This window comes from Sorex fumeus, unplaced genomic scaffold (assembly GCF_029834395.1).
Source record: "Sorex fumeus unplaced genomic scaffold, SorFum_2.1 ptg000082l, whole genome shotgun sequence".
In the NCBI taxonomy this organism is placed as follows: domain Eukaryota; kingdom Metazoa; phylum Chordata; class Mammalia; order Eulipotyphla; family Soricidae; genus Sorex; species Sorex fumeus.
The window spans coordinates 3,085,024-3,373,381 of NW_026606139.1; the positions used below are offsets into that span (position 1 = coordinate 3,085,024).

A 288,358-nucleotide genomic window follows, 5' to 3' on the forward strand; every position below is an offset into this window, starting at 1 on the left:
CTGCATCCAGCTGACCCAGGTTTGATCCCTGCCATCCCATATGGCCCCAGCAGGAGTAATTCCTGAGCATTGCTGGGTGGGGCTCAAAACACAAAATCGTCAAATACATAAAAAGGAAGCGAAGGAAACCAAGAATTTGGGAAAATTTTTAACTATTATTGTTGTGGTATGTGATAATAGCATGTGATAAAGCCAGGATGTAATTACAGGCAGGCTGAGCCTGGAGAATGTGACTTAACTACTGCACTCTATTGCTTCCCTGGTATGTACCCAACATGTACATACCAGGAAACAATCATAATTTCCTTCATTAGTGATGATGATGATGATCGATGTTGGTGATGATTGGCTTTGGTGATACAGTAACAAAAATTTCCTGTTTGAACTTCAATCATACGGTCATAACACCCTTCAATGCTCAGGGGTTACTTTCTCCCATAAAGAAAAAGATCTTGAATTCATTAAAATTTGACATTTTTAATTGGCAATTGCAAAGAACATAAAGGTAAAGGTAAAGGCCCTCCCGTTGATCGTCGATTTGCTCGAGCGGGCCCAGTAACGTCTCCATTGGAGACTTTGTTGTTACTGTGTCTGGCATATCGAATACTCTCGGTAGCTTGCCGGGCTCTCCGAGAGGGGCGGAGGAATCGAACTCGGGTCGGCCATGTTGGCCGCTTGTAAGGCGAACGCCCTACCCGCTGTGCTATCGCTCCAGCAAAGAACATAGGCAAAAATAAGTGGCAAGATACAGGGGAAGAAAACACATTTATTACACGTGACACGGAAGTTAATATACAGGACACTTTAGTCACCCTGTCCACTGGTTTTGGAGTGGGCAATCAATTCTCCAAATCCTAAGTTCAGTACCGACTACTCCTGCATCCTGGGGCTCTGTTATTTTGGGGACCATGCTTGTGCCTCCTGCATGCAAAGCCCTGTCACATTGAGCTATCTCTGGTATGAAAATCTTTTCTGAGGAGTTGAGCTGGGGGTGGGCAGAAGACCATACCTGAAGGTGCAAAGAAGTGACTCCCAGTTTGGGGGCTTTAGGAGACCATGAAGTAGCAGGGATGGAACCTGAGTCTCTGGCACGCAAAACATGTTTACTAGCTCATTTAAGTATCTTCCCTACTGAAATGCCCTGCCACAGAGGCAGGGTGGGATAGGGGCTGGGGGGGGAAGGGGATGCTGGGATCCGAGGTGGTGGGAAATGGGCACTGGTGGAGGGATGGGTGTTTGATCATTGTATAATCGAAACCCAAGCACAAAAATGTGTAAGTCTACAACTGTACCTCATGGTGCCTCACTATTAAAAAATAAATAAATAAATTAATTAATTAAAAAAAAATAAGTATCTTCCCTACTCACAAACTACTTGCCTTTGCTCTAGGTTTCTCATCTGGAAATGGGCAAAATAATAGTACTAACTTCATAGTTTTTGAGAAGGTAACATAATAAATGTACAGCCCCCCCACCCCCACAAAAAAGGAATGGGGAGAGCTGAAGAGAAGCTCAAAAGTCCCCAGCACTGCTGGTCCCTGAACACCACCTGGGGTAACCCCCTGAGGACAGCCCAGTGTGACCCCAAAAACAAAAAATAAAGTAAGGGGCAGAGAGTTAGTATAGGAGTTGCGGTGCTTGTCTTGCACGTAGCAGATCTTGGTTCAGTACCTGGCACTGCATAGTGAGCGTAGAGCCAGGTTTGGATCAAAAACCAAAACCAGACAAAGAAAAATCAAATAAGTATGCAAGGAAGATGTCTACTGTAACATTTTCTAAAAAAACTACCTTGTAAACAGTCTTATTGTGCACCTGTAGTTTTAAATAAAAATTAGGTGGGGGTATGTGCCACCAGCAGGTCAATCTGTACCTGTGAGGCGAGTGCATCAGCAGCCTGATGGCACCATCGGGCCTTCAGATACCCCAGAATTGCTGCTGTGCCTTTGGCCAGACCCCAAAAACTTGGGGCAAAGTTTACCAAGAAAGTAAACGGCCAAAGGTCAGGTATGTGGGAGACACTCCCACAAACCACCTCCATCTCAGCTATATAATTGGAGGCATGGCCTCTCTGGTTCCTGATCAAGCTGCTTAATGGCCATGAACCCAGAGACTCAGAAACGAATCTCGAAACCCAGCAGCTTTTGGCAGAAATGCGTCCAGTCCCTGCAATAAGTTCCTGGCACTGGGCCACTGCAGGTGGGAATAAGTTTCGTGCCTTGGCCTGTTCCCTCTGGCAGCCTGGTGGCTGCCATCCTCCAGAGGCCACTGGACAGTCAGGTTTGGGCCCCCAGTGACGAGACACGCAGGACCTTGTGGGATGGAGGTAGAGCTGGTCCTGTCCTCCCCACTCCAATGAGACCCCACATCATCGCCCACAAATGGCCTCTCTGGATCCTGATCAAGCTGCCTAAAAGCCATGATCCTAGAGACTCAGAAAGAAATCTCGAAACCCAGTGGCTTTTGGCAGAAATGAGTCCGGACCCCACAGTAGGTTACTGTCGCTGGGCCACCCTAGGGGGGAAAGGGAGTTGTCCCTCCGCCTGCTCTCCCTTGGCAGCTCAGTGGCTGTCATCCTCCAGAGGCCATTGGACAGTCAGGTTTGGGCTCGCAGTGACGAGACATTTTGGGCCTCACAGGGTGGGGGTGGAGCCGGTCCTGTCCTCCTCACCTCAATGAGACCCCAAGTCATCGCCCACGAACGGCCTCTCTGGCTCCTGATCAAGCTGCTCAACGGCCATGATCCCAGAGACTCAGGAGCAAATCTCGAAACCCAGTGGCTTTTGGCAGAAATCCCTCCAGATTTAAGTGTTAAAATTTCGGAATTTCAAAATCATGTGGCCCTACTGCATTCACGCGACACCATATGTTATTCATAACCAGCAATAGAACACAAATTGTCTACTGTTGCCTTTTCAGCAGATCTGAGTGTTGGGGTAAAATCTCAAATAATAATGGTGAGTCTGGTGTCGAAATATCGAATGTGATCAAAGTAGAGAGAGAGTAATGTGGAAATCATCTGCCCCACAGGTAGAGGGAGGGTGTGGGATGGGGGTATACTGGGGTTTTTTGGGGTGGAGAATGGGCACTGGTGAAGGTACGGGTGTCTCATTGTATGACCGAGACTTAGACCCAAAAGCTTTGTAACTGTTCTCACGGTGATTCGATAAATAAAATGATAAAAAATGAAAAAAATTATTAAAATTCCTTGTAATGGATAGCTTCAACCAATAAAAATAATGGTTAACCAGCAACCAAAAGGAGAGAGAGAACAAAAGGGAATGCCCTGCCACAGATGCGGGATGGGATGGGGGTGGGGGAGGGGTGGGAGGGTTACTGGGATCATTGGTGGCTTAAACATATCATTTTTGGATGGTGTTCATTGGTGGTGGAGAATGGACACTGGTGGAGGGATGGATACTTGATGATTGTATAACTAAAAACCCAAGTACAAAAACTTGTAAGGTCAACAACTGTATCTCAAGACGTTTCACTAATAAAAAAAAAGAAAAAATAAAACAATTGATATAGAAAAAAATGATTAAAATGAATATTCACCTTGTCCCAGTCTATCATTTCCTGTATGAATTGCTCCCTACCTCAGCCTCTCCCTGGCCCATGTTTTTTGCATAGCTGCCAAAGCCAAATGTTTGTAATTTTATCGCTCTCTTGCTCAAGGACCTCAACTGCTCTGCTCAATGAAAAAAAAAATCCTAAATGGCCTTCAGAGCTGTTGTTTCATCACACACACACACACACACACACACACACACACACACACACACACATACACACGCATGCGCGGGCACCTCAACATGCTTCTCAACCACTTTAGTGTCTTAATTATTTTCCCTAAGGGGTTCGCATACCATTGGTTAGAATCATCCACTTCTGTTTCCGGACAAAGCCCTTCACTTCCCCTTTGGAGCTCTTAAATGCTGCTTATGCAATTGTTTGCTTAGTGTATGTCTCTTCCTAAGGGGACAAAAATGATATGTTTAAGCCACTATTTATTTTCTTTTTGGGTGATTTTCAGGTTGAAACCAGGATTTCACACATACAAGGCTTGTGCTCTACTACTGGATCAAATATCTAGTCCCCTAACCACTGTTTTATCCATTGCACCTACTATAGTGCATGACATAGGTGCCTATGTTAGTTCACTGCATCAATGATTGAATGAAAATCAAATGACAACACATACCGTCTGGGTCTAATTTAGTAAGACAGGTCAAAGGTCTTATGGCCGGAAATCAAGTAGCTCTTACATATGCAAACTGACCAGGCCCTTACTGGAGTAGGAGAGGGAAGGACCCCACTGGATGGGGCAGGCACGGGTGCTAGGACTAGCCAGGAGGCACCATAGGAACAGCTGAGTAAGAAGTGGCGGCCCTTTAACTCCCTGGGCATGAAGGTGCTGTAGGCGGAGATTTTTGCTGGAGACCACACGAGACACAGGGATTGGGGAGTCTGGGTGGACGTTAAACTCATTATTATAGGGTGACAGGTGTCTGGGCACACCCAGCCAAGGGACAGAGGCTCAGAGCCCAGGAAAGTTTCCTGGCTTGTGAAGCATGATCGCGCCCTCTTGAGGACAAAACGGGAAGCAAAGGGAGTACCCCATCTGGAGCTTTGCCACTTGGGTTGGGTTCATGGTTGAGGTGAGACCAGAGTGTGAGGGTGGGGGAGGAGGTGGTACTTTCACTCTTTGTCAAGGTGTACTTGTTCCCTCTTCAGCTTTGTGGGACTGAGAGGCCGTGATGTTACTGCCCCTTCTCCTGCCAAAAGCCATCTCAAGGTTTTGATCTCTAGGACTGTAGCTTTCAGCCTTCACACTTGCAGACCAATAAAAACAAGAGAAATGTGTCACTGACCTCCAGATAGGTATTTAAAAACACGCTATGCTAAAAACATTTACCAATCAATATTTATAACAGCACCTTACAAGCTAGGCACGCCATATGCTAAGTAGCAATTACTTTTGGGGGGGGGTCTATAGCCAAACAATGCTCTGGGCTAACTACTGTCTCTGTACTAAGGGATCACTCCTTGTTGGGCCAGGGGACTAAATGAGGTTCCAGGAATCAAACCCAGGCCAGCTGCATGCAAGGCAAAGCACCCTAGCTGCTGTACTCCCTCTCTAACCCCCGCTATTACCTTTTTTGAGGATGGACAGGACATGATTGTCTGTGGACCAGGGTTGGAAACTTGCTCTAGGATGACAAATTCTTCTGCCCATTGGTTCTAAGTAACCGCAGCTGTCCCAGGAGATGCCGGGTAGGGTCCTTTCCTTCTGAATGATGAGGTTTGGACGGAAGGATTGTCACCGTGAAGCCCCTCCATTCCCCTTGACTCTCAGCAGGAACCTGAAGTCCTGAAACAACCTGGTGTAGGTCCCCCAGGACATTGACTTCTCGTGCCTGTTCCCTGTGCGAGCACAGACCCCGTCCACAGAACTAAAGGAGCACACTCAGCAGGAACCATTACATCATTTATTCCACTTTCTCATGTGCAAACTTCTGTGATGGAGTGTCACGGAGGCCTGGAGGGGAGGGGGCTGGGGCCGAGGAGATACACAAGGGCCAGAAGCAGGACTACATCGAAGGACTTGGATCAAGCGGAATCCTCAAAGGTCTTAGAAAAATAGCCTTAACCTGTGCATAATCTTAGGGTTTCTGAAATAGCAGGTGGAGCATCAGGGAGGGGTACGGCAGAGTGTGGGCCTAAGGGGGTACAAAATGGGAGGAAGGGGGAGCAGTTGCCGGTTCTGTGCCAAAGAAGACAGTGGCACTTCGTGGCTGAGGCTGAGATGGAAGGGCAGGCAGTATGAGGGAGGGGGACCTGGCTTCTGCCATCCTTGGGGACCAGCAGGATGCTCCTTTCCCATTGGTCCCGACCCATCTCTGGGATGGAGACTCTACCACCCTTCAGAGTTTGAAATGTTGAGTCCAGGCTAAAGGCAGAGAAAAAAACAAGGCAGCCAAAGGAGGGAGAAGGACAGCCGGAGGCCAGGCCCATGGGCTGGGGAGCTAGACGGCCCCTTCAAGTAGCTCAGGATGGGCAGCACAGGCTGCCCCGGGGAAGGTTTCCTGGCTCCGCACACACAGGGCTTGTGCTTCTGTGGGGCGGGGCCCAGGTCAATCTCGGCCCCCTACTGAACTGCACACAGGGGCAGTATACACTGGACGTTGACTTTCCCTGCACACAGCAGCTCAGATCAAAAGCACAGACCCTAACTGGTCCAAGAAAGGAGTCTTCACCCTGGGCTGAGCCAGGGGGTCCTTCGGGATCCCATCCTGTGGCCCCTGGGTAGCCAACGGCGCCACCTCACTCCTCCCAAGGGCTCACGTCAGTGTCGATGGCCACACAGTTGTACGCTGCATAGCGGAGTTTCTCCTCACAGATCTTGGCACTGCAGGAGGTGAGGACTAGGTCAGTGCCAGAGGCAGTGCAACTGGGACAAGTTCTCTTTCAGCCCAGCATGCACCCGCTTCCCCTCCCTCCAGGCCAGAGGTTCTCAAACTCACTTGGCCTCCCGCCCCCTTTTCAGAAAAGAAAAAAAATCACTCAGTTCCTCTCCTAGAAATCTGCCTTCTTTAAGAAAACAGAAAGTGGCCCCCAAGTCGCCCGAGGCTGCTCCTCCCGGCACCCCCAGCGGGCAGCATCTCCCGTGCCCGGAAACACCCACCTGACGTAGTGCGGCAGGAAGAGGGTACTGGAGCAGGTGGAAGACTCGGGAAGCGCATCTGTGGTCTCGCAGCTGGGGGTGTGGAGGGCGCACGCATCAGAGAGGAGTCGGGGCACAGGGCAGGGGGCAGGCGTGGGGGTGTAGCTGGCCCCAGGCCCCTGGGGCCTCCCTCCACTCACCCCAGCTTGTCGGGGTAGATGTAGATCCGAGCAGGCAGCCGGCTGCGGCCGGTGACGAAGCGCAGGAAGCGGCTCCGGTCCTCTGCGTGGGGAAGGAAGGGAGGGTGGGTGGGTGCTGAGGGGGGCGGGGCCGGCACTGGGCGGCGCTTTCCCACTGACCGCTTCCCCACTGACCGTTGGTGAAGTTGTTCAGCGCTTCCCAGAAGTACTGCACCCGCGTGTCCGACGGCTCGAAGTCCTCAAACCGGGCTGGAGGGGACGAAGCCGGAATTGACTCCAACGCTGGGACCTCACCCGCCCTCCTGCCCCAACCTCCCCAAACACTCACTGAGTTTGCGCAGAGCGTCCACCGTCACCTCGGGGTCTCCGCACACCTTTTTCTCCAGTTCCTGCCACGTCAGCAAGTCCAGCACGGCCTGTGGCACCACCTTCAGCAGACCCGCCTGCATGGCTGCCAGCTAGGGGAGGGCGGAGACAGGCTGGCTGGGGAACGGGACACTCTTCCAGGGCAGGGCCGCAGGGCCGGCTGGTTTCTTGGAGGGGGGGACTGGTGGGTTCTCGGACTGGGCTTTGGCTCCCAGGGGCTGTTCTCGGGGCGGGGAGATACCTGCTCCTTGCTCTCCTCCAGGCGCGCCTTCTGCACGAGCTGGATGAAACGCAACCGGTCCTCGTAGCCCACCACGATGCTGGCACCCCCCGGGATCAGCTCCACCATCTGCTGGTCACTCAGCACAGTGGTGAAGGTGAGCTCCTTCCCGAATTTGAACTCGAAGGTCTCCCTGTCCATCCCTTCCATCACTTCCAGGAGCTTCACCTGCGGCGGGAGGTTGGGGTGGGCAGGTCAGCTTCCACGGCGGACACTGCCCCGTGTTTCCTCCAGCCGCTCTTGAGAGGCCCGGTGCAGGGCACAGAGCAGACTGGGAGAGCAGCGAGACAACACCCGGGAACTTCGGGGGCCAGGATCGGCGTTCTGCAGGAACCGCGTCCAGACTGAGATCCACGGCACGGGGGCGATGGATCGGGCACAAGGGAAGTCAGGAGAGAGAACACCTTGAAATCAGGGAGGGAGCACAAGAGCCCTGGGCAGTTTGTTTGGCGGCAGCCTGAGTTAGATCCAAGAGACTTGAGGTACCGGGACCATGTAAGGCCTTTCTGAGGTCTATGTTTTAGGCTAAGCCCAGGGAGGCCCGCTCAGGGGCACCCCAAGGGAGTGGAAGGGATTCAGGCGTACTTGGCTGGGGGTGGGAGACAGTCCGGCTGCTGCGGTCAGTGTATATGTCAGAAAGGAAGAACCTTGGGTTGGTTGGACCCCTGGAACCAAGTATGACCCCTGAGCACTGCCAGATGTGGCCCCCAAACCAAAATAATAATAACTAACAAAAAAAGAAAGGATTTGATCCAGGGGGACAGAAGTGAGCGCGTTTAAGTGGGCAGATTCCAGAGGGAGACTTGAAGGAATGGGAGAGGGAGGTGGGAGGGAAGGGCGCCGAGGGTGGCAGGAGAAGCCCGCCGAGGTGGGAAGATGAGTCCAGCCTAGGGTGTCAGCTGGGGCAGATGCCCCACCGGCAGAGGCAGGGATGGCCACTGGCTTGGAAGAGCGGCTGGGGCTGGAGGTAAGGAATTGGGGTTCACTAGGGGGTGACGGTGGCTGAGGCCCTGGGACTGGACGAGGCTGCAGAGAAAGCATGCGTGAGGCGAGAAGGAGACTCAGGATGGCTGTGGGGAGCGGCCACTTTCAGGGCTGGGCAGAGGGACCGGGAGCTGCAGGCCTCGCTTACCAGCACGGAGTCCACGGCTGGGAAGTCCTTGGTCCAGCTCACCTCCTCCCCGGAAAGCTGCTTCCACACGAAGCCCGGCAGAGCCAGCACCTGTGACCAACACGCTGAATCCTCAGCCTCAGCTGCCCAGCCTGGAGGGCCCTCCTCCGCGCCCAGGGAGCATGTCAGGGTTACTCACCAGAAACTCCTTCCCCCGAAGGGCAGCCCCCATCAGCTGACCGATCCACTCATACTTGGCAAAGTCTCGGCAGGATGGGTTGGGGACGTACATGTCCCGGGCTTCACCAGTGCCATTGCCCTGCCCAGGACAGGAGCTGTTGGCGCAGCCTGGGGTGGCCTTTCCCTGCTACCCAACGCTCCCCGCAAAAACCTTCCCTGAACACCTTCCGCTTGGGCCCCTGCTCCTGGCCCAGTCTGGCCCGGGCCGGGCTCGCAGAGAGAGGAGCAGGAACTACCTGAAAGGCTGGGTCGGAGGGTACCTGGTTCGCCGTGCGCACGAAGAAAGGCAGGGGGACGGGGGTGTCTGCCGAGCTGGGGCACAGCTCCTCTGACATGTCAGCCAGACTGTCCCGGAAACCACCACCTGAGGCGACAGACGGATGCCTTCAGCAGGGGCTCCTTGTCCAATGGGGACAGCAGGACGCGTCTGCTCCCGGGCCTCACCCTGGTCAATGATGCCTTCGGCGATGAACTTGCATTCCCACCACTGGTCATAGCGCATGGGCCACCTGGAAGTGACGGTCTGTGAGTCGCTGGGTCAGGGCTGGCGAAGGGACCCCCACTGGGACCATGAAGGGGTGAAGCCCCAGGGGGGCAGGACATGGCGGGGATGTGTGTGTTGTGTGCGCCCATGCACGCCCTCGGCAGACCCCTCACCCTCAGGCCGTACCTGTAGTCCAGGGGCTTCTCGTACTTGTCAGAGGGCTTGAGGCCTTCGTAAACCTGGGAGCAGGGGGATGGGGAGGATTGCGGTGGAGTGTGGCAAGGCCCGGTCCCACTCATGCCCAAAGGCCTTGCGGTGATCCCCCCTCACTGCCCCTCCCTGGGCCTGACCCCAGCTGCGCCGACCTGGGTGAAGACTGCGTTCTTGCAGGCAGGATCCTTGGAGGGGCAGGCGCGGTGCTCCATGGCCAGGCGGCGGTTGATGTACAGGCGGGGCATGAAGCTGGGCTTGCTGCTCTCCGAGTCCCGCAGGCACTGCGTCACCAGGCCCGGCCGCTGGCGCGAAAGCAGCAAGAACTGCTTCACTTGCTGGAGAGGACAGGGCAGAGCAGGACCAGAGGGCCATTAGCTCCGTGCAGGACCCGGGACCTTCCTCTCCGCACAGCCCCAATTCCACAGTGTGCGTCCCATCTACTGCACCCCTGCTCAAGCTTCTCTCGGGGGCTTTCTGAAACAAACAAATCCGACTTTGCCATTTCTCAACTGAAAATCTTTCTAACGGGGTCTGCAGACAAGGTTCGGGGGTGAAGGTACTGCCTTGCTTGTAGGCAACCCTGGATTAATTCCTGCCGCCTCTGGGAGGAATCTCAGAGCACAAGAGCTCTATGTTGTTCCTAACCACGACCTGGCGTGGCACAAAACCCAAACCAAAACAAATAAACAAATCTACTCAGAAAGGATATTGGTCTCCTATGTTCACTGCAACACTGTTCATGACAGCCAAAATCCAGAAACAACCCAAATGTCCAAAAACAGATGATAAAAAAATGCACTATGATGAAATAAATACACTATGATGAAATAAATATTCCACTTATACACAGTGGAATACTATTTGATTATAGCTATAAGAAGAGATAATGGGGGGCTGGAGCGATAGCACAGCGGGCAGGGCGCTTGCCTTGCACGCGGCCGACCCAGGTTCGATTCCCAGCATCCCATAGGGTCCCCTGAGCACCGCCAGGAGTGATTACTGAGTGCATTAGCCAGGAGTAACCCCTGTGCATCGTTGGGTGTGACCCAAAAAGCAAAAAAGAAAAAAAAGAGAGAGAGAGATAATGGACCTGGAGAGATAGTACAGCAGGTAAGGAATCTGCCTTATAAGCAACTGACCCGGATTTGAGCCCCAGCACATCTTATGGTACCCTGAGTACCACCAGGAGTAATTCCTGCGCAGAGAGCCAGGAGTAAGCCCTGAGCGTCACCAGGTATGTCCCCCCAACAAAACACAAACAAAACCCCCAAACAGAAGACAAAATCATGCAATATGCACTATGTGGCTGGATGTGGAGAGAATCACACTGAATGATGTCAGAGAGATTATTATTATTATTATTAATGCTTCTTTATATTCTGCATGTGAAAGAGATTGTTCTATGACATATTCATAGAACAATCTCTTTCACATGCAGAATATAAAGCAGCATAGTAGGAGGACAAATGGCCAAAGGCAACAAAACCTGAGACATGGTTTATAGAACTGACCTTAACATGGAGGTGGGGAGAGGTGTGTGTGTGTGGGGGGGGGGAGGGGTTGGGGCCACCCTCAGATAAGGGGAGACTAAGAGTAGTTAAGGATGTGGGAGCTGGAACATTGTAAGCATGAAGCTGTAACATTAACAATGTTGCAAATCATGGTAACTCAGATAAATTTTAAAACTGAAAGAAAGGAAAACAAGTAAAAACCTCCCGGAGCAGAAGTAGGGTGACCACTGCCAAAGAGGTACTGGCAGGCCAGGCTCACCTTAATCTCATTGAAGGTGCCCAGCGTGTGGTCCCAGGAAGGTACCAGGTGGTGCAGGACACTATCCAGGATCTTTATGAATCTGGGCGGGTGAAAGGTAGAGCTGGGCACGAGAGAGGGAAGATTCTCTCTCCCAGTCCCCAGGATGGTGCAAGGAACAGGAACGCAGGCCAGGAGCTGAGTGGCCCCGGTCGCGGGAAGCTTCCAGAGTAAAACCATTCGTGGAATTGAGGTTCAGGGCTGGGCGGGGGAAGGAAGGTGCCAGCAGGCCCGGGCAGTCACCTCTGCAGGAGAACAGCTCTGCGGTACAGGACTTCCGGCTCTGTGCCTTCCAGGCGAGGGTATCGGACCAGACTGCTGGGCTGAAACAGGTCTGCGTTCAATCCGAGCTCCCGCTGCCTAGAGGACTTGATCTTGACCCCTCGAAGACGCACGTCAATGCCATCATCTGGAGGAAAGACGAAGTGGGGTCACTTCCAGGTCTCGTTGCCCCTGTGGCCCACAGCCTGTCTCCTTACTGTTCCACTGGGCCTGGGAGATGTTTCTCCAGCACCCTGGCACTGCCCTGGCGCCCCCTCAATGCTGTCTTTTGTCACCGTTAGCCCCTAGAAACACGGGTCTGTTGGGATTGCTTTCTCTTCACCTGTTTCCTTTTAGTTAACATTTTGGTTTTTTGGGTCACACCTGGCCATGCACAGGTGGTCCTGGAGGTGCTCGTGGGGGCCATATGGGACGCCAGGGATGGAACCCAGGTGAGCTGCATGCAAGGAAAATGCCCTACCTGCTGTACGATCTCACTGGCCCTCACCTGCTTCTGAGAGTTTCTGATTCTCCTGTGCCGAACTAGAGCACTGGGAGCCTAAAGGCCCCGTCCGGCTCAGTTCTCCTTGCCGGTGAGCTCAGTGTGGCTGTGGCCGTTGGATGGTCCAACACCCAGTACCGTAAGACTCAGCCTCCAAACCTCACATTCTGGAGCTGGTTCTACTCCCAGTCTCGCCTCCATGCCAAGTCCGCCTACTTCTCTTCACATTTGCTGATCTGCTGCCCATGAGCCTCTGTCTGGTCCCGGGGCCCCGCTTCCCTCCTTGGAGCTGGAAGCCCCACCTCGGCACTCCACGATGCGGATCTCAATGATGGGGAGATGGACGGTCATATCCTCCAGGACACAGACGTCTCCAATCAGGGTCCTGGGAGAAGGATGGGAGGCAGCATAGGCAGCCCTTGTCTTCAGGGGCTGTTTCAACCATATGCTTCCTGGCAGGGCCTGTCCCGTCCCCCCCTCCCACCCCCCCCCCCCCCCCCCCGCCCTCACATCATGCCCCGGGAGCCCCAGGCCCACTTGCTCACTCGTCAATGCTCACGTCACTCAGCTTCTTCAGGTTGTCCCCTTCGCCCCCGTAAACCACCACCCGCTTGGGCATAAAGTTGTCATCGGTGGTGTCCACGGTGATGAGCAGTTTCCTGGGGAGAGGGGGAGAGTGTGGCCCTGGGTCTCTGTGCACCCATGCGGCTAACCCGCCTCGGCCCACCGGGTCCACTTACTTAACGATGGTGCCCTTCTTCATGGTGAGCCGCACCCAGTGCTGGCACTGGGACCCGTCACTCTCCCAGTAGGTGTCTGCATTGCTGTCTGTCAAGCAAGACACATTGAACTCCTCCTGGGGAGGAGGGAGGTATGGTCAGGATCACCCCCGCACCTAGTACTGGGTACTGGGGGGTGCAGGAGAGGGAGAGTACCGGGAAGCTGGGTTAGAAGGGCAGCTGGTATGGGGTGGAGGGGCTGGACAGTGTTTCTGAGAAGGGGGGGCGGCGCAGGACTGAGTCAGGCCTAGAGCAGCGGGTTCTAGGTGGCCGTGGAAGACTCCTTTTATTTTTCCCCCTCTTTGCGTCACACCCGGCCCTGCACAGGGGTTCCCCCTGGCTCTGCACTAAGGAATTACTCCTGGCAGTGCTCAGGGAGCATATGGGATGCTGGGAATCGAACCCGGGGTGGCCGCTTGCAAGGCAAACGCCCGACTCCCCTGTGCTCCAGCCCCTGAAGCCCCCGCTGTGGCACCGCCAACACCCACCGTGTAGGAGGAAACGTCAATGCTCTCCACGTACTGCTTCACGCTCCCCAGGTTCTCATCCTCTTTGCCCAGGTGGTCGTACAAGAAGTGGATCAGGTCCTCGTCGCACTCGTAGGTCCAGGTCGGGGGCACATAGCTGAGCAAGCCCAAGTCCCCAGTGAGGTGGGGCCCAGCCGGGACCCCTTCCCCCCGAGCACCCCTCGTCCCAGCGTACTCACAGCAGTCTCTGCACCGCGGCCTCGTAGGGGTCGGCGGGCTGCGGCCTGGACCCCAGGCGATGCGAGTAGGTCAGGTCCACCACCTGTTCCCACCTGGGCAGCGAGGAGACGCGGGTGGGCCCCGGGTCTCGCGGACCCTTCCCTGGGCTCCAGCTCGTCTAAGAAGTGCGCCCCCGGCAGGCCGACCCCCTCGCTCCCGTAGGGGCCCCCCCTCCCCGCGCCCACCCGCGCCCCGGGCGCCCACCTGAGCACCGAGCGATAGTCCACCCCGAAGAGCAGCTGCTGCCGGTGCAGGTAGTCGGGCGTGTCGATGGGGACCAGGCGCGCCCCGCCCTCGGCCGGGCGACACACCAGCAGCCAACCTTCGTCCAGCTCGCAGTCGCCCAGGTGCTCGGCCAGCTGCTCCTGCCGGGGCCGCGCCGGGCGGGGTCAGCACTCAGGGAGCTGCCCGGGGCGCTGCCCAGCGGCCCGCCCGCCCGCCCGGCCCGGCCCCAGGCAAAGGGCGCCCAGCGGCCGGCCGCCCTGGCGCGGGGGAGGGGCGCGGGGGAGGGGCGCGGGGGTCGCGGCTCGGGGAAGGGGCGCGGGGGTCCCCGGCCGGGCACCTTGGTCAGCTTCACCCAGAGCCCGTGGCCGTTGCACAGCTCCTCGCCCGTGGTGCGCACGCAGGCGCCGCGCCGGAGCTCGATGCTGTCGCGGGCGGCGCGCAGCGGGCCCGGGCCGGGCCCGGGGGTCGGCCCCGCGGCGCCCACGCGGAGGCCCAGGCCCGCGGCCTCCCACACGGGCAGCAGCACGCGCGACGGGCCGGCCGGGTCCTTGTACAGCTTGTACAGCACCTCCTGCGGCACGAAGGCCAGCGCGGCCGGCAGCGGCCGCCCGGCGCGGAGACAGTGCGCCGCCTCGGCCAGGAAGCGCACGCGGCCCAGCAGCTGCCGCGGGGTCTCCAGCGTCGCGCCCCGGCCCGGGCCCGCCATGGCCGAGCGGCGCCGGCACCCCCGGGGCGATCGCGGCGGGGAGGCGGCCGAGCCGGGCGGAGCCGGGGACCGAGCAGCGAGCGAGCGAGCGAGCGACCCACCCGCCCGGCGGCCGCGCCCGCCCCGCCCCCGGCCCGCCCGCCCCGCCCCGCGTGAGTCCCGGACCGCGCGCGCCGCCGTATTGCTCCGAGTCCTCGGGCGGGCGCTCGGGTAATCCGCGAACCCCGCCTCCCGCCCTGTCCATCATGCTCCAGGCAAACCCTGGCTTGACGCGAAACCCTCAGGCTCAGAATGTGAGCACAGGCAGAGTGGCCCTACCCTCTTCCTCATTAAAAAAATATATATATTTAATAAATAAAAAATGAGGGCCGGAGGGACGGAGGTCAGGCCTGAGTGCTGAGATCACCATCGCAATCACAACCATCCTGTTATTCGTGGATTGCCCCGAGCAGGCCCCAGTAACGTCTCCTCCGTCCTAGCCCTGAGATTTTTAAAAAAGTGCCCTATTCAAGGCTCTTTAGGAGAATGAGACCCATCATTGTTACTGGTATTTGGCATATTGGGTACGCCACATATTGGGAGTTTGCCGGACTCTGCCGTGTGGGCAGGCTGCATTCGGTAGCTGAGTGCTGAGATAAGGCACTTATTTGGCACGTGGGGGTGGTGGCAGCGAATTCTTTGCACCCATAGAATCCCCCACAACCCTCTGGAGTGACTGAGCTCTGCCGGATGTGACCACCCCCAAAAGTCAATAATAATAATAGCAATAAAATCACGAATGGTTCGCTTTAAACTTGGCAGTTTTCCACCCCTAGCTGAACCAGAAGTGGGAAGGCACGAGGCCAAGAGGTAGGCGGGTTCCTACCGGCAGCTTCTAGCTTCTTACTAGCTGCTTCTCGCCTTCGCCCGTTAAAATATTCACTATTGTCTTATTTCTGATCCCCCCCCCCCGGCCCCCCCCAGCGCCCTAAAGAGGCTCCTTGGCACAGCCAATGCAACCTGTCTACTTACTCCAGTGCCTGGCTCTTCAAAATACAAATATCTGATGTCACATACACTTCAGGTTATATAAATCTTCCATAATTCCATTTCCCTGTACAGCTCGGTTTTCATCGCTTAGGCTGCCTAGGCCAGCCAGGCAGGGGATTGTTAAAATCATGGAAAGCAGGAGCGTGGGCCAAGACTGCGGGATTCCCAAATCATCGGAGGACGGCAAATTCCTCGTGCATCAGTGCCTAAGGTGGGAAATTCTTTTAGGAGCTGTGTGTGTGTGGGGGGGGGGGGCGGGGGGAGGGTTGGGGGGTGGGTGATGGGGGTTGCGTCGCTACAGCGGGCATTACGGTAAAGAGGTAGGAGGGGTCCTACCGGCAGCGGCGAGGGCAGCCTCGGAGCTGTCAGTGGGGGCGGCCACGTGACCTCGAGCTGGGCCGGAGTCGGGTTTCGTCCAGGAAGGGGCGGAGCCCGGGAGGGGGCGGGCTCAGACGCCGGCGCCAGTCGGGACCGTGCGCGCTGCTGCGATCAACGCGGCATGGAGCCGAGCGGGTCGCGGTGAGTCTCTGCGTCCCGCCAGGCGGCGGGCGGGGCTTCAGACTGGGCTGTCGGGCTCGGAGGTCCGACGCCAGAGCCTCTCGCCCCTGCTTCCGAGAGCGCCCAGCCCCGATCCCCTCCTCGTGGGTTCCTGAGACCTTTTTTCACTGCAACGCGCTTGACGTTCTTGCGGGCTGAGCCCTGGAGGGGAATCCCCGCTTCGGAGCTGTCGGCTTATCCCCCCAGCCTAGGAGCACCCCGAGACTGTCCTGGTCCAAAGACCCCCCAAAGCTGTTCCTGCTGGACTTTCTCATCCCCTTCCACCTCTGCCCCGGGAGGCCCCGCGTTCCCCCTCCAGTGGCGCTGAGCAGGGTCGGGCACAGGCCCTGGGAGGGGCCCTGCTCGCCCTCCTGGGCGCCACCTGATAGGTGCAGTGGGAGGGGAGTCGCAGCCTGGAGCTGGCCTGCTGCAGGCCGATAGCACGGCCGGGGAATGATGCGCCCGAGGAGCCCGCGCGCCTGCCCCACCCGAACGGGCTCACGCACACCTTCCCCCACCCGGTTCCGACCCGCAGACCCCGGGGTTTCCCCGAGCTGAAGAACGACACGTTCCTTCGCGCTGCCTGGGGAGAGGAAACGGACTACACCCCCGTTTGGTGCATGCGGCAGGCAGGCCGCTACTTACCAGGTCAGGGCTAGGGCCTGGGCATTTTAGGTCGCACTCTGCAGGGGGAATCGTTTTGGAGGGTGGGCGAGGGCTCTGGAGGCTCCTCCCAGCTGCGCCCCGTCTTCCCTTGGCAGAGTTTCGGGAAGCTCGGGCTGCCCAGGACTTTTTCAGCACCTGCCGCTCCCCAGAGGCCTGCTGCGAACTCACCCTGCAGGTGAGGGGTCCTGGGAAGAGAAGGGGCTTCTGCCCCCAGGTTGCCGCCTAACGCCTCTGTTCTCTTCCCGACAGCCCCTGCGCCGCTTCCCCTTGGATGCTGCGATCATCTTCTCTGACATCCTCGTGGTACCCCAGGTATCTGTTCAGATTCTGGAATGGCTTGGAAACTGGGGTGATGCTCAAGGCTCCAGAGAAGCGCTGTCCTTCCCTGGACAGAGGCACACACACAGCCTGGACGATCTGGAAATTTTCCTCGTCTTCTCTCCTGGCGTAGGTTGAACAGAACCTTTCCTCTCGGAGGTACAGATGGTGAGCCCCAGTTTTTCTCTCCTCCAGGCACTGGGCATGGAGGTGACCATGGTGCCTGGCAAAGGGCCCAGCTTCCCAGAGCCGCTGCGAGAAGAGCGAGACTTGGAGCGCCTCCGGGACCCAGCGGCTGCGGCCTCTGAGCTGGACTACGTGTTCCAGGCCATCACCCTCACTCGGCAGCGGCTGGCTGGGCGGGTGCCACTGATCGGCTTTGCCGGTGCCCCGGTAATAAGGCACAAAGGAGGGAAATGGACACAGGCGGATCTCAGTGGCAGGTCTGCCGTACACGGTGTCATTGTGGTTTCTGTACTTGTGAGCCCCTCTCTGTATCCTTCTGCAGTGGACTCTGATGACATACATGATTGAGGGTGGCGGCTCAAACACCATGGCTCAGGCCAAGCGCTGGCTCTACCAGAGACCACAGGCCAGTCACCAGCTGCTCCGCATCCTCACTGATGCTCTGGTCCCTTACCTGGTGGGACAGGTGGCTGCTGGTGCCCAGGTCAGTACTGAAGCAGAGAAAAATAGGCTGGGGTCTAGACACGTGAGTTCCTTACCACTGGGAGTTAGGAATGCCACTCACAAAAGGCCGCACTGTCTTTGTGAATTTGACAGAAGCAGCTAAATCCACCCTAATGTTTGCAGAGGTCCTGAAACCTCCAGCAGTTTAAAGATGAGCTTGTACTACCAAATGTAGCCTGCCCACAGGGCAGAGTCTGGCAAACTCCCCGTGGCGGACCCAATATGCCAAATACCAGTAGCAATGATGGGTCTCATTCTCCTAAAGAGCCTTGAATATAATCTCAGGGCTAGGATGAAGGAGACGTTACTGGGGCCTGCTCGAGGCAATCAACGAATAACAGGATGATGAATGAATGAATGAATGTTTGCTTTTGGGTCACTCCCAGCAGTGCTTGGAGGTTGCTCCTGGTGGTATTTAAGGAACCATCACACTGGGCCTTCTGCGTGCAGAACACGTGTTCCAGTCTGTTGGTTCTCCAGCCAAGTGAGTCATCTCTCTGGCTGAGAACTTTTTTTTTTCTTTAAATAGGGGCTTTCTTAATTGTAATTTTGAACCCTTTGAACTCTCTCCCTAGTCCCAGCAAAACTTTTGGACAATTTCTGGGTTTGCGAATTTCAGCATTACCCAAGCTGGCTATGAGGTGGCTGGACTTGACTGGACAGTGCCCCCAGTGCTCAGGGGCCTGGGGGTCGCTCCCAGTGCTGCTCAGCCTAGCAGTGCAGGCCCAACAGTTTGATGCTTGCCCTAGTGATGCGTATCTCAGGCCTACTGGGAGAAAGGCTTGCCAGAGCCACCCCTGCTTATGCTCAGGGTGGGGGTATGGGTAACTGTAGTTCTGGGGATCCAACTGGGGATGGAGGAAGGGGTTCTGCATGAGAGCTACACGCCTGGCTCCTTTGAACTCTCCCTAGTCCCCGCAAAACTTTTGGACAATTTCTGGGTTTGAAGATTTCAGCATTACCAGGGGCTGAAGCGACTTGAGGGAAAGTTGAGCTGTATTCTATGCACAGAGCCTCAGTTTCTTTCTGGTGTTTGTGTTCCTTTCTTTTTACTACCTCCTGATGACAGGCGTTGCAGCTCTTTGAGTCCCACGCGGGGCATCTTGGCCCACAGCTCTTCAACCAGTTTGCACTGCCCTACATCCGTGACGTGGCCAAGCGAGTGAAGGCCAAGGTGCAGGAGGCCGGCCTGGCTCCAGTGCCCATGGTAAGGACGGGGAGGGGATGAGCAAGCAGGCCCGTGGGGCTTTCTGGGTAGGCCTGCACAATCAGAAGTGACCGCTGGAGGGCAGCAGAGGCACAAGGGAGAGAGGCTAGTGGGCACATCGAGGCCCTGCAGCCCAAGATACCCGCGCTTTTCCTTAGATCATCTTTGCTAAGGATGGACATTTTGCCCTGGAGGAGCTGGCCCAAGCTGGCTATGAGGTGGTTGGACTTGACTGGACAGTGCCCCCAGCGATTGCCCGGTGAGTGACCGAGGGGTGGACCCTGGAGCCTGAGGTACGGATACGGGGTACGGATGCCAGGTGCAGCTGCCAGTGACCAGCACGTGACCCTAACTCTGCTTTCAGGGAGCGTGTGGGGAAGACAGTGACGTTGCAGGGCAACCTGGACCCCTGTGCCCTGTACGCGCCCAAGGTAACCACCAGGTCCCTCGTGTGTGTTTCTATGTGCTCTGTCCCAGCTGCGGATACAATTGGGTTACCATGTGTGTATTGTATGACATTAGTTTGTCCCCTTTCTGCTCACATACACTTGAGGCCAAGCCAGGCAGGAATTTGTTTCGTTGTTGTTCCTTTGTGTTTTCCAAGTACCTGGCCCATATAAGGCACCCTGTCAATTTTGTTGATGCCTGAGTAACACCGAGTTACAGCCTGCCCCCACACGTGGGTGACCAGTGTGTACAGGGAGGGTGGAAGCTGGCTGGCCTTCCCCTAGAGCTGGTGCACTGTTGGTCCCACAGGAGGAGATCGGGCAGCTGGTGCAGAAGATGCTGGATGCCTTCGGATCCCAGCGCTACATCGCCAACCTCGGCCACGGGCTCTACCCTGACATGGACCCCGAGCACGTGGGGGCCTTTGTGGACGCCGTGCATAAGCACTCGCGTCTGCTTCGAAAGAACTGAGTGCACTTACCTTCTGCTGCTAATGCAGATTATACTCGTAGGAGAATAAAAGTTCCAGAGCTGGAGTCTAGCGTGGCTTTGTTTGTGAAAGGCCCCGGTACCCTGAGTCCCTCCGCTAGGGTCTGTTTTGCTCCACTCTCACCAGCTGTGGAGCTCAGGTGTCGGTATGTACTTACCGGACATACTGACAGTGTTAGGACCCTGGTCACCGCCTTGCTCTCAGATTCCCCTCCCCTCCCCATCCCGCCCCTCTCTGAGGTACATGGTGAGGGTAGAACTTCTGAGCAGCTGGAGCTGTGACTTGCACAGAGAAGTGAGCTTCCTACAGCATGCAGGGCCAAACTGACAGGACTTCATATTTGGGGAGGGAGGGGAGCTTTCATGGGAGAGGCACACGGGCATGGCGTGGATACCGGCGAGGGGCTGTTGAGGAAGATGGAGTCTGGGGGAGTGGGAAGCTCAGACCTTGACTTATTTATTTATTTTTTGTTTTTTGGGTCACACCCAGCGATGCTCAGAGGTCCTCCTGGCTCTGCACTTGGGAATCACTCCTGGTGGTGCTTGTGGGACCATATGGGATGCTGGGGATTGAACTCGGGTCGGCCGCATGCAAGGCAAATACACTACCCACTGTGCTATCGCTCCGGCCCAGACCTTGAATTTTAACACTCAAAGATGGAGAGGACATGAAGACTTGGACCTTAAAGAGTCTTCAACTTACGTCACTTGGTGAGGCCTTAGGCCACTTTTATTTTGCTCCCCATGGCACCCATTTCTAAAGTACATATGAGGTCTGGAAAGAGGCCCGGCACAACAGGAAATTCTAACTTACAATTCCATATCATATACCACTAGGAGCCCATTACTCCACAGACCAAATCAGCTCCCTCCCTGACCCAGCCAGGGAATGCAGGAGGGAGAGAAAGGGATCCATTTACTGAAAACACAATATTGCTTTTAGAAAAGTGACCTTTCCGGTGATCCATGATTTATTCATAGAAAAACACTGTGAGTTCACACACCTGCTAACAGAAATGGCAACTGTGATACAGAAATGGGAGTGGCTTTTTTAAAGCCAACCTATGAGGCTGGAAAGCTGTAGGGCTCATAGCTGGACAGTAAGATTTCAGTAGCCACAAAAAGCAAATACAACTTATTGGTTATTGTGGAGGGCAATAAAAGACACAGTGTGTTCAAGAAAGAAAAGGCAGACAGCGAAGTCCTTAATTCATATTCTAGCTATGCCATCCCTCTCCTATCATACCCCAACTCCTACTCTGGAACTAAAACATGGAACAGTAAGACGCTAAAACACTGGCATCCAAATGACTCTTCTGAATGCTACTGTGCTACCTCCTGTCGTATTTCCAGGCTACGCACAGGGGTCAGGAAGGTAGCGGAACGTGATACACTAAGGAGGTCAGCCAGGACTAAGGTGAGTTGTCCACTCGGATTAGAAACTAGTCAGGAAGGGAAAGGCCAAATGCATTCCAGTCCCAGCCTTCCAGTTAGTGGCCGGCGAGGCTGTGGCGAAAGCAGGCAGAGGAAGTTTGAGGTAGAAAGGCAGGAAGAGGAAGCAAGTACAGGGAGGGGAGGACAATGCAGAGCTCAAGGGCTCACTCTTAGGCTCGAGCAAGGACAGTGCGTAGAAGCTCATGGGAGGGACGGGGCGGGGAAACATACTTCGCTAGTAAGAGAGTCTACGAGGAATCGGGGGAGAGAGATGCGCTATGCCAAGAAGGGTCGCACTCACCCGGATCCCCCTCAACTATGAATTCAGGGACATAACTACGTCTTGAAACACACACACACACAAACACAGGTCGGTGGAGAGCTGGCACGGCATGAGGCAGGCTTCTGCACACGCTCTTGTGTGCACAGGTACATGCAAACCGGCCATCTGCAGACAGACATTACTCCATACACACCTGACGCACACTCTAATACATACCACGGCAGTCAAGTAGAGCCATATGTTCACAGGGACACTGACCTGACAAATATGCACACCTGCACACACAGCCACGCACAGATATTTATGCATACAGATATTCTTACACACACACACACAAAGACACAGACACACAGACACACATAGACACACACACACACTGAAACAGGAAACCAGATACTCTCAACACAAAGGTGACCAGAGTATATGACTATCATGAGCTCCGTGGCCTCCCTCACCTTTACCCTTTTCCTGCACTAGTTTCTTGGAAGCCCTGCAGGCTCCCAGTGAGGCTGAGTGAGGCAGAAGCAAGAACTTCAGGGTCCTCATGGCTTCGTGAGGCAAAAGTCTAAGTCCAGCCCTGGGCTCAGCCCAAAGGCCTCCACCTGCCACTGGGCTAGGGATTCCCGGTCATGCAGGTGGGGTTTTGGCACAGACTAGACTTGGCGGTTTATTCCAACCAGCCATTTTTTTTTTCTCCCTGTAACCCCATTCTTCCACTGCCAACTGCATTATTCTCTGCAAGGGAAACCTGAGAAATGATTGAGTCTCCTCAGAAAACAAGCCTATCTTTCCGCCCACAGCTACTTCAAGTACCCATCAAATTAAAACCAGTATTATAAATAGTTACGCCTTTGCAATGTAATTGGCAACACGTATACTCTAGTATATTACAAGACTGTAAATGTTCTGTTTCTCTGGTTAAGCAATCCCTGAGGAGGAACAGTGTTCTGTGTTTGCCAGGGGAGAAGGGCCACTGCCCAGGGCACGCAGGAGAGAGGGGCGCGAGGTGGCGTGTTGTGGGGTTTCTGTCTCTCTGCAGGGCCCAGCTCCTCCGGGAACAGCGGGCTGCCGTGGGGACCTTGCCAAGGCGGGTGACTGGCGTACCGGGCTGTCCCGTGCCTAGACCTGGGGCCCTCTGGCTTCAGCCACAAGTGCTCAGAATCCTCTCAGGGGTGACGGATGTTTCTGCGTCCTTGGCCTGACTGGGTGGTACCTGGGCGCCCAGGCTGGCCCAGCCACGAGCCGTCCCCGTGCTCAGCCAAAGCGCTCCCGCACCAGCAGCATCAGCTTCTTCTTGCCCTTGTAGATTTGCTTGAGGTTATCGATGAACTGGGCGAACTGCAGGTGGCCGTCCTGGGGGAGCAGGAAGGTCTCCCGAGCCTTGCTCAGAAACTCGATGAACTCTCCGTAGTGGCGAGGGCTGATGTGGGTCAGGCGCGAGTGTGTGGTGTTGATGTAGGCGTTGATGGTGGCGTCCAGCAGCTGGCGCAGGGGGGCTTTGTCGGTGGACATGAGCTTCCCGGAGCTGCGGCGGCCGGGGATGCCCGCCAGGCCGGGCGCGGTCACCGTGCAGCGCCGGAGGATGTCGGAGAGCACGGTGGCACAGTGCACGCTCTTCACCACCAGGGGGATGAGCGCCGCCAGCTCGTTCTTGCCCAGAGAGTGGCTCAGGGCACAGGCCCAGAGCACGTCGTTGATGGCCGGGTGGGTGTCCTGGTTGTAGGCCAGGTTGAGGTGGCTCATGGCCAGCGAGGCCAGCTTGAAGGCACGGAGCGGGTAGCCACGGAGCTCCATGTAGCGGGCGATGGTGAAGAGCTGGGAATGGGTCATGCCGCCAGCTGCGGCATCGATGGCTATCTGGTAGGCTGCCTCGAAGGCGATGTGGTCCTTCTCGCAGAGAGTGAGCGCCGACAGCGCGCAGCTCTGGGGATCCTTCATAGCGCACTGCAAGGCCAGGGTGCGCGCACAGCTGGCCAGCTCCTCCCGCTGTGGATAGTCCAGGCTCAGGCGCAGGATGGTGGTGTGGGACACGGCGGTGGCGGCCACAATGCTCGTGGCCTCGGTGGGGGTGAAGAGTGTGTACCAGCTCTGCAAGATGCTCACCAGGGCCCGAACACCTGTCAGGGAGAGCCCGAGCTCAGCGGTGGCCCTCTGATCCGGGTCTGCCCACATTACCACCGGGGCCCGGAACTGGGCCTGCAGAGACGAGTTCTCCCTCCGCAGTGGCCTGGAGATGATCTGAGGCCAACCAGGGGCACGGGGACTCCCCCAGAAGGCAGGCCCTGTTGGGGTTCTCCTCCCTTCCCGGCCTCCCCCAGATCAGAGGGTCGAGGGTCTCTGCTGAGGCTCTGAGCCCCTGCCCGAGGCTCTCGCTGGAGGGGGGGCTCATCAGGCAGAGTCTTGTGCTGAAACTGGGGTTTCTCACGGGCCTGGGCAGACACGGACTGGGACCAAACCACTGGGTCAGCTACCTCCCCGGGGCGCGCTGCAGTTACTGGGCATGGCAAATTTGTTCTTTCAGACATCTCTGTGGTAAGAGGGTCGAGGTGCTGCAGACATCAGGATAGGGTCCAAGCGGAGAGGGCAGAGCCGGGGCCGGCTGAAGAGAGGCATCTTCTACCAGCGGCCCCATCCTTTCCTAGGTCATCAGTAATAGGAAACCGAAAGCTCTAAGGATTCACTGTGCTGTCCCAGGAGTGAGACCGAGAAACTCCTTCGGGAAGGAGGGGGCAGAGGAAGGTGGGAGACTCACCCACTTCTGTAGCGCACGTCACCAGCCACCGCACCATCTCCCGGCGCCTCCAGTTAAGGGTCGACAAGGTCATCCTCATCACCTGGGTGCAAAAGACACAGTTCCAGGATGTGCTAACTGTGACTGTAGTGATTGCCCTTTCCCCATCTTCTTCGTCACTGATTCATTCACTCAGAAAGTAGTTATGGTGCTGTACACAGTCATTTTTCCCCATGCCAAGTACAGAAAGGTTTGCTTCATTTCTGCTCCACCCTGTCATCAACCAGAAGGTTGTCTCTGATGACTTACTTTGAACATGGTCCTTATTGCCACATCGTGCTTGACTTGGAGAAAAGGGGAGACTGCCTTGGCGGAATGCGGATACCATGGGGCTTACATCTACATGTTTCTGGCCTTCAGCCCAATAAATGCAGCCCTTACCTGATGCCTAGCCTAGAAGTGTTGTTACAGGACACAGGAAAAACACAGATTGGACCCATGCCCGATCCATGTGAAATTGATCAACTGTTACCGGGCTCAAGTCTCAAGTAGGGCTGGCCTAGTCCTCTTCCTCCTACCTGTAAGCCCAGCTCCAGGGCGACATTGAGCAGGGTGCTGTCAGTACTGCTGTCCGTGGGAGTGGCGATCTTGAAAGCATCTTGGGCCAGTTTGAAGATGAGGGAGGAAGAATGGATGTGCTTCTGGATCGCTTCCAGGATTGTTCTGAGCCTCAGGGTGTCTCCTGTAAGAGCCAAGAAGAGGGGGGATGAACAGGAACAGGGGGATGAACTCTTAGATTGCTCCTGGTGGGCTTGGGGGAGCATATTGGGTGTTGGGGACTGAGTGGGCCAGTTGGCCACATGTAAGGCAAACACCCTAAACACTGTGTTACTTCTTTGGCCCTCCTTAATTTGTATTCTTTTCTTTTGGTTTTGTTTCTAGGCCATACCTGTTGATGCTGGGTGGTTACTCCTCGCTTTATCCTCAGGAATCACTCCTTGCAGTGCTCGGGGGACCATATATGATACTGGAGATTAAATCTGGCTAGGATGCATGCAAGCCAAACACCTTACCACTTTACTGGCTATACTATCACTCCAGTCCCTAATTCATATATATATATATTTTTTTTTCTTTTCTTTTTGGGTTACACCCGGTGATGCACAGGGGTTACGCCTGGCTCATGCATTCTGGAATTACTCCTGGTGGTGTTCGGGGGACCATATGGGATGCTGGGAATTTAACCTGGGTCAGGCACATGCAAGGCAAATGCTCTACCTGCTGTGCTATCGCTCCAGCCCCATAATTCATATTCTTGAGAATAGTTACCTTAATTGTTTGAGATTAATTTGTATCTTTCCTGTGAACTATCTGATAATTTCTTATATAATTTTTAATTTGGGTCATTGACCATTTTATATTGATTTATATATACCTCTTATCAACAATGAGCATGCATTTTCTGAACAATAAAATACAACATAGGGCTGGAGCGATAGCACAGCGGTAGGGCGTTTGCCTTGCACGCAGCCAACATGGTCGACCCGAGTTCGATTCCTCCGCCCTTCTCGGAGAGCCCGGCAAGCTACCGAGAGTATCTCGCCCGCACGGCGGAGCCTGGCAAGCTCCCCGTGACGTATTCGATATGCCAGACACAGTAACAACAAGTCTCACAATGGAGATGTTACTGGGCCCACTCGAGCAAAATACAACATAAAGTCAATTTTTTTGGAGTGGGAGCTACACTCGGCACTGCTCAAGGCTTACTCCTGGCTCTGCACTCAAGGATCACTTGTAGTAGAGCTCGAGAGACCATATGAAATATCAGAGATCAAACTCAGGTCAGTCATATGGAAGGCTATAATGTCTCATCAGTCTCTAAAGTTAATTTTTTTCTCCTTTACAGTGAAGCAAAGGCCCGAGCGGGCCCAGTAACGTCTCCATTGGAGACTTTGTTGTTACTGTGTCTGGCATATCGAATACTCTCGGTAGCTTGCCGGGCTCTCCGAGAGGGGCGGAGGAATCGAACTCGGGTCGGCCATGTTGGCCGCTTGTAAGGCGAACGCCCTACCGCTGTGCTAAAAAGTGATTTTTACTGAAAGAATTTACTTAGAAGTTCACTTTGGGAGAAAAAGAGGGATCAATGTTCCAGAGACAACATGGGGGGAGGGGAGGCAGAGAGAGAGTACAGTAGGTAGGGCGAAACTGGTTCAATCCCTGGCACCCTATATGGTCTCCTGGGACCCAAGAGGAATGATTCCTAAGCGCAGAGCCAGGAGTAAACTCTGAGTATTGCTGGGTGTGGCCCAAAAACAAATTAAAAAAGTGTTTGAGAGAGAGAGATGGGAGGCTGGAGGGAGAGAGGAGAACAGAAGGGAGAGGGGGAGAGAGAGAGAGGGAGGGAGAGAAGAGATGAGAGTGGGAGAGAGGGAGAGAAGAGGAGAGAGAGGAAGGGAGAAAAGAGAAGAGAGAGAGAGGGAGGGAGAGAAGAGGAAAGAAAGAGGGAGAGAGAGGGAAAGTGAGGGAGAGAGAGGGAGAGCTTCTCCAGAGTGGAAAAAGCCCTAACGTTACTTTAATTAAAAATGAAAAAGGTTTAATTATCTATGTGCTTCCCACTTCTGAGAAATGTACTCATGGACTATGGTAATTAGTGTTTTGTTGTAGCTTATAGCTTCTTAGGAACTTATTTCACTTCTCTTTGTGGCGAAACCTGCCTGGCTAATACAGATCATGTGAACGCGAGAGCTTGAGAATCACTCTGGGACGCCTCTCTTCTGACAAAGGGCCCTCTTGAAAGCACACCCGTGTCTGCAAAGAGATCTGTATCTCCATCTCACAAATCATTTCACTGACTCCTCCAAAGGCCCTTGAAGGTTGAAAGGTCACTGAAATCATCCTCATCTTGAAGATTTTGGAAACGGTGGCTTAGACTCATTCGCAAATTAACTTGAAAATGATTTTGTTCTATACACTCAGCATCCTATAATGACTGACTAGGGCAAAAGTTTGGCTTGAACCCTTGTGCTCAACCTCATGGCAGCAATCAAAGTGAGGCTCACGATCAGCGGACTGCCCAAGGGAAGATGGTTTCTTTTCTTCGGGAGCCTGCAGACCTGACTTCCCATCTGCCATGACAGGGCAGGAACAGTGCGGGTGTGCCGGGGTCTAAGGTTGGTCTACGCTCACCTTTGGCAGCAGTCAGCATGGTGGAGGCCAGTTCACACTGCTGTGATTCCAAGTGTCCAAGCGTGAACCAGCGAGGATAACGACTGGGCACCACAGACACCATGTGGTGGGGGTGGGGAGTGTCCCCTGCAGACGCTGAGTTTTCTAGAACAGGTAACCTAGAAGACCCAGGGAGAGTTATCAGCCACTACCCAGACCCATGACGTTCTGACCCACTTGTTCTTTAGAGCACTGTTTCGTAGCTGGGGGCCAGGGCATTCCAAGGACCACAGGTGCAAATTGTGTAAATGGGGGTGGGGGTAGGCAAGAGAGCAGGGAATTAACACGTAAAAGAGGGGGGCCGCAGATCGAAACAAAGTCAGAAGAGGGCCACAGTGAGAAACAGGCTGAGAAACACTGCTTCAGAGAATCTTGTTCTTTGTCAGTGTGGAACTGAGAATGAAAGGCTTAATTACATTTTCGGGTTTTAAAGCCTAGGATAAAGCCCTCTCTGTGAAGTGAGTGCCTGGGAACTTGTAGAACTCAAGATGAATAGTCCTTCCCCTATTAGATGGATATATTGGACATATGGATCAGACAGACAGTTTAAGAGCCGTACAATTAACTTTTTTCAAATTAGAAAATATACATGCCAAGGAATCCTCAGCAGCCTTTTTATAACTGATCTAAGGAATTCTCTCTGCCCTGTGACCTAAAATTCTAGGTAGAAAGAGATCAACTTGCCTGCATCATGGATCCTATTTTACTCGGAAACAAGTGGCCATAGCTCATCGTTCCCCAAATCTTGGTAAAACCATACTTGGACTTCTCCCAGCCACCTATGGTGACCAGTGCTTGGGAGCCGTGATTTAGCTGAACTGCAGGAAGGTTCAAAGCACTTCTCAGCAGATTTAGGTCTTGGGTCCTCACTATCAACTAAAAACTCAGGAACTGGGTCTGGGGAGGAGGGGTGGGGGACAGCCCGAAGGGTTAGTGTGCAAGCTATGCATGACGGAAGCCTGGGTTGGATTCCCCAGAACAGCATGGTACTTCAACACAGTGTGGCACAGAAACTAAGAATGGAAAAGGATAAAGACAAAAATGAACCCTCAACTGCCTCAGACAAGCCACCAAGAGTATAGCCAGGGATAAAGTGGGCGAGCAGCAAGTCATCCCAGGTAGGACGAATCCTAATTATAAAATGTCTGTGCCATTTCAGGGCATGCTCAGGGTAGGTACAACAGCATAAACAAAGGCAGAGAGAAGAGAAAGTGAGCGAAACAAAGTCAAAGAGCACTGGTGGGTTCTGATTTGGGGAAATCACGGGACTGGGAAAGGGTTACCCACCTCATGGCACGTAAGGCTAATTTATAGGACAGGTCAGGATCGTGAGGCAGCAGAGCTGAGAACAAATACTTAGCAAAGGTATGCATGGGAACACTCTCTCGATGGATGACTTCTCCCAGACCACTGAAAGGTCCTCCTGCAGGAAGAAAATAATTGAGCGAGTTGTTGATCTTTATGTGTCTATTTACTGGCTTGGACGTGAGCCCGAGGAGTCCACACGTCTATGAGCTACGGGAACTTTCACCACACTTGTGTCAAAATATTTTTACATCTCTGCTCTGCTAGAGGGGAAATCAGAGTCACAAGCAGGTGTGACAACAGCCCCTGCTTCACTTACCTTCCAGTAGTAAGATGCACTGTTTCTTCAGTGTTTGCACTAGCTCATTGTCCAACTGCAGTTCCTGGAGTCTGCTTAGGAGTTGCTCCTCATTGCGGCAAACTTTGTCCTGTGTATAGAGGCCCTCAGGCATCACTCTCTGCTGGCCCATCCCCATCAGAGCAACTTCCAGGGCCAAAGACAGGTAGGATTCACTGCTGCTTGGGCAGTCTGGAGTCACAGGTACATGCTGATACACAGGAGTTCTGCTTTCATTCATATCTGAAGACAACAGGGCACCAGATTCCTTAAAGTTCGGTGGATTTTTCTTGCTCCTCTCCCTCCCAGTGTAGGTTACAGCTTGGTCAATAACTCTCAGAAGGAAGGTGAGTCAGAATCCCAGTGCAGTAAGGAAAACACACTGATACAAGTTATGACAAAGATTTTTTAACTCCCTCCTAATATATGAGTTTGCTAGGCCAGTTGGGGAAGTAGAAAATATTATACTAATGTCTGTCTCTTTCACTAGAATGTGTGACCTGTCCACTTCTTTGGGTAGTCGGGGAGCAATCCCAAATGGGAGTCAGGGGCCTGGCCAACTGTGCCAGTGGTTTAATGTGGAAGCCTGAAGATGTGAAGCTTCTTGGGGTCCTGCAGAGCCAGGGACAACCAGAGCCACGATGGTGGTGCTTGGGTGTCTCCAGGACTATACCCAGTAATGCTTAGGAGGCCATGCGGTTCTAGATATCAAACCTGAGTCTAATAGATCTAACCACTATCGTATAATTCCAGCCCCAAAGAGACTTAATCTTTTGTCCTAAGTATTCCCAAGCCCTGGTATATGGAAGGAGCTATGTGGGTACCAGTGACATTATTTCCAAGTACAACCTTAAGTTTTCAAGATATGTGTCATGTGGCAGACCAAAATGAGACAGACCAAAAATGATGATTTCCTCTGCAGGAAACCACAGGAAAAGGAAAGGGCATCCCTAGCTTGGTCAATCCTTGTATCAATATCCAGAGAAATCCATATTTATCTAAACTATCACACTTCTAACATTTGAAATGTCTATGCTACTTGTATTTTATATGCTCCCCCTTTGAGTTCAAAGTTTCAGGAGAAGAGCAGAATTTTGGTCTGGGGAGATAGCTCAAATAATTGGGGTACATATGGAGACCCCGAGTTTGGCCCCTGGTAGCACTGCATGGTACCTGAGCACCATAGGGTGTGGCCCTGGTGTTCCTCAGCACCACTGGGTCTGAGCATCACCGCATCGCCAGGCTCTGAACTTTGAACCAGCTAGCCTGCACAAAATTGGGCTAAGTTTTGTCAGGAGTGGTCCTGGGGTCCCTGACACTGCTCGGGAGACCCCTCCACCAACAAAAATAGTCAAAGTCTTCGTTTCTACATTTCTCATGCATCTGGTAAAATTTTTGGGGGGTAGGGGTTGGGTCACACCCGGGAGTATTTGGGATTTACTCCTGGCTCTGCACTCAGGATTAGTCCTGGTGTTGTTGGAGAATGACATGGGATGCTGGTGATCAAACCTGGGTTGATTGTGTGTAAGGCAAGCACCCTAGCTGCCGTACTATCTCTGCACTATCTCTCCAGCTCCACACCTGGTAATAAACCACTTAAGGATCATTATTAAATGGAAAGCATTGCGCCATGTGCTGGGATCACAATAAATGTGTCATAATTTCATGATTTCAGTTTTTAAGGAGGTGACACCTTAGTAAGACTCTCTTGCAAACAAACTGCAATGCAGTGTACTAGATACTATTAACAAATGTATTTATGTAATATAGGAATGGTTTGGGCTGGAGCGATAGCACAGCGGGTAGGACATTTGCCTTGCACACAGCCGACCTGGGTTCAATTCCTCCGTCCCTATCGGAGAGCCCGGCAAGCTACCGAGAGTATCCTGCCCGCCCGCATGGCAGAGTCTGGCAAGCTCCCCATGGTGTATCTGATATGCCAAAAACAGTAACAAGTCTCACAATGGCGATGTTACCGGTGCCTGCTTGAGCAAATCGATGAACAATGAGAGGACACTTCCCTACAGTGCTACAGTAATGGTTTAAAGTTTCTGTTTCTAGTCTTTGCCACTTTGAGATATGCTAAATTATTTTCCTCTAGCATTTGTAAAATTGGTAGAAAACCGCCAAGAGAAAGTTCAAAGGAAATATGAGAGTATTATTCAGATGCAAGGAATATACATACTCTTTTGGGTTTGCTTTTTTTTTTTTTTTTTTTTGGTGCTCAGGGCTTACTCTTGGTTCTGTGCTCAGGGATCACTCCTGGGGCTCACAGGAGTACCAATCACTCCTGGGGGCTCATATGGGATGCTGGAGATGTATCCCGGGCTGGTCATGTGCAGAGGCAAGCATCCTACTCCCTCGCTGTACCATCTCTCCGGCCCTGATCCAAATACTCTGGATGAGCGTTCTTGCTCCTGCCTGGTTGTGAGATCTTTGCCTCCAAATCCTTATGTGCCTCTAGTTCTTATTCCTCTGATTCATTACTCTTGGGCATTCATGGTAGGGAAATGGGAGAAGCAAAGGACAGCTATCAAGGTAAAATGGGCAGTAGGACAGGCAGGGTCAATTCACAAGGTAAGAGTAGGTGGGAAAAAGAAGCCCAAGGAAGCCTCAGGGGAGGTCCAATGTGGATAAAAGTGGAAAAAAGGCTCCCTGGTGCAAAAACAGTGTCAAGTAAGGAGGAGCGAGTTAATATGGGACGTTCCGGTTTGCCTCAAGTTAAGTCCTGTACCTGACACTTCCAGATAGCCGTCATCATTCAGGCGGCAGGCCTCAGTCAAAGTGAGAAATAGGCAGCCAATGGGATCCAGTGGGTGGCCCACCCAGCCTTCCAGGTTTGTGATAGTTGTGGTGCCTCTCTGCAACAGTTCTGGAAACAAGAAGTGTCAGAGTAAGAGAAATACACTGCTCTCTGTCCCTGCCTGGCCTCTGGAACTGTGTCTTTTAGGCCATGGTCGTAAATTCAAAGACATTCCCCCCTCATTGTCTTCCCTGACAGGACTAAGCACAAACTCATCATGTAGTTTGTATTCTAGATATCTTCTGGAAGCACACATAAGTAGAAACAGTTTTACAGTTTATAAAAAAAAATCTCATATCAGATCTTGATATCTGAGATGAGATAGGCCTTCCAACTGTCCTATAAGGGAAGCTGACCAGCATTATTAATCCCTTTTAAGGTGAAAAAATCTGAGATTCATTATGGTAAAGCGAGGCACTTCACACAGCAGGTAGAATGTACGTAACCTAGAATCCCCTAACCCCTGCTACACCACAGAATTTAGTGAAAATCCAACACTTGATAGAAAATGAAATGAAAACCTTGTAACCCCAGAGAAGTCTCAAGTAGCCAGGGAGTTAAGATGGCTCCTAATCACTGTACCTTTCTTCTGATGCTTGTAGATTTCCAACTGTCGCTGCTGTTGTAACCTCAGAGTATTGATAATGGCCACAGTGAGCCTGAGGGCCTCTTTTGGATAACCATGGGAACGCAAAGCATCAACTCGAGCACAAGCTGTAGGCACATGCTCTATCGGATGGGAAGAAAATATGCTGATTGAGTTAAATTTTCAAATCAGAAAAATTCATGCTTGACAAAGGGAGTCTGTATTCATTCAATTATTCAAGTTGAACAGGACATCTATTATGCACTAGTAACTATTTTATCTTTATGGAATATAAAATTGAGAATGTCTCAGATACTACATTCAAAGAGATATTTTAAGTCACGGTGCAGTGGTATGGTATATACTAAGGCATGCAACTAGGATGATAAAATGTATTACCTCTTGGTGAATATGTACTATGGTTATCTGGTGGAGGTAGTCATTTTTTTAAGAAAGTAAAGTAAAACGGTTTTATTTAAAGAAATTTACTTAGAGAAACGTGGAAAGAGAGAGAATGTTCAAGAGAGAATATGGACTTCTCCAGAGTGGAAAAAAATCTTGTAACTTTTTTTAAAGGGAAATGACTTATTTATTTAAGACCTCATGACTAACATAAATGATTATTATAAATAGTAAAAAAATTACATGATAAAAATTCATACAAAGAGAAAATAAATAACATTATGGGACATGCAAGATTTATAACAGGTAGACAGAGAAAGGCATTCCTGGCAAAGGGAATATAAACTAAGGTATATAAATAAAAGTTTATAAATAAAACATGAAAAGTATCTACATAGCATTATTAGAATATGGCAAAATGTTATGTGGTCATATATAGCCTGGAAAGTTAGAATATGAAATGCTACACTAAGGAATTTGTATTTACCTTGGGGTATCTATGTCTGAAACTCAATAATGAATAACTTTGTAATTTCATGGTGACTAAGTAAAAAAGTAAAAAAGTATTTCATGGTGACTAAGTAAAAAAGTATTTGGATATAATACTTTGAAAATAAATTATGAAAAAAATAATTTAAACTTTTAATGGGCTTGAAAAAATAAATTCAAGAACAAATTAACAGACGGTCAGAAGAGGGATTAAAACTCATGACAGAAAAATTGCGTTTTATGCTGAAGGAAGGAAGGGAAGATGGGGAGGAGAAAATGAAGACAGTTTGATTAAAAAATGCAGATTATAACCTAGTTTCTAGCATAGAGTAACTGAAGTTGCCAACTTAACGACTTTTTTTAGGAAAACATAAAATTTCTGAGTAGATCATAACGTTGCTCAGGAACTGTTGACTAAGAAAGCCTATTCATTGATGTTTAATAGCTTTGTTAGTACGTTTTAAGGTTTATTGACCTGAAGGATCTGTATGAACTTTGTCTAGATTGCAGTTGTGGGGCCAGGAGATAGCTCATAAAGCACAAGCTGTACAAGAGGAAAGGGGCACTGGGTTCAATTCCTGGTACTACATGGTTCCCTGAGCATCCACTGCAGCAAATCCAAAACACCACACCAGAATTAGCCCACGGGAAAATCAAAACCAAAATTAAACAAGCTGCAGTTGTGCTACTGGTATCTGTGCAGATGAGTCAAACCTGGAATGAGAGGAGTTTGAGCTCTGAAATTCTCTCTCTGGCCCCCCTTTTATAGTGACTCCGGAGTCAAACCCCAAGTTCCAAACATGGAAGACAAATGCTTCCTTTAACCCTGGAGCCTGAAACTCTAAAGAGTGGAGGAGATGGAGATGTGCACTTACCAAGCCACAGTGGCTGGCCTTGGGAATTAAAGAGGAGTCGCTCACTTTCCCGCTGGCAGGAAGGAGCTGTATATACGTCGCTGCTGATTATTCGCTGTAAGTGGCTGTCCTGCCAGTGCAATTCACGGCCCTCGATGGCTCTCGTGAACACCGTTCGTTTTGGTCTGGATAAGGAGTCTGGGGAAACAAAAAAATGTAGCGGTTCAATGATGGATAGTCTGAAGCTCTAATTCCTATCTTCTTCAGGATGGATGACAGGGAGAGGAATCGTCTATGGCTAGTGAAGCAACTACTCTGCCGACTGGATGCTCACTGTGCAGCCTCTTCTCTATGGATAGCTTTTAGTGTGCTTGTGCCCTCGGTGGCAAGAGTCTTTCTGCAGAGATCTCTGACTCTCTTTCGATTTATCCTAGGAGGCAGAATCACATGAAAGAGAAGGGTAATTTTGCTCAGCTGTTAGGCTATGAGGATATATTCAGCTTCTACCGAAGTCGGAGAACAGAGCAATTAGAAAATTTCCCTGCCCAATCAATAAACTTGAGTCATTTACAGCATAACCTTATCAGGCTTCCATAAAATTCATCTTCAGAGTGGAAGAAACGAGGGGAACTCTGCTGTGTTTTGGGATCTATCCCACTGATTTCAGCAGTTTTACATCACCTCATTTTCCTAAGAAAAACTGCTGCTGACGAAAGAATAATTAATTTTTTTTTTTTGCTTTTTGGGTCACACCCAGCGACGTACAGGGGTTACTCCTGGCTCTGCACTCAGGAGTCCCCCCTGGCGGTGCTCAGGGGACCAAATGGGATGCTGGGAATCGAATCCGGGTCAGGCGCATGCAAGGCAAACGCCCTACACACTGTGCTATCGTTCCAGCCCCAACCATGCCATCTCTCTTCAGAGAAAGGGACACAGGAAACTAAAACAATACACAAAATAGATTTCTTCTGGCTCTGTACTCAGGAGTCACTCCTGGTGGTGCTCAGAAACCACGTAATGCTGGGAAATGAATCCAGCATTCCTACCTTCAAAAGCATGTGCTCCAGCTAACAGCTATCTCTCCATGATTCTCAGTGGACTCAGTGGATTTTTTTGTTTGTTTTTGGATAGTGTTCAGGGGGATATTCCTGGCTTTGTGCTCAAGAGTCATCCCTAGGGTGCTCAGGCAATGAGTAATCCCTAGCAATGCCAGGGGTTGAACAGAGATTTGCTGCATGCAGGGTAAGTGCATTATCTCATGTATTATCTCTCTGGCCCATCAGGAAAATAAATTCTTATGGTGGTAGAAAGATCTGATGGAATATACTGTTACACGGAAGGATTAATCAAAGTGACATTTAAGTGGAAAATTAAGGATAATTTGACTCTTTGTCAGATAAAGGGCGGTTGAAACTACTTTAAGACCAAGAACTGAGATTTCCAGAGATTCCCAAATGAGCTGTGCATCTCTTGAGCCTCATGCAAAAAGTGATGACTCAGACTAACACACTCAATCATTAAGCACAAATTTCTGGAATTAAGTCATCTCTTCAGAAACTGCTATATTCTATAGCATATATATTGCACTGACATTTATTTACTAACATTGCTTCTTTTTCATGTTTCCCCCTCAATAGAAATATACTGACCCTTTTACTGGCAGAAGTCTAAGTCTCTTTCATACCAAACTGCTGGTCTGCTCGGGTCATATTGGAATTAGGCTTCTAATATGTTTTCTAACTCATTAAATCTGCAGACAATACCCACCAATGAGCCCTAGTCACATTAAATTCAAACAGACGCAGAAACTGAAGGGCAAGCTTAAATATAACTAAGAGAAGAACATTCCACACAAAAGAAACAGCAAGTGCTGGGATCGTTAGGTGTCAACACATTTGGAGTGTTTGAGGGTAGTAAAGAGGTCAGTGCACTTGAATGAAATGAGCAGTGATAGGAGGTAAGGTCAGAGAGAAACCAGGGGGCCTGATCAAGGAGGGCCTTGTAGACCATGAGTGAAAGACAGCCTTGACATTCTGATTAAGATGAGAAGCCACTAGACAGCTTTGAGATGTTGAAGATATGTGACTTGAGTTTCATTTTAAAAGGAAAACTGGCAACTATGTTCAGAGCAGATTACAGGCTTGTAAGGGCACAAGCAATTAGGCAGATACTGCAGTTATTAGTGGAATATGATGGTAACTTGGCCAGAGTAATAAGTAGTGGTGATCAGAATAGATAAGTTCGCTCGGGCCGAGTCTCACCCATGAGTGAATCCCTGGAAAACTCAGGCATGGGGGATTTTGTGACTGAGAACTCTGGTTTGACAGGACAGGGAACAGAAATCCTCTGCCCATATCTCCCTGTCTCCAGCAACTCAGCAGTCATGCCCATAAGCCACCTCTGACTGGCACCAGATAATCTCATTGGCCACCATCCAGATGGCATGTCCTCTCCTGGAAGGGAACATAACATGACACTTGCTGTAACCATGCCGCCAGACCCTGTGCCAGGCTGTTTCACTTGGGGTGCCCCAGAGGGGAGGGGACAGGTGAGAACCCTCCCTGCTCCAAGGGACCCAGCCCCAGCAGCGGAAAACCTCCAGAACTCAACTGCCACCAATGCTCACTAATGCTCTCCATAAACTGGTGCTGAGACTCACCTATGAGTGACCTATTCTGGACATTTTATATCATACACCCTACCCATACTACAAGAGTATCTGATGGGGTTTAAAGTAGAAAGTAGGAGGCAACCAATCTTTTTTTTTTTTTTTTGCTTTTTGGGTCATACCCAGCGATGCACAGGGGTTACTCCTGGCTCTGCACTCAGGGGACCATATGGGGTACTGGGAATCGAACCCAGGTCGGCCGCATGGAAGGCAAACGCCCTATCCGCTGTGCTATCTCTCCAGCACCGAGGCAACCAATCTTAGAGGGAAATATATTTTTTTAACAAATACACACACATACACATATATATATACATATATATGTATATATGCACATAAGGATCAATCTTTAACAGTATGTTAGTGAACTCTTATAGAAGGGCTTAATGGACCCTGGCTGAAATACAACAATCTTCACCCTCTTTCCTCTAGGGATAATTTTTGGTAGCATTTTCAGCAGTTTTTCATGATAAGCAATACAAAATATATTATTTCGGTTCGCTTTGGGGCAGAGATTGGGGTTCGGGATGGAAACATCCAAAATATGGTGGGAAAGTGTAATGGTGATGGGATTAGTGTTTGAATATTAAATGTAATTAAATATTGCAAACTACTTTATAAAATAAAAAAATAAGAATAAGATGAGTTTGGAATAGGAGATAAGAGAGAAAGAAAAAAATCAAGAATGGCTCTAATATTTTAAACATAAATTTGCCATGGATAGAGACAGGAAAGAAGGCAAAAGGACCAGGGTGGGAATCAAGGATGAGAGAGTACAGGAATCACAAAAAAAGGAGTCAATAAAGTAAAAGGAAAATCAGGGGAGATTGCCTTGGAAATAAGAAAAAAAGGGTATTTCAAGGAGAGAGTTATTGATCAACTGTGCCAAATGCTGTTGATAGGTCAAGTAAGATTATGACAGAATAAACTGCCAGAGTTAACAATGGTCCACAATAGTGACCAGTACAATAACTGTATCCGTAGCAGGGGACAAAAGCCTGAATGGGGTAAGTTCATGGGAGAAAAAAGCAGAAACAGGAATAGCATTCACTGTAGCACTGTCATCCTGTTCATCAATTTCCTCGAGCAGGCACCAGTAACGTCTCCATTTATCCTAGCCCTCAGATTTTAGCAAGTGCCACACTGGAGGCTCCTTCAGGGTCAGGGGAATGAGACCCATCATTGTTACTGGGTTTTGGCATATCGAATATGCCACGGGGAGCTTGCCAGACTCTGCCATGAGGGCAGGATACTCTCGGTAGCCTGCCGGGTTCTCCAAGAGCGAGAACTAGACAATAAGCTTGAACTCGGGATAGCATTATATATGCTATTCTTTTGAATTATTTTTCTTAATTTTTTCTTTTATTCCTACTTCCTCAAATAGGGTGCTGACCAGTGATTCATGTGGGATCAAAAGAGTGCTGTATGTTTTGGGAGAACTGATGAAATAGTATGTAGTCTTCGTAGGATTAATCCACAAAATTTTTTGGATTCAGGGGAGAGAGGAAATTCCTGGCTAATGTCCTGGATAAACAAAAAGGGACTGCAAGAAAAAAGAAGAGGTATTGGAATTAGATGCATAAACAAAATCAGAAAAAGACAGCAGATAGGCAGAGAAGATAGGAGGGCTGGAGCGATAGCACAGCGGGTAGGGCGTTTGCCTTGCATGCAGCCAACATGGCCGACCCGAGTTCGATTCCTCCGCCCCTCTCGGAGAGCCCGGCAAGCTACTGAGAGTATTCGATATGCCAGACACAGTAACAACAAAGTCTCCAATGGAGACGTTACTGGGCCCGCTCGAGCAAATCGATGATCAACGGGAGGGCAAATTTCATTCTCTAGGAGGGCTGGAGCGAAAGCAGAGCAGGTAGGGTGTTTGCCTTGTATGCAGCCGACCCGGGTTCGATTCTCAGCATCCCATATGGTCCCCTGAGCATCGACAGGAGTAATTCCTGAGTAAGCCCTGAGCATCGCTGGGTGTAACCCAAAAAGCAAAAAAAAAAAAAAGTTTCATTGCCTAGGGCCCTTCCCTGTCTACCTGCCTCGAGCATAGGCAGAGAAAGTGGCAGATGTGGTCATATAGTTTTGGAAATTCTCTCCTGATTGCTTTTATATTTTCAGTGAATAGAAAGCAAGGATAAAAGATTAAAGGAACGAAGAGGAGAAATTATAGAACGTTTAACAGAAAAGATGGTAAGAAATACTAATTTATAAAGTGAAAAGGAGGGAGGCGGGAGAAAAGTAGTAGGTATCTGGACAGTATTATACACCCACTTGATATTAGCAGTTAAAACTTTTAAATCACTGGTTTTTACAGTTGCATTTTTTCCCCTCACCAGTCATGCAGTGTGAGCACTGAGAAATTAGAGGTTAAAACAGAAATACAGGTTAAGGTTTTGCTACATGAATGGAACAAAGAGAAAGGGGAATTAAGTACGTATGCACAGGAGTTTTATAATGGTGCGCCAAGGAATCTGAAGTGGAGAAGGAAGGAAATGAGTTTATCAAGAGAAAGAACAAGAGGTGGGAACAAATTTCCTGGTGGGTCAAAGAATTACTAGAATTGGGTTACTAAAGAAAATAAGCTAGTAAGACTGGTGGTGGTAATTAGGGTTGCTTGAAATTGAGAGGAAAATAAGCTACTACGACTAGAGGTGGTAATCAAAGCTGCTTGAAATTGAGATTATGAAGGTGTTGTTACTGGTAATGACCAGGTTTAGAGATTTGATCTTTTGATTTTTATGGCTAAGTTGTGGCCATCCTACCAGATAAGACTACCAAAGGAGAAGAGGTCAAAGATCTAAGAGAATAAAATACTGAAAGGATTATCTATATCTCTTTAACTCGTCAAGAATTAGGACAGAAGTAATGACAAGCCAATAGTCAAAAATCTACAAGGGGGGGTGGCGAAGTGATAGTACAGTGGGTAGGGCATTTGCCTTGCATATGGATGACCCAGGTTCGATCCCTAGCATCCCATGTGGTCCCCTGAGCACCACCACGAGTAATTCCTGAGCGCAGAGACAGGAGTAGCCCCTGAGCATGGCCAACTTTAAATCAGGCAAGTATTTTAAGAAAGAGGGAGGAAAAAAATTACATAGAAGTAGCAACGAAGAATAAATAGGATTGCTATTGCTCTACTGGAGCCAAAGACAAAGAGATGTGAAATATAAACAAGATACAACCTGAAAAGACTAAAGAGAAAGCAATGTCCTGAAAGGAGAAGCTATAACAAGTATATTATAACAATGTATTATGACAAGGAAGAAATGGTTAGAGTGGAGGCATTGTATATGTATTTGATCTCTCTATGCCAATCCATAATAAAGGTAAGGTAAAGGTAAAGGCCCTCCCGTTGATCGTCGATTTGCTTGAGCGGGCCCAGTAACGTCTCCATTGGAGACTTTGTTGTTACTGTGTTTGGCATTTCGAATACTTTCGGTAGCTTGCCGGGCTCTCCAAATCCATAATAATAAAATAAAAAGGATGGCTTTCTGTATTGTGAAGGTTAGATGCGTACCAACGATGTGGCAAAATTGTCGACATTAACTCACACACTTAAAATACATAGACAATCAATTGTGACAAAGGTATAGATAAAGCAAGAATAATAATTTTTTTTTTATTTCAAAACTCTTGTATTGCATTTATGTAAGAGATTCTCATTGAGCAAGAATAATAATTTAAATGATTTCTTCCCTGAAAAATCAGTAGACTTCTCACATAAAAGGCACTGCATGTAAAATTAATGTCTGGTAAAATATTCTACCAATAAATGTTACCAGTGTGCTACAAACTATTCAGCTGCCAATTTCAAGAGCCTGAGTTAGATTACCCAAAACTGACGTGAGGGGCTAGAGAGAGTAGAGTGGGGAAGGTGCTTGCTTTGCATACGACTGACCCAAGTTTGATCTCTTAAACCTCACCAGGAGTGATCCCTGAGTGAAGACACAGCAGAAAGCCCTGAGCACCACTGGGTTTGACCTAAAAGTCAAAAATTTAAAAAACAGAACTGATATAAATGCTGATGCCTGGTGAAAGCTGTAGGCCAGAAAGTTCAAGTGACAGTATAATGATATAATGATAATATTAACATAGTATTTATCTTGAAATGGAATATGAGTCCTAACAGTTACTTGGGAGAATGACCCTCCCTAGCTGTAGAAAATTTGAGGCAGGGGTGAGGGTGGGAAGAAAACCTGTGTTTTGTGTTTTGTAGGCTTTCCATTCATCCTTTCTTTCTCAGGCAGATTGTTTTTTGGGGGCAGGTATGGGATGGGGGAGTAAAAACTCGCGATGCTCCAGTGTTACTCCTGGCTCAGGAGTTATTCCTGTCAGTGCTCAGGGGACCATATGGAATGCTGGGGATTGAACCCAGTTTGGCTGTATACAAAACAAGTGCCTGTTGTACTATCTCTCCAGCCCATCAGATAGGTCTTTCAAGCTAAAAACATCCCTGAGACCAAGATTCATTAGTCATGAAGAACTTGAAGGGAAAAGAGGATTTTTTTTCAATTTTTTTTTTTTATTAGTGAAACACCATGAGGTACAGTTGTAGATTTACAATTTTTTGTGCTTGGGTTTCAATTATACAATGATCAGATACCCATCCCTCCACCAGTGCCCATTTTCCACCACCATGGATAATATCCCCCCACCCCCATCCCCCCATCCCCCCCTGCCTCTGTGGCAGGGCAATCCCCTGTGTTCTCTCTCTCCTTTTGAAAAGAGGATTTTTTTTTGAAGGGCTCTATGCATTTGTCCTAAGTAGTGCAAGATATGGGTAAGAACAGCATCCCTTATGTCAAAGATAAAAGTTTTCCTCTACAGTTTTGTCACTTAAAAAAAAGAAAGGCAAACGTTTTCTAATATTTTATGTGGGGTCTGTGTGTGTGTGTGGGGGGGTGTTGGGCTACATTTGGCAGTTCTCAAGGGCACCATATGTTGAACTGGGGATTCAAACTGGACTTGTTCACAGCATAGCAAAGACCTTACTTCTAACCCACAGGCCTTTAACATCTAGGATGGCAATTCTGACAACTAAGAGGCTGTCCATTCATTTTTGCTATAGGATTTTAATTCTCTGACATTTTGGAGCTCTAAGCACAATAACCCTAAAAGTATTTTGGGTCTACCTGGGCTGTGATCAGCGTTCTGAGGAAGTGCATTGGTGATGCTGGGCAATTCATGCCCATAGTTCCCATCCTCCAGGGGACAGACATCCAGGTCATTCCATTTCTGCAGTTGCTGCAGCCAGCAGGATTTCTCCTCCAGTTTGCAATGTGGATTTAAAATGATGCACACCCATAAGGCACCTGAAAAATAAGAGCGACCCATAATCTTGGCAGTTCTCCTTTGATGTGTATGTTAGCCATGATATTTCAGTTTACTCTTATTTCTCCTTTGATGCACAAGTCATAATGTTTCAGGTTACTCTTTTCTTCAATTTTTTAAGTTGGTAAGAAAAATTTCAAAGTGAGGGATCAAATCTGGGTCAGTCATGTGCACAGCAAAACCTTACCCACTGCACTGTCTCTCCGGCCCCACCAATGAGCACTTCTGAGGTGCAACCCCAGAGCACAGAGCTAGGAGTAACCCAAGTACCGCCAAGTATGCCTGCCTCCAAAAAGTGCTTGAAACTGAATTACTCTCTCAAACCATGCACAAATGTTAATTCAAAATGGAATAAAGACTTGAATGTTATGCCAGAATACATATAATACATCAAAGAAGTCTTAGGCAAAACACTCCATGATATTGGCTTCATTGGTGTATTCTGGGATTTGACTCCATTGGCAAGGGAAACAAAAGCGAAAAAATAAATGCGATTACATAAAACTAAAAACTCCATGGCAAAAAAACCCCCAAACTATTATTATAATAAAAAGTTTTTGGAAATCCAATCATGAACAGCTTTGTAATGGGATATCTCGCAGTGATTCAACAAAAAAGTTAAAAAAAAAAAGATTTTTTGGGGCTGAAGCAATAGTATGGTGTGTAGTGTGTTTGCCTTGCATGCAGTCCACCAGGGTTTAATCCTGACACCACATATGGTTTCCCAAGCCATGAAGGATACTTGAGTGAAGACCCAGGAGTAAGCTCTGAGCACTGCCAGGTGTGACCCAACCGCCACCCCCCTCCCCGCCAATAAAAGTTTTCTTCCTATGTATGTATGGGAGAAAACATTCACATGCTATATATATGATCAAATAAATAAAAAGCACTTTTAAAACTCAACAACAAAAAAGCAAGCTCTGTTAAAAAATGTGGAGAAATGAGATCACATGGCTGCATCTCCCGAAAGGGAGCATAGCATGAGGCCCCCATAACCATGCCACCAGACTCTGCGCCGGGCTGTTTCACCTGGGGCGCCCCAGTGGGAGGCAGGTGAGAGCCCTTCTCGCCCCAAGGGACCCAGCTCCAGCAGCCAAAAACCTGCACAACCCAACTGCTGCCACTCTCAAGGCCACTCCCCACGTGCTCAGGTGGAGCCTCACACATGAGTCAACTCCTACGGGACCCAGGTAATGTGGAACTTTGTGACCTTGGTCTTTGGGCTCAACGGGAGGAGAAATGGAGATCCTCTGCCCCCTTCCCCCAGTCTCTGAGGACCCAGGGGTCACACCCAGAGGCCACCTCCTGCTGGCGCCAGGCAATCTTACGGGCCACCGTCCAGATCCCACAGCTGCTTCTCCCAAAAGGGAGCATAACATGAGGCCCCCACAACCATACAGCCGGACTCTGCACCAGGCTGTTTCACATGGGGCGCCCCAGAGGGGGGGTGGGTGAGAGCCCTCCCCACCCCAAAGGACCCAGCTCTGGCAGCCAAAAACCTCTACAACCCAACCGCTGCCACCCTCAAGGCCGCTCCCCATGTGCCCAGGCCGAGCCTCACATGAGTGAACATATTCCTGGACCACACAGAGGCTTTTGTGGCTGCGTGACACATCATAAAACACTCTCTATCCATTTTCCATAATTACCCACACCACATTTGAAGGGGTTCTGATAGTAGGCAACAAATCATAGGGGGAAATACATACATATTTATATATACATGTTTTCAGAGATATATATACCAGAGCTCACATCACTCAAACTTTAACAACGTGTTAGTGATATCCTATAGAATGTCTTAATGGCTCTGCCAAAATAGAACAATCTTCACCCTGTTTCCTATATGAACACTTTTTTGTAAGCATGTTCAGCAGTTCTCCATAACAGACAATACAAAATATATTATTTCGGTTTTGTTTTGGGACAGGGCTTGGGGCTTGGGATGGAAACATCCCGAATTTGGTGGTGGGAAGGTGTAGTGGTGGTGGGATTGGTGTTTGAATATTGAATGTAATCAATCATTGTGAACTAACTTATAAAATAAAAAAAAATAAAAAAAGAAGGTAGACATCCAAAAAAAAATGTGGATAAGTGCCAACTAGATAATCTCCAAACAAATACAGATAGCCAACAGATACATGACAAAATGCTAAGAAACACTCATTGTCAGGGAAATGCAAATTAAAATGGCAATGAGATATCGCCTCACATCAGTGAGAATGGCCCATTTAAAAAACTCCAGAAACAGCAAGAACTAGCAAGGATACAGAGAGACAGGAACCCTCATTCATCATAGGTGGGAATGCTTACATAGTTTGATTTAGTTTCTATAAAAAAGTATGGACATTTCTCAAAAAATTAAAAACAGAACCATCACATGATCCAACAATTATACTCTAAAGTGTGTATACTATCCATATCACTTGTCATCAATTTGCTTGAGGGGGTGCCAGTAACGTCTCCATTTATCCCTGTCATGTGCTAGTGTAGCCCAATGGCGTCTGTATATACTATCCACATATACACGTATATACTTATTTATTTCCAAAGAACACAAAAGCACTATTTTGAAAAGATAAATGTGCACTTATTTTCATTGAAGTATTATTTATAATAACAAGATCTGGTTATAATCCAAGTGCCCAATGACAGATGAATGGACAGAGAGAATAGTATATATACCCAATGGAGTATCATACAGGCATCAGAAAAGATGAAATCTTTCTGCTACAACATGGATGAAGTGGAGGAGAAGAAGGTAAATGATGTAAGTCTAGAAAAAGATAAATACCAGACAATTTGATTCATATGAGGTATATAAAGAATTAAAATAGGGGCCAGATCATGCCTGCCCGGAGGGGAAAGGGTGTTGCCCCATTCGCCCTCTCCTCTCTGGAAAGAAAGATGGCGGCCACATAGGAGCCTTGTGGACAGCAGGTATGAGCCGGGGGTGTGGGGGCGACTAAGACCTCATGGGAAGGGGGGTGTTCTGGTCCGTCCTTCACGCCCGACGGAGGTCACCAGCTGCCCCCCATGAGCGGCTCTCCGGCACGGATACGACTCCAGAGCACAGAAACCAATCTCTTAATTATCTAACTTTTAGCACAGCGGGTAGGGCGTTCGCCTTACAAGCAGCCAACATGGCCGACCCAAGTTCGATTCCTCCGCCCCTCTCGGAGAGCCCGGCAAGCTACCGAGAGTATTCGATATGCCAGACACAGTAACAACAAAGTCTCCAATGGAGACGTTACTGGGCCCGCTCGAGCAAATCGACGATCAACGGGAGGGCCTTTACCTTTACCTTTTAATAGAAATACTTCCAGGGTTAATAAGTAAAATAGCAGAAATCCAAAACCGCAATAGCAACCGCGGCCGCAATAGCATCATTTAATTCTTAAACCCAGCTGTAGAAAGCAAATCATTTCACAACGCTTTTTCAGCATGTCTGATTGGGGGGGGGGTCGTAAACTCTAAATAATAATGGTGCATCTTTTATCGAAACAATGAATCTAGCCAAAGTAGATAAGTGTTAACTAGAACTCATCTGCCTCACAGGAATTGGGAGGGGTGGGAGGTGGAGTTCTATTGGGGTTCGCGGTAAAAAATAAGTATTGGTAAAGGGAAATGTGTTTGATATTTACATGACTGAGACCTAAACCTGAAAGCTCTTTAACTTTTCCCACAGTGATTCAATAAATAAATAAATTATAAAAAATATAAAATAGGGGCCAGTTAGGGTTTGATCCCCAGCATGATCTTCTGGGCACCACCAGGAACATCCTGAGTACTGTTAGGAGCAGTCCCTGAGCACTGCTGGGTGTGGTCAACCCCCCTCATCCACATCCTCCCCCTCAAACAAGGAATGGAACAGACAATATCCATGGAACAGACAATATCCAGTGAAAACAAACCCTTAGATTCTAACTAAGGTTGTCAAGGAGTGATAGGGAGTGTGCTGAAAGGGTTCACTGACTGTAATGAAGTAATAGTGGCACGTTTGTGAATATGGTGTGCTGACATTGGGTGAATCACATAAACATTCTCACTCCTTTCCTCCATTCTGTTTATTTATAAGAATCACCACGAGACAGGAAAGGAACAAACATGTTCATGATTATGTTTCACTCAGACAGTGTTCCCTTCTCCGGGTCCACGTCCCTCCACCAATGTCCCGAGTTTCCCTTCTACTCCGCAGCCTGTCTCTGTGGCAGAAACTTTTCTTTTTACCTTCTAGGAATTGTCAGTTGCAATACTGTTACTGAAAGGCCACCATCCACATCATTTTACCTCCTTTCAGCACCCAGTTCTTGTCCAGAGTTGGTCACCTCCCACTACCATTGCTACAGTGGTCCTTCTCTGACCTAACTGCCCTTCCCCATTTGGCTAAGTTTTCTTCTCAAGAACCAGCCTTCCTGGCCTTCATTTCTATTGCCTTGGGTATTCTTCTTCTACTATGTTCCTTTGTATCTCGCAAAGGAGTGTGATCATTCTTAGACTACTTTTGTGAGGGTGGCGGGGTGGGGGGGGAGGGTTTTTTTTTTAAATTTTTATTAGTGAGACACCATGAGGTCAGTCGTAGACTTACAAATTTTGTGCTTGGGTTTCGATTATGCAATGATCAAATACCCGTCCCTCCACTGGTGCCCATTTCCCACCACCACGGATCCCAGTGTCCCTCCCAGCCCCGTACCCCCCATCCCACCCTGTCTCTGTGGCAGGGCATGGGAGAGGTTGTTTTTAAACTCTTGTAAGTTCATGCCACCTCAATAAAAAATAAATCTTAAAAATTCACTTTGAAAAAAGAGAACAAAAAAACCCTGCTTGGGCTAGAGGACCAATCAGTATTTAACAGAGGGAAAGGGGAAAAGGAGGTGGGTAAATTGGAGAAGAAAGGAAAAGCAAATGATGGAGAAGAGAATTGGAACTTTAAGTGGTGAACTTACAGTAGCATATGAACATGATGGGTTTCAACACTGCACGCCTAAAACGTAAAATGCTACAAGACTGGCTGAGGAAATAGCTAAGCAAGGGTTTAGAAAGGCATTTTGGATCCTTCTTGACTGCTAATAGTAAAATGCAAGAGGACACGCATTACTTAAAGGTGGAATTATTGACCAAAAAGAAACAGAGTTTAAAGGTTTGTAACTTCCTCAGTCTAGCCATTTTTTCTTTCTTTTCTCTTTTCCTTTCAGTTTTTGGGTCACATCGGGCAGTGCTCAGGATTTACTCCTAACTTCTTAGTGAACCTTCTGGCATTTTTTCAGGAAACCATATGTGGTGCTAGTAACTGAACCCAGGTCAGCTCCGTGAAGGACTTAACCACTGCACTATCTCTCTAGCCCTCAGCCTATCTTGAAAAGAATAAGAAAATCTTTTTTTTTTTTTTTTTTAGAATACTCAGGGATGATCCTTAAAGAGGTAAAATCTCTCTTCATTGTGGGCAAACAAAGATAATATCTAGATTTTTAAAAAATCCTGGAACCAAAAAATAAATCATGGGATCAGAGCAATAGTACAGTGGGTTAGACCCTTACTATGCACATGCTTAACCTGGGTTTAATCCTCAGCATTCCAAATAGTCCCCTGAGCACTAACTATCTGGAGTGGCCCTTGAGTTCAGAGCCCAGAGTAAGCCCTGAGCATAGCTGGGTGTGCTGTGCTCAAAACAAAACCAAAAATAAATAAAAATCAAGAAAGAACAGCTATTTAAAAGTGTGAAGTCATATCAGACAAAAAATAATCCAAAAGAATTAAAACCTGGGCCACGGAGACCTCAAAGGTCAGAAATACATGTCAAGATGCGGAGACAGGCAGAAGACCCAGCAACACATGTTCCACTAAGCATGGCAGTGAGTGGTCTCTTGAACACTGCCAAGTGATCTTCACCAGCCAAAAAATATATGTATTTACATAAATATATGAATTTATAATTTATAAATGTATTTATAATTTATAAATATATAAATAAATATGTATGTAGATATTCACGGCTTTTATATAATATAGTAAAGTAAAGTAAAGGCCCTCCCGTTGATCATCGATTTGCTCGAGCGGGCCCAGTAACGTCTCCATTGGAGACTTTGTTGTTACTGTGTCTGGCATATCGAATACGTCATGGGGAGCTTGCCAGGCCCTGCCCTGCCGTGTGGGCGAGATCCTCTCGGTAGCTTGCCGGGCTCTCCGAGAGGGGCGGAGGAATCGAACTCGGGTCGGCCATGTTGGCTGCATGCAAGGCAGACGCCCTACCCGCTGTGCTATCGCTCCAGCACCATACTTCTTTTATTTATAAATATATATATATATACTGTTTTTCCTAAAAAGTGGGAATTGGCAATTGAAAGAATGGGATAATGGAACACAGTGTATTCTAAAATTTGTAGACTTTTGACATTTAGCCTGTTAAAAAGTATGAGTTTTAAAAGAATAAAACTCTAAAAAAAATGAATAAAAGAAGAAGAAATTAATACTAGGAATTCTTTTATTGGGGGGGGGGAGGCCACACCAGTGGTGCTCAAGGCTTATTCCTGGCTCTGTGCTCAGGGATCACTCATAGTGGTCTCAGGGGACTGTATGGAGTGCTGGGGATATAAGCTGGGTTGACCATGAGCAAAGCAAGCACCTACCCACTCTGGTCTCAATAGCAGGTGTTCTTTTGATAGAGATGATGGGAGGGGAAAGGAAATAGGTAAGGTAAAGATACTTTCTAGAATCACTTCATTTACTATGGATATTTAGATTACTGGATTTTTTTTACTTTGATTGAAATTTTTGAAACCTATTACAATGGCATTCAGAACTACAGAACTGTTACTATCAATTACAGTTTTCTTTAAGAACACCAGGTGGCAGGATATTCTTTTTTTTTTTTTTTTTTTTTTTTTTTTTTAATTTTTTTTTTTATTTTTTTTTTTATAATTTATTTATTTATTGAATCACTGTGGGAAAAGTTACAGAGCTTTCGGGTTTAGGTCTCAGTCATGTAGATACCGAACACATTTCCCTTTACCAATACTCATTTTTAACCCCGAACCCCAATAGACCCCCACCTCCCACCCCTCCCAATTCTTATGAGGCAGATGAGTTCTAGTTAATACTCTATCTACTTTGACTAGATAGATTATTTCGATAGAAGATGCACAATTATTGTTTAGAGTTTGCGACCCCCCCCCCCCAATCAGACATGCTGAAACAGCGTTGTGAAATGATTTGCTTTCTACAACTTGGTTTAAGAATAAAATGATGTCGCGCGGCCGCTATCGCGGCCGCGCGGTTTTGAATTTCTGCTATTTTACTTATTGACCCTGGAAGAATTTCTATTAAAAGTTAGCTAGTTAAGAGATTGGTTTCTGTGCCCTGGAGTCGTGGCCGTGCCGGAGAGCCGCTCGTGGGGGGCAGCCGGCGACCTCGGTGGGGCGTGGGGGACGGCCCACAAAGCCCCCCTTCCCATGAGGTCCCCGCCGCTTCCCCGAGCCCGGCTCAAACCCGCTTTCCACAAGGCTCCCGTGCGGCCGCCATCTTTCTTTCCAGAGAGGAGCGGGCGGGTCGGTCAACGCCCTTCCCCCTCCGGGCAGGCTTGGTGGCGTGGATCAACACAAGTCCATTTCCTTTTCTTCTCCAAGCGGCTGGTTCTCTGTGCTAAGTCCTTGTGCCTCCGGGGCCGTGGCCGTGCCGGAGAGCCGCTCGTGGGGGGCAGCCGGCGACCTCGGTGGGGCGTGGGGGACGGCCCACAAAGCCCCCCTTCCCATGAGGTCCCCGCCGCTCCCCCCCCCTCCCCCCCAGCCCGGCTCAAACCCGCTTTCCACAAGGCTCCCGTGCGGCCGCCATCTTTCTTTCCAGAGAGGAGCGGGCGGGCCGGTCAACGCCCTTCCCCCTCCGGGCAGGCTTGGTGGCGCGGATCAACACAAGTCCATTTGCTTTTCTGCTCCAAGCGGCTGGTTCTCTGTGCTAAGTCCTTGTGCCTCCGGGGCCGTGGCCGTGCCGGAGAGCCGCTCGTGGGGGGCAGCCGGCGACCTCGGTGGGGCGTGGGGGACGGCCCACAAAGCCCCCCTTCCCATGAGGTCCCCGCCGCTTCCCCGAGCCCGGCTCAAACCCGCTTTCCACAAGGCTCCCGTGCGGCCGCCATCTTTCTTTCCAGAGAGGAGCGGGCGGGCCGGTCAACGCCCTTCCCCCTCCGGGCAGGCTTGGTGGCGCGGATCAACACAAGTCCATTTGCTTTTCTGCTCCAAGCGAGGATATTCTTAATATATAGGTGTAGGAGATTAAAAATTTTTTCTAACTGTGGCAATAAAAAAATGCAAAAATAATCAGATTATAAAGGAATTACTTTTTCCACTTTTAGGATTTGGGAATACTAAAGGCCTGAATAAACCTCATGAGAAAAGGACTTTTCCTTCACGTTTTTAGTTCTCCATAGTGCCTATGTCACACTGATACTGCCTTCAAATTTACGTATGGGAAATGGGGTTCCACGCACAAACAAAAAGATAAGGGGAGCAGGAAAAAGCGCAGTGGTACAGTACAGGCCTAGCATATGCCAGGCCCTGAGTTCAATCCCTGGCACCGCACTGCATGCTGCGTGCCCCACCCTACCTCGACTACTACCAGGTGTGGTGCCTCTTCCCAACACTGCTAGAGCGGTGAGACTCCTATTAAGAAAAGATTAAAAATACCTCACTGAAGCCACAGCAATAGTGTAGAGGGTAGGGCGCTTGCCTGGCATGCAGCCGACCTGGGTTTGATTACTGGGACCCCCATATGGTCCCCTGAACCCTGGCAAGAGTGATCCCTGAGAACAGAGCCGGAAGAAACACCTGAACACAGCTAGGTATGGTCCAAAACGAAAAACAGTACAAAAAAACCTCATCATCAGAATGAGAGGAATGCAAAATATATATATATATATATATATATGTAAAAGGTAAAGGTAAAGGGCCCTCCCGTTGATCGTCGATTTGCTCGAGCGGGCCCAGTAACGTCTCCATTGGAGACTTTGTTGTTACTGTGTCTGGCATATCGAATACTCTCGGTAGCTTGCCAGGCTCTCCGATATATATATATATATATATATATATATATATATATATATATTTGCTTTTTAGGTCACACCCAGTGATGTTCAGGGGTTACTCCTGGTTCTGCACTCAGGAATCACTCCTGGAAGTGCTTGGGGAGCCATACGGGATGCCAGGCATTGAACCTGGGTCGGCCACGTGCAAGGCAAACACCCTACCCACTATTCTATTGTTCCAGCCCCACAAAAGAACAGAATTTTTAGGAAATGTTAATATTTAAGTCTGTCTTGAGCAGAAAAGGAATTTGCAGAAGGGCAGAAAGAGGGAATAACTAGGCCAATCAGCAATTCTAATGTGACAGAATGCCACTACTAGTTTTCTGTTTGCTTCTGGGAGTGACACCCAGCAGTGCTCAAGGTTCACCCCCAGCTTGGTGCTCATAGATCATTCCTGAGAATTCTTGGGAGACAACAGGCAGCTGCAGTACTAAGACTGAATCAGGACTGGCTGTGTGCAAGTTAAGTGCCTTCCCCTGTAACATTTCTCCGGTCCCCAGATTCAATATTAGCAAAAACCATTTATTTTACAGTTTAAGAAATATTCTTCAGGGGCTGGAGCGACAGCACAGCGGGTTGGGCGTTTGCCTTGCACGCGGCCGACCCGGGTTCGATTCCCAGCATCCCATATGGTCCCCTGAACACCTCCAGGGGTAATTCCTCAGTGCAGAGCCAGGAGTAACCCCTGTGCATCACCAGGTGTGACCCAGAAAGAAAAAAAAAAGTATTCTTCATTTAGAGGTAGTTTTCATGTTTCATTGCAAGGAGGAGAAACAAAAAGAGGTCATTAAAGCTGTAACCAGCAAAATTCTATTGATATTCTGAGAGAGAAATTGAAAGGGTAATAGAAACTTAAAACAGACTGGATGAATGAGAAGGCTCAAGAGGTCAAAAGAAACACAGGGTGCTAATAATTCTGGTTATCATAGAGTACCTATTTCTAAGACATTTAGATAATAAAAAATGAGAAAATGAGCATATAAACTTTCACTTGTACATAACTTTCACCAGTTAACAATTAGTACATAAATTTTCACCAAGTTAACAATTAGTTTTCTATCTTAAGATCACATAAAGTTGTTTAAAAATACTCAGGCTATAAGAAAAAAAGACAAATTTAAAAAGATTTTAAAAAAGGTTAAAAAAAATACTCCCAGGCTACCACATTTCTTAGAAAGAGCCAAAGCAAAAAAAATCCTGCAGCTCTTACATACACATGAGTAATAGCACTCACGGAACTATTACCAGTATCCGAAAGTTTATTTTCCAGCAACTTCAAAAATGTGTCAAACCAAACAAAATGCAGGCAGCGATTATGAAAGTTTAAAATTTACACAATTATATATTTAAAAAAAATTAAAATAATGACTGTGGTGTTATTCTCCAACTCCTCCAACTCTGGGAATCAACAGGTCTGGGAGTTGGGGTAGAAGATCGAAAAGAGAAGGACTCGAGGACAATCCTCAGATCATCTTCCAGGACAAGTAAGTATGTCTTGCTGCCTTATATCGAGATGGAGAAAAGGAGACAATCAGGCCTTGGCAGGAAAATTAAGTATTTTTTGAATGTCACCTTGTTTGAGACGCTTCTTGAAAGTGGTGGGAAGCTGGAAACTGAACGTAAAGCTGGAGAAAAAGATCAGGCGTTGTATGACTGAAACTCAAACGCGAAAGTTTTGTAACTATAGCTCACGGTGATTCAATTAAAAAAAAAAAAGAAAACAATCAGATCTAGAAACATAAATCTATTGTGTATCTGCATCTGGATGGTATTTAGAGTCATGGGACTAAGTGTTATCACTCAAGCAGAAAACAAAGATAGGGGATTTGGAGTTATTCGCTAGAGGGGAGGAAAGACAGTGGTGCCTGCAAAGCAGAAACATGACAGGAAAATGAGAAGGGTGGTGTCCTTACAAGGAAGCCAGAAGGACAGTGAGTTTCAAGAGAGAAATGGACCAGGGAGATAGTATAGTCGGTAAGGTGACTGCCTGGCAGGGTTTGATAGCTGGCACCACATAAGGTCCCCTGAACACTGCCAGCAGTGATCCCTGAGTACAGAGCCAGGAGTAAGCTCTGAACACTTCAAGGTATGACACTAAAATGACAGAGAAATAGAAAGAGGAGAGAGGGGAGAGGGGAGAGGAGAGAGGGTAGAGGGGAGAGGAGAGAGGGGAGAGGAGAGGGGAGAGGGGAGAGGGGAGAGGGGAGAGGGGAGAGAGAGAGAGAGAGAGAGAGAGAGAGAGAGAGAGAGAGACAAGAGAGACAGGAGAGACAGGAGAGACAGGAGAGTGAGAGAAAGGAGCGAGAGAGAGGAGAGAAAGAGGCGAGAGAGATATTTTACTGAAAATTTCCAAGAATTTCAATAAGGCAAGTGACCACTGCATCTAGAGAACGAATGTAAAAAAAAGTAAACGGTGATCTGGCAAGAGCTACTTCAACAGAGGCAGCAGCGTGCACAGAAGCTCAAATGTGGGCTCAAGAGAATGAAAGCCAAACAAGTGGATAGTGACAATTTGGTCAGGGAGTGTGGTTTCCTTTGAAGGGAAGAGCAACAGGGTAAAAACGTCGGGGAGCGGCTACATCAAAGACACTTTTCCTTTTTAGATAAAAAACATTGGAGCATACTTGTGTGCTGATGGAATAGACCCAGCAGATAGGGAAAAACTAATAAGTCAGAAAAAAAAGAAGATAATCACAGAGGCAAAGCAAAAGAACTATGTTAGGGTTGACTTTTTTTTTTTATTTCAAGAGCATAAGGTCATTGAGTTTAATACACAGGCCTTTAAGAGTTTTTAATTTTTCATATTTACCCACTGATGTCTATATAAATCTTTACAGTATCATAAATCTCCACAATATAAACTTAATAAAGTATATGCCATATATTCATAGGGCATGTGCTTTTATTTATTTATATATTTTTAATTAATTAATTTTTTTATTAGGGAATCACCGTGAGGTACAGTAACATGCTTACAAACTTTCGTGCTTGCATTTCAGTCATACAATGATCAAGTGCCCATTAGTGTTGACTTTTAAAAGAAATGGATACCTTATAAATATTTTTTACCAAAAAAGAAGGCAAAACATGTAGATAAACAAGAAGGGCCCTCCCGTTGATCGTCGATTTGCTCGAGCGGGCCCAGTAACGTCTCCATTGGAGACTTTGTTGTTACTGTGTCTGGCATATCGAATACTCTCGGTAGCTTGCCGGGCTCTCCGAGAGGGGCGGAGGAATCGAACTCAGGTCGGCCATGTTGGCCGCGTGTAAGGTGAACGCCCTACCCACTGTGCTATCGCTCTAGCCCAGATAAACAAGAAGAGATTAAAGATGTTACATCTGCTTCTATCTCCTTTGATTCAGGAACTGATAGTATGACACCCACATCTTTAAATTCTTACAGATGATAGTACAGCTAATAAGGCACTTGCCTTGCACATGGCCAACCCAGGTTTAATCTCTGACACCCCATATAGTTCCCTAAGCACTGCCAGGAGTTATCCCTGAGCACAGAGCCAAGAGAAACTGCTGAGTGCTGCCAGGTGTGATTCCAAAACAAACACATCCCCCTCTCCCACCCCCCCCCCCCCCCCAGAAAAAAACCAACAACCCTTTTCCTTCCTAGGTTCTTTCCAAGTGAGCAAATCTTGTAATCAATAAAGAGCCTGCACAGTAGTTATGGAAAGCATAAGTGCACTGTGCATTTTCACCCAACAAGTGCAGGGTTCCTAACGTGTGTTCTCTGAAACAGCAGCACAGCATTCCCTGGGAATTTGTTAGAAATGCAAATATTCAGGCCTACTTGAATCAGGACCAGGGCTCTGGCAGCTGAAGACCTCCAGGACCAGCCACCACCATGCTGAGACCACTCTCCGCACACATGAAGGTACTGGCAGAGGGACAAAGCCACGCGGGTTCCGGGGCCGAGATCTCCAAGCCTACTCGGATCGGGGCTGAGCATCCTCCACCCAGATCCTCCACATTCCAGTAGGCGGGGGTCACACTCACCACCTGGCCCCCTGGCGCCGTGTAATCCCATCAGCGGCCAAGACTCAGAGACTATAAAATCCAGCTCCTGGAACCGTGCGGCCACATTTGCGGCCGCGCAACATCTTATCAAAACCTCTTTTTATGACATCTTATCATCTCATTCCTACTTTGGACAAACTTGCAGGCTATCGAAGTCTGGCAAACTCCCCGTGGCGTACCAAATATGCCAAATACCAGTAACAATGATGAGTCTCATTCTCCTAAAGAGCCTTGAATATAATCTCAGGGCTAGGATGAAAGAGACGTTACTGGGGCCTACTCGAGGCAATCGACGAATAACAGGATGATGAATGAATCGACGACTCGAATCTACTAATTCAAACATTAGGATAGGCCTCAAAAATCTATTTAAACAAATGTTCCAGGTGATTCTGAGAAGTGTGATAACCAATATCATTACAAAATGCTGAGAATTGCCTAGAAAGCTGGTACAGTAATTTCTCAGTTAGAAAAATGTCAGAAGTGGGACCAGAGGGGTAGTATAGTGGGTAGGGTGCTGGCCTTGCATGTGGCTGACCAAGTTCGATCCCCAACACCCCATTTAGTTCCCAAGCACCATCAAAGGTGATCCTGAGCACAGAGCCAGGAGTAAGCCCGTGAGCACCTCTGAGTGTGCCTTCTACTCCCCCACAAAAAAAAAAAATCAGAAGCATGAACTTTCTGTAATAAACCTAAGTATAGGATAAGAACTTTAAGAACCCTGGAAGCCAGCTTCCCTTACATTATTTCACATATTCTTGCACCAAAGGTCAAGCCCAAACCCACAACACAATTTCAAGATCATCACAGAAATTAATCCAAGAAAGTCAAGCCTCAGATGAAGTTATCTCTGGCAGGGTTTGGAGACCATACGCAGTGCTGAGGCTTGAATGTGGATCAACCGCATGTAATACAAGCATTTTACCCACTGTACTATCTCTCTGGCCCTAATTTAAAAAAAATTGGTGGGGGGACATACCCAGTGATACTCAGGGCTTACTCCTGGCTTGGTGTTCAGGGATCATGCCTGGCAGTGCATAGGTACCTTATGAGTTACTGGGGATTGAACCTCGGTAAGTCACATGCAAGGCAAGCACTTTACCTGCTGTACTATCACTCGGGCCCCTGATTTAAAATTCCTGAGAAATGTGCACTCTGAAGGAAAAAGGGAATAACAAGATAGAATTAAGTGATATGGTGCAGAGGATATTTGGTTTGGAGTCTGGAAGGTTTGGGATTCAGTATTAAAACCACCACCTACAAGTGTGTGACCTTGACTTAACTCTTCTGAGATAATTTATCTCCTCTAAAAATACAGAGATGTCAATATCTTGGCCTGGTTAGAAGTCCACGTCATAATCTTTCTAAGGAAAAAGTTTAGATACATTTTCTAAGTTTCATGTGTTGTTGAAGCATGTGATCTGGTAACAACTGGTTGAAATAGTAGGATAGACCAATAGTGTAACATTCCAATATCACAGAAAGTATGATTCTGTCATAACGGAGACAAATTTCTCTAATTCTTTATTTTAACCCAGCATCTATTAATTAAAAAGGGCTATTTCTTTGCAATAAACATATAATTATCTCAGAGGACTGTTATGAGAACTAAATGAAAAAAATGTCAATATAATTCTTAACACAGATAAGCACAAAACATTGAACAATGGAGTTATTCATTATTTTTTTGTAGTTATTCATTATTAATGAGTGCTTCAAAGCCATTATAGTTGCCCCCATGTTTAAAAGCCTCAGCACCCAAACCAACGTCCCACACTTATCAGTTGTAAAGCAACCAAATATAGTTCCAGGGTGATTCAGCTTTTTTCCCAAGGATTTGACTTTCATTTATAAAGTAGATATTTCAAGGGCTTCAGTCCAGAATAACTAAAATCCTTGTTGCAGTTTTACTAGAACTTTTAAAATATGCCATATAGAACCTTTCCAGCATAACTTAAAAGTGGGGTACGACTAATGAATGAGTAATGAGTATGGAAGATACTCTCCAAAAGTTACAGCATATGTACATAATGGAACACTACACAGCTGTAAAAAAAAAAAAAGAAATCATCCAGTTTGCCACAATGTGGATGGAATTGGAGGTATCGTGTTAAGTGAAACAAGTTAGATGAAGGACAAACATCAGTTGATCTCATTCATCTGTGGAATAAAGAGTGTCAAAAAACAAGAAAAAAGACAGTAATGAACAATGATAAACCCTTACTACTGGAATATAAAACCAATTACCAAATAGTGGGAGGAGGAGAGAGGAGAAAAGACCCAACCAGAAGTAACGTGGGGCAGCAGTGAAAGGTCCTGGGGTAATGGTGAGATACAGTAATTTTGTATATTGATACCATAAACTTTAACAATATTGTAACTAGCTAAATATATATGTACATATATGTGTGTGTGCGCATATATATGTATATATATTTGGTTTCTGGACCACATTCAGCTATGCTCAGAGATTACTCCTGGCTCTGCAATCAGGGATCACTCCTAATGTGCTTGGGGGACTGTACAGGGTGCTGGGGATCAAATCTGGGTTGGTCCTATGTAAGGCAAGCACCCTATCCACTGGACTATTGCTTTAGGCCCACACTTAATAACTCTCCAAATTATTTTCAGCAGACATAATTATATTATTTTCAGGAAAGTGGAAATCTGTAACCAATTCATAGGAAAGATTTCTCCTCATTATTGTAGTCTATTTCCCCTTTTGCTCTGAATGTGAGGAATCAAGTCTGAAGACTAACCACAACTAAATAGCAAACCAAGGACTGGAGAGACAGTACAGCAGGTAGGGCACTTGCCTTTTATGTGGCTGATCTGAATTTCATCCCTGGCACTGCATAGAATCCTAGGTCCCACCAGGAATGACATCTGAGCACAGAGCCGGGAGTAAGCCCTGAGCATCACTGGGTGTGGCCACAAAGCAAAAACAAACCTTTTCTGTTAGCATGCTCCAGCTCTTTTGTCCTTTTTTTGATTTCATATGTCAGTTTTCTTAATGCTATTACAATGTCTTTTGTTGCCAACTATCTCAAATCCTGAATAGAGAGGTAGGGTATAAATAGAATTGAATAAAATTTTTGCATTAAAAAGGAGTATGGAAGATACCAAGGCATGAAAGTAGCTAAGAATTAGCACTGCAAGACTAGTCTTAGAGCAGGAGAATGATAAAAGACAAAGGGTGACTGGAGAAGATTATCTTGTTGATACAATAAAGACTATTCAGGAGCCACATTGTGATTTTAATCTGAAAGTTCCAAAACCTTCAACCACTTCAGTAGTTAAAGGAAATAAAAAGTTAGATGGATATTTTGAAGGTCTGGGAATAAAAAATGTTGGTAACTGGGGGCTGGAGCAATAGCACAGAGAGTAGGGCGTTTGCCTTGCACATGGCTGATCCGGGTTTGATTCCCAGCATCCCATATGGTCCCCTGAGCACCACGAGGAGGGATTCCTGAGTGCATGAACCAGGAGTAACCCCTGTGCATCACTGGGTGTGACCCAAAAAAGCCAAAAAAAAAAAAAAGTTGGTAACTGAAAGTAAGGAGTGAAAGAAAAACAAGTGCTCATAAGTAAATCTGATAGAGTGAGGAACGGTGTTAATGCCAGAGCCAGAGAGAGGGGTTTATTTTAATAGAATCCTATATTTATTTAGATTTCTCCAGTTTGAGGCTATCAGGTTTTGTTTTTGGTAGGATGGTCAAGGGGCAGCTGCTGCTAATATGAAGCTGGATATCAATCAGATAAGTGGAAGAAAGATAAGAACGAGGTCATAGTACAGGTTGAAATCCAGATGCTAATAAAAGAGAGCCTTTCCTCCAGAAAACGAAGGACAGATAAGGAAGAGAAGGTCCAAGACTTGAAAGGTGCCCCTATATTTAAGATACCTGCTTAGAAATGATAAAAAAGGCAAATAAAGAAGTTTCTAGGAGAATGAAGGAAATTGAGGCCAAGTGCAATTTTTTTGTACTTTTATGTCTTTCCCTGTTTGTTTTTGGGCCACACCCAGAGGTGCTCAGGGTTTAGTCCTGGCTTTGCTCAGGGATCACTCCCTGTGGGGCTGGGGACCATAGAGGATGCTGGGGATCAGACCCTGATGGTCCATGCAAACCAAGACCCTACCCACTGTACAACTGCTCTGGACCAGGGTGTTATGTTCTGATAAAGATATTGTTTAAGTTGAAAATATCTTAAGATAAAAAAGCATCTAATCTAGAGAGTACCAGGGTTAAGAAGCTTGCTTTGTATGTGTCTGATTCCAGTTCAATCTCCGGAATCATATACAATCCTCTGAGTTCTGTGAAGAGTTATGCCTGAGCACAAAATCAGTCCTGAGCAATGCTGGTTGTGTCCTCTCCCCACACACACACACAAAAATCCCGAACACTTACTGTACCAAACCTACCAAGCATGGTAGATTAACCTAGTCTACCTTAAGAGTGCTCAGAAGACTAAGAAAAGGGGCTGACCACAGTTTACAAGTGGGCAAAACCATCTAATACAAAGTCTGTCTTTTAGAAAAAGTTTTTATTAGATGACTTTGCCCTCAGGCAAAGCCTGGCAAGCTACCCATGACGTATTTGATATGCCAAACACAGTAACAACAAGTGTCACAATGGAGACATTACTGGGCTGGCTCGAGCAAATCGATGAACAATGGGAGGACAGCGCTACAGTGCTACTACTTAATTATGCGAAAAGATGAAATCATGCAGTTTGGTGCAACTTGGATGGAGCTGGAGGGTGTCATGCTAAGTGAAGTGAGACAAAAAGGAAAAAAATCACAAAACTATCTGCCTACATCTGTAATAAAAGTAAAACAGCAGAACTCTCAGAGAAAACAAGCTCTGACACAATGCTAATAAAACAGTGATCTGAGGTGACAAAAAGGGGCAGACAAGCAGGATCTTGGGGCAGTGGTGGAATAAACTGAAACGCTAGTGGTCAGGGTGCTGAAGTAGCATTTTAAGTATAAAACAATATGGAAAGTATAAAATTTAAAATAGATAAAAATAATAAAGTAGTTTCTACTGAATGTGTAACACTTTCACATCACCTTAAAGTTGAAAACTCTTAAGTCAAGAACCATCTGTATCTGTTTTTTTGTTTTTCGGTGTGTTTTGTGTTTTGTTTTTGGCCACATCTGGTGATGACCAGGGGCTACTCCTAGTTCTCCACTGAGGAATCACTCCTGGTGGTGTTCAGAGGACCATATGGGATGTGGGAGATTGAACCCAGGCTGGCTGCATGTAAGGCAAGAGCCTTACCTGCTATACTATCTCTCTGGCCCCAAACTATCTACATTTTTGAAGAGCCAGGCTACTGCCATGCAACAAAAGCCAAGTGTAAAGGTTTCCTCTCAACAAGAACTTTCCTATGATAATATCTGAAAGATGCTGGATTCACAACAAGTACAATGCTGTGGAAGCAACGTAGGCTCGGAGATCCGAGACTCTATAGATCCCGAAACTTCCAGTAGCTGACCTAAAGTTCCCTAGCAAGGTTCAAAGGATGACTGACAGTGGAACTTCACGACAATGCTATTACAAGCAACTCCAGATGTGGTCCTGGAGAACGAGCCAGGAGTGATTCCTTGACATGCAAGGCAAGCGCATTAACCTCTGTACTAACTCTCCTGCTACGTGTGGATTTTTGATCTCTTTAAATTTTTTAATGCTAACCTGCTAGGACAAACAGCACTTCTCTGAAATCTGAGTACTTACCTAACTCATCCCAGAGCTGCCTGCACTTATCTGTCATGCTCGTTCCTTGCTGTCTCCAGAGTGTAAGTCGTGGGTCAGCCATAAACTGTTCAGTTATTAGGGTCAGCATCCTGGCTCCATTGGAATCTCTCATCCGCAGCATCTCTCGAACCTGACACATAAGGCAGGACAAGGTGTTGGTGAATGCACATCATAAAAAAGTAGAAGGAAGGGTAAGATGAGGAGGAGAAGAAGTATCTAAGCACATTTCCAAGAATCAAAAAGGCCTGTGGGTTTGTAGACAGATTATCTGTATGTATCAAGAAAGTCTTCTATTCACAATAAAGTGTATCTTCACTTTGGAAACTGGTCTAGCAGTACTTCAAATAATTAAATGTGGAATTAACATAGCACTGTCCTCCCGTTGTTCATCGATTTGCTTGAGCGGGCACCAGTAACATCCATTGTAAGACTTGTTGTTACTGTTTTTGGTATATCAAATACGTCACAGGTAGCTTGCCAGGCTCTGCCATGCGGGTGGGATACTCTCGGTAGCTTACCGGGCTCTCCGAGAGGGGCAGAGGAATCAAACCCAAGCTGGCATAAGCAAGGCAAAAGCCCTATCCGCTGTGCTATCGCTCCAGCCCGGAATTAACATATGACCCATTAATTCCGTTCCTAGAAAGAAATGAAAACATCTACACGGAAACTTGTGTAAAAAATGTTTATAGCATTGTTTACAGTAGCCAAAAGGTGGAAAAAATCCAAATGCCTATCAGTAGATAAATGACTAAATAATGTGAGATATTACAAAAACAGAATATTATTTGAACATGAAAAGAAATACTTGTATATGAAACACCAGTGGCCCTTGAAAATATTATGGTAGTAAGTCAGTCATAAAAAAACTACATACAATATGATTCTGGTCCTAAAGAAGTCCAATACAGGACAGATTAGTGATTGCTCTGGATTCACTGTAGATGGGAATGGGTCATATAGATGTGATAAAGGGTTCAATCACACAATGATCAAACACCCATCCCTCCACCAGTGCACATTCCCCACCACCAATATCCCCGGTATAAGCCCCTTTCCTATCCTCCCCTTGCCTCCATGGCAGACAATATTTCCCATAATCTCTCTCTACTTTTGGGCAATATGGTTTGCCATATGCCAAACACAGTAACAACAAGTCTCACGAAGGAGACTTTACTGGGCCCGCTCGAGCAAATCGATGAACAACGCGAGGACCGTGACCGTGATGGTTAGCAATACAGACACCGAGAGGTCATCATGTTTGGTCCTTTATCTACTTTCTGCACACATCTCCCATCCCGACCGATTCCTCCAGCCATCATTTTCTTAGTGAACCCTTCTCTATTCCAGCTGCCTTCTCCCCTTTGCTCATGAGGCAGGCTTCCAGCTATGGAGCAATCTTCCTGTCCTGTGTATCCACTATCTTTAGGTGTCCGCCTCATGTTATGTTGTTTTATACTCCACAAATGAGAGCAGTCCTTCTCCGTCTTTCCCTCTTTCTGAGTCATTTCACTTAGCATGATACTCTCCATGTCTATCCATTTATAAGCAAAGTTCATGCCTTCATCTCTCCTGACAGCTGCATAGTATTCCACTGAACAGATGTACCAAAGTTTCTTTAAGCAGTCATCTGTTCTAGGGCACTTGGGTTGTTTCCAGATTTTGGCTACTGTGAATAGTGCTGCAATGAACATATATACAGATGCCATTAGTTTTAAAGCATTCAGTACTGTAAGGTCAATGCGTGCATGAAGCCAGTACTGTGTCTAGCCTAGTTCGCTTTAAACGGGGAGGGGGAATCTTTTCAAGCCTTACCTTGGCAAACATTGAATTCAGCTGTTTTCCAGAGCCATAGTAACCACCCTGAGAGAGAAAGAGCTTCACTTGTTCTTTCACCTGTTCTTCATCCAAATGCCAACAATTCTCATCATCAATGCTGGCCCCAGCTGTGGGGTCTGGGGCACCTGCGATGAATGGGAAAGGTGGAATGAATGTCTTGTCATGATAAATATTCATCGAGACCAACACTTTATTACTCTATTACAAAATAAGTATTTTCCCTTAATCTGGGCTTTTTTTTCTTTTTCCCTTTTTGGGTCACACACCCAGCGATGCACAGGGGTTACTCCTGGCTCTGCACTCAGGAATTACTCGTGGCAGTACTCAGGGGACCACACGGGACGCTGAGAATCGAACCCAGGTCGGCCGCATGCAAGGCAAATGCCCTACCCGCTGTGCTATCGCTCCAGCCCCCTAATCTGGGCTTTTCTCAATTACATGATCCTAAACTTATGAAAGAGAAACAAACCTAGTTTTAAGTACATTCAAGTCTAACTTGTATTTTTACAACCCTTTCTTATATTTATTTGCTTCCCAGGTCTACAAGTATTATCCAGGGACTGGGGGTGGGGACAGGGAAGAAATCCCAGATGGGAACGGACAAGATGGAAATAGTTATTTTTTCTCTAGGAGAGTGACATTTTTGTTTTTTGTTTGTTTTTGTCTTTCTATGAAGTTCAAAGAAATCTTAAAGTACACGTATTATTTTAAAATAAAAATTCTTTCTTAGCGGGGCTGGAGAAGATAGCTCGCAGGGCAGAGCACAGGCCTGGCCTGCATGAGGCCCCCAGTTTGTATTGTCCTCCAAGCTCTACACTGCTGGCTGTGACCTTGGCGGTACCTACTCATGGGACATGAGTATTGAACTGCTTGTCCTTCAGGGCTGGGTGGAGCTCCTGTGCTGCCCCTTTTCCCCCCACTGTGAGTTGCTCAGGAGCTCTGCCCCCGAAAATTTCTTAGAAAATTGACAAGTCTCTTTTTATTTTTCATAGGTGCCAACCCTAACTGAGCTTGAGGACTCCTGATAATGCTTGGCTGGGTAGTGTGGGCTTGAAGGTTTGGTGTATGGGCCAAGGAGGGCCATGTGGTACCAGGGATCAAACTTGGAGTCTTGCACACACTAAGCAAGTGTTCTACCTTCCGGTGCTTAAAAATTCTATTTTTCAAATTATAGCTTCTCAATGGGATCAAGCCTTTCAAACTTTGAGAATGTTGGCCCATTAAGCACAGGCAGAATTATGTATAGTATGATCTAATTTTATCGATTTATACTCAAAGGGGTTGGAGAGTTAGTAAGTATGGCACTTGCCTTGTACATCGATGACCCCAGTTTGATCCCCGGCACTGTGATGGTCCTCTGAACCCCAGGAGGAGTTTACTTCATGCAGCCAGGTGTGGCTCCAAATTCCCCTCACCCAAGTTTATGCTCAAAATATCTTTCATATCTGGAATTACCTCAACAACAGTTACAAACATTATTTACACATCCTCCACTAGGAAGTTTTTAGCTCCTTGCTGACAGCTGAATCACCAATATTATAACGCGGATAACCTGATGGGCACCCAGGAAGTATTTGTTGCATAAAAGCTGGATCTTACACTTTCATTTTATCAGTCAGGGTCCTGTGGCAAGTTTTTAGAAACTTGTCTCCAAATGACAGCAGACTACAGCAAACATTTCACAATGTCATCATGAAATAGGCACAAATCCATGTCATGTTTAATCAATCTACCTTTATCTTTGGCTCCCTATTTTAAAATCCTGCCTAAATAAAACCCAGGTGCATCTCATTCTCCAGAAATTTAGAGTGCTCAATCATTCATTTATTCCGAAAATACAAATCAACACATATGACCTCCCAAAAGGTATTTACTCTACGCTACTTTTCTGCAAATGTAGTCCTGAACACAGTTCGAACTACATTACTTTCATTTTCAAAGATGTCACTGAGGTACTATTTTATTGGGGGGGTGCAGAGGGATTATGGGGGCCATCCAAGTTACACTCAGAGAGCCTGGACCACTTCATGTGATTCCCGGACAACTGAACCAGAAGGCTCAACGCCAGAGCCCCAGGCTGCAGTGCCAGGGATCACAAAGGCCAGCCCAGCAGTGCAGGGCCTTCAGGTACTGTTCCTCAGGGACATACCACACGGTGCCAGGGATCAAACTATTGTCCACATGTCTGGACCCCTGTACTATTTCCTTGCCCCTGACGTGCTATTACAAAATTATGGCACTCAAGGCCTTCCATTTCATGCCACAGTTCCATTTCTGGCCTTGTCTTATGTTCTGCTTCAGATGGAAACTTAAGTGTTGACAAAAGTCAACCACATTTCCTATGACTTTATGTTTTTCACCTTCAGTTCTATCACGTTCTCTCACCTTTCTCCCCCCCTCACCTCTCCTTTGGCCACGAATCAACAGTTTTCATTGCCAGTATTGCTTCAACTCTAGACTCACGGCTACAGCGAAGAGTGAGAACCATCAAAAAAAGCACACGAAGAGCTAACACACCCAAAGTTCGTGTACTTCTTATGAGGTAAGAGGACTTATTTTTCTTTTTGCTTTCTTTGTTTCACACAGAGCAGTGCTCAGGCCTTACTCCTGGCGGTGCTCGGGGACCATATATTTATCAATCCAGACTGCTCACGTGCAAGGTGTCCTGCCCACTGTACTATTTCTTTCATACTGAGGGTTTCTTTTTGACTCCCCTCACTGAACTAGCTGTACTACCCATTGCCACTTAACAAAAGTATGGCTACCTAACCCTCACATTCATATAAAGACAGTAATGATCTTTTGAAAGCACTTTACTGTTAACTTCTTTTAAAGATTTGGCACATTTTGTTTTACATGGAATGGTATCTCTCACATATTTCCATTTAAACTAAGTTTCTTTTAAATGGTAGAGATTAATTTTTGTACTTCCTGGTATTTTGCTCATTAAAATACTGAATTAATATTTATAAAGTGAACAAATATATGTGTCACTGACCATGTAGATTTAAACTCCAGGTGAGCAAATAATATATCCTATTCTTTCGTATCCTGAAAGTGGCAAAGTAAAATAAATATACTCCTTTGTCCTTGAATATTTGTTAATAACAACTATTTTTTTTTTTAGTGAGTGCTTCCTATATGCCAGAATCTAAGTACTTTTTTTTTAATGCAGCCCCACTAGAATGTATGAAGCTTGTGGGTATTAACTGTGTTTAATTTATTTCACAGTAATGCCACTACCACCACCTGGGCTCAAGAGATTTCCCATTTTTCTTCATAGTCCTTTAGACTCTTAGGAGTATCATTCCTCATGTTTTAGTCAGCCAGTTAATGTCAAATTCCTTAAGAGACATTAACTGACTGACTAAAACATGAGGAATGATACTCCTAAGAGTCTAAAGGAGTATGAAGAAAAATGGGAAATCTTTTTTTTCTTTTTGGGTCACACCTGGTGATGCACAGGGGCTACTCCTGGCTCTGCACTCAGAAGTTACTCCTGGCAGTGTTCAGGGGACCATATGGGATGCTGGGAATCGAACCCGGGTTGGCTGCATGCAAGGCAAACGCCCTACCCGCTGTGCTATCTCTCCAGTCCCCCAAAATGGGAAATCTCTCTTTTTTTTTTTTTGCATCACACCCGGCTATGCTCAGGGGTTAGTCCTGGCTCATGCACTCAGGAATTACTCCTGGCAGTGCTCAGGGGACCACATGGGATGCTGGGAATCGAACCTGGGTCGGCCATGTCAGCTGCGTGCAAGGCAAATACCCTACCCACTGTGCTATCACTCCAGCCCCTGGGAAATCTCTTGAACCCAGTTGGTGGTAGTGGCATTACTGTGAAATAAATTAAACACAGTTTATAAAGACCATACAAGCAGACTACAGAAAGTTACCGGGTTAGGGAAGGATAAAGTCTTGAGAGTTACTGTTAGCAAATGTCACCTAAAACTCTGAAAGATTATTCGTTTATTTGATAGAAGAGAAAAGTAAATTGGATAAATGTTTTCTGGTCTATAGTGAACTCAAAATATGAGAAACTGAATTATTAAAATGAATAGATACACAAAAAGGGTAGCAAGTCAATTATTAGGGGTATTTGGGCAAGAAATTACAAGGTGTTGATGTGACTACTGAAATAATCAAGGTCATCTGAAAAGAGCATGAATTTGGCAAAAGGCCCCAAGGATTTTCCAAGACATTTTCATTTATTCAATAAGTGTACTATGTGCCACATACTAGATGTACAGTGAGAAACAAAACAGATACAGAGTTCCTATGCTTGTAGAGCTGGTAGACTAGTTGTGGAAAAATAGGCCAAATAAGATTTCCGTGAGAATGAGACTTTAAGTGGGCATCTGAGGAATTCCTGTTAGGCAGCTAGGAAAGAAACACTATGTACTGTTTACTTTTTAAAAAGTACCAAGTTACATATGAAAATTAATTATATCTATAATAGTGGGGAAGATAGATCATATAAGGGTTTAGGGTTGAGGCCACACCCAGTGATCCTCAGAGGTCACTACCCATGGTGTTTTGGGGACCATATGTAGTGATAAAAGTCAAAATGGAAAGGTCAAATTGTAGAGAAAAACAAAGCTTTTAGAAATTAATGAACGTACAAACGCTCAATAATTTTAACTAGATCTAAGTCTGTAGTATACAACAAGTCTCTCTAGCTTTCTTTTACTCACAAGAAGGATAATTTTCAAATCTTTTTGTTAAAAAAAGACAAGGGGGCTGAGCAGGGCACTTGCCTTCCATGTGGCCTAATGTGGTTCAATCCCTGGCATTCCATGTAGTACCTCAAGCACTGTCAGGAGTGATCAATGAGCACAGAGTCTGCAGTAAGCCCTGAACACCACCGGGGTGGCCCCCAACCCAATACTAACCAACCAAACAAACAAAAACCAAGTAGGAGCCAAAGAGATAGTTCAAAGGGCTGCAGTGCATGCATGCATGAGGCCTAAGTTTATCCCCATATGGCTCCTGGAGCATTGCCGGGAGAGACCAAAGTGAGTTACAGACACTGAGCATGCTGGGTATGCCCCCAAAACCAAACCAAACATACATTTATACAATGGAGTACTATGTAGTGGTTAGAAAAGATGAAGTCATGAAATTTACATACAAGTGGTACTACATGGAAAGTATCATGTTAAGCGAAATGAGTCAGAAAGAGAGGGATAGACACAGAAAGACTGCATTCATTTGGGGAACATAAAGCAACAAAATGGGAGACTAACACCCAAGAATGCCCGAGATTAGTACCAGGAATTTTGCTCCATGGCTTGGAGGCCAGCCACACATGCTAGGGGAAAAGGCAGCTCAGATAGAGAAGAGAGCACCAAATAAAGAGTGTTGGGAGGATCCTCCCAGGATGGGAGAAGCATGCTGAAAGTAGACTATAGACCAAACATGATTGTCACCCATTGCCTCTTTTGCAAACCACAACACCCAAAAGGAGAGAGAAAACAGAAGGAAGTGCCCTGCCACAGAGGCAGGGTGGGATGGGGGGATGGAGGGATGGAGGGAAGGAGGGATAATGGGATCCGTGGTGGTGGGAAATGGGCACTGGTGGAGGGATGGGTATTTGATCATTGTATAATTGAAACCCAAGCACAAAATTTGTAGGTCTACAACTGTACCTCATGGTGTCTCACTAATAAAAATTTAAAAAAGCCCAAAAATATGAAAAAAAAAGAGAAAAAAGTTCCTATTTACATTCACTAGAACATTTTAATTTTCATTAAAAGAGATGCTATAACATGAGTTAAGGTGTTTGCCCTGTGTATGGCAAGGTGACACCTTGTGTGTGGCAAGGCAATGGACCCATTCGCTTTTGCTTTCTGGGCCACGCCCAGCAGTATTCAGGGGCTACTCCCTGGTCTGTTGCTCCCAGCAGCATTTGGGGATCATACTGTGTCCCAATGCCCACATACATTCAGTCAGCTGAGCTCTCTCTCTGCCCTCACCAACATTAGCGTCTAACAATAGAAAAGCAGGGCTCAGGGAGATAGCTCAAAGGGCTGGATACATGCTTTGCATGCATTAGCCTTGGGTTTAATCCTTAGCACAACACAGTCCCCCGCGCAACACCAGGCATAAAGCAGGACCAGGATGAAGCAGCCCCTAAGCATCACTGGATGTGACACAAAAATCATCCTCCAAAATTAATTAAAATAAAAAGGTTATATGAAGTAACAGAAAAGAATTTAATTTCCGAAGTCATGTTATTCTTGGTTATAACAATTTCCTTATTTATAAAACAGTTATGAGCACTTATCTAAAACTAAATGAATTAACATATATGAAGACCCCTGCATGATACCCAAAATGCAATGGAACATACAAAGCGAAAACTTGGCTCATATAGCTCTTCTTCTCAAAATCCTTCAATATTTTATGATCAAGTCCCTACAATCTGACTTCATTATAAAAGCACAGATTTAGTTATCTTTTCCATTAGATTATATATCACTTGAAAGCAGGAACCATGTCTGTTTCATGCTCATAACAATAAGCACTAATTGCTTGCACATAGTACTCAGTGTATACTTGCTGATTGAACAAGCGAACATAGTTTCTCTTCACTTACTTGCTTTTCCTTTCCAGCACACCCTATTGCTTCCATTTTTAGCTCATCAACATAATACTTACAGATGCTTGTAGAGTCCTGAAATTTTGGTTTTGTTTTTTGATCACACCTGGCAATGGTCAGGAGCTATTCCAGGTGCTTGGAGGTCACTCCCAGTGGTACTAGAGGGAACATATATGGGGCTGGGGTTCAAACACAGGTCTCCTATGCAAAGCATGCACTCAGCCCTCTGATCCCTCTCTCTCTCTCTCTCTCTCTCTCGCCCTAGACTCCTAAAATACTACAATTAAGAGAAATCTTATTTACCTTTCATTTCACTAAGTGACACAGATTAGTTTTTTGCTTTGGGGGAAGGTATTGTAAGTAGAAATAATATATAACTTAGTGAAGTAGATAATCAGAGTGATTTAAGAAATTAAAGGTTTGAGGTCCAGAGAGAGTACAGAAATTAAGGTCCTTTCCTTTCATGTAGCTGAGCCTGGTTCAAATCCCCAGCACCACATTTAGTCTCCTGAGTACCAATAGCAAAGTACTTGGAATAGTCCTTGAGCACTGATGGGTTTGGCCCTAAAATTCAAAATAAAAGATAAACAAGAAGCAAAGAGCTAAATAATATAGTTGTAGGAAAGAATGAACAAGAATGTTACCACCACAGTAACCCAAGCACCAAACATGAAATAAAGCAACAAAATACATATTCAGTCATAAAAATGTTGTATAATTACCATTTACTTGATTGATTTCTGAATTAGAGGAAAGAATCTCATCTGCCAGTTTCTGTGCAGTTGGAAGAACTTCGGTGTGGTGTGCTGTGATTAAATATTGAATAAACTTTTGTAGCTGGTCCCTGTTCATCTGATAAAGGGTTTCTGAGATAGGAAGGCGCAATTTAACTTGGTCCGGCTTACGAATCCTGTAGAGTGAAAGTGCTACCACATGAGCACAGTAGAATATGTCCTTGTTTCCACAGCCACATGTCACTGAAGTGATTTTGCATCGATCAAAACTGATTGCAACTTTGTAAGTCACGGCTGGTTCCGAAGTAGTGGCTGGCTCAGTTACTGTACCACTGAGATGGAAGCCTAAGGAAACAAAGACAGTACGTTGAGAAATTCTGTAGTAAGAAAGATGAAGATTCTCATTTTGTACTTCGATTTTACCAATTCAGAAATGATTTTATGAATATCTTCTGTACGTGTGAAAGTTCTTCATACCACAAAAGCCAATGAAACTCGGGTGTGATGTTTAAGGAAGACCCATTTTGGGGGTTTGATTTTGGGCCACATCCAGCTGCGCTCATTTTGGGGAACCATTTGAGATGCCAGGGACTGAACTGGGCTTCGTGCAAGTCAAGCGTACTATCTACTTTACTAGCTGTCTGGCCCTAAAACATGCAATATTTTTTCTTTCTTTTTTTTTTATTAGTGAATCACCATGAGGTACAGTTACAAACTTATGAACTTTTGTGTTTGCCTTGCAGTCATACAATGATCTTTTCCCTATCCCTCCACCAGTGCCCATTCTCCCCCACCAATGTTCCCAGCATCCCTCTCACCACCTCCACCCCACCCCACCTCAGCGGCAGGGCATCTCCTTTTATTCTCTCTCCTTTTGGGTGTTGTGGTTAATGTAATTTTTTTTTGCTTTTTGGGTCACACCCAGCAATGCTCAGGGGTTACTCCTGGCTTTGCACTCAGAAATTACTCCTGGTGGTGCCAAGGATCGAACCCGGGTCGGCCGCGTGCAAGGCAAACGCCTTACCCGCTGTGCTATCACTCCGGCCCCCAAGACATGTAATTTTTTAAAAAAAGAAATCTTCACTCTTAAGTACAAGAACTTTCTCGACTAATATCAAAACTTTTATTTGTACAAATTTTATATTTGTCAGAGGGAATAGTATCATAATCTCAAAAAGGTTAACAAGAAATACCAAAAGTTAAGAGCCTTTGCAGTAGATTTTGAGTTCTAGGTACTGCTAGGGCAAAGACAACTTGAAAAATATTATCAATTCAACCTAGAATAAGGAGAGTGCTATTAAACTAAAAAGAAACCAAAAGAATGCCACGAGGACAGGGAGAAAACCAAGGAAGACAAGGACTTATTTTCATTTTTAGGGATAGGGTAATTTTTTATTTATTTAAAAAACTATGATTTGCAAAGTCATTGATACCCGGGTTATAGGCATACATACTTCAACACCAATCCCACCACCAGCGTCTTTTTTGTTTGTTTTTGAGTCACACCCAGCAGTGCTCAGGGCTTACTCCTGGCTCTGTGCTTGGAGATTAGTCCTGGTGGGGCCCAGGGAACTAACTATATGGGGCATCAGGGATCAAACCCAGGTCAGACATGTGCAAGTCAAGTACCCTACCCCATTGTACTACTGTGGTCCTGACATTTTTTTCTTAAAACACTGAATTCTAAGGGCTGGAGTGATAGTACAGCAGATAGAGCATTTGCCTACTTGCTGAGAATATGAAAGTATACTTATCTTTATTTATAAGAAATTTATACAATAAGTAAAATCACTAGCAAATTCATTCTAGAGTAATTTTTACTCTTATAACCTTTTACAAAAAATATGTAATCAGTTAATGATTCAGTCACTGGAAATAATCTGAGATATCAAGTATCAGACTTGTGCTAGGCCTAGAGATAGTGACAGAATAAGGAGAGAAATATCAAACTTTTGTTAAATACCTACTATGTTGCAGAGCTGTTAGGTAATTTTAATAAGTCGTCATAAAAACCTCATGAAGTTGCTATATCAGAACTACAACGTGACTTTGCAGAATAGAAAAATGCACAGAGGGCCAGAGAGATAGTACTGGGTAAGGTGCATGCCTTGCACATAGCTGATCTGGGTTGATTACTGGCACCACCCATGGCCACCCCCACCAGGAGTGATCTCAGAGTACTGAGCCAGGAATGTACCCAGAGTTTAGCCAGGTATGGCTTAGACTCCATCCCCACCAAAAATGCAGAGAGAAAACTTTCTGAAGTTCAAGTTTCAGTAATTATGGTTAGTTAAAAAAAAAACCCAAACTTACAGTATATTCTTAAAATTACACTTATAAAGGCATATTTAAACCCAATACAAAAATTATATACATTAATGAAAAAGTTATAATTTCCAATAACCAAGGATAGCTAAGTTATTGAATGAAGAAGCACTAAGAAGCTTCTCTTCAGATGTAGCTATACCAGATATCCTAATAGATTCATATGTTAGAGAAAAATTATACTAAAAATTAGCTTGGATCTGTTATTGACTATGCCACTCACTTTATTCCTGAGTTTCAGCTTCTGCCTCTGTAAATTTGGGATGAGAATGCTTACTATATATATTTTCAAAGTGCTTCATAAAACTAAAAATGTCCTACGTGCTAGAGGGATGGTACAGGGTTTAAGTCACATGCTTTGTATGTAGCTGAACCCAGTTTAATTGCAGGCACTGCATATTACTCTGAACATCACTGGGCGTAACTCTGAATGGCAATCCAGTACGGTCAAGTGGGATATACCATGGGGATGCAAGGAAGTGGGATTTACCCCAGGGAGCAAGGATGATTCACTAGACACATGTCAATTAATGTGATACATCCATCATAACAAGGAATAATAAACATACTAAGTTCACATCAATAGATGCAGAGACAAAGAAAATCTGCCATTCCTACTAAATAATTAATTATATGTTCTTGATACAGAACACTCAATCTGGAATCTGGCATAAGAATAAAAAATTATAAAGATATTTCTTGAATTCAAATGCTTAGAATCTTTCAAAAGGCTCAACTGATTACAGAATAAAATTCAAACTTCTTACAGGGTGAGTCCTATCTCTTATGGCACATTTCCTATCATTTCTCAACATACTAACTTACTAAAATTCTTATGAATTCCTAATTAAGCTATCCATATACTCTATATGTCTGAATATGAACTTTCCATACTAGATGCTACCTTCTCCTCTCCTTGGCATCCTTAATTCTCAATTCAAATAGTACCTATTCTGTAAGGTCTTTCATGATCTCCATTGAAAATAAAAGACCAATACACTAAAGCACCAAAATCAATATATAAAACTCTGTTGCATATCTATATACAAATGAAATAGAAGTGAAAGTGATAAAGGAAACAATCCCATTCAGGATAACAAAAAGAACAAAAGTGTCAAAAAGAAGTAACTAGGAAAGACTCACAAATGAATCGCATACAGAGATGTCTTTCCACCCCTTGCCAGGCTGCCCCCCTCTGATTTACCCTGGTCTGTTCAGCCATGCGCTGGTTCAAGACTAACTGTGGCTTTTGATCCCTTTTGAGATTTATTGGTCTCTGAAATAAGGCCTAAATAGCCTTCAATATAATCTCAGGGCTAGGATGAAAGAGACGTTACTGGGGCCTGCTCGAGGCAATCGACGAATAACAGGATGATGAAATGAAAAAATGAAATGAAATAAGGCCAATAAGTGAGCTTATAAGGCTGAGCCAGAGGTGGTTTGTGGGCATGGCTCCCACATACCTAACTTTTGGTCATTTAATTTCTCGGGAAACTTGGCCCCAAATTGTTAGGGTCCCCTGAAAGGCACAGTGGCAATTTGGGGGTATCAAGAAGCCTGAAGGCACCATCAGTTTCATTAGTTAACATTTATTGACTACTATATGCCAATGTCCTAAATACTTTCTGTGTATTATCTAAATAGTTTTTGTGTATTATCTAAAACCTGCACAATAAGATTTAACTATTATCATTCCTTTTCAGGTCAGGTAAACAAGGCTTAGAGAAGTAAAGTAATTTATTCAAAATAATACAGCCTGTAAATAAAATAAAATCCAGATCCCGGACGAGAGCAGTGCAGTCTCTGCCCCCGCGCCTCGGTGTTCCTTCCCGGAGTCCCTTGGAGGGGAGCGGGTTGAGCTTTCCTCCCCGCCCCGGCCAGGGCTACTGCAGCCGGAGACCTCCAGGACCAGCCACCACCATGCTGAGACCACTCTCCGCACACCTGAAGGTACTGGCAGAGGGACAAAGCCACGCGGGTTCCGGGGCCGAGACCTCCAAGCCTACTCGAATTGGAGTCGAGCATCTTCCACCCAGATCCTCCAAATTCCAGTAGGCGGGGGTCACACCCACCACCTGGCCCCCTGGCGCCGTGTAATCCCATCAGCGGCCAAGACTCAGAGACTATAAAATCCAGATCCCGGAACCGCGCGGCCGAACTTTTCTTTATGACATCTTATTATCTCATTCCTACTTTGGACAAACTTGCAGGCTGTCGAATGTAGCCTGCCCACAGGGCAGAGTCTGGCAAACTCCCCGTGGCGTACCAAATATGCCAAATACCAGTAACAATGATGGGTCTCATTCTCCTAAAGAGCCCTGAATATAATCTCAGGGCTAGGATGAAAGAGACGTTACTGGGGCCTGCTCGAGGCAATCGACGATTAACAGGATGATGAAATGAATGAAATGAATACAGCCTGTAAAAAGTAGAGCTATTTGAACACAGTTATCTTCAGAAACTGTGTTCTTAACCACTACAATAAATGAAATGACTTCAGTTTAAATTATATGTAGACTACTTTATTGAAGTAATTTGCAAGTACAACTCTGCAAAGATAGGTCCTGAACAAATGGTAAGTTAGAAAACTCTGGTGTCTAATTTTCTAGGCAACTGAAAGCGACAAGTGCTCTGTGAGGCTCTCACAGTAGGAACGAAGATGGGCTCAGTAACTTATCTGTACAAGACAATATCTCAGCACAGTGAATGAATCATCTGCTAGAAGATCTAAAGGAAAGCACCTCTCAGAATAGCCCTCTGACACCATTCAGTCTTTTGTAATTCTGAATACAAGAAAGGCTCTAGGAAAGCTTGGGTGATTAAAACCACTTTGCTTATTGCTCTTTTGATTCACCAGGCCCCTGGGCAGGTGCTGATACATGAAAATTAATGTAGCTTCAGCCAATGGCCAGGAAAAGGAATGCTGTGGTTTACAAAAAGAATAATTAAAAAAAAAAATAGTCGGAACGTATACGTTAGCACGCCCACACAAGCACATGCAGAGAAATATACATTTGCTAACTTTGAGCCAGAATGCTTTCCTCTTAAATGTGGCCTTGATGAAATAGCATCGTGTAAATTAGACCTTTTCAACTAATTACTGTTTCCAGGCAGGCCTCAGCGGTTACAAGCAGTTATTCTTTCTATCACCTAGCAAAGCAGTTGCTGGCCCAAGGTTTACAACAGTGGGAGAGACATGCAAAATAACAAATTTCCTTTCCAGAAAGTCTGTTAGGCCTATGTGAAAACGACTCTTAAAGAACTGATCTCCCAGAGATATTATTTGATAGCAACCCCAGCCAGGCAGGGCCAGCGCAGAAGCAGCAGATGGCTCCCACTCACTGGGTGAGGGTGTGAGAGATGCAATGTGAGAATGATTGTTATTCAGGAACACAAACGATGCTGTCCCATTACTCTGAGAGCTACTTGGTTTGTTTGTATCAGAAGGTCACCCTAAGCTTCTGGGAGCAGCTGAGTAAGCTGGAGGGCCCTTCTTGTGGCCATCTGCTCTCCTCCCAGACTCCTTTGGCAAATCAAGAGGTTTTCCTTCTATTAACCTCTGAAGAGCAGCTACTGACCCTTCTAAGTATCAGCTTTATCAGATAGTGGTCTCTGCTCTCCATCTGTGCCAGCAACCGTGGCCAAAGCACAACGAGGCTTCCAAAGCCCAGGCCTTTACTTAGAAATACCATTAAATGCAAGGGTCACTGTCACTGTCACTGTCACTGTCCTCCCGATGAACAATGGGAGGTAAGTCTTTTGGGGCCACTGTCACTGTCAGTGACCCTTGCGCTTAATGGTTTTCTAGTATACTTTTACATGACTCTTAAAAAGGGGTGTGTGTGTGTGTGTGTACATACGTATCCTTAAAAACCAGAATTCCATTTTTATTGAAATATTTCAATTGTTATTGAACAAAATATACTTAGAAAATAAACACAGAAAGGAAGAGCAAAATAAATGGAGTGACAATACAGTGGGTAGGTATGGTGCTTGCCTTGTACACAGCCAACCAGAGTTCAATCCCTGGCACCCAATATGGTGCCCTGAACCCTAGGAGTGATGCCTGAATGTTAAGTCAGGATATGCCCGAGTACCACTGGGTGTGGCCCTGAGCAAAAGAAAAAAGGTTCAACAAAAATTACATATACTATTTTTATTTTTTGGTTTTGGGGCCATATCTGACCACGTTTCACACAAAATGTGAAAATAAAAGATCTCCTGATACTTTAAATTACATGACAAAAAACTAATATAATTTAACGTCATATGTAAGAATGCCTAAGGGAACAGAGAAATAGTTCAACAGGCTAAGCACAGGTACTGCATGTAGGAAGCTCATATCTGATCTCCAATACTGCCTGGTTCCTCAGTTATAACTAAGAATGACCCCCAAGCACAGAGCTGGAAGAGACTACGTGGTGCTGCTCAACCCTCTCCCTCCTCTGGGGGGAAAAATACACACACACACACACACACACACACACACACACACACACACAGCCTGAAATCAAATGACACACACACATAGCCTGAAATCAAATGAAAATCTAATCTAAATGGCCTAGGAGAATTTTCTAAAATCTCTGTGCCTATTTTTCATCAGCTGAAAAAAGGAAGAAAATAATGTTATGTAAGTCTTAAGACAGAATACACAGATGGTATTCTGGCAAATCAGTGGCATTTCCACCAATACTGAAATTTGCCTATTATTATTTCTCAAGTTGCTGTTATTTATTTATTTAGTTTTTTTAGGTCACACCCTGCAATGCTCAAGAGTTACTCCTGTCTCGGCACTCAGAAATTATTCCTGGCATGCTCTGGGGACCACATGGGATCCCCAGGCTCAAACCCGGGTCAGCCACGTGCAAGGCAAATGCTTTCACCGGCTGTACTATCACTCCGACCCCTCCAGTTGCTATTCTGATATTTACAATTGCTATTCATTCCTAAGTAGCAACTCAGTAGTAAAAAGTTTAGAAAAAAATTAGATATGTTCTACACTTTTAATATTCAATTTCCTGAAATCTTGGCCATTTCTCCTATGCAATAATTTTAGGTAAATCTCCATTTTAAATTTCATTTGAACACCCAATTTCTCATTCTGATTGATCCATTGGAGTCCCATGTCATTATTAATTATTTTTCTTTTGTCCTTCTAAAGACGCTTTAACACTATTTTTTCTTTTTTGTTGTGTGTGTGTGTGTGTGGTGGTGTTTGTGGGGAAACTTCCGAGCAGGGCTTAGGAGGCTCATAAGACCATCCTGGCAATTTTTGGCCAGGCAGGCTAGGGGTTCAATGCAAGGGCCCGAGGATGCAGTGCCACTCAACCCTGTCTTGCCAGGGATTTAGGTAAGGTAAAGGTAAAGGTAAAGGCCCTCCCGTTGATCGTCGATTTGCTCGAGCGGGCCCAGTAACGTCTCCATTGGAGACTTTGTTGTTACTGTGTCTGGCATATCGAATACTCTCGGTAGCTTGCCGGGCTCTCCGAGAGGGGCGGAGGAATCGAACTCGGGTCGGCCATGTTGGCCGCGTGTAAGGCGAACGCCCTACCCGCTGTGCTTGGATGGGAGGGATTTAGGTAGGTATCTCTAAAAGACTGCACTCTCCTTGGTTATTTTAAAAACACTTTAGGTAGGAAAGAAAAGCAAGATTTATCTTGAAATTTCATTCAAAAAGTCTAAAATTAATAAAACAATCACTTTAGGGGCTGGAGAGAGACAGTATGAAGGGCAGGGCACTTGCCTTGCATGCGGCCAACATAAGGTTTGATCCCTGGAACCACATATGGTCCCCTGAACCCTGTCAGGAGTGATCCCTGAGAACAGAGCCAGGAATAAACTTTTAGCATCATGGGGTATGGCCCTCAAACGAGAACAAACCAAAAACAGAATCACTTTAAAAACAGTAAATTAGGGACAAAAAGATTGTAGGCTCCATGGCTGGAGTGCAGGCAGGAGGCACAGGTGCAAGCCCCAGGACCAAATGGTCTCCTGAGCATCACCAGGAACAACTCTCAAACACCAGCTGAATTAGGTATGCACCCTCCTCCACCCCAATCCTAAAATAAAGTAAAAAACAAAATTACAATAGCGATCTAATTTCCCCTTGACAATTCGATGGAACATAAGGCTAATAGAATTGGTTGCCTGGTATACTGCATTCTGATAAGTGATCAACCCACTCAGAACTGTAGATAATGCCTCCTCTTTAGGTCAAAACTTTGACCGTAGAGCTGGGGGAGGGGGAATGCCATATTCACCTTGCAACTGCTTCCCAACAATGTGCACATACTACATAAGGTGCATGTAATACTATAATTAATGTTACAGGCTAATTACTATCACTTGGGTTATTGATTAGAACGGAATAAAGGGTGACATAATACGGCAAAAAAAAATCAGAAATTACTTAGCTGGAAATATAGCTCAGTGGTAGAGTACCAGTTTTGCATGTATGAGATCTAGGTTCTGCATATTGCACGACAAAAATTAATTAATCAGAAAGCACATAATTACAGTAGTTTGCATCAAAGAAGAAAAAGAAAAAACAAATATGTTACTTTCAAAAAGAAAAGGATACTAGTGATTTCTGATAAACTATGATATGGAGGAATCAGATGTTCACTTTTCAAAGTCTTCCAAACAGTATTCAGACTTATTTTAAGGCACTGAAAATAATTTCTTTTCCCCAGAGGAAGAGACATTTATGCCCACTTCTCTGAGACTCTGCAAATAGTTCAATTACTTAAAATATATAGAAATTGTAATCTAGTAATACATGTGGTAGCTGAAATTTAATGTCTGATATACTACAAATACTTAAAAATAGCTAATTTTAGTATTTTGACTATAATTGTTCCTTTACTTCAACATCAAAAAACACCTTTATTGAAAATAATTTTTAGTTTTTTAATTATTTTCTCATTAACAAAAAAATTTTAAAGCATTACAAAGCCGTTCATGACTGGATTTCAGTCATACAATATTCCAACACCCATCCCTACACCAGTGTACATTTCCCAGCACCAATGTCCCCAGGTTCCCTCCTGCCACCCCCTCCCCAAGCATGTCTCTATGGCAGGCACTTTCCTTCTCTCTCTCTCTTCCCTCCTCCTGTTTCTCTGTCTTTCTGTCTGTCTGTCTGTCTCTCTTTCTCTTCCCCTTTGGGGCATTATGGTTTTCAGTACAGGTACTGAGAGGTTATCACGTTTGTTCCTTTACCTGTTTTCAGCACACAGTTCCTATCCTGAGCGATAGGAACTCATTTTCAACTATCTTTGTCATGGTGGTTCCTTCTCTATCCCAACTGCCTTCTCCCCCTCAGAACCCGAGTCCAACCATGGACCAATCCTCCTGGCCCTTGTTTCTACCGTCCTTGGGTATTGGTCTCATATTTGAAAACCCCTTCAGTTAAGCATAGTTTAACCTCAAACGATCCAAAGAAACATACCTATCCGTAAAATAATGAATTGTAATTAAATTTCCGTAGCAATCAAAAGACTAATTTCCTGGAGACCTTAATCCTCATCTTTTCTAAATTCTATGACATTTTGTTTCTAACATGGCCTTTTTAATATGCAGATAAGTGCACAGCCCACATAACATTCTTTACATAAAGGTTTCATGTGCTAGAAAGAACGGCATTCCTAACATTCATAGCAATTTGGGCAAGGCTTCAGATTATCCTCCGGCTTCGTTCTTTTGTTTCATCTTGCCACTTGACCTGTGTGCAGCAGCAAGAACATCAAAACAAAGTCTATTAGGACAACACTTTTCATTTCGTTTAGAAACTGGAGTAGAACCACTTTTCTACATTCAACAGTAACCTGACTCCATCCGAACACCAAACAGAAAGTATTCTCACTAAGTTTTTGCTCTAAATGCATTCGTCTTAGACACTGGATCTGAGAGGAGAACAGTTCATGAGAAAAATTTCGTGTCAGCAACCATTCTGAATAAAAATTACCTTCTTAATGTACAATCTTATCCACTGGCCAACAACTCCTTGATCTTATTCTTTCTGGGTTTGGGGGAAGGTGCTACTTCTGGTTTTGGTCTTCAGGTGTCTCTCCAAGTGGTGCTCAGGGGACCCGATGATGCTAGGGATCAAACTCAGGACTCCCCCGCACAAAGCATGCACTCTGGCCCTTTGAGTTATCTCCCTAGGCCTGTGTTCACTGTTCTTGGATTTTTTTCTTCTTGTTTTGTTTTTGGGTCACACCCAGTTGTGCTCAGGGCTGATTCCTGGGTCTGCATCACTGAGTCACTCCTGGTAGGGCTCGGGAGACCATATAATAATGGGGCTCAAACCCAGGTAAGCTGAGTACAAGGCAAACACACTAGCCATTGTACTGTTGCTGTGACCCCATCTGAGATGATTTTTTAACTTTTTAATTGAATCACTGTGAGACAGACCATTACAAAGCTGTTCATGATTAGATTTCAGTCATACAGTATTCCAACACCCATCTCTCCACCAGTGTACATTTCCCAGCACCAGTGTCCCCAGGTTCTCTCCCATCACCCTCCATCCCCCACACTCTACCTGCCACTATGGATGATTCTTAATTCTTTTGCTGCCCTAACCCTAAAGATAGGGGAAGAAACTGCTAAAAAGAATGTCCATCCTCATGAATAGTATACTTATTTTTTTTTCTTTTTGGGTCACACTCAGCAATGCACAGGGGTTACTCCTGGTTCACGCACTCAGAAATCACTCTTGGTGGTGCTCAGGGGACCATATGGGATGCTGGGAATCAAACCTGGGTCAGCCGTCTGCCAGGCAAACGCCCTACCCACTGTGCTATTGCTCCAGCCCCCACGAATAGTATACTTTTTAGGAAAAGTTTCTGAATACCTTTAGAAAACCTAAATTGTAAGAAATATATTAATGGATTCTCATGTTCTATGTGATACAATTGGGGGGGGGTGGCGGGGTTTATAAACTTTACCCAGCTATGCTCAGCACTTACTTCTGGTCCCATGTTGAGGGATCACGCATGACAGTGCTCAGGGGACCATGTATTGTGCCAGAAATCAAGCCAGGGTCAGCTGCATGTAAGGCAAGTGCCTGAACCCCTGTGTTATATCTCAGGCCCCAATAATATTTCTCCATTTTCAAGCATCAATAATGGCTGTATCTTCACTGCCTCAATCTGTCACTCAATCTTCTGCAAGTCTCTTTTACTTATAAGGACGCTGGTTACATTGGCCCACCTGAATAATCCAGGGTAACATCTTTATCTCAAGGTCAGATAATTTGTAAATATTCTTCAGGTTCCCTGGCTCTGCTCGCTGGGCACCCAGCCCCAGACACCACGCCCACTGCCACCCCTGTGCCTATGGGGGAGGGGCCGCTTCGGTGCCATGGAGGGGCTTGCAGTTCAGTTCACTGCTGGCCACTCATAAGACTTGTGGGGATTTTCATTGGCTTAGGTGCTCAGAGGATACTCCGGCCAAGAAAGGGAATCTTCAATTTGTAAATATTCTTAATTAAAATGAAGAGAATCTGAGAATCTTCATTCTTTCTTGATATGTAACAATATAATCACAAGTGATTAGGATGGAAACTTCTTTAGAGAACTATCATTCTCCCTAACACAATGACTGAAAATTTAGGTGAATTGTTTTACTAATATTTGTGTAATCTTGACCAATTATAAAGCTTCACTGTACTTCAGTTTTCCTACTGTAAAATGGTGAATAACGTTATTCATATTTTGTGAGGAATAAATGGGCCACTTGAGTGTGAGCAGAGCTAACAAAACCCTTTCCCTTTCATAGAAAAGTCATTACAAAAAGTTGTGTGGAAACACCGAATAATCACTCGCAAAACAAAAAAGTGAAACTAAATCACTTAGAACATAAGTAAATTAACTCAAACTGGATTAAAGACTGCATATTAAACCCCCAAATGTAAAATTCCTAGAAGAAAATTCAGTCAAAATGCTCTGTGATATTGGCTTCAACAGTATCATCAGGAATTCTACTCCCTTGGCAAGGAAACTAAAAACAAAATTAAACAAACAAAATTGCATCAAATTATCAAAATTCTTCATAGTGAAAGAAGCTGTCATAAAAACAAAAATACATTCTCTAACATGACACGTCTCTAACATCATTAAAACAAAAATATATTCTCTAACATTAAGTAGGAAGCTGGGTGGGGGTTATAGGAGACTAGAAATAGAACAGGGAGAGGACACTACATAAATAATGGAGAAAAGTGGTCAACCAGGAGGAGGAGGGGTGAAAGGTAAAAGGTGCTGAAAGGCAGTAAAGCGTTATGCATAACAGTAATAACATAATCAGTAACAGTACTATATAAAAGGGCTGGAGCGATAGCACAGCGGTAGGGCATTGGCCTTGCACGCAGCCAACATGGCCATCCCGAGTTCGATTCCTCCGCCCCTCTTGGAGAGCCCGGCAAGCTACCGAGAGTATCTGGCCCGCCCAGCAGAGCCTGGCAAGCTCCCTGCGATGTATTCGATATGCCAAACACAGTAACAACAAAGTCTCCAATGGAGACGTTACTGGGCCCGCTCGAGCAAATCGATGAACAACGGGAGGGCCTTTACTTTTACCTTTACTATATAAACCACAGTGCCAAAGAATTGATTCAAAAGTGCCCGTTAGTGGGTGAGCAGGAAATTGGGAGCTTTGGTGGAGAAATGTGGATACTGGTAAAGAAATTGGTGTTGAAACACTGTATGCCCAAAACCTAATCATGGATAACACTTTGTAATTCACAGTGACTAAAATAGTAATTAAAAAAAACCTTTCCCTTTTGGATCCTCCTTCACTGCTGGTGGGAATGCCAACTGGTTCAGCCCTTTTGGGAAACAGTATGGACGCTTCTAAAAAAATTAGAAACTGAGCTCCCATTTGACCCAGCAATAATATATCCCGGAGAGGCAAAAAAGTACAGTCGAAATGACATCTGCACTTCTATGTTCATGGCTGCACTGTTCACAATAGTCAAAATTTGGGAAAAACCCGAGTGCCCGAGAACAGATGACTGGTTAAAGAAACTTTGGTATATCTACACAATAGAATTCTACGCAGCTGTTAGAAAAGATGAAGTCATGAAATTTACATACGAGTGGTTCTACATGGAAAGTATCATGCTAAGTGAAATGAGCCAGAAAGTGAGGGACAGACATAAAAAGACTGCACTCATCTGGGGAATATAAAAGAATGGGAGTCGAACACCCAAGAATAGATGCCACCCAGGAGGTCTGCTCCATGGCTTGGAAGCCGGCAGCACATGCTTGGGGAAAAGGCAGTTCAGATAGAGAAGGGAACACCAAGTAAAGGGTGTTTGGAGGACTCACGTGGGATGCGAGATGCATGCTAAAAGTAGACTATAGACTGAACATGATGGCCACTCAATACCTCTATTGGAAACTACAACACCCTAAAGGAAAGAGAGAGCAAAAGGGAATGCCCAGCCAGAGGCGGGGTGGGGTGGGGGAGGTGGGGTGGGGGGTGGGAGGACTACTGGGATCATTGGTAGTGGAGAATGGGCACTGCTGGAGGGATGGGTACTCGATCATTGTACAGCTGAAACCCAAGCATGAAAGTTTGTAGGTCTACAACTGTACCTCATGGCTTTACACTAATAAAAAACAAACAAAAAAACCCCTTTCCCTTTCTTTACAAGATTTTGGTTAAATTTTTAGCCACATCTCTCCCCAAAACTTGATAAAAGCAAAGTGTCAACTACGCTCTTAAACATTATTATAATTCAAAATGATGTACCTCATTGACAGAGCATGTGTCTTACATGTATGTAGCCATGGGTTCACTGGCACTACAGAAATGAAAAAACAAAAACTCTTAACTGGTAAGAACTGGAAGAACTATAAAAACCTAGTTGTGAGCTGAATTTCGAGGCTTTCCATACTATAAGAGTATGGTGCTTCTGTAATTTGTTAAGACCCTCATATGGGTCCTTAAACTCTATGTCTATGAAACTTCCATAAGAGATACTCTAAATTGTAAATTTCTGCCAGTGTCTTATATATTTTTGAGATTAACCCCTTATAGATGGGTATTGGGTAAAAAGTTTTCACCATTCCGTGGGCAGTCTTCGTATTTTGGTCACTGTTTCTTTTGATGTGCAGAAGTTTCTTAATTTACTGTAGTCCTAATTGTTTATCTTTGCTTCCACTTGGTCAGTGTTGTTTCATCTTTGAAAACACCTTTGGCTTTAATGTCATGGACGGTATTGTTGTGGTTATACTGTAAAGGTAAAGGTAAAGGCCCTCCCGTTGATCGTCGATTTGCTCGAGCGGGCCCAGTAACGTCTCCATTGGAGACTTTGTTGTTACTGTGTCTGGCATATTGAATACTCATACTGTATATATATATATATCGCTGTGCTATCACTCCAGCCCTAATATCTATCCTATTAATCCTATTATCTATCCTATTACCTTATGGATTCAGATCTGATGTTGAGGTCTTTAATCCATGCTTATATAACTTCTGTTCATGGTGTTAGAAAGAGGTCTGAGTTCATTTGTTTTCCATGTAGCTGCCCAGTTTCTCCAGCACCTTTTGAAGAGGCTATCCTAGCTACTTTTCCTATTTTTTGCTCCCTTATCAAAGATTAAATGATCAATATACCACAATTTCTTTATTCACTTAGCTGGGGCTGGGCACCTGGGTTGTTTCCAGATCTTAACTACTGCAAATTGGCATGCAAATATCTTTTTAAATTAATGTTTGTGTTCTTAGGATCCCCAGGAGCAGAACTGCTGGCTCATATGGAAGAAAGGCTTTCAACTGAGTGAAAGCCACTGAGTGTGATGTTAGCCATGGATTTGTGATATATGATCCTTTCTACACTGAAGAAAATATTTCTCTCTACCCTATTCCTTCTATCCTATTAGAAATCCCTAGTATCTGTAGCACTGTCTGTAGCACTGTCCTTCCGTTGTTCGTCGATTTGCTCGAGTGGGCACCAGTAACGTCTCCATTGTGATACTTGTTACTGTTTTTGGCATATCGAATACGTCAGGGGGAGCCTGCCAGGCTCTGCCATGCGGGCGGGATACTCTCGGTAGCTTGCCGGGCTCTCCAAGAGGGGTGGAGGAATCAAAACCAGGTCGGCCACATGCAAGGCAAACAACCTGCCTGCTGTGCTATCGCTCCAGCCCTAATATCTATCCTATTAAAAATATCCTAATAGAAATTCCTTCTATCCTATTCTGTTGAAGGCTGGAGGGTTATTTTTAGGGCATGCAGCCCACCTGGGTTCTATCCCAGATTTGATCCCTGGCACCACTTAAAGTCACCACCAGGAGAGACCCTGTATACAGAGCCAGGGTAAGCCCTTCAGAACAGTTTTGTGCATGCAAGGCAAACACCCTATCCTTTGCAATATCTCTCTGACCCTATGGGTTTTTCTCTTAAATTGGTGTTAGGTCTTGTCGAATGCTTTCTCTTTACCTATTAATTTGATCCTGTGACTTTTACTTCGCTTTATATTCTTTATATTGATTATATTTATATTTTCTTTATATTGATTACTATACTTACACTATTGAATCATCCTTGCATCCCACTCAATTGTGCCATATGATCTGTTTCATATATTGTTTAATCTGATTTGCTAATATTTTATTGAAGATCTTTCCATCGACATTATCTAGGTCTGTATTTTTATCTTTTAGTGATGTCTCTCTTTGCTTTTGATTTCAGGGCAATGTACACACTGAGAAAACTCCCATTCTTTTACTTTCAGAAGAACTTAAGAAAAGGAATAGGCATGTCATTCTTAAATATCTGGAAGAACTTATACCACTTACCTGCCTGGACTTCTGTTTCTATTTTGGGGGAGATTTTTAATTACTACTTTAATCCATGTCAGTAGTTTTCCTATTTAGGTTTTCTACACCCTCCTAATTCAGTCCTGTGGGGTTATAGGATTCTGAAAATTCATCTGTTTCTCCTAGGTTCTCCATATTAGTGACTTTTGTTAGTTCAGTAGTGTCTGTTGTAACTTCTTTCATTTCTGGTCCAATTCATAATAGTTTCCCTTCTTTCTTTTTATTTTTTTGCTTTTTGGGTCACCCGGCGATACACAGGGGTTACTCCTGGATCATGCACTCAGGAATTACACCTGGTGGTGCTCAGGGGGCCATATGGGATGCTGGGAATCGAACCCGGGTCGGCAAATGCCCTACCCACTGCGTTATTACTCCAGTCCCTTCCATCTATAGTTTTCTTTGTGAGTCTAGCTAAGGGGTTTTTTTATTATGTAAAAAAAAAAAACTTAGTTTCGCTGATCTTTTATGTCTTTGATTTATATATAATTTCCACTCTAATTTATATTACTTCCCTTCTACTTTGGGCTTTTTTTAAAGCTTCTTGAGACACGAAATTAGATTTTTTGTTTGAGCCTTTTGTTATTTCTTGATTAATGCCTATTTTGCTATGAAATTCCACAATTAGTACAGCTTTTGCCGTGTCCCATGTGCTCTGTTAGCTTATGTCTTTATTATCATTTGTTTCCAGGTATCTTCTTATTTCTTTCTTTTATCCTCTGACCCAATGACTGTTCACTGCAATTACTCTTATCATTTCAGACAAAGTCTTCCTTATTATAGCAATTGCACAGCATTTGAAGCTTGATGAGAACAAGAACTATGCGGGGGCTTGTTTGCCAGGATAGCTAGCTTAATAATCCACACACATGCTACTCAAATTTCTGAGAACCACAAAAGCCCCTGAATAGCTAAGGCAATCCTGAGGATAAGAAGATAGTATCACTTTCCCAGAGTTTAAACTATGCTAATTGGGGCTGGACAGTAAGTACAGCAAGGAGGGCATTTGCCTTGCACATGGCCAACCTGGGTTGGATCCTGGCATCTCTTATAATTCCCCAGCACTTCCAGGAATAATTCCTGAGAACAGAGGAGGAGTAAACCCTGAGCAGCCCTGGATGAGACCCAAAGACAAAAACAAACAAACTATGCTGATAAGTCACAGTAGTCAAAATGATATATTACCCCAGAAGTAACTCCTCTGACATAAGATAGATTTTACAAGAAAAGTGTCAAGAACGGTAAGTGGAGGAAGAAAAGCTACTTAAACATATCATGCTATAAAAATTGGTTTAGCCATGAGCAAAATAAGGAAAATAGATCACTATATCACACCATACACAAAAGTTAATTTATTTTATTTATTTCTGCTTTTTGGGTCACACCCCGTGATGCTCAGGGGGTTACTTCTGGCTCTGCACTCAGGAATTACTCCTAGTGGTGCTTGGGGGACCATATGGGATGACGGGAATAGAACCCAGGTCGGCTGCGTGCAAGGCAAATTGCCTTACCCACTGTACTATTGCTCCGGTCCCCAACTTAAATTTTATTAAATAACCTGATATTAGGTCTGAATTCATAAAATCCATGAAAGAAAATATAGGTTAAACACACTATGATATTAACTTCAGAAGTGTGCCAATAATTCATTTCCATTGGCAAGGGGAAAAAAAGCAGAAATAAATAAAATAGCATCAAACTAAAATTTCTGTGCACTATGAAAGAAACTATTGCTAAAATAATAAGACAATCAAATGGAGAAAATACATTTTTACACCACCACACATGAAAGGACTACTATTCCCGATATATAAAGCATTCATAAAGCTCAATGACAAATAACAAAATATCCAAAAATGGGGAGAAAAGTTGAACAGATTCTTTTCCAAAAAGTATCTACAAATGACCAACATGTACATGCAAAAAGCTCATTAACACTGACTGTCAGGGAAATTATGAGACATCACTTCACACCAGTGAGAATGCCTATAGCAAAAAATGCCTGAAACAAGCAGTATTGACAGGTATGTGGAGAAAAGGAAACTATCACATACATTCTATAGGTACGAATGTAAACTGGTTAGCCTTTACAGAAAACAGCATGGAGATATATCAAATAAGTTAAAAACAGAACTACCATGGAATTCATCAATCCGACTCCTCGGTATTGTCTAGATAATAGGATAGTAATAATTCAAAAGATAAATGGACGCCTATTTACACTGTAGTGCTATTTATGAGTCAAGATCTTCAAACAGTCCCAAGTCCCCAACAACAGATGAGTGGATAAAGAAATTGACAGGCAGGTACAAAGTGTAAGGAGCAGAGTACAGATCTTGGATGTGTAAGGTCCCAGGTTTCATCCCTGACCTGTTGATTCTGCCCACCCCCAACCAGTGCCTGGAGTAATTCTGATGGCACCAGAGCACCCTAGGAATGGTCACAATTATTTTTTGGGGGGGGGGTCATGCCCGATGATGCACAGGGGTTACTCCTGGCTCTGCACTCAGGAATTACTCCTGGCGGTGCTCGGGGGACCATATAGGATGCTGGGAATCGAACCCGGGTTGGCCACGTGCAAGGCAAACACCATACCCGCTGTACTATCACTCCAGCCCCGGTCACAATTATTTTTAAAAACACACCAAACCGAACCAAAGTAAGCATTGCTTTGCCCTGAAGGAAGGTCTTAAGGTTCCTGCCTTGCAAGCCAGTGGTTGTAAGTTCAAATCCCTCATGTCACACATATAAAAACTGCAAACCAGGCAGCTGAACTATTTGAGTCTAGAGGCTCTACTCTCTTTCATCCTTGCTGCCAGAAGTGATTTCTGCCATCACCACAACCAGATGTGTATGTGAAACACAAAAAGGAGCGTGATTCTGAGAGCATGGACCAGAACTGAACTTTGAAGCATCTCCTTAGCCCTGATACTGTTTGTCTGTGTATACATAAAATTCTCCCTGTTCACTAATGGTATATAGGACAGTGGTTTTGGACATTAACTTCATATAACCACCTTGTTACGAGCTTCAAGGATGAAGAAACTTGCAGAGGAACCCAGTTGCATGGGTCCTGGGGCTGAGATCTCCAAGCCTGCTCGGATGGGTACTGGGCCTCCTCTACACAGATCCCCCATTTTCTAGTAGCTACGCAGTTAAACCCACAAACTGCCCCTGCCGCTATGAAATCCATCAACAGCCAAGAGCCAGAGATTATAAAACATAGCTCCTAGAAGAGAGCGATGCAAAGTCTCTTGCCCGCGCTCCAGGCTGTTTTCACCAGAACCACTTGGAAGGGGGCGGGTTGAGTTTCCCTCCCCGCCCCAAGCAGAGCCCCGGCAGCCACAGACCTCCAGTACCCAGCCACAGCCATGCGCCGGGCGCCATGAAATTTCATCAATGGCCAAAATCGAGGGACTATAAAACGAAGCTCCCAGAAGTGCATGGCTGCATATGCGGCTGCGAGACCTCTTATACTCTAGATCTCCTTCTCAGAGAACCCAGCAAGCTACTGAGAGTATCCTGCCCGCCTGGCAGAGGCTGGCAAGCTTACGTGGTGTATTTGATATGCCAAAAACAGTAACAATGATGTGTCTCATTCCCCTGACCCTGAATGAGCCTCCAATGCAGCACAGCTGGGAAGGACGAGTAAGGAGATGCAGCTAAAATCTCAGGACTAGGACGACTGCAGACATTACTGGTGCCTGCTTGAGCAAATCAATGAATAACAGGATGAGAGTTATATAGTGAACCGCCTTGTTATAATAGGTTATTCATTCTACGAGGTTGTTTTTTAAAATAACTTGTTTGTTTATGCCATACCAAGTAGTGCTCAGAAACTACTTTAGCTCAGAGCTGAGAGGTCACTCTTGGTGCTACTCAGGGGATTCATCGTATAGCTCAAACCTGGTACTCCCCCAAGCAAAGCATGCACTCCACTCCGTTGAATCATGTCCCAGCCCCTAACAGATTCTCTCAGATTTTCTAACTAATTATGTCGTATTCAAACAAAAAGAGTTTTAATTTATAATTTCTTTTTTTAAAATTTAATTTTTATTAGTGAAACACCATGAGGTACAGTTGTAGAGCTACAAACTTTTTTGCTTGGGTTTTAATTATACAATGATCAAATACCCATCCCTCCACCAGTGCCCATTTTCCACCACCAGTGATCCCAGTATCCCTCCCACCCCCATCCCCCCCTGCATGACTTTGATTTCCATTTCTTAATAGCACAGCGGTAGGGCGTTTGCCTTACACACAGCCAGCCCAGCCGAGCCGGGTTTGATTCCTCCGCCCCTCTCGGAGAGCTTGAGAGCCCGGCAAGCTACCGAGAGGATCTCGCCCACACGGCAAAGGCTGGCAAACTACCTGTAACGTATTCAATATGCCAAACACAGTAACAACAAGTGTCACAATGGAGACGTTACTGGGCCCGCTCGAGCAAATTGACGAACAACAGGAGGACAGTGTTGCATTAGCTAGGACTTCAGTCCAAAACTTAAAATTATTTAATTTTTAAATAAATTATTCAGAATGAACAGAATGAAGAGATATGTCAGTAGACTGAGCATACGATTTGGATATGGGAGACATAAATTCAATACCTGGCATCACTTAAGATACCCCAAGCGGAAAGACGGGAGTAGAACCCGAGCACCAACAGGGGTGGCCTCAAACCAAAACTACTAAACTGTTTCTCAAAGTTGCTGTGCCATTTTTTATTCTTAGTGACAAAGTATGACAGTCCATGCTCATTTACATCTTTGTCAACATTCAGGATGGTCAGCCTTTTAAAAATTTAGTCATTATAACAGATACAAAGAGTTACATTATTGTGAAAAAGTTCATATTTATCAATATATTTTATATGGACCATTATATTTGATTTTGTATGTAAAACGAGTCTTTGCCTAACTAAAAAAAATATTTTTTTCCCTGAGACCTTGTGGAAATGGCCTATCAAAAAGAATGGACACCCAAGGGAGGGAGAGGGTGGGAAAGATGGGAAGTACTGCATTTCCCAACTTTGAATTGTACAAAACAGTAGTGATCGAATGCATGGTACTGAAAGAGAGAGATTCTCAGACCAATGGAACATAGTCCTAAGTTAGACCCCCAGGTTTATGAGCAGTTAATCTACAACAAAGGAGCTGAGATATTAAGTGGAACAAAGAAAATCTCTTCAACAAATGGTGCTGGTAAAACTAGGTAGTCATATAAAAAATGTGGCAGAGATGTGGTCATCTGGTGGGAATGCTGTCTGGTCCAAACTCTATGGAAAACAGTATGCATGGGCACTCAATAAATTCAGAATTGAGCCTCCATATGACTGAGCTATTCCACTGTTGGGTATCTATTCCCAGGACGGAAAAACATTCATTCAAAAGGACACATGCACACCACAATTCATTGCAGGACTCAGCACAGCAGCTAAGATTTGGAATCAACCTATGTGTTCAATGACAAATAAGTGGATCATGAAGATGTGGTTCTACACACCATGGAATACTACACAGCTGTAAGGACTGATGAAACCACAAAGCTCATGGCAACATGGATGGAACTGTAAGACATCGTTCTGGATGAAGTAAACCCGAAGAAGAAGGATGTTATCACTTATATGTGGTATTCAGAATAACTAGATGATGGAATGAAATGTTTTAAAGAGAGGCGGATGCCCAGATCAACCTGGCCCCAGAGTACAGGGAATAAAGAATGGAGAGTAGGGGGAGTGAGACAGATGAGAAGCAACAGGGGTGAGATTAGGGGATTAAGGCACAAGGGTAGTGTTAAGGTAAGACAGAGCCAAATAACCAAGCCAGAGAAAACAATAGTGAAATCAAGAGACCCAAACTTTAACAACTGAACTTAGCAAGGTGCCTGTCAAGAGGGCAGGCTCAAGGGGCTGGGGATACAGAAGGGAACCTGGGAACGGAGGTTGAGGGAAGCTGGTGTTGGTGGTGAGATCAGCGCTGCAATAATGTATGTCTAAAACTCAACTATGAATAAATCTGTAAACCCGAGTGCTTTAATCAAAAGTTAAAATACATTTTTTAAAAAAGAGAAAAAATATGTGCTCTTAAAAGTTTCTTTGATTTATTTCCTTTTTCTGTTTTATTTTTCCACTTTTGTATTGAAGGTTGATTACATAAAAATGAGAGATTGGAACTGTATCTCAAACCATTCATGAAGTTAAATTCAAAGTAGATTACAGACCTTGAGATTAGACTAAAACATATAAATACATAAAAAGAAAACAGGCAGAGTTCCCCAGTAAACGAATCTTAGAGAGATCTTCAATGATCAGACCACAGAGGCAAGGACAACAAAGACAAAAATAAACATATAGGACTACAAAGATTGAAAAGCTTCTGCACAGCAAAAGTACCTCAAGCTAGGTTAAAAAGACCCCCTATGGAATGGGAGAAAGCATCGCACACAATCACGACGATCACGACCATCCTGTTGTTCGTCGATTGCCTCGAGCAGGCCCCAGTAATGTCTCCTTTGTCCTAGCCCTCAGATTTTTTAAAAAGTGCCATATTCAAGGCTCTTTCAGGTTAGGAGAATGAGACCCATCATTGTTACTGGTATATGGCATATTGGGTACACCACGGGGAGTTTGCCAGACTCTGCCGTGTGGGAAGGTTACATTCGGTAGCCTGCAGGGTTTTATAGTCTCTGAGTGTTGGCCGTTGATGGGATTACATGGCGCCAGGGGGCCAGTTCATGGGTGTGACCCCTACCTACTGGAATTTGGAGGATCTGGGTAGAGGATGCTCAGCCCCGATCCTAGCAGGCTTGGAGATCTCAGTCCCGGGACCAGCGTGCCTTTGTTCCTCTGCCGGCACACAATACATAAGATAAAGGGCCACTATTTAAAATCTATATAATACTCACAAAGTTCAACAACAAAAAGTCAAACAACCCCATCCAAAAATGGGAAGAGATCAACAGATACCCCTCAAAAAAGACATATGAAAAAGTGTTCATCATCACTTCTGATTAAGACACTAAATACCCATCTTCCGGAATTGCCGTACCATATTTGATAGGGTTCAAATATGGTAACACCTACGAGGGCGATTAGAGGTCGCCCCAAAAGCCTCTATCCCTCTCGGAAAGCCTGGCAAGTTACCGAGAGTATTCCGCCCGCACGGCAGAGCCTCGCAAGCTATCCGTTGTGTATTTGATGTGCCAAAACCACTAATTACAATGGGTCTCATTCACCTGACCCTGAAGGCTTCACTTCTGATCAGGGAAATACAAATCAAAACCATAATGAGAAATTATCTCACACCAGTAAGTATGACATGTATCAAAAAGTCTGTAAATAGCCAGTATTGGCAGGATGTGATAAGAAAGGAACTCTCATTCACTGCTGGCAGTATACCATCTGCTTCAATCTCTCTGGAAAGCAATATGGAGATTTCTCCAAAAAGAAAGACTAGAACTCCCATGAAACTCACAGATATCACTTTTTGGCATCTACCCCGATAATACAAAAAATAATTAGAAATTATTTGCATACCTGTGTTCATTGCAGCACTTAGCACAGTAACCAGGATATGGAAACAAACCAAATGTCAAATTATGAATGAATGGATCAAGAAGTTGACACACACACACATACATACACACACACACACACACACACACACACACACTATACAATTATAAGAAAGGACAAAATCATGCAATTTGCCTCTATATGAAACTAGAGAGTATAATGTTCTGTGAAGTGATGCCCTCAGAATGAAAAAGGGAGTAACAGAGGCCAAGCAACTGGAGAGATAGATGGTCCACAGAACCAAACTTGAGGGAGAGAACTAAACAAGAAATGGGGTTTTTGGGACCTGTTTGAGGGAAATGGGCACCCTAGTGGCAGGTATTATATTTGAATGATATATGCATGAAACCATCATTACCATTATTGTAAACTACAGTATCTCAATATTTTTTTATTAAAATTTTTTTTTTTTTGCTTTTTGGGTCACACCTGAAGATGCATAGGGGTTACTTCTGGCTCTGCACTCAGGAATCATTCCCAGCGGTGCTCGCGGAACGATATGGGGTGCTGGGAATGGAACCTGAGTTTGCCACGTGCAAGGCAAATGCCCCATCCGCTGTGCTATCGCTCCAGCCCCTCAATATTTTTGTGTTTGTTTTCTTTTCTTTTCTTTTATTTATTATTTTTTTAAATTTTTATTAGTGAGACACCGTGAGGTGGAGGGATGGGTATTTGATCACTGTATAATTGAAACCCAAGCACAAAAATATGTAGTCTACAACCTCAATATTTTTTTCACTTAATCACTTAATCACTTAACTTCCCGTTAGTCGTCGATTTGCTCGAGCGGGCTCCAGTAACGTCTCCATTTGTCCCTGTCGCGTGCTAGTGTAGCCCAATGGCATCTCTTCGCTCCGGGAACATGGAGGGCCTCAAACCGATCGTTCATGATCTTGACAAAGAAGTCTGACCATCTGGTAGGTGGGCGGCCACGCGGTCTCTTGACATCCCGTGGAATCCAATCAGTAACAGCTCTAGTCCAACGGTCGTCTTTAAATCTCATTACGTGACCAGCCCATCTGATTTTCGACACCTTGGCATATGAGACAGCGTCCCTGATCCTTGATCGTCGACGGATGTCAGAACTCCGGATTCGTTCTCTCATTTGAGTGAAACGTGTTATTCCAAGCATAGCTCTTTCTATTCTTCTTTGGGAGACCTGAATGGCGTTCTCATCTTGTTTGCGTAGGGCCCAGGTCTCTGAGGCATATGTTAATGCAGGAAGAACAGTGGAATCAAAGAGATGTGCCCGGAGCCGGAGGTTCTTCGTCCTCTTAGCTATTTCTTCGACGCTCTTGAAGGCGTTCCAAGCTGCTCTCTTCCTCCTGCGCAGCTCGGGTGCCAGGTCATTTCTCATGTTGACCTCTCGACCTAGGTACACATAGCTGTTGCATTCGGAGATGGTCGTTCCATTGAGAGCGAATGGGGCGTCAGGAACAAGGCTGTTTCTCATAAACATTGTCTTCGTAAGATTCAGCTGTAGTCCTACCTTTCCACACTCACGGTCAAAGTCGGCCAGCATTTGTGCCGCTTGGCTGATGTTTGGTGTTATTAAAACAATGTCATCAGCAAAGCGGAGGTGGTGTAGTTGCCGACCATCTATCTTCACTCCCATTCCTTCCCATTCCAGTCGTCGCATGATGTTCTCGAGGGTGGCACTGAAGAGTTTCGGTGAAATGGTATCACCCTGCCGCACCCCTCTCTTGACATCAACGATCACTTCTTTGTTGAATGGTGAGATCCTGGTAGTGAATCCGCAATACAGCTCACGGAGGATCCTGATGTATTGGGCTTGAATGCCCTGATTGGCTAGGGCTTCAATGACCGCTTCCGTCTCAACAGAATCAAAGGCCTTCTTTAAATCAATGAACGTTAAGCAGAGCGGCATCTTGAACTCCCGAGAAACCTCAATGAGCTTGGTTACCGTGTGGATATGGTCGATGGTGCTGAATCCTTTGCGGAACCCTGCTTGCTCGCATGGTTGTCCTTCATCTAGTGTTCTGCCAATCCTATTCAGGATGACTCGAGTGAACAACTTGTAGATGACAGACAATAGGCAGATCGGGCGATAGTTGCCAATGTCATGGATGTCTCCCTTCTTGAACAGTAGTACGGTCCTGCTGGTTTTCCATTGGGACGGAACCTTGCATTCAGACAGGTAGCGAGTGAAGAGCCGAGCCAGTGTATTGATGAGTACTGACGGCAGGTTCTTCAGGTGTTCAGGTCTGACCTTGTCTGGGCCGGGTGCTGTTTGCTTCTTTACCAACGAAATGGCGTGTCTGATTTCGGAAGGGAGAACGTTGGGAACGACATACCCATCCTGTGGAATTTGGTATGTCGGCAAGTGGACATGGCTATCGAAGAGATTTGAGTAGAAGTCATGGATAATCTTCTCCATTGCCGTTCTGGAGGATGTGATGGATCCATCAGGACGTCGGAGGGCAGTCATCTTAATAATTAAAAAAAAAAGGGAGCCAGAGAGTATACAGAAGACAAGGCACAGCGTTGCATGCTGTTGCAGCTGCTTGCAATAAAGGTTCAAATCCTGGGCTGCATATGGTTCCTTAAGCACTGTCACGCCAAGCCCCTGAGTACTGTTCGGTGAGGCCCCCACAAAAATAAGAACAGAAACAAATGATGATGTAAGTACAAAGAAATAGGAATGCTCACATACGTCCAGTGAGGATGTGAACAGGGGCAGTATGTATGAAAAATGGTATGGAAAGTTCTCATAAAGCTAAAAACAAGAGTGGCCAGGAGGAAGTACACAGGTTAGGGAGCATGCAAGGTGACCCACATTTGAGCCACATCACCATGTGGTCTGCCAAGCTCCACTGGGTGTGGTCCTGGAGGTCCCTGGCACTGCAGAGCTTAAGCAGCACCATATCCTCAGTTCCCAGCATTGAATTGTCAGTCTGGCTGACTAAGGGTTTCTGGGAGCACTGCCTGAGAGGTCCCCAAATATATAATTTAGAAATGAATTAAAAGCTTAAAATAGAAATGCCATATGATCCAGTAATTTCACTTTAGATATTTATCCACAAAGTAAAAAAACATTAATTTGAGAAGATATAAGCATAGCTGTTTACGCCAGCATTCATTATACACAACTGTCACAACTTGGAAACAAACTTAAATGCCACGCACTGATGACTGGATAAAGAAGTTGTGGCATAAACCGTGGAGGGCTGGAGTGCTCTGCATCTCACCTCAAGCACCACTGGGGGGGCCCTCCAAAACAAATAAGTTGTGGAATATGTCACGGGGAGCTTGCCAGGCTTTGCCGAGCAGGCAAGATATTCTCGGTAGCTTGCCGGGCTCTCCGAGAGGGGCGGAGGAATTGAACTCGGGTCGGTCATGTTGGCTGCGTGCAAGCAAACGCCCTACCCGCTCCAGCCCTTGATATGTGTACTCACCGCAATACTACTTAGCTAGTAAAAAAGGTAAAAATCTTCCCTTCTGTGACAATATAAATGGGAACTTCAGGAGATTCACGGTCACGGTCCTCCCGTTGTTCATCAATTTGCTCGAGCGGGCCCAGTAATGTCTCCTCCATCGTGAGACTTGTTGTTACTGTGTTTGGCCTATCGAATAGGTCACGGGGAGCTTGCCAGGCTCTGCCATGCGGGCGAGATACTCTCGGTAGCTTGCCGGGCTCTCCGAGAGGGGCGGAGGAATCGAACTCTGGTAAGCCACGTTGGCTGCTTGTAAGGCAAATGCCCTACCGCTGTGCTATCGCTCCAGCTGACAAGCTCTCTCGGTGGCTCTCTGCTGTGAGGATCAGGACCGTTGTTTTCCCGGGTGCATGTGGGATGGTTGGGGCCCCGTCTTGAGGACTTCCCCCTGGCCTCCCGCCGCCCGAGCCGCCCGCCTGGGCACCGGCTCTTGCGTGCACCTGGGGGCAGTGTCCCAGCCGTGGCTGTCACCCTCCGGCTTAAGGCGCCCGAGTCCAGCCTGGTGTCCGTGGCCGATGTGCCTGACACCCTTGCGGGCCTCCCACCCCATGCCCACAGCGTGTCAGGCAGTCTCACTCTCATTGGGGGGGGCGGTGTTCGGCTGGGGTCCAGAATCACCCCGAGGTCAGTCTCAGGAGATTATGCTAACGAAAAAAGCCCAAAAGTCAAAGACAAATACCAGATGTTTTCACTTCTATGTGGAATGGGGGGGGGGGGGGGAGGGGAAGGGAGAGGAGGACACAGATAAACTAAAAAGTCTAAAAAAAATACACAACAAAAATAACTATAAAACTCTGAAGAAAAAAATTGGCAACTAAAAGGAAAGATAACAGATTGGCAGGAATGGGTATGGGGTCAATTTAAAAATGGTGAATGAGACTAAAACTTTGTCGGTTAGTTCTGTGTAGTATATACACCTATAAAGGTACGAAGCTAAACTCCCAAAACTTATATAGTATTATAAACCAGTAACATTTACTTTAAAAGGATTTATTTTTAATTTTACTGAGCGACTGGTTTACACTAGTATTACACTGTTTTAAAATCTATAATGCGACTATACCACCCCTACCACTGAAGTACCAATAATGTTCTACCCTGGTCCCAAGGTCCCTTCTTCCCTCAATCTGACAACAGATTTTTTCCTGAGTGACATCAGCATCATAGCTACTTAAGAAGTTCCTCGTCCCCCCTTCTTTGTATTGGTCTATAATACAAGGAGCCTGGAATGCTCCCGATGGCATATTCAATACGCCAAAAACAGGAACAACAAGTCTCACAATGGAGACGTTACTGGTGCCCGAATGGATGACCAATGAGAGGACAGTGCTATACAGTGCCATAATACAGTTAATATTTATACTTCAAGTATACAATGCCAATACACCACATTCCCCATTAAATGCCAACATTCCTCTGCCTAGGTTCCTTCTCATCTGCCCTGCTCCCTCCTGAAACAACAAAGAATTGAATCCACCCACAGACAAAATTAGCGATGTGGTACTTTGTGGAATCGAACATCCTATGCTAAGGCACCTAGAAAGAGATTTGCTCACTTGTGCTTTGGGTGATTGGCAGACAGACTTTGAAAAGGGCTCAGAACAGCACGATTCAGTAAACTAGCCCCAACTCCTCTTTACTACAGTTGAGAAAAAATCCGGCACTGTACAGTCATGTAGGATATGAGAATCTTTATAGAAATTCAATCATTTTCAGGGGAGTTTTTTTTGTTTTGTTTTTGTTTTGTTTCGTTTTTGTGCAACACCTGGCAGAGCACAGGGCTTAGGCCTGGCTCTGCACTCAGGGATCACTCCTGGTAGAGCACCACATAAGGTGCCTGGGTTGGTCCCATCCAAGTCAAATGCCCTCCCAGCTGTATTATTGCTCTAGTCCCTTGAAGGGAAAGTCTACTCTTAGGAGAAAAAAATATATTTTTGAACGTTCTGGAAAAAATAAGCAGAATGTGTCAGACTCCTTTGTTACTGGAGGTGACACAGTAGGAGATAAAGTAACTAGTGTAAATCAAGGAAAAGGAAGAGTGGTGGCTCAGCTCCCAGCTACTGTAGTTGTACAGATGCTGCCAAAGAAACCCATTTTCTGTTTCATCAGTACCAGAGTACTGAGCGGGATCCTCCATCACTGAGGATAGGGAGATCATGAAAGGAGCGGATCAGAATATCAAATGAGTTAAAGAGACAAGGCTCCTGACGACTGTGTTTAACCCACCGATGAGTAGTTAGGAGAACCCAGTCTAACAATTGCCTTATCTGGCCCCCAGGTTCTCAACACCCCAAGTGTTGAACTGATACCTCCTCCTACTCTAGTCAGCAACTTTTCCAATGTGCATACTTTCAAGGGCAGCAGTGAGAGAGAGCTCCAGAAATGCATATATAACCATGTGACCTCAGACCAGTCTACGGGAACGAGAAACAACAAACTTGAGTTGTAGCGCCACCTTCTGGAAAATAAAAGAAACCTTACCAGTTTCCAGCCTGGTGAGTTGTAAAAGAAACAGAAGATACAAGAGTTTTTACCATAAACCTGGGTTCAAATCCTTCTAGTGGAACTGTAGCACTGTAGTACTGTCCTCCCGTTGTTCATCGATTTGCTCGAGCGGGACCAGTAACGTCTCCATTGTGAGACTTGTTACTGTGTTTAGCATATCGAATACGTCACATGTAGCTTGCCAGGCTTGCCATGCGGACAAGACACTCTCTGTAGCTTGCCGGACTCTCCGAGAGGGGCAGAAGAATTGAACCCGGCTGGGCCGGGCCTGCCGTACACAAGGCAAAGGCCCTGCCGAAAGCAGAAGGGAAGGAAGGAAGGAAGGAAGGAAGGAAGGAAGGAAGGAAAGGAGGGAGGGAGGGAGGGAGGGAGGGAGGGAAAGAATTCAACCATATGAGGAACAAGTATACACAGATGGAGAAAGCCCTGGATATAAAAGGACTAATAAAGAGTAAATGCAACATGATAAAGATTCAAGGGGGTGTCATCCCAGAGACAGTCACACATTCAAAAGGACAAGAACAACCAGTACTGGTGCAGATACGGGGAGAAATGGACACTCATTTCACTGCGGTGGGAATGCCAACTGGTTCAGCCTTTTTAGAAGACATTATGGACGTTCCTCAAAAAGCTAGAAATTGAGCTTTCAAATTACTTAGCAATACCATTTCTGGGAATTGGGACTATAGCCTAAGGGCCAAAAAACACGTTACAAGAAAGGCATATGCACTCCTATGTTCATCGCAGCACTATTCACAATTGCCATAATCTGGAAACAACCCAAGTGCCCGAGAACAGATGACTGGATAAAGAAACTAAGGTACAACTACACAATGGAATACTGTGCAGCCATTAGGAAAAATGAAATAATGAAATTTGGTTATATGTGGATAGACATAGGGAGTATCATGCTGAGTGAAATGATTCAGAAGGAGGACAGACATAGAATGATCACACTCATTTGCAGGATTTTTAAAAAAAAGATATAGTGTGAGAATAATACCCAAAAAACAATAGAAACAAGGGCTAGGAGAACTGGTCCATGGTAAGAAGCTTACCGCGAGTGGGTGGGAGGACTGCAGTTAGGATACAAAAGGGACCACTATGAAGACTGGAAATGATCACTTTGGACAAGAACTGAATGCTGAAAGAAGGTAAAGTGATATGCATGATGCCATCTCAGTAACAGTACTGCAAGCCACAGTGCCTAAAATAAAAAAAAGTAGGAGGGGGATAGAGTGAGAGGGAGCAGGAGTGTGGTAGGTATGGTGGAATGTTCGCCAAAGAGGCAGGCTGAGAGGTGAAGGGAAACTGGGGACACTGGTGGTGGGAAATATACACTGTGAAGGGATGAGTGCTGGAATACTGTATGACTGAAACTCAATCACGAACAATTTTGTAACCGTGTATCTCACAGTGATTCAATTAAAAAATAGATATCACCAAAAAGGAGGTGTTAGCTACCTCAAACATGAAAGCAGCAAGAAATAACACCAAGAAGTATGGAAGAATAAAATGAATATGTCATCAAAAAAAAATAATTCTACAATGAACAAACAATTGCAGATGTCAATTCGACTATACCTTTTTGCCTCTCTGGGATATATTCCCAGGAGTGCTATTGCTGGGTCAAATGGGAGATCAAACCAGAATCTGGAAAAAACCTGAGTGCCCGAGAACAGATGACTGGTTAAAGAAACTTTGGTACATTTACACAATGGAGTACTATGTAGCTGTTAGAAAAGATTGAAGTTATGAAATTTACATATAAGTGGTACTACATGGAAAGTATCATGTTAAGCGAAATGAATCAGAAAGAGCAGGATAGACACAGAAAGATTGCATTCATCTGGGGAACATAATGCAACAAAATGGGAGACTAACACCCAGGTACGGCTGAGATTAGTACCAAGAATCTTGCTCCATGACTTGGAGGCCAGCCACATGTGCTAGGGGAAAAGGAAGCTCAGATAGAGAAGAGAGCACCAAATAAAGGGTGTTGTGAGGATCCTCCCAGGATGGGAGAAGCATGCTGAAAGTAGTTCTATAGACCAAACATGATTGCCACTCAATGCCGCTCTTGCAAAACACAGTACCCAAAAGAAGAGAGAGAGAACAAGGGGGAATGCCCTGCCACAGAGGCAGGGTGGGACGGGGGGGATGAGGGGTAGGAGGGATGCTGGGACCCGTGGTGGTGGAGGATGGGTACTGGTGGAGGGATGGGTACTTGATCATTGTATAACTGAAACCCAAGCATGAAAATTTATAAGTCTATAACTGTATCTCATGGTGTTTCACTAATAAAAAATAAATTAAAAAAACTCAAACAATAATAATAATAATAATAATAAGGACTGGAGCTATAGCACGGCGGTAGGGTGTTTGCCTTACAAGCGGCCAACATGGCCGACCCGAGTTCGATTCCTCCGCCCCTCTCGGAGAGCCCGGCAAGCTACTGAGAGTATCTTGCAAATGCCTTACCCGCTGTGCTATTGCTCTAGCCCATCACAACAGAAACCAAAGAAATTCAAAAGATCATCAGAGACCACTTTGAAAGTCTGTATGCCACGAAACAGGAGAACCTAGAAGAAATGAATAAATTCCTGGATTCCTATACTTTCCCAAGGCTGAATCAAGAAGATTTAGAGTACCTGAATAGTCCTATTAATATCAAGGAGATTGAAACTGTAATCAAAAGTCTTCCACAAAACAAAAGCCCAGGTCCAGATGGATTTATTAGTGAATGTTTTCGAACATTTAAAGAGGACCTATTGCCAGTTCTCAAACTTTTCCAGGAAATTGAAAAAAAACAGAAACTCTCCCAAGCAGTTTCTATGAAGCTCATATCTCTCTAATACCAAAAGGAAATAAAGACACCACAAGAAAAGAAAACTACAGGCTGACATCCCTTATGAACACAGATGCAAAGATTCTCAACCAAATACTAGCAAATAGAATTCAACAATTCATCAAAAAGATCATACACCATGACCAAGTGGGATTCATCCCAGGGATACAAGAATGGTTTAACATTCGGAAATCAATCAACATAATCCATCATATCAACAAAAGAAAAGATAAAAACCATATGATCATATCAAGAGATGCAGAGAAAGCATTTGACAAGATCCAGCACCTGTTTATGAAGAAAACCCTTGGCAAAATGGGTACAGAAGGAACTTTCCTCAATATAGTTAAAGCTTGTGAGCCTATGGCAAGCATCATCCTCAATTGAGAAAAACTAAGAGCCTTCCCTCTAAGATCGGGGATGAGACAAGGATGCCCACTCTCTCCTCTGCTGTTCAATATAGTACTGGAAGTACTTGCAATAGCAATTAGGCAAGAAAAAGACATTAATGGCATTCAGGTAGGAAAGGAAGAAATCAAGCTCTCACTATTCGCAGATGATATGATACTATACTTGTCACTGTCACTGTTCTCCCGTTGTTCATTGATTTGCTCGAGCGGGCCCAGTAACGTCTCCATTGGAGACTTTGTTGTTACTGTGTTTGGCATATCGAATACGTCATGGGGAGCTTGCCAGGCTCTGCCGTGCGGGCGAGATACTCTCAGTAGCTTGCCGGGCTCTCCGAGAGAGGCAGAGGAATCGAACTCGGGTTGGCCATGTTGGCTGCGTGCAAGGCAAACGCCCTACCGCTGTGCTATCAAGAACCCTAAAACCTCTACCAAGAAACTCCTAGAAACAATAGACTTGTATAGTAAAGTTGCAGGCTATAAAATCAATAATCAAAAGTCTATGGCCTTCCAAAAAAAAATAAAGTTATATTAATATTATATAACTTGTGCTCTCCCGGGAGAGCACAAGGCAGAGTCTCCTACCCTGTGTCTGACTATCCTCGCCAGGGCCCAACAGCTGAAGACCTCCAGGCCCCAACCAAGGCCTTACTGGGGCTACTCTCCACACACTTGGATAAGCCTCAGACATAACAGAACTGGCAGAGGAACCCAGGTGTGTGGGACCCGGGGTTGAGATCTCCAAGCCTGCACGGTTTGGGACTGGACCTGTCAGTAGCTAGACAGTTACACCCTCCAACTGCCGTGTAACCCCAACAAAGGCCAGGATCCAGAGATTATCACAACAAGCTCCCGGGAGAGCACAAGGCAGAGTCTCCTACCCTGTGTCTGACTATCCTCGCCAGGGCCCAACAGCTGAAGACCTCCAGGCCCCAACCAAAGCCTTACTGGGGCCACTCTCCACACACTTGGATAAGCCTCAGACATAACAGATCTGGCAGAGGAACCCAGGTGTGTGGGACCCGGGGTTGAGATCTCCAAGCCTGCACGGTTTGGGACTGGACCTGTCAGTAGCTAGACAGTTACACCCTCCAACTGCCGTGTAACCCCAACAAAGGCCAGGATCCAGAGATTATCACAACAAGCTCCGGGGAGCGCGCGGCGGCATTTGTGGCCGCGCGACTATTTATTTACTTTTCTCTAAATTTTCAGGGTACCTTAAATATCCTTAAATATCCAACCCGCACGGCAGAGCCTGGCAAGCTATCCGTGGTCTATGCCAAATAGACCAAATTGATATGCCAAATCCAGTAATAAATGGATCTCATTTCCCTAACCCTGAATATGCAGAGTCGAGAAGGATATGGAAGGAGAGGCTGATAAAACACCAAGGCAGACATAGGCTGCCAAAACGCAGAAAAACAAAAATGATTGTCTGTACTTTTAATGCTCGTATGCTGGCATCTGCTGCATCCATTGAAGACCTTATGGTACAAGCACGAAAGATCAAGTACGACATCATTGGTCTGACCGAAACGAGAAGACATCAATCCCATCATGCTGTTTTCGACACTGGAGAAGAACTGTTCCTTGGAACATGTGATAAAAGAGGCGTCGGTGGTGTCGGTATCCTTGTCAACACAAACTTAGTCACGAGCATTGATTCATTTGAATGCCTAACAACCCAAATCGGACGATTACACTTGAATAAATGTGGCTCACTACCGGCAGTTTCTATCTTTGTTGTCTATGCACCAACATCCAGTTATGGTGAAAGAGAAACTGAGAAATTCTACATGGAGCTGGAGAAATTCTATAAAGAAGATCACACCTTCTACAAGATCATTGTCGGTGATTTTAATGCCAAGATAGGACCAAGAAGATCAGTCGATGAACTCCACATCGGAACCCATGGCCTGGAATGGAACGAACAGGGTGACAGACTGTCTGAGTTCATCATGTCAACCAAAACCTTCCATGGTAACTCACAATTCCAAAAGGCTGAATCTAAACGTTGGACATGGGAGTCTCCCGATGGACGGTTCCACAATGAAATAGACCACATCATATTCAATCGGCGGTTTTGCCTAACCGATGTTGCTGTTGTCCCAAAATTCCAAACGGGATCAGACCACCGTCTTCTTCGTGCAAAATTCTACCTCACAGAACGAGGAGAAAAGAATGCAAGGTTTAAGAAGAGGACTCCCAGAACAACCACCAACTGGGAACTCTTTGGCTCTGTTGCGGCAACAGGGGAAGATGCCGTCATTGACAACATTGATGAGGAATACGATCGAATGATTCAGCACCTCCATGATTGTGCAAGGAATGCCAAGAGAGAGATAACCACAAAAAACCGTCTTTCTTCGAACACTCTTGAACTTATTCACCAACGTGGCTTGGCACGTGCCTCAGGCAACCACAAGCAAACGTCCGAACTGGCAAAACAGTGCAGAGAAGCCATCAAGGATGACCTCAAAAACAGGAGAGCCGCAGTACTGGTAGATGCAGCAGAAGCTGGGAAAAACATTCGTAATGCCCGCCTGTCCTTCACCAACTACAAAACCAAGATGACTGCCCTCCGACATCATGATGGATCTATCACATCTTCCAGAAGGGCAATGGAGAAGATTATTCATGACTTCTACTCAGATCTCTTTAATAGCCACATCCACTTGCCCACATACCACATACCACATGATGGATATGTCGTTCCCAATGTTCTCCCTTCCGAAATCCAACATGCCATCTCGTCGGTAAAGAAACAAAGAGCACCTGGTCCAGACAAGATCAGACCTGAACACCTGAAGAACTTACCATCAGTACTCATCAATACATTGGCTCGACTCTTCACACGCTACCTGTCTGAATGCAAGGTTCCATCCCAATGGAAAACCAGCAAGACTGTACTACTATACAAGAAAGGAGACATCCACGACATTGGCAACTATCGCCCAATCTGCCTATTGTCTGTCATCTACAAACTATTCACTCGAGTCATCCTGAATAGGATTAGCAGAACACTAGATGAAGGACAACCATGTGAACAAGCTGGATTCCGAAAAGGATTCAGTACCATCGACCATATCCACACAATAACCACGCTCATTGAGGTATCTCGGGAGTTCAAGATGCCACTCTGTCTAACATTCATTGATTTAAAGAAGGCCTTTGATTCTGTTGAGACGGAAGCGGTCATGGAAGCCCTAGCCAATCAGGGCGTACAAACTCAATACATCAGGATCCTTCGTGAGCTCTATTGCGGATTCACTACCAAGATCTCACCATTCTACAAAGAAGTAATCATCCATATCAAGAGAGGGGTGCGGCAGGGTGATACCATTTCACCAAAACTCTTCAGTGTCACCCTCGAGAACATCATGCGACGACTGGAATGGGAAAACATGGGAGTGAAGATAGATGGTCGGCAACTACACCACCTCCGCTTTGCTGATGACATCGTTCTAATAACACCAAACATCAACCAAGCGGCACAAATGCTGAACGACTTTGACCGTGAATGTGGAAAGGTCGGACTACAGCTGAATCTTACGAAGACAATGTTTATGAGAAACAGCCTTGTTCCTGACGCCCCATTCGCTCTCAACGGAACCACCATCTCCGAATGCAACAGTTATATATACCTAGGTCGAGAAATCAACATGATGAATGACCTGGCACCTGAGTTGCGCAGGAGGAAGAGAGCGGCTTGGAATGCCTTCAAGAGCATTGAAGAAATAACTAAAAGGACAAAGAACCTCCAGCTACGAGCACATCTCTTTGATTCCACTATTCTTCCTGCATTAACATATGCCTCAGAGACCTGGACCCTACGAAAACAGGATGAGAACACTATTTGGGTCTCTCAAAGAGGAATTGAAAGAACTATGCTTGGAATATCACGATTCACTCAAATGAGAGATAGAATCCGGAGTTCTGATCTTCGTCAACGCTCAAGAATCAGGGACGCTGTCTCATTTGCCAAGACATCAAAAATCAGATGGGCTGGACACGTAATGAGGTTTACAGACAACCGCTGGACTAGAGCCATTACTGATTGGATTCCACGGGACATCAAAAGATCACGTGGTCAGACTTCTTCGTCAAGACCCTAAATGATCGGTTTGAGGCTCTACATGTTCCTAAAACGAACAGATACCATTGGGCTACGCTAGCACGCAACCGGGATGAATGGAGACGTTACTGGCACCCGCTCGAATAAATCGATGAATAACGGGGATTAAGTGATTAAGTGATTAATATTATATAAGTTGCATTAATAACTTAAAGTGTATATTAATCAATAAATATAACTTTAATTTATATTAAAAAAAAGTCTATGGCCTTCCTATATACAAATAATGAGAGAAGAAACTGGACAGCTGGCAAAACTGGACAGCTACATGCCAAAAAATGGGCTTAGATCTCTACCTAACACCATGTACCCAAGTAAGATCAAAATGGATTAAAGATATCAACATCAGAACGGATGGTACACTGAAGACAAGGTTGGCAAAACCCTCCACAACATTGAAGCTAATGGTATCTTCAAAGATGACACACCACTGGCCAAGCAAGTGAAAACATAGATAGGCAAATGGGATTATTTTAAACTAAGAAGCTTCTGCACCTCCAAAGAAACAGTGACCAAAATACAAAGACAGTCTACAGAATGGGAAAGGATATTCACCCAATACCCATCCGACAAGGGGTTGATATCAAGGATATACAAAGCACTGGCTGAACTCCACAAGAAGAAAACATCCAACCCCATCATAAAATGGGGTGATGAAATTAAAAGAAACTTTCTCAAATAAGAAATCCAAATGGCAAAAAGGCACATGAGAAAATGCTCTACATCACTAATTATCAGGGAGATGCAGATCAAAACAACAATGAGATATCATCTCACACCACAGAGACTAGCCCACATCCAAAGGAACAAAAGCAACCGGTGTTGGAGCGGATGTGGTGAGAAAGGGACCCTCCTTTACTGCTGCTGGGAATGCCGACTGGTTCAGCCCTTTTGAAAAACAGTATGGAGGATTCTCAAAAAATTAAAATTTCATCTCCCATTTGACCCAGCAATACCACTCTTGGGAATATATCCCAGAGAGGCAAAAAAGTATAGCCGAAGTGACATCTGCACTTGTTTGTTCATTGCAGCACTCTTTACAATAGCCAGAATCTGGAAAAAACCTGGATTCCCGAGAACAGGTGACTGGTTAAAGAGACTTTGGTACATCTACACAATGGAGTACTATTTAGCTGTTAGAAAAGATGAAGTCATGAAATTTACATACAAGTGGTTCTACCTGGAAAGCATTATGCTAAGTGAAATGAGCCAGAAAGAGACATAGAAAAACTATACTCATCTGGGGAATATAAAGTAACAGAATGGGAGTCAAACACCCAAGAATAGTTGAGATAAGTACAAGGAGGTCTGCTTCACTGTTTGGAAGCTGGCAGAACATGCTGAGAGAAAAGGCAGCTCAGATAGAGAAGGGAACACCAAGTAAAGGATGTTTGGAGGACTTGGTCAGGATGTGAGATGCATGCTGAAAGTAGACTATAGACTGAACATGATGGCCACTCAATACCTCTATTGCAAACTACAACACCCTGAAGGAAAGAGTGAACAAAAGGGAATGCCCTGCCACAGAGGTTGGGTGGGGTGGGGGTTGGGAGGGCTACTGGGATTATTGGTGATGGAGAATGGGCACTGGTGGAGGGATCGGTACTCAATCATTGTATAACTGAAACCCAAGCACGAAAGTTTGTAAGTCTACAACTGTACCTCATGGTGTTTCACTAATTAAAGAAAAAAAAAAAGAAACCAAAACAAAAACTTGCCAAAAAAAAGTAAAAAAAAAAAAATGAAGAACCATTTTGGTCTCCAAAAAAAAAAAGATTTTTTAATTATTGAAGTGGTTGTTCATGTCTTATGGTCAATTAATCAATATTTATAATTTAGAAGAAATGTTATATTTTCAGAAGTATTCTAAAAGGTATGGAGTTGAGTACAATGATGTTCATTGTATATTTTTCAGTATCACATATTAAAGAAAATGTGGATAACTCATAATCATAATAATAATTTTAAACATAATAATAATTTTAGTCTAGATATTTTTCAATCATGAGCTGTACATTCAGTTGTGGAGAAAAAAGTCTTGCAAAATCAATTTAAAAAATACAAAAAGTGAAATTAAATCAAAAAAACAATACATGAAGAAATGATAAATTCAACAAAAAAATCATACAAAAATTCTGTAGTTGAAGAGTGCAATGTCATAAATGAAAAATGTAGCAGTAAGCAGCTACAGCAAAGAAGACCAAATAGAATACAGAAGAAATTATTCAGAAGACATGAATTTAAAAATAATCCAAATAGAAAAACAAAAAAATCACAAAAAAGAGAAAAGAAACATATATGATACCATCAAGCATACAATTATTAGAACAGGATTATTAGAAGAAGAAAGAAATGCCAGTGGATACACAATTTTTAAAATTTTTCAACAAAAGTTTTCTCTCCAGTTAAAGGAGCATTTAAAAAGTGCAGCCCAGTAACACACACTCAGTGGTATACTCGAGGATCACTCCTGGTACTTTGCTCAGGGGACCACATACGACGTTGGGGATCAGACACCATTCAGCCGTGTGCAAGGCAAGTGCCTTAACCTGTTGTGCTATCCCTCTAGGCCATTTTCCTGGGATTTTGATTAGAATTTTACTGAGTCTAGAATAAGTTGGAAAGAATAGCAAAAATATTCAGTCTTCCTGCCCAAGAACAGGATATATATCTCCATTAATTTTTTCCTTCAATAGCACAGTGCTAGGGCGTTTGTCTTGCACAGGGCTGGCCCGGCCGGGCCAGGTTCGATTCCTCCACCCCTCTCGGAGAGCCCAGCAAGCTACCGAGAGTATCTCGCCTGCACGGCAAAGCCTGGCAAGCTACCTGTGACGTACTCGATGTGCCAAACACAGTAACGGAAGTCTCACAATGGAGACGTTACTGGGCCCGCTCGAGCAAATCGATGAACAACGGGAGGACAGTGCTACAGTGACAGTGGTACAGAGTTTTGTGATTTTCCTCTTCTAGATTATGATTATATTTATTAGATTTATGTCTAAATTTTCCCCTCTCTCCCATACTTCATTTGTTCCCTCCCCACCCCTCTCTCTTGGTGCTAATAAAAAAGGGTTGTGTTTTTTATTTAAAACTCTTTTTTTTGGGGGGGGGGCACACCCAGCTGTGCTAAGTACTTACTTCTGGTTCTGTGCTCAGGGATCACACCTGTAGATGCCAAGTACCACAGATGGTACTGGGACAGAAACCAGGTTGGTTGCTACAAGGCAAATACCCTACCTTCTGTATTACAGCTCTGGTCTTTTATTTCAAATTTGGTTTATTCATTGGTAGCCCATAAGAAAGCTGGGACCCGTGGTGATGGATGACGGGCACTGGTGGAGGGATGGGCACTTGATTATTGTATAACTGAAACCCAAGCACAAAATTTGTAAGTCTATAGCTGTACTTCATGGTGTTTCACTAATAAAAAAAGAAAAAAAAAAGAAAGCACTTGACATACATTAATTTTAATTTTATTTAATTTTGCCATAATACTGAGTTTCTTTATAAAGGTGAAAAGTAATTCAATGCAAAAAAGTCTTTTAAGCAGAGATTTATATGAATATCCATAATAAAATAATAATAAACTCAAAGTGAATCATGGATAAGTACAAAATGTAAAACAGCAAAACTTTTAGGAAAATTAAAGAAAAACATCCAGTTGAAAGCCATACAAAGAATTTTTAGCACCATCTATAAAATAAAAAACTGTATACTTTATTTAACCAAAATTATAAATTCTTGTTACATAAAGGTATATGGTGACAAGATGAAATGAAAAGCTACAGAATAGAAGAAAATATTTCTAAACAGTAACACAGCCAACAAGAAGATTAGTATTTCGACAATATAATGAACTCTTAAAACTCAAGTTTAAAAAATCAATTTGGTCAATGGTAAAAAGACACGAAGAGATATTTTTTCTTTCTTTTTTTGTTTTTGTTTGTTTGCTTGGAGGTCACACCAGCAATGCCCAGGGGTTACTCCTAAACTCTGCACTCAGGATTAATCCTGGTGGTATTCAAGAGATCTGGGGACCATAGTGGATCTGGGAATTGAACCCGGGTTGGTCACATACAAGGAAAACACCCTATCCACTGTATTATCCCTTCAATCTCATGAATAGATATTTTCTTTAAAAAGGATCCACATATGACCAAAAAAGCATCAAAAAAAGGTTTCAATATTGAGCCACCCCAGGTGGGAATAGATTTTGTACCTTGACCTGTTACCCCTGGTGGCTTGGTGGCTGCCATCCTCCAGACGCAATTGTACAGTCAGGTTTGGACCCGCAGTGACGAGACATGCAGGGCCTCACGGGACGGGGTGGAGTCAGCCCTTTCCACCCTGCCCCAACAAGACCCGGAGTCACTGCCCATGAACAGCCTCTCTGACCCCTGATCAAGCTGCTTAATGGCCATGATCCAAGAGACTCAGGAACAAATCTCAGAACCCAGAAGGTTTTGACAGAAATCCCTCCAGATTTAATTGTTAAAATTTTGGAATTCCAAAATTGCGTGGCCACAGTGACCGCGAGCCATCATATGTTATTCATAGTCAGCAATAGAAAATAAATTGTCTACTGTTGCCTTTTTTGGCAGATCTGAGTGTTAGGGTAAAATCTCAAATAATAATGGTGTATCTGATGTCAAAATATTGAATGTAATCAAAGTAGAGAGTGAGTAATGTGTAAATCATCTGCCCCACAGGTAGGGGGAGGGTGTGGGATGGGGAGTATACTGGGGTTTTTGGTGATGGAAAATGGGCACTGAAGGGACGGTTGCTTCATTGTATGACCAAGACTTAAACCTGAAAGATTTGAAACTGCTCTCATGGTGATTCAATAAATAAAATTATGAAAAAAAGGTTCAATATCATATCCTACTAGAGAACTGCAAATTAAAACTACAACAAGATACTATTACATGTCTATGAGAATGGATAAAATAAAATGCAGCAACACCGAATGATGAGAATATGGAGAAATAGAATCACCCACACATTGCTGGTGAGAATGTAAGTTTGAAAAAACAATTTGGCAAATTCTTTCTTTCTTTTTGAATACATATGTATTCAGCATCATGATTATTATATTTAGCAAAAGCAGCATGGGTGAAAAAAATCTACACTAAAATCTTTTGTTGGAATGCTTTAAACTTTGCACAGAGCAGAAACTAAAATAACCTGTTATACAATCAGACACGAATACAAGCCATTTTGCTCATATATACTGTCACTGTCACTGTCACTGTCCTCCCATTGTTCATTGATTTTCTCTAGCGGGCCCAGTAACGTCTCCATTGTGACAATTGTTACTGTGTTTGGCATATTGAATACGTCACAGGGAGCTTGCCAGGCTTTGTCGTGTGGGTGAGATACTCTCGGTAGCTTGCTGGGCTCTCCGAGAGGGGCGGAGGAATCGAACTCAGGTTGGCGATGTTGGCCGCTTGCAAGGCAAATGCCCTACCTGCTGTGCTAGCATGGCCGAGCTCATATATACATATTATCTAAAACTTTTTTTTTTAAATTGCAGCAAGGCCATACCACTGCTGTGCTTGGCTGAATTCACAAATCTGTTTGTATCCTTAGTTCTCTGACTCTCCTCTCCTGCTAAACTTTGTCTCCTGATAATTAAACCTTCTGCCACTGTCAACCTGTTACTGCTGCTGAAACCACCATACCCCCATCTTGGTTTTGTGGTTTGGCAAAATATTGGCCTCTCTACCAAAGTACGGTTGACTTTAGGTTGACCTTGCGACCACTCACTACTTTCGGACTATAGCACAGTGGTAGGGCATTTGCCTTGCGCGCAGCCAGCCCGGCTGATCCGGGTTCGATTCCTCCACCCCTCTCGGAGAGCCTGGCAAGCTACTGAGAGTATTCAATATGCCAAACACAGTAACAAGAAGTCTCACAATGGAGACATTTACTGGGCCCGCTCGAGCAAATCGATGAACAACGGGAGGACAGAGACAGAGACAGAGATAGAGACCAAAGCAGAGCCCTAAGCTTTGACCTCCAAAATTCCTCTTTTCATGATCAAAAATCTGAAGTCTGTTGCTTTTTCCTTTTTTCTTTTTAGGTCGCAACCAGCGATCCTCAGGGGTTACTCCTGGCTCTGCACTCAGCAATTACTCCTGACGGTGCTTGGGGGACCATATGGGAGGCTGGGGACTGAATTTGGGTTGGCCCGCATGCAAGGCAAATGCCCACCCACTGTACTATCACTCTGGCCCATGAAGTCTAATTGTTGTAGTTACCAACATCATTGTAACTTTCACCTCTTCCAAACTGCTTCTATCAATTCCAAATCTGTTAAAGCCATCCCCACTGCCAACATTTCCACCAGCACCTTGGCTGCTACCAAAGCCACCTCATCCACTGAGGATTCCTCAATGAACAAAGTTTTCATTCCCACCAAAACCACATCCATGATCACCACCAAAGTGCCCAGAACCACTTAAACCTCTTTGGCTGTATGAAACACTAGTTATCGCTTGCTTACTTCCGTGGTCTTCACCACTGGTCCACAGCCGAATGTCTGTTCAAAGGTGCAAAGAGGTTAAAATCCAATGGACTACATGATTGGTATGCAGGGCAAATATAGGTCCATAAGTGCAAAAAGGCTGATGAATGCCGGCTTAGATAAAGATTTTCTTATTTTACAGTTGCAGCCATTCAGGTATGGAATTTCTGAATGACAATCTTATCTACAGAAACATGGTCACAAAAGCAAAGCCTTTCTTATTGCTGCTATATTAGTCATGATTTCAATTACCAGGGTTTTTTCCACCCACTCTTTTCCAAATAAACTCTTAGGTAATGTTTTCCAGTGTCTTTAATACCACCAACAATCGTTTTTCAGTTAAGTGGGCACCAGTTCTTCGAGAATCTTTCTTTGGAAACAGCCCTCTTTGTCTTCATAACTGTTCCACTTAAGTTCTATGGCTTTGCAATCATGGTTGCACCTCTCTCCTCCACAGTGGCACATGTGACAAACCCAAAGTCTCGGTGTCTGGATCTCTCATTATCACACAGTTTGTGAGCAACTCTGTATTTCAAATGGCCTCTCAGACTTTCACCAGTCATCTCAAAGGTCAACACTCCAATGAAGATTCTTGCAACTGCTCTAGCTCTTTGGGAGACTGAGAATTAGGCTTCATGTGTGAGACGGGGAAAACGCATCAATGATTACTTGGCAGCATCCGTGAAGAGAAAAGCTGGCAGTTTCTTAGAAACTAAATATGCAATGACTGTATGATCCAGCAACTGTATTCCTGGGCATTTATTTCAGGGAAAAGAAAACTCACGTTCACACAACGTGAACATGTGATAAAACATGCTTTATTCACAATAATTAAAACCTGGGAACAATTTAGGTGCCCTCCAACGGATACTTAGAAAAACATCAGAATGATTTTCCATGCCATGTACCATAACATACTTAGTATGTACGCAACATACCATGGACTGCAACTTAGTAACTTTGGAGACCCCCCAAAAATGGTCAGAGGCTATACCTGGTTGTGCTAGAGAACTGTGAGTGCCAGGGATTAACTGGAGGTCTCTGCATGGCAAGGTATACCATCCAGTTCTTTGAGTTATCTCCATGGCCCCTCAGTAACTGATTTATTTCTGAAGTAAAAGTTTTAGTGAAGAGAAAGGGGAAAAAAAGGAGAGAGAGAAACATAAAAGAGAAATTTTGCATTTGAGCTGCGATGCAGGTGACTCCAGAATGGAGTGCACCTCAATCTCTTTTCTAAATGACTGAGAAAACAACTGAGATGAATTCCCCCTAAAATTATGCTGAGCAACAGACACAAAATTTACATATTAGGTTATTTTGTTTAACTAATATTCTTGAATACAATTACAAGGAGTGAAGAATAGACTGCTAGGAGTTAGGAATGTTGGTGAGAGAAGATATGGGAAAGAAATAAACAGTTATAAAAGAAAAATATGTGGGATACTTATGTTGATGGAATTGTCTGAATCTTATCTGTTTCAGTGTCAATATCCTGGTCAGGGTATTCTATTTTATAATGTGGTACTACTGGGGGGATATTAAGTAAAAGTTACATGGGATCTGTTATTATTTTTTTTTTTCTCTTAGAGTGTATATTTTTTTTCCCCTTTATTGTATTTTATTTTTTTTTTAAAGTTGTAGATTTACAATTTTTTGTGCTTTGGTTTCAATTATACAATGATCAGATACCCATCCCTCCACCAGTGCCCATTTTCCACCACCATGGATAATATCCCTCCCACCCCCATCCCCCCATCCCCCCTGTCTCTGTGGCAGGGCAATCCCCTGTGTTCTCTCTCTCCTTTTGGGTGTTGTGGTCTGCAAAAGAGGCATTGAGTGGCAAACATGTTCAGTCCATAGTCTACTTTCGACATGCATCTCCCCTCCTGGGAGGATCCTCCAAACATCCTTAATTTGGTGCTCCCTTCTCTATCTGAACTGCCCTTTCCTCTAGGATACCCGGGATCTGTTATTTTTTATAGGTGCATGTAAATTTAAATTACTGACAAATAAAAAGTTTCATTGCAGGTGGGATGGGGGATGGGGGGTGGGAGGGATACTGGGATCTGTGGTGGTGGGAAATGGGCACTGGTGGAGGGATGGGTATTTGATCATTGTATAGGGTGTTTGCCTTGCACGCAGCCAACGTGGCCGACCCGAGTTCGATTCCTCCGCCCCTCTCGGAGAGCCCGGCAAGCTACCGAGAGTCTCTCGCCCGCACGGCAGAACCTGGCAAGCTCCCCGTGACGTATTCGATATGCCAGACACAGTAACAACAAAGTCTCCAATGGAGACGTTACTGGGCCCGCTCGAGCAAATCAATGATCAACGGGAGGGCCTTTACTTTTACTTTATAATTTAAACCCAAGCACAAAAATTTGTAAGTCTACAACTATACTTCATGATGTCTTACTAATAAAAATAAAAAAAACATATAATTCTTACAAAAATTATTTACTACAATATTTATGATCTTAGTCATCTGATGAATTCACAGATCAGGAAAAATAAGTAATTACATAAAATTGTAATTCATTATAAAAGCTAATGATTATATAGTATTTACAATGCACCTCTTCGTGAAGTAGAATTTTACACAAAGGAGATGGTGGCCCGATTCCATTTGGAATTTTAGGACAACAGCGAAATCAGTTAGGCAAAACCGTCAATTGAATATGATGTGGTCAATTTCGTTGTGGAAATGTCCACCACTAGACTCCTATGTCCGATGTTTTGATTCGGTTTTCTGGAACTGTGAGTTATCATGGATGGTCTTGGTCAACATGATGAACTCAGACAGCCTCTCACCCTGCTCGTTCCACTCTAGGCCATGGGTCACAATATGAAATTCTTCGGGCAACCTTCTCAGTCCTATCTTGGCATGAAAATCACTGACAATGATCTTGTAGAAGATATGGTCTTCTTTATAGAACTTCTCCAGCTCCATGTAGAACTCCTCTATTTCTTCTTCATTGTAGTTTGATGTTGGTGGATAGACAACGAAGATAGAAACTTCCAGCAGTGAGCCACATCTGTTATTCGTCGACTGCCTCGAGCAGGCCCCAGTAACGTCTCTTTCATCCTAGCCCTGAGATTATATTCAAGGCTATTTAGGAGAATGAGACCCATCATTGTTACTGGTATTTGGCATATTTGGTACGCCACGGGGAGTTTGCCAGACTCTGCCCTGTGGGCAGGCTACATTTGATAGCCTGCAAGTTTGTCCAAAGTAGGAATGAGACATTAAGATGTCATAAAAAAAGTTCTGATAAAATCCAGATCCCGGACGAGAGCCACATCTATTCAAGCATAATCATCCCATTCGGGTTGTTAGGCATTCGAATGAATCAATGGTTATGGCCAAGTTTGTGTTGACAAGGACACCGACACCACAGATGCCTCTACTGTCGCATGTTTGGTGTCGAAAATGGTGTGATGTGATTGATGCCTTCTCATCTCGGTCAGATCAATGATGTCGTACTTGATCTTCTACGCTTTCACCATCAGGTCCTCGATGGATGCTTCCAAAGCCAGCGTATGTGCATTGAAAGTACAGCCATTTTAGTCCTTCGTTTTGGCAGTCTACTTTGGCCCTGAGATTTTATCAGCCTCCCCATGCTCATCCTTCTTAACGCTGCCATATTGGGGGCTCTTTCAGGGTCAGGGGAATGAGGCCCATTGTTTTTACTATTCTTGGCATATCAAATATTCCACAGGTAGCTTGCCAGGCTCTGCCGTGGGGACGGGATATTCTCGGTAGCTTGCTGGGATCTCCAAGAGGGATGGAGGCTTTTAGGGCAGCCTATAATTGCCCTTACAGGTGATCCCATGGTTCACACCATATTTGAACCCCATCAAATATGGTGCGGTAATTATGGAAAATGGTTATTAAGTGTCTTATGATGTGTCGAAGTCGGGAGAAAGGACTGCAAAGTTTATGAAGAGAACTCCCAGAATGACCACCAACTGGGAGCTCTTTGGCACTATTGTGGCAATGTGGGAAGATACTGTTGTTGACAACATTGACGAGGAATACTATCGACTGGTTCAGCACCTCCATGACTGCACAAGGAATGCTTAGAGTGGGAAAGCCACAAACAGACACCTGTCTTCGGAAACTCTCGAGCTCACTTGCCAACGTTGTTTGGCACGAGCCTCAGGCAATCATAGACCAACGTCCAAACTCGCAACGCTGTGAAGAGAAGCGATAAAGGAAGACCTCAAAGAGAGAAGAGCAGCAGTATTGGCCAATGTGGCAGAAGCCGGGAAAAGTATTCACAATGCTTGCCTGTCCTTTGCCAACTACAAGACCAAGATGACTGCCCTCCAATATCCTGATGGATCTATCACATCTTTCATAAGGGCAATGGAGAAGATTATCCACAACTTCTACTCAGATCTCTTTGATAGCCATGTCCACCTGCCCACATACCAAATTCTGCAGGATGGATATGTCCTTCCCAATGCTCTCCCTTCCGAAATCCGACACACCATTTCCTCGATAAAGAAGCGTACAGCACCAGGTCCAGACAAGTTCAGACCTGAACATCTGAAGAATTTGCCGACAGTACTCGTCAATCCACTGGCTCAGCTCTTCACACGCTACCTGTCTGAACGCAAGGCTCCATCCCAATGGAAAACCAGGAGAACCATTCTGTTGTACAAGAAGGGAGACATCCACAACATCAGCAACTATCGCCAGATCTGCCTGTTGTCATCTACAAGTTGTTCACTCGAGTCATCCTGAACATTCAGCACAATCGACCATATCCACAGTGACCAAGCTCATTGAGGTTTTGCAAGCGTTCAAGATGCAGCTCTGTCTAACGTTCATCGATTTAAAGAAGACATTTGATTCTGTTGAGACTTAAGCAGTCATTGAAGCCCTAGCCAAACAGTGTGTTCAAACTCAGTACATCAGGATCCTCTGCGAGCTGTATTACGGATTCACCACCAGGATCTCACCATTCTACAAGGAAGTGATCATCGACATAAAGAGAGGGATTCGGCAGGGTGATACCATTTGACCAAAACTCTTCAGAGCCACCCTTGAGAATGTCATGCAAAGACTGGATTGGGAAGAAATGGGGGTGAAAATAGATGGATGGCAAATACACCACCTCGGCTTCACTGATGACATCGTTCTTATAACACCAAACATTAGCCAAGTAGCACAAATGTTGGTCGACTTTGATTGTGAGTGTGGAGAGGTTGGACTGCACTGAATCTCACCAAGACAATGTTCATGAAAAATGAACTAGTCCCTGATGTTCCATTTGCTCTCAATGGAATGAACATCTCTGAATGCAGCAGCTATGTGTACCTGGGTCGAGAACTCAACATGGTGAACGACTTGGCACCAGAACTGTGCTGGAGGAAGAGAGCAGCGTGGAACACCTTCAAGAGCGTCGAACAAATTGTTAAGAGGACGAAGAACCTCTGGCTCCGGACACATCTCGACTCCACCATTCTTCCTGCAATAACATATGCCTCAGAGACCTGGGCCCTATGAAAACAGGACGAGAACGCTATTCGGGTCTCCCAAAGAGGAATCGAAAGAGCTATGCTTGGAATGTCACATTTCACTCAAGTGAGAGAAGGAATCCAGAGTTTGACAATCAAGAATCAGGGACGCTGTCTCGTTTGCTAAGGCACTGAAAATCAGATGGGCTGGTCACGTAATGTAATTTAGAGATGACCACTGGACTAGAGCTGTTACAAACTGGATTCCATGAGACATCAAAAGGCCGTGTGGCCACCCACCTATGAGATGGTCAGACTTCTTCGTCAAAACCCTGAACAAACGGTTTGAGGCTCTTTGTGTTCTTAGATCGAGCAGATGCCACTGGGCTACACTAGCATGTGACAGGGATGAATGGAGACGTTACTGGCACCCGCTCAAGCAAATCGATAATCAAAGGGATGACAACTGATACAAGTTGTACAATGCACCACACATTTTAAAAGAGATTTTGTGAAAAGCTCTTTACATTTATTAACCCTTTCTATATACACACAATCCTATGAAATAGGTGATATCATTATTACTGTTGCTATTATTCCTACTACTCCTACCACTCTAGGGTGTAGATATTTGGTAACTTGCACAAGTTTTGTTAAATAGTGCTGTAAAATTATAAACAGGCTCCAGGAAGTGGCCCAAGGGGTAGGCAACATGCCTAGTATACACGGGGTTGCTGAATTTGATACTCAGCTGGCACTACAAGATCCCTACGCAATTCAAGGTCATATTTTATTAAGAAAATAAGTATGGAGGGCTGAGGATGTGACTCAGGATTGAGAATTTGACTTTTAGGTGTGAGACCCTGGGTTCTATTCTCAGTAGCACTGTCCTCCAGTTGTTCACTGATTTGCTCGAGCGGGCCCAGTAATATCTCCATTGTGAGACTTGTTGTTACTGTGTTTGGCATATCAAATATGTCATGGGTAGCTGGCCAGGCTTTGCCGTGCGGGCAAGATACTCTTGGTAGCTTGCCGGGCTCTCTGAGAGGGGTGGAGGAATCGAACCAGGCTCGGCTGGGCCAGCCACATGCAAGGCAAACGCCCAACCGCTGTGCTATGCAATGAGTCATTAAAATGTCACGGCAAGTGCTTCTCTATTCTCAGTATAACCAAAAAAGAAATAAACAGATGAAAGCTTTATACAATATATGTAGCAAAGAGACTGGACGATATCTAAGGCAAGGAGGATTACTGACACAGTTTCATAGAAGAACTGAATCTTGATGGACATTGGAGTTTATCTTAAATTCTAAACAGAAGGCTCAATGTATGTAAAAGAATATGTCACTTAAGAAAAGTGATCTAGGTTCTCTGATTCCCAGTTTTCTACCTTACAAAATATGTATTTTGGACTATGTTATCTCTAAAGTATCTTCTATTCATAAAGTCTATGATTCTAGGCTGTTAGTACAGAAAGTTAAAAACAATTATATGGGCCCTTTTCATGAAGTCTTTTTCTCTCTAAGCAGTATTAGAAAAATTATAGGCAAAGTATGGCTGCTTTCAATAAATAAGGAAAAGCTATTGTTAATTATTTGAAATACACTTTAAAACAGTTTAAATGATGTTGGGGGCCAAAGAGACAGTACAGGAGTAAAGGGGCACACCTAGTATATGGTCTAACCTGTCAGATCTCCAGCATCATATGATCCTACAAGGATCACAGGGTGTAGCCCCTGAAGCCCCATAGCATCACCATATGCGGCCCTGAAGTCCCCTGAGCACCACTATGATGGCATGGGTAATCTCCATTACTGCAGGGCCTAAAAAGCTTTGAACATCCTGCTTTGAACAGCTGACCTGGTTGGCTGAGAATCACTGGGAGGATCCCTCTCAGCATTGCTTGGGAGACCCATTACCCCCGCAGAAAAAATGAGCAGTTTGTGGAAATCAAATCACTATTTTTAATATTGTCTCTATGGGAAAATTAACTTTAAAAGGTACATAGCAATTACTTAAAACTTGTGATTGGTAAGTTAGGGAGACAGTTCAAAGGGCTGGTGAGTACATATATGATATGCACAAGGCCTCGACTTTGACCCCCTCACTGTAGGATGTAGCCCCGGAGGTATCAGAGCATCATCAGGGTTGCCCTGGATCCCCCAGCAACCTTAAGCTTGGAAAGCACCATATAGCTAAGACTAGTATAACCAGGAACAGCCCTTGGGGCTCGTGAACACTGTATCCCCATGCCTCCCCCACCCCCCAACTGTGCCTGTTCTGTTCAAATACAATCTAAAAATTTTGCATAGAGGAAAAGAAAGAGATGGGAACTTGAAAAAGTAATTAGACTCAGACTTGGAAGGAGCTGTGGATCCTAGAGAAAAGTTAATGAACAACCTTTTAAGCCTTTTTGTCTGATGCCAATTTGCTTTTATAATTCCAACCCTCAAAGGAGAGGAAAGGGTAAAAGAAGAAATAAGAGAACACTTCCATGCAGACTAGAAAAAGCAGCAGCCGGCAATCCCAGGAAGACAGTAAAAGTAAGCAGAATCATTTCCTTTCTTTTAGATTTAGATTAGGAAAAAAAAAAAAAAGCAAGATTCGGAAACATGCTGGGAGGCAACTGTAACCTGAGCTAGGGTAGCAGAAAAGAAGCAGCCTATAGTGAAAGTCAGCAGCAAAAGAACCTCTAAGAGGAGTGCTTTTTCTTAGAGTTTCATTTCTGTAAGAAGTCAGAATTGTTGCTAAACCAAAGCCAAGATTAATTCACAACAGTGGAAGTTTTCCTTAGGATAAAGTACAAAAATGTGCGTTGATGCAGTTCATTCAATTACGTCCTGAATTGCATTTTATAGCAGACCTCCAGATTGTGTGCAGGTAAAGGTAAAGGTAAAGGCCCTCCCGTTGATCGTCGATTTGCTCCAGCGGGCCCAGTAACATCTCCATTGGAGACTTTGTTGTTACTGTGTTTGGCATATCTTTGGTTCAATTCTTCTGCCCTCTCAGAAAGCCCAGCAAGCTACCGAGAGCAAAGCCTGGCAAGCTACCGGTGGCGTATTCAATATGCCAAACACAGTAACGACAAATCTCATGCCAAACACAGTAACAACAAGTCTCACGATGGAGACGTTACTGGTCCTGCTCAAGCAAATAGATGAACAACGAGAGGACAGTGACAGTGACATATATATGCATATATATATATATTTTATATATATATATATATATAATCTCAACTGTGCCTTTCCCTCCCTAGTTCCTGATACAAATTCTCTGCAAATTTATTTTTTTTGCAATCTATTGTAAAAAATCTATACAGATCTATTTCCTCCCCCGCCCTATATCCCTTGTTAAAAATTATTTTTATTGAGGTTACATTGGTTTCCAGGAGTGTAAATGTTTTAGGGGGTACAATGTTACCACACCACACTTATGTATGAAGTGCCAATTCCACCCCAGTTCACTGTGATCCTTTCAGCCCACTTATATCAGTGATCAGAATCTAGGGGTTCGTTTTTGATGAACATTTTCTATTCCCTTGCTTTGTTTATGTATTATATATGATAACATCACAGTTGTAGTTACTGGTTTTGGCATATCGAATACACAGCGGATAGCTTGCCAGGCTCTTCCGTGCGGGCGGAATACTCTCGGTAGCTTGCCAGTCTTTCCGAGAGGGATAAAGGCTTTTGGGGTGACCTCTAATCACCCTTGTAGGTGTTACCATATTTGAACCCTATCAAATATGGTACGACAATTCCAGAAGATGGGTATTTAGTGTCTTATGATGTGTCGCGCGGCCGGAAAGCGTCCTGGAGTGTGGCGACGGCTGGGTAGTGGAAGTAGACGACCGTTGGACTAGAGCTGTTACTGATTGGATTCCACGGGATGTCAAGAGACCGCGTGGCCGCCCACCTACCAGATGGTCAGACTTCTTCGTCAAGATCATGAACGATCAGTTTGAGGCTCTTCATATTCCCGGAGCGAACAGATGCCATTGGGCTACACTAGCACGCGACAGGGACAAATGGAGACGTTACTGGCGCCCGCTCGAGCAAATCGATGACTAACGGGAAGTTAAGTGATTAAGTGATAAGTGATAACATCACAGTATCTGTCTTTCACCTTCTGAGTTATATGCGTGATGTGTTCCAGTTCCACCTATATAGTAGCAAAAGAGAAGATTTTTTTTTTTCTTTTTTTGGTGTTGGGCCTACATTCGACAGTGCTCAGGGCTTATTCCTGGCTCTGTGATCAAGCATCATTCCTAGTGGGTTTGGGAATGAATGACTGACATACCATGGTATATACAGACATATCTTCTTTATCTACCCATCTGTAACTTAGCACATAGGTTGTTACCAGACCTTATATATATTATAAACAGTATTGCAATGACACAGGAGTGCATACATCTTTTCAAATTAGTGTTGTTGTGTTCTTCGGATAGATGTTTAGGAGAAAAATTGCTGGATCATATTTAATTTAATCATTTTTAATTTTTTTGTTTTGTTTTTGGGACACATCTGGCAGTGCATCTATAGTTGAACATTTGACTTATTTCCATATCCTGACTACTGAACTAAGTTGAACATAAGTAGACGCATATGTGCTTTTGAATTAATGTTTTCATGTTTGGGAGGTAAATGCCACAAAATGGAAATCGCTGTATTTTGGGCTCTCTCAGTTCTATTCTATTGGCCTGAGTGTTTGTTTTTATTTTACTATCCCAATGTTTTGATTACTACAGACAGCTTCACAGTATAAGATGAAGGAACAAGAGACTTCCCATCTTTTTTTTCTCAGGATAGTTATGAGTACTTTTTTAGTTCCATGCAAATTTTACTAATGTTCTATTTCCTTGAAGAATGCAGAAAGATCCATTTACTTAACAGTCAGACAAATTTTTCAATTGTAATGAAATTATTCATGGGTAGCTAGAGAGATAGCTCAAATGGTAGAACACATGTCTAGTACATGCAAAGCCCTGAGATCAATCCCTGAGCATCATACGACATAGCCCCTAAGTGGCCCCAGAACCACCAGTCTTGAGCATCAAAGGCCACACAGGCCGAGCTCTAGAGGTCACTAAAGCACCAAGTGAGGCCCTGCTGAAAAGAATTAATCATGTTGGCAATTAACAGAAAGGGAGAAAATATTTGCAAAGCATATATCTGGTAAGGGATTAATAACTAGAATATGTGAAGAATTTCTAAAGTGCAAAAACAATAGACCCACTTATCCAATTAAATATTAGCAAGTAAAATGGGCTGGGGAGATGTTACAGTGGGTAAGGTGTTTGCCTTGCATGCTACCTACCCAGATTCTATCCCAAGCAACTAATATGATCCCCCAAGACTGCTGGGATTTGGCAGAATCAGGAGTAAGACCTGATCACAGCTGGGTGTGGCTCCCCAGAAAACAGGAAAGAAAAAATTCTTTTAAATGTTTATATTAGCAAGTAGAATACTCAATTCTCCAAACAAGATACACAAATGGCCAACAGGTATATGAAAAGAAGTTCAACACCACAAATAATAAAATGTAGATCAAAACACAGTAAGGTATCACCTTAAATTCATTATGATGATTGTCATAAACAAAACAAAACACCATGGGCTAGAGAGACAGTACAGAAGGTAGGACACTAGTTGTGAATGCAGCCGACCTGGGCTCACTCCTAGGAGCCCCATATGGTCCCTCAAGCCCTTCCAAGAGTGATCCTTAAATGCAGAGCCAGAAGTGAGCCCTGAGCACTGCTGAACATGACCCCCAAACAAACAAAACACAGAAAATAACCAATGTTAGTAAGGATACAGAAGTCCACTCCCATTGAGGATATAAAATGTTACAAGCATTAAGGAAAATGGTACAGAGATTAAAATGTAATTAAGATATTATTCAGAAATCCCTCTTCTGAATGTGGGATATGCAAAGAATTCTAGGCAGGATCTCAAGGGTTGTTTACACACCTGTGTTTACTGACTGCAGTATTATACACAATAACCAGGTAGAAGTAATGCAAATGTTCAGTAAAGAAATGTAGTATAGGCCCAGGAGCTAGCTAGCTCAAAAGGCTAGAAAACATCCTTTGTATGCAGAAACTTTGGTTTGATCCCTGGTACCACAAAGCTGCGAATGTGGCCCAACAAATAAAATAAAAAGGAAGATAGAAAAGGAAAGAAAATGATGTATATACACACAAGGCAACAATATGTCGCCTTAGAAAGGAAGGAAATTCTGACACACTGATAAATGAAATAGATGAATGGTTAAAAGCTATAAATAGATAAACTTTGAGGGCATTATGCCAAGTGAAGTAAGTCACAAAAGGTCAAATACTGCATAATTCCACTCATATGAAATATCCAACAACGTTAAAATCATAGAAACAGAAATTTGAAAGGTATTTGTCAACAGAGGAACTTAAAGGAAAAGGAGTAAGAGTTTATTGGGATACTTCAATTTTGCACAATGGAAAAATTTCTAGAGATGTTGTACCACAATGTTAATACACATAACACGACTGAACTGTACACTTTAAAAATGGCTAACGTGGTGAATTTAATATTGTGGTTTTTAATCATAAAAAAGGTTAAACCATGGCACTAGGAAACTGAACCATTTTCTAATGGATTAGGGTTATAGGAGAATTGATTAAAATTACGTATCAAATTATAAAAATTACTTATCAAGTCTTAAGGTCTCAAGGGCTGGAGCGATAGCACAGCGGGTAGGGCGTTCACCTTACAAGCGGCCAACATGGCCGACCCGAGTTCGATTCCTCCGCCCCTCTCGGAGAGCCCGGCAAGCTACCGAGAGTATTCGATATGCCAGACACAGTAACAACAAAGTCTCCAATGGAGACGTTACTGGGCCCGCTCGAGCAAATCGACGATCAACGGGAGGGCCTTTACCTTTACCTTTACCTTATCAAGTCTTAAATTTAGTTATTTTTGCTTACAAAAATAGTAACAGTTTGAATTGTATGATTTAGACTCTACTTGTTATCTGACATGACTCAATTACTCCTGAACTACTGTTTCTTCTCTTCAAAGAGTAAATATTTACTAAGAATTAAAGATTAGGAAATAATCCTAACAAGAGTACTGGAAAGAACTATGAACCACCATTTCCCATGGTCTTTAATTATCAACCAATTTAGCGGGAAATAGAAGGAAGAGCAGCATCACAAGCTGTGAAGAATGGATGAACATTCAGGACTGTGCACTCATGTGGGTCTATTCAGGTACAGTATTGCTGGGGACCACTCACCAAGGTCATTCTGGCAGTGCTTAAAAGCACACTCAATGGTGCTGGGAGCAATGGTTTTGGGGAGCAAACTCAGAGCTTCTGCATGCCAAGCGTGCAATCAAGCCATTTGAAAAATCTCTCCTGCCCGAAGAATGGGCTGGAGTGATAGCACAGCGGTAGGGTGTTTGCCTTGCACGCAGCCAACATGGCCAACCCGAGTTCGATTCCTCCGCCCCTCTCGGAGAGCCCGGCAAGCTACCGAGAGTATTCGATATGCCAAACACAGTAACAACAAAGTCTCCAATGGAGACGTTACTGGGCCCGCTCGAGCAAATCGATGAACAACGGGAGGACAGTGACAGTGACAGCCCAAAGAACAAATTCTTCCTCTGCTCTTTAGATTGTATGTGTCCTCTCATTCTCCTATATTTTTCCATATTGTTTTTAGTTGTCCAGTTAATCTTGGGAGAGACTTCCCTTTATATGAAATCCTGGTAGGACAGTGAAATGAAAAAATAAAACATATAGGGGCCAGAGCGATAACACAGCGGATAAGGCACTTTCCTTGCATGCAGTGGACCCGGGTTCAATCCCAGGCATCCCATATGGTCCCCTGATCACTGCCAAGACTGACTCCTGAGTGCAGAGCCAGGAGTAACCTAAGCATCACCAGGTGTGGTCTCAAACCAAAATTAATTAATTAATTAAATTAAAATATCACGAATCACGACCATCCTGTTATTCGTCGATTGCCTCGAGCAGGCCCCAGTAACGTCTCCTTCATCCTAGCCCTGAGATTTTTAATTAAAATATATAACTTGTTATTTAGAAAACTATTTTCACAAAGGTATATAAAAGCTAATAGTTCCTCAAAAATCCTCATTAATTTTAAATTTATTTCATTTCATGTAATTAAATGCACATCAAATTGATATAAGCAAACTTATCATGACTGTAAATTTGTAGAGAAATAAAAACAAGAAATATTTTTCAATGAAGCACAAATGCAAAGGGCTAACATGTGGAAAGAAAAGATCCCTAGGATCAAAAAGCAAACTAGTGTAATGAGTCACAGAAACCTATAATTTCTAATGTGTATGTCAAAGGGACACAGAAGTCAACTGGAAAAACTCCCAACGGCCAAACAGAAGCAAGAAAAGAAAGTATTACTGGGTTACATACCAAAGTACAAAACAAATATCCATCATACTGATATAAATAAGTAATTGGTTAAGTAGGAGACAGGATAAGTGAGGACAGAAAAATCCAAACAGGGCAGGAACACATTCCAAAGGACTGGAGCACATGCTGTGCATCCCAAAGCAACTGGAGTCTCAGGTTCAATCCCTGGCACCGGGCATTATCCCCTGAATACTGTCCGGAGTGGCCCTGGAGCACTGAGCTGGAACAGTCCCCAAACACCACAAGGTGTAATCCAGAAACAAATGGAACATCTAAACAATTTATATATTCAACCTACAAAGAGGTGCAACAGAATTCCTGGTTCCTTAAGAGCAGAATGTGCATAGTACTTCCTTCCAGAGAGTTCAGTACCAAGATTCTCTTTACGATGGAGAAACAACAAAAGCGGGGATCAGGTTGACAGTCCTTGAGGGGCCATCCTTGAGGGGACATAAGAGATTAACACTTTCCTCCTACAGCCTTTCTTCTGCTATCCATACCCCTGTCTAAATAAAAGGGTTCATTCATTCATTCATCATCCTGTTATTCGTCGATTGCCTCGAGCAGGCCCCAGTAACGGCTCTTTCATCCTAGCCCTGAGATTATATTCAAGGCTCTTTAGGAGAATGAGACCCATAATTGTTACTGGTATTTGGCATCTGGGAGTTTGCCAGACTCTGCCCTGTGGGCAGGCTACATTCGATAGCCTGCAAGTAAATAAAAGGGTAAAATCAGAAAAACCCAATTGAGAGACATTTTACAAACTAACAAATACACACCAAAATTATCAAGGTTATAAAAAGCAGTCTGAAAAGCTCTGAGTTTGAGGAACCTAGGGATACGAAACAAACAACCAAACAACCAAACACTGTCCTCCTGTTGTTCATCGATTTGCTCAAGCGGGACCAGTAACGTCTCCATTGTGACGCTTGTTACTGTGTTTGGCATATTGAATACATCACGGGTAGTTTACCAGGCTTTGCCGTGAGGGCGAGATACTCTCGGTAGCTTGCCGGGCTCTCCGAGAGGGACAGAGGAATCGAACCCAGCTCGACCCGGCTGGCTGCATGCAAGGCAAATGCCCTACCGCTGTGCTATTGCTCCTTTTAAAAGAGATTCTGGCATAGAAAAAGAAAATTAGGTCAAAATTAAGAAAATCTGAGCATGGTATTGACTTTAGTTATAACACAACAATGGTTCATTAATTATGACATAAATAAAAGACATTACTAAGGCAAGTGGAATATATGGGAAGTCTGTACTATCTTCATAAACTTTCTGTTGATCTGAAACTATTTTGAAATAAAATATACTTTTTCAAGTAATCTAGTTTCTGGTTCAAGTGATTCTTGGAAAAAGCAAATTCATCTGTAACAAAAATATAACAGCATACTATGTGAGATCTAAGTAATTTCCAATCATCTAATAAATAAAATTTGGTGTGTATGTATAAGTGATCCATTGATTATTAGCACTGATTATGCCAATATTCCAAGCACAAAGACTGTTTCAAAATAAGCAATTATATGGGTTTATACAACCAATTTAGTTACAGTTGTAACTAAATTTAGTTACAGTAAATCTTTAAATTAAATGCTCTATTAAGATCTTACCATTAGATAAAGGTGAGAGACTACAGCATAAATTCCTAAATGGAAAAGCCTCTTCAATATGAACTTTTAAAATGTTTAACACTCGTCATATTTTCAGGGGATAACACTTAAAAGATGAAAGCATTAGAAAAAGGCAAATAGATATTCTAGGTAATATCAGTTGTGGCATGAAAATGGGTGAATCTTCTTTATAACATTAGTGCTATTTGGAGTTTCTCCCTTGATAGCAAGATATTATCAAATGAAAGTCTATCAAATAGGTTTGTATGAAACTTCAAGGCAGATGATAAAGAGAAATCTTTTTTTAAATAATACCTTCAGCTAAAAAGGGGGTGAAGAGAAAAAATCAAAATTTCATTTGTTAGAAATATATAAAAACAGTTATTGCATTATTCATGACTACTTGAGTCCATCCTATTCTCATTTCAGAACAATAGGACACTGATTTTTTTCCTAACTAGAAAACTGAAGGTTATATAATGAACATCATCAATGTCTCTTTTATTAACCTAAATTCAAATGCTCTCCTATAATAAAATCAGTGTTGGCAAGAATCACTAAAGTAGCAAATATTGGGCTGGAAAGATAGTACAGTGGGTAGGGCACTTGTCTTACACAAAGCCAACTCGGGCTCTAGCCTCAGCACCCATGTGGTACCTAAAATCCCCCCTCAGGGGTGATCCCTGAGTGCAGAGGTAGGAGTAAGCCCTAAACACAGCCTGTGTGGCCTAAAGCAAAATAAACAATAACAAAAAATAAAGTAGCAAATACTGAAAATGACTCAAAATTTAAGAACCTAAATTTAGTCTCAATATTTATTTGGGGCAGAGTATGGGCCACATCCAGTGGTGTTCAGGGATCACTCCTGATGGGGTTTGAGAGACCAAAAGGGTGCTGGGGATTGAGCCTGGGTCAGCCACATTCTAGGCAAGTGCCCTTCCCACTGAACTATCATTCTGGCCCAATTAGTTTCAATATTCAATATTTTGAGCAATAGCACAGCGGTAGGGCGTTTGCCTTGCACGCAGCCAACATAGCTGACCCGAGTTCGATTCCTCCGCCCCTCTCGGAGAGCCCGGCAAGCTACCGAGAGTATCTCGCCCACACAGCAGAGCCTGGCAAGCTCCCCATGACGTATTCGATATGCCAGACACAGTAACAACAAAGTCTCCAATGGAGACGTTACTGGGCCCGCTCGAGCAAATCGATGATCAACGGGAGGGCCTTTACTTACTTTACTTATTCAATATTCTAACTTTAAAAACTTATGACGAGTATCTAGAGCAGTAGTATAGTGTGTAGGGGTTTGTCTTGCCCGCAGCAAATCTGATTTGATATGTGGCATCCCATATGTACCCTGAGCACTTCCAGGAGTAATCCCTGAGTTCAGAGCCAGGAGTAACTCCTGAGTATTGCTGGGTGTGGGGGGAAAAAGGCCACAAAAAATATAAATAAAATTTATGATGATAGCTGCTCACCAGAAAAACTGCTACTTAATTTGATTTTCATCTGACCTCTTTACTGTCCAACTTCTGGAGACATGAAGAAAAGCAAAGAGTAATTAACAGAAGAAACGTAAGAGAATATTATAGTTACAAAGAGAATTCTATATTGAATGATCATTTTATAGTGTGTAATTAAAAACTGTGATTTTTTCTTCTTTTTGGGACACACTCAGCAATGCACAGGAGTTACTCTTGGATCTGCACTCAAGAATTACTCCTGGTGGGGCTGGAGCAATAGCACAGCGGGGAGGGCGTTTGCCTTGCACGCAGCCAACCTCGGTTTGATTCCCAGCATCCCATATGGTCCCCCGAGCACCCCCAGGAGTAATTCCTGAGTACATGAACCAGGAGTAACTCCTGTGCAATGTCGGGTGTGACCCAAAAAGCAAAAAAAAAAAAAAAAAAAAAAAAAAAAAAAAAAAAAAAAGAAGAATTGCTCCTGGTGGTGCTCAGGGGACCATATGGGATGCTGGGAATCAAACCTGGGTCAGCTGCATGCAAGACAAAAGCCCTATCCGCTGTGGATTGCTCCAGCCCCTGATATGTTATCTTTATACTATTAAAAAATGTTTCCTTATTACTCCTTTTAAAAATACTTATCTTTTTAGCTCAATACTAGCTTTTGGTGCAATGACATCTTTGCTAATTTGTGTGGCATACAGTAAAGCATTTAGTGCACTCAATTTGCTTAAAATTAAAAGTTAGGTGTGCCTCACTATCTATGACTCAAATTCCTAAATGAAAACAACTGCTTGGCCAAGATTTAACTCATGCCCTTTATCCCAGCTGCTCAGGGATAAGATGAGGAAGATGGCCAGGCATATGGCTCTGCGCAGAGCTCAGGCTTACATGCATGAGACCTGGGTATGATTACTGGCATTGAAATTTTTTTTAATGTTTAAAAAAATTCAAATAAAGAAGAATCTGACTTCTTTCTACTTTTAAATAGACTGAGGTGCTGCCTTCTGACTTACACACTGAGATTTCTCTCAAAATGGATAGCTGGTAAACTACAATAACTCAGAAAATATGATCATCATCAGGAATTGTGTATAAAGGTGAGGTAAACATAGATGAATTCAAAAGACAGTAAAAATCTCTTTCCCTAGATCTGTGCCAGTGAAATAGATTAAAATAGTAAAGTTGGGACAAAGATACAGTATGTGGTTAACTAAGGTGCATGCCCTGCCTGGAAGGTGACGGCAATTTGATCCCTAAATATGGTCAGTCCCTTGCTGACTACGGGGAATAAAGTTGAGCATAAAGTTGGGTAAGAATAATCCCCAAGTACCACTAGGTGTAGACCAACAGCCCCACAATAGAAAATAGTAAAATAGTAAAGTGCTTCCTGAAAATGGAGAAATCTGAGGGGCTTGATCTGAGATACACAAATTTGAGATTTTGATAGCATAAGAAAAAAGGTGAGGGAGAGGCAGAGAACTAACTCAGGAGGTAAGGTGCTTGACTTGCATGTTACTGACCCAGGTTTGAATTCCTACACTACACACGATTCCCTGAGAATCACCAGATGTGGCACAAAAAACAAGTAAGAAAAAGTAAAGGATTTTTTCTTCTCTCTCCCTCACATACCCCCTCCCTCCTCCCATGCAGTGGTAGTAAGACCACGCAATGCTAGCAATCCAACCAGAAACTTCTACATGCCAGACATGCACTCTAAACATCCCAGAAGGACCACATCTACACACAAATCAGATGGGAAAGTAACAGAGGCCAACTAAGCTCAATAAACAAAAACATCAACACAGAAGGCCCAAGTGGCAATAAGAGCCTAGAAAACCCTCAAGGACTTAATGTCCCCATGGTGTGATATAACAAATTTGACAAATTTTCTTTTACTCAAGTATTTTTTAAAAGTTATATTAGCCATTTAGTTGTAACAAGCAATATAAAATAAATTACTTTGTGTCTGCTAAGCAGTAAGGAGGTAGGCTCGGTGTGTGTGTGTGGGTGGGTAGAAAAATGAGGATAACGGTAGAGCCTTGTGAACTTTCATATATATATATATCTGTAAATATATGTGTATATATGTATATATATATTTATATTTCCCTCTAGCCTCTCTGTAAATATATGTGTATATATGTGTATATATATATATATATATATATTTATATTTCCGTCTAGGAATGGTTGCCTACTGTTTGAACTCCATCAAATGTGGTGTGGTACTCGTGGAGAATGGGCAGGGTGTGTCTTACGATGTGTCGCACAGTCCAGGGATAGATTCACTCAAGCATGAGGCTTGGCTGGAGCAAGCGGGGAGCCCCGCCTTGAGTATGGCAGCAGTTGGGTTCTGGAGGTTTCTGGCTGCCAGGGCTGGGTGCCCTGGGGTGGGGAGGGCTCTCACCCACCCCTCTCCGGGGCACCCCGAGTGAAACAACCTGGTGTGGGGTCTGGTGGCATGGCGACGGCGAGCATCGTGTTTTGTTCCCTTCTGGGAGAGAAGGACATGTAATCTGGACGTGACTGACGACAAGATTATCTGGTGCCAGACAGAGTGGCTTATGGGCATGACTGCTGGGCTGCTGCAGATTGGGGAAAACGGGCAGAGGATCTCCGCTCCCGATCCCACTGAACCCAGAGTTCTCAGTCACAGAGATCCGCATACCTGCGTTTTGTTGGACTTCACTTGTGCATGAGTCTCCACCCGAGCGAATGGGGAGCAGTCTTGAGCATGGAGGCAGTTGGGTTCTGGAGGTTTCTGGCTGCCGGCGCTGGGTCCTGTGGGGTTAGGGAGGGCTCTCACCCCTACGGGTCTAGTTCTCTTGTCTATATTTTGTCTCTTGGTGTTTCCATAATTCTTATTTATTAGTAGAATTTTGTTCCCTGAGCTTCAATTCTTATGTATGAAAAATTGTAGAATAATGTGAGAGCCTGGTACATGTTACATTCTCTATACGCTCACCTTTCCTTCCCAGCTTAACTGAAGTATATATACCTGAAACAACTATTTAGTATTTAAAATATATGTCTGTAGGTGCCGAAGAGTTCATACATTGGGTAAGACACTTGCTTTGCACATACCTGATGCAGGTTTAATCTCAAGTACAGCATCTTGCCCCCCTCCCCCCCGGAGGCACCACATAAATTCTTCTGACCACTGCCTGGGGTAATTCCTGAGTTTAGGAGTAAGCCCTAGGCACAGCCAGCTGTGGCCCACTCCTTCTCCCACGCTAAAAAAAGGGTGAAAACTAAGCAAACACTTGAAAAAAGTGAGGGCATTCTCTGAAATAAAAATTTTATTAGGAGAGGAAACAGAATATAAAGACTCCCCCCACCCCCAAAATCGCCCCAAGACAGAAACAAGCATGAAGCATTCAAAGAAGAGCAAATAGGACAGAGAATGAGATGGTGTGGAAGCAGTAAGAGGGAAATCAAAGAGATAACAGGAACTGAATTACAGACTAGGTAGATTATTACAAACCACTGCACAACATTTGGTATAGAAAATACTGAGTGAAATGCTGTCTTTGCAGGAACATGACATGGCATGATCACCCTGGCTGTTATATTGCAAATACTCTGGTAAGGCCAACGATAGAGATAGTTACATTGATATATGATAATTCACGCGAGTGACCATGCTGGCTTGAACTATGGTGGCAACAGTGGAAATAATGAGAAGCACCTATCCCAGTATTAAGATTTATTTCCCAGGCTCAATTCTAGAAAACTATTCTTTCTTGATGTTTTGTTTTGTTTTGGTTTGGTTTGGGGCCACACACAGCAGTGCTCAGGGCTTATTCTTGGCTCTGCACTCAGGGATCACTCCTGGCACTGCTTGGAGGGACAAATTGGGGAACTGGAATTCAAACAGAGGTCAGTCACATTCCAGGCCAGACCCTACTCACTGAACAATCTCTCCAACCTTCTAAGAAACTGTGTGAACACAAGCCCCCACAAATGTAAAACATGTATAAAGGGATTAATATCGGCACTATCTATAAGAGGAAAAGAATACCAACATCTGGGGGTCTGGTGCCGCCAGCAGGTCAATCTGTACCCGTGAGGCGAATGCATCAGCAGCCTGATGGCACCTTCAGACTTCCAGATACCCCAAAATTGCTGCTGTGCCTTTGGCCAGACCCCAAAAACTTGGGGCAAAGTTTACCAAGAAAGAAAATGGCCAAAAGTTAGGTATGTGGGAGACACACCCACAAACCACCTCCGGCTCAGCTATATAATTGGAGGCATGGCCTCTCTGGTTCCTGATCGAATTGCTTCATGGCCATGATCCCAGAGACTCAGAAACAAATCTTGAAACCCAACAGCTTTTGGCAGAAAAGCATCTGGTCCCTGCAGTAGGTTACCAGCACTGGGCCAACCCAGGTGGGAATAGGTTTCGTGCCTTGGCCTGTTCCCCCTGGCAGCCCGGTGGCCACCATCCTCCAGAGGCCACTAGACAGCTTTGGACCGCAGTGACGAGATATGCAGGGACTCAGGGGATATGGGTGGAGCCGGCCCTTCCCCCCCCCCCACAAGACCCCAAGTCATCGCCCACGAACGGCCTCTCTGGCTCCTGATGAAGCTGCTTAACGGCCATGATCCCAGAGACTCAGAAACAAATCTCGGAAACCAGTGGCCTTTGGCAGAAATGCATGCGGACCCGCAGTAGGTTACTGTCGCCAGGCCACCCCAAGGGGCAAGGGTGTTGTTCCTCTGCCTGCTCCCCCTAGGCGGCTCGGTGGCAGCCGTCCTCCAGAGGCCAATGGACAATCAGGTTTGGGCCCTCAGTGACGAGACACACGGGGCCTCAAGGGATGCGGGTGGAGCCGGCCCTTTCCTTCCTGTCCCAACCAGTCGCCACCCATGAACAGCCTTTCTGGCTCCTGATCAAGCTGCTTAACGGCCATGATCCCAAAGACTCAGGAACAAATTCAGAACCCAGCAGGTTTTGGCAGAAATACCTCCAGATTTCACTTGATCACTTGACTTCCCGTTAATTGTCGATTTGCTCGAGCAGGCGCCAGTAATGTCTCCATTTGTCTCTGTGTTAGTGTGGCCCAATAGCGTCTGTTCGCTCTAGGAACACGAAGAGCCTCAAACTGATCGTTCATGATCTTGATGAAGGAGGCTGACCATCTGGTAGGTGGGTGGCCACGCAGTCTTTTGACATCCCGTGGAATCCAGTCGGTAACAGCTCTAGTCCAGCGGTCATCTTTAAATCTCATTACGTGTCCAGCCCATCTGATTTTCGACGCCTTGGCAAACAAAACAGTGTCCCTGATTCTTGATCGTCGACGGATGTCGGAACTCCGGATTCTTTCTCTCATTTGAGTGAAAAGTGATACTCCAAGCATAGCTCTTTCAATTCCTCTTTGGGAGACCCGAATAGCGTTCTCATCCTGTTTGCGTAGGGCCCAGGTCTCTGAGGCATATGTTAATGCAGGAAGAACAGTGGAATCAAAGAGATGTGCCCGGAGCCGGAGGTTCTTCGTCCTCTTAGCTATTTCTTCGACGTTCTTGAAGGCGTTCCAAGCCGCTCTCTTCCTCCTGCGCAGCTTGGGTGCTAGGTCATTTGTCATGTTGACTTCTCGACCTAGGTACACATAGCTGTTGCATTCGGAGGTGGTCATTTCATTGAGAGCCAGTTGGGGCGTCAGGAACGAGGCTGTTTCTCATAAACATTGTCTTCATAAGATTCAGCTGTAGTCCGACCTTTCCACACTCACGGTCAAAGTCGGCCAGCATTTGTGCCGCTTGGCTGATGTTTGGTGTTATTAAAACAATGTCATCAGCAAAGCGGAGGTGGTGTAGTTGCCGACCATCTATCTTCACTCCCATTCCTTCCCATTCCAGTCATCGCATGAAGAGTTTCGGTGAAATGGTATCACCCTGCCAAACCCCTCTCTTGACATCAATGATTACTTCTTTGTAGAATGGTGAGATCCTGGTAGTGAATCCGTAATACAGCTCACGGAGGATCCTGATGTATTGGGCTTGAATGCCCCAATTGGCTAGGGCTTCAATGACCGCTTCCGTCTCAACAGAATCAAAGGCCTTCTTTAAATCAATGAACGTTAGACAGAGCGGCATCTTGAACTCCCGAGAAACCTCAATGAGCTTGGTTATCGTGTGGATATGGTCGATGGTGCTGAATCCTTTGTGGAACCCGGCTTGCTCGCATGGTTGTCCTTCATCTAGTGTTCTGCCAATCCTATTTAGGATGACTCTAGTGAACAACTTGTAGATGACAGATGACTGGCAGATCGGGCGATAGTTGCCAATGTCATGGATGTCTCCCTTCTTGAACAGTAGTACGGTCCTGCTGGTTTTCCATTGGGACGGAACCTTGCATTCAGACAGGTAGTGTGTGAAGAGCCGAGCCAGCGTATTGATGAGTATTGACGGTAGGTTCTTCAGGTGTTCAGGTCTGACCTTGTCTGGGCCGGGTGCTGTTCGTTTCTTTACTGACGAAATGGTGTGTCGGATTTCAGAAGGGAGAACATTGGGAACGACATATCTATCCTGTGGAATTTGGTATGTCAGTACGTGGACAATGCAGTAATTGCATTGGGTCTCATTCCCCTGACCCTGAAGGTGACACCTCCAGATTTAAGTGTTAAAATTTCAGAATTTCAAAATCACATGGCCACTACTGCAGCCACGTGACATCATATGTTATTCTTAACCAGCAATAGAAAACAAAGTGTCTACTGTTGCCTTTTCAGAAGATCTGAGTGTTGGGGTAAAATCCCAAATAATAATGGTGGGTCTGGTGTCAAAATATTGAATGTGATCAAAGTAGAGAGAGAGTAATGTGGAAATTATCTGCCTCACAGGTAGGGGGAGGGTTTGAGATGGGGGTATACTGGGGTTTTGGAGGGTGGAGATGGGCACTGCTGAAGGTACGGGTGTTTCATTGTATGACCAAGACTAAGACCCGAAAGCTTTGTAACTGCTCTCACTGTGATTCAATAAACAAAATTATAAAAAATGAAAAAAAAAATAAGTTGAAGTTCATGCCCAATTCAATCAGCTAATCAGTGGCTGAGTAGCAGTACTCCTACATTAAAAAAAAGAGTAACAATATCTCTAATGCTATTACTAGCATAAGGTGTAGTGTATTTTTTCCATATTCTATGCATCCTTTTTCTGGTTTTTTTTTTCTTTTTTTTTTTTTTTTGTGGGGAAGGGGGACTACACCCAAATCTGCTTAGGATTTGCTCCTGGCTCTGCACTCAGGAATCACTCCTAATGTTGCTCTGGTAGCCACACATGATACCAAGGATCAATTCCATGTCAGCCATGTGCAATACAAGCACTTTGCCCACTGCTGGCCACACCAAACAGTGCTCAATGGGCTATTACTGACTTGGTGCTCAGTAGTCATTTTGGCAGTAGTTAAGAGTTGCCATATGAAGTGCTGGGACGCATACACACACACGAGTTAAAAGCATACATAAAAACCCTTATACCGATGGTAAATTTATTTTCAACAGAATGCAAAGACCATTCAAGGTGGAACAAAGTTATTCTTCACAAATGATATAATAACACTTGAAGGTAGATCACATTAAGTTAAAGGTATAACCAGAGGCTGGCTTGTAGACCAAATCTGGCCTGCCACCTGTTTTTGCAAATAAAAATTTAATGGAACACAGAGACACTCATTTATTCACTCAAACACTGCGCTTGGCTGCTTTCTTTTGTGCAAAGATAGGATAGTATCGATCATAGAGATAGCATAGCTCATTGAGTCTGAAATACTTATAATCTGGGTCTTTTTAGAAAATCTTTGATGGCCTTTTGTTTGTACCCTTAAGCAGAGAAAGAGCTGTGGCTAATACTCAACACAATAAGTGAAATGGAATTATGCAAGATTTAAATCTGAAAAAAAAAAAACAAACCAGAAAAGTAATAGAACGCAGGGGGGACAAGAGAAAAGAAACAGTATTTGGTAGACTGAATCAAAACCATACAAGTGAATGCTCTAACTATTCCAAATAGAAAGGCAAAGACTACCCATGTGTATAAAAACTTAAAGCCCAGAAGCTGAAGGGTCGGTACAGTGGATAAGGCATTTGCTGTGCATGCAGTCGACCCAGTTTCTATCCGAAGCCTTGCCAGGGGCAATACTTGGGTGCAGAGCCAAGAGTAAGCCCTAATGAAAGCAACTTTAAAATGTGGGAAGAATGCATGGAATAGAATTTACGGATTCTGAAAAACAACACTAGAATTCAAAGTACCACTGAATGATTTATGAGTTTACTCTTTTTCACTCCCTCTTGTATCATTCATTATTGCCTGAATCTGAAATACTGAAAAAAAAATGTAACATAGACTAACATCGCGAAAGCTTCAAGAGACTTACTTTACACCTGGCTCAAAGAGAGAGAAAGGGAATCTCAAAGCTCACAATGTAAAAAAGTCCATTTTCCTCTTTTTCTCCATTTTCTCACATCCCAACCCGCAGCGTTCCTAGAGTAGTAACAGTGAAGACGGTAGCAGTAGAAACACTGGCAGTAACAGGAATCATCAGAAGGCAAACATTAAAGATTAGGGCCTTTCTCTCTATCTGATGAAGGTCTGGTTCTCAAAGGGTAGATCCAACCCCCAATTGTTTTTTTTTCCCTTTCTCCTTTCACTGTCTGGAGTTGCAAGAACGGGAAAGTACTATGACGTTCACAGAGACAAGTCAATCAGTGGAGCAATCCTGTAAAGTCATGGATTCAGCTCAAGCTAAAAACATGTGGACTGATTCTGTTTGGCATGACAAAAACTCTGAAAACTGAACAAACAACTCTGCTTATGTCCCACATTGGTCAATGAGGTCAAGGCAAACTGGGTTTGAAAACCAGAACTGACATGAGAGTCACAGTCAAAATCTTTGTTGGAATTTGGAGCATGAGCCTCAGAAAGAAGATTGTATTTTTTTTTTCATTGAATCACTGTGAGATACAATTACAAAGCTTTCATGTTTGAGTTTCAGTCACACAATGATCAAACACCCATCTCTCCACCAGTACGCATTTTCCACCACCAATGTTCTCAGTATCCCTCCCACCACCCCCACCCCACCCCACCCCAACCCCACCCAACCCCCTGCCTCTATGGCAGACAAATTTCTTTCTCTCTACTTTCAGGCATTATGATTTGCAATAGAGATATTGAGAGGCTACCACATTTGGTCCTTTATCTATTTTCAGCATACTTCTGCCATCCCAATCTATCTCTCCAACCATCATTGGCTTAGTGATACCTTCTCTACTCCAGCTGCCTTCTCCCCCAGCTCACAAGGCAGGGTACCAACCATGGAGGAATATTCCTGGCCCTGTCTGTATGGTCCTTAGATTTCAGTCTCATGTTATTTTATATTCCACAAATGAACAGTTATTCTAGGTCTGTCCCTCTCTTTCTTTTTTATTTTTAATTTTTATTAGTGGCACATTATGAGGTACAGTTGTGGACTTACAAATTTTTGTGCTTGGGTTTCATTATACAATGATCAAATACCCATCCCTCCACCAGTGCCCATCTCCCACCACCATGGATCTCAGTATCCCTCCCACTCCCCCATCCTCCCTTCACCCCCCCCCCCCCATGTGGTAGGGCATTCCCTTTTGTTCTCTCTCTCTCTTATTGGGTGTTGTGGTTTGCAAAAGTGTCCCTCTCTTTCTGACTCATTTCACTTAGCATAATACTCTCCATGATTATCCACTTATAAACAACTTTCATGACTTCATCTTTCCTAACAACTGCATAGTATTCCATTGTGTAGATATACCAAAGTTTCTTTTACCAGTCATCTGTTCTCAGGCACTCGGGATGTTTTCAGATGCTGGCAATTGTGAACAGTGCTGCAATGAACATATAGGTGCAGATGTCATTTCTACTGTGCTTTTTTGCACCTTCAGGATATATTCCCAGAAGTGGTACTGTGGGGTCATATGGAAACTCAATTTCTAGTTTTTTAAGTAAATAAAGTCTTTTTGAAGACTGTATTTTTGTCTTGTTTTGTGGCTACACAGTGCAGTGTTATAACTGGAGACCAACAATAAACTAACATCTCTAAAATAGTATGTAAAAACAGATCTTAAAAATTTTGTCTATTTATTGGTGGGGGTGTGGGGTCATACCAGGTGGTTTCAGGGAATATTCCTGGCTCTGTGCTCAGGAGTCACTCCTGACAATGCTTGGGACCACATATGCAGTGTTAGGAATTAAACCATATTGGCTGCATGCAAGGCAAGATCTTACTGTCTGTACTACTGCCCCAGTCTCTTAACAACATCAAAAAAATAAAATTATATAAAATATTCAAGTGTTGACAGAATTAAATTAGAAACCAGCCATAGAAAAATCATAGAAAAATAAAAGGGAAAAAGTTGGTTCTCTGGAATAATCAATTTAATAAATCATAAACACCATAAAACATAAATAAATAAACAAACCTCTACCAAGACTGACCAAAAAAAAGAGATGAAACAAATTATCAAGTTCAGGAAGTTAAAAAGAAATATCGCTACAGATTATGAAGACATTGAACAGACAATAAAGAATGATTAGGGAGGTTTGAGCGATAGCACAGCGGTAGGGCGTTTGCCTTACAAGCGGCCCACAAGGCCGACCCGAGTTCGATTCCTCCACCCCTCTCGGAGAGCCCGGCAAGCTACCGAGAGTATCTCGCCCGCACGGCAGAGCCTGGCAAGCTCCCCGTGACGTATTCGATATGCCAGACACAGTAACAACAAAGTCTCCAATGGAGACGTTACTGGGCCCGCTCGAGCAAATTGATGATCAACGGGAGGGCCTTTACCTTTACCTTTACCTACATATGAAAATTCAACGAATTTGGGGTTGGGATATTATGATACAAAGGAGTGCATGCTTTGTACGTAAGTTCCCAACATTCTATCTCCAGCACTTTATGATCCACCAAGCATTGCCTCGTTTCCTGTCCCCAAAATTAAACACAGGAACCAGAGAGACAGCACAGGAATTAAGACTCTTGCCTTGTATGCTGCCAAAGCTGGTCCGATTCCCAGCACTGCATATGGTGCCCTGAACACCCACCAGGCCAGATCCCTAAGTACAAAACTAGGCATAAGCCCGACCAGGTATGGGCGAAGAACAAGGAAAAGTCCAACATACCTGATAAGATGAACAAATATCAAAAACTCAAGTTAGGACCAAAGAAGTGGTACAAAAGGGAAGACACAAATGGCTAACCAGGCTTTGATTCCCAGAACCACATCTGGTCCGCTAAGCACAACCAGGAGTGATCACTAGACACAGAGTTAGGAGTAAGTTCTGAGCACTGCAGGGTATGGCCCCCAAACACACAAGAAGTCAAAGGACCAAATCTCATTAAAGATTAAATAATAACCTTTATGGGTTTTGAGCCATACCCTGCAAGTTTGTCCAAAGTAGGAATGAGATAGTAAGATGTCATAAAAGATGTCCTGAGAAGATGTCGCGCGGCCGCATTTGCGGCCGCGCGGTTCCGGGAGCTGGATTTTATAGTCTCTGAGTCTTGGCCGTTGATGGGATCACACGGCGCCAGGGGGCCAGGTGGTGGGTGTGACCCCCACCTACTGGAATTTGGAGGATCAGGGTGCTCGACTCCAATCCGAGTAGGCTGGGAGATCTCGGCCCCGGAACCCGCGTGGATTTGTCCCTCTGCCAGTACCTTCATGTGTGCGGAAAGTGGTCTCAGCATGGTGGTGGCTGGTCCTGGAGGTCTTCGGCTGCCGGAGCCCTGGTCGGGGCGGGGAGGAAAGCTCAACCCGCTCCCCTTCAATGGGCTCCGGAGAGAATAGCCAGGCACGGGGGCAGACTGCCCACAGGGCAGAGTCTGGCAAACTCCCCGTGGCGTACCAAATATGCCAAATACCAGTAGCAATGATGGGTCTCATTCTCCTAAAGAGCCTTGAATATAATCTCAGGGTTAGGATGAAAGAGACGTTACTGGGGCCTGCTCGGGGCAATCGATGAATAACAGGATGATGAAATGAAATGAAATGAGCCATACCCAGCAGCACTCAGGCTTACTCCTGGTTCTGTATCAGGGATCACCGCTGGAGGGCTCAGGGGACCATATGTGGCCTCATGTAAGGCAAGCACCTTACCCACATCTCTCTAGCCCAAATAGTCCTATATTAATTACAGAAGTTGAATGTATAGTTAAAATTCTGAATTAAACTTCAAAAGATGAAGGGTTTCTTTCCAGAAACAGGCAAATTCTCGCAAGAAGTTCAAACATTTCATTAAGAAGTAACACCCGTTTCATACCATTTCTTCCAGAAAACAGAAGAGAGAATACTTCCAAACTCATTTTATGAAGCTATGCTGGTATGGGTGGATGAAGGAAGTGAGAAAGGAGTGGGAGAGGGATGAACAATTCAATGGAGAAAGGACAGGCTTTTCCACATATAGGAATGGCCACTGAGAATGGCAAAGGGTGGGGGGGGCCAAGAATACCTAACCTCAATCTCCCATATGTACAAAAATGAGCTCAAAATGGAATACAGACTAAATAAGTGTAAAATGCAAACACATCGACGATTTAGAATAAACTATAGCAGAAAATCTTTGAGACTTAGGTTGGGCAAAGAGTTTTTAAAGACATTTTCCAAAACATAATTCCCAAAAGAAGAAATTGCTAAGCTGTACCTCATTAATATTAAAGCCTTTGCTTTACTTTGGTAAAGCACTCTTTAGAGAATGGGAAAACAAGCAATATTTGGAGAAAATATTTGCAAAACACATATCTAACAAAGGACTTGTATCCAGAACACATAATTCACTCTCACATCTCAAAATAATATAGCAAACAACCCAATTTAAAATAAGGGGACAGATTTATATACCTCTCCAAAGTGAGTATGCCAATGCCAAGTAAGCACATGAAAAGATGTTCGAACATCATTAGCTCTCAGGGAAACGTAGATTAAAACCGTAATGAGCTACTAACACATACTTATGAGAATGGATTTTTGAAGATACTGACAACACCAAGTGGTGGTATGGAGGTGGAAAACTGGGATTTTCATGCTGGTGGGAATACAAAATGGTAGAGACTCTGAAAAAGCATCTGGCAGTTTCTTATAAAGTTAAATATATACTTACCATATTTACCCAGCAATCCCACTCCTGGGATTTCTCCCTAGAGAAATGAAAACTTCTATTAACACAAAAACCTGGTTATCGATGGTTATAGCACTTCTTTTCATAATTGCCCAAATACAATCCAATTCGATACATCTCATGTCCTTCAGCAGGTGACTGTAAAAAGTCTGTGGCACATCCATATAAGTAATCAACAATTACAAGGAATAAATAACAATTTAAAGGAATATCAGCGGCATTAAACTGTGGAAGTCACACACTTGGTTCGAGTACTCACACATTTTGACTGTGCTCAGAGTCACAAACTAGGAAACAATCCAGTCTAAAGAGTTAAATTTGTATCTCATTTTCAAAAAGACAAAAACTATGATGATAAAGAAGCGTCCACAGGTTTCAAGGTGTTAAAGATGTGACAAGAATATAAAGGAGTTTTCAGTAACAGAGTTGTTTTGTATTTTGATTATTATACTTATTACACAGATCTAAATGTGTTAAAATTCGTAGAATTGACCTCAAAAAATCACAACCAGGGCTGGAGCAATAGCACAGCGGGTAGGGCGTTTGCCTTGCACGTAGCCAACATGGCCGACACAGGTTCGATTCCCAGCATCCCATATGGTCCCCCGAGCACCGCCAGGAGTGATTCCTGAGTGCATGAACCAGGAGTAACTCCTGTGCACTGCCGGGTGTGACCCAAAAAGCAAAAAAAAAAAAAAAAACACAATAAAAAATATAACCCCCAAAAGTTCATTTTCTTACAATAATTTTTTGTTTTCCACTTCTTATACCTTTACTGTTATTGTTAGTGTGAGGACCATATATTTTGTTGTTATGCTTGCATACTTAGTTGTGGCACTCACATACAACACTTGGATGCAATGCTCCAGAGATCCCACCCCAGGAATCTCCAATAGCAATGCCACTAGGATCACACCCAGCGTAAGGACAGGTACTCTGACACCAAGCAATTCAGTACCCACTGCATCCATTTCTTCCCTCTTCTTGTCCCTTTGCTGCTGTTGTACAATAATTTGTGAGGCTCACCAGGGTTCACACAGTTGTTGCAAGAGCTGAACACTTGTAGTGTTGTTTTGCAGGTGCCGCACACTTGTTTGTGGTGGCGATTATCCATTTGCAGCCGTGGTGCTCTCTGGAAGTCACACACTTGGTTCGAGTACTCACACATTTTGACTGTGCTCAGAGTCACAAACTAGGATTGCACTTGACACATAGGAAAGTACCAGGGACCGAACTCATAGCTCTATGTCTACAAGGTAGGTGCTCTACCATTTGAGTCACACCCCCAGGCCCATGCTGTGCAATTTAAATTTTTCTAAACTGAGGGAAAAAAGAGAAGGTGAAGAATGAGCAAAGAGAAGTAAGAAGAGTTATCGGTTGGAAACGATCACCCTGGATAAGAACTGCATGCTGAAGGTAGGTAGAGGAATAAAGATGATTACCTCTCAGAATCTGTATTGCAAACCATGATGCCCAAAAGGAAAGGGAGAGAGACAGAGACAGAGAGAGAGAGAGAGAGAGAGAGAGAGAGAGACAGAGAGAGAGACAGAGATAGACAGAGAGAGAGAGAGAGAGAGAGAGAGAGAGAGAGAGAGAGAAAGAGAGCCTGCTCTAGAAGCAGGCTGGGGGTGGGGGATGGTGGGAGGGAAATTGGGGACCCTGGCGGTAGAAAATGTACACTGGTGGAGGGATGGGTGTGGGAACATTGTATGACTGAAACCTGATCATGAACAGCTTTGTAACAATATATGTCACGTGATTCAATTTAAAAAAAGAGTTATCAATGAGGTAAGAGAAATACAAATTCTGATATCCTAGAAATCTTCTAAAGAAAACAAATCAATCATTAGGGAGTAATCAATTGTACTAATTACTACTTGAGAATCAAGCTAGACAATGACTGAGAAATTATAATCATCCATACAGAAGTTACTTGTGACATAATGATAACAGGGAGGAAACAATGGTAAATACTGGGACAATAGTCTTCAAGTGAAATGGGAAAAAGAAATAGGAACTAATGAATGTAACACTCCCCTGAAGTTTTGCTATGGAAGACAGTAAAGAATAGCTGATAGGGCTGGAGTGATCATACAGTAGGCAGGGTGCTTGCCTTGCATGTGGCTGACCCAGGTTCAATCCCCAGCACCTCATATGGTTCCTTGAGCTCACCAGAAAGTGATTCCTAAACAGAGAGCCAGGAATAAGCACTGATGAGTGTGGGTCAAACTCTCCCTGTTCCCCACAAAAAAAAAGAATAGCTGATATAAATTAGTAAAGAGAAGTATTTTTTGAGACAAGACATAAAAATTTTTATATGTCAATGGAAATATCAAATAAGAATGCTGATAATGCAATTCAAAAAAAAATTTTGGTAGTGCAGAAATTAAATCCAAGGTCTCACACATTTAAGGAAAGTGCTCTACTTCTGAGCCACATGACCTACCCTTCAATTATTTTTTACAGTTTTATTAAACGCTTATATTGTAAACATCCCTCTAATAATCCAGCATTAATATGGTAACAATAAAGCCTGGAAGTATAGGCAAACATACCTATCATCAAGGACTTCTGCAATCTTTAAAATATGTGTTTCTACTTCTATAGTATGTGTATCACACACAGCAACAAATATACATATTCATTTTATTGCAAGCATCTAAATGACAGCTCTTGGTTTTTACTCATCTTCGTAGTTCCAACCTATTAGAATACATAGAACAAAGTAAACAATTAAAATTATTTGCTGCACAGCTATAGTGTGGAGGAAGCTAATCAGGTTTTTTTTAAAAATCCAAAAATAATTCAAGGGCTTTGGGGGGGAAAAAAAAACAGTATTTCTACTTCATGATAAATCAACATTTTTCCTATGAATATATAATATAGCACAAAGTAATGCACTGATTCCTCTATCCACTCCTTACCACATGACCATTCTCAGTCCTCTGCCTCCCTCATGTCTGTAATTATTTATCTACACAAATCACGGTCACGATCCTCCCGTTGTTCATCGATTTGCTCGAGTGGGCCCAGTAACATTGTGAGACTTGTTACTGTGTTTGGTGTATCGAATACGTCATGGGTAGCTTGCCAGGCTTTGCCATGCGGGCGAGATACTCTCGGTAGCTTGCAGGGCTCTCCGAGAGGGGTGGAGGAATCGAATTCGGGTCGGCTGTGTTGGCCGCATGCAAGGCAAACGCCCTACCCGCTGTGCTATCGCTCCAGCCCATCTACACAAATAATCTGAGTTATTAAAGCTATAAAATATGTTTCTTTTATTATCAATGTTCTGTTTACTCAAATCCCAGAAGGAACAAATGAGAAGTTCTAGATAGCAAATAATATATTTAATAAAATTAAACAAATATTATCAACTTCAAAAGGACTAAATATTACACTTAACCTAAAATGTAGGGCCAGAGCAATAGTACAGTGAGTAAGGTGCTTGCCTGGCATGCAACCAACTCAGGTTTGATACCCAGCACCATATATGAACCCCAACCCAGCCCCCAAGTCCACCAACCCAACCCCCAAGCCCACCAGTGATCCTTGAGCACAGAGCCAGGAATAAGCCCTGAGCACCACCAGGTGTATGCTACCCCCCAAAAAAGAAAAATTTTAAATTTGAAAGTGGAAAATCTTAATTCAAACACAGCTGAATTTCAATAAAGATATCAATTCAGATAAACTATATTAGTTCAAGAAACAATTTCCCTTTGAAAATCCCTTCAAATTATCAGAAAGCACAGTAAAAAAGAAAAAACTCTGGACACACACACACACACACACACACACACACACACACACAAACTTGCCAGCATCACTAGTCAATGTACAATTACCATCATAGGAAAGGTTTCTGTTTTGCAGAATTCTCTACCATGCATTCAATAAGAGTTCCATAAAGGCCTCTAATCTGTTCCATTGTTAGTCAAGTGGTATATGGAGGGGGGGGAATGGTTAGAGGTATATAATGTGGAAAGAAAAATATAGAACAGAAGAAATCAGCTCAACAATTCTTACTTTCTATCCATTCCAAAAGATCCTTTATTAATCCTTTATTATTACCCCCTTTCCTATTCTTCCCTCCCCTCAAAAAAAAAAAAAACAGGAATCTTGCCAAACCCCACAAAAACCCCTAGGCCTCTCTCAAGCATGCAAATGCAATTTTCTACCCAGACAACACACTCCATTTTTAATGAACTCCAAAAACAATCTGTGAATGCCCACAGAAGAGAAAAGAGGAAAATTGCAATGAAAGAAAATACAAACAGAGAGATGTGGGGGAGGGTCAAGATGGATGTGGCGAGTCCAGAGTTTAAATAGACATAAAAGATAATGAAGGTGAAGGGACTGTAATCAAACAAAATGGTCTGCAGGCTGTCATTTCATACAAATTAGAGTCAGAGAAATATATGAATATTCACTTGAATAAAAATCATTCATTATAAGAGTGGTCCTTCAAGTAAAAAGATTCCTGTCAAGACCCAACGTGGCTGTCATTCTTTGTTCCAGTTGGTAATTTAAAAACAAAAAATCATGTGCGATTTAAAAGGGAAAAAATAATTTTACATATGCACCCACCTCCATAACAGTTAAGAGCAGAAGCAAGTTTTTTCAGGATACAACCAAATACTATGTCAAAATTAGATATTCAAAGAATGTTAATAAATGACAAGAGACACTTCAGTCAGTCACATGATTCAGGATCCCTCCAGATGCACATTATGATTCAGATTTGAACAGTAAACAGAGTAGGCCACAGGGTAGGGTGGGAGGACTTGAAGAAAAATACAATACAGGAAAGGTCGTCAAAATGAAAACTGTCTTCTTGCCTCACAATTTGAAGAGAAGTTTTGTTGAAAAAAAAAGCTTCAAACCAATTTAGGCTGAAATAATTACAACATTTTACAATCTAACCTCTTAATGATGAATAGACTTCTCCCTGCTTAAGGATCAAATTGGTTGAGCTCTACACTTGTCTGGCATCATGCTGTGGGCTATTTCCTTTAATATATAACCAATCAAAGATGTATTCAGGCTTTTGTGAGATCCAAAGCTTTGCTAACTGCATATCCTAGAGCATCATGAAGTATCTCTAAAAGAAGTAGACAAAAAGCTCCACAGAATGATAGTCTCCCTTAGCTAGCTCATGTTCACAGTGGTTCCTCATTTCTCAAAGGTAACCATTGAGCCCTCTTATAAAATACCAAATGGACACTTTTTAATAATATTTAAGTACTTGTCCGATAATATTGATATGAATACTTTCTCCCTTCATCTTGTATCCACACACAGTAAGGTCACAGACACTTAGGAGAATGATAATAAAGTAAATATTCAAGATACATAATTGCTACACACACAAAACACTAACTGAAAACTAATGTTACTTTATTTAGACTTATGATTGTCATTAGCTGGATATACATTCAGTTTACATCTTAATGAAATGATTGTCTATATAAGAAATATACAATCACTGTCATTGTTGAATTTATTTTTGGGGGTGAAAATAATTTCACACTTGGCTCAGATGTTACACTGAAATATCTATATACAATAAGATTCTGAATATATATATCATTTTAGATTTTTGGGGGGGGTGGGAGCAGAACTTTTCCCCTTCCCCATGTTGTTGTGATGACTGTTAAGTGATCTGTTTTTTCATTTTTTCATTTCATCATCCTGTTAATCGTCGATTGCCTCGAGCAGGCACCAGTAACGTCTCTTTCATCCTAGCCCTGAGATTATATTCACGGCTCTTTAGGAGAATGAGACCCATCATTGTTACTGGTATTTGGCATATTTGGTAGGCCACGGGGAGTTTGCCAGACTCTGCCCTGTGGGCAGGCTACATTCGATAGCCTGCAAGTTTGTCCAAAGTAGGAATAAGATAATAAGATAATAAGATAATAAGATAAAAAAAAAGTAGGAATAAGATAATAAGAGGGACAAAGCCACGCGGGTTCCGGGGCCGAGACCTCCAAGCCTACTCGATTTGGAGTCGAGCATCTTCCACCCAGATCCTCCAAATTCCAGTAGGCGGGGGTCACACCCACCACCTGGCCCCCTGGCGCCGTGTAATCCCATCAGCGGCCAAGACTCAGAGACTATAAAATCCAGATCCCGGACGAGAAAAGTGCAGTCTCTGCCCCCGCGCAAGGGTGTTCCTTCCCGGAGTCCCTTGGAGGGGAGCGGGTTGAGCTTTCCTCCCCGCCCCGACCAGGGCTCCGGCAGCCGAAGACCTCCAGGACCAGCCACCACCATGCTGAGACCACTCTCCGCACACCTGAAGGTACTGGCAGAGGGACAAAGCCACGCGGGTTCCGGGGCCGAGACCTCCAAGCCTACTCGATTTGGAGTCGAGCATCTTCCACCCAGATCCTCCAAATTCCAGTAGGCGGGGGTCACACCCACCACCTGGCCCCCTGGCGCCGTGTAATCCCATCAGCGGCCAAGACTCAGAGACTATAAAATCCAGATCCCGGACGAGAAAAGTGCAGTCTCTGCCCCCGCGCAAGGGTGTTCCTTCCCGGAGTCCCTTGGAGGGGAGTGGGTTGAGCTTTCCTCCCCGCCCCGACCAGGGCTCCGGCAGCCGAAGACCTCCAGGACCAGCCACCACCATGCTGAGACCACTCTCCGCACACCTGAAGGTACTGGCAGAGGGACAAAGCCACGCGGGTTCCGGGGCCGAGACCTCCAAGCCTACTCGATTTGGAGTCGAGCATCTTCCACCCAGATCCTCCAAATTCCAGTAGGCGGGGGTCACACCCACCACCTGGCCCCCTGGCGCCGTGTAATCCCATCAGCGGCCAAGACTCAGAGACTATAAAATCCAGATCCCGGACGAGAAAAGTGCAGTCTCTGCCCCCGCGCAAGGGTGTTCCTTCCCGGAGTCCCTTGGAGGGGAGCGGGTTGAGCTTTCCTCCCCGCCCCGACCAGGGCTCCGGCAGCCGAAGACCTCCAGGACCAGCCACCACCATGCTGAGACCACTCTCCGCACACCTGAAGGTACTGGCAGAGGGACAAAGCCACGCGGGTTCCGGGGCCGAGACCTCCTAGCCTACTCGATTTGGAGTCGAGCATCTTCCACCCAGATCCTCCAAATTCCAGTAGGCGGGGGTCACACCCACCACCTGGCCCCCTGGCGCCGTGTAATCCCATCAGCGGCCAAGACTCAGAGACTATAAAATCCAGATCCCGGACGAGAAAAGTGCAGTCTCTGCCCCCGCGCAAGGGTGTTCCTTCCCGGAGTCCCTTGGAGGGGAGCGGGTTGAGCTTTCCTCCCCGCCCCGACCAGGGCTCCGGCAGCCGAAGACCTCCAGGACCAGCCACCACCATGCTGAGACCACTCTCCGCACACCTGAAGGTACTGGCAGAGGGACAAAGCCACGCGGGTTCCGGGGCCGAGACCTCCAAGCCTACTCGATTTGGAGTCGAGCATCTTCCACCCAGATCCTCCAAATTCCAGTAGGCGGGGGTCACACCCACCACCTGGCCCCCTGGCGCCGTGTAATCCCATCAGCGGCCAAGACTCAGAGACTATAAAATCCAGATCCCGGACGAGAAAAGTGCAGTCTCTGCCCCCGCGCAAGGGTGTTCCTTCCCGGAGTCCCTTGGAGGGGAGCGGGTTGAGCTTTCCTCCCCGCCCCGACCAGGGCTCCGGCAGCCGAAGACCTCCAGGACCAGCCACCACCATGCTGAGACCACTCTCCGCACACCTGAAGGTACTGGCAGAGGGACAAAGCCACGCGGGTTCCGGGGCCGAGACCTCCAAGCCTACTCGATTTGGAGTCGAGCATCTTCCACCCAGATCCTCCAAATTCCAGTAGGCGGGGGTCACACCCACCACCTGGCCCCCTGGCGCCGTGTAATCCCATCAGCGGCCAAGACTCAGAGACTATAAAATCCAGATCCCGGACGAGAAAAGTGCAGTCTCTGCCCCCGCGCAAGGGTGTTCCTTCCCGGAGTCCCTTGGAGGGGAGCGGGTTGAGCTTTCCTCCCCGCCCCGACCAGGGCTCCGGCAGCCGAAGACCTCCAGGACCAGCCACCACCATGCTGAGACCACTCTCCGCACACCTGAAGGTACTGGCAGAGGGACAAAGCCACGCGGGTTCCGGGGCCGAGACCTCCAAGCCTACTCGATTTGGAGTCGAGCATCTTCCACCCAGATCCTCCAAATTCCAGTAGGCGGGGGTCACACCCACCACCTGGCCCCCTGGCGCCGTGTAATCCCATCAGCGGCCAAGACTCAGAGACTATAAAATCCAGATCCCGGACGAGAAAAGTGCAGTCTCTGCCCCCGCGCAAGGGTGTTCCTTCCCGGAGTCCCTTGGAGGGGAGCGGGTTGAGCTTTCCTCCCCGCCCCGACCAGGGCTCCGGCAGCCGAAGACCTCCAGGACCAGCCACCACCATGCTGAGACCACTCTCCGCACACCTGAAGGTACTGGCAGAGGGACAAAGCCACGCGGGTTCCGGGGCCGAGACCTCCAAGCCTACTCGATTTGGAGTCGAGCATCTTCCACCCAGATCCTCCAAATTCCAGTAGGCGGGGGTCACACCCACCACCTGGCCCCCTGGCGCCGTGTAATCCCATCAGCGGCCAAGACTCAGAGACTATAAAATCCAGATCCCGGACGAGAAAAGTGCAGTCTCTGCCCCCGCGCAAGGGTGTTCCTTCCCGGAGTCCCTTGGAGGGGAGCGGGTTGAGCTTTCCTCCCCGCCCCGACCAGGGCTCCGGCAGCCGAAGACCTCCAGGACCAGCCACCACCATGCTGAGACCACTCTCCGCACACCTGAAGGTACTGGCAGAGGGACAAAGCCACGCGGGTTCCGGGGCCGAGACCTCCAAGCCTACTCGATTTGGAGTCGAGCATCTTCCACCCAGATCCTCCAAATTCCAGTAGGCGGGGGTCACACCCACCACCTGGCCCCCTGGCGCCGTGTAATCCCATCAGCGGCCAAGACTCAGAGACTATAAAATCCAGATCCCGGACGAGAAAAGTGCAGTCTCTGCCCCCGCGCAAGGGTGTTCCTGTTAAGGCACACATTTGGTCTGGGTGCTCACATACTTGGTTGTGTTTCTTGCCAGGGGTTCCACATCTGGTAATGATGCTTACACAGCCAGTCACAGTGCTTGTTAGAGATTACACTCCCTCTCCCTTTTTTTCTTTTGGTTTTGGGGCCATACCTAGTGATGCACAAAGGTCACACCTGACTCTGCACTCAGGGATCACTCCTGGCGACGCTTGGGGGACTATATGGGATGCTAGGGATCAAACACAGGTTGGTTACAAGAAAGGCAAGTGCCTTGTCCACTGTACAATCTTTCCAATCCTAAGATTACACATTTTAATTTGCAGTACTTACATACATGCTTGCTAGGGGTCACACTCTTGACCATGATGCTCCATATTATTAGTTCCATTGTTTGTGAGAGGTCACACAACTTAATTGCAGGGCTCACACACACCTGGGTGAAATGAGCCAAACATGGCACGCTCAGTTGCTTGTGCTAGTACCTGGCGTCCCAAACAGTACAGCCACAATGACTGTGCTCAGGGCATATAGACAACATCAAAGTTTTAATTTACAGCCTCATGCTTATATGGTGCTTTTGCCACTGAGCTATCTCTGGGCCCCTCCAAACCTTCAAACAAAATACTTCATGGTAAGCTGGTTAAATTAAGTGCTTAAAGATGCATACATCCTAGGGGCAGGTTGTCCAACACTATGATCACATAATATGCCACTTATTTGCATATTTAAAACTATTGATATACAAGTTTCATATCAAAAAAGGGTGGGGGGGGAGTCTGCATTTTTTAAGATTAGAATTTAGGGCCAGAGACCAGAGCAATAGTACAGCAGTCAGGGCATTTGCCTTGCACGTGGCCAACCCAGGTTAGATCCCTGGCATCCCATATGGTCCCCAGAGCCCACCAGGAATAATTCCTAAATGGAGTTCTGGAAGTGAGCCCTGAGCACCGCTAGGTGTGGCCCAAAACAACAACAACAACAACAAAGAATGGGGCCAGAGAGATAATACGGAGGCAGAATGCTTGCCTTGCACACAACCAACCAAACAGGTTTAATCCCCAGCATCCTATATGGTCCCCTGAGCCTGCCAGGAGTGATCCCTGAGTGCAGAGACAGAAGTAAATCCTGAGCACTGATGGGTGTGTGCGCCCCCCCACATCCCGCAAAAAAAAAAAAAAATTAGAATTTAAAGCCAGAGATGAGGCTCAAGCTGCAGAAAACATGCCTTGTATATGCAAGAGTCTGATTTTGATTGTCAGTGCTGAAAGATTTCTGAGCACCACCAGAATTGCTTCCCAACGTTTTTTTAAAAAGAACTAGGACTTAGAAATGTATATGAGAAAAAGTAAGAAATCAGAAAGTATAATAGTATCATAAAGTAAAATCAATAGTGATTTTCAAAGCACAACATTTAAAACTGAGAAGCTACAAAGTAAATTGTTAAGTTAGAAAAATGATAGTGAGCAAACCAAAATGTATAAACATGGTAACCAATAGAACAAACAAACCAAAAAAAAAAAAAAAAAACTCTGTATTTGCCAAAAGAAATCTTTCAAAACAGAAAAAAATCAAAGAATTAGAAAAAACAACTCACAGGGGAAAAAATAGAGATAATTTAAGCATAAAATAACACAACAGTGTTGAGATCAAACATGTCAGTCATATCAATAAAAGGAAATGAGCTTAATTCACTTAAAGAAGTATTTTCCAATTGGTTTATAAAAAAAAATCTAAATCTATGCTATATAAAGGAATTATACCCAGTACACTAAGACCTACAAATGATAAAAATAAAGGTGGGAAAGCTGTAACAAGCAAATGGAAATAATAAGAAAGTAATCCTTTATCAAACAAAGAAGAATTAGGACAAAATCATTAAATGAAACAAAGAGGTATGTGTTATAATGTGGAAAGCCAAAACTAAAAATGAAGACTTAACAATTGCTTATACCTATGCCGCAAAAAAGACAAAAACCACCCACCCATATAAAACAGAAAAATGCCAGAAAATAAAGTAAGGAATTAATAGAAACCAAATCAGTAAAGTGCTTTCCTCTCCTATTCTTCCTCTGCTGTTGTTTTCAATCACTGTAATGTGCTGGGATTGTGTACTTGGTTGTGGTGCTTACACATTTGAATGTGGTGCTCAGTGAGGATTTGCAACCAGTTGAGACACCAGGGATCACAATGGCAGGGACGGCACTCTGAGATGTGGGGCAGTGCCAAAGATCAAATTCATAACCTGTCCAATGCAAGGCAGAGTCTCTCACTAAGATTCATCTTCAGACTTAAGAATAGAAAGATTTATAAACTGCTCTTAGTAAAAGACAGGTGAGAAGATAAGATTGGACATAGAAAAATCTAAATATAACTAATAATATATCCTGAAATAGATATAAATAAAATACTGCTGATAAGTTGAAATAATTAGTAAATCCTGTAAAGCAATATTAAAACAGCACACTGATTATAAAGCAAGAAAATAGCTAAAAATATTTTTTGATCTAAAAATAAAGACTTTGTTAAATAACTATTGAGTAAATGGGGAAACACAAGCAGAAATTATAGGATTTCTGAAAAACAGTAACCCAAACATTATATCACAATCGATCTATGTTACATTTAGAGTAGTCAGCATAGGGGCTGGAGTGAGTAGGGCGTTTGCCTTGCACGTGGGTTCGATTTCCAGCAGCCCATATGGTCCCCTGAGCACTGCCAGGAGTGGTTCCTGAGTGCAGAGCCAGGAGTAACTGCTGTGCATTGCCGGGTGTGCCCCAAATAAAAAATAATAATAATTAGCATAGAATAGTTAGCATAGAATGATGGCACTGAAATATTGACTGGAGGTACAGCAAATCTTTTATACATATACATAGGTGTGAAGCTGTATTCACAAAATTTCATAGTAGTGTAAATCACTGGGGAAAAAATCCCAATTTTTTAAAAACAATCAACAAACAAAATCCTTACCAATAAAAATTACCACAGTACATCTGAAAGAGCTAGAAAAGCCAGGGCCAGGAGCCCTTGTACCACGTAGCCTATAATGCACAGGGTGCTTGCCTTGAACATGGATGACTTGAGATCGAGCCCTGGCATCTCATATGGTCCCGTGAGCCCACGAGGAGTGACCCCTGAGCACAGAGCCAGGACTAAATCCTGAGCAGTGCTGGGTGTGGCCCCAAAACAAACAAACAAAAAAGCAAAAAAGAAAATACATCAAGTAATAAAGATTAAGGCATAAATTAATAAAATAGAGAACATGTTAGTTGGTTAAGCTAAATTAAAATCCTGGCTTTTGGGAAAAAAAGAAAAGAAAGAATAGATACTATAAGAGAAAACTCTACAAAATGAGAAAAAATGAAAAAATGAAAAAAAAATAAGGGGTTGGAGCAATAGCACAGCAGGTAGGGCATTTACCTTGCATACGGCTGACCCTGTTTGATCCCTGGCATCCCATATGGTCCCTTGAGCACCACTGTATCACTGTATCACTGTCATTCCGTTATTCATCAGTTTGCTCGAGCAGGCACCAGTAACGTCTCCATTCGTCCCAGCCCTAAGATTTTAGCAGCCTCTCCTTACTCGTCCTTCCCAACAGTGCCGCATTGGAGGCTCTTCCAGGATCAGGGGAATGAGACACATCACTGTAACTGTTTTCGGCATATAAAATACACCACAGGAGCTTGCCAGGCTCTGCCGCGTGGGCAGGATACTCTCAGTAGCTTGCCGGGTTCTCCGAGAAGAACTAGACTATAAGAGGTCGGGCGGCCACATCGCGCTTCCGGGAGCTTTGTTTTATAGTCTCTGGATCTTGGCCGTTGATGGGATTTCATGGTGCCAGGGGCAGTTTGTGAGTGTGACTGCCTAGCTACTGGAAAATGGGGGATCTGGCGGAGGAGGCCCAGTCCCAATCAGAGGAGGCTTGGAGATCTCAGCCCCGGGACCCAAGCACCTGGGTTCCTCTGCCAGTTCCTTCATGCGTGAGGCTCATCCGAGCATGTGGAGAGTGGCCTTAAGCATGGCTGTGGCTGGGTTCCAGAGGTCTTCGGCTGCTGGGGCTCTGCTTGGGGCAGGGAGGGAAACTCAATCCGCCCCCCCTCTGAGGGGCCCTGGTGCATGGGTCCGGGGGCTGAGATCTCCAAGCCTGCTCAGATAGGGACTGGACCTCCTCCACTCAGATACCCCATTTTCCAGTAGCCAGGCAGTCGCACCCACAAACTGCCCCCAGTGCCAGGAAATCCTATCAACTGCCAAGACCCAGAGGCTATAAAACAAAGCTCCCAGAAGAGAGCGAGGCAGAATCGCCTGCGCACACACCAGGGCTGTCTTCACCAGGGACCCTGAGCACCACCAATAGTAATTCCTGAATACAGAGCCAGGAGGAGCAATCTCTGAGCAATGCCAGGTGTGACCCAAAAATAAAAATAAAATAAAATAAACGTAAGAAATGTTCCACTACGGAACCCAGGTAATGCGGAACTTTGTGATCTTGGACTCTGGGCTCAACAGGACCCAGGAGCGGAGATCCTCTGCCCGTTTCCCCCCCAGTATCCACTGACCCAGGGGTCACACCCATAAGTCACCTCCTGCTGACTTGAGTATGGTATAAAGATAAATACAAACTAATTTTGTATACGGTATAGTTTCAATTTTTTTGAATCGTATCAAACCACTTATTAAGGAGTCTAGGGCCGGAGTAATAGTACAGTGGGTAGAACACATGACTTGCACGCTACTTGGACCATACTCCTGGTAATCACATCATTGGCCACCAACCAGATCACACAGTTACTTCTCCCGGAAGGGAGCATAACATGAGCCCCCCCCCCCCCCCAGACATGCCACTGGACTCCGCGCCAGGCTGTTTTACTTGGGGCGCTCCAGAGGGGGGGTGGGTGAGAGCCTTCCCCGCCCCAAGGGACCCAGCCCCGGGAGCCGAAAACATCCACAACCCAACTACCGCCACACTCCAGGCCCCTCCCCACATGCTTGGGCCGAGCCTCACGTATGAGTGAACATATTCCTGAACCACACGGCTGCTTTTATAGCTGCATGACACATCACAGGACACTCCCTACCCATTCTCCATGATTACCACACCATATTTGATTGGGTTCAGACAGTAGGCAACAAATCATAGAGGGAAATATATATATGTATACATATACATACATATTTTCAGATATATACACCAAATCTCACATCACCCAAACTTTAACAACCTGTTAGTGATATCCTATAGAATGTCTTAATGGCTCCTACCAAAGTAGAGTAGAGGCCCTCCCGTTGATCATCGATTTGCTCGAGCGGGCCCAGTAACGTCTCCATTGGAGACTTTGTTGTTACTGTGTCTGGCATATCGAATACTCTCGGTAGCTTGCCGGGCTCTCCGAGAGGGGCGGAGGAATCGAACTCGGGTCGGCCATGTTGGCTGCGTGCAAGGCAGACGCCCTACCCGCTGTGCTATCGCTCCAGCCCTGGCTCCTACCAAAACAGAACAATTTTCACACTGTTTCCTATATGAATACTTTTTCTGTAAGCATGTTCAGCAGTTCTTCATAACAGACAATATAAAATATATTATTTCGGTTGTGTTTGGGAACAGGGATTGGGGCTTGGGATGCAAACATCCCAAATTTGGTGGTGGGATTGGTGTCTGAATATTAAATGTAATCAAATATTGTGAACTTATAAAATAAAAAAATAAAAATTAAAAAAAGGAAAGAAACGTTCCACTTTTACAAAACACTCTGGAAAGAACAAAAATACTTATTCAAAGATGAAACTCTGTTCTCAGGTTGTTTCAACATCATCAAGATTTCAAGGAATAACTAAGAAAACACCAAAAGGGGAATTATAAGAAATGACTACCAAATATATTGAAATACCAGTGGAATAAAACAGCAAGTCTAGAAAATTACTCAATTCAAAAGCAGATGATAAGGGTGGTAGTTCAAATTCTGTCCTCCCGTTGTTCATCAATTTGGTCGAGCGGGCCCAGTAACGTCTCCATTGTGAGACTTCTTGTTACTGTGTTTGGCATATTGAATACTCTCGGTAGCTTGCCAGGGTCTCCGAGAGGGGCGGAGGAATTGAACCCGGCTCGGCCAGGCTGGCTGCGCGCAAGGCAAACGCCCTACCACTGTGCTATCGCTCCAGCACTGGTTACAATTAATTGATCACAGTTCAAATTCAAAGGGCAAAAATAGATTCTTTGTTTTGGTTTTGTGTTTGTTTGGGGGGACACAATCAGCAGTGGTCAAGGCTTACTCCTGGCTCTACTCAAGGCCCACTGCTGGTGGGCTCTGAGGCCCATATGCCAGGGATTGGAAATTAAACTCATATCAGCAGCGTGCAAGTCATGTGTTCTACCCACTGTACTATTACTCTGGCCCTAGACTCTTTAATAAATGGTTTGATACAATTAAAAAAAAATTGAAACTATGCACTGTCACTGTCTGACCTCCCACTGTTCATCGATTTGCTCGAGCGGGCCCAGTAACGTCTCCATTGTGAGACTTCTTGTACTGTGTTTGGAATATTGAATACTCTCGGTAGCTTGCCAGGCTCTCCGAGAGGGATGGAGGAATCAAACTCGGCTCGGCTGGGCTCGCTGCATACAAGGCAAACACCCTACTGCTGTGCTATCACTCTAGCCCACTATAGTGTATACAAAATTAGTTTGTATTTATCTTTATACCATACTCAAGAATAAACTCCAGGGGCTGGAACAGGTAGGGCATTTGCCTTACTCCTCCACAGTATATCAGGTAAGACATTTGCCTTGATTGTGGTTCGTCTGGGTTCAATCCCTGATATTCCATATCGTAGGTACCCCAGCACCACCATGGATGATCCCTGGATGCAGGGCCAGGAGTAAGTACTGAGCACCGCCAAGTGTGGTCCCCAAACAAAAACAAAACAAAAAAGAATAAAGTTCCTATGGGTCAGAGACCTAAATATATGAAAGGGTATAGTTATGTAAGTACTGGAAGAAAATATGGGTAGTTCTCTCTAAAACCTAGCTGCAGAGATGCTTTTAACTATAATTTGAAATCCAGATGAATAAAAGATAAATTTGGCTACATAAGAATAATTTTTTTCCATAACCCAAAACCCTATCAAGTGAAAAACCAAATAACAACTTTCTAAAGGACTTCTAAATGTCAAAATCAGGAATTGGGGGGAGGAGTGTTGGGGGGTGAGGGGGAGATCAAATGAAAAACCAAATGACTTTCGGGAATTCGGGGGAGGAGTGTTAGGGGGGTTGAGATATTCATTCTTATCTCCAACTGCTGTCTTGGCAGAAATTCTCCCAATATGTAAACAATAACCAAGTGATACTATTTTCTATATATGAATGAAATTCAACTGCTTTTTCAAGGTATACTAGCCCAAGTCAATATTATTTTCTAGCAGTTCTTTTTCCAAATCTTGAACTTCTTGCCACCATTCACCCTAATTCCAATTTCCAAAAAAAAAACTGTCATGAGCTCTCTGATTTAAGACCCACACAATCCTCTTTCATATAACCCTAGTCAAACTCTCTAACTTGACTGAATTTTTTTCAGTTTCAAATGTGTCAGTATCTCACTTCTAGATCTTCATATACACTATTTCTATACTGGATGCGTGTTTCTGTGCATTTTAATCTCATATCTCTCGAACAAGTCTTAAATAAAACATCATTTACTCTAGGGCCCATCAAATTCCCCAGAATAGAAGAGTCCGCTGCCATTTACACACCTTGTACAGTTTTTCCCTCACAGAATATTTAACCAAATATATAAGATATATAATATAATGCATATATTTAACATATATTATAGGTACTTAGACATATACAATACATATTATATATAATATATCTACATTATAGGAACTTAAGCATCCTTATATTCTACCTGTGAGAGTCACAGAAAACATGACATCTGAATACAATTTTAAAGTATGAAGGGGGGTTTTTCAGAATGTTGAAATACTATTACCCATGCCACAAAACACATGCACACACAGATGGGAAGATGTGAGAAGAGAGTATACAGATCCAAAAACATGCATGTGCAAAGCAAGAGCAATCTTAAAGGAGGGAAAGAAGGAGGAGGAGACTGGAGATAAGTAATTATCTATTATCAAGTACAAGAGTGTCTAAACTTATTCAGTATTTCTCTAAGATGGTCTACAGATCATCTGCTGCAGAAACATCAGGTATTTATCAAAATATGCTAATTTTAGGCCTATTCTTAAGTCTCAAAATATTTGGGGTTGGAGCCCTAATAATATGCAACCCCAGCAACAGAAGAAGCAAACAGCACCCGGCCCAGACAAGGTCAGACCTGAACACCTGAAGAACCTGCCGTCAGTACTCATCAATACACTGGCGTGGCTCTTCACTCGCTACCTGCCTGAATGCAAGGTTCCGTCCCAATGGAAAACCAGCAGGACCGTACTACTGTTCAAGAAGGGAGACATCCATGACATTGGCAACTATCGCCCAATCTGCCTATTGTCTGTCATCTACAAGTTGTTCACTCGAGTCATCTTAAATAGGATTGGCAGAACACTAGATGAAGGACAACCATGCGAGCAAGCAGGGTTCCGCAAAGGATTCAGCACCATCGACCATATCCACACGATAACCAAGCTCATTGAGGTTTCTCGGGAGTTCAAGATGCCACTCTGCTTAACGTTCATTGATTTAAAGAAGGCCTTTGATTCTGTTGAGACGGAAGCGGTCATTGAAGCCCTAGCCAATCAGGGCATTCAAGCCCAATACATCAGGATCCTCCGTGAGCTCTATTGCGGATTCACTACCAGGATCTCACCATTCTACAAAGAAGTGATCGTTGATGTCAAGAGAGGGGTGCGGCAGGGTGATACCATTTCACCAAAACTCTTCAGTGCCACCCTCAAGAACATCATGCGACGACTGGAATGGGAAGGAATGGGAGTGAAGATAGATGGTCGGCAACTACACCACCTCCGCTTTGCTGATGACATTGTTTTAATAACACCAAACATCAGCCAAGCGGCACAAATGCTGGCCGACTTTGACCGTGAGTGTGGAAAGGTAGGACTACAGCTGAATCTTACGAAGACAATGTTTATGAGAAACAGCCTTGTTCCTGACGCCCCATTCGCTCTCAATGGAACGACCATCTCCGAATGCAACAGCTATGTGTACCTAGGTCGAGAGGTCAACATGACAAATGACCTGGCACCCGAGCTGCGCAGGAGGAAGAGAGCGGCTTGGAACGCCTTCAAGAACGTCGAAGAAATAGCTAAGAGGATGAAGAACCTCCGGCTCCGGGCACATATCTTTGATTCCACTGTTCTTCCTGCATTAACATATGCCTCAGAGACCTGGGCCCTACGCAAACAAGATGAGAACGCTATTCGGGTCTCCCAAAGAAGACCTGAAAGAGCTAGGCTTGGAGTATCACGTTTCACTCAAATGAGAGAAAGAATCCGGAGTTCCGACATCCGTCGACGATCAAGAATCAGGGACGCTGTCTCATTTGCCAAGGTGTCGAAAATCAGATGGGCGGGTCACGTAATGAGATTTAAAGACGACCGCTGGACTAGAGCTGTTACCGACTGGATTCCACGGGATGTCAAAAGACCGCGTGGCCGCCCACCTACCAGATGGTCAGACTTCTTCGTGAAGATCATGAACGATCGGTTTGAGTTTCTTCATGTTCCCAGAGCGAACAGATGCCATTGGGCTACACTAGTACGCGACAGGGACAAATGGAGACATTACTGGCGCCTGCTCAAGCAAATCGACGACTAACGGGAAGTTAAGTGATTTAAGTGATAAGTTTTGAGGCTACATGCAGCAGTGCCCAGGGTTTACTCTTGGTTCTGCTCTCAGGGATCACTCCTGGCAAGCTCAGGGGCCATACGGGGTGCTGGGGATCAAATCCAGGTTGAACACATGCAAGGCAAACGGCCTATCTGCGGTACTAGCACTCTGATCTCTTCTTTATCTTGTGGCCGCACCAGGCTGCTGAGGCTGCTCCTGGTGTTTACTTGAGGACTGTGAGGTACCAGGGATCAAAACCAGGCCTCCTAAACGTAAATTATGTGCTCAGCCCTTTGAGCTCTCCCTCTGGTCCTCCCCTGTTTAATTTGTTATGTATATAGAAGAAAACTGTGAAGTCTCTATTTAATGATTAGAGTCTAGCAAAATATTGAGAGGCTTAACAATAGCCACTATACTCTAAATGCCACTCTCCCTAGTTACCAGGGAGCATTAACCAGTTTAAATAAGCCAAGACTTTCTGGGAGGGACATCTTTGAGGACTTTCGCATTTGGATGGTAGAAAATAAAATTCTTGGGGAATTCTCATAAAGAGACAGTGACTGTGAATCTGCAACGAGAGGATACCCAAAACCAGAAAGACATAACTACTCTGTGGCGGCAAGATCTGATAAAAGAACGGATTATAGAATATGCCTAAAGAGACTCAGGACTAAAGGTTTCTGTACAAAAAGTCACTTTGGGGACAAAGAAGATGATTCAGAGGACTGGAGAACAAGCTTTGCATATGGGTGCCCCAGGTTTGATCGCCCGTACGTTTCCCTGAGCACCACCAGGAGCAATACCCGAGCTGGGTGAGGTCCAAAAAACAAAACAAACAAAAAAAACCCAAAGAAAATACTGGAACAGTGAGAGAAAATTTACCCATGGAATCATCATCATTTGAAAGAACTTCACTGGCTTTTGCCAACATTTTGCTGAAAGGGAACCAGCAGTATCAGACCAGAGGTGCGTCACTTGTCATCGGTGCCACCTCACAACAAAGAACGGAGCAACAGCCGCCTGAGAATCCCCACTCGTCCTCTCTGCTTGGAGGCAGAAACTAAACGCACCTGTTTTGAATGAACAACCCCTTTGAAGCTTTTAGTCAATAAAGGAGAAAGGGAAATGACTGTATTTCAGACGTTATTTGGGAAAAGTGATATCGATCTTTCCACTAAATGTAGCATATAAGGACTTGGATTGGCTTTGATTTAGAGAAATGAGAGATAGAATGCATTTTTACTTTGTGTTTTACAAAGATCCTATCAGCTGCATAATGTATATTTAGCAAAAAGAAAAATCTGGCTCATTGGTATTAATGAATGGTAGTCTCTATGGCTTTTTTGCCCCCAGTAACATAAATCAAACTCAGGGCCTCCCACCTGCAAGGCAAGTAAGTGCTCAACCACTTCTACATCACCGTCTAAAATTTTTACTATTTTATTTTATTTTTGGTTTTTGGTTTTGGGGCCAGTATTGGCAATGCTTAGGGGTTATTCTTAGCTCTGCACTCAGGAATTACTCCTGGCAGTGCTCAGGAGACCACATGGGATGCCGAGGACTGAACCAGAGTCAGCTGCACCAGGGTCAGTCTCAAGCACGACAAACAACCTACCCGCTGTACGATGACTCCGGCCCCTTGTTACTATTTTAGAGAGAGTAGTAAAGGTGATTATAAGGTTTACAAGCTAAATGCTGGGAAAAATGATTACATTAGGCAAACTATAGCCCTATTTATTTTATTTCCTACATGTAAAGTTTGGGGTAAAAGACTTTTGCCCCCGCGCCTGGGTGTCCCTCGCCGGGACCCCTTGGAGGGGAGCAGGTCGAGCTTTCCTCCCCGCCCCGACCGGGGCTCCGGCAGCCGAAGACCTCCAGGACCAGCCACCACCATGCTGAGACCACTCTCCGCACACATGAAGGTACTGGCAGAGGGACAAAGCCTTGGAGGGGAGCAGGTCTTATTACCTCATTCCTACTTTGGACAAACTTGCAGGCTATCGAATGTAGCCCGCCCACAGGGCAGAGTCTGGCAAACTCCCCGTGGCCTACCAAATATGCCAAATACCAGTAACAATGATGGGTCTCATTCTCCTAAAGAGCCGTGAATATAATCTCAGGGCTAGGATGAAAGAGACGTTACTGGGGCCTGCTCGAGGCAATCGACGATTAACAGGATGATGAAATGAAATGAAAATGAAAAGTTTGGGGTGGAAGAAAAGCATTCAACTAGAGATCTTCATTTCCTTAAAAATATCCGTGGTGGTGGGAAATGGGCACTGGTGGAGGGATGGGTATTTGACCATTGTATAATTGAAACCCAAGCACAAAAATTTGTAAGTCTACAACTGTAGCTCATGGTGTCTCACTAATAAAAAAATTTTTAAAAATATACTTCCTCCCATTTTGGGGGGTGGGGAACGAGGAGGAGGAGGAGGAGGAGGAGGAGAAGACAACCACACTGGGCTGTGCTCAGGACTCCTCCTGACTCAGGGGTCACTCTGGATAGGGTTCCTTGGGGGTCAAACCTAGGTCAGCCACATCAAGGCACCTGCTATCTCTCCTATCATTCCAGTTTGCTTTCTGTCTCCATATCCCTTGCAACTCGTCTTCTTTTCTTCAACCCTTAAACGGATTTATATTTCAACTATTCCTCTTACATTGTTTATTTTTCTTCATCGCTGTCTTGTCAATTAGATTATAAGTTTCTTGAGATAGGAGAAATTAAAGACAAATATACTGGTTTTGTCTGTCCCCAGGACCTTGCTGGTGGCTGTCACTTTGTAAATCTATTTGTAGCAATACTAGAATTCCATGTGTTCAACTTAGACCAGAAAGATAGCTCAATTGATTGAAGCACATGCTTTAGATGCAGAGATCCGGGTTTGATTCTCAGCACCATATATGGTCTGTGAGCACTGACAGGAGTGACCCCCAAGCACTCAGCCCAAAGAAGCCCCTGAGCACCTCAGATGTTACCCCAAAACAAAAAATTACCTCAACTTCCACATTACCACTTGCAAGATGAATAAATGGGAAGCCAGATGCAAGATTTCTAACTGTCCCATTAACTCATACAACTCCACTAAATGTCTTCAGAACTTCAGAAGTAATCATGTAATGCCCTTTATGCCCTACCACTCCAATAAGTGCAGAGCTACCCTCCCCGACACCAGTCCCCCTTTCTTGGTTGTTACTGAATTTTTAGGTTTTGAGGTCACACTTGGCACTGCTATGGAGGAAGGGTGTTGTTTCCAATGGAATTCAGGGGACCATGTATACTGAAGACAGAATTCGGGTTGACCACATGTAAGGCAAGCACCTTAATCCCTGTATTAAATCTGCCTTAACGTCAAAATTACAATGACCTTATGAAGAAATTCTCTAAATATACTTTAGCTAACTACTCTTTCCTGCCTAACTTTTCTTCAAGGAATTTATCACTATCTGGCTATTAAGCTATGTCCTGACTCTTAAATTATTCTCTTCATTTGTTTTTGGGCCCTCCTGAGCACTGCTGAGAAAATTCAGGGATCATTCCCAACAATACCCAAGAAATTAAATTGGATTCAGTGGTGGAATCCAGAGATGTAGTCTGCTCATACCCAACAGTGCTGGTGGCATTACAATGAAGACTCAGGGGGTCTTGTCATATGGTATTCTTAACCAGCAATAGAAAACAAATTGTCTACTGTTGCCTTTTCAGCAGATCTGAGTATTGGGGTAAAATCCAAAAAAATAATGGTGGGTCTGGTGTCCAAATATCAAATGTAATCAAAGTAGAGAGAGAGTAATGTGGAAATCATCTGCCCCACAGGTAGGGGGAGGGTGTGGCAGAGGGGTATACTGGGGTTTTTGGTGGTGGAGAATGGGCACTGGTGAAGGGACGGGTGTTTCATTGTATAACCGAGACTTAAACCTGAAAGCTTTGTAACTGCTTTCACGGTGATTCAATAAATAAAATTATAAAAAATAAAAAATTTCAAAATTTTTAAAAATTGAAACACTGTGGATTGTAGAGTTACTCAAGACTGAGTTTCATTTCAGGCATACAATAGTCAAGCACCAATCCCTTCACCAGTGTCCATTCCCCTCCATCAATGTTCCCAGTCTCACTCCTGCCCTCCAGCCTGCCTCTATCATGCCCCCTCCCGCCTTTTTTTTTTCTTTTAGGCACCATGGTTTGCAATAATGTTACTGAGACAGTATAATGCATATCACTTTACCTCCTTTTGGCACCCACTTCTCATCCAGAGTGACCACTTTCCTCTATTATTGTCAGAGTGGTCCCTTCCCTGTCCACTCCTTGCCTCACTGTAGCTCGCTTCCTACTAACAACCAGTTCTCCTGCCCCTTTTAAATTGATTAAGTGAAGGAGGAGAAGAGATAGGACAAGGGTCAAGGGACTAGCACTGACTAAATATGGTCCCCATTAGGAGTGGTCCCTGAGAGCCACAGAGTGTGGCCCCAAAAATCAAACAAGAAAGTCATAAATTTAGTTCCATGCAGTTTTGTTTTGCTTTGTTTTGTCCATTCTGTTTACCACTACACATCCAGAATATAGACTAGCAACTGGTTCGTGATAAGAGTTAGATATTTAATGAATATATAATTCATTTTCTAATACTCTCGGCAAATATTTGAATCGCTATGACCTATCTCTAGTATATGTTAATGAAAGGAATAAAAGGTAAAAGGTAAAGGCCCTCCCGTTGATCGTCGATTTGCTCGAGCGGGCCCAGTAACGTCTCCATTGGAGACTTTGTTGTTACTGTGTCTGGCATATCCAATACTCTCGGTAGCTTGCCGAGCTCTCCGAGAGGGGCGGAGGAATCGAACTTGGGTGAAAGGAATAATCCCTTTCATAGTTTACTATCTAGAAGAGGTCCCATTAAACAAATATTACACAACTCTGATAAATGATCTGATGGAAATTATATAATAGGCAGAGAGAATCTAGTGGAACAGGAAGGGGGGGACTCCAAGCTAGATCCTAGGACAATAAAGACTAAAGTATAGGCAAGAATTAAGTAAGGAGCCAGAGAGAGACTAGGAAGTAGAGAGTCTGAGGCATTTGCCTTGCACAAGGCCAACCTTAGCTCAATCCCCTATACGACATATGGTCCACTGAGCACAGAGCTAAGACTAAGTCCGGAGTACAGTCAGGAGTGGCCCGTAGAACTTGGCAATGGTTTTATAGGCATTAATTAGTCTAGCCTCTTCTAAGTTCTATAATTATTTTTTTTAAACCTTATACTCTGTAGAATGAGGTTACTTTCACTTAGCACTGAGCCAGGTGTTGGGGCACTCCTGGCTCAGTGCTCAGGAGTCACATATGCAAAGATTACAGACCATTCTTTAAGCCCTCTCTCCAGTCACTCCACATAATCCTTTTTTTAAAAATGGTGTGTGGCGGGGGGGAGTTGCTTGTTTTCTTTCCTTTTTTTTTTTTTGTGGACCATATAAGCCAGTGCACAGAAGTTACTCCTGTCTCTTCTCAGGGTTCACACCTGGTGTATGGGGGACCATATGTGGTTCTGGGATTAAACTGGGGCCAGCCACTTTCAAGAGAAATGCCCTAACCCATGTACTATATCTCACGCCCCTAATATTTAATAAACATTTTATTATTTTTTTAAGTGTGATATAGGTGTTTTTGCAGGAACTTGCTCTGCCTTTATTCCCCCCTCTTTCCTCAGACTAGTTTGTTTCAGGTATCATAGCTTACGTTAGCACGATATTACTGTTTAATACATAGCAGCTCAGCATAAATGTTGACATGTATTTATGATGTTGCATATATTGATAGTTTACTTTTATTTCTCAGTAGTAGTCTATTGTATAAATATAATGATTCAGACATTCTACTATTCATGTACAACTAGGCTACTTCTAATTTGGGACTATTATGATTAAACTTGGGCTGAGCATCCTCCACCCAGATCCTCCAAATTCCGGTAGGCGGGGTCACACCCACCAACTGGCCCCCTGGTGCCGTGTAATCCCATCAACGGCCAAGACTCAGAGACTATAAAAACCAGCTCCCAGAAGACATCTTATTATCTCATTTCTACTTTGGACAAACTGGCAGGCTACCGAATGTAACCTGCCCACACGGCAGAGTCTGGCAAACTCACCGTGGCGTACCCAATATGCCAAATACCAGTAACAATGATGGGTCTCATTCTCCTAACTCTGAAAGAGCCTTGAATATGGCACTTTTTAAAAAATCTCAGGGCTAGGACGAAGGAGACGTTACTGGGGCCTGCTCGAGGCAATCGATGAATAACAGGATGGTCATGATCGTGATGATTAAACTTGTCTTGAACAGTCTTGCACAAAATTTTTACTGACATTGCCAAAATGGACAGTGCTCTTATTTATCATTAGTATATAAATAGAATTTCCAGATTGTGAAGTAGGTATATATATGCAAATGTTTTTTGAAGTTATTATACTGTTTTATATTCCCAATTAATAATGACTTCTCATTATTTCACATACTTAATAACATGTTTTAATATTAGCCATTCTGGTGAGAATGCAGTGACATATACTTCCCTGATATCTACAATGATGAGTGCCTTTTTAACATGTTTATCAGCAATTAGTATGTAATTTTTTTGTGATGCATTTGTTTACATCTTACCCATATCATGTTGGGCTACTTGACTTCTTATTATCAAGCTGCAAGAATTCCTGAAATATCTTAGTTACCAATGTTTTGTCAAATATATGTTTGGGAAACAAGACTTCTCAAGGGACAAGTATTTAATGACTGAACTATTTACAGTTTCTAAGTAATTTCACAGAATTAGTTTTTAATGTCAAATTGACTTGGCCTTAAATTCTGGCTCTGACTATAACTAGTTGTGGGAATCCGAGTGAGATATTTAACATTTAGGGAAATTTTTTTTACATCTGTAAAATACAGAAAATTCTTAGCTTTGTAAGAGTTGCTATAATAATTTATACCAGTTTCACCTCTTTCTAATCATGGCACTCTCCTAAACTTGCTTCCTTCCTACTGCCCACCTGTTCGAATGCGGGCCCCCTAGACTCATGTCATAGTCTCACATTTATAGGACATCTACCTGTGGCACTTTAGAATATCCAGGGGCCACAGCTATTCTACAGGGGCCCGACAGTTTCCGTTGAGAAATACTGATTTGGACATTGGGTTCTGACATATCTGGCATACAAAAGGATTTTTAATAAACGTTGGTCCTGTTCTTTTTTATAGTAGTTCTATGGTAATATGACAGTTGCTGCGTTAAGCAGCTGAACATCAATTCTTATACTGCAAAACTCTATTTGAAAAACTCAATCTTTACAATAGTTAAAATTATTGCAATTGTGGAGACCATAAAGAATCAAGACTCCTAGGAAGAATAATAATGTACCTTACTTTTTGTCTAGTTCACCAACATATTCAAAATAAGACTGAATCTAAAAGTAGTCAAATCAAATGAAATTCATCTAAAGATGAAACTGAAAAAAGATGAAAAATTCAAATGGTATATGCTAACAGTCACAAAAAATTTAATGTTATGTTATTGCAAATACAAATGCACTGAATCCTATTTTTACCAAAGTTATTATACTTTGTCATAGAAATTCACATAAAAAAATTTAACCCAAAAGCATTTATAGAAAATAACTTTAATGCGTTAAAACTATTTTAAGTACAAGCTGAACTAATCGACTAAGTATAAGCTAGTATAATGTATAATAATTACTACACGTAAATTGTTTTAGACTACTTGTTGCTTCATATTGCTGTAAAAATGGTAGGATCTGGAGCTGGGGCGATAACTCAAAGGGCTGAAGTATATACTTCGCATGCAGGAACACTGGCTTAAATCTCTGATACCATATGGTTCCCTGACCACCACTGAGAGCAACCCTGAAGCACTGAACCAGTATCCCCTAAGCAGTGCTAGGCATCGCCCAAAATCAAACCAAAAGAAAAAAATTGAAGGGGGGGGTTAGGGCTACATCCAGTTTTGTTCAGGGCTTACTCCGAGCTCTGAAGTCTGGGCTCATTGGGGAGACTATCTGGGGTGCCTGGAGTCAAACTCAGGTTGGCTGTTGGGAAACAAGAGCCCTCCTACAGCTCTGGCCCTTTCCCAATTTTTCAGTCAAGTTAACTCTTCTAAATCTCATTTCTCTTATTTACAAAAAGGCGATAATAATTAGAATCAGTGCTGTGGAGATTAAATTGGGTAAGTTTGTTAAGTTCATAGCACAGATTTCCTTTAATATACAGTAGCACTGTCCTCCCGTTGTTCATCGATTTGCTTGTGCGGGCACCAGTAACGTCTCCATTGTGAGACTTGTTTTTACTGTTTTTGGTATGTCGAATATGCCATGGGAAGCTTGCCAGGTTCTGCCGTGCGGGTGGGAGACTCTTGGTAGCTTGCCGGGCTCTCTGAGAGGGATGGAGGAATCGAACCCAGGCTGGCCGCATGCAAGGCAAACGCCCTACCCGCTGTGCTATTGTTCCAGCACAATATACAGTAAGTGATCAGTAAATATTTATTATCATTGATGTCAAAGTATCTTGGTCATGTTTTAGTTTATTCTTTATTGAGGTAACATTAGTTTACAAGTATCAATGTTTATATATTTAGGGGTAAAATGCTATCAACTATCCACTTTCACCAAAGTATCAACAGTACTTCAATAACAGTTCATTGTACTCTTTGAACCCACTGTACTCTCACCTTTGGTAACTTTAGTTCTGTGGTCAGAGTCTAAGGGTTTGTCCTGATTAGATGGAGTACTCTTGCTTTGTAATTATATACCATACATGGGATTATCACACATTCGTCTCTCTTTTTTCTGACTTCACTTAGCATGACTCTCTCCAGTTCAATCCATGATGTGGCAAAAGACAATATTTCAGCTTTTTCTAATAGCTAAATTAGATTCCACTGTGTAGATACACTACTCATCCATCCACTCTCCTGTTACTCGTCACGCGGGTCATTTCCAGATCGTGGCTACTGTAAATGGTATGGCAACTAAATACACATGTGCCATATATCTTTTAAAATTAAGTGTTTTTCTATTCTTGGGACAGGTATCTAAGAGTGAAATTGTTGGATCATACGTTAGTTCTATAGTTTGTTTTCTTGAAAAATATCCATACTATTTTCAACAGAGGCCAAACCAATCCCACAATGGTGATCAAGGTTTCCTGTTCCTCCACAACTCCACCAGTGCTCGTTTCCAGCCTTTTTATAAAGATAAAAGGCTGGATTGCATTATCACCTTGCATTACCATTTTTACTTGATTTCAATTACAATAAATTATGAGCAGTTATTTTTCATCAGCTATATTGTCTTCTTTGTAAAAATGCCTATTTAACTCCCCCTTTTTTTAAACAGTTGTTTTTTTTTTATTACTTTTGTGAGTGCTTTATATATCTTATATATTAGCTTCTACCAGAAGTATGGCATGGGGATATTTTATACAATTTAGTAGAATGTCTTTTTGTTTTAAAGATAATTTTATAATTCAAAAGCTTTTAAGTTGATGTAATTCCATTTGTTTATGTTGCTTTTGTTTTCCATGCGAATGCTGTTGAATCCCCAAAGACAATCCCCAAAACCAGTATCAGGGAGTGTTTTAAGTCTCTGCCTTCTTTGGTTTATTTTGTGTACTCTAGCCTAATGTCAAGTCTTGAGTTACTTTTGTGTATGATATGTGACAGTAGTTCAATTTCATCATCATTTGCTCCTGAGCCCATACCAGGGTGCTCAGGAGTCACTTATGATGGGCTAGGAGGACCGTATGTGGTACCCAGGTCAGCTACTTTCCAGGCAAGTACCTTACTTACTGGACTATATCTCTGGTACTATCTATTTTCATTATTTTGCACATAGCTATACAGTTTTTCCAGGACCATTTGTTCAAGAAACCTTCTCCCTTTATGTTCTTGGTTCCCTTATTATAAACTGCTTATGTGTTTATATATATATATTTCTAAGCTCTAGATTCTATTCCACTGATCTGTATATCTCCTTTTATTCTAATCACACTGTATTGATTACTACTGCTTTTTACTCTAATTTAAAGCTAAAACATAAGATGCCTAACTAATTTTTCTCAGAGTTGCTTTGGCTATTGAGGGTCTTCTGTGGTTCCGCACATACTGGTTGTCCTCAGAATTTTGATAGGAATTGCATTGCATCTGTAGAGCTGGATAGAATGGTCATTTTAACAATGCTCTCTCTCTCTCTCTCTCTCTCTCTCTCTCTCTCTCTCTCTCCCCCCCCCCCCTCTATATATATATATGTATCAAAACAACCCTGCCCTCCCATTGTTCATCAATTTGCTCGAACGGGCCCAGTAACATCTCCATTTTTGAGACTTATTGTTACTGTGTTTGGCATATTGAATACGTCACGGGTAGTTTGCCAGGCATTGCCGTGCAGGCGAGATACTCTTGGTAACTTGCCAGGCTCTCTGAGAGGGGTGGAGGAATCGAACCCGGCTGGGCCAAGCTGGCTGCGCGTAAGGCAAACGCCCTACCGCTGTATACACTACCGCTGTATATACGTATATTAGGTAGGCCCCAGCTTACCCGGGAAGTCCCTGAAGTCTCCAGAGGATATGGAGTATTACAGATAAGCCTCAGAAGGCCCTGCTCCTGGTCCCACAGACTCAAAGCATCCAGAAAATAGCTGGGGAGCTGCACTTAAAACTTGCCATCTCAGGGGCTGGAGCAATAGCACAGTGGGTAGGGCACTTGCCTTGCATGCAGCCGACCCAGGCTCGATTCCAAGCATCCCATATGGTCCATCGAGCACTGCCGGGAGTAATTCCTAAGTACATGAGCCAGGAGTAACCCCTGTGCATCACTGGGTGTGACCCAAAAAAAAGAAAAAAAAAACAGTTGTTAGATGCAAAAAAAAAAAAGAAAAATTTAAATAAAAAACCTTGCCATCTCACCTCCTGGTGAGGATCCGGTGAAGCATGCAGCCACTAATGCAGTGTATTTCTTCACCTTTTCATATCTCACATCTTAACTCTAGTCACCTATCCACATAATAGCGCAAAAATAACACCTCCAAATTGCAAAAGAATAAAGACCTTCTTTTCTTAACTAATTGCTTTGGTTAGTACTACCACTACTAAGTTGAATAATAGTGATACAAGTGGACTTCCTTTTCTTGTGCCTGATCTTAAATTTTTTTGATTTTCACCATGACTACAGCTGCAGCATCATTGGATATGACCTCTGCTCTGCTGAGGTATGTCTATTTCATCCCAATTTTTATTGAGAGTTTTACATAAATAGATGTTGAATCTTGTAAAAAGGTTTTTCTGCAGATAGTACAGTAGGGAAGGTACTTGCCCTGCACACGGCCAACTCAGGTTTGATACCTGGCACGCCATATAGTCTCCACTATGGTCTCTGAACACCACCAGGAGTGATCCTTGAGCAGAGTCAGGAATAAACCCTAAGTACTGCCAGGTGTGGCCCCCCAAACAAAACAAAAATGGGGTTCTCTGTAATATCAACATAATCATATTATTTTGGGGCTGGAGTGATAACACAGTGGTAGAGCGTTTGCCTTGCATGCAGCCAGTCCAGCCAAGCCGGGTTCGATTCCTTCGTCCCTCTCGGAGAGCCCGGCAAGCTACTGAGAGTATCTCGCCTGCACAGCAAAGCCTGGCAAGCTACCCGTGACATATTCAATATGCCAAACACAGTAACACCAAGTCTCAAAAATAAAAAAAAGTGGAGACGTTACTGAGCCCGTTCAAGCAAATCAATGAACAAGGGGAGGACATATTATTTTTATCTTTTCTTATGCTGACATGGTTTGTTATATTAATTGGTTTGTATGTGCTAAACCATTGAATCCCTGAATAAATCTCACCGCCTCATGATATATAATCCTATTAACGTGCTGTGAGTTTAGTTCACTGCTTTTTCAGGGAAATGCCACACCTAGTGGTGGCAGCAGTGCTGGAGGTCAATCCCAGCAGTACACAGGAGGACTATGTAGTGCCAGGGATCAAAGTAGGGGTCCCTTATACTAAGTATGCATTCCAGCTCTTTGAAACTATCTCAAGTTCTTAATATTTTTCTGAGAATCTCTGAAGTTATATTCATCAGGTCCACAGTATTCTTTTATGATATCTTTCTCAGTAACTAACTTCTTCATCTGCAACTCAGAATAGTAGTAATCTTTCTTTCTTTTTTTTTTCTTTTTTCCCAAACCCAGTGGTGCTCAGGTTGGCTGCATGCAAGGCAAGTGCCTTCCCTGCTGTGCGCTCGCTTGCACTCTCTGTCTCTGTCTCTCTCTCTTTCTCTCTATGACATATATCTTCCTTTGACATCAGGGTAATGTTGGCTGGTCATGTGACTATCCTTTTTATCAGAAAGCCTTGTATCTGGAGTAGAGCAATAGTACAGTGGCTAGGGCACTTACCGTTCATGAGGCCAAGCCAAGTTCGATTCCTAGCACCAACCAAGCCTGCCAGGAGTGATCCCTGAGTGAAGAGGCAGGGTTAAGCCTTGAGAACTGCCGGATGTGGCCCAACGCTTCCTTCCAACCCAGAAAAAGAAAAAGCTTAGTTCGATTCCTCCGCCCCTCTCGGAGAGCCCAGCAAGCTACCGAGAGCATTCAATATGCCAAACACAATAACAACAAAGTCTCCAATGGAGACGTTACTGGGCCCGCTCGAGCAAATCGATGATCAACGGGAGGGCCTTTACCTTTACCTTACCTAGTAAAGGAACAGAAGCTTGTCAAATTCATCAGAATTGAAGATTCTGTCCATATAGAATTGAGCTTACATGGGGGTGGGTTGGGACGGATCCTTGGAAAACTGGAGGAGGGAAGCAGGTTCTCTGGTGCTGGGTGTGGCACTTGGAGTAACATATGCATGAAAAGTATGATTAATAAGATGTAAATCCTGGTACCTCAATTAGAAAAAGGCTTTTGAAATTAAAGCTTGTATAACTTTCTGGTTATGTATAACAAAGAAAATGACCTGATAGGCTATGGACTGAATAAACAAAGTTGGCATTTTAATACATAAACACAGATGTTTTTAATTAGCTTTTTGGGAAAACTTCCCAGTTGGGGGTCACCAGGGCTGAACCCAGCATAGCTGGGGAGCTTGAGCAGTTCTGGGGATGAAATATGGGGTCCTGTGCACGCCAAACATGCATTCCAGCCCTTGTAGCTATTTCCCCAGCTCCTTAAGTTAGTTTTAAAAATTAAGATTTCACATTATGGAACTGAAACAATAGTACAGCAGACAGGATGTGTCTTGCATACAGCTGATCCTGGGTTCAGTCCCCAACACTCCAGTTGGTCCCCCAAACCCTGCCATCAGTGATCCCTGAGCAGCAAGCCAGGAGTAAGCCCTGGACACTGCTGGGTGTGGCCCCCCCAAAGGAAAATATTTTCCATTAAAAATGCAGGCGGGGCTGGAGCGATAGCACAGCGGGTAGGGCGTTCGCCTTACAAGCGGCCAACATGGCCGACCCAAGTTCGATTCCTCCGCCCCTCTGGAGACGTTACTGGGCCCGCTCGAGCAAATCGACGATCAACGGGAGGGCCTTTACCTATACCTTACCTTAAAAATGCAGGGGCAAGAGAGATAGTTAAGTGGGTAAGGTGTTGCCTTGCAAGGAGACCAGCGCCCTAGATGGTATCCTGAGTCTGCCAGGAACGGTCGCAGGTCACAAAGCCAGGATAAGGCCCTGAGATATGACCCCCAAGCAAACAAAATCAAAAACAAGAGGGTGAAGTACCGCCAATAGGCCAAACTGTACCTGCAGAGTGAATACATCAAAAGCCAGATGGTGCCTTCAGGCTTCCAAAACTGACACTGTGCCTTTGGCCAGACCCCAACAACTTGGGACCAAATTTCCCAAGAAATTAAACAGCCAAAAGTTAGGTATGTGGGAGCCACACCAACAAACTACCTCTGGCTCAGCTATACAAGCTCATTTACCAGCCTTGCTTCAGAGACTCATAAATAAATCTTAAGAGAGATCGAATGCCACAGTTAATCTCGGACCCATGCAAGGCTGAACAGATCAGTGTAAGTTCGCAGGAGGCAGGTCATCCTGGCATCCACCCAAGCAAAGCCCCCTTTAGCCCCTTGCTCCTACAATCCCAAATCGCCACCATGTCCATGGCCAGACTCCACTGTCTCAGGATGTACCTCACTGAGATACTAACCTGTTGAAAATTTTGGTATGCAAGTTTTGTGACTGAAATCGCCAAGCTTTCTTAGAGCTGGATGGGGCTACCTCCCCCCATTCCCTATACTCCTGGTAGCACCAGCAATCACATCCATACCCTAAAGCTGCTACCTAGTTAAAAAAAAAAGAAAAAGCCTTACCTTCCCAATAAAATACTGAACATCATAATGCCCAGAAGGAGAGAGGGAGAGGGAAAGGAAGAGAGGAAGAGAGAAAGAAGAAAAGTGCCTACCACAGCGGTATGCGGGGGGGGGGGTGTTGTTGAAAGATGGTGGGAAGGAAATGGGGGACATTGGCGGTGGGAAACACACGTTTGTGGAGGGACAGGTATTGGATCGTTGTCTGACTGAAACCAAATCATGAACAGCTTTGTAATGGTCTGTCTCACAGATACTCAATAAAAAATAATTTAAAAATAAATAGAGTAATACGGAGCTCATGCCAACTTCAGTCAGCTGAATAAGTAGTAGTACTCCTACCTTTAAAAAACAAAACAAACAAAATATGAAAGTGGGATGGGGAAGAAAAAATAAGGTATTCGGCTTCACTTTCTACAACTAGAATATTTGGGTGGAAAAATGGCTCAAAGGATTGAGTGTTTGCATTGCATGTGGGCGACCCAGATTAAAAACCCTAGCATTAACAAGTTTCCTTAAAACACCACCAGAATTACCCCTGTCGCCAGTGCAGAGCCAGCAATGGCCCCTGAGAACCACCCAAAAGCAAAAATAAAATAATAATAATAAAAGGAAAGAAAGAGGAAGGAAAAGGAGAGAGAGAAAGAAGGAAAGGACAGAAGGACAGAAGGAAGGAAGAAGGAAGGAAGGAAGGAAGGAAGGAAGGAAGGAAGGAACGAAGGAAGGAAGGAAGGAAGGAAGGAAGGAAGGAAGAAAGAAAGAAGGAAAGAGGGAAGGAAAGAGGGAAAAGGAAGAAAGGAATTTGTCTTTACTGGGTCCAAATTTCTACAAAACAAAATCTGGAGCAGATGAAAGATACCGAGGTAAGAGAGAGAATATAGGATTTGCAGTCTCCAGTTGACCACATCCTTACCCAGTTCTAATCACTCACTTACCTTGCTTCCCTGGCTCCCATAACAAATAAATGCACCCCGCCTCTCTTCTAGGACAAAGTCTGGGCTCCTTAGAAAAAGAAACCCTTGGCTCCGAAAGGAATCTCTTGGAAGAGAGCAACAGGAGCAAATTGCCACAGAGGCGTCTCCAGACCCCGAGCCAGGCTGTCTCGTCTCGGGAAATCCAGAGTGGGGGATGGGTGAGTCCCTGCACCACCCCCCCCCCAATAGAGCTCTGGCAGCCGAAAACTTCCAGTACTCAATTGCTGCCATACTCATGCAGATTTTGTGATAAATGATTTTGACAGTGTTGAGGAAAATTCCTTCAATTCCCACCCCCCCACCCTTTTTTCTCTTTTGCTTCTTGCGTCAAACCTGGCAGGATTCAGGAGTTATTCCAGGAGGTGTGGCAAGATCATATGGGATGCTGGAGATCCAGCCTGGGTCAGCTATGTGCAAGGCTGGATCTCCAGCATCCCATATGATCTTTCCACACCTCCTGGAATAACTCCTGAATCCTGCCAGGTTTGACGCAAGAAGCAAAAGAGAAAAAAAGGGTGGGGGGGGTGGGAATTGAAGGAATTTTCCTCAACACTGTCAAAATCATTTATCACAAAAATGAAATAAAAATGGATTAAAGACCCAGATACAAGGTGGGATGGGGGTGGGAGGGATACTGGGACCCGTGGTGGTGGGAAATGGGCACTGGTGGAGGGATGGGTATTTGATGATTGTATAACTGAAACCCAAGCACAAAAATTTGTAAGTCTACAACACGGTACCTCATGGTGTCTCACTAATAAAAATTAAAAAAATAAATAAAGACCTAGATATCAGACCTGAATCTATTCCATGACATTGAAGTTAGAAACATTTTTAAGGATAAAATGCTACTGACCAAGCAAGTAGATGCAGAGATAAATGGGACTACTTTAAAATAAAAAGCTTTTGCACCCCAAAGGAAATAATGACCAGAATACAAAGAGAGTCCACAGACTGGGAGAAATTATTTGCTGACCACTCATCCGACTAAGGGTTAATATCCAAGCTATATAAAGCACTGGTAGAACTCCATTGGAAAAGAACAACATCTAACCAAATCGAAAAATGGGGAGAAGAGATGATCAGGAACTACTTCAAAGAAGGAATAAAAATGATCAAAATGGGTATTTAAAAAATGCTCTGTATCACTAATCATCAGGGAAATGCAAATCAAAACAATGATGAGTATCATCTCACACCACAGAGACTGGCACTCATCAAAAAAAAAACAACCTGTGTTGGTGAGGATGTGGGGAAAAAGGGACACTCATTTACTGTTGGTGGGAATGTCAACTGGTCCAGCTTTCTTGGAAGACAATATGGACATCCCTCAAAAAACTAGGAATTAACCTTCCATATGACCCAGCAATTTCACTCCTGGGAATGAATACACTCAAGGGCTTAAAAGTACAATGCAGAAAAGACACCTACACTATGTTCACTTCAACACAATATATGATAGACAAAATATGGAAAAAAACACCCAAATGCCAACAGACAGATGACTGGATAAAGAAACTATGGGACATATACACAAGGGATTACTACACAGTCTTAAGAAAAAAGTCATACATTTGCTGCAATGAAGATGGATCAGAAGGGTATCATATTGAGTGAAACTAGCCATAGGGAGAGGAACAGATTCAGAATGATCTCTCTCAAATGTAGGAAATAAAGAAAATTCATAAGGGAATATCAAAAGCCAGGTGGCAATAAGAACAAAGACCAAGAGGTCTTCAGTAGGAAACTTGGCACTGGGGCAGGGGTGAGAGGAAAAGTTAGGGAAGGGAAAACTAGAACGTGGGGAAAAGGAAAGTACCTTTCACAGATGCAGGCTGTGGGGTGGGAGGAAACTGAGGACACTGGGAGACGACAGTGGGCACTGGTGAAGGGATTGGTGTTGGAACAATGCAGGCCTGAAAGTCAATCGTAAGTATCTTTGTAACTCACAGTGATTCAATTAAATAAATAAATAACAGGAAAAAACAAATAAGGTCTAAAGAGATAACTCAAGGGGTAGAGTACCTGTCTAGCACATATGAGGCTATGAATTCAGTCCCAGGGTGTGGCCCTGATGGCCCTCAAGCACTGGCTGACAAGAGCACTGCTGGCCCCAAGCACCACTGTAGCCTGAACACTGACAGGCATGATTCCTGTTTTTTAAAAAAAAAATCATCTTTAAAATGGAAATTTCGGGACTGGAGAGATAGCACAGCGGGTAGGGCGTTTGCCTTGCACGCGGCCAACCCGGGTTCGATTCCCAGCATCCCATATGGTCCCCTGAGCAGCGCCAGGAGTGACTCCTGAGTGCAGAGCCAGGAGTAACCCCGGTGCATTGCCAGGTGTGACCCAAAAAGCAAAAAAATAAAAAAATAAATTAAATTAAATGGAAATTTCATAAGATAACACTGCTAGGAATTTAAAGAATATGAAAATAATAATATCCCTATGGTTATAGCAACATTATCCACAAAAGTTAAAATATGAAATCAATTTAAATGCCCCTCAATGAAAGACTACATAAAGTTGTGATGAGGGCCAGCACAATAGTACAGGGGTTAAGGAGTTTGTCTTGAACCCTGGCAACCCCATCTCAATCTCCAGTATCCCATGTACCCCCAGAGCACTGCCAAAAGTAAGCCCTGAGCACCACTAGGTGCAGCCCAAAGACTATACTAAAAAAAGCAGTACAATCATAAATATACAAAAAGGAATACAACCCTACCATTAAAGAAATATGAAATCATGCTTTTTTAGGACAAAATAGATGGGATTTGAAGTGATTAAGCTAAATAAATTAACTGAGTAAATGAAAGACAATTACTGAGTGGTTCCATTGCGAATATGAACATGAATAAACTGTCAAGAAACATAAGTGTTGTTAAATGTTGTGAAAACTGCAGTGTTTACCATAGAGAAAGGGAAGGAGGGAGGAGAGAATGAGCAAAGGGGTCTTCCTGGTGGTGGGACGGCAATGTATCATGTTACTGGGGAAATAAAAGAAAGTAAAGCCAGGAATAAGCCCTGAGCACTACCAGGCATGCCCCCAAAACAAAAAGCTAAATAAATAAATAATAATACTGTATTTTTTAAAAACTGGTACAGAATATTTAATTGCGCTGAGATCAGAAAGGCAACCAAGTATGAATTGTCACAAGGGTATATATTTGATAAAAATTAAATATTTTTCTGAAATGAAAGCTCATTGACAGTCTCAGAATCTTCCCACTATGTGGATATTTCTCTTGCTACAGCTCCACTATCACACTTTTTTGTTTTGGGACTACACCCAGTGGTCAAGAATCAGGGACGCTGTCTCATTTGCCAAGGCGTCAAAAATCAGATGGGTTGGACACCTAATGAGATTTGGAGACGACCGCTGGACTAGAGCCATTACCGACTGGATTCCGCGGGTTGTCAAGAGACCGCGTGGCCGCCCACCTACCAGATGGTCAGACTTCTTCATCAAGATCCTGAATGACTGTGTGAGGCTCTTCGTGTTCCTAGAACGAACAGACGCCATTGGGCTACACTAGCACGCGACAGGGACAAATGGAGACGTTACTAGCGCCCGCTCAAGCAAATTGACGATTAACAGGAAGTCAAGTGATCAAGTGACCCACAGGTGTTCAGGGGTTTATGCTCAGGGGTCATTCCTGGCAGGGCTCAGAAGAATATATGGGGATCAAACCTGGATCAGTCATGTGTAAGGCAAGCACCCTACCTACTGTACTATCTCGCCAACCCCTCCACTGCTACACCTCTTTTAGAATTACTTCAGCCTATTTTTATAAGGTGGAAAGTAATGTCATTATATTCCACACCGCATAAGAATCACAAAAGCACCACAGTGTAACCATAAAGAAATAAGACACTAGTTATAAAACACTGTGAGAATGAACATTAACCAATATTATAAAAAATATTTTCCATAGAAAACATATCATTGTAACTATTTTTATTAATTATGAATAATTCAAAAACTGTAATCAAAATTTACTTTGGTTTTGGCTTCTGAACCACACCCAGTGGTGCTCAGGGCTTACTCCTGGCTCTGGACTTTAAGGACCTGATGATGTGGTGCTAGGGATCAAACTTGGGTCAGCTGTGTACAAAGCAAGTGCCCTACCTGCTGTACTATCTTTCCTGTCTCAAGTATATTTGAAATTTAACCAACTGATCAGTAAACTATTTTAGTAAAATGCTAACACAATTATGGATTATAATTATTCCTATAAGTTTTGTATAAAAGGTAAAAAAGGATTTAAAATTTAAAGTATATTCAAGTATACATTTTTCACTCACTTGCAATTCCAACAGCTCTGTTGTCTGGACTCCCCAGGGCCACAACAATGTCTAATCAATCTCCAGTAGACTGCAACCAAGTGTGTGATACTTACAATTACCACAACCAAGAATATTTGGTGGCGGCTACCCATATCTTTGAATATATTTAAAAGACATTTAAGTGGACAATTTAGTTGGGTGAGTTGTGTGGCAGTGAATTCTATCTTACTAATAGTTTTAAGAGAAAGAGAAAGAGAGCTATGGTCAGGGCGACAGCTAAAAGGGTCAAAGCATATGCTTTGCATGTGGGAGGCCAGGTTCAATTTCTGCTACCGCACCTTTCCCAAAGCACCACTAGACGTGAGCTCCTATCACTGAATGGGAGTAGTTCCTGAGCACCACCAGGTGTGGCTCAAAAATCAAAAAGTTAAAAAGAGAAAACTACTATAACAAATAAAGCTCCCGGAAGAGAGCAACATAGGCCTCACCCATGAGTGAATATGCTCTATAATCGTATTCTAAATTTTAGAATTCCTGGAGTGCGTAGCCACAAATGCGGCCGCGCAACCTCTCATACTCTATACCACTGTTGTACCAAGGGTAGCACACAATATTTGATTGGTTGTAACAAATATGTTAGTTAATCTCCTATAATCTCTTAGGGGCTCCAGAATGAAATACAACAATCTTCACACACTTTCCTCTAAGGAAACTTTATTGGACCATTTTTGGCAGATTACTCATAACAAACAATACAAAATTAATGGTTTCAGTTCTGCTTTGGGGGGCATGTTTTGGGATTTGGGGTGGAGACATTCAAAATATGGTGGTAGGAAGGTGCGATGATGGTGGGATTGGTGTCTGAATATCAAATGTAATGAGTTATTGTGAACAAAATATAAATATTAAATTCTAAAAACTATTATGACATCCAGAGTTATGGCTCAAGTCATACAACACATGCTTACTGTATGTAAAGCCTGAGTTTTCTCTCCAGCAACACATGCCCCTTATTTAACTGGTAGGAGGGGGAGACTGCTATGAGAGCTCCCAGTTCTAAAATACTGTCAATTCATGAATACTGTAGACACTGCTGTCTTCGAAATCTCTCTGGGAAAGAGCAAAGAGAGATGGCTTCCTTAATAAAATCTCCCAGAAATGCTAATTTACATTGCTATACAAATGTAGTGACTTAAATACAGCTCTTTCGCAACGATCAATTCTAATTCAACAGATAATGGGGAGTCGGTAATAGAAAATCAGTACTAAAAATTCTAAATAAAACTGCACTGAAATACTAAAAAGAAAAACATTTGTTTTATAATTATCCTAATGTACTGAGAATACTTGTTGACAAACAATACAAAAGATGACATTCTACAAGCCTCTGAAATTATTATCCCAATGGAGGTATCAAAGAAACATTAATAAAATAGATTCAACAGTACTATATTTAGTCTTTAAAGCCTACATAATAGAAGTGTTTTTTTTAAATGAATCACCCTGAGGTACAGTTATAGACTTATAAACTTTCATGCTTACAACGTTATAAACTTATAAACGTTCATGCTTATAAAGTTTCAGTCATACAATGATCAATTACCCATCCCTCCACCAGTGCCGATCTCCACCACCAATGTTCCAGTATCCCTTCCACCACTCCCACCTCATCCGCCCCCGCCTCTGTTGGGCGCATTCCTTCTCTCTCTCTCTCTCTCTCTCTCTCTCTCTCCCTCTCTCTCTCTCTCCCCCCCCTCCTTTGGGTGTTGTGGTTTGCAATACAGGCATTAAGTGGCTATCATGTTCTGTCTATAGTCTACCTTCAGCATATCTCCCATCCCAAGCTAGAACTGGTTTTAATGTCATATAAGATGCAATCTTAGCAACTGATGGTGTTTATGAAATAAAGATTTACCAACACAAAGAAAAATAACATTAGGAGTAGATACCATTTTTTAGCACCCAGGTTATTACTGGACTGTATCCTGCACACTCCCCAACCCCATGTTGACAGTAAATTAACAAAGCACAGTGATTATAGCCTAAATAGGGCATGAAAATTAGGCCCAGACTCCTCAATGATGAGAGTCACTCCATCTGGTAAACCAACTAGTCAAGTAGAGATTCTGGTCAAGAATATATAATGAGGGGCTGGAATGATAGCACAGCGGGTAGGGAGTTTGCCTTGCACGTGGTCGACCCGGGTTCGATTCCCAGCATCCCATATGGTCCCCTGAGCACTGCCAGGGGTAATTCCTGAGTGCATAGCCAGGAGTAACCCCTGTGCATCACCAGGTGTGACGCAAAAAGCAAAAAAAAAAAAAAAAGAATATATAATGAGAACTGAAGCAGGGAGACAGTGAGTTTCAATTGTGATCGAAACTAGTTGTTGGGAAAGCCTACAGATGGTCCACTATTCATACTTTTGTAAATTCCCCAGAAAAAGAGATGAAACAGAATGCTAGAGCTGTTTTTACATGAGACGAATTTTCTACATAAATGAATCTAAGAGGCACAAGGAGTGAAGTGTGCAGATAATCATTTCAGAATCAAAGCAAAGCATTCTTCCTTTCAGTGCCACTAAATACTTATAGCTAAGACCTCATACAGAAGCTGCCTTCAACCAAAGTATTACAGGTTGAGTTATCTGAAAGCAGACACTAAGATGAAGTTTGGAATGCAGGAGATACCGGTGAAGACAATTAAGAAGTCTTGCACGTGTGAGGCCCTATGTTGACACCCAGAATGAGGGGGTGGGGGGTGGAGGGAACACAGACAAAGAAGTAGAGGCAGAAGCACAGCTCATGTTTAATAGAAACAGCCAAGTACAGCCTTCTGGAGCAAGTATCGTTTGCCAAAGAGTTCCGTGTTAGCCCAAAATAACTGGACTTTTAAACACTCACCCTGCTGGGTCATTTGATAGTTATCCCAAGAATGTGGCATCTCGGGATGCAGTAGGTGAAGCAGTTCTCTATAGAAGAAAGAAACCCTGAACCAGTTACAGCTGAAGGCTGTCTGCTGAAAGTACTTCCTCTTCCTATACTTGGAAAGAGGGATCGCATAATCCGTCTCCATCTCTATTAAAAAAGAAACTTCCACCCAAGCTAGAACCCCTCTCCTGTACGTCTACCCAAATCAAATTCCAAACAACTCTAGGTTAGGATGAAATGTCATCCTAATTCCAGAGCCCCCACAATAAAGGACTAAAGTCCCTGCTGCAACTGTATCAGTTCATTCTCTCTCTTCTGCTATTCTTCCTCCTCTTGCTCCAAGAGTTGTTCCTCAATAAACTTCCTGCAAGCAGATCTCCAACTCATTCTTATTTCCCAGGGAATGTAACCTAAAAAACCCAATTCCATAAGAAGATTCGATAAAGAAGTAGCTATGACCTACTCTGTTTAATAACCTCATAGGATATCATTTTATTTCAACTAAAGCAGATCATTAAAACTCAACTGTCAAGTCACCTTTCTGCTGAAACAAACTAAAAAAGAATCGTATATGCAGCATTAAGTAGCGAAAATGATGAATATATCAAAGATGTCAAAACCCCGCTATTTGACTAGAACTAACATACAATAGAGCTGTATCAACCTTTAAGAAAATAAAGTTAACTGTTCTATTCAGATCCTTTAAAAGGGGATAATTTAAAAAGCTAGTGAATCACATTCACTCATATTATATACACCAAGACTCAAAGACAATAGAGGAATTTACTGCAGAATTTATTTCGAATACAGCAGATTTGCTGCATAAATTAGTAGCTCATGAACTTATGTGGGTCATGAATCCCTTTGAGTATCACATGAAAGTTGTGGTCTGTCTTGTCTGGAAAAAACACCTACATGCATTTGTAACATCTGAAAATTATTTCAGGAATTCATGAATACCTGAGATTCATTTCACTTAATCACTTAACTTCCCGTTAATCGTCGATTTCCTCGAGCGGGCGCCAGTAACGTCTCCATTTGTCCCTGTCGCGTGCTAGTGTAGCCCAATGGCGAGGTGAAAGAGACCAGTTGTAATTACTGGTTTTGGCATATCGAGTACACAACGGATAGCTTGCCAGGCCCTGCTGCGTGGGCGGAATACTCTCGGTAGCTTGCCAGTCTTTCCAAGAGGGAGAGAGGCTTTTGGGGCGACCTCTAATCGCCCTGGTAGGTGTTACCATATTTGAACCCTATCAAATATGGTACGGCAATTCCGGAAGATGGGTATTTAGTGTCTTATGAAAGGCCGCACGGGTCCAGAAAGCGTCCTGGAGCATGGCGGCGGAGATCCATTTATAGATGCCTAATTAAGAACCTGTGACCTAAATCACACTTACAAATGACATCTCTCTAACCCATGTTAATTTAAAAGGGAAGATGCCAACAGGTCCAAGTGGACAGTTCAAAGAGTTGGAGGACATGCTTCACATGCAAGAGTCCTGGGTTCAATCCCTGACAGCATATGTTTACAACACCTCAAGCACTGAGTCAGGAGTATCAGAAGTATGCCCCCCCCCCAAAAAAAAAAGGATGCCAAACCAAAAAAACACAGTTAAATGAAGCCATTGCAATTACACAAGATTATTATTATACAAGAAATACATAAAGAGGTTCTCACCACAAAACAGTTTAGGACCACAGTGACCCTAAATAATTTAAGACAGTGGGTACACATCTGATAAAGGATTAATATCCAGGATATACAAGACACTAGTAGATACAAGGCACTAGTAGAATTATATAAGAAAAAAACCTCCAACCCCATCAAAAAATGGGGACAAGAAATGAACAAAAGCTTCCTCAAAAAAGAAATACAAATGGCCAAAAGGCACATGAAAAAAATGCTCCATATCGCTAGTCATCAGGGAGATGCAAATCAAAACAACAATGAGATATCATCTCACATCACAGAAACTGGCACACATTCAAAAGAACAAAAGCAACCAGTGCTGGTGTGGATGTGGGGAAAAGGGACACTCTTTCACTGTTGGTGGGAATGCCAACTGGTCCTGCATTTCTGGAAAACAATATGGACAGTCCTTCAAAAACTAGAAATTGAGCTTCCATATGACCCTACAATACCACTTCTGGGACTATATCCCAAGAATGCAAAAAAAAGCACAGTAGAAATGACATCTGTATCTATATGTTCATTGCAGCACTGTTCACAATAGCCAAAATCTGGAAACAACCCAAGTGCCCGAGAACAGATGACTGGTTAAAGAAACTCTGGTACATCTATACAACGAAGGACTATACAGCTGTTAGAAGAGATGAAGTCATGAAATTTGCTTATAAGTGGATAGACATGGAGAGCATCATGCTAAGTGAAATGAGTCAGAAAGAGAGGGACAGACATAGAAGGACTGCACTGATTTGTGGAGTATAAAACAACATAATATGAGATTGACACCCAAGAACAGTAGATACAAGGGCCAGGTGGATTGTTCCTTAGCTGGAACCCTGCCTGATGAGTAGAGGGGAGAAGGCAGTTGGAACAGAGACGGGATCACTAAGAAATTGACGGCTGGAGGAATCAGTCGGGATGGGAGATGTGTAATGAATGTAGATAATGGACCAAAAATGATGACCTCTCAGTGTCTGTATTGCAAACCATAATGACCGAAAGGAGAGCGAGAGTACGGGGAATACTGTCTGCCATGGAGGCAGAGGAAGGGTGAAGGGTGGGGGTATACTGGGGAGATTGGTGGTGGGAATGTGCACTCGTGGAGGGATGGGTGTTTGATCATTGTGATTGAAACCCAAACATGAAAGCTTGTAACTATCTCATGGTGATTCAATAAAAAATTTTTTAAAAGACAGTGGGTACAGAATTTGCCTTGCATATGGCTGATCCAAGTCTGATCCCTACAACCCCATAAGGTCCCCTGAGCCCTGCCATGAGTGATCCCTGAGCAAAGAGCCTGGAGTAAGTCCTGCAAACAGCCAGGTGTGGCCCAAGAAACAAAAAAAAATTCAAACAAAACAAACTGAAGTCCTTTTCCTCTTGGTCACCACTGGTTCCCATTTCTTTTCACAAAATTATTAGCAGTGTGGTATAAAATCTTTCAAACTTTTTCAATAATGGTATAAAATCTCACAAACTTTCTGATACTTTTATATCTGTTAAAATAAAAAGCATTATTTTGGACACAACTATGTTAAGAACTTTATTTAAAGTAACAAATGACTCTGCCTTTGTTCCAGTACCATGCTGTTTTAATTGTTACTGCTTTGTAGGAGAGTTTGAGGTTGGGGAGGGGGTGGGGGAGGGGATGCCTCCCATTATCTTTTTCCCAAGAACTGCTTTAGCTATTCGTGAATGTTTGTTGTTCCAAATGAATTTTGGGAGTGCTTGATCCATTTCTTTGAAGAATTTCATGGGTATCCTTACAGGGATCACGTTGAATCTGTTTAGTGCCTTGGGGAGTATTGCCATTTTGACAATGTTAATTCTTCCTATCCATGAACAGTGCAGTCTCTGCCCCCGCGCCTGGGTGTTCCTTCCCGGAGTCCCTTGGAGGGGAGCGGGTTGAGCTTTCCTCCCCGCCCCGACCAGGGCTACGGCAGCCGAAGACCTCCAGGACCAGCCACCACCATGCTGAGACCACTCTCCGCACACATGAAGGTACTGGCAGAGGGACAAAGCCACGCGGGTTCCGGGGCCGAGACCTCCAAGCCTACTCGAATTGGAGTCGAGCATCTTCCACCCAGATCCTCCAAATTCCAGTAGGCGGGGGTCACACCCACCACCTGGCCCCCTGGCGCCGTGTAATCCCATCAGCGGCCAAGACTCAGAGACTATAAAATCCAGATCCCGGAACCGCGCGGCCGCATTCGCAGCCGCGCGACATCTTATTATCTCATTCCTACTTTGGACAAACTTGCAGGCTATCGAATGTAGCCTGCCCACACGGCAGAGTCTGGCAAACTCCCCGTGGCCTACCAAATATGCCAAATACCAGTAACAATGATGGGTCTCATTCTCCTAAAGAGCCGTGAATATAATCTCAGGGCTAGGATGAAAGAGACGTTACTGGGGCCTGCTCGAGGCAATCGACGACTAACAGGATGATGAAATGAAAAAATGAAAATCCATGAACAGGGGATACATTTCCATTTCCTCATGTCCAATACAATCCTCTGAGTACCGCCAGGAGCAATTCCTGAGCTTAGAGTCATGAGTAAGTCCTGAGTACCACTGGATGTGACCAAAAATAAGAAAGGAAACAAATTTGAAAAGATTTTTAAGAAATACAGATTTTGTTTTGTTTGGTGGCCACACCCGGCATTGCTCAAGGCTTACTCCGGACTCTAGACTCAGGGATCACTCCTAATGGGCTTAGGAACATATCGGGTGATGCAGATCAGACCCAGTTCGGCCGTATGCGAGGCAAATGTCCTATTCGCTATGTACTATCTTTCTAGCCCCCCGCCAAAAAAATACAGTTTCTTGGGCCAAATTCCAATATTAATTAGCCAGAATCCCAAGGGTCGTTACTGGGCCCGCTCGAGCAAATCGATGAACAACGGGAGGGCCTTTACCTTTACCCAAGGGTAGAGCCCCAGAATTTGTATTTTACCAAAGAATTTGTATTTTACGTGACAAGTATAAAGCAGCCAGTACTGGGAATTACTATTACGAAAATCATTAAAAAAAAAGAACAAGATAATGTTCTCTATTCATTTCCAGAAATACCTCTTAAAAGTTCATTATGAACTGTACTAAGTATTGTGCTAAGTGCTAAATATAAGAGATAATTCTTGCCCTGGAGATGTTTGCAGACTGGTAAAGAAGAAAACATCTGTAATATACATAAAACAAACTGAAAGTACAAAGTGTTCTCTGATCCTTCACTAAAATGTACATGCTTCATGATACCAGGAACTTTAATTCACTGCCACATGTAGTGGGCATGCATGAAACACAGCCTAGCATCTAACAGGCACTCATGGAAACAACTGATGAATAAGTCATAGGACAAAAGTGAAAGGAAAGCTTGATTTTAATCATATTTTCTCCAGCCCATTCCCTTTACTATTAGTTTCGTGGTGGCCAGAAGCCACACACCTGTTTACAGTGCTCTCTGAGGGATCACGCACTTGGTGGCAGTGCTTACCAGAAGTTGCCCCTTGGTTGAGTTGCTCCCACAGTTGCTGCCCTCATGGGAGTGGGGGAGGCAGCGGTGGGTGTCATGCTCTTGGTGGCAGCGCTAACCAGGTATCTCACATTCGATTGTTTTGTTCTTGGCTTTGCTTTGTAAATAAGCCCTAGCTGTGCTCAGGCCTTACTCCTGGCTCTGTGCTCAGGAATAATTCCTGATGGGTCTCTGGGGCCCACATGGACTGCCAGGAATGGAACCTGAATTGGCTGTGCGGAGTCAAGTGCCCTGACCTCTGTACTATATCCACAGCCCCACGCACATCTGGTTTGCACACATCTGGTTGAGTGCACTGGAGAGCTGCTGGAGCAAGGGACTCATAATGTCCTGCAGCCTAGATTGTCCTTGCCTGTATGCGTAGGGTCATACCTACTTACAAGTCAGACACCCTTGCCACTGAGCCATCTCTCTGGCCTGGAAACAACATGTTTTGGGCTAGCAACCCAGCAGTGCTCAGGAGCTACAACTGGCTCTGTGCCCAGGGTTCACTCCTGGTGGTTCTGAAGGTCGAATCGGGGTCAGCCACATTCAAGGCAAGCACTCTACTCACTGTACCTCCCAGCCCCAGAAATGGTACTTCCAAGAACAAAGGATTATATAGACTGCTAAAACAACAGGGAGGAGAAAAAGAAAGAAAACTAATATTCACGGCATCCTTACTACGTGTAAGAAATTCCAAAGTGACTTTGGAAAATAATCTCATTTAACTATTGAAATAACTATTCTGAAACAGTTTCATCTCTCCATTTTACACATATAGAAACAGAGGGATACAGATGCTAAGTAACTTGTCATTCAATGCAACACAGCTGTCAAGTGAGAGAATTGTGATTAAAACTCAAGTCTCCTGAAATAAAGTTTAAGAATTTAGATCTCAAGCCTCCCTAAGAAACAGAATGTCTCTGAGGGTTTTTCTTTGTGCCTATTTGGAATATATGTGTTCGTTTTGTTTGGGTTTGGGGCCACACCCAGCAGTGCTGAGGAATGACCCCTGACGTTCCTTGCAGAACCATATGTGATAAAAACCAGGGTTTGCAAATGCCTTAGACCTTGTACCATATCTCTTTTAAATAACATCTCACTGGAGAATGTCATATAAAGTAAAATTGACCCTTTTAAAGTATACGACTCAGTGGACTTAGTATATAAATTTGTGGAACTTCCATCACTATCTAATGTTACATCATTTTCATCACCCAAAAAAGAAAACCCCACATTCAAATGACTTGCCCTTTCCCACCATTTTTGTTAAGATAATTCCTAGTTACTTCATGTTTTTGGAGACTGTTTCCAATGGAGTAAGTCTCTTTGATTTCTTTCTCTCTGGTTCACTATTTCCGTATTTATTGGGACCAAGAGATAGTACAGGGAAAGTGTTTGCCTTGCACATCACTGTCACTGTCACTGTCCTCCCGTTGTTCATCGATTTGTTTGAGCGGGCCCAGTAACGTCTCCATTGGAGACTTTGTTGTTACTGTGTCTGGCATATCGAATACGTCACGGGGAGCTTGCCAGGCTCTGCCGTGCGGGCGAGATACTCTCGGTAGCTTGCTGGACTCTCCGAGAGGGGTGGAGGAATCGAACTCGGGTCGGCCATGTTGGCTGCGTGCAAGGCTAACGCCCTACCGCTGTGCTGTCGCTCCAGCCCTGCCTTGCACATAGCCAACCTCAATTCAATCCCAGCACCACATATTTCCCAAGCACCACCAAATAGCAGGACTGAGCCCTGAGCACAGAGCCTCAAATCAGCCCGGAGCACTCCCAAGTGTGGCCCCCAACCAAAACCAAACTTTTTTATTGTGCATTAAAAAAAAAAAAGGTAAGATTCACCACTTTCACCATTTTAAGAAGAGGACATTTCAATGGCATTAATTGTACACGCACTACGTTTTAACCACCATTTCTATACACCTCCTGAATTTATGTATCTTTCCAAATGGCTATTAAACAAAAACCTTTCATTCCCTCTACTTCCTGCACCTCTGGGAAGCTCTCTTTTACTTTCTCTCCCTCTGAACTTGTCTACTCTAGGGATTTCATATCAATGGAAGAATAAATTTTGCCCTTTTGTGTCTGGCCTGTTGCACTTAACATATCCTGAAGGCTGCAGCATGTTTCAAGATTTCCTCCTTCGTTGAAGCTGAGCAACACTGGCTTCAATGCAATATGCAATAACTAATGTATATTCCACATTGGATTGTTTCTACCTTTTATCTAATATTTCTGCTAAAAAGGTGTATAAATATCTGTTCAAGTTCCTTCTTCATTTCTTTTTATTATATACTCAAAAGAGAAGCTACTAAATCATATGGTAATTTTACATTTAAATTTTTTTAAAAACTTTCATACCATTTTCCACAGCAACGATGCCATTTTATATTTCCAACATCAATGCACAAGATTTCTAATTTCCCCATACTCTAACACTCATTTTTTAAAAAATTAATAATAATAACTATTCTAACAGTTACAAAGTGATTACCGCATTGTGATTTTATTTTGTATTTCCCTAACAATTAGCAATTTTGAATTTTTTGTCTGTTTTTTTGTTTGTTTGTTTTGGGGCAACACCCAGCAGTGCTCATGGTTTACTCCTGGCTCTGAGATCACAGATCACTCCTGGTGGGCCCCAAGGGTCCATGTGTGGTGCCAGGGATCAAATCTGGAATTGGTCACAAGCAGGCTCCAGCCCCTTAAACTTTTTTTTTTAAGTGTCGGGAGACTGAACCCAGATCATCACACATCCAAGGCCTGGGCTTTACCACTAACTAAGCCACATCTCTGTCTCTTGAGCCTCGTTTTAAATTTAATTTTATTTTTGTTGCTTTTGGGTCACACTAAGCAGTGTGCGAGGACCATGCAGTGCCAGGGATTGAACCCAAAGCTCCAGAATACAAGCATGAGTCTCAGTTCTTGAGCTAACTCCCAGACCCCCTAGAGACTTTTTTTAATGTGCTTAATGATTCACGTATCTTTCTTTATAGAAATATTATTTCAAGTTCCTTGCCCATCTTTTAGTCAGGCTGTCTTGTATTGTCCAGTGGTACAGTTATTTATGTATGTTCTGGACATTAATCCCTTACCAGACATGTCAATTCTAAATGACTAGCAGGGGGATCCACTTAGAAATGCCTACCAGGCAAAAACACACGTTGCTCTTGAATTTCAAAGGAAGAAACAATAAAGCAGACTTAACAGTCATACTAGTTGCACAATGATTCATAAAGTATTTCACATACATTACCTTATCTATGTCACCAAGATGAAAAAAAAAATCAAAGAATATATCTTGACTCCAAATCCCAAGATTATTTGGAAGTGTTTCAGGATTTCAAAGAGAAGCAGCAGCTGGCCACACTGATGAATCTGTGCTCCATTTCAATTACCCAAACAACTCAAATTTTACCTTTTGCAAAAACTACAATAGCATTTAAAGCTCCGAACTGTGTCTGACTACTGGTGACCTTTAAAAGATCAATTTTAATATACCAAGTGAAAGCCGGTAGGGCATTTGCCTTGCACGCAGCCAGCCTGGCCGATCCAGGTTCAATTCCTCCGCCCCTCTTGGAGAGCCTGGAAAGCTACCCAGAGTATCCAATATGCCAAACACAGTAACAAGAAGCCTCACAGTGGAGATGTGACTGGGCCCGCTCGAGCAAATCGATGAACAACGGGAGGACAGTGACAGTGACAGTGTCTTCCTAGCACCTTTCTGCCAGGTCCTCGGCTGACTCTCGTGACAGCATCCTATCCTGTCAGTCTGCCCCAGAAGTGAAAGCCCTAAGTCAGACTGAAAAGGCTTCCGAGAGAAGCCAGAGCAATACTACAGGTAAAGTATAGGTAAAGCCTTGCATCGGACTGACCCTGTTTTGTTCCCCAGCATCCCACGTAATCCCTGGAGCACCGCAGGGTGTGGCTCAAAAACAAACAAAAAAAGGTTTCAGAGTTGAGGAGGTTTAGGAAGGCAAGCTAACAAGTACAAAACAGTTAAGAGCCAGATTTCTGAGGCTACCGTGCTCGGTCCCTGCATATATATGATAATATATGAAAAAAAATTATGAAAAAATACATATGATCAGAATAATAAAGTCCTGAGTGACAGAAAAGACTGGCAAAATTAAGGGAACCAACATGTGTGGAGAAATTTTATAGTAAATTACATCGATGTATGTTGGTAATATTTACCAGTGATGCAAGCTTGTTTGGCATTAAAGGAGTTAAACGAAATAAAACAGGCTGGTTTTTCTTAAATGTATTAGTGTTGCAGGCTTCCATTCAATAAAACCATGAAGAACTAGGAGAAAATAAAATTATCTCCAAGGCTTTCAAAGATATAATACATTTTCCTATTTGCTCACAAAACACAAGGTAAAGAATGAATGGGCCAAAAATCTAGTTTGCTGATTAGCTCGAACTTATATTTGTACCTAAAAGAAGCAACAATTTCTTTAAGAAAAATAAAGAGGATTATATGAATATAATAAAGCTATTCTAAAGCCAGAAATCTCTAGTCTGAGAAGAAAGGATTAGTATCTGGCAATATTTTTGTCAATTTCCTGGTTGCCAAAGTTACTCCTTTGAATCAACAACACAGGGCACAGCAATGTCAATACCAAATGTCAAACACAGGGGTGGAGAAATGGGTGGGAGGGCAGAGAGATGGCACTCGCCTTTGTGTACAGCCAAGCTGGGTCCGATTCCTGAGGACCCCCATGGTCCCCGAGCCCCACCAGAGCCGGGAGTAGTCCTAAGAACCACTAAGTGTGGCTCCCCCATAAAAAAATGTCAAAAGAGACGACACTTCAAGAAAAACCTAATATAACTTATAAGCAGTAAAAAAGTATTTTAATCTTCATAGCAATATTTGATGTTTTAATATTTATAACTCAAACTGTACTAAAAGTAATATATCCAGCTGTCCTCATTTCTCTTGTTAATCACTTCCTATTCTTTGCCTCCTTAATAACTATCTCTATTATCAAAAATCACTGCATTAATCGGTGCTTCCCAAAGTGGGCAATATAACCCCCAGCACTTCTAGAAAGGTCCAAGGAGAAGTAGTAGCCTCTTGTGCAATTTGGGGAAGCTATATGTTCTTTTAAAGAAGTGTAGACTTCCAGTGGATGATGAGAGGCTTTTTTCTGAAAAGGGGGCAATAGGTCAGATAGTTTGGGAACCAGAAGTATTCTATGCAATGCTGTTGTGAGTAGCACTGTCCTCCCATTATTCATCGATTTGCTCGAGTGGGCACCAGAAACATCTCACAACAAATTCTGAGACTTATTACTGTTTTTGGCATATCGAATATCCTAAATTAAACTATATGTTTGTTAAATATAAAAACTGTATTCTAACTTGCACAAAATATTTAAAAAATACTAAATGTAAGGTTTATAAATAAGTGAACAAAGAAAATTATATTCTGGCATTACATTTAAACAAGTATCTTTTACATTTAAACAAGTATCTTTTAATCATGACAAATAGTATTTCCTTCACCCAAAAATCTTAATTCCAATCTATCATGATAACAACTTATCTCCTTTCTGTCACTGTAGCTTTGGCCTTTCTGAAATTTCATGATAGTGAATTTTATTGCACGTATCCATTTTGGTCTAACTGATTTAGCATAATGCGTCTGAGAGGTATCTGTACTGCTGCTGCTTCTATTTTACTGCTGATTAGTATTCTATCATATGGATATTCAACAATGTTGTGATTTATTCACCCACTAGAAAGGTTGCTAGATTAAGGTTATTATGAACAAAACAACTCTAAGTACTAGAGCACAAAATTTTTATATAGATAAATTTTTTTATTTCTTTATTCTATCCAGTTTTGGGGGCACACCTGGCAGTGCACAGGGCTTACTCCTGGCTCTGTGCTCAGAGATTACTCCTAGGGGGCCATATGTGGTGCCAGGATAGAAGGGGTCTACCACGTGCAGGACAAGCAAGCATCCTATCAGAGCTGTCCTATCACTATGACCCAGTTTTCAGTTCTTTAACGTAAACTCCTAGGAAGAGGGTTGTTGAACCTTAGGATAAAGTGTAGAATCAACTTTATAAGAAACTGTTTTCAAAGGAATGATATCACTGTGCTCCCACTAACAAAGTAAGCAATTCTAGCTGCTCTTCATCTTCTGTTAGTACAGTTGATAATATCTGTCTTTATTTATTTTTAGTCATTCTTGTGAGTGCCTGTGTGTAAAATAAGCTTGGGCTGTAAAGAACTAAAAGATAATAAGTGTACAAACAATTGTTCCTAAGGCAAGAAACCAGGAGGGAGAAGGACACTTCTTTTGATTCAAGATTTTATTTTGAAAGACGGTAACAATGTTGTACTGCCTTACATGTCACATTAATTACTTTATTATTATGAGGAATGAGCAAATGATCAAAAACACATATACATAAAAAAGGCCCTCCCGTTGATCATCGATTTGCTCGAGCGGGCCCAGTAACGTCTCCATTGGAGACTTTGTTGTTACTGTGTCTGGCATATTGAATACTCTCGGTAGCTTGCCGGGCTCTCCGAGAGGGGCGGAGGAATCGAACTCGGGTCGGCCATGTTGGCTGCGTGCAAGGCAGACGCCCTACCCGCTGTGCTATTGCTCCAGCCATATACACAAAACTTTTTGAAAATAAAGGGACAGAGGACAGAGATAGTATAGGGGGTAGGGCGCTTGCCTTGCGCACAATCAGTGTGGGTTCGATTGCCAACACTCCATATGATCCCCTGCGTCCACCTGGCGTGATCCCTGGATGTGACCCCAAAACCACAATAAAAGAGATAAAAGTATGGTATGGAATAAAACTAGGATTGGGGAGAGCTAAATGATACTTTGCATGCAGGAAACCCGGGTTCAATCCCCAGCACTGCATGGTCCCCTGAGCACTATTGGAAGAGACCCCAAGCAGTTTTTGGGAATAGCTCCTAAAAACCACTGGTGTGTTCCCCACAAAAATGTATTCACTAATCAGTTTTTTTTTTTAAGGAATATATGGGCCAGAGAGATGGTTCAACTAGGGAGGTGCATATTTTTCATGCTGGAGGCCTTAATCAAATCCCTGACACAGCATGGTCCGCAAACACTGCCAGTCGTGACCCAAAAAAAACAAAGCCAGGAGTAGTCCCTCAGTACCTCCAGATATGAGCCAAAATCAAAACAAACACAGAAAACAAGAATAAAACTGAGCTTTTAATAGGAAACCTACTGTAGTATACAAATAGAGTTTCAGTGATGTACATCTGAAATGCGTATGCTATAATGCAGAGTAATCTCAACTTGAAAAAATGTATTTTTTAAAAGATTTTAGAGAAACTCCTAGAGTGAAATACCTACTCATTTAATAATCTTCACTTTCCTATGGAGCATGAGTTTGTGCACTCAAGCACTAGTGGGTGTGGACCCTATTTTAAAAATTTAAAATAACTGGGTGTGGAGTGATGTAGTACAGTGGGTAGGGCACTTGCTTTGCACAAAACAGACTTGGGTTTGATCCCTAGCATCCCATACGGTCCCTCAAGCACAGCCAGTCGTGATTCCTGAGCACAAAGCTCTGAGTAACCCCTGAGCAACTCTGGGTATGGCCCAAACACCAAAAATAAATTAATTAAATAAAATTTTAAAAACCTTTCGCTGGAGTGATAGCACAGCGGGTAGAGCGTTTGCCTTGCATGCAGCCGAGCCGGGTCCGATTCCTCCGTCCCTCTCGGAGAGCCCGGCAAGCTACTGAGAGGATCTCGCCCACAAGGCAGAGCCTGGCAAGCTCCCCGTGGCGTATTCGATATGCCAAACACAGTAACAAGTCTCACAATGGAGATGTTACTGGTGCCCGCTCGAGCAAATCGATGAACAACGGGAGGACAGTGCTTTAAAAACCTTTCAGGGGGTGAAAAATGATAGTACAATGGGTAAGGCACTTGCCTTGCACAAGACCAACCCAGGTTTGATCCTGGGTAACCCATTTGGTTACCGCTGTCCAGCACCACCAAGGATTGATCTCTGAGCATACAGCTAGCATCAGTGGGTGTGGGACTGTCCCTCAAAATAAAAAAATAACCTTTCTCCTACACTGAGATGGAGAAAATATAAATGTGGTCTTTCATTAAGAAGACATTTGCACTCGTATGTTCACTGGAGCACCATTTACAATAGCCAAAATCCAGAACAATCCAAGTGTCCAAGAATAAATGACTGGATAAAGAAGCTATAGTATATATACATAATGGAACACTACACGGCCATTAGAAAAGATGAAGTCTTGAAATTTGCTATTACATCGACAGGTTTTTTTTTTTTTTTGGCTATAAAAAACCAGCTCCCGGAAGAGAACAGTGCAGTCTCCTGACCCCGCGCCTGGCTGTCCTCGCCGGGCCCCTTGGAGGGGAGCGGGTTGAGCTTTCCTCCCTGCCCCGGCCAGGGCTCCAGCAGCCGAAGATCTCCAGGACCAGCCACCACCATGCTGAGACCACTCTCCGCACACCTGAAGGTACCGGCAGAGGAACAAAGGCAAGCGGGTCCTGGGGCTGAGATCTCCAAGCCTATTCAGATGGGGGCTGAGCATCCTCCACCCAGATCCTCCAAATTCCAGTAGGCAGGGGTCACACCCACCAACTGGCCCCCGGCGCCGTGTAATCCCATCAACGGCCAAGACTCAGAGACTATAAAACCCAGCTCCCGGAAGCACGCGGCCGCGACATCTTATCATCTCATTCCTCCTTTGGACAAACTGGCAGGCTACCGAATGTAGCCTGCCCACAGGGCAGAGTCTGGCAAACTCCCCGCGGTGTACCCAATATGCCAAATACCAGTAACAATGAAGGGTCTCATTCTCCTAAAGAGCCTTGAATGTAGCACTTTCTTAAAAATCTCAGGGCTAGGATGAAGGAGACATTACTGGGGCCTGCTCGAGGCAATCGACGAATAACAGGATGGTCGTGATTCGTGATTCGTGATGGACGGATCTGGAAAGCATCATGCTGAGTAAAGCAAGTCAAAGGCAGAGTGACAGACAGAATAATCTCACTCATTTGTGGGATAAAAACATCATAGGGGAGCAATTAATGCCCAAAGATAATAGAAATGAAGATGATGGCTCCTTTGTAAGAAGTCTGCCTCTGTGGGGGCAGGGGGAGGAGTCAAGGAAGGGACCACTAGGAAATGATAGAGAGAAGAGGCCACTAAAGATTAGGTCTGGGAGCTGAAAGGAGGTAAAGTGATATGCATAATACCCCATCAGTATCACTGTATCGCTGTCATCCCGTTGATCGTCGAATTACTTGAGTGGGCGCCAGTAATGTCTCTATTCCTCCAGCCCTGAGATTTTAGCAGCCTCTTCTTACTCGTCTTTTCCCAATGATTGGAGGCTCTTTCAGGGTCAGGGGAATGAGACCTGTAGTCGTTACCGTATTTGGCATATCAAATACAGCACGGGGAGCTTGGCAGGCTCTGCCCATGTGGGCAGGAAACTCTCGGTCACTTGCCAGGCTCTCCGAGAGGCATATATTTATATTTATATATAATATCAATAATAGTATTATAAACCAAACTATCTAATGGGGAAAATAAAGAAAAAAAAGGTACTTGCCAGAGAGGCAAGCTAGGGAACAGGAGGGAAACTGGTGACACTGGTGGAGGGAAGTGGGTCCAGGTGATGAACATTGTACGACCGGAACTCAATCATGAATAATTTGGTAACTTTGTAATTCAGGATGATTCAATAAATTATTTTAAAAAGAAAAAAAAGAAAGAAACTTGGTCTTTAGTATCTGACCCAGACTGCATTTCAAGGTAGAAAAATACAAAGTATATTTGGGGAGGATGCTCCTCCACCCAGATCCTCTGAATTCCAGTAGGCGGGGGTCACACCCACCAACTGGCCCCCTGGCGCCGTGTAATCCCATCAGCGGCCAAGACTCAGAGACTATAAAAACCAGCTCCCGGAAGAGAACAGTGCAGTTTCCTGACCCCGCGCCTGGCTGTCCTCACCGGGGCCCCTTGGAGGGGAGCGAGTTGAGCTTTCCTCCCCGCCCCAACCAGGGCTCCGGCAGCCGAAGACCTCCAGGACCAGCCACCACCATGCTGAGACCACTCTCCGCACACCTGAAGATACCGGCAGAGGAACAAAGGCAAGCGGGTCCCGGGGCTGAGATCTCCAAGCCTACTCGGATCGGGGCTGAGCATCCTCCACCCAGATCCTCTTACTATGACATCTTATTCTCTCATTCCTCCTTTGGACAAACTGGCAGGCTACCGAATGTAACCTGCCCACACGGCAGAGTCTGGCAAACTCCCCGTAGCGTACCCAATATGCCAAATACCAGTAACAATGATGGGTTTCATTCTCCTAAAGAGCCTTGAATGTAGCACTTTCTTAAAAATCTCAGGGCTAGGATGAAGGAGACGTTACTGGGGCCTGCTCGAGGCAATCGACGAATAACAGGATGGTCGTGATTCGTGATATTTGGGGGCTGAGAGAAGCTCCTATTTTAAAAATCTCATAAGCTTATAACCTATTAAAATGTTCTCACATATCCCTAAAAAGCATACAACTGTTTTCTGGCTATAACAGGTCTTGTAAAAAGTAAGTAGAGCCAGAAAGATAAGACAGTACAGTAGATATGGTACTTGACTTGCACATGGCTGACTGGGGTCTGACCGCACACCCCAGATGGTCCCCCAGTCTGCTCTGAGTTCAGAGCCAGAAAGAAGTCCTGGGCATTGCACTGTGGCCCAAAAACAATCAAACAAACAAAAAGAACGAAGTCTTCTTCCCCCTTAATAAACTTAATAGAAATTAAGTCTTCTTATCGTTTCATACCAACTCTAATACTCAATATTATAAAGACTTCAGGTGAGGATGTCTTCTGTACACCAAAAATGTATTTCTAAACAAATTGCATAGATAATTAACAAGTGAAATATTGTTACCGCTTTATTTCACAAAAGTTGTATAGTACATGCCTCCCATGCATAAGGCTCTGATTCAATTCCCAACACCTCACATCATAAAAAACAAAGTTATTCATTCATTTCATTCATCATCCTGTTAATCGTCGATTGCCTCGAGCAGGCCCCAGTAACGTCTCTTTCATCCTAGCCCTGAGATTATATTCAGGGCTCTTTAGGAGAATGAGACCCATCATTGTTACTGGTATTTGGCATATTTGGTAGGCCACGGGGAGTTTGCCAGACTCTGCCCTGTGGGCAGGCTACATTCGACAGCCTGCAAGTTTGTCCAAAGTAGGAATGAGATAATAAGATATCGCGCGGCCGCGAATGCGGCCGCGCGGTTCTGGGATCTGGATTTTATAGTCTCTGAGTCTTGGCCGCTGATGGGATTACACGGCGCCAGGGGGCCAGGTGGTGGGTGTGACCCCCGCCTACTGGAATTTGGAGGATCTGGGTGGAAGATGCTCGACTCCAATTCGAGTAGGCTTGGAGGTCTCGGCCCCGGAACCCGCGTGGCTTTGTCCCTCTGCCAGTACCTTCATAAAAAACAAAGTTATACCACAGAAAAATTCCACAGATACTTCTTGATGATATACAAGAGCTTATAATGACAAACTTACTGCCTGATGTTTAAGTTAGGGATCACTTTCTAAAATGAATCTTATTCGTATTGACCTTATACTTCTTTCACTTAAGTTAGCAGTAGTTAGTGTTTGGCTCTAGCTTTAAAGGCTATCCAAGCACATAAATTATGTGCTTATGAGAAAATACGCATACTAAAAATAAGGAATTTTTGAAGTCAAGTGTCAAAATATCCTGACAATTTCTTGATACTTATACAATAAAGATAAACCAACACAGGTTCTTGCATGCCTCCACACAATTTCAAAAATATAAATATACAAATTAACTTTTTTGCTATTTTAAGAGACAAAACCCTAACAACGCTTCTCATCAATTCAAACTTCCCTGTGAAGGAACAAATCTCCTTTAAGCTCTACCAAACACAGGGTTAACATCTCAAAACGCAATTGTACAATGCAACTGTCCCATTCTAATACCATCTGTGGACTCCTGCATAAGTACTTTTCACAAGATTTATACTTACCACGCTTTCCATGGGCTTCTCAAACAGGTTAAAAATGCAGATGCTTAAAACACGTGAACTCGATTACATTCATAATAATGAGAGATCAGACTGTAAGCCTATTCATACGGCTTCAAGCTTACAGATGTCCATAAAAAGACCAATTACAATTTTCCCTTTTTAAAGGAACAATACTTCTGATTTGGTACTGTTACGTAAAAGAAATATATCCTTGGAGCACAACAACCTATAGGTCTCTCATTTACTTACATCACGCTGGGTAAATTTTAGTTCTGGTTCAAAACCGATGTATTCCAGAGAATACTTCCTTTTCTAGCAGTTCATACTTTCACATTACTCGATTATATATGGCAATAAGATGCGACCAAAGTTTAAGACGCTTACTCTATGTAGGAGTTTTTTTGCTGCTGAAACCTATCTAGGTTAAGTCACATACGATTTTAAGTTCAAGAGATGAGATGAGTCTCTAATTTTACGACTGAAAGGTGGTTCGTGCCAAGATTTAAAGTTCAAAATGATACCTAATGGAACATCCCTCTCTGTCACACTCAACAGCATACATTTAAGTCAAAGAATAAGATTGTACAGCTCAAGGTTCACATAATCTGAAACTGATTTAATTCGTCTCCCAGTTTCATCTAAAGCTCCAAAGCAAGGATCTCCTATTTCCCCAGTATCCAAAGTTGCAATCTACAAGCTCATCACCCTGATAATATTCAAAATATCAACCAAAAAAAAAATCTAACCATCCACAAAAGTCGATTTCATTTGGAACTTAACATTGCAGTTGCTTTTTAAAAACTCTTCCTCTCTTTCATTGGCACCCATCAAGTTTGAAAATTCTTTTAAATATATCTCTTACTATTAGATGACGACTTAACTTTCAGTCTATGTCAAACAAGAGCCTTAAAACTGATTTAAATTTTTAAAAATAAAGAGACAATGAAGAAATGCCTGTATTCATTTTGATGATTTCAGGATTAAAACTATGAACTTGAATTATCTGCTTCTTTCATTCGTTCTTTCAAAAATATAACAAGAGCTAGCCGCTTTCAAATAAATAAAACTTTTCAATCCACTGTCACTAAATTCTGCATTCTGGAACAGGATAAATTTAGATAAATTTAAATTCACATTGCGGAACAAATTGTGGTATCAATAAAAGTGTTTTTTTAAAGAAACATAGGATTCAATGATCCTCTTCAATCAAAAATAGATTACTTAAAATCACAACGTACTTCTCTTCAAAGCAAAAATAGTCAAATGTTTACCTGCGGAGAAGACAGCTAGATGTTTAGAGCGCCTGCGTATGTGCCTTCCTGTACTTATCTAATTCTAAAATCAACCTCTTTCCAACTCCCTTCAAAACCCAGCATTTAAAAAATAAATGAGTGTACACTGTACAACGATCAAGATAATGTGCACTTCCGGAATGCTATCATAATCCAAAAGAGAGAAAAAAAAATCAGTGTTCTCATTTTTCTAAATAGCAGGTCAATGTTAAAACAATGTCATTTCTTTTCATATTCCTTAACCAGTCCACACATCAGAAGCCTTAGATTTATTTTGTATCTTTAATGAGATTTAAAAAAAAAAACAAACAAAACTGATTAGAAGCTCCCAAGAAGTGGGGGGCTGTGGGGGGGAAATCATTTTCCATTTTCCCGGAAAAAAAAAAAGGACCATAAAACAAAAGCAAATAGAAAGACTTATTAAATGAGAATCATTCGAAGTACCCAACGTGACCAGCTTTGATTTACCCCAGCCTGACAAGGAAGACAAACCCCACCCCCACTCCAGATTGTGTGGCTGGCTTTTTTTTCTTTTTTTTGCCTTGGGTGGGGGGTGCAGAGAGACGCTGTCACATTTCCATCTTCGGTTATTGTTAGTCGCAGCCTAGATGCCTAAGGATCACCGGTCCGGGAGGGGGGAAAAAAAGGACCAGGAAAGCAGACAATCGAAATGATCGAAAACGCACAGAATCTTGTGAGCTGGCTCTTTTTTCCTTTTTTCCCCCTTCCCAGTGTCAAAGTTCGGTGTGTCCAGTTGCAATCGGCCGAGACGGTCGATTTGCAGCAGCCTCTGACAGCCTGTCCCTCAAAGACCCCCTGGAAGACCGCTTGCCCCAGATTCCCGCACGACCCCCTCCCCTCTAAACGACTTCCAAGAGGGGAGGGAAAATGCATTTCTGAAATGATCGCACGCCGCTCCGGTTGGCGCGGGGCGCAGAATGAAGAGTCCAAAAGGGAAAAAGGAAAAAGGGAAAAATGAAAAAAAAAGGCAACCTACTGGCTCTCCAAACAAAAAGACCGGGGCGCAGCAGAGGCCAGTGGGGGGACCGGGCTGCAGTGGCCCTGAATGAGACGTGAAGAAAAGTTCTTTTCGTTTGTTTGTTTTGCTTTTTTTCCCGTTGGTCCTCGGGCGGGGAAGCGGGGCGGCCAGCCCAGCCCAGCCCAGCCCAGCCCAGCCCAGCCGGGGGTCTGGGCGCGGGTCTCGGCAGCGGAGCGAAGGCGGCGGCACCTGCGGGCGGGGGTCCGGGGACCGGCCGGGCCGGGCGAGCACCTACCGACTTGCAGCACGTTCTCCACCGCGCCGCTGTCCAGCAGACGGATGCCCCGGCGGAACGGCAGCCCCTCGCCGCCCAGCGCGCCGGGCCCCGCGCCCAGCCCGGGGGCCGCCCCCGCCGCGGAGAGCCCGGGGGCGGGGCCGGCCGGAGCGGCGGCGGCGGCGGCGGCGGCGGCGGCGGCTGCGGGCGGCCCGGGCGGCGGCGGCGGCAGCGGCGGCGGCGGCGGCGGCCCCTCCTCGGCCGGCTGCGCCCCCGCCGCGCCGGGGCCGGGGCCGGGGCCGGGGCCGGGGCCGGGGCCGCGGGGCTGGAAGCTGGAGTACATGCGGATCTGGCGCTCGCTCCGCGGGAAGGACCAGAAGACGATGCGGCGCTGCACGGGCTCCGGGATCCGCTCGAAGCGCCCCTCCACCCGCTCGTACGCCCACTGCGCCGCCACCGCCTTGGCCGCGCAGTCCAGCAGGGACTCGGGCTGCAGGTGCGGGCGGGCGCCCGGGGCCGGGCCGCCGCCGCCGCCCGCGCCCCCCGCGCCGCCGCCCGCCGCCCCGGGCGCGCCGCGCGCCTCCGCCGCCGCGCCGCGCCACGAGCACAGCCGCTTGGCCGGGGAGGCCGGCGGGCGCGCGGGCGGCTCCTCGCGCTCGCCGCCCTCCGCCATCGCCGGCGACGGGCCGGCCGGACGACCGACCGACTGACTGAGGCTGAGGCGGCGGCGGCGGCGGCGGCGGAGACCCCGGCCGCGGCCGCGCGCCCCGCGCAAGCGCCCAGCTGCGGCGCCGGGGGCGGGGCGAGCCCAGCCGCCCGCCCGCCCGCGTGGAGGAGAGTCGGGCCGGCCCGTGCGCGCGCCCGGACCCGGGGGAGGCGGCGCGCGCTGTCCGGGCCGGCGCGGGCACGAGCGCGGGCGCGCGCCCGGCGCGGACAGCCCGGAGCGCGCGCCCGGCCCGAGCGCCGGTCGGGGGCTCGGACGCCGCCTCCGAGGGAGGACCCGGAGCCCCCCGCGCCGTCGCCCGCCCGCCAGCGGCGAGCGTCCGGCCTCCCCACCCTGCGGCGGCGGCCGGAACGCGGGGGCGAGGGCGGTGGGGCCGAGTGAGTGGGGCTGGCCCGGACGAGCCGCCTCAGTGAAGTGGGGAGACGAGAGAGAGACTGAGAGAGAGAGGGAGAAAGAGGGAGAGAGAGGCGTGTGTGTGTGAGTCCGTGAGTGTGTGTGTGAGAGAGAGAGAGACAGAGAGACAGAGGCGTGTGAGAGAGAAAGAGACAGAGGGGCGTGTGTGTGAGTGTGCGTGTGTGTGTGTGTGTGTGTGAGAGAGAGAGAGAGAGAGAGAGAGAGAGAAATAGAGACAGGGGCGTGTGTGAGAGAAAGAGAGACAGAGAGAGGCGTGTGAGAGAGAGAAAGAGACAGAGGGGCGTGTGTGTGTGACAGAGAGACAGAGGTGTGTGTGTGAGTGTGTGTGTGAGAGAGAAAGAGACAGAGGGGCGTGTGTGTGAGTGTGTGTGAGAGAGAGAGAGACAGAGAGAGGCATGTGTGTGTGTGTGAGAGAGAGAGAGACTCAGAGACTCAAAATGAGGCTTCTGGGGCAGACTGACAGGATAGGATGCTGCCACGAGAGTCAGCCGAGGAGGACCTGGCAGAACGGTGCTAGGAAGACATTAGAGGGGGAAATCCGAAAGTTCCAGCTGTGGGAACTCTCCAAACCTCACAAGAAGGCAGCCTGAGGGGCTGGAGCCCTAGCGCAGCGGGTAGGGCGTTTGCCTTGCACGCCGCCAACTCGGGTTCAATTCCCAGCATCCCGTATGAGCACCGCCAGGAATAAGTCCTGAGTGCAAAGCCAGGAGTGCATTGCCGAGTGTGACCTGAAAAAGAAAAAAAAAGGCAGAATGAAAGCACTCGAACACCAAGAGATTATCTCGCACCATAGGAAACCGAACACTATTAGGTTGTGTTTTCCTTTTAGCTCCAGTCTTCTCTACCTTCATATTACAACTAACAAGTTGTGCCTATTGATGTATATCTTTTAATGTCTTTGCAGCACACTAAGCTCACAGGACTGTGGATTGTGTCAATATATTTCCCCTCCCTTTGAGTTATCCCTTACCTAGCCCAGAAGTGAGTGCTCAAGAAAAGTGACTTCCCCACTCCTCCATATACAGCACAGGTCCAGGACATTCTGTGGCTCCAACAGAAGGCTCAGATTATTTGAAACTAATTTCTGCAATTAAAAAATCGTTCCAACAGGATCACCTCCACGGCCCTGCGACCTCTCAGACTCTACACCACTGCTGTGCCAAGTTTTGGGGGGGCACGACTTAAGATTGGGGATGGAAACATTCAGAATATGGTAGTGGGAAGGTGCAATAGTGAGATTGGTATTTGAATATTGCGTGTAACGAATTATTGTGAGAAACTTTATAGAAATAAAATCTGGGGGAAAATCACTCTAAGAACTACGAGAGTTCCCTTCAAAGTGAACAAATTCTAGAGTGAGGTATACAAGAGTAAGAAGGGGGTAAAGAGGGCCCAGGAGATAGTTCAAAGAGTGAACACATGCTTTGCATGCCCCAAGCCTAGTTAGATTCCCAGTACTGCATGGTCCCCCCTCCATGTACTGCCCTGGGCTATGCCCAAGCATAGAGCCAGGAGTAGCTTATCAGAGACAGACTGGAGCCAAACTAGTCTTGCTCTAATCTCAGAATTAAAGAGCTTGGGCTATAGAGTCAGGATTGAGTGTGAATCACACTTGCTATTTGTGTGATGCTAATCATGACCCAGTTAAATCTTTGTAAAAAGGGAGTAATAATAATGCCTATGCATATAACTTGTAAGAATTAGAAATCATTAGTGTTTATTCAGTATAGTAGGTGCTCAATAAGTATCTGTTTATATCTGCAAATACATTTGCACATGTACTTACAAATACATGTAAGTATTTTAATGAATTGTGAAGTAGAATAATCCATTCTCTCCCTTAAATATAGCATAATCACAATAGACTTTCGTGTTGTCCACGTTTTTTCTTTGATTAGTCTATTTGGAGGGGAGGGTGTGTACTCCTTTAAGGCCTTTCTCCCAGACGAGACCATGAGCTATATAACAATAAAAACATGCTCTATGTAAGAGCCTATCTCTAACACTTGTCATAATGCCTGCGACTGGAAGATACTAATTTTTTACCAGTTAGTATATTACTTTGATTCAATTAACTATGGATAATATAGTTAATGGACTGGAGTGATAGCACAGCGGGTAGGGTGTTCGCCTTGCACGAGGTCGACCCAGGTTCAATTCCTCCGCCCCTCTCAGAGAGCCCAGCAGGCTACCTACCGAGAGTATCCTGCCCACACGCAAAGCCTGGCAAGCTTCCCGGGACGTGTTTCAATATGCCAAAAACAGTAACAACAAGTTACTGGAGACGTTACTGTTGCCCGCTTGAGCAAATTGATGAACAATGGGGAGGACAGTGCTACAGTGCAGTGCAATATGGTTAATAGCAATATGGGATATAGGAAGAAGTGTTAATGTATAGTTAAAGTGTTAATGTATAGTTAATGTATAATTAAAATACATTAAAATTAAAATCCATTCGTGTTTTTGACTTAACTAAACGCTTCTACTTCATTTTGGTGACATTAACCAACATAGAGAAGAACAAAGGATAGCATTACCTATACCCATATTCTCACCTCTCACAATTTATAATTTTATTTAATATATGAGAAGTCCTTCCGTTGAGACGGAAGCGGTCATGGAAGCCCTAGCCAATCAGGGCGTACAAACTCAATACATCAGGATCCTTCTATTGCGAGCTCTATTGCGGATTCACTATCAAGATCTCACCATTCTACAAAGAAGTAATCATCCATATCAAGAGAGGGGTTCGGCAGGGTGATACCATTTCACCAAAACTCTTCAGTGCCACCCTCGAGAACATCATGCGACGACTAGAATGGGAAAACATGGGAGTGAAGATAGATGGTCGGCAACTACACCACCTCCGCTTTGCTGATGACATCGTTCTAATAACACCAAACATCAGCCAAGCGGCACAAATGCTTGCGGACTTTGACCGTGAATGTGGAAAGGTCGGACTACAGCTGAATCTTACGAAGACAATGTTTATGAGAAACAGCCTTGTTCCTGACGCTCCATTCGCTCTCAACGGAACCACCATCTCCGAATGCAACAGTTATATATACCTAGGTCGAGAAATCAACATGATGAATGACCTGGCACCTGAGTTACGCAGGAGGAAGAGAGCAGCTTGGAATGCCTTCAAGAGCATTGAAGAAATAACTAAAAGGACAAAGAACCTCCAGCTACGAGCACATCTCTTTGATTCCACTATTCTTCCTGCATTAACATATGCCTCAGAGACCTGGACCCTACGAAAACAGGATGAGAACACTATTTGGGTCTCTCAAAGAGGAATCGAAAGAACTATGCTTGGAATATCACGATTCACTCAAATGAGAGATAGAATCCGGAGTTCTGATCTTCGTCAACGCTCAAGAATCAGGGACGCTGTCTCATTTGCCAAGACATCAAAAATCAGATGGGCTGGACATGTAATGAGGTTTACAGACAACCGCTGGACTAGAGCCATTACTGATTGGATTCCACGAGACATCAAAAGATCACGTGGACGCCCACCTATAAGATGGTCAGACTTCTTCGTCAAGACCCTAAATGATCGGTTTGAGGCTCTACATGTTCCTAAAACGAACAGATACCATTGGGCTACGCTAGCACGCAACCGGGATGAATGGAGACGTTACTGGCACCCGCTCGAATAAATCTATGAATAACGGGGATTAAGTGATTAAGTGATAAGTGATATGAGAAGTCCATTTTAGAGGCCCAGACACACATTACAGCAGATAGGGCATTTGCCTTGACATGGCAGAAAGGGGTTCAATCCCTGCCACCTCACATGATCTCCCAAGCACCAGGAGAAGTGATTCCTGAGTGCAGAGCCAGGAGAAGTCCTGAGCACCACTGGGTGTGGCCCAAAAATAAATTAAAAGTCCACTTTACCTTCCTTCAAGTAGCATCCCAAAGAGCAATTGCAACCTGAATATACATTCCATCTTTAAATTATTCATATATGCCCCTGGACCTCCTCCACCCAGATTCCCCATTTTCCAGTAGCCAGGCAATTGCACCCACAAACTGCCCCCAGCGCCATGAAATCCCATCAACGGCCAAGATCCAGAGACTATAAATCAAAGCTCCCAGAAGAGAGCGACGGAGAGAGTCTCCTGCCCGCGCACCAGGCGATCCTCACCGGGGCCCCTGGGGGGGAGGGGGCAGGTTGAGTTTCCCTCCACACTGAGCAGAGCCCCAGCAGGGCAATCGAAGACGTCCAGAACCAGCCACAGCCATGCTCAAAGCCACTCTCCACATGCTTGGACGAACCTCACGCATGAAGGAACCCACAGAGGAACCCTGGTGCGCAGGTCCTGGGGCTGAGATCTCCAAGCCTGTTCGAATCGGGACTGGGCCTCCTCCGCCAGATCCCCCATTTTCCAGTAGCTAGGCAGTTACACCCACAAACTGCCCCTGGAACCATGAAATCCCATCAATGGCCAAGATCCAGAGACTATAAAACAAAGCTCCTGGAAGCGCGACACGGCTGTGCTACCTCTTTTTTTTTTTCTAGTGAAACACCATGAGGTACAGTTGTAGACGTACAGATTTTTATGCTTGGGTTTCAGTTATACAATGATCAAGTACCCATCCCTCCACCAGTGCCCATTCTCCACCACCAGTGATCCCAGTATCCCTCCCACCTCCCATCCCCCTCATCCTATCCCGCCTCTGTGGCAGGGCCTTCCCTTTTGTTTTCTCTCTCCTTTTGGGTGCTGAGGTTTGCAAAAGAGGCATTGAGTGGCAGTCATGTTCGGTCTATAGTCTACTTTCAGCATGCATCTCCCATCCTGGGAGGATACTCCCAACACTCTTTACTTGGTGTTCCCTTCTCTAACTGAGCTGCCTTTTCCCCTAGCATGTGCGGCTGGCCTCCAAGCCATGGAGTGAACCTCCTGGTACTATCTCGGCTATTCTTGGATGTTAGTCTCCTATTTGGTTACTTTATATCCCCCAGATGAATGCAATCTTTCTATGTCTGTCCCTCTCTCTCTGACTCATTTCGCTTAGCATGATACTTTCCATGTAGTACCACTTGTATGTAAATTTCATGACTTCCTCTTATAGTCTAGTTCTCCTTCTCAGAGAACCCGGCAAGCTACTGAGAATATCCTGCTCACATGGCAGAGCCTGGCAAGCTCCCAGGGAGTATTCAATATGCCAAAAGCAGTAACATTGATGTACCTCATTCTCCTGACCCTGAAAGAGCCTCCAATGTGGCACCATAGGGAAGGACGAGTAAGGAGAGCTGCTAAAATCTCAGGGCTAGGACGAATGCAGACATTATTGGTGCCCGCTCGAGCAAATCAATGAATAACGGGATGACAGTGATACAGTGACAGTGATATATGCCCCTATTATATTGTTTTATGTATGTTTTGTTATATCCACTTTCATACTGGTAACTTTCTTTTTGCGCCTGTACATAAAGATGCACAAAGATTTTCACTTATTCCTATAAGTGCAGTAAAATACGCCATCATAATTAATTACCACATTGAATAATATATAAAATATATGCCACAGTTGAAATCTACTCCTATCACTTGTTAGGTATATGTACTATTAAAGAAGTGATTCAAATCCTCTAGGCCTCAACTTTCTCATTTATAAAATGGGGTTAATGAAAGTCCTTGCCTATCAGGTTGACTTTACTGTTGTTACTGCTGGTGGTAGTAACTGCATCACTAAGCAGACTTAATAATTTTTTTTTCTTTTTTTATTAGTGAAAAACCATGAGGTACAGTTATAGGCTTACAAATTTTGTGCTTGGGTTTCAGTTATACAATAATCAAGTGCCCATCCCTCCAGACTTAATAATTTTTATGAGCCTGATTAATATGAAATTTTTCCCTTTTATTGCTAGTGAAGTTGTACATCATTTTATATATCACATATACATACATATATATAATTTTTTTATTAGTGAAACACTACGAGGTACAGTTGTAGACTTACAAGTTGTTGTGCTTGGGTTTCAGTTATACAATGATCGAGTACCATATATATAATTTTTTAATTGATAGGGTCCACATCCAACCTTGTTTGTGGGCCATGTGGTACCTGGTATTGAACACAATGCTTTGGCGTATGCTACATTAGTGATCTGCTACTTGTGTCACATCACCAGTAACTGATTTTATGGTTTTGGTCATCATACATTATCTTTTGTTAACTGCCTAATTATGTCATTTTTCTTGATACTTTATATTTTCTAGGCAGTATGCCTCTATTATATGCATTATACACATCTTCTTCCAGTGTGTCTTTTACTTTATAATGTCTTTTATCTTATTACTATATTCTATATTATATTAGTAATAAATTATTTATCTATACCTATATCTTCACCACTCGTAATTTATAATTTATATTATACTCCTATTATGTTACAATATAATAGGGCATAGATGAACAAGTTACCTATAGTAATATTATCTATATTACTATATAAAACTTCTCGATTTCTCTTTCATCATAATGAGATGTTGGTGCGTAGACAACGAAGATAGAAACTGCAGGCAGTGAGCCACATCTATTCAAATGTAAACGTCCGATTCGGGTTGTTAGGCATTCGAATGAATCAATGCTCTTGGCCAAGTTTGTGTTGACAAGGACACCGACGCCTCCAACACCTCTTTTATCGCATGTTCCGAGGAACAATTCTTCTCCAGTGTCGAAAACGGCATGGTGAGATTCGTGCCTTCTTGTCTCGGTCAGACCAATGATGTCGTACTTGATCATTCGCGCTTGTACCATCAGGTCCTCGATGGATGCATCTGATGCTAGCGTACGTGCATTGAAAGTACAGACGATCATTTTTGTCTTCCTTCGTTGTGGCAGCCTAGGTCGGCCTTGAGATTTTGTCGGCCTCTCCTTTCTCATCCTTCTCAGTGCTGCCATGTCGGTGAAGCCTTCAGGGTCAGGTGAATGAGACCAGTTGTAGTTACTGGTTTTGGCATATCGAATACACAGCGGATAGCTTGCCAGGCTCTTCCGTGCGGGCGGAATACTCTCGGTAGCTTGCCAGTCTTTCCGAGAGGGATAGAGGCTTTTGGGGTGACCTCTAATCACCCTTGTAGGTGTTACCATATTTGAACCCTATCAAATATGGTACGACAATTCCAGAAGATGGGTATTTAGTGTCTTATGATGGGTCGCGCGGCCGCCTGCGGCCGCGCGGGTCCGGAAAGCGTCCTGGAGTGTGGCGACGGCTGGGTAGTGGAAGTAGTGTCGAGAGTGGAAATCTGCCAGTGGGGTATTTATCTGGGTAGGGTGGGTCTCCTGTGCACAATTCGATCCCTGGGTGATTGATGGAAGCAGACAGGGCAGGGTAGGGTGGGGCTCCTGATTAGAATCCCTTTGTCACCTGTGGTGGTGGGAGCAAGCAGAGAAGCTCTGTCCCTGGGTCCGCCGAGCCTGGAGTCCAAGGTCTCAGAGAGTTCCGCTTATCTTGTTCTGTGGGTCTTCAGTTGTGCGTGGGTCTCGGCCGGAGCTGCCGCGCGGGTCCGGAAAGCGTCCTGGAGTGTGGCGACGGCTGGGTAGTGGAAGTAGTGTCGAGAGTGGAAATCTGCCAGTGGGGTATTTATCTGGGTAGGGTGGGTCTCCTGTGCACAATTCGATCCCTGGGTGGTTGATGGAAGCAGACAGGGCAGGGTAGGGTGGGGCTCCTGATTAGAATCCCTTTGTCACCTGTGGTGGTGGGAGCAAGCAGAGAAGCTCTGGGTCCGCCGAGCCTGGAGTCAAGGTCTCAGAGAGTTCCACTTATCTTGTTCTGTGGGTCTTCAGTTGTGCGTGGGTCTCGGCCGGAGCTGCCGCGCGGGTCCGGAAAGCGTCCTGGAGTGTGGCAACGGCTGGGTAGTGGAAGTAGTGTCGAGAGTGGAAGTCTGCCAGTGGGGTATTTATCTGGGTAGGGTGGGTCTCCTGTGCACAATTCGATCCCTGGGTGGTTGATGGAAGCAGACAGGGCAGAGTAGGGTGGGGCTCCTGATTAGAATCCCTTTGTCACCTGTGGTGGTGGGAGCAAGCAGAGAAGCTCTGTCCCTGGGTCCGCCGAGCCTGGAGTCCAAGGTCTCAGAGAGTTCCTCTTATCTTGTTCTGTGGGTCTTCAGTTGTGCGTGGGTCTCGGCCGGAGCTGCCGCGCGGGTCCGGAAAGCGTCCTGGAGTGTGGCGACGGCTGGGTAGTGGAAGTAGTGTCGAGAGTGGAAATCTGCCAGTGGGGTATTTATCTGGGTAGGGTGGGTCTCCTGTGCACAATTCGATCCCTGGGTGATTGATGGAAGCAGACAGGGCAGGGTAGGGTGGGGCTCCTGATTAGAATCCCTTTGTCACCTGTGGTGGTGGGAGCAAGCAGAGAAGCTCTGTCCCTGGGTCCGCCGAGCCTGGAGTCCAAGGTCTCAGAGAGTTCCGCTTATCTTGTTCTGTGGGTCTTCAGTTGTGCGTGGGTCTCGGCCGGAGCTGCCGCGCGGGTCCGGAAAGCGTCCTGGAGTGTGGCAACGGCTGGGTAGTGGAAGTAGTGTCGAGAGTGGAAGTCTGCCAGTGGGGTATTTATCTGGGTAGGGTGGGTCTCCTGTGCACAATTCGATCCCTGGGTGGTTGATGGAAGCAGACAGGGCAGGGTAGGGTGGGGCTCCTGATTAGAATCCCTTTGTCACCTGTGGTGGTGGGAGCAAGCAGAGAAGCTCTGGGTCCGCCGAGCCTGGAGTCAAGGTCTCAGAGAGTTCCACTTATCTTGTTCTGTGGGTCTTCAGTTGTGCGTGGGTCTCGGCCGGAGCTGCCGCGCGGGTCCGGAAAGCGTCCTGGAGTGTGGCAACGGCTGGGTAGTGGAAGTAGTGTCGAGAGTGGAAGTCTGCCAGTGGGGTATTTATCTGGGTAGGGTGGGTCTCCTGTGCACAATTCGATCCCTGGGTGGTTGATGGAAGCAGACAGGGCAGGGTAGGGTGGGGCTCCTGATTAGAATCCCTTTGTCACCTGTGGTGGTGGGAGCAAGCAGAGAAGCTCTGTCCCTGGGTCCGCCGAGCCTGGAGTCCAAGGTCTCAGAGAGTTCCTCTTATCTTGTTCTGTGGGTCTTCAGTTGTGCGTGGGTCTCGGCCGGAGCTGCCGCGCGGGTCCGGAAAGCGTCCTGGAGTGTGGCGACGGCTGGGTAGTGGAAGTAGTGTCGAGAGTGGAAATCTGCCAGTGGGGTATTTATCTGGGTAGGGTGGGTCTCCTGTGCACAATTCGATCCCTGGGTGATTGATGGAAGCAGACAGGGCAGGGTAGGGTGGGGCTCCTGATTAGAATCCCTTTGTCACCTGTGGTGGTGGGAGCAAGCAGAGAAGCTCTGTCCCTGGGTCCGCCGAGCCTGGAGTCCAAGGTCTCAGAGAGTTCCGCTTATCTTGTTCTGTGGGTCTTCAGTTGTGCGTGGGTCTCGGCCGGAGCTGCCGCGCGGGTCCGGAAAGCGTCCTGGAGTGTGGCAACGGCTGGGTAGTGGAAGTAGTGTCGAGAGTGGAAGTCTGCCAGTGGGGTATTTATCTGGGTAGGGTGGGTCTCCTGTGCACAATTCGATCCCTGGGTGGTTGATGGAAGCAGACAGGGCAGGGTAGGGTGGGGCTCCTGATTAGAATCCCTTTGTCACCTGTGGTGGTGGGAGCAAGCAGAGAAGCTCTGTCCCTGGGTCCGCCGAGCCTGGAGTCCAAGGTCTCAGAGAGTTCCACTTATCTTGTTCTGTGGGTCTTCAGTTGTGCGTGGGTCTCGGCCGGAGCTGCCGCGCGGGTCCGGAAAGCGTCCTGGAGTGTGGCGACGGCTGGGTAGTGGAAGTAGTGTCGAGAGTGGAAATCTGCCAGTGGGGTATTTATCTGGGTAGGGTGGGTCTCCTGTGCACAATTCGATCCCTGGGTGGTTGATGGAAGCAGACAGGGCAGGGTAGGGTGGGGCTCCTGATTAGAATCCCTTTGTCACCTGTGGTGGTGGGCGCAAGCAGAGAAGCTCTGGGTCCGCCGAGCCTGGAGTCAAGGTCTCAGAGAGTTCCACTTATCTTGTTCTGTGGGTCTTCAGTTGTGCGTGGGTCTCGGCCGGAGCTGCCGCGCGGGTCCGGAAAGCGTCCTGGAGTGTGGCAACGGCTGGGTAGTGGAAGTAGTGTCGAGAGTGGAAGTCTGCCAGTGGGGTATTTATCTGGGTAGGGTGGGTCTCCTGTGCACAATTCGATCCCTGGGTGGTTGATGGAAGCAGACAGGGCAGGGTAGGGTGGGGCTCCTGATTAGAATCCCTTTGTCACCTGTGGTGGTGGGAGCAAGCAGAGAAGCTCTGGGTCCGCCGAGCCTGGAGTCAAGGTCTCAGAGAGTTCCACTTATCTTGTTCTGTGGGTCTTCAGTTGTGCGTGGGTCTCGGCCGGAGCTGCCGCGCGGGTCCGGAAAGCGTCCTGGAGTGTGGCAACGGCTGGGTAGTGGAAGTAGTGTCGAGAGTGGAAGTCTGCCAGTGGGGTATTTATCTGGGTAGGGTGGGTCTCCTGTGCACAATTCGATCCCTGGGTGGTTGATGGAAGCAGACAGGGCAGGGTAGGGTGGGGCTCCTGATTAGAATCCCTTTGTCACCTGTGGTGGTGGGAGCAAGCAGAGAAGCTCTGTCCCTGGGTCCGCCGAGCCTGGAGTCCAAGGTCTCAGAGAGTTCCGCTTATCTTGTTCTGAGGGTCTTCAGTTGTGCGTGGGTCTCGGCCGGAGCTGCCGCGCGGGTCCGGAAAGCTTCCTGGAGTGTGGCAACGGCTGGGTAGTGGAAGTAGTGTCGAGAGTGGAAGTCTGCCAGTGGGGTATTTATCTGGGTAGGGTGGGTCTCCTGTGCACAATTCGATCCCTGGGTGGTTGATGGAAGCAGACAGGGCAGGGTAGGGTGGGGCTCCTGATTAGAATCCCTTTGTCACCTGTGGTGGTGGGAGCAAGCAGAGAAGCTCTGGGTCCGCCGAGCCTGGAGTCAAGGTCTCAGAGAGTTCCACTTATCTTGTTCTGTGGGTCTTCAGTTGTGCGTGGGTCTCGGCCGGAGCTGCCGCGCGGGTCCGGAAAGCGTCCTGGAGTGTGGCAACGGCTGGGTAGTGGAAGTAGTGTCGAGAGTGGAAGTCTGCCAGTGGGGTATTTATCTGGGTAGGGTGGGTCTCCTGTGCACAATTCGATCCCTGGGTGGTTGATGGAAGCAGACAGGGCAGGGTAGGGTGGGGCTCCTGATTAGAATCCCTTTGTCACCTGTGGTGGTGGGAGCAAACAGAGAAGCTCTGGGTCCGCCGAGCCTGGAGTCAAGGTCTCAGAGAGTTCCACTTATCTTGTTCTGTGGGTCTTCAGTTGTGCGTGGGTCTCGGCCGGAGCTGCCGCGCGGGTCCGGAAAGCGTCCTGGAGTGTGGCAACGGCTGGGTAGTGGAAGTAGTGTCGAGAGTGGAAGTCTGCCAGTGGGGTATTTATCTGGGTAGGGTGGGTCTCCTGTGCACAATTCGATCCCTGGGTGGTTGATGGAAGCAGACAGGGCAGGGTAGGGTGGGGCTCCTGATTAGAATCCCTTTGTCACCTGTGGTGGTGGGAGCAAGCAGAGAAGCTCTGTCCCTGGGTCCGCCGAGCCTGGAGTCCAAGGTCTCAGAGAGTTCCGCTTATCTTGTTCTGTGGGTCTTCAGTTGTGCGTGGGTCTCGGCCGGAGCTGCCGCGCAGGTCCGGAAAGCGTCCTGGAGTGTGGCAACGGCTGGGTAGTGGAAGTAGTGTCGAGAGTGGAAGTCTGCCAGTGGGGTATTTATCTGGGTAGGGTGGGTCTCCTGTGCACAATTCGATCCCTGGGTGGTTGATGGAAGCAGACAGGGCAGGGTAGGGTGGGGCTCCTGATTAGAATCCCTTTGTCACCTGTGGTGGTGGGAGCAAGCAGAGAAGCTCTGTCCCTGGGTCCGCCGAGCCTGGAGTCCAAGGTCTCAGAGAGTTCCGCTTATCTTGTTCTGAGGGTCTTCAGTTGTGCGTGGGTCTCGGCCGGAGCTGCCGCGCGGGTCCGGAAAGCTTCCTGGAGTGTGGCAACGGCTGGGTAGTGGAAGTAGTGTCGAGAGTGGAAGTCTGCCAGTGGGGTATTTATCTGGGTAGGGTGGGTCTCCTGTGCACAATTCGATCCCTGGGTGGTTGATGGAAGCAGACAGGGCAGGGTAGGGTGGGGCTCCTGATTAGAATCCCTTTGTCACCTGTGGTGGTGGGAGCAAGCAGAGAAGCTCTGGGTCCGCCGAGCCTGGAGTCAAGGTCTCAGAGAGTTCCACTTATCTTGTTCTGTGGGTCTTCAGTTGTGCGTGGGTCTCGGCCGGAGCTGCCGCGCGGGTCCGGAAAGCGTCCTGGAGTGTGGCAACGGCTGGGTAGTGGAAGTAGTGTCGAGAGTGGAAGTCTGCCAGTGGGGTATTTATCTGGGTAGGGTGGGTCTCCTGTGCACAATTCGATCCCTGGGTGGTTGATGGAAGCAGACAGGGCAGGGTAGGGTGGGGCTCCTGATTAGAATCCCTTTGTCACCTGTGGTGGTGGGAGCAAGCAGAGAAGCTCTGTCCCTGGGTCCGCCGAGCCTGGAGTCCAAGGTCTCAGAGAGTTCCGCTTATCTTGTTCTGTGGGTCTTCAGTTGTGCGTGGGTCTCGGCCGGAGCTGCCGCGCAGGTCCGGAAAGCGTCCTGGAGTGTGGCAACGGCTGGGTAGTGGAAGTAGTGTCGAGAGTGGAAGTCTGCCAGTGGGGTATTTATCTGGGTAGGGTGGGTCTCCTGTGCACAATTCGATCCCTGGGTGGTTGATGGAAGCAGACAGGGCAGGGTAGGGTGGGGCTCCTGATTAGAATCCCTTTGTCACCTGTGGTGGTGGGAGCAAGCAGAGAAGCTCTGTCCCTGGGTCCGCCGAGCCTGGAGTCCAAGGTCTCAGAGAGTTCCGCTTATCTTGTTCTGTGGGTCTTCAGTTGTGCGTGGGTCTCGGCCGGAGCTGCCGCGCGGGTCCGGAAAGCGTCCTGGAGTGTGGCAACGGCTGGGTAGTGGAAGTAGTGTCGAGAGTGGAAGTCTGCCAGTGGGGTATTTATCTGGGTAGGGTGGGTCTCCTGTGCACAATTCGATCCCTGGGTGGTTGATGGAAGCAGACAGGGCAGGGTAGGGTGGGGCTCCTGATTAGAATCCCTTTGTCACCTGTGGTGGTGGGAGCAAGCAGAGAAGCTCTGTCCCTGGGTCCGCCGAGCCTGGAGTCCAAGGTCTCAGAGAGTTCCGCTTATCTTGTTCTGTGGGTCTTCAGTTGTGCGTGGGTCTCGGCCGGAGCTGCCGCGCGGGTCCGGAAAGCGTCCTGGAGTGTGGCGACGGCTGGGTAGTGGAAGTAGTGTCGAGAGTGGAAATCTGCCAGTGGGGTATTTATCTGGGTAGGGTGGGTCTCCTGTGCACAATTTGATCCCTGGGTGGTTGATGGAAGCAGACAGGGCAGGGTAGGGTGGGGCTCCTGATTAGAATCCCTTTGTCACCTGTGGTGGTGGGAGCAAGCAGAGAAGCTCTGGGTCTGCCGAGCCTGGAGTCAAGGTCTCAGAGAGTTCCACTTATCTTGTTCTGTGGGTCTTCAGTTGTGCGTGGGTCTCGGCCGGAGCTGCCGCGCGTGTCCGGAAAGCGTCCTGGAGTGTGGCAACGGCTGGGTAGTGGAAGTAGTGTCGAGAGTGGAAGTCTGCCAGTGGGGTATTTATCTGGGTAGGGTGGGTCTCCTGTGCACAATTCGATCCCTGGGTGGTTGATGGAAGCAGACAGGGCAGGGTAGGGTGGGGCTCCTGATTAGAATCCCTTTGTCACCTGTGGTGGTGGGAGCAAGCAGAGAAGCTCTGTCCCTGGGTCCGCCGAGCCTGGAGTCCAAGGTCTCAGAGAGTTCCGCTTATCTTGTTCTGTGGGTCTTCAGTTGTGCGTGGGTCTTGGCCGGAGCTGCCGCGCAGGTCCGGAAAGCGTCCTGGAGTGTGGCAACGGCTGGGTAGTGGAAGTAGTGTCGAGAGTGGAAGTCTGCCAGTGGGGTATTTATCTGGGTAGGGTGGGTCTCTTGTGCACAATTCGATCCCTGGGTGGTTGATGGAAGCAGACAGGGCAGGGTAGGGTGGGGCTCCTGATTAGAATCCCTTTGTCACCTGTGGTGGTGGGAGCAAGCAGAGAAGCTCTGTCCCTGGGTCCGCCGAGCCTGGAGTCCAAGGTCTCAGAGAGTTCCGCTTATCTTGTTCTGTGGGTCTTCAGTTGTGCGTGGGTCTCGGCCGGAGCTGCCGCGCGGGTCCGGAAAGCGTCCTGGAGTGTGGCAACGGCTGGGTAGTGGAAGTAGTGTCTCACAGTTCCAGAAGGCAGAATCTAAACGATGGACATGGGAGTCTCCCGGTGGACGATTCCACAACGAAATAGACCACATCATATTCAATCGACGGTTTTGCCTGACTGATGTCGCTGTTGTCCCAAAATTTCGAATGGGATCGGACCACCGTCTCCTTCGTGCAAAATTCTACTTCACAGAGCGGGGAGAAAGGGCTGCAAAGTTCAAAAAGAGAACTCCCAGAATGACCACCAACTGGGAACTCTTTGGTACTATTGCGGCAACATGGGAAGATGCCATTGTTGACAACATTGACGAGGAATACGATCGACTGGTTCAGCACCTCCATGAATGTGCGAGGAACGCCAAGAGAGAGATAGCCACAAAAAATCGCCTATCTTCGAAAACTCTTGAGCTAATTCGCCAGCGTGGTTTGGCGCATGCCTCAGGCAACCGCAAGCTAACGTCCGAGCTTGCAAAGCAGTGCAGAGATGCGATCAAGGAAGACCTCAAAGAGAGAAGAGCAGAAGTACTGGTAGATGCAGCAGAAGCCGGGAAAAGTATTCGTAAGGCCCGCCTGTCCTTCGCCAACTATAAGAGCAAGATGACTGCCCTCCGACGTCTTGATGAACCCATCACATCCTCCAGAACGGCAATGGAGAAGATTATCCATGACTTCTACTCAAATCTCTTCGATAGCCATGTCCACTTGCCAACATACCAAATTCCACAGGATGGGTATGTTGTTCCCAACGTTCTCCCCTCCGAAATCCGACACGCCATTTCGTTGGTAAAGAAACAAACAGCACCCGGCCCAGACAAGGTCAGACCTGAACACCTGAAGAACCTGCCGTCAGTACTCATCAATACACTGGCTCGGCTCTTCACTCGCTACCTGTCTGAATGCAAGGTTCCGTCCCAATGGAAAACCAGCAGGACCTACTACTGTTCAAGAAGGGAGACATCCATGACATTGGCAACTATCGCCCGATCTGCCTATTGTCTGTCATCTACAAGTTGTTCACTCGAGTCATCCTGAATAGGATTGGCAGAACACTAGATGAAGGACAACCATGCGAGCAAGCCGGGTTCCGCAAAGGATTCAGCACCATCGACCATATCCACATAACCAAGCTCATTGAGGTTTCTCGGGAGTTCAAGATGCCGCTCTGCTTAACGTTCATTGATTTAAAGAAGGCCTTTGATTCTGTTGAGACGGAAGCGGTCATTGAAGCCCTAGCCAATCAGGGCATTCAAGCCCAATACATCAGGATCCTCCGTGAGCTGTATTGCGGATTCACTACCAGGATCTCACCATTCTACAAAGAAGTGATCGTTGATGTCAAGAGAGGGGTGCGGCAGGGTGATACCATTTCACCGAAACTCTTCAGTGCCACCCTCGAGAACATCATGCGACGACTGGAATGGGAAGGAATGGGAGTGAAGATAGATGGTCGGCAATTACACCACCTCCGCTTTGCTGATGACATTGTTTTAATAACACCAAACATCAGCCAAGCGGCACAAATGCTGGCCGACTTTGACCGTGAGTGTGGAAAGGTAGGACTACAGCTGAATCTTACGAAGACAATGTTTATGAGAAACAGCCTTGTTCCTGACGCCCCATTCGCTCTCAATGGAACGACCATCTCCTGATGCAACAGCTATGTGTACCTAGGTCGAGAGGTCAACATGACAAATGACCTGGCACCCAAGCTGCGCAGGAGGAAGAGAGCGGCTTGGAACGCCTTCAAGAACGTCGAAGAAATAGCTAAGAGGACGAAGAACCTTCGGCTCCGGGCACATCTCTTTGATTCCACTGTTCTTCCTGCATTAACATATGCCTCAGAGACCTGGGCCCTACGCAAACAAGATGAGAACGCTATTCAGGTCTCCCAAAGAAGAATAGAAAGAGCTATGCTTGGAATATCACGTTTCACTCAAATGAGAGAAAGAATCCGGAGTTCTGACATCCGTCGACGATCAAGGATCAGGGACACTGTCTCATTTGCCAAGGTGTCGAAAATCAGATGGGCTGGTCACATAATGAGATTTAAAGACGACCGTTGGACTAGAGCTGTTACTGATTGGATTCCACGGGATGTCAAAAGACTGCGTGGCCGCCCACCTACCAGATGGTCAGACTTCTTTGTCAAGATCATGAACGATCGGTTTGAGGCCCTTCATGTTCCCGGAGCGAACAGATGCCATTGGGCTACACTAGCACGCGACAGGGACAAATGGAGACGTTACTGGCGCCCGCTCGAGCAAATCGACGACTAACGGGAAGTTAAGTGATTAAGTGATTAAGTGACTATATAAAAACTTTATGTTTATATGAAGTTAAAATACCTAACTTTTGTACTATATATCTCTTTTATCTTATTTAAGAATAAGTTTCATATTTTCTTCTAGTTATTTTGGATTTTTTCACTATTAGGTCATTTTATCTATTGGGAATTCACATTTTCTTTCCGTGGATATAGTTTTAATTTTTTCCACAGGGAAAACTATTAATTACTCTAGTTCCAGTTGTCAAATAATTCCACTTTCCTCCGTTTATCTGTGATGTACAAAACATAGATCTGTTTCTAAATGTTTTTTGTTTGTTTCACTTACCTTTGTACCTCTTTCCATTCTAATAATATTCTCTTTTATCTAATCATTTAGTATATGTGCTGCCGAATTTTATGATATGTAATTGAATTTAGAAATGTTTAGATGACGCTAGGATAAGTTCCTCCTGTTTGTGATGGCTTTTCAAATGTTTCATAGCTCTCAGTGTGCATTTTTATCATTTGATATATATGTTTTCTCCATAGTTCTGAAACTTTTATTGAAATTACATTGAGTTTATAAATTCATCTGGGGACAGCAAATATTTTTATCATTGAAAATGTCTTTTTTAAAAAAACTAAATATTTTATTATAACTCGTATGTATTTTGTAGTCCTAATAATTTCTGTTTTTCTTTCAAAATACCGTTATACAAGAAATAATATTACTTCAGGGAGTTTACCTCCTAAGTGAAATAATATTCTTAATCACTTAACTTCCCGTTAGTCATCGATTTGCTCTAGCGGTCGCCAGTAACGTCTCCATTTGTCCCTGTCGCGTGCTAGTGTAGCCCAATGGCATCTGTTCGCTCTGGGAACATGAAGAGCCTCAAACCGATCGTTCATGATCTTTACGAAGAAGTCTGATCATCTGGTAGGTGGGCGGCCACGCGGTCTCTTGACATCCCGTGGAATCCAGTCGGTAATGGCTCTAGTCCAGCGGTCGTCTTTAAATCTCATTATGTGACCAGCCCATCTGATTTTTGACACCTTGGCAAATGAGACAGCGTCCCTGATTCTTGAGCGTTGACGAAGATCAGAACTCCGGATTCTTTCTCTCATTTGAGTGAAACGTGATATTCCAAGCATAGCTCTTTCTATTCTTCTTTGGGAGACCTGAATAGCGTTCTCATCCTGTTTGCGTAGGGCCCAGGTCTCTGAGGCATATGTTAATGCAGGAAGAACAGTGGAATCAAAGAGATGTGCCCGGAGCCGGAGGTTCTTCGTCCTCTTAGCTATTTCTTCGATGCTCTTGAAGGCGTTCCAAGCCGCTCTCTTCCTCCTGCGCAGCTCGGATGCCAGGTCATTTGTCATGTTGACCTCTCGACCTAGGTACACATAGCTGTTGCATTCGGAGATGGTCGTTCCATTGAGAGCGAATGGGGCGTCAGGAACAAGGCTGTTTCTCATAAACATTGTCTTCGTAAGATTCAGCTGTAAACCTACCTTTCCACACTCACGGTCAAAGTCGGCCAGCATTTGTGCCACTTGGCTGATGTTTGGTGTTATTAAAACAATGTCATCAGCAAAGCGGAGGTGGTGTAGTTGCTGGCCATCTATCTTCACTCCCATTCCTTCCCATTCCAGTCGTCGCATGATGTTCTCGAGGGTGGCACTGAAGAGTTTCGGTGAAATGGTATCACCCTGCCGCACCCCTCTCTTGACATCAACGATCACTTCTTTGTAGAATGGTGAGATCCTGGTAGTGAATCCGCAATAGAGCTCACGGAGGATCCTGATGTATTGGGCTTGAATGCCCTGATTGGCTAGGGCTTCAATGACCGCTTCCGTCTCAACAGAATCAAAGGCCTTCTTTAAATCAATGAACGTTAAGCAGAGCGGCATCTTGAACTCCCGAGAAACCTCAATGAGCTTGGTTATCGTGTGGATATGGTCGATGGTGCTGAATCCTTTGCGGAACCCGGCTTGCTCGCATGGTTGTCCTTCATCTAGTGTTCTGCCAATCCGATTCAGGATGACTCGAGTGAACAACTTGTAGATGACAGACAATAGGCAATTATTTGGGAATCAGAAGAAAGATCACTTTGAGTAAAATATATGAGAGAAAGTTATACTGAGTTGTTTCATCTAGATCTTAGAGACTAAGTAGGATTTTTAAAAAAAAATTTTATTGAATCACTGTGAGCTACAGTTACAAAACTTTCATGTTTGAGTTTCAGTCATAAAATGATTGAACACCCATCCCTCAACCAGTGTACATTTTTCACCACCATTGTCCCCAGTATCCCTTCCCCCCAACCCTGTCCCATCCCTTCCCCTGTATGGCAGACAATTTCCCTCTTTTAAGTAGAATTTTAATAGATCAAAAGTTTTAAGACGGGAATTTCAATTGAGTTGAACAAATTCAAGGGAAACAATCTGAAAAGTTCAAAACATTTTAACAAAAATAATTTTTAATATGTTTGTCATAAAAATGGGAAATCAAGATTTTAATGGTTAAAGACAGTACAGTGGGAAGGTGCTAGCCTTGCACACAGCCAAACCAAGTTTGATCCTCAGTACCTCATCAGGTCCCTTTAGCACCACTGGAAATGATCCCTGAGTATAAATAGAGCCAAGACACAATAAAATTTTTAAGCCCTGAACAGCATCAGATGTAGCCCAAAAACAATTTTTTAAAGTTTTTAAATGGTCTTTTATAGGTATTTTATACAGTATTCAAGAGGTCATGCAAGTGGTACTAGGGATCACAACTGGTCCTTGCTCATCCTAGGCACATGCTCTACCAGTTGAGATATCCCCCTAGCCCCTGAAAAAATATAAATAATTATAGACAATCTTAAATGCCAAGCGGAAGAATTTGGATTTGAGTGTGCAACACTGGTAAGAAAAAAACAAGCTGGAGCAATAGTATAGTATGCTGAGCACTTGCCTAGCATATGGCTGACCAAGGTTCAATTCCTGGCACCTTATATGGTCCCCCAAGCCTGCCAGAAGTGATCCCTTCATGCCAAGAATAAGCCCTGGGCACTGCCAAGTGTGGCCCAAAAAAGGGGGAAAAAGGGGGGGAATTGCTAAGTTGTTTAAAAGACTGAATATAAAGAATAGAAAAAAGTAAATGTGGGCTTGTACTGGTACAGGAAGTAATACAAAAGTTGCAGGAAAATAAGGAGGCAAGGACAGATAATAAAAATATTTTAGGAACTGGAACTATAGCACAGCGGGTAGGATGTTTGCCTTGCACGCGGCCAACCTGGGTTTGATCCCCAGCATCTCATATGGTCCCCCAGCACTGCCAGGACTAATTCCTGAGTGAAGAGCTAGGACTAACCCCTGAGCACTGCTGAGTGTGACCCAAAGAGCAAAATTAATTAATTAATTAAAATATTTTAATTAATTCTCAATTTTCAGCTGAAAAATAAAGTATTTCTGAAGAAAGTTTATTTGGATTGCACTGACCAAAAATATTCTAATTCTAAAAAAAGGTTTAGAAAAATTGGCTATTAAGCTCACTAGCAAGCAAGTAGCAGAATTCATATCTATGTTGTTGAATTCAGAATCCAATGAAAGTCATTTATTTGCTATAGTCGTCTTACTCAGGAGCTAAAGGGTTGTAAATATGTATTCTCTGTCTTCAACAGGAACTCAAATTGGGCCAGAAAAAGTCTATCATATTGATTAGCTTAAAAGAGAATAAGCACTTAGATTTTTTAGTGAAATACAAGACCCATTCAAATTCCATTAATTGTAGTCTGATGGTCACTGTCACTGTCATCCTGTTTTTCATTCATTTGCTCGAGCAGGCACCAGTAACGTCTCCATTGTGAGACTTGTTGTTACTGTGTTTGGCATATTAAATATGCCACGGGGAGCTTGCCAGGCTCTGCTGTGTGAGCAGAATACTCTGGGTAGCCTGCCGGCTTCTCCAAGAGCGAGAACTAGACAATAAGAGGTCCTCCAGGAGCTTGGTTTTATAGTCTCTGAATCTTGGCTATTGATGGAATTACACGGCACTGGGGGCAGTTGGTGGGTGTAACTGCCTAGTCTGATAGTGAAACGAAAAAAGGAAAAAAGGGCAAAAACAAAAGAATGACAAATTAGGTGAAAAGGAAGAATATAAGCAGCAGTGGCTTGTGATAAGATCTCTGTCACTGTATCACTGTCATCCCGTTGATCGTCAAATTACTCGAGCGGGCGCCAGTAATGTCTATATTCCTCCCAGCTCTGAGATTTTAGCAGCTTCCTCTTACTCATCTTTTCCCAATGATTGGAGGCTCTTTCAGGGTCAGGGGAATGAGACCTGCTGTCGTTACTGTATTTGGAATATCAAATAGGCCACAGGGAACTTGCCAGGCTCTGCCCGTGTGGGCGGGATACTCTTGGTAGCTTGCCGGGCTCTCCGAGAGGCATATGTTTATAATATTTCTCTCTATGATTTGTTGCCTACTGTCTGAACCCCATCAGATATGGTGTAGTAATTGCTGAAAATGGATAGGAAATGGAGAGTGGCGGTGGTTGAGTAGTGGAGGTTGGCTGCCCAGGCTGGATCCCTTGGGGTGGGGAGGGCTCTCACCCACCCCACAGCCTGACACGGAGTCCAGTGGCATGGTTCTGGGAGCCTCATTTTATACTCCCGTTTGGGAGGGGCATCCATGATAAGATAGTCATAATAATATCAGCAGGTGGAATAATAATTAATAATGAGATTAAAAAGCAAGTGGAAACAAACATAAACAAATGGGACTACATTAAACTAAGAAACCTCTGCATCTCAAAAGAAACAGTGACCAAAATACAGAAAGAGCACGCTGAATGGAAAAATTACCTACCCAATACCCATCAGATAGTACTGCACTGTAGCACTGTCCTCCCATTGTTCGTCGATTTGCTGGAGCGGGCACCAGTAACATCTCCACTGTGAGACTTGTTTTTACTGTTTTTGGCATATCGAATACGCCATGGGGAGCGTGCCAGGTTCTGCTGTGCAGGCAGGGTACTCTCCATAGCTTGCCAGGCTCTCCGAGAGGAAAGGAAGAATCGAATCCAGGTCGGTCGCGTGCAAGGCAAACACCCTACCCGCTGTGCTATCGCTCCAGTCCACCCATCAGATAAGGTGTTAATTTCCAGAATGTACAAGACATTAGTAGAATCTTACAGAAAAAAGCCTCCAACCCCATTAAAAATGGGGTAGAAGAAATGAACAGAAACTTCCTCAGAGAAAGAAATACAAACGGCCAAAAGGCACAAGGCACATGGAAAAAATGCTTTACGTCACTGATCATCAAGGAGATGCAAATCAAAACAACAATGAGATATCATCTAGGACAATAGAGACTGGGACACATCAAAAAGAACAAGTACAACCAGTGCTGGCACAGATGTGGGAAAAAAGAGACTCAGTTGTTGGTGGGAATGCCAACTGACCCAGCCTTTCTGGAAAACAATATGGGCATTCCTCAAAAACTAGAAATTGAGTTTCCATATGACCCCGCAATACCACTTCTGGGAATATATCCCGGGGATGCAAAGCAGCACAGTAGAAATGACATCTGCACCTGTATGCTCATTGCAGCACTGTTCACAATAGCCAGAATCTGGAAACAAACTGAGTGCCTGAGAATAGATGACTGGTTAAAGAAAATTTGGTACATCTATATAATGGAATATATGCAGCTGTTAAGAAAGATGAAGTCATAAACTTCGCTTGTAAGCGTATGGACATGAAGAGTATCATGCTAAGTGAAACGAGTCAGAAAGAGGGGGACAGACACAGAAACACTGCACTCATTTGTGGAATATAAAATGAGACTGCCATCCAAGGACAATAGAGACAGGGCCAGGAATATTGCTCCATAGTCGGAAATCTGCCTCATGAGCTGGAGGAGAAGGCAGCTGGGATAGAGAAGGGATCACTGTGTTCATGTGGGTTGGAGGGATCGCTCAGGATGGGAGATGTGTGTTGAAAGTAGACGAAGGGTCAAATGTGATGGCCCCTCAGTATCTGTATTGCAAACCATAACGCCCAAAAGTAGAGAGAGAGTAAGAAGGAAATTGTCTGCCATAGAGGCAGGGGATAGGGTGAGATGGGGTGAGGGTGGTGGGAGGAATACTGGGGACATTGGTGATGAAAAATGTACACGGGTGGAGAGATGGGTGTTCGATCATTGTATGACTGAAACTCAATCATGAAAACTACGTAACTGTATCTCACGGTGATTTAATTAAAAAAAATAATCACTTGATCCCCCGTTATTCATTGATTTACTCAAGCGGGTGCCAGTAACGTCTCCATTCATCCCTGTTGCGTGCTAGCGTAGCCCAATGGCATCTGTTCGTTCTAGGAACATGCAGAGCCTCAAACAGATCATTCAGGGTCTTGATGAAGAAGTCTGACCATCTTGTAGGTGGGCGTCCACGCGATCTTTTGACGTCTCGTGGAATCCAGTCAGTAATAGCTCTAGTCCAGCGGTTGTCTGTAAACCTCATTACGTGTCCAGCCCATCTGATATTTGATGCCTTGGCAAATGAGACAGCGTCCCTGATTCTTGAGCGTTGACGGAGATCAGAACTCCGAATTCTATGTCTCATTTGAGTGACTCGTGATATTCCAAGCATAGCTCTTTTGATTCCTCTTTGAGAGACCCGAATAGCATTCTCATCCTGTTTTCGTAGGGCCCAGGTCTCTGAGGCATATGTTAATGCAGAAAGAACAGTGGAATCTAAGAGATGTGCTCGTAGCTGGAGGTTCTTTGTCCTCTTAGTTATTTCTTCAACGCTCTTGAAGGCGTTCCAAGCCGCTCTCTTCCTCCTGCGCAGCTCGGTTGCCAGGTCATTGGTCATGTTGATTTCTCGACCTAGGTACACATAACTGTTGCATTCAGAGATGGTGGTTCCGTTGAGAGGGAATGGAGCGTCAGGAACGAGGCTGTTTCTCATAAACTCTGTCTTTGTAAGATTCAGCTGTAATAATAATAATGAGGTTAAAGTAAAGTCTTAGTGATATGTGCCTTATGTAGACTGAATATGGGGTTGAGTAGTGTTGTTGCGAGCTATGCTAAGCTATTGTTGACAGGCACTAGTTCTTTTCATACACTGGTGTGGATCAAAGTAATACTGTTTTTCGGGGATATGGTGCCGCCCAGCAGGTCAACCTGTACCTGTGGGGCGAGTGCATCTGCAGATTGATGGTGTCTTCAGACTTTCTCATACCCCAAAATTACCACTGTGCCTCTGGCTGGACCCCAACAACTGGAGACCAAGTTTCCCAAGAAATTTAATGGCCAAAAGTTAGATATGTGGGAGTCACTCCCACAAACCACCTCCAGTTCAGTTATACAAGCTCATTTATCAGCCTTGCTTCAGAGACTCATAAATAAATCTCGAAAGAGCTCTAAAGCAGGCCATTTAAGTGCATTAATGGCCATGACTCAGAGACTCACAAATGAATCTCGGAGGAGAGCAGCACGCCACAGAGATGTCTCCCCACCCTGTGCCAGGCTGATTTCACTAGAGCACCTCAGAGGGGGCCAGACATGTCCCTTCACCTGCCCCAAATGAACCCCCGTAGCTGCAAACCTCCAGAACTCAATGCCACCACACTCACGATAAACCTTCACAGGCTCATCCCAAGTCCCCCACACATGAGAATGAATCCGCTGAAAAACCCAGATATGCAGGACCAGTAAGTGAAAACTCCAGGCTTCACGGAGTTGGGTATGAACAACCTTTCCCCATCTTCCCTCCCTTCCGGTTTCCTGGCAGTCACGACCAAGAACTGCCTCTGGGCTCCATTAAAGCATTAACAGCCATGATCCAGAGACCCACAATTTTAGAATTCCAGGAGTCGCGGAATTATTTCACTTTTGTGGCCACATGACACCTCATACTATTCATATACTAAGCAATACAAAATAAATTATTTAGAATCTTCCTAAGGGGCAGGCTGGGGTGGTGGCAGGAAGATTCAAAGTAATTGATAGTGGGAAGGTGCAATGATGGTGGGATTGGTGTTGAAATATTGAATGTAAACAATTATTGTGAACAACTTCATGAAATTTTTTTTAATTTTTAAAAATTTTTAAAAAAGAAAAGTGATGCAGACTTCATACTTGCTTCAATCAGCTTAATCAGTGGTTGAATAAATAGCAGTACTCCTACATAGAAAAAGGAATAGTTTTTTTAACCTTAGCATTATTTTTCTAATACAAAAGTAAATGTACAATTGTGGAGCTTATAGCCGAGTTTGGGGAACACATTAAACATACAAAGTATAAAAAATACAAAGTGCAAATATAGATGGTAATGACATGGCTTGTAAACCTTTTGTAAATATGCAAAATGTGGCTGGGAATGACAAGTGCTTTAGATTGACTGGAACAGCAATATTGCAGTGAGAAGTAACAGGGAAAAAATTTAAAAAGGGTTATGAGAGACCTTATGAAAAGTTTTAAAATGCTAACTTAAGAAATCTGGATTGTCTTGGGTTGACAGGGAAACTGATAAAGATTATTTGAGCAGAATAATAGCATAATAAAAGTCAGTATTTTATTTTTATAAAGATTTATCAGATAGACATACATAGGATGAATGTGGAGGGGGAAAAAATTAGAGGTAGATGATAAATTAGGAGACAAAGGCAACCATATGAGAAAGAAGTGATATGATTCTTTGCTCTGAGCTTACTCCTGGTTGTCCAGGGATCCAACCCAGTTTGGCTGTGTGCAAGGAAAGCACCTTATTCACTGTATCAACAGGACATCTATCTAGTCATAACTATAAAATGCAGTCTGCACTCAACATGCCCAGTTCTATGTTAGGAGAACTGCATTTGTATGCATCCTTCTAATTCCCCCTGCAAAAGGATCATATGGGTAATTCTAGGCCTATGTTATTGTTTGGTCTCTTGTCTCTTATGAAAGAGCAGATCCATTTCAAGTAACTGTGAGAGTCTAAAAACACTTTATTTGGTTTATTTGGGGGCCACACTCTGCTGTGCTCAGGGCTTATTACAAGATCTGTACTCAGGGATCACTCCTGAAGGGGCTGGGGAGACCCTATGTGGTTCTGGGGATTGAACCTGGGTTGATCACTTATAAGGAAAGCACTCTACTCACTGTACTATCTCTCCAGCCCCTAAAATGACTTCTTATCCAGTATTGCAGTGCTGGAGGTGAAAATACAAATACCAAATCAATGCTATGAAGAATACATGATTTTATTTACTCAGACCTTGTTCCTGACTTTGCACTCACAGATCACTTTGGTGGGGCTCCAGTAACCGCATATAGTTCCCAGGATAAAACTTGGTTGGCTGTTTGTAAGGCAGCCCTACCAGCTGTACTATATCATTCCAGTCCAGAATACACAAGATCTTATTTTATTTTTCTTTTTAATGAATCACCATGAGGTACAGTTACAGACTCACATACTTTTATGATTACATTCCAGTCATACAATGATCGAGTACCCATCCCTCCACCAGTGCCCATTCTCCACCACCATGTTCCCAGTATCCCTCTGCCACCTTCCCCATACCCCCTCTGCCTCTGTGGCAGGCATATTCTCTTTTACTCTTTCTCTTTCCTTTTGAGTGTTATGGTTTGCAATACAGGTACTAAGTGGTTATCATGTTTGGTCCATAGTGTACTTTCAGCACACATCTCCAAGAACAACTGATATTTTAATGACAACTCTTTTGATGTCAGAAAAATTTCGTTTGGTTTGATTTTTTGTTTTGTAATTGGGCCACACCCAGCTCTGCTCAAGGCTTTCTCCAAGCACTATGTTCAGGGGTCGGTCCTGGCTAGGCTCAGGGGGCCATATGACTATGGCAGTGCTGGGGATTGAATACAGGTCAGCTGCATGCAAGGCAAGTGCCTTCCCCATTATACTATCTCTCTGTTCCTTGGTATCAGGAAAACTTTGAATGAAACTCTTCAAAATTACATTTGGTTGGCCAAGGAGATACCTCAAGTGACTGAGTACAAACTTTGCAGAACACTGACTGATGCAGTGATTATTTTCTATGTGAATAGAACTCTTTTTGTATCTCCTTCTTGATTTTTTTCTTTTGGAGTCACACCCAGAGATGCACAGGGGTTACTCCTGGCTTTACACTCAAGAATTACTCCTGGTGGTGCTCAGGGGGCAATATGGGTTGCTGGGATTAGAACCTGGGTCAGCCACGTGCAAGGCCCTACCCACTGTACTATCACTCAAGCCCCTCCTTCTTGATTTGAGGTAAAGGTGTATTTGTCAACTTAATGGTTACATAATCCATCTGAAGGGCATACTAAGCTAATCCAGCAATTATACGATATCTAGTATGGTAACAGTAATTGTGGCTATCACTTGGTGGAGAGATCACCAATTCTGGTTTGAGATAATCTACAAGTTTCCTATAGAATCCCTCTAGTTTCTGTAGGAGTCACACTGCAAAAAAGTAAATGAAGTTACAGTAGGTGTCACTGCCACTTGCGTTCTTCTCATCCTTTTATTCTTAAATTTGATACTTATCTCCTCCATCCCAAACCACCTACAACTCGGAGGATGCACAGAAATGGGACTTCCACTTGCTTTTGCCTCTAGAATAAACTCATCCACAGTATAGAGTTACTCAAAGGAACACAGCCATGTTTAAAGAATAGCTTGGGAAAGCTATTATCACATATATTTGCTATGATCTAACAGGGTCGTTCTCCCTGGGAACTTAGTAGGCTTTCAAACAAAAAACTGGTTCAGGTCTAGAAATCGGGCAAAAACTGATTGTTGTTAATTTAAATTATTTAAATCTTCAGTTTAACTCATATTCACAATTTTAAGGGGATTTCTTTTTAATTAATTAATTAATTTTTAATGTAAACAAAAGCCACTCTGTTGATACAATTCTAGAGTTGAAATTGATTAGATGCCAAAACTCCAATATTAAAATCAATAAGGTTAGGGGGCTGAAGCGATAGCCCAGCGGGTAGGGCATTTGCCTTTCACGTGGCTGACACAGGTTCAATTCCCAGCATCCTATATGGTCCCCTGAGGACCTCCAGGAGTCATTCCTGAGTGCAGATCCAGGAGTAATCCCTGAGCATCTCTGGGTGTGACCCAAAAAGCAAAAAGTGAAAAAAATCAATCACTTGATCACTTGACATCCCATCACTCATTGATTTGCTCTAGCAGGAACCAGTAACATCTCCATTCGTTCCTGTCTTGTGCTAGTGTAGCCCAGTGGCATCTGCTCACTCCAGGAACACGAAGAGCCTCAAACTGTTAGTTCAGGTTCATGACAAAGAAGTCTGGCCATCTCGTAGATGGGCAGCCATGCGATCTTTTGATGTCTCGTGGAATCCAGTCAAAATCCAAGGCTTTGAAAATCAGATGGGCTGGACACATAATACGATTTGGAGACGACCGCTGGACTAGAGTTGTTACCGACTGGTAAAAAAATCAATAAGGTTAAAAAATTAGTGGGGGTGTAGAGCCATACCCAGCGATGCTTAGGGGTCACTCCTGGCTCTGCATTCAGGAACTACTCCTGGCAGTGCTCAGGGAACCATATGGGGTGCCAGGGATTGAAACCAGTCAGGGTGCGGGGTATTGAAACCAGTCACATGCAAGGCAAGCACTCTACCCATTGTACTATCTCTCCGGCCCCCAAAATAAACATCTTTAATGTGAAAATTGTTATATCTCATCATGGGGTTTAAGCAAATCCTTGTTTAAGGATTTACTAAGTTGTTTGTTGCTAATTGAGTCTTCTGTGTTATTGTTTTTGTTTGTTGAGTTTAGCTGGCTTCTAGGTTACTTTCCCATATAATTTGGTGTGCTCCTTCTGGAATTTGAGTATTGAGGAATTAAGGGGTATATGCGCCTGCCATGTGGTCCAGAGACTTTAAGATATATGGTCTGGGCAATAAAATGACAAGGCAGCAGTTGTGAAAGGTGGGCATGGCTGCTAGGACTTCCAGAAGTGTGGGGACTGGGGTGGGGGGAGGCTTCCTGGCTCTCCTCCGAGAAGACCAGAGTTCTCAAGTTGGGCACTGGGGTACCTAAAATTTTTCACACTTTGTTGTCTCTTTATTTAGATAGAATATTAATGAAGTGGTAGAGTTGAGCCGTTGGCATGGCTGTAGCTGTGGGATGTGGGTGCAGATGTAGGGGCTTCAGTAGGGCCGGTTCTCAGTTCACTCCATTCCCAAGGATACCCCAGAGTTTTCAGCTGGGGGGTCTGGTGTGTCCATAAATTTTAGCTACTCAGCTTGCATCTCCTTGGAGATTTACTCACGAATCAGTAGAGCAGACCAATGGTGAGTCAACATGGAGGCATGGCAGAGATGGGAGGTGGGGGTGGGGGATTTAAGAAAATTCTTTTCTTAAAAAGAATTTCCAAGATTGCATGAGACTCTAGGCACACAAAACTTGGATCTTTCCCTGTTTCTGAAAGCAGTAAGAAATTATCACCAGAATGCAAAAAGATATAAAGAATAAGACTGGTGGCCAGAGTGACAGTACAGCGGGTAGGGCGTTTGCTTTGCACGCGGCTGACCAGGATTCAAACCTTGGCATCTTTTGTGGTTCCCTAGCACCACCAGCAGTAATGCCTGAGTGAAGAGCCAGGAGTAACCTCTGAGCATTGCTGAATGTGACTTTAAAAGAAAGAAAGAAAGAAAGAAAGAAAGAAAGAAAGAAAGAAAGAAAGAAAGAAAGAAAGAACAAGAAAAAAGACCATCTAGCAGTTGAAAAAATAGCTCAATAACTTATGTGATAAAGCTCACGAGGCCCTGAGTTAGATCCCATGTGCTGATGAGCCCTCTCTCCCCCAGAATGACCAGGTGGAGCCCTGGTGTTACCCCCTGCCAAGTGCCACCATCCTGAACACCAAACTCTCAGGATTGCACCTCCAACCGAACATTGCTGGGTATGGCACCTCTAAAAAAAAAATTTGGGAAAGTGAGAGAAATAGTACAGAGATTAAGGCACTTGTCTAGCATGCTGCTGACCCAGGTACTATACCCAGTACCACATATGGTCCTGAGCACCACCAGGAGTGATTCCTAAGCACAAAGCTAGGAGTAAACCCTGAACACTGAGAGGCATGTCCCTAAACAACGAATAATTAATAAATAAAGGCTTAAGAAAATCTTTTTCTCAAGACTAAGATTATCCAGTGGACTGGAGCAATAGTACAGTGGGTAGGTAGGACATTTGTCTTGCATGCAGATGAGCCACGTTTAATCCTCAGCCCACATATAGTTCCCTGAGTCCGCCAGGAGTGATCTCTGAATGCAGAGCCAGAAGTAAGTCCTGAGAGCCCCCCAGTATGGTTCCCTCCCTTCCCCCTCAAAAAATGACTAAGACTGTCCAGACTTGAGTTAATTAGCTCCTGGTCCAGAGCTTCTGATATGACTGTGTTGTGTAACTGTACAAATTCCCAGGATCTGGAATATAGATGAACCTACAGAATTTAAGGAACCCTCTGCCACATTGTTTAGGAAGTGAACCAAACAAAAAAACACCCTGTTAGAGACAGATGCCCTAGTTTAGTTAATACTCAGCTACAGGGTTAAAACATAGGAGCTGGAGTGATAGTACAGTAGCTAGGGTGTTTGCCTTACATGCGGGCAACCAAGGTTTAGTCCCCAGCATCCCATATGATCTGTTGGTCCACGAGGTATAGACCAAAACACACCCTCCCATTTTTTTCTCTTCATATAGCAGCCAACACAATGGTATAGCAGGTAGGGTATTTGCCTTGCATGTGGCCAAACCAGGTTTGATCCCTGGCAACCCATATAGTCTCCCAAGCCCTGCTAGGAGTAATTCCTGAGTGCAAAGCCAGGAGTTGTCTCTGAGCATTGCTGGCTGTGTCCCAAAAACAAAAAGAAAAAATTTATCATATTGATATCTATATTGAATACTTTCTATCCACATAGTGTACGAAGAAATCACTATATTGTCTCAACTATCAACCTTATCAACCCTATGATTCAACAACATTTCAGCTATTACAGATAAAGACATGAAGGTTGAATAGGTTAATCTACCAAAGATCATATACAGTTAAAATGTTTTGAAATTCAAAACTACATGTCTGAATACTAGTCTTTGTCCTTACTCATCAAATACTGCCTAAAACACTGTACCTTATAGAGAACAAAAGACTTTTGCTCAAACTCCCCAGATTTTCATCAATACACATCACCTCAAACATACAATGATTTAAAACTCCACTGCAGGACCAGAAAGATAATACAGGGCTAAAGGTTATTGCCTTGCACACAGTGGACTTTAGTTCAACTTGTGACACTGCATATGGTCCCCAAGCATCACCAGGAGTAAACTCTAAGCAGCTGAGTATACCCTCTCCTGGGTGGCCAGGGCAGGGTAGGAGTCCACTGCGGATCAGAGAGAACTAAACGAGTAGAACGTGTGCTTTACATGTGAGAAGCCTAGGTCTATCCCCAGAACTGTGTGATCCCCCAAGCACCACAGGGAGTAACTCTCAAGCACAGAATCAGGATATTTAGGGGTACCTAAATATTGCTAGATGTGACCAAAAATAGTATTCGATATGCCAGACACAGTAACAACAAAGTCTCCAATGGAGACGTTACTGGGCCCGCTCGAGCAAATCGACGATCAACGGGAGGGCCTTTACCTTTACCTTTACCTAATAAAACTTCACTGCAATTTAGGTAGTGATGAATTGTTGACACTATTTTAGAAATCAATCTGGCTCTAAGATGAGATTCAAAACTATTAAGTACTATACCAAATGTTCTCCTGTTCACGTCAAGCTTGGCTTTGACAGACTTGTAATAGCATGCTTCCTCAGATATTTTCACGATGTATGTTGTAGTGAGGACTGTTTGTTTCCAGAGGCTCTCAGTATTCTCAGACTGCCCAGCTACTGAGAGCAGAATGCAGGTCAAGGAGAAATTCCAGGGAGGCAAGAGGACATCAAAGACAAAAAACAAGGAGTTTGTCTTCTGTTCAAAAAAAAAAAAAACTAAAACTAAAATATTGATAACTTCTTGCTATCCCTTGACCTTGCTTCTGCATAGAATAATTATCAGCCAACACATTTAAACCTCCAGTTTCTGTATTTTTTTTTCTTCTGATCGTCTAGTCCAAAGTTAATGCAACGTATCTAGATGTATTCATTTGCCACAAATACATACCTGCTCCGAACTACTATTGTAACTGCTATTTCTAATTCTTTTGCCTTTAAATTGGTTATTTCTCAAATAAAATCTTTTTGCCTACAATGAGAAAACTGAAAGACCTGCCACTATAGCTCCCACAGACCATCTTCTTTTCAAAAAATGGCAATGACAGTGGAATCTTTGGAATTTGTGGCATTTCTTTTATGCTTAATTTTGTTAAGAATATTTGTACAAATATGCACAGATACTCTAATCCCAATTATATGTGGAAAAAAATACATCTATGTATTTCAAATTGGTCAATCCTATGACGTACTTTTCAAGGTGCTTATTTGAAAAAAAAATGTTTTGGGAGAGAGTTGAGATTGGACCACATCTGGCAGTACTCTGGGCTTACTCCTGGTTCTGTACTTAGTGATCACTCCTGGCAGTGCTCAGAGGACCATATGTGATGCCAGGTTGGCCACATGCAAGACAAGCACCTTACCCTGTCCCTGCCTCTCCAGTCCCTTCCAAATATTTTTAATCAAGACTCTAAGTAGAGCTTTCAACCAATTATTCTTAGCCATTTTCTATGAAAAGCAAAAGGATATAAGGTTCACCCTCTCCATCTGTTCTCAGTGCTCTCCTTAACAATCACAGAATTCTGTTTTTCTTGTATCCTACCCACCTTTTATCCTATCCTTAACCTACCAAGGTTAATTACTTTCCTGGGTCCTCAACTTCACCTTTTCGGGTGCTTCAGGATTTTCCTGACACAATTAACTTCTCTTTTTACAGATGTTCTCAACTATCTTTCTTTTTTATTCACACTCTCAATATGTAAAAAAGAAAGCAAAAAAAAAAAAAAACCTCCAAGGGGGAAAGAAACTATTCAATTCCCCCATTATCCCTAATATCCCTTATATTTCACATTCACTTTTAATTATCAGTTTTACTTTTAGTAGTACTCTTTGTTATTGCTTTACAAAAGAAAACTGGTAACATTCTATAATTCTGAAACTAGGGATAGAGGGGAATGACTGAAATGAAAAGGATTAAGCAAAGCAGTTTGGGAAGTGCTTACTTCCCTAGATTTCCTTTCCATTTCTGGAACTGAGTAATTGTCCTTTCCCTTTTACAACAGAAGTCGCTAGATTGATTTCTTGCAGAGGATAAGATGAGTGGTCTCTAGACTAGGGATGCCTGGCAAAAATTAAAAGCTTGGGTACCTTATAAAAACAGGACAATCAAATGACCACCTTATGCTAACTGCTATGATTCCAGCCCATATCTACTCTGTTCAAAGTCAAGAAGAACAGGACCTCTGTTCTCAGCAAGGAAATGCAGGACTCTTCTGTGAAAAAAGAAAGACCTAAAAACACTGATAACAGAGATTTGCTCAAATTATTTTCCTAGGCCTATTCTTGGGGAAACTCAAAGTCAATAATCCCCATTAGAATATGAAATCTCCATAATAGAGCAGTTAAGGCACTTGCTTTGAATGTACCCAGCCCAGGTTCCAGCCCTGACCTCCACCCCCCGACAGGGAGAGCCCCACAGAAACAGAGCAGAGCAGAGCCATAAGTAAGCCCTGAGCACCACCAGGTATGGTCCAAAAACTGAAACAGAATCACATTTAAAAAAAAAAATCTTTTGAACTGATGTCCAAGTTATAATGAGCAGACCATCAAAATTACCATGTCACTGAAGATACTCTAACAGACAGATCTAAAGACATACGCCAAAACAACCAAGCAATCAGGAAAAGAACTTTTTGGAGAAAATTAATTTACAATACCGAGGAAAAATTCCTCAAAAAGAAGAACAACTCAAGAACATGATGTCATTAATAAATAACTCAATAAGGGGGTATGGTTCTGCCAGCAGGTCATCCCGTATCTGTGGGGCGAGTGCATCAGCAGCCTGATGGCGCCTTCAGACTTCCAGATACCCCAAAATTGCTGCTGTGCCTTTGGCCAGACCCCAACAACTTGGGGCCAAGTTTCCCAAGAAAGTAAACGGCCAAAAGTTAGGTATGTAAGAGACACCCACAAACCACTTCTGGCTCAGCTAAATAAGCTCATTTATTGACCTTATTTCAGGGACGTATAAATCTCAAAAGCGATCAAAAGACACAGTTTGGGCCTATAGTGCAGAGGTAGGCGGGAACCCGTGACAGAGCTCCAGGCCTGCTTGGATTAGGACTGGGACTCCTTCCCCCAGGCCCCCAGTTTTCCAGTAGTTTGGCTGTCATCCTCTCAAACTGCCCTCTCCCCCACCACGCCCCTTGCCATGTAATCTCATCAATGGCCAAGACCCGGGGGGTATAAACCAAAACTCCCAAAAGAGAGTGTTGCAGAATGTCCTGACCCCATGCCAGGCTGCAGAATGGAAAGGAAGCATAACATGAGGCCCCCATAACCTTGCCACCAGACTACACTCCAGGTTGTTTCACATGGGGTGCCCCAGAAGGGGGGTGGATGAGAGCCCCCAACCCCCGCCCCAAGGGACCCAGATCTGGCAGCCAAAAACCTCCACAACCCAACCACCACCACATTCAAGGCCGCTCCCCACGCGCTCAGGCAGAGCCTCACATATGAGTAAATACATTCCTGGACTGCGAAAGCTGCCACCCGACACATCATAATACACTCTCTACTCATTCCCCATAAAACACTCCCTACACATCACATTTGATGGGGTTCAGATATTAGGTAACAAATCATAGAGGGACATATATATATATATATATATATATATATATTCAGATATATACCAAAGCTCACATCACCCAAACTTTAACAACATATTAATAATATGCTATAGAATGTCTTAATGGCTCCTGCCAGATTAGAACAATCTTCACACTGTTTCCTATATAAACACTTTTTTGTACGCATGTTCAGTAGTTCTTCACAATAGACAATGCGAAATATATAATTTTGGTTGTCTTTTGGGATAGGGATTGGGGTTTGGAATGGAAACTTCCAGAATTTGGTTGTGGGAAGGTGTAACAGTGGTGGGATTGGTGCTTGAATATTGAATGCAATTAAACATTGTGAACTAACTTATAAAATTTAAAACAAAAAAAAGTAATGAGGAGTTCATGCTCAATTCAATCAGCTTAATCAATGACTGAATAAATAGCAGTGCTCCTACATTATAATAAATAAACAACCCAATAAAAGAAGCATTCAGAGAGACAAAATACGAACATCTGAGAAGACAAGTGACACCAGAAATTAATTTTTTTTTTTTTTTTTTTTTTTGCTTTTTGGGTCACACCCAGTGATGCACAGGGGTTACTCCTGGCTCTGCACTCAGGAATCACTCCTGGTGGTGCTCAGGGGACCATATGGGATGCTGGGAATCAAACCCAGGTTGGCTGCGTGCAGGGCAAACGCCCTACCCATTGTGTATATCACTCCAGCCTCTACAATATTTTTAAAGTTGAAGAAACTCTTAAAAGTATACTTAAAAAGTTGGAAACTGGGAGATAAGTGATTTTTTAAAATTAGATGATCAGTCCAGATAGTACAGCATCAGAATAACAGGCATTTCACTCTGCAGATGTGATTCAAGTGGTAGAGCACTTGCCCTGCCTGTGTGAGGACCTGGATTTGATCCTTAGCACTCCTCGGCATATCACTAAGTCCCTGTGTGCTGCCTCATGTGAATCCCACAACAATAAAAAATAATAATAATATTTTTTTCAAAAATTTAAAAATAAGTGCAGGTGTTCAAGAAAAAGGAGAAGGGAGGAAATCTTGAGTAACTCAAGGACATTTCTCAGAATTGAGGTAGATGACTTTCAGACTTGAAACGGCAATGGCAGTAGGTTGAAGTTAGCACAAGGAAGATGATGATGCAGGTGAAGGATCTTTAAAGTCACTTGGTATGACTTTAACTTTCTCGTATAGGAACTTGGGAGTCAGAGATGTTTTTACCTCTGTGTTGTTGAGTTGCCATGCTCATACACTTGATTGTGGTGCTCACACACTGTAGTTATAGTGCTTCAAAGCACATGCCAGTTGCAATGTTTGCTGGGGGGGAGGGGAGGTCATACACTTTGTTTGATGTTTTCATGCTGCTTTGATTGCAGTGCCTACGAGGGGTCACACACATCAGTCGCCCTGCTTGCAGACACAGTGGTGGTGTGTCAGTGTCTCACACCGGTTGTGGTGCCAGGGATCACAATCTGCAGTGCCTCCAGGATCACACTTAACAGGTAGGCATTAAAATCAATCCTGAAATTAAACTCAGCTTTGTAGGTGTTCGACCTCTGAGTTATCTTGGAGACCTAACAGCAGAGATTTTCAGACAGGGAATGACCATACCAGATTGTGTATTTAGATGGGAGAAGGTGGCAGTACAATAAATGGTGCTGTGGACTGGGGAAAGAAGATGGGAATGGGTCCGAAGATTTTTAAAGTGAACATAAGAGAAATGTTGAAGCAAACTTAAGAAGTGGACTAGGTAGACTTAAAACTGCACTGCAGGGGCTGGAGCGATAGCACAGCAGGTAAGGCGTTCGCCTTGCATGCAGCCAACCCGGGTTTGATTCCCAGCATCCCATATGGTCCCCCAGCACCGCCAGGAGTAATTCCTGAGTGCAGAGCCAGGAGTAATCCCTGTGCATCTCTGGGTGTGACCCAAAAAGCAAAAAAAAAAAAAACAAAAACAAAAAAACCCAAAAACAAAACAAAGCAAAAAAAAAAAAAAAAAACAGAGTGCTATCTGCTGCATAGGAGGGTCTCAATAAAATCTTTTTTAACAAAAAAAAAAAATGTACTGCACTGTAGCACTGTCCTTCCGTTGTTCATCGATTTACTCAAGGGAGCTCAGTAACGTCTCCGTAGTGAGACTTTGTTCTTACTGTGTTTGGCATATTGGATACGTCATGGGTGGCTTGCCAGGCTCTGCTGTGCAGGCGAGATACTCTCAGTAGCTTGCCAAGCTCTCTGAGAGGGGTGGAGGAATCGAACTCGGGTCGACCAGGTTGGCCGCATGCACGGCAAACGCCCTACCCGCTGTGCTATCGCTCCAGGCCAGGTAGGCTTAAAACAATACATCAAATTTTATAGGAAAAGTAAAAACCAGTTTCAGGCTTCTCACTTGTAATACAAAGTAAAAGTTGAAGCTAATAATCAAAATAGGAGTATAATAACTGACTACAGGATTAGAAGATTTTTTATTTTGGGGCCATATCTGGCTCTGCACAGGGCTCCCTCCTGGCTCTGTACTCAGGGATCACGACTGGCAGACTGGGGACCATATGTGATGCCAGGATCAATCCTAGGTCTGCCACATAAAAGGCAAACACACTACCTGTTGTACGATCTCTCCAGAACCAATGAGTGGGAGATTTTGTTTTTGTTTGGGGGCTATAAACCTGGCGGTGCTTAGAGGTTACTCCTGGCTCTGCACTCCCGGATCACACCAGGAGGCTCACCAGGAGACCACATGGGATGCTGGGGATTAAACCCAGGTCTCTGCCCCCGCGCCTCGGTGTTCCTTCCCGGAGTCCCTTGAGTCCCTCTCCAGAACCAATGAGTGGGAGATTTTGTTTTTGTTTGGGGGTTATAAACCTGGCGGTGCTTAGAGGTTACTCCTGGCTCTGCACTCAGGGATCACACCAGGAGGCTCACCAGGAGACCACATGGGATGCTGGGGATTAAACCCAGTCTCTGCCCCCGCGCCTCGGTGTTCCTTCCCGGAGTCCCTTGGAGGGGAGCGGGTTGAGCTTTCCTCCCCGCCCCGGCCAGGGCTACGGCAGCCGGAGACCTCCAGGACCAGCCACCACCATGCTGAGACCACTCTCCGCACACCTGAAGGTACTGGCAGAGGGACAAAGCCACGCGGGTTCCGGGGCCGAGACCTCCAAGCCTACTCGAATTGGAGTCGAGCATCTTCCACCCAGATCCTCCAAATTCCAGTAGGCGGGGTCACACCCACCACCTGGCCCCCTGGCGCCGTGTAATCCCATCAGCGGCCAAGACTCAGAGACTATAAAATCCAGATCCCGGAACCGCGCGGCCGCATTCGCGGCCGCACGACATCTTATCAGAACTTTTCTTTATGACATCTTATTATCTCATTCCTACTTTGGACAAACTTGCAGGCTTTCGAATGTAGCCTGCCCACAGGGCAGAGTCTGGCAAACTCCCCGTGGCCTACCAAATATGCCAAATACCAGTAACAATGATGGGTCTCATTCTCCTAAAGAGCCGTGAATATAATCTCAGGGCTAGGATGAAAGAGACGTTACTGGGGCCTGCTCGAGGCAATTGACGATTAACAGGATGATGAAATGAAATGAATGAAATGAAAACCCAGGTCAGGTGCATTACCTGCTGCATTATCACTTTGGCCCAGGAATAGGAGACTTAAAAAAAGAACATTAAGTTCACTTTGGGACAAATATATCTGCTCCTGTAAAGGGTTTTCTTAAATTCAACTTACATCTTTGCAGAAGGAATAGCTACTCCAGCAGGGTTTGGAGAGGGTTGGGTTAAATTCTAATCAGCATAGACTCTCCCCATACCTGCAACTACTCCCGACACCTGCAAGAAACGACTCTCTTATCTAAGCCTAACTTCCTGGTGCAGATTTCATGTTCTTCTTTCAGGTATCCTACAAATTCTTCCTTCAACCCTGTACTACAGACAAATATGAATATTCCAGGACTCAAATGTGAATGAAGTACAAGCTCTCTACCAAATTCCTGACCTTGAAGCAAACCACAGGATATTTCTGGACATGTTTCAATGATCTCAAGTATGCCATGGCAAATCAGAGACTGGATATGATTGGAAAATATGAATAAATTTTAATAACTAATGTAAATTGAATACTTGCTAGGTACTGAGCACTGTATTATGTTTCTTATAGATAGATAGGTAGGTAGATAGATAAAGAGACAGATATATGTATATTTTAGCAGGGAAGAAACTGATATCAAAGTAACTTCCCAAAGTAACATAGTTGTAAAATGCAGAGCTATTATTTGAACCCATACCATGTTAGCCTAGATTTCTTCTGAAGGATAAAAATTAAGCAAAAGTAACTCATAATATGTTGTCTGCTCCAATTATACTTTTTGAATTTAAAGTTAAATTTAAAAAGGACAAAAAGATAAAGCGACTGTCAAGGAAACATAAGAATCACACACATGGTCTAAAGAGTTAGCACCGAGGTTAAAGTGCTTGCCTTGCATGTGACTGACCCCAGCTTGATCTGGGGAGAAAATAATCATAATGGTAATTCTATTTGCTAGGGCGGGAGTATGGAAGAGTTGATGGAACACTAATCTATCTGCAGCGGTTGAAACATTCTAGGTAATAATTGGAGTGTGGGCTACACAGGTGGATTCTATATGTCAAGACAGTATAATTAACTTTGCTGGCATTTCATATGTGTAAATTCAACATTAAAAATAACTGCCAGAATGAGAGATGAGTGAAATGGTAGAAACAGATGAAACTAGAATAGCAGAATGGTGATAATGATTATGGAGCTGGAAATATGTACCTGAGTTCATTAGGCTGTTGTTTATTTTGCATGTACTTGAAGGTTTTCATAACAAACGTTTTTAAAAATTAGCTTTTACTTATTTCCTTTTTAATGAGCTGTTGCCACCACACTTCCTGGTAAGACTACTGTGACCCATTAAATAACTTATTTTCCCACTACCTAGGCCTTTTCAAACTTTCTTTATTCTCCCCTCTCCTCAGTAGAGAGCCTGTCTCTGGAGTTCCTCTCTGGCAGTATTTCTTCACCAGTATCAGTCCCTCTGCTTGGACTTTAGCCGAAGTTGTGTCTCAACACCCCTCCCCCCCACCAAAGTACTACCAGAAGGGCCCATGAGCACTGCCGACTATGGGCTCCCACCAAAAAAAGGGGGGTAATAAAAAGTTAATTCAGGGAATATGGTGCCACCAGCAGGTCAACCTGTACCTGCAGGGTGAGTGCATCAGCAACCTGATGGTGCCTTCAGGCTTCCTGATACCCCAAAATTATTGTTGTGTCTTTGGCCTGACCAAACAACTTGGGGCCAAGTTTCCCAATAAATTAAATGGCCAAAAGTTAGGTATGTTGGAGCCATGCCCACAAACCACCTCCGGCTCAGCTATTCAAGCTCATTTATTGGCTTTATTTCAGAGACCCATAAATAAACCTCAAAAGAGATCAAAAGCCGAAGCTAATCCAGACCAGCAAATGACTGAACAGACCAAGGTAAATCGAAGGGGGACGGGTTGGCCAGGGGCCCACCCAAGCAGAGCCCCCAGCAGTCACTTGCTTCCCCAGTCCAAAATCACCAACCATACCTCAGCCTAACATCACCATCTCAGCATGAACCTCACCAAGATATCACTATCACTATCTATCACTATCTTCCTGTTGTTCATCGATTGCCTCAAGCAGGCCCCAGTAATGTCTCCTTCATCCTAGCACTGAGATTTTAGAAAGTGCCACATTCGAGGCTCTTTCAGGGTCAGGAGAATGAGACCCATAATTGTTACTGGTTTTTGGCATATTAAATATGCCACAGGAAGTTTGCCAGACTCTGCTGTGTGGGCAGGATACTTTTGGTAGCCTGCCAAGTTCTCCAGAGGAAGAACTAGATGATAAGATGTTGCACGGCCATGAATGTGGCCACATGCTTCCGGGAGCAGGGTTTTATAGTCTCTGGGTCTTGGTCGTTGATGGGATTACACAGCGCCAGGGGCAGTTGGTGGGTGTAACACCTACATGCTGGAAGATGGGGGATCTGGGTGGAGGAAGCCCCAGTCCCAATCCAAGCAGGCTTGGAGATCTACGCCCTGGGTCCCACACACTTGGATTCTTCGGCCGGTTCCTTCATGCATGAGGCTCGTCCAAATGTGTGGAGAATGGTCTTAAGCATGGCTGTGGCTGGAACTGGAGGTCTTCAGCTGCCGGGGCTCTGCTCGGGGTGGGGAGGGAAACTCAACCCACCCTCCTTCAAGGGGCCCCGGTGAGGACAGCCAGGCACAGAGGCAGAGACTCTGCCCACCAAGATATAATCTGCTGAAAATTCAGGTATGCGGGGTTTGTGACTGAAATCTCCAGGCTTTCTCGGGATCAGGATGACTACCTTCCCCCACCTCCCTCTACTTGGGAAGCCTCGGCAGTCACATCAACATCCCAAAGCAGCCACCCAATTGAAAAACTACTCCAACCTTACCATTCCTATAAAAAAAAAAAATTCCCTGAACAAGCATCATGACCTCTTAGCACCTGCATTGCAAACCATAATGGACAAAAGGAAAGGAGAGAGAGAAACAGCAAGTAGGAAAAGTGACTCCCATAGAGAGAGGCTGGGGGTAAAGGGTTAGGGCTTTGGGGGATGGTGGTAGGGAAACAGGGGACATTGGTTGTGATAAATGTACACTGGTGAAGGGATGGGTGCTGGATCATTGTATGACTGAAAGCCAATGATGAATGGCTTTATAATGGTCTATCTCACAGATATTCCATTTAAAAATTTTTTAAAAAGTAATGTGGAGTCTATGTCCAATTCAATCAGCTTAATCAATGGCTGAATAAATAGCAGTACTCCTACATTAAAAAAAAGTAATTCAATTTAAAGAAATCAAAGTATGATTTCTACTAAATCATGTAGGGTTCATATCATCATAATGTATAAATATTTAAGTCAGCTAGGGAGATCTCAAAGATCTGAGCACTTGGTTTGCATTCAGGAGGCCAGAATTTGATCCCCAGCATCAAATCATCCCCAGAGCATTAGCATGACAACAGAAACCCCTGAGCACTGCTGGATGTGGCCCAAAGACCAAAGGAAAAAAAGTCTGTACATCAAAACAAATAGGAACCATCTGTATAGTAGATTTTGTTTCTCTTTGGGGCCCACACCTCGCAATTACTCCTGGCTCTATAGTCGAGAATAAACTCCTGGCAGTGCTAAGAGGATCATATGGGGTGACTGAGATTGAACCCAGGTCTGCCACATGAAAGGCAAGTGCCCTACTCACTGTATTATAGCTCTGGCCCCTCTACAGCGTTCTAATATATTAAGAGGCCTAATACAGTTTAGAAACCACAAGAAAAGGTGGGTCTTTGCCATGTCCTCTAGACCCACCCTGTCTGTACTCTACCAGCAACCAAGTACCCAAAGTACCCAGGAGGTCTGTGAATTCTCAATTCTGCTGCCAAGAACTTGCAGGCAGAACTTCAGGGAGCTCCAGTAGGAGAACCCAGGCCCTGAATGAGTGAGGCTGACACAGCATGGCCCCCTGAGCACCACCCAGTGTAAAAATCACCCTCTGTAAAAATCTTTAGAATACTGGAGATGCTAGAAAATTCCCTAAAATATCTAATGGTAACTTCATCAGAGCAAATACAACCAACCATGCCTTCCAAAACTGATTTCTTTTGCTTTTGATTGCAGTTATCAGAACAACTGGGTGAACCTAGCCTCTCCTCATTGGTCATGCACTGATATATTTTCTCTATAAAGGACAAAATGTCTTTTTCTGGATAATATGGAAAGAAAATAACGTATTGAAGAAGAGAGGAGAAAAGCCAATGTTAACTGCTTCAACTGATTCTTACCTGAAAAATAGAGTTTTTTTTTGGGGGGGTCATACCCGGTGATGCACAGGAGTTACTCCTGGTTCGTGCACTCAGGAATTACTCCTGGCAGTGCTCGGGGAACCATACGGGATGCTGGGAATCGAACCTGGTTTGGCCGCATGCAAGGCAAATGCCCTACCCGCTGTGCTATTGATCCAGCCCCTGAAAAATAGATTTTTTTTGTTTTATGTAGGAGTACTGCTATTTATTCAGCCACTGATTAGCTGATTGAATTGGGCATGAAGTCCACCTTACTTTTTTTTTCATAATTTTATTTATTTATTTTTCTTCTTATATTTATTTGCTCGAGCGGGCCCAGTAATGTCTCCATTGGAGACTTTTGTTGTTACTGTGTCTGGCATATCGAATACTCTCGGTAGCTTGCCGGGCTTTTATTTATTGAATCACGGTGGGAAAAGTTATGAAGCTTTCAGGTTTAAGTGATACAATGATCAAACACCTTTCCCTTCACCAGTACTCATTTTTCAACACCAAGAACTCCAGTATACCCCCCTTCCCCCCCTCCCAAAGCCTCTGAGGCAGATGATTTCTACTTAACTCTTCTCTACATTGATTACATTCATTATTTCTACAAAGATGCACCATTATTGTTTAGAATTTCCCCCCAACAATCAGAATTGTTGAAAAGGCTTTATGAAATACTTTGTTTTCTATAGCTGGTATGAGAATCATATAATGTCATATAATGATTTTGGATTTCTGCAAAGAGCCAGATATTTATGAGATTGGTTTCTGTGTGTCTGGTGTTATGGCTGTTCCGGAGAGCCACTCGTGGGGGGCAACTCGTGACCTTGGTAGGGTGTGAAGGACGAGCCAGTACCACCCCCCTTCCCATGAGACTGCAGTTGCCCCATCACCACTGGCTCATATCTGGCTTTCCAATAAGCTCTGAGGTGGCGGCCACCTTGTGTGAGGTCCAGAAGCATTTCTGCCAAAAGCCGCCAGGTTTCAAGATTTGTTTCTGAGTCTCTGGGATCATGGCCGTTAATCTGCTTGATCAGGAGCCAGAGAGGCCATTTGTAGGCGGCGGCTCGGGGTCTTGTTGGGATGGGGAGGAAAGGGCCGGTTCCACCCCCATCCGGTGAGGCCCCGCATGTCTCCTCACTGCAGGTCAAAACCTGACTGTTCTGTGACCTCTGGAGGATGGTGTTCACTGGGCTGCCAGGGGGAACAGGCCAAGGCATAAAACCTATTCCCACCTGGAGTGGCCCAGCGCCAGTAACCTACTGCAGGAATAAGACACATTTCTGCCAAAAGTCTTTGGGTTCCGAGATTCGTTTCTGAGTCTCTGGGATCATGGCCGTTAAGCGGTTTGATCAGAAATTAGAGAGTCCATGCCTCCAATTATATAACTGAGCTCAAGGTTGGTTTGTGAGTGTGCCTCCCACATACCTAACTTTTGGCCGTTTACTTTCTTGCTAAACTTTGTCCCAAGTTTTTGGGGTCTGGCCAAAGGCACAGCAGCAATTTTGGGGTATTTGAAAGTCGGTGCCATTAGGCTGCATGCACTTACCTCACAAGTACAGATTGACCATACCCCCTGAAAAATAGGGTTTTTTTTGTTTTGTTTCTGTTTTTTAAATTTTTATTAGTGAAACACCATGAGGTACAGTTGTAGACTTACAAATTTTTGTGCTTGGGTTTCGATTATACAATGATCAAATACCCATCCCTCCACCAGAGCTCATTTCCCACCACCATGGATCCTAGTATCCCTCCCACACCCATCCCCCCCCATCCCACCCTGCCTCTGTGGCAGGGCATTCCCTTTTGTTCTCTCTCTCCTTTTGGGTGTTGTGGTCTGCAAAAGACGTATTGAGTGGCAATCATGTTCAGTCCATAGTCTACTTTCAACATGCATCTCCCCTCCTGGGAGGATCCTCCAAACACCCTTTATTTGGTGCTCCCTTCTCTATCTGAGCTGCCCTTTCCCCTGGCCTCTAAGCCATGGAGTAATCCTCCTGGTACTGATCTCGGCTATTCTTGGGTATTAATATCCTATTTTGTTACCTTATGTCCCCCAGTTGAATGCAATATTTTTATGTCTATCCCTCTCTTTCTGACTCATTTCGCTTAGCACGATACTCTGAAAAATAGTTTTAACCTGACTTTTTCCTTTCCTTCTACATTAGAAATAATATATAGATAATTTTTTGAATCTGTGCAATACTTTCTTCTCTTGAAGTTTAAAACTTCCTTTTAATTCATTAACTTTATGTTAATTTTTCATCAATACATAATTTACTTATTCTAGGCATCATCTTTTTAAAAAAAAATTATTAGGGCACCGGTGACTTACAAAGCTATTTATGATTGTCAGGCATAGTGGTATAACAAGTTTTTTCCCTCCTCTTCCTTCTCTTCCTCCTCTTCCCTGTGGCTTACCTATGGGCTTTCATAGCTGACACATTCCAGCTCCATCCCCTTGCCAGAGTGACCACCTCCCTCTGCCATTGTCCCAGTGTCCCACTCCCCACCTTCTCCACTCCCTACCACATCGTCTTTCTTGTTTTGGCTTGATTTAGAGATACCTCCTAAGTGGTGCTCAGAGCATCTCCAGGTAACTCCTGTGATTCTTGGCCAACATGGCCAGTGGTCTAATGTGAGACCCAAGAACGTGGTGCTTCTCAGATCCTGGATTGCCAGAGATTGCCTGGATCATGTCAGTGATGCCTATGGGCCACAAGAGCAACATCTGCTGATGTGTAGGGAACCTTGAGGTAACAGGGATCAAACTTGGGTCAGTCGCATGTAAGTCATGCACTTTATCCCCATACAAATATGATCTTTTAAAAATATGTCTAGAGCTGGGGCTCAGAGGCATGTATGAAGCCTTGGGTTTAAGTTCCAAAAAACACAAAAAAGGAAGGAATAAAAAGAGATAGAAAACATTGACTAAGAATCACAGGCAGTGGTCCACATGGCCCCCATGTACCATTTGGGGGACTCCCCAGCAAAAAATTAAATTTAAAATCCAAAAAAAAATTATATATTTTATTGTAAGGTAGAGGTAAAGGTAAAGGCCCTCCCGTTGTTCGTCAATTTGCCCGAGCGGGCCCAGTAACGTCTCCATTGGAGACTTTGTTGTTACTGTGTTTGGCATATCGAATACGTCACGGGGAGCTTGCCAGGCTCTGCCGTGCGCGCGAGATACTCTGGGTAGCTTGCCAGGCTCTCCGAGAGGGGTGGAGGAACCGAACTCGGGTTGGCCATGTTGGCTGCGTGCAAGGCAAACGCCCTACCGCTGTGCTATCGCTCCAGCCCAATTTATTTTATTGTAATACATGCCTATACAGCAAAATCACTAAATTTTGAGAGAAGGGGCCAGAGAGATAGTACAGTGTGTAGAGCAGTTTTCTTGCATGTTACTGACCCCAGTTTGAGTCTCAGCACCACATGTGGTGCCCCTAATACTGTCATGGGTGACATCTGAGCACAGAGCCAGAACCAAACCCTGAGCACTGTCAGGTGTGGCCAAAAAAACCTAAATAGAAAAAACATGAGAGCCAGAAAGAATTAGCTCAATGGGCTGAGTGCATACCTTGCAAACAGGAAGCACAAATTTGATCTCCTCCACCAAATGGTCCCTTATGCATTTCTAGGAGGGGAGTGATGAGCATTAAGACAAAAGTCGCCCTGACGGCTCCTTCCCATATCCCGACCCCTACCGGGTCCTGGCTGTCACAGCCACGAGGGAACTGCCCCGGGGTGCCATTTAAGCACATTAACAGCTATGATCTAGAGACACAAATGAATCTCAGAACCAAGCAGCTCGCTGCAGAGATTTCTCCGGATCCTAATTATTTAAAATTTTAGAATTCCAGGAGTGGCCACTTTTACGACATCTCATGCTAGTCATAACAAGCAATACAAAATAAATTATCTTGCCTCTGCCTGTGGGGCAGGCTTGAGTGGTGGTGGGAAAATTCAAAATAATGGTGGTGGGAAGGTGTAACGGTGGTGGGATTAGGGTTAAAATATTGAATGTAATCCATCATTGTGAACAACTTTATGAAAATAAAATTTTACAACAAAACAAAAAAGTCGCCTAATCAATGGCTGAATAAATAGCAATACTTCTACATAAAAAAGTAGCCCTGAGCACTGCCAGGTGCTCCCCCTCAAACCAAACAAATAGATGCTATGAACCGAAGAGATACATCGATAGGCTGGAGCACATACTTTGCATGTAAGAGGCCTGGGTTCCATCCCCAGCATCACTTGATACCCTCAGATCCACCAGGAGTGATACCAGCGTCCCCTATGATCCCCTGAGCACTGCCAGGAGTGATTCCTGAGTGCAAAGCCAGGAGTAACCCCTGAGTATTGCCGGGTGTGACCCAAAAAAATAAAAATAAATAGAAATAAAAAATAATTTTTTTGAAAAAACAAATTGTCTAACGGTTGCCTTCTTGGCAGATGTGAGTGTTAAGGTAAAATCCCAAATAATAATGGTGGATCTGGTGTCGAAATATTGAATGTAATCAAAGTAGAGAGAGAGTGTAATGTGGAAACCTTCTGCCACATAGGTAGGGGAGTGAGTGGGACGGGAGGTATATTGGGGTTTTTGGTGAAGGGAAATGTGCACTGGTGAAAAGACGGGTGTTTCATCATTGTATGACCGAGACTTAAACTTGTAACTGCTCTCAAGGTGACTTAATAAATAAATTTATAAAAAAAATAAAATAAAATAAAAATAAAAGTTTTAAACATAAATAAAAGGTAAGGTAAAGGTAAAGGCCCTCCTGTTGATCGTCGATTTGCTCGAGCGGGCCCAGTAACGTCTCCATTGGAGACTTTGTTGTTACTGTGTCTGGCATATCGAATACTCTCGGTAGCTTGCCGGGCTCTCCGAGAGGGGCGGAGGAATCGAACTCGGGTCGGCCATGTTGGCCGCTTGTAAGGCGAACGCCCTACCCGCTGTGCTATCACTCCAGCCCTGTAAATATATTTTTTTAATTTAATTTTTTTTTACAGTTGTAGATTTACAATTTTTTGTGCTTGGGTTTCAATTATACAATGATCAGATACCCATCCCTCCACCAGTGCCCGTTTTTCACCACCATGGATAATATCCCTCCCACCCCCATCCCCCCATCCCCCCCTGCCTCTGTGGCAGGGCAATCCCCTGTGTTCTCTCTCTCTGTTTGGGTGTTGTGGTCTGCAAAAGAGGCATTGAGTGGCAAACATGTTCATTCCATAGTCTACTTTTGACATGCATCTCCCCTCCTGGGAGGATCCTCCAAACATCCTTTATTTGGTGCTCCCTTCTCTATCTGAACTGCCCTTTCCTCTAGGATACCCGGCTGGCCTCTAAGTCATGGAGTAATCATCCTGGTGCTGATCTCAGCTGTTCTTGGGTATTAATCTCATACTTTGTTACTTTATATCCCCCAGATGAATGCAATCTTTCTATGTCTATCCCTCTCTTTCTGACTCATTTCGCTTAGCATGATACTTTCCATATTGTACCACTTGTATGTAAATTTCATGACTTCATCTTTTCTAACAGCTACATAGTACTCCATTGTGTAGATGTACCAAAGTTTCTTTAACCAGTCATCTGTTCTTGGGCATTGAGGTTTCTTCCAGTTTCTGGCTATTGTAAAGAGTGCTGCAATGAACAAACAAGTGCAGATGTCACTTCGACTATACATTTTTGCCTCTCTGGGATATATTCCCAGGAGTGGTATTGCTGGGTCAAATGGGAGCTCAATTTCTAATTTTTTGAGAGAGCCCTGTAAATATTTAAATATTTAAACGTAAATATTTATAAGAATATTGTTCACTGGGAAGAACTAAGGTTTTGGCAATAGAATCACCCAAATTAGGTCAAGCTCAGAGATGTAACCTTCAAATGCTGAATAAGAGTACTCTGAAGAAAGATAGACAGGGAGGGGCGAGAGAGAGTACAGCAGGGAGGACGTTTGACTTGCTTGTGGCCAACCCAGTTCTAACCCTGGCATCTTGTATGGTCCCCCGAGCATCACCAGCAGTAATTCCTAAGTGCAGAGCCAGGAAAAACCCTGAGCATTGCCAGGTATGTTCCCCAAACAAACAAAATCCAAAAATGATGGACAGTAAGAGGGCTCTGAACGCCTGCACACACCAGGAAGGGACCTTGGTGAATGTCCATATATAAATGAAAGAATAAAACTCAATGTCGTCCCTTTTCCTCACTTCAACAATTACTTCTGCTAGCTGCTCTTATACTGTAACTTTGGGCAGTGTTAAAAAAAAACTCAATAATATTTCAGAGATGTTTGTGCTGCCTTTACAGAGGCTTTAATCTTTGGAAAGTCTTGAAGTATTTCAGTCCTTCTGCAGTCCCTTTTCACTTGAAGCATTTGTATTTCGAGGGTCTCAACACCTTTTACTTCTCTCTCTATTCTTGGGGTCTTCTATTTTGTATGCTTTCGTCTTCCAAATGATCAGAAATGGAGAGGACCTTTAAAATGCAGCTCTCACAGCTGAAGGAGGTAAGGGACCTGCCCTGCAATCACATTTTTTTTAAAGGACGAGACAGGAAAATGAGGCTCAGTCCTTTACTCCTGAGAGCTGAACTCGATCCGTAGAGATGGCAGTGATCCAGGAATCTAAGACCAAAATGAAGAATCTTGGAAACTTGGTAAATAGTCGTGGTGCGGGGGAAATAGTTCAACTGGTAGAGTACATGCCTCACATGTGGAAGACCCTGAGTTCAAGCTTCATACATCATGGCCTCTCCTTCCTAATGCATCACCAATGGGTATGACCCCTGTTTTTAAAGTTTTATTGAGCCATAGTGGAAGCTCTATGGTCTGGAGTTTATGTCTGGAATGCAGGAGACCCACATTCAATTCCCAGTACCACATGTGTACCCGAATCACTCCACCAGGAGAGACCCCTGAGCACTGATCCAGAAGTAGTGCCTGAAATGAACCAAAAATCTTGTTGTGCAGTCTCATTCTGTTCTTCTAGTGGGCTAACTCTAGGGAGAATAAAACAACACATATTTAATTCTTATAGTCTTTGTTTTTTTTTCTATTAATATTTGGAAAGAACTGCATACCAGATTCTTAACCACTAGTAAATTTTATTGCCCGGGTTCAATTCCTCTGTCCCTCTCGAAGAGCCCGGCAAACTACCGAGAGTATCCTGCCTGCACAGCTGAGCCTGGCAAGCTCCCCGCGGTGTATTCAATGTGCCAAAAACAGTAACAACAAGTCTCACAATGGAGAAGTTACTGGTGCCCACTCAAGCAAATCGATGAACAACGGGAGGACAGTACTGCAGCGCTATTTTAGGGCCACACTCAGGGATCAATCCTGGCAGGGTTTGGGGGACCATATGGAGTGCCAGGGATCGAACCTGGATCCTTTGTGTGCAAGGCAAGTGCCCTTGTATAGTATACCCACTATACTATCCAGCCCCTAGACCACTGATATTTTATACGCTTACTACATGCACTTGTAAGATGACCGTGCTTCCATTCTGAGAGATGTTTTAGCACTAATCCCCCCCTGTTTAGTCGGGCTAAATAAAGAGAGAATTCTTGTAATATTAACAGAGAATGGGAAGTTTTAAGTACACATTTACAATACTATCCTTATTGAGACATTCTGGCTTTTTGAGATGCTTTATTTTTAATTTATTTTTATTACAATACTTCAATTTACCAAATTGTTCGTAATACAGTTGTCTTAGGCATTGAATGTTTCAACATCAGTCCCACCATCAGTGTGACTTTCTCTCCACCAATATTCCCAGTTTCCCATCCACTGCCCTAGCCTGCCTCCCTTGCAGTCACGAACAAATTTACTTTATGTCATTTGTTATAACACAAAAACTAATGGAATTATCAAATGTAGGTCAATAAGAGTCGATTTATATTAATTGTAATATCTGAACATGTTGTTACTTAAGTCACTGAGGATCTTCTGTGCTGGTTAGTGGCAGTCGAGCCTCCTGTATTATTTATTGTTTAGGCTCACTGAGCTTAGTGGGCTTCTAGGCAACTTTTCCATCAGATTTGCTGTGATCCTACTGGGCTGGTAGTACTTTGAAATTTGAAGGTGACACGTAGACCAGCGTTTAGATGCATGGTCCAAGAACTATAGAGTTGAAACAATTTGGTAGCTTGTCAGTTTGACGAGGTTCAGTTGTGGAACTGGACTGTTTCTATGCCGAAATAGTTGTCAGGTGTGGCTGTGGGTTGCTGTGCCTTCAGGCAGAAAGGGTAATCTGCCCACCCCATTCAGAGAAGGTCCCAGAGTTCTCAGCCCAGACCAGTCTACCAGGGAAAATTCAGTGGTAGGTATCATGTTCTTTTGGAGATGTGGCACTGGGCTGTTTCTCTGCCAGTAAGATGGTGGATCAGTGTTGTTGGGTTTCCTGGTGACAGGGTGGAGGTGGGGTGGAGATTCAGCCTGTCCCCATTCAAAGAGTACAAAGATTGCAGCCCATAGACTGGTCCCACAAGGGAAGGTTAAGCTGCTTGTTGTTCTTTTTGAGATTAGGTGTAGAGCTGGTCATTTCTATGCCAGAGGGTGTCAGGTGTGGCTGCATGCTACTGTGACTTCAGAAGAAAGGGGAAATCTGCTGACCCCAATTCCTAGAAGGTCCCTGGTCCAGTTGACCTGTGAAGATTCAGCGGTATCATATTCTTTTGGAGATGTGATTCTGGGCTGTTTCTCTGCCGGCAAGATCTTGAGATGCTTTCAATATCCATAAATCCGTGTCATTTATGAGTCACATAAGCAATATGTGACTCATAATAGGGCAGAGCCTGGTAAGCTCCCTGTGGCGTATTCCATATGCCAAAAACAGTAACAAGTCTCACAATGGAGATGTTACTGGTACCTGCTCGAGCAAATCGATGAAAAATGGAAGGACAGTGCTACAGTGCTATAAGCAATATTAGTAGAAATCAAAGAAATAAGAAATTACCCCAAATTCTATTAGTGCAAAAAAATCAAATTTCTTTTGATTTGAAAAAATCAAAATTCTTTTCAATGTCCCATTCTTTCGAGTGTTTTTCTATTGTGTATTTCACTTGCAAACAACCAGGCTGTAAAGGAATTGCTGCAAAGTCTAACTTGACCCAGAAGCTTAAACTAAATCACCAAGTATCAAAATTCTTCAGTCTACTCCATTCTCCCTGCCATTGTGTGGCTTTACCCTCAAGTTCCACACATAACCTTAGGGAGTTCCAGCGTGGTGGAAAACACCTCCAGAACTTCTAAATCCCGCATCTTCACACCTCAAGCAGTCCTATAAAAATGAGCTCTGATGACGCTAACCCTAATCTAACCAGTATGGCCAGGGAGATGAAGTTCAGATTGACTTGAATTACCAGGACCCACACAGATGACTGGTAAGAAGTGGGTTCCTTTTGTTGTTATTGTTGTTTTGGGGCTAGGAATTACTCCTGGCTATATACCCAGGGATCACTCGTAGCAGACGTGGGGGATCACATAGAGTGTCTCGAGATTGAATATGGGCCGGCAATATCATAAGCAAGCACCCTATTTGCTGTACTATCACAGTGTCCCTGAAGTAGTTTCGTTCTTTAACCAATAAGCACTGGGTTCCTTCAAAGCAAAACATGCGCTCTTCGGGAGAGAAAAAGAATAGATACTAAGCAGCCAAAACATGATCTGCCTATTACCATGTGCAAACTTGATTTGTATTATAATTGCGGCCTGGAAGTGATTTTTTTAAATTTATTTATTTCGAATACCCATCCCTCCACCAGTGCCCATTTCCCACCACCACGAATCCCAGTATCCCTCCCACCCCCTCCCCCCCCATCCCACCCTGCCGCTGTGGCAGGGCATTCCCCTCTGTTCTCTCTCTCCTTTTGGGTGTTTTGGTTTGCAAAAGAGTTAAGCCTGATTTTCAGGGAGAAACGTTGGATGATTTACTTTCCATTGATCACTGTATATAAGGAGATGTCGCTTACACGGCCACGCGGTTTGGAAAAATTGTCCTGGTTCCCGCATGCCATAGCTATGCTTATAGAGGCTCATGGTCACCGGGGTTCCATCTGGAGAAGGCGGGACGCAGCACCTACCCCGTCTGGGACCTCCCGGCGATTGGAAGTCATTTTGTATTCTTATTTTTAAATGTAATATTCTATAATGTATATAACCATTCAGTATTTTAATGTGTCAGATAAATAGCATGTTTTGAATGTTATTAATATATGTTACTTTTAGTTAGTCCATCATAACTTAAATTTTATTTTGTTTTTGACCCAAATCTAGCAGTACTCAGGGGACTACTCCCAGCTGGGTATTCAGGATTGCTCCCTGGTGCTCAGGGAACCATGTGGTTCTGGTGATCAAACCTAGGTTCCCTGTATGCAACGCGTGCACTCAGCCTACTGATCTCTCTTTGAATTTATCTAAACTTGAATGTGAAAAAAGTCACTGACAAAAATTAAAATTCCAGTGGTAATTTCTTCAAATAATATGAGTATGTAATACAAATAATCCACAGAGGCTGTATAGCATAACAATGGTAAAAATAGACCTTGAGTGTGGTTACGTGTGGTTAGAGGATAGGAGATAGTATGGCACTTAGAGGACACGCTAGGCCATTTCTGTTCTGGGCACCGCATGGTCTCCTGAAATCAACTGGTGCATCCCTCAAGGCCCCCCAGGTACCACCAGGTGTGTCCCTGGAGGCCCCAGAACAACAAGGGTTGCCAGAGCAGAGGCAGAACTGCACCCTTACATTGGCCCTTAAATTGAACTACAGCCTCCAAGAATCAGTGGTGCATTCGGACCTCCTCAACACTGCTTGAGAGCACCCCTCGCCCCCCCCCCCACACACACTTTAAAAAAATTAAGGTCAACTTTAACTATTTATTCACTACTTTATTCATTTATTCAACAGATAGTCAACAAGTGTTCACGTGCTAAACGGGAAATACAAAGATCAACCAAACCTGTTCTTTGCCCTCCAAGAATTCATGGTTATTATTGGTCTTTTCCCAAAAATTCATTCTGCCTTTCATACTCATGTTTTCTAAACTACATTAATGCAGCAAAATTTAATAAAAACTTCAAGCTTCATATGTCCAGTAAGATTTTTTTCCCTGGGGCAGCTGGATATGCACTGCCACAGGAATGCAGGGTTTGGCTACTACAAGAGATTCCCGTATGGAGACATACGAAGGAAAGTGCCTGCCATAGTGGGAGGCTGGGGGTAGGGGATGGGGGGCGGGGGATGGTGGTGGGGAAACGGGCACATTGGTGGTGGAAGGTGTGCGCTGGTAGAGGGATGGGTGCTGGATCATTGTGTGACTAAAACCCAATTATGAACAGCTTTGTAATGGTCTAACTCATAGATATTCAATTTAAAAATTTTAAAAAAAGAAGTAATTAGAGGGACTGGGGAGGATTACTCTGGTCAGGCACACATACCTTGCATGTGCAAGGATCCCAGTTTGTTTTCAGACTTTTTCCTATATTCTGCTGTTTTCTAGAGGTTTCCTTCATTTGGTCTTGGAGTTCATCAATTTCTACCGCAGCTGCATTTTTCCTCTGAGACCTCCTATTGAGTTTTCTTTCTCTTTTTTAAAATTTTTCTTTTTTTATCATTTATCTGTTGGGTTTTTTATATCCCCAATCATACACTTCATTTCTGCTTGTAGTTTTCTCATTTCAGCTTCCATGCTTCCTTGTGTTTTGCTATCTGTGCCACTGTATGTCTGAGTTCATTAAAGTTCTCATCATTTGTCACTAAAGTTATTCTCTGAGAATTTAGAACTGGTTGCTGTTGGATTGCACCTTGTGTGTTACTGTTTTCACTTGCTGAACTTGTTGGACTTTACACATCTTCCCATTGGGTTTGCTGTGCTCCTGCAGTGCAGAAGGTCAATCTTTGTAGTCAGCCTCCCTGTGACTCTCTGAGAAATTATCCTTGGGGGTTCTCTTTTCCCATCCTGCCCATCTTCACCCAGTAATAGAAAGTATAATTGTGAGACCTGGAGCTGGAGATAGTATAGCAAGCAGGATGCTTGTCTTGTGTGTGGCCACCCTGGGATCCCCAGCATAACATATGATCCCCCAAAAACCACCAGGAACAATTCCAAAATGTTGATCCCATTGTTAGGTTGCCTCCCCCCAAAAAACAAGAATTTTGAACTGTGTGAAATCTGATGAGCAGAGCTTCATGCAAGTGAGTGTGGAGGTAGCTGGGACATAGCAAGAAGGAAGAAGATTCCATCTCCGTTCCAAAAGGTCCTGAGATGTCAGCTGGGGGATTAATCTCACCTGAGAGGGTGGGAGAACCAGCAGAGGTTCAGGCGATGCGGCACGGGGCCTGTGATAGGGCTAGCTGACACCATCTTAATCAAATTATGAAAGCTAATATACAGCATGGAAATATCATTTACCCCTGACGGGACATGCTGAGAGCAAATGACCTTTGTCACATTCTTTATCCAAAACCCATAAGCCCAGTCCAATTATGGAAACAAAACATCAATCAAATCCAAATTGGAGGAGAGTCTACAGAATAATTAAGCAGTACTCCCCAAGTCCATCAAGGTTATGAAAAATAAAGAAAGAGTGAAATGTATCTCAGGCCCAGCAAGCCTGGGAAGATAGAACAATGAAATGCTGTGTGGGTCTCTCAATTGAATCCTGGAACAGAAAGAGAACATAAATTTAAAAAAAAATGGGTCAACTTCAAATCGCATCTCACATTTATTTCATCATCACTTAATCACTTAAGTGATTCACTTAACTTCCCGTTAGTCGTCGATTTGCTCGAGCGGGCGCCAGTAATATGCCAAAACCAGTAACTACAACTGGTCTCATTCATTTCATCATAATGTACCAATGTTATTTTCTTAGTTTTAATAACTGTATCATGGTAATAATGCAGGGGAAACCAGGTGAGGAGTAGAAAGGACTACTTTCAGTAGTTTTTGTTTCCTTTGGGTAGCACTGTCCACTGTCCTCCCATTGTTCATCCATTTGCTTGAGCGGGCACCAGTAAAGTCTCCATTGTGAGACTTGTTGTAACTGTTTTTGGCATATTGAATACATCACCAGTAGCTTGCCAGGCTTTGCCATACAGGTGGAATATTCTCGATAGCTTGCCAGGCTCTCCGAGAGGGGTGGAGGAATAGAACCCGGGTCAGCCGCATGCAAGGCAAACGCCCCACCTGCTATGCTATAGCTTCGGTAAATCAAAATTTTATTTCAAAAATTTATTCCAAAATACATCAAAAATTATTCCAGAATTCAAATGATTTTTTTCTTTTGTTTAAATAAGCAGTATGAAACAGGGCCAGGGATGTGTCTTAATGGTAAAGGGCATACCTTACATTTGAGGCCCTGGCTTTGAACCCTAGTATCACAAAAACAAAACAAACATCATGCTGCTCATAATTCCATGTTAGTAGAGTAACGAGGCTGAGATGTTGCCTAGCAGGAGACTTCTTTGTGCATAAGAATGTGACATAAGGAAAAGAATGAGTCCCCATTTGAGAAAAACATCCTAGGATCCAGTTATGAGGTATTTTGAGAAAATTATGAACTATTTTTCTTTGAGGGTCCAGCATGCTGTTCTACTTTACAGACCTAACAAGCATCTGAATTTACGATTACCTCCCAGTGATGCTCGTGTTAATAGTCAGTCCCCATTCTCTAAACTAGAGGCAAAATTCTCCCTAATCTTTCAGAGGCCAGAGAAATAGTATAGCAGGTAAGGTGCTTGTCTTGCATGCCACCAACCCAAGTGCAGCTCCCAATACTATATATGTCCCCTAAACTTCACCAGTAGTGATGCCTAAGCACAGAACCAGGAGTAAGCCCTGAGCACAGTTGGGTACGGCTCAAAAACAAAATTAAAATTTCTGGGCCTTGGGGCTGGAGTGATAGCACAGCAGGTAGGGCGTTTGCCTTGCACGCAGCCAACATGACCGACACAGGTTCGATTCCCAGCACCCCATATGGTCCCCCGAGCACCGCCAGGAGCAATTCCTGAGTGCATGAGCCAGGGAGTAACCCCTGAGCATCGCCGGGTGTGACCCAAAAAAAGCAAAAAAAAAGAAAAAAATTTCTGGGCCTGAGATAGTACAGTGGGCAGGGTTCTTGCCTGACAGGTAATCAACCTGGGTCAGACCCCCAGCACCCCATGTGTTCCCCCAACTAAGCTCTGCCAGGAGCAATCCCTGAGTGCAGAGCCAGTATCCGTCAGTTATGACCCCAAACCAAAAATTTCCTGATTTTTTTCTCTAGAGGGTTTTTCTTCATGTTATATTTAACTTCCATCCCTTTGCATTACTAATTCCCCTAAATGTATAGAAATGATTTTGTCACAACCTAGATTCTACTTAATATATTCTACAATGTTTAATGTTGCAAGTCAATTATCTTTATATTTCAAAAATATGAATGCAAGACTTGTCACTGTGCCTCTGGCCAGACCCCAACAACTCGGGACCAAGTTTTCCGAGAAATTAAACAGCCAAAAGTTAGGTATGTGGGAGCCACACACACAAACCACCTCCAGTTCAGCAGTTAATCTTGGACTCATGCAAGTCTTAACATATCAAGGTAAATCAGAAGTGGGCAAGTCAGCCTGGTGCTAGCCTAAGCAGAGCCCCTGGCAGCTGCTTGCTCTCACGATCTAAAATTGCTGCCATGTGTCCAGCCGCATTCCACTGTCTCAGGATGGACCTCACCAAGATATTAATCTGTTGAAAATTCGAGTACGCAGGTTTTGTGACTGAAATCTCCAGGCTATTTCAGAGTTGGGATGGGCTACCTCCCCTCACTTCCCTATATTTCTGGAAGCACCGGCAGTCACTCCCAAGAGCCAACCCCAGCACCATCTTGTAAGCTCTTCTACCTGCCTTGCTTCAGAGACTTATAAATAAATCTCAAAAGAGATCAAAAGTCTCCGTTATTCTCAGAACTGTGCAAGACTGAACAGTAAACCGGTAAGTCCGAGGGGAGGCGTGTTAGCCTGGTGCCCACCCAAGCAGAGTCCCTGGCTGCCACTTGCTCCCATAATCCAAAATGGCTACTCTGCTCCCTAGCTGTACTCCACCATCTCGGGATGGACTTCACCAAGATAATAATCAGCTGAAAATTCAGACGTGCGGGTTTTGTGACTGACACCTCCAGGCTTTCTTGGGGCCAGGATGGGCTACTCTCTCCCAAAGTTGCTACCCAGTTAAATAAAGCTACTGCAGCCTTCCCTTCCTGATGAAAGTAGTGAATGCCCTGAACAAACACAATGGCCTCCTAGTACCTGTATTGCAAACCATAACGAACAAGAGGAGAGAGAGAATGAAGAAAAGTCCCTGCCATAGAGGCAGGCTGGAGTGGTGTGGGGTAGAGGGCTGGTAGAGGATGGTGGGAGGGAAGTGGGAAACGTTGATGGTGGGAGGTGTGCACTGGTGGAAGGATGCGTGTTGGATAATTGTATGGTTGAAACTCCATCATTAAGAGCTTTGTAATGATCTATCTCACCGATATTCTATTAAAAATGTTTTTAAAAATTTTAATATTACAAGTTGATGGCCTTTGAGTGCAAATAAAATAAAATGTGAATGCTGAAATGGAACATAATATTATATTATAATGAGACACCTTATTATAAAGTGGCAAAGATCTTGGCTAATTTGCGTTTTACTGACGGGTAGAAAGTAGAAATTGTAAACAACACACCAGGATATTTAGCCCAAGCATGGAAAGTGTAGCTTGACCTGCCTGTCATTATAGTAAGACATGAGGGGAAAGAGATCCATTAAGAAAAGAACAGTTACACACAAAGAACCTGACACTTGATGATCTGGAAAGTTCTCATCATATTTTGATTGTATGCTCTAGAAACAGAGTCCCAGGAATAGCTAGATAGTTTTGCTGAGATTAGAAGTGTCTTAACCTTTTGGGGAGGGGCCAAATCCAGAGGGTCAAGTGTCACTTCTGGCTCTGTACTCAGAGGCTAGACCTGGCATGCTCAGGAACCTTATGTGCTGCTCGGAATCCAACCATTGTAGCCACTACAGTTGCACGCAAGGCAAGGTCCTTAACGTCTTTACTATCTCTCTGGTTCAAGATGTGTCTAATCTGATCTACAGATTTAACCAGACTTTTTCAGCAGAACCCAGAAATAGAAATAGAGATGAGTCCTAGGAATCGTATGCAGCAAACTCTCTTGGTTAATGGGAGGAATGATTTTTATATACACAGAAGGCCAATAAAGCTTATTTTGTTTTTGTTTTTTTTTATTGTGGTGCCATTGGCTTACATCATTGGATAAGTTTCAGGAATGCCTTTCCGCACCTCTTCAAAAGTTGCCACACCCTCACCAATAAAGTGCTGAAATCCCCTCCTCCCCCCCCCCCCCCCATCTGTTCTAGACCAACAAATTTTGAGACTATACCAGCAGGAGAAAACACTGCTAGTGTGGAATGGAGAAGCAGATACAGAAAAATAGTGAAATAAGTCTGTCAGTCTTCAGAGATCCTAAAGGCAGGAAACAAGTGGACAGAATTGCTCAGCTAAATTGCACATTGTGCTTCGAGTAAAATCAAGAATGACTTAGAGGACACAAAGAAGAAGCCAGAGAGATGAACACAGAGGCAGGGGCTGAAGAGTCCTGCTCAGGTCCAGAGGGCAGATGAAGTCAAAGATGTTCAGGCCTTCCACCTAATGGAATTGTCCCTGCTAGATTTTCTACGTGAGTGAAACCACTGACCCTTACTCCTTCAATTTTATCCCTTGTGGAATGAGAAGGCCTATCCTGACCTTCACTACCACTGTACTTTGGAATCAGGCATCTGTTTTCTAGACCTACAGGCCCACAGATGGAAGGGAATTTTGACGTGGGCTCAACCAAACCCTATTTCACCCAGACCTGATTTCCGTGATTGAAATGATGAGATTTGAGACTTTCTGAATTTATAGATTTGGGATTAAGAGTTGATGTTTGAATGACAACACTTTTGAGAGTATCAAGGTGAAAAAATACACTTTGCATATATAGGACAGATGTGAATTTGGGAGTTCAAAGGACAGATTTCTGCGCTGGATAATGTATCTCAAAAATCCATGTCGTATGGAATGTTAAAAATATGACCTTATTTAGAAGTAGGATCTTAGCAGATACAATCAAATTATAAAGAGGAAATTCAATATGCCAAACACAGTAACAATAAGTCTCAAAATGGGGACATTACTGGGCCCGCTCGAGCAAATGATGAACAATGGGAGGACAGTGTTTGTTTTTGTTTTGTTTAAGAGGAAATTATAATAGTGTGGGGTGGCCCCTTCAGATAATCACTGGTACCGGTGGCAAGACAGACACCAGAAAGAAGCCAAGTGAAGCTACAAGGTATGACTGAGTGACAATGCCAAGAAATGCCAAGGACTGAAAGCCACTACCACAAGTTAGGAGAGAAACCAGAAAAATTCTGCCTTTCATCCTTGCAAAGATCCACTGACACCCTGATTTTGGACTCCTGGCCTCCCAAACTGTGAGAATATAAATTTCTATCGTATTGAATCATTCCATTGTGGTCATTTACTACAGCAGTCCTGGAAAATTAAGAGTCAATGTTGAGGTATTGGTTGACATTCTTTTTTATTATCTCTAAATGCACATATTTGATTGGATATCTGGGCCACAAATAATTTCTTCCAATTTGTCATTGAACTTTTGACTCTATGATAACACTGATACCATTGATTTTAACTTTCAAATACCAAAGCCTTTTCCTTCATGCTTTGTTCTTTTTGTGTCCTGTTTCAGAACTCCCTCTTCCTGGGGAGGTAGATCAGTGGTAGAACATTTGCCTTCCTCTATCTGCATCTGATCTGGGCTTGATAACTGCACCGCACATTTTCATTTTTTCATTTCATCATCCTGTTATTCGTCGATTGCCTCGAGCAGGCCCCAGTAACGTCTCTTTCATCCTAGCCCTGAAATTATATTCAAGGCTATTTAGGAGAGTGAGACCCATCATTGTTACTGGTATTTGGCATATTTGGTATGCCACAGGGAGTTTGCCAGACTCTGCCCTGTGGGCAGGCTACATTCGATAGCCTGCAAGGTTGTCCAAAGTAGAAATAAGACAATAAGATGTCATAAGAAAGGTTCTGCTAAGGTGTCGCACGGCCGCGAATGCGGCCGCGCGGTTCCGGAATCTGGATTTTATAGTCTCTGAGTCTTGGCCGCTGATGGGATTACACGGCGCCAGGGGGCCAGGTGGTGGGTGTGACCCCCGCCTGCTGGAATTTGGAGGATCTGGGTGGAGGATGCTCGACTCCAATTCGAGTAGGCTTGGAGATCTCGGCCCCGGAACCCGCGTGGCTTTGTCCCTCTGCCAGTACCTTCATGTGTGCGGAGAGTGGTCTCAGCATGGTGGTGGCTGGTCCTGGAGGTCTTCGGCTGCCGTAGCCCTGGTCGGGGCGGGGAGGAAAGCTCAACCCGCTCCCCTCCAAGGGACCCCGGCGAGGAACAGCCAGGCGCAGGGGCAGGAGACTGACTGCACTGGTCTAGTCCGGGAGCTGCATTTTGTAGTCTCTGAGTCTTGGCCGCTGATGGGATTACACGGCGCCAGGGGGCCAGGTGGTGGGTGTGACCCCCGCCTACTGGAATTTGGAGGATCTGGGTGGAAGATGCTCGACTCCAATTCGAGTAGCACCGCACATACAAAAGAAATAAATTCCTAGATCTCCATGCCTGCTCGGATCGGGACTTGGCCACCTCCCCCCAGCTCCCCAGTTTTCCAGTAGCTTGGTAGTGGTACCCACAAATTTCCCTCAGTGTCCTGTAATCTCATCAAAAGATCCAGAAACTAAAAACTCAAGCTCCCAGAAGAGAGCGATGCAGAATTTCCTGGAGTGTGTGGTCGCATGGCCTCTTATATTCTAGTCCACTTGCATACCAAAAGTAGCACACACTTGTTTGGTTTTAGTATATATTCTCTTATATATGGGCTTAATTGGCTCCGGAACGAAACACAACAACCTTCACACACTTCCCTTTTTGTGGTGGGAAGGTGCTCGGTGGTGGGATTGGCGTTTGAATATTATCTGTAAAGACCTATTGTGAACTACTTTATGAAAATAAAATACATAAAAATTGTTAAAGAAAGAAAGAAATTCCTCTTACTCTAAGACAAGAAGATTTTTCTCTCATATTTTTGTCTAAGAGTTTTCATGAATTTTATGAGTATACTTTTTTTTCAATTAAGTACCAATTATTATAGACCTAGCTTTTCTCCATTGACACACAAATCCTCTCAACATATACACACAGCTATTTTTGGCGTTTCCTGTTTCATAGAGCTATTTCTGTACTAATAATGCATTAACTACAATAATTGGATAGTGGGTTCTTAGCAGGGGTGATTTTACAGACATTGTACAGTATCTGGAGACACTTAGGACTATTATAGTGGGAGTGAAAAGGATGCTCCTGGCATCTAATAGAAGCGAAAGATGTGTTGAGACCCTACAATGCACAAGACAGTTCCCCATGACAAATAAGTATACTGCCTCAAATACCAATCATAGGGGCAGGAGCAATAGTACAGTGGGTAGGGCATGATAGTACAGTGGGTAGGGCATTTGCCTTGCACGCTACCAACCCGGGTTTGATCCCTGGCATCCCATATGGTCCCCCAAGCACCACCAGAAGTAATTCCTGAGTACAGAGCCAGGAGTAATCCCTAAGCATCACCAGGTGTGACCCAAAAAGAAAAAACAAACAAACACTTATACTGAGATTTAGAAAGCTCTCTGTTTTGTGAATATCTGTGGCTGGAAAGATAGTACAGTGGTTAGGGTGCTTGCTTAGGGTGCTGATGGCCCTGCTGATGGCCCCAGCACCACATAAACACAGAGCCAGGAGTAGCTGCTGAGCATTGCTGAGTGTGCCCTCGCCCCTTCTCCCCCCACCCAAAAAAAAAGGCTGAGTATCTGGTAAGATGATGCATTACCGCCCTGAATCCTCACTGTCACTCTCCGATAGGCACTATTCCTTTCCTTTACAGATGATGAAACTGAAACTTGGGGTTGAATGACCAGTCCTAGAGGACGCACTTAAACTCCCATAGAGAGGACTGGAGAGAGTAGCGCAGGTCAGGCGTTTGTCTTGCATGCTAACATAAGTTCCATTCTCTGCACCCCATAAGGTCCCCTGCATACCATTATGAGTGATGCCTGAGCACAGAGCCAGGAAGAAGCCATTAGCATAGCTGGGTATGGCCCAACCCCACCCCAAATAAATAAAAATAAACTCCCTAAGAGAGGACAGTTCCCAGCCTCTCCTAATAGAGGACTTCCAAATCCCAGCAGGTTTTCCACTCATTCATTTCTTTTCATTCATCATCCTGTTATTCGTCGATTGGACAAACTTGCAGGCTATCGAATGTAGCCTGCCCACAGGGCAGAGTCTGGCAAACTCCCCGTGGCGTACCCAATATGCCAAATACCAGTAACAATGATGGGTCTCATTCTCCTAAAGAGCCGTGAATATAATCTCAGGGCTAGGATGAAAGAGACGTTACTGGGGCCTGCTCGAGGCAATCAACAAAAAAATTCCACTCATTGATTTTTATTAAAAACAAAACAAGAACAACAACAACAAAAACTCCCTGTATATCCTCTTACGGATCAGTCTGGACTGAATGGCGGGAAAACCCAGTAAAGAAGTCAAACATCCCTCTCATGTGGAGTCTAGTTAGGAGAGAAACCTAAGAACAGAAAATCTCTCCTAAAACAAAACAAAACAAAACAAAAAAAACCCCACGGCTATTGTAGAAGAATTACTTATCACAAAGCAGGGGTTTGGTTTGTTTGTTTGTCTGTTTTTGTTTTTGGTGGAGGGAGACTTGAGGGCCATACCCAGTGATGTTCAGAGATTGCTCCTGGCTCTGTGCTCAGGGATAATTCTTGGGAGCCTTGGGGGGATCATATGGGTGCCAGGGATTGAACCTGGGTCTGCTGCATGCAAGACACGTATACCTTACCCTCTGTACTATCACTTCAACCCCACAAGGGAGGGTTTTGGGGTGTCTGAGGAAAACTTTCAATCTAAAAATGCCCAAATTTTGTTTAAAATATGAATTTTGCAGGGGTTGCGGATCAGTAGTAGAGCATTTGCTTTGGAGACCCTGGGTATAATCCCCATCTCAAGAAGGAAAAAACCAAAAGAAATATAATCTGTGATAGGAGGAATTCACTAAGCAAAGTTTAAGTTTAACCCAGTCCCTGTCCAAACAATTGCAAATTCTAAATAAACTTATTCAGTGATATGTTCCTGTTGGGCAGGAACTGTGTCTGAAGGTGGGTAAGGACTGGATAGCATTGTTCCTGAAAAGACCGACAATTAAAGCTCTTCTTTTGCGCAGAGAAAATGCTAATCAATTGTATCTGAATTCATAGTGAGGAGTCTAGTGAAATAGCAGAATAGAACTTAGCACCACTGAAATACCCCCACGTCCCTCCTCTGCACATCTGAAAGGAACGGGAAGAAAGACCTGTGGGGTCATTACCTTCTCTCTGGGGTAGCAGGATGGATCTTCGCCTCAAACCATCCATAATAGATGGGTGTGCAGTCTAGCCTTAGAAATTTACTCCTACGAGCATTGCTCCAAGTCTCCCTTGGCAGTTCTTAAGTGTTCTTAGAATTTTAATATTCATTAAATCCAAACCTCATCAACTTATTGCCAAAGCCCAGACGGTGGCAGGCCAGTGAAGTCTGTTGTAATTGATCCATCACCTGGCCCTCCCTGGCCAGGTTCTCATCTTACATACCAGCACTTTGCAACGTCAAACTACTTCCTTTCTCTCCTAATTGCCGGAGTCTCTCCCGCTTTGTCTTACATCACCTTCCTCTCCTTTCTTCCCAGTTGTGTCCTGTCTCTCCTGCTCTGGGAGGGGAACCATCTGTCTCCTTTAGATTTAATGCTTAAAGCACTCCTGATCCCAGATGCTGGTTTTCTGAACTTTTCAGTCATCTTTTTTTTTTTTCTGAGCAGTAATGCTTTAGGCATAGGGTTAATCATGATCATGACAATCACGACCATCCTGTTATTCGTCGATTGCCTCGAGCAGGCCCCAGTAACGTCTCCTTCGTCCTAACCCTGAGATTTTTTAAAAAGTGCCATATTCAAGGCTCTTTCAGAGTTAGGAGAATGAGACCCATCATTGTTACTGGTATTTGGCATATTGGGTACGCCACGGGGAGTTTGCCAGACTCTGCCATGTGGGCAGGTTACATTCAGTAGCTTGCCAGTTTGTCTAAAGTAGGAATGATATAATAAAATGTCGTGTGGCCGCGAATGCAGCCGCGCGCTTCTGGGAGCTGGGTTTTATGGTCTCTGAGTCTTGGCCGTTGATGGGATTACACGGTGCCAGGGGGCCAGTTGGTGGGTGTGACCCCCGCCCACTGGAATTTGGAGGATCTGGGTGAAAGATGCTCAGCCCTGATCCGAGTAGGCTTGGAGATCTCAGTTCCGGGTTAATACCATCTAATAATGGATTTGCTGTAGCTGGCTAAAGGAAATTGATGTCTATTTATTAATATTAAATTTATGGGACATAAATTTAAAATTTGTCACAGTGTTGCTCCAGTTTCCTGGGTGGCCGTTTTTCATGCCATTTTTAGCTTTGCATTTCTTCTGTATGTTAGCAAAGATAACACCTTCCTCGTAAAGAAAACTGAACTTCTCTTAGAAAATTTGACCAACGATTTTGTAGATGATGTATGGAATGGTCAATTCAGGTTGCTACTATTGTTTTAAGGATTTTTAGATTTCTGGGGCCGGAGAGACAGTACAGCAGGTAAAGCATTTGCCTTGCACAAGGCTGACCTGGTTTTGATCCCCAGCATCCCATATGGTTCCCAAAGCACTGTCAGGAGTAATTCCTGAGTGTAATCAGGGGTAACCCATGAGCATCGCTGGGTATGACCCAAAAAGAAAAAAAAAATTTTTTTTAGATTTCCAGCTTGCTCTTCAAGTCTGTGGTCTCCCTTGAATACGTACTTCCTCCCTTTCTCTCCTCTCCCCTCACATCTTTCAAAGTAAGTTTCAATGTAAAACTATCTTACTTCAACACACATGCACATACACACACATATTTTTTTCCCTCCCCTCCTCTCCTTGCCTTCACTGTTGGTGTTGTTGCCAGGATCAGAAGTCACACACACGCATGGCTGTGGTGCTCACTGGAGGTCACACATGAGGTCACACATATACTTGATCACGATACACACAGAGGTTTGCGCTCCTAGTTGTGTTGCTTTGTCATGTGCTCACCAGCGGTTGCACTCTGAATTAAGACACACAAATCAAGTCACAGTTGTAAGCTTATTGGGGACTGTGCGCATCAGAGGTCACACTTTACATCGCATGTAGTTGCGGTGTTTGCCAGGAATCAGCCCCCTTTCGTGTTGCTTACACATACCTGGCTTCTGTGAAGCCAGAAATTGCTTGTGGCACTGAGAATAGCAGACTGCAGAGCTGCCAGGATCACAAGTGGCACATGTGGGCCACTGGGGGTTTGCGCTCATGACCATTCACTTGCAAAATAGACCCTCTAAGCCACAACTCTATTTCTCACAAGTCAGTTGACAATTCAGTCTGAAATATTTCTGCTCTGATTATTCACCCAGCAAATAATTATTAAGCACTTACTGCATTTTAAATGCAGGGCAATGGGATGAATAAGACTCAGATTATCTTCCTGGGACTCATCTCTTATGTGGGGGCAGAATTTTTTTAAAAATTTTATTTTCATAAATTTGTTCACAATAATGGATTACATTCAATATTTCAACACCAATCCCACCACCACTACACCTTCCCACCACTATTATTTCAAATTTTCCCACTGCCACTCAAGCCTGCCCAACGGACAGATGCTAGATAACGTATTTTGTACTGCTTGTTAAGAATAGCAAGAGATGTTTTGTGGCAGCAAAAGTGCCCACATGCTCCTGAAATTCTAAAATTTTAAATAATTGGGGCTGGAGAGATAGCACAGCGGGAAGGGCATTTGTCTTGCACGCGGCTGACCCGGGTTTAATTCCCAGCACCCCATATGGTCCCCTGAGCACCGCCAGGAGTAACTCCTGAGTGCAGAGCCAGGAGTAACCCCTGTACATCGCTGGGTGTGACCCAAAAGGCAAAAATAAATAAATAAAAATAAAATTTTAAATAATTAAGGTCCAGAGGCATCTCTGCAGTGAGCTGCTGGTTCCAAGATAACATTTGTGAGTCTCTGGATTGTAGCTGTTAATGCACTTAAATGGCACCTGGAGGCAGTTCATGGGCATGACAGTCAGGACCTCGAAGGGGCAGGGAGACGGTAAGGACCAGCCTGTCCCCAAGTTCTTGAGGCATGGAGTTTGCAGTCACTGGTCCTGTGTACCTGGGTTTTTCATTGGGTTCTGGAAGTTTGCGGCCTCCTGGGATCCAAAGGGGGCAGGTGGAGGGATGATGTCTGCTCCTGTCTGAGGATCCCCAGTGAAATCGGTCTGGGCAATTGGTGGCATCTCTGCAGCGAGCTGCTCAGTTCTGAGATTCACTTGTGAATCTCAAGCTTTTGTTCGGTTTGGTTTTGATTGTGGGAACCACACTCTGAAGTCCTCCAAGTCGTATTTGGTGCAGAGGGCACACAAGGGCCATTCCAGGCAACGCTGTAAGGCGAAGAGCCACATCTCTGCCCAGGAACCAGTTATTTTGTGGGCAACATATAATGACTGATCTTGGTGCCATGGGAACAGAAAAGAAGTACAGTTCGGTTAGCAACATTTTCTAAGAAAGTGACTGGCATGATACTTAGCAGGGCTGACAAAGATGAACCGTATATGGTCCTACCTTCAGAAGCTCATAATCCAGTGGGAAATTTGATCAGAGTAAATTGCCTTAGAATTTACAAGGAGAAAATGCCTACAATGGGTCTTGATGGCTAAGAAGAAAATGGGAAAATACGGAGAAAGGAATTCTTGCAGGTAGGGTGAGAATTTGAACAAAACACAGAAACATAAAACCACAGACCAGGCTCAAAGAACCGTATGCTTTGTGGTATTCATGGAAGGTAAAGGGAAAATCCTGTAGTGATAATGTAAGAAACAGAAACCTTTAATCGAATTTAATAGAAGCAGGGAGGTTATGGTATTGACAAATTTGTGTTTTAGAAGGCTCACTCAGAGAGAGCAGGTTTCTGACTTGAGTCAAAATGTTGGTTTAGTGTTATTTATTGAGTTAGAGGGTATTGAAGGAGAAGATGTAAGTTATACAGAGATATGAAAACATTCCGTTTGGAACAGATGGAGTTTAAAGTGTCTCAAACAACAGAGGGGAAATATTTCACAGGAACTTGAATACATGAAGTGGCAGGTTCAAGGAAAGGTCAGGAATGGGGAAGAAAGGTGAATCATTAGCTTGTCGGTGGCCATTAACACCAAGATAAGTAATAAGATCAGATCAGATATGTCCAGATAGTGAAATATTAATAGATAAAAGGGAATGTCGAGATTTTTATGATAACCTTAATGTCAATAAAATGGGTTTCCTAAATTGCAAAATATAATTTTTTACCAAGATATTTAGTGGCACTTTATATTTCTACTCCTTGTTGTTGTTGTTTACTTTTTAATTTTAATTTTGGGGCCACACCCAGCAGTGCTCAGGGCTTATTATTGGCTCTGTATTCAGGAATACTGATTCCTGGCAATGCTCAGGGGACCCTATGCAGTGCCAGGGATAACCCAGGTCAGCCACATGCAGGGCAAGTGCCTTATCTGGTGTACTATCTCTTGGCCTCTGCAACAGAGTCCTTTGCATTTCAATTTTATTTCATTTGAAATTTCCCCCTTTTCTTCCCTTTCTTGCTGCTATGGTGACCAGGGGTCCCCCACACCTGTCTGTGGCTTAGCCATAGTGCTCCCAGTGGTGGCACAGATCTGCTCACACATTTGATCCCAGCGCTTGCCAAAGGCTACCCTTCTTTAACTGTACATCCTGCACTTCTGCTAACCATGGATTTCACTCTTTCCTTGTGCTGTTCTCACACATTCTAAGTGTTCACGAAGGAGTCACTGTGGTGCTCACACATGCTCACCAGGGGTTGTACTTCTTCAGTTGTGGGGCTCACCACAGCTGTCTGTGATGTGGCAGAAAATAGTTTACAGTACTAGAAATTTCAGGTATCTGCCAGACTCAAACATCAGATTTGTCAGGATCTTCAGAGCATGCAGTACCCAAACATTAAACTTACACAACCTAATACCTGCAAGGCAGGTGCTCTAAGCAACTAAGCTTTGTCCCAGGCCCCTTTTAAATTTTTTAACGCATTCAGAAAGGGTTTTGGAGTAAATTATAGTATAAATCTTTACAGAAAGAAATTGGTCTAACAGATCAAGGTTCACACCATCATTAAGTGGCATTAATAGCACGCACCTTTGATGTGATATAGCAAGAACGACACTTCACCTCAGTGCTATTTCTCCCTAAAAGCCAGGTTCTCAATCAAGCCACGATAACACAAAAATTTCCAGTCACACTATTGCCCGGTGTGTGTAATCATCATAAAAACGAATGTGGTCCTTAAAGAGTTGTGTAAGCCCCACGACAGGAAATGCAACTACTGGTGTGCATTGTGTGAGCACCACACCGACCCCCATTAAGCAGCGCACTGTAAATTGTGTGCCTCGAGTAAGAGTGAGAGCCCAAGCAAAACCCTGTGCAAGGACCACAACTAGAGAGCGCAAACTTCAGCGAGCACCGCGGCCAAACGTATAAGCACTCCCAGCGAGTGCAGCTTCCGGCAAGCACCGCAGGCTGCCGACATCACATCACTGAAAATAAAATAAGAGGAAATTGAAGCAGGGCTTGGGAAATAGCTCAAAGGGCAAGAGCTCATGCTCTGCATGCAGGAAGCCCAGGTTCAAGTCCCAGCACCACATGGTCCCTTGAGAAGTGCCAGAGTAATTCATCCCCAACAAAGAAAAAAGTTGGGAGCAAACCACTAAGTGCTGTTGGCTGTGACCTCAACTCTCCCCCCCCCCCAAATAAAGTATTTAAACAAGTGAATCCAATGAACAATTTTGCTTTCTTTGAATTAACTTTCAAGCAAAAGGATTTCTCTCCATGGTGTATAGTCGGAAGAGCGATAAAGAATGGCTCCCAAGGAATTTACACAACCATCAGGAAAAGAGAGACATTATGAACTTCAGGTGTATATAGTTTAGGGAAGGATCTGCAGGATTCAATAGCAAGAAGCTTGGTAAGATAAAGACCTAACTGTCCATAAGAAATAGAAAAAGATAGAATGACCCTTAATAAACAACTTGATATGTAGTAAGGTGTCCTTACTGTATATGGGTAGGAGAAATGATGGTTTATTTAGTAAATAATTTGAGGCGGTAAGTCACCCATTTAGAGAAAAATAGGTACCTAACTCACATCACTTTGTTTTGTTTGGGGGCCATTAGCAAACTGTGTTCAGGGGTTACTCCTGGCTCTGCACTTAGGGATTGTTCCTGCTAGTGCTTGGCTGTGTTTGTGCAAGGAAAGTGCGCTACCCACTGTACCATCTCTCCAGCTCCCCTCACATCACTTCTTTTTTGAGGGGGTGAGGGCTGGTTGTGGGACCACACCTAGAAGTGTTCATGGCTTACTCTTGGCTCTGTGCTCAGAGGCCATTCCTGGGGAGGCCCATGGGACCATATTGGGGACCCGGTATAGAACCCTGGTGAGCTGTATGCAAGGCAAGGACTCTGCCCACTGTACTCTCTCTCCAGATCCGTAGCGCAAATCATTTATAAAAATCAACTATCAGATCAAAGAATTGACAAAAAAATCTTTTAGAAGAAAATATGGGAAATAATTTTGACTTTAAAATAGGGTCAAATTTCTTTTTGTTGTTGTTGTTTATTTGGCTGTTTGGTTTTTTTGATGATCCCGAGGCCACGAGAGCCATACCCCAATCTATATTGGTGGGGATGTGGAGAAAAGGGAATTCACATCCACTGCTGATGGAAATATTGTCTGGTACAACCCTTGTGGAAAACAGTATGGAGAGTTCTCAGTAAACACAGAATTGACCTGCCATATGACCCAGCAATTTCGTTTTTGTGCATCTACTTCAGGACATAAAACACTCTCTCGAAAGGATAGATGCACACTATTATTCATTGTGGCACTCAGTACGATAGCTAAGATATGGAATCAACTTAGGTGTCCAGTGATGGATGGATTATGAAGATGTGGTATTTCCACACAATGGAATAGTACCCAGCTGTAAGAAAATATGAAGTCATGCCATTTTCTGCAACCTGGTTGGAACTGGAAGATATCGTATAAAGTGAAGTAAGCCAGAAGAAGAAACACAAATACAGGATAATCTCACTTACCTGTGCCATTTGTGAGAAAATGTACTGCAGTAAAGGGGGATTTCCGAGATCACCCTTGACCCCCCTGTTTAGAGAGGAGAAGAAGAGAAGGAAATAAATCAAGGGTGAAGAAGGGAACATGAAGTAATGGGTGAACAGGCATCAGGGCTTCCATTATATTGGTGATATGCATGAGAGGGATAGCCATATATCCAAAACACAGACTCAACAACACTGAAACAGGAGATCTAAGCTGCAACCACTGGAACTGAGTAACATGCCTGTCAAGTTGATTGAGAGAGATAGGGCAGGGTCTGGGGTCACAAAATCACAATCACAAATCATCCTGTTATTCATCAATTGCCTCGAGCAGGCCCCAGTAACATCTCCTTCATCCTAATCCTGAGATTATATTCAAGGCTCTTTAGGAGAATGAGACCCATCATTGTTACTGGTATTTGGCATATTTGGTATGCCACGGGGAGTGTGCCAGACTCTGCCGTGTGGGCAGGCTACGTTCGGTAGCCTGCCAGGTTGTCCAAAGTAGGAATGAGATAATAAGATGTCATAGTAAGATGTACCTTCGTGTGTGCGGAGAGTGGTCTCAGCATGGTGGTGGCTGGTCCGGAGGTCTTTGACTGCCGGAGCCCTGGTCGGGGCGGGGAGAAAAGCTCAACTGGCTCCCCTCCAAGGAGCTCTGGCGAGGACAGCCAGGCGCGGGGGCAGGAGACTGGGTGGGGAGGGAAGATAGGAACACTGGTAGAGGAGGGTTGACTCTCACAGTAGGATTGGTGTTGCAATATTTTATGCCTAAAACTCAAATATCAATAACTTTGTAAATCACAGTTCTTCAATTAAATTTGATTTTTAAAAAAAAATTGACAATAGTCAAATGACAATACACATACCTACAGATTGGAAGATTACACTCTTAGATGCAAGGATACAAATAAAATTGCATATGTGTACATGTGCTCGAGGAGATGAGAGTGAAAGGAGGTAATAATATTCCTTGAAGCAATATTCATGACAGTAGGAAATCGAAAACAACCCAAATGTCTATCAGGAGACAAGATAAGTAAATCACAGTGTTTATCAAATGTGTGACAGATGTTAAAACTGAACCATTTTAGTCTCATTCCAGAGTCAGATTCAGAATCACCATGCCAATTTGCAAGCAATAGTTTGGAAAAAACAGCTGGCAATTCTTTATTCTGCATCACTCTGAGAATCACAAAAGGCTTGGGAGTTGGGGAGAAAACAAGGAGTGGGATGGCGACTGGAGGTTGTGTTAGAAAGAGCAGTAAGAGCAATGGGCACAAGAAAAGGCTGTGTGCAACAGAGTGTTGCTGTGGCACTTACAGATATTGCTCAAGAAGGCCCAAAAGAACCCAGTCGAGAGATATCAAAGAAGGCAGAAGTTATTAGAGACCAACAGAAAAACATCAGCAAGAGATCTTCAGAAAGGGCAGGTGAGTCTCCAAACAACTTACAAATGCACAGGAATATTTGATATATTCCATGTCACTCAATCACAATCACAACCATCCTGTTATTCATCGATTGCCTCGAGCAGGCCCCAGTAACGTCTCCTTCATCCTAGCCCTGAGATTTTTACAAAGTGCCATATTCAAGGCTCTTTCAGAGTTAGGAGAATGAGACCCTTCATTGTTACTGGTATTTGGCATCTTGGGTACGCCACGGGGAGTTTGCCAGACTCTGCCATGTGGGCAGGTTACATTCGGTAGCCTGCCAGTTTGTCCAAAGTAGGAATGAGATGATAAGAAGTTGCGCGGCCGCGAATGCAGCCACGCACTTCCGGGAGCTGGGTTTTATAGTCTCTGAGTCTTGGCCATTGATGGGATTACACAGCGCCAGGGGGCCAGTTGGTGGGTGTGACCCCCGCCTACTGGAATTTGGAGGATCTGGGTGGAGGATGCTCGGCCCCAATCCCAGTAGGCTTGGAGATCTCGGCCCCGAAACCCGCGTGGCTTTGTCCCTCTGCCAGTACCTTCATGTGTGCGGAGAGTGGTCTCAGCATGGTGGTGGCTGGTTCTGGAGTTCTTCAACTGCCAGAGCCCTGGTCGGGGCGGGGAGGAAAGCTCAACCCGCTCCCCTCCAAGGGTCCCCAGCGAGGACAGCCAGGCGCGGGGGCAGGAGACTCTGCCCATGTCACTCAGTCAGATTCAAATGACAATCAGACCATGTCTTGAGTCTAGAGGCTTTAGTTACCTAGGAGTGATCAGAAAAGTTTTGAAACTTACCAGAAATTTTATCAAGTGTGGGGAGAACTAACTCTGCCAAATAAATTTTAAAAGTAATAATAATAAAGCTACTTTAAAATTACCTTCCTCCGGGGGCTGGAGCGATAGCACAGCAGTTTGCCTTGCATGCGGCCGACCCGGGTTTGATCCCCGGCATCCCATATTGTCCCCTGAGCACTGCCAGGAGTAATTCCTGAGTGCAAAGCCAGGAGTAACCCCTGAGCATTGCTGGGTGTGACCCAAGAAGGAACAAAAAATTACCTCCCTGATCATTGTATAACTGAAACCCAAGCACAAAAATTTGTAAGTCTACAACTGCACCTCATGGTATTTCGCTAATAAAATTTTTTTAAAAAAATTATCTCCCTGCTTATAAGGACACCCATGACATTTTTCAAAGAAATAGATCAAATATTTCTGAAATTCACATGGAACAATAAACCCCCATGAACAGCTAAAGCAATCCTTAGGGGAGAGAAGATGGAAGGCATCATCTTCCCCAACTTCAAACGGTACTAAAAGCAATAGTCATTAAAAAATAAAGACAAACCTGCAGATCGATGAAATAGAGTTGAATATCCTGACACAGACCCTCAAATATATGATCATTTAATCTTTGATAAAAGAGCAAGAAATATGAAGTGTAGCGATGAAAGTCTTTTCAACAAGTGGTGCTAGGAAAAAATGGGTAAGAATGAGTAAAAGAATGAGCTCAGACCTCATTCTTATGCCATGTACAAAAGTCAGATCAAAGTGGATTAAAGACCTAAACATCCTGAATCCATGGAGGAAAAGGTAGGCAAAACCCTACAAGACATTGAAGTTAAAGGTATCTTCAAATATGAAACAACTATCACTGTCGCTGTTCTCCCATTGTTCATCAATTTGCTCGAGTGGGCCCAGTAACGTCTCCATTGTGACACTTGTTGTTACTGTGTTTGGCATAATGAATATGTCATGGGGAGCTTGCCAGGTTTTGCCGTGCGGGCGAGATACTCTCAGTAGCTTGCCAGGCTCTCCGAGAGGGGTTGAGGAATTGAACCCGGGATGGTCGGGTCGGCCACGTGCAAGGCAAACACCCTACCGCTGTGCTGTTGCTCCAGCCCATTAACCAAGAAAGAGGAAGCAAAGATAAACAAATGGGAATACATTAAAACTGAGAAGCTTCTGCACCTTAGTTTACAGAATGGGGAAAAAGTATTTACCTAATACACATATGATAAGGAGTAAATATTAAAGATATACAAGGCACTGGTAGAACTATACAAGAAAAACATCCAACCCCATCAAAAAATGGAGAGAAGAAATGAAAATTCCTCAAAGAAGAAATTAAAATGGCAAAAGGCACATGAAAAAAATACTCTACATCACTAATCATCAGGGAGATGCAAATCAAAACAACAATGATACATCATCTCACACCACAGAGACTGGCACATATCCAAATGAACAAGAACAACCAGTGCTGGTGCAGATGTGGGGAGAAAGGGACTCTCATTCATTATTGGTGAGAATGCCAACTGGTCCAGCCTTTTTGGAAAACAATATCGATATTCCTCAAAAAAAAAAACAACTAGAAACTGAGCTCCCATAGTATATCCTAGGCCCAAAACCACACAGCAGAAATGTTATCTGCACTTTTACATTTACTGCAGCACAATCCACACAGTGTCTGGAAAAAACCTGTTTTCCAGACAGTGTCTGGAAAAAACCTGAGAACAGACAACCGGGTAAAGAAACTATGGTACATCTATACAGTGGAATACTATGCAGCTGTTCAGAAAAATGAAGTCATGAAATTTGCTTATAAACGGATGGACATGGAGAGTATCAGGCTCTCCATGAAATGAGTCAGACGGAGAGGGACAGATGTAGAATGACCACACTCATTTGTGGGATATAAAAAAATAGTATAAAACTAATATCCAAGGCCAGGTAAAACAGGGACCAAGAGGACCGGTCAATGGTTGAAACACTTGCCCCACAAGTGTTTTGGGGGCAAAGAGTAGTTAGGACAAAGAAGGGACGCGTGTGACAATAATAGTTAGAAATGATCACTCTGGACAAGCAGTTGAAAGTAGGTAAAGAGATATACATGATAACTTTTCAGTATCTGTATTGCAAATCATAATGCCCAAAAGGGGAGAGGTAGAGAGGGAGAGAGAGGAGAGAAAGAGAGAGGGGGGAAGAAGAAGAAGAAGAAGAAGAAGAAGAAGAAGAAGAAGAAGAAGAAGAAGAAGAAGAAGAGGAAGAGGAAGAGGAAGAGGAAGAGGAAGGAGGAGGAGGAGGAGGAGGAGGAGGAGGGCCTGTCGGCCTGTCATAGAGGAAGGTTGGGGGAGGGAAACTAGAGACATTGGTGATGGGAAACACACTGGTGAAGGGGCAAGTATTGCACCATTACATGACTGAAACCCAATCATGAACAACTCTTTGTAACTGTGCCTCTCGCTGTGATTCAATAAGAAAGAAAGAAAGAAAAAAAGAAAGAAAGAAAGAAAGAAAGAAAGAAAGAAAGAAAGAGGGAGGGAGGGAGGGAGGAAGGGAGGGAGGAAGGGAGGGAAAGAGAGAGACCGAGGGAGGAAGAGAGGAAGGGAGGGAGGGAGGGAGGAAGGAAGGAAGGAAAAAAGGAAAAAGAGAAAGAAAAACTTAATGCAAACCATTCTTAAATTAATTTATTTATTTATTTATTTATTTATTAATTAAATTGCCTTTTAAATTAAATTTAAATTTAAATTTAAATTGCATTCTTAAATTAATTAATTAATTAAATTGCCTCCCTGGAGCAGAGAGAGAGTCCAGCACCACATTCAATCCCCAGCACCACATATGGTTCCCTGAGCCCTACCAGGAGTAATCCCTGAGCACTGTCAAGAATAAGACTGAGCCACCAGGTGTGGCACTAAAACAATTAAAAAAAAATACCTGTCTATGGACATACCATGCTGAATGCACCAACCTCATCTGAAATGATCTCCTTGGGCCAAGAGTACAGCTCAGCAGATGACCTGCTGTGTGGGCATGAGGCCAAGAGCTCAGTCCCAGCACCTCCCACATGCTGAGTGTGGTCTTGCACTGCCTTTGGGAGCCCCAGCATGCCACAACCAAGGGTATGACTACCAGCAAGCATCACAACTCAGTGAGTCAGCCCCACAACCAAGTCAACCCTGCCAACAACAACAAAAAGAAAAGGAGGTGGGATAACTAAGGAAGTAAAGAAGTTGTTTGCTGCTTATGTGAATTAAAAATAAGAAGAAGAATATGGGACTGGAGAGACAGCACAGCAGAAAAGCACCTGTGCCTTGCATGTGGCTGATCCAGGTTTGATCCCCGGCACCCTCAATGGTCCCAAACCCTCCTAAGTACTGCTGGACGTGACTCAAAAACCAGTAATAATAAAAATTAAAATGACCTACCAATGAGTATACGTGTTCAAAATATTGATTGCATTTAGAATGTTAAATTTTAACCATAGTTAAAATTGTTAGAGAAACATACATCAACAGATATAAATCTACAAACTAGAACTGAATGAAGAAAACAAAATGTAGAAGAGTTGGGATAGTATAATAGCTGTTACATAAAGTGTGAGTGTAAGTAAACAATACCATATAAATTTTGGTATACTTAGTACGATTATTCAAATATACACGGGCAGGTGGAATACTAAATTCACTGGTGGTCACTTTTAGAAAAGAGGAATATTGGGGAGGATGGAGACTGAAGGGAGCTTCATGTAGTGCAATTCATTTCTTTTATTTTGAGGGGTGGGGATTTCAGGACACACCTGAAGATGCTCAGGGCGATTGTTGGCTCTGTGCTCAGGAGTGACCCCTGGCAGTGCTCAGGGCCTGGTATATAGTGCTGGGAATCCAATCTGGGTCAGTGCATTCAAGGCAAGTGACTTGACCCCTGAACTATCTCTCCAGTGTCCTAATGATTCATTTCTTTAATTGGGTAAGTGAACACGGTGGGGGGGTGGGGTGGTATTCTCTATTCTCTCTTGCATATTTCTAAATTTTCTTAAAGACAGAAGAAGCAGCCTTTTGGGCCAGATACTAAACTTCATATAGGTGAGCTTTGTAAGGGCAGCGCTGAAGGGTGGGCAAAGACTGAATGCCCTGGGGAGAAGTCTATTGCTGAGACTCTGAGCTGAGTCTTTAAGACTTGAAAGACCTCAATTTCTATTTCTAACCTCTAGTCAAGCAAAATAGGTCACTGGGCCCCAGACATAGCCCACTAGCGACACAGACTGGACATCCCTAACATCAGTCCTGATCGCACAGGGTTACCCGGCAGCTGCCACTCTGTCAGCCAAGTGCCTTCCTGGCCAGTGTGTTCAGAACACTTCCCGGGGGCCAAGGACTTCACAGAGTCTCTTATTGAAGCCTGACAACATTCTTGTTCTCATTTTACAAATGGAATTTGGGGCAGTAAATGCCATTACCAAAGACATTTAGGAAATAGTAGCTCTGATTTGAACCCAAGTTCATCTGCCCTTAAAATGTGTCTGTCCATTAAAGCAGCTCCTTCTGCTTTCTTCCACCATCACACTCAACTCCGGGTCCCAGGCCCAGCTAAAATGTTGACTGCTTCATTTTCTGATTCGGTTATTTATTCATTCAAATGCCAACTGAGGTAGAATGAAAGGTATTGGTGTCCCACCCACACACAGGTCCTTGGCCCAGTTCAGCAGGCCTCTCCCACTTCTGAAGACCGGTGACACGGGCCCCAGGTGCCTACCCTCTCAACCTGAAGGCTGTATGGGGCTCCTGGAGGACTTGGCCTGTGGGTGAGGCGGACTGGAACCCTAGAGAGTTAACACTCTCAGGAGCGATCCTTGACCAGTGGCATTTGGGGACAAGAGCCCAGCTCCTTTGGTGGGCCCATTACAGCCCAGAGTTGCAACCTTTGTTAATCACTTTTCTGATTAAATAGGAAGAAATGATCAAGTTTTTCCCCACTTCCTGTCCCACTTTCCTGCTGCTCCACCTTACCTCTTAAGCTCCCTTCTGAACAACCCGCGTGTGGTTGTTTCCGCCCTTTTAGGAGACCCCAAAGGGTCTTCCTTGCAGGATATCAGCAAAGCCTGCTCAAGGCCCAGCCACCGGGTCCACGTGAGCTCCTCTCCACTCTCTGCTCCGCACCTGCTTGTCACACTCCGCTGCAGCACTGCTCACTGCCCGTCTGTCTGCTGGCCCACTCTGAACAGCCCAAAGTCGTTGCTCTGTTCTTTGTCTCTTTACCTTGATCCCGACATAACAGAACTGTTCACCAAATGTCTCGAGCATAGGATGAACTGTCAAAACTCTTCCTTACATTTTAACTGATTAATATTCACCACCTCTGGGCAGAGCAGCCGACCCAGGTTCAATCCCCAGCATCCCATATGGTCCCCCAAGCCTCTCCCTAAGTAGACCCAGTGTGCCCGCCCCCCGCTAAAGGTAAAGGTAAAAGGTAAAGGTAAAGGCCCTCCCGTTGATCGTCGATTTGCTCGAGCGGGCCCAGTAACGTCTCCATTGTGACACTTTTTACTGTGTTTGACATATCAAATATGTCACGGGGAGCTTGCCAGGCTTTGCCATGTGGGCAAGATACTCTCGGTAGCTTGCCGGGCTCTCTGAGAGGCGTGGAGGAATCGAACTCGGGTCGGCCATATTGCCTGTGTGCAAGGCAAATGCCCTACCACTGTGCTATAGCTCCAGCCCTTATCACATCCAAAAAAAATCTTGTTTACTCTATTTATTATATTTATATATTCATAGTTGCTAAAATCAAGACATATGGGTGCAGGAGAGACAGCTCAACAGGCTTAGCACATGCTTTTCGTGAGTTTGATGGTTTGATCCCTGGCACTGCCTGGTTCCCTGTGAAACTCCAAGCACAGAGCTATGACTTGTCCCTGAGCACCGCCAGTTGTGACCCCAAAAACAAACAAAACAGACACATAAACCTTGTGACAGAGTCAGAATAGAAGTTCTTCCTTGATTTGAAACAAATTCAAAAATTACATTTAAATTTGGTCATTTTCCTTTAAAAAAAATAAAATAAAACCTGGATCCAGGAAAATGGATCAAAAAGTAGGAACACGTGTTTTGCATGCAGGACCAGATTCGATCCCTGGCATCACAGGATCCCCCAAGCACAGCTGGAGGAAACCGCTCAGCAATGAGATGGGAGTAGCCCTTAAGCACTGGCATGGCCCCAAGTATGGCCTCCAAACAAAAAATAAATTAAAACTCTTCTGTTGCTTTTTAAATCAGCTTCTTAAAAATCTTTTAAATTGGAGCGATAGCTTAGCGGGTAGAGCATTTGCCTTGCATGCTGCCGACCCGGGTTCGAGTCCCAGCATCCCATATGGTCCCCTGAGCACCGCCAAGAGTAATTCCTGAGTGCAGAGCCAGGAGTAACCCCTGAGCATTGCCAGGTGTGACCCAAAAAGAAAAAAAAATTCTTTTAAATTGTTTGATTTCATTTTCTTTTGCAATACCAGAAATCAAGCCCAGGTCCCACATGTGTAAGACATGCATTCTACCACTCACTGAACCACATCCCTGTCTTCGCCTTAACATTTTAGAGGGCAGCTCCCAAGCAGTGTACAGGAGAGAGGGTGGGGGGATGTCCCGGTGATGCTCTGCACAGTGGGATAGACAGCTCAGTGTTTTAGCCTGGCACTGCAAGAGCACCGGTCCGTTGAGCTCTCTTCTAGCTAGTTATTTTTGGAGGGAAAGGTAATAACCAGCATTTCTCAGGGTTTACTCCTGGCTCTGTGCTCAGAGATCTCTCTGGTGAGAGGCTTCTGGGACCATATGTGGTTATCAAGGCTCAAACCCAGGTCAGCTGCATGCAAGGCAAATACCTTCCCAGCTGTGCTTTATCACTGCAGGGCTGAGCCCTCACTGGTAGCGCCGTTCTTATCTCATCCCCATTTCAGAAACAGCTTTAGGAGCAGATACTAATCTTACTTAAATTTATTTTATTTTGGTGTTTTAGCCACACCTTGTGATGCTCAAGAATCACTCCTCAAGGTTGGAGTGATAGCACAGTGGGTAGGGCATGTGCCTTGTAGGAGGCCAACCCTTGTTCGATTCCCAGCATCCCATCTGGTCCCCTGAACACCGCCAGGAGTGATTCCTGAGTGCAGAGCCAGGAGTAACCCCTGTGCTTGGTGGGTGTGACACAAGAATCATTCCTTACTCTACACTTTCCTGTGCTTCCCTTTTTTCATTGTGCAATTGGTGCACAGAACATACTAGGGTTGTACACTTGGTTGTGATGCCAAGAGTTTCTCTTGAGACAGGTGGGGGGAGGGGAATAAAACTCAAGAACTTATGTATGCAGGAGCTGGAGCGATAGCACAGCGGGTAGGGTGTTTGCCTTGCACGTGGCCAACCTAGGTTCGATTCCCAGCATCCCATATGGTCCCCTGAGCACCGCCAGGAGTGATTCTTGAGTACAGAGCCAGGAGTAACCCCTGTGCATTGCCAGGTGTGACCCCCCCCCCAAAAAAAGCAAAAAAAAAAAAAAAGAACTTATGTACGCAAGATGGGCCCCTGAGTCCTAAGAAAATCTGCTTTTAATGTTTATCTTAGATAATTTGATTTGTTACATAGAGTAACTGAGACCATTTAAAATTCATTTTTGCTTACTCAGAGCCCATCTTCAAAGATAGTACATAAAGCCAACCCTGGTTTGATCGCTGGTACAGATATGGTGTGTGTCGTGTCCCCACCCCCACGCCCACCCTTCCAAGCATTGCCAGGGGAGCGATCCCAGAGCCAGGAATAGCCCCTGGGCGATGCCAGGTATTGTCCAAGCACTAAAAATTTCTGCTTATTCATAAAATGCAAACACATCGCTCAAAATGAACACAAACAGGAGGCTAGGTCAAGACTAGAGCTACATGAGGACAAGTATTATTTTCCAAACAGTGGAGAACAAAATTTATTCGTCTTGTTTTGTTTCTTAGGCCCTACTCGGCAGAGCTCAGGGGCCGAAACCATGCGAACCTGGGTTCAGGCCCAGGCATGCAAAACTGTACACTAACCTTTTGAACTAGCTCCCCTTTGACCTATTTCTCAGTTTTCTGAGCTATAAAATGTAAATGAGGGGCTAGAGAAATAGTACAGTAAGTGATCCAAATACCCTCAAGTGATCCCTGAGTACAGAGTCAGGAATAATTACAAGCATCACCAGGTATTTGGGGGGGTTCGAGCAAACTGGCAGTGCTCAGGGCCAATAAATAAATAAATAAATAAATAAATAAATAAAACAAATGTAAATAATATTAGTGCCTACTCCTAAAGCTGTTGTTTCTGAAATGGAGATGAGATAATAACATGCAACCAACTGTGAGGACTCAGCCCTGCAGACTTCAGACCTTTTCTCCCTCCTGCTCGATCACAGTGCGCCCTACTCAAAGCTGAACTTCCTCCTCCATCGCCTAGCCAACCACCTCCTTCTTCCCTCAACACATCCAGCCTTTCTCTCCACCACACATGCATGTCCTGCACTCCCCACTCCTGCCATCTCTCTACTTAGATCAGAATCTAGTGCACAGCAGAGGGAGACATGAGATTTCAGGAGCATCCAATGGAATGACTGAGGCGCAGGCAAGATAGGAGGGTTGGACCAATTGAGGCTGCGAAGCAGCAGGTAAGAAGAAGAGTCAGGAAGACAAGATGAGCTGAGGTAATAGTACAGCAGGTAGGGCACTACTTGCCTTGCGCACAGTCAACCCAGCTTCAATCCCCAGCACCCTATATGGTAGCCCAAGCTGTACCAGAAATGATCCCTGAGCACA

General features: G+C 44.6%; 3 protein-coding genes across 3 annotated transcripts; 1 reads left to right on the plus strand and 2 right to left on the minus strand.

The window, feature by feature from the left end:
* Positions 1–5,524: 5,524 nt before the first annotated feature.
* Positions 5,525–14,606, minus strand: HECTD3 (HECT domain E3 ubiquitin protein ligase 3). The gene is made up of 21 exons (XM_056130906.1): positions 14,218–14,606; positions 13,860–14,020; positions 13,616–13,708; positions 13,398–13,533; positions 12,871–12,986; positions 12,676–12,789; positions 12,433–12,515; positions 11,611–11,776; positions 11,329–11,410; positions 9,711–9,893; positions 9,532–9,584; positions 9,306–9,370; positions 9,122–9,225; positions 8,821–8,940; positions 8,643–8,732; positions 7,472–7,678; positions 7,193–7,322; positions 7,039–7,113; positions 6,865–6,946; positions 6,686–6,757; positions 5,525–6,409 (listed from the first exon to the last, which is right to left on the minus strand). The coding sequence occupies exons 1-21, from the start codon at positions 14,584–14,586 to the stop codon at positions 6,325–6,327; spliced, it is 2,586 nt and encodes an 861-aa protein (XP_055986881.1). The 5' UTR covers positions 14,587–14,606; the 3' UTR covers positions 5,525–6,324.
* Positions 14,607–16,075: 1,469 nt separating this feature from the next.
* UROD (uroporphyrinogen decarboxylase) lies at positions 16,076–20,016 on the plus strand. The gene is made up of 10 exons (XM_056130930.1): positions 16,076–16,134; positions 16,688–16,800; positions 16,914–16,993; positions 17,068–17,130; positions 17,332–17,529; positions 17,645–17,806; positions 18,896–19,033; positions 19,192–19,292; positions 19,398–19,464; positions 19,790–20,016. Exons 1-10 carry the CDS (start codon positions 16,115–16,117, stop codon positions 19,949–19,951), a joined length of 1,104 nt encoding a protein of 367 aa, XP_055986905.1. The 5' UTR covers positions 16,076–16,114; the 3' UTR covers positions 19,952–20,016.
* Positions 20,017–22,093: 2,077 nt separating this feature from the next.
* On the minus strand, positions 22,094–206,111 carry ZSWIM5 (zinc finger SWIM-type containing 5). Its single transcript, XM_056130905.1, has 14 exons — positions 205,460–206,111; positions 70,438–70,794; positions 63,091–63,239; positions 61,258–61,408; positions 42,222–42,401; positions 34,440–34,616; positions 32,670–32,816; positions 32,019–32,156; positions 29,267–29,527; positions 28,930–29,065; positions 27,604–27,761; positions 24,996–25,159; positions 24,439–24,520; positions 22,094–23,803 (listed from the first exon to the last, which is right to left on the minus strand). The coding sequence occupies exons 1-14, from the start codon at positions 206,109–206,111 to the stop codon at positions 22,941–22,943; spliced, it is 3,615 nt and encodes a 1,204-aa protein (XP_055986880.1). The 3' UTR covers positions 22,094–22,940.
* Positions 206,112–288,358: the final 82,247 nt, after the last annotated feature.

Bases quoted from the DNA above. Each gene is read 5' to 3' on its own strand.
- HECTD3 (XM_056130906.1), bottom strand. From the start codon at position 14,586: ATGGCGGGCCCGGGCCGGGGCGCGACGCTGGAGACCCCGCGGCAGCTG. The intron at 12,790-12,870 runs GTAAGTGGACCC...CCCTCTCCCCAG, and splicing joins AAGAAGGGCACCATCGTTAA to GAAACTGCTCATCACCGTGG. The intron at 9,226-9,305 runs GTGAGGCCCGGG...CTGTCGCCTCAG, and splicing joins CGAAGGCATCATTGACCAGG to GTGGTGGTTTCCGGGACAGT.
- UROD (XM_056130930.1), top strand. From the start codon at position 16,115: ATGGAGCCGAGCGGGTCGCG. The intron at 16,994-17,067 runs GTGAGGGGTCCT...TCTTCCCGACAG, and splicing joins GCTGCGAACTCACCCTGCAG to CCCCTGCGCCGCTTCCCCTT. The intron at 17,530-17,644 runs GTAATAAGGCAC...ATCCTTCTGCAG, and splicing joins TCGGCTTTGCCGGTGCCCCG to TGGACTCTGATGACATACAT.
- ZSWIM5 (XM_056130905.1), bottom strand. From the start codon at position 206,111: ATGGCGGAGGGCGGCGAGCGCGAGGAGCCGCCCGCGCGCCCGCCGGCC. The intron at 63,240-70,437 runs GTAATTATACAA...CATTCATCGCAG, and splicing joins AGAAATCAATCAAGTAAATG to GTGCCCCAGACCCCACAGCT. The intron at 27,762-28,929 runs GTGGGTAACCCT...TGGGTCTTCTAG, and splicing joins TTAGCCTTACGTGCCATGAG to GTTACCTGTTCTAGAAAACT.